General features: G+C 41.6%; 8 protein-coding genes and 2 long non-coding RNA genes across 20 annotated transcripts; 7 read left to right on the top strand and 3 right to left on the bottom strand.

The window, feature by feature from the left end:
* The first annotated feature begins 5,838 nt into the window (after positions 1–5,838).
* rnf38 (ring finger protein 38) lies at positions 5,839–29,648 on the top strand. 2 transcript variants are annotated; one of them, XM_035636687.2, is made up of 13 exons: positions 5,839–5,995; positions 7,079–7,805; positions 17,507–17,568; positions 22,856–23,058; positions 23,157–23,529; positions 23,708–23,872; positions 24,182–24,352; positions 24,785–24,970; positions 25,072–25,175; positions 25,305–25,389; positions 25,674–25,795; positions 25,893–25,992; positions 27,120–29,648. In XM_035636687.2, exons 2-13 carry the CDS (start codon positions 7,160–7,162, stop codon positions 27,180–27,182), a joined length of 2,280 nt encoding a protein of 759 aa, XP_035492580.2. In that variant the 5' UTR covers positions 5,839–5,995; positions 7,079–7,159; the 3' UTR covers positions 27,183–29,648. The 2 variants fall into 2 exon arrangements, with proteins under 2 accessions (XP_035492580.2, XP_035492581.1); XM_035636688.2 differs by lacking the exons at positions 5,839–5,995; positions 7,079–7,805; positions 17,507–17,568 and adding an exon at positions 20,741–21,181.
* A 10,117-nt stretch (positions 29,649–39,765) lies between these two features.
* On the top strand, positions 39,766–51,033 carry chrnb5a (cholinergic receptor, nicotinic, beta 5a). The gene is made up of 8 exons (XM_035638500.2): positions 39,766–40,742; positions 43,747–43,892; positions 46,119–46,163; positions 46,260–46,369; positions 47,231–47,757; positions 49,050–49,540; positions 49,740–49,885; positions 50,196–51,033. Exons 1-8 carry the CDS (start codon positions 40,697–40,699, stop codon positions 50,209–50,211), a joined length of 1,527 nt encoding a protein of 508 aa, XP_035494393.2. The 5' UTR covers positions 39,766–40,696; the 3' UTR covers positions 50,212–51,033.
* Positions 51,034–61,095: 10,062 nt separating this feature from the next.
* Positions 61,096–80,089, top strand: chrna6 (cholinergic receptor, nicotinic, alpha 6). 2 transcript variants are annotated; one of them, XM_035638417.2, is made up of 9 exons: positions 61,096–61,544; positions 61,853–61,922; positions 69,357–69,496; positions 70,289–70,333; positions 73,243–73,352; positions 75,169–75,376; positions 76,172–76,780; positions 77,228–77,500; positions 78,557–80,089. In XM_035638417.2, exons 2-9 carry the CDS (start codon positions 61,904–61,906, stop codon positions 78,680–78,682), a joined length of 1,530 nt encoding a protein of 509 aa, XP_035494310.1. In that variant the 5' UTR covers positions 61,096–61,544; positions 61,853–61,903; the 3' UTR covers positions 78,683–80,089. The 2 variants fall into 2 exon arrangements, with proteins under 2 accessions (XP_035494310.1, XP_035494309.1); XM_035638416.2 differs by lacking the exon at positions 61,853–61,922.
* Positions 80,090–101,682: 21,593 nt separating this feature from the next.
* chrnb3a (cholinergic receptor nicotinic beta 3 subunit a) lies at positions 101,683–115,181 on the top strand. Its single transcript, XM_035638418.2, has 8 exons — positions 101,683–101,974; positions 108,616–108,767; positions 110,971–111,015; positions 111,578–111,687; positions 111,808–112,321; positions 113,596–113,786; positions 113,915–114,131; positions 114,560–115,181. The coding sequence occupies exons 1-8, from the start codon at positions 101,914–101,916 to the stop codon at positions 114,689–114,691; spliced, it is 1,422 nt and encodes a 473-aa protein (XP_035494311.1). The 5' UTR covers positions 101,683–101,913; the 3' UTR covers positions 114,692–115,181.
* Positions 115,182–132,751: 17,570 nt separating this feature from the next.
* On the top strand, positions 132,752–173,042 carry chrna8 (cholinergic receptor, nicotinic, alpha 8). The gene is made up of 10 exons (XM_035638253.2): positions 132,752–133,306; positions 143,793–143,932; positions 152,153–152,197; positions 154,575–154,684; positions 161,809–161,888; positions 163,070–163,237; positions 166,231–166,425; positions 166,906–166,992; positions 168,273–168,382; positions 168,933–173,042. Exons 1-10 carry the CDS (start codon positions 133,237–133,239, stop codon positions 169,524–169,526), a joined length of 1,599 nt encoding a protein of 532 aa, XP_035494146.1. The 5' UTR covers positions 132,752–133,236; the 3' UTR covers positions 169,527–173,042.
* Positions 144,274–169,237, bottom strand: LOC118313046. Of its 5 annotated transcripts, none has more exons than XR_004794370.1 (7): positions 169,096–169,237; positions 168,860–168,984; positions 166,284–166,428; positions 165,482–165,568; positions 163,049–163,230; positions 162,777–162,868; positions 144,274–145,167 (listed from the first exon to the last, which is right to left on the bottom strand). It is a non-coding gene; the product is annotated as an uncharacterized LOC118313046 (long non-coding RNA). The 5 variants fall into 5 exon arrangements; XR_004794367.1 differs by having other exon boundaries at positions 163,086–163,230; XR_004794365.2 differs by lacking the exon at positions 144,274–145,167 and adding an exon at positions 162,158–162,309.
* A 2,536-nt stretch (positions 173,043–175,578) lies between the features above and the next one.
* dnah6 (dynein, axonemal, heavy chain 6) lies at positions 175,579–236,106 on the bottom strand. Of its 3 annotated transcripts, XM_035637612.2 has the most exons (82): positions 234,607–236,106; positions 234,282–234,394; positions 231,975–232,057; positions 231,708–231,887; positions 231,010–231,360; positions 230,707–230,841; positions 230,491–230,587; positions 230,339–230,405; positions 229,863–230,049; positions 229,654–229,752; positions 229,435–229,542; positions 229,211–229,300; positions 228,993–229,113; positions 228,003–228,154; positions 227,577–227,729; positions 227,177–227,428; positions 226,916–227,044; positions 226,437–226,550; positions 226,163–226,306; positions 225,673–225,828; positions 225,533–225,583; positions 222,862–222,954; positions 222,645–222,764; positions 222,146–222,326; positions 221,899–221,995; positions 221,362–221,596; positions 220,206–220,370; positions 219,887–219,997; positions 219,606–219,731; positions 219,301–219,456; positions 218,996–219,157; positions 217,633–217,770; positions 216,263–216,430; positions 216,018–216,166; positions 213,897–214,004; positions 213,658–213,784; positions 212,264–212,476; positions 211,958–212,179; positions 211,648–211,770; positions 210,695–210,877; positions 210,336–210,479; positions 209,266–209,487; positions 208,589–208,736; positions 207,934–208,091; positions 206,177–206,308; positions 205,369–205,540; positions 203,836–203,982; positions 203,622–203,695; positions 203,349–203,503; positions 201,441–201,672; positions 201,165–201,317; positions 200,572–200,712; positions 198,902–199,144; positions 198,544–198,711; positions 198,170–198,405; positions 196,354–196,498; positions 195,980–196,096; positions 195,614–195,737; positions 195,166–195,362; positions 194,305–194,508; positions 193,475–193,600; positions 193,191–193,355; positions 192,615–192,682; positions 192,224–192,404; positions 191,422–191,601; positions 191,003–191,236; positions 188,045–188,180; positions 187,622–187,794; positions 186,941–187,131; positions 186,158–186,318; positions 184,702–184,790; positions 182,548–182,694; positions 182,292–182,430; positions 180,103–180,222; positions 179,839–179,960; positions 178,617–178,746; positions 178,335–178,462; positions 177,935–178,120; positions 177,184–177,256; positions 176,855–177,006; positions 176,247–176,469; positions 175,579–175,894 (listed from the first exon to the last, which is right to left on the bottom strand). In XM_035637612.2, the coding sequence occupies exons 2-82, from the start codon at positions 234,334–234,336 to the stop codon at positions 175,791–175,793; spliced, it is 12,141 nt and encodes a 4,046-aa protein (XP_035493505.1). In that variant the 5' UTR covers positions 234,337–234,394; positions 234,607–236,106; the 3' UTR covers positions 175,579–175,790. The 3 variants fall into 3 exon arrangements, with proteins under 3 accessions (XP_035493505.1, XP_035493506.1, XP_047189968.1); XM_035637613.2 differs by having other exon boundaries at positions 234,282–236,106; XM_047334012.1 differs by having other exon boundaries at positions 198,998–199,144; positions 234,282–236,106.
* On the top strand, positions 232,240–236,822 carry LOC118312757. The gene is made up of 2 exons (XR_004794311.2): positions 232,240–232,594; positions 236,102–236,822. It is a non-coding gene; the product is annotated as an uncharacterized LOC118312757 (long non-coding RNA).
* An 8,110-nt stretch (positions 236,823–244,932) lies between these two features.
* sclt1 (sodium channel and clathrin linker 1) lies at positions 244,933–262,675 on the bottom strand. 2 transcript variants are annotated; one of them, XM_035637507.2, is made up of 22 exons: positions 262,592–262,675; positions 262,121–262,168; positions 256,964–257,031; positions 256,614–256,663; positions 256,378–256,450; positions 256,059–256,114; positions 255,663–255,798; positions 254,133–254,255; positions 253,888–253,953; positions 253,174–253,244; positions 252,993–253,083; positions 252,680–252,771; positions 251,581–251,758; positions 251,287–251,385; positions 249,541–249,612; positions 249,318–249,392; positions 249,040–249,182; positions 248,686–248,878; positions 247,785–247,981; positions 247,194–247,272; positions 246,388–246,483; positions 244,933–245,228 (listed from the first exon to the last, which is right to left on the bottom strand). In XM_035637507.2, the coding sequence occupies exons 2-22, from the start codon at positions 262,152–262,154 to the stop codon at positions 245,169–245,171; spliced, it is 2,052 nt and encodes a 683-aa protein (XP_035493400.2). In that variant the 5' UTR covers positions 262,155–262,168; positions 262,592–262,675; the 3' UTR covers positions 244,933–245,168. The 2 variants fall into 2 exon arrangements, with proteins under 2 accessions (XP_035493400.2, XP_047189929.1); XM_047333973.1 differs by having other exon boundaries at positions 256,586–256,663; positions 262,592–262,650.
* A 27-nt stretch (positions 262,676–262,702) lies between these two features.
* c8h4orf33 (chromosome 8 C4orf33 homolog) lies at positions 262,703–268,054 on the top strand. 2 transcript variants are annotated; one of them, XM_035637505.2, is made up of 6 exons: positions 262,703–262,969; positions 263,252–263,445; positions 264,732–264,792; positions 265,737–265,788; positions 265,885–266,084; positions 267,316–268,054. In XM_035637505.2, the coding sequence occupies exons 2-6, from the start codon at positions 263,265–263,267 to the stop codon at positions 267,410–267,412; spliced, it is 591 nt and encodes a 196-aa protein (XP_035493398.2). In that variant the 5' UTR covers positions 262,703–262,969; positions 263,252–263,264; the 3' UTR covers positions 267,413–268,054. The 2 variants fall into 2 exon arrangements, with proteins under 2 accessions (XP_035493398.2, XP_035493399.1); XM_035637506.2 differs by lacking the exon at positions 262,703–262,969 and adding an exon at positions 262,989–263,177.
* Positions 268,055–288,358: the final 20,304 nt, after the last annotated feature.

The raw sequence follows: 288,358 nt of genomic DNA, 5'->3' as shown, positions 1-288,358 counted from the left end.
GACAACATATCAACATATGTGTTGTTTTAAATGTTGTTTTCACATCCCTCACACGTCACCAATACGTCTGCATATAAGTTCTGTTGCCGAATAACTTCAGAGGGCCACAAAATATATGAAGTATTTCAGCATTTGCCTAGTTGCCAGCATCCCTCTCTTGTGTTTCGTGCTTTGCAGAGGGATGGAATACCAAGTAGCTATTTCATCTGACCAGCCGTCCCTACAGGATAACCTATCATGTCTCTCCATCAGCATTCATTGTGTGTGGACAGTGCTGGGAGAGTTACATCCCGAATTGGAGGCCTATATATGCATGCCCAGCTGACAATGTTTTTTGATGCAAATGTTGATGTTGTGATTTTAATAGAGGGCGGAGAGTGAATATGCACACATACACAAAAAAAGCAAAGATTTGTGTTATCATAGTGAGAAGATGAGGAAGGGGGCTTCAACAGGTTGAATTTGAGGAAAACGACACAAAAATGATAGGAGAAAAAAAATGGCCGAATTAAAAAGAAATAGGGAGTGTAGCACGGAGAAGCACAGGCAATGTAATTGTGAAACAGAGAGGGTAAAGGAAACACGAGGAGAGAAGAGAGGGGGCGTCAAAACCACATTTCCTAGTGGATCTTTTGGTAAAGCTGCATCGAATAAAACTGCCAAAACTCTTCTCGAACTAGCATCTGATAGTATGCATGGTTCACTTCTTCTAAATCATATGAGATATACCGACTTACACTGGATGGAGAGGTGTGGGAGTATTGCGAGCATGTGTGTGTAAACAGGATTTTAGTAACATTCAGTGAGTGGTGGAAACAGGCAGACCTCAAAGCACAGGGAAAGAGAGAGAGAGAGAGAGAGAGAGAGAGAGAGAGAGAGAGAGAGAGAGACTGGCTCCTCTGGTGGGTTGGCTTTTGACGAGGCCAAACCCTCTGACGCCGGCTTTGAGAACTGTGTGCACGGGTGGAGGGGGGGAGACACACAGGAAGAGGCACGGGAAAGAAAACGGCTGGAAGGATTCCTTCTTCCCACATATAAATGCACTCTTGATCACATGTGCGTACACATGAACGCACACTTGCACACAAAGAGGTAAGAGGAGCCTTTGGAAGGGTTCCTTTCCCTCCCTACACAGTCTTACACGCACACACCCACTCATCGTCACGTTTCAGTTCTTGGCATCCTCCTTTATCCTCAAGCCCAGAATATGACACGGCAGTTGGGGTTACATCTCAGCTGGATACACACAATCAGCCTCGCAGTTCAAAACATATGGCGGAAAAAAAATCAAGCGTGTGTGATGTTCTGTTTGAGGTTGTGAGAAACTTATTTTTTGTTCCCCGATCTTTTCATTTGTTGCTGTAAAGATGTCAGGTTTCACAATATACTTTTCCTTTCCTCTTTTGAATCCTCATGTTTTCAAAGAAGGGCAAAAAGCTAAAGCTTTTCTAACCAAGCCCCCCCCCCCAAAATCTTACCCTTTACTGTTACAAAGCCATTCTGGTGCTCATTTGGCACAGTTGCATGGATATTTTAGTGTGCTGTGCACTGTGGTGTGGCGATCCATTTCTGGGGTGTGTTTTTCCACAAATATCCCCCCCTCTGTGATGGCCATTCTGGAGTCAGACGATCTAAAGGCTATAATCCTCTGCTCCGGGGATGGAAAAGTCAGGAAAAATAAGTCCTTGTTTTTCACTATTAATCTGGCAAAGCCTGTAAGTCCCCTTATACCTCTAGTGATATGCTTATAGCGTGATGACTATTATATGAAACATGATTAGTAACTGTGATTGGCTGGGTCAGTCAGATTTAATTTGTTGTTTGGTATAAAGCCATGCAATAAATACCAAGAACTGAACAGGATGGGGCCTTTGTTGTTGTGTTGGCATCAGCTTCAAGCGTTGCTCAACAAAAGACAATAAACAAAACAAAAAAATGTTGTGTTAAGATTTGCAATACATTTCTGGCCTTGATAGTACAGCAAGTCAGTTGGTGCATACTGAAAGATGAATGGTGCTAACTCCGGACTTTTGAAAGCTTTTTTTTTTATGTTTTGACTGTTGGAAGAATTGCCATGAAATCTAGTAAATCTAGTGCCACCTGCAGGTCACAATTTTGACCTATTTGGGGAAAAATATCTATCTGTAGTAAATGGACTGTATATATAAATCTCCTTTCTAGTCTTTGCTACCTCTCAAAGCACTTTTACTGTAAAAGTAACATTCATTAATTCACATACATTCATGCAGCGTATATTTATGTATATTCCACACATTCTCTGTCACAGTCAGTGTCTTGCCAAAGGACACTTTCACATGCAGACTGGAGGAAGCGGGGATCGAAATGCCGACCTTCTGGTTAGTGGACGACTGTCTCTACCTCCTGAGCCACAGCTGCTATCTATCTATCAATCAATCAATCAATCAATAAATCTATCTATCTATCTATATATAAATATCTATCTGTCTTCAAACATATTGGCACACACACCCCGTCAGTAATTGAGATGGTGATCACCCATTTGCTCAAAATAATGCTGTACAGTTCGGCCTAAATACAGTCTTGTACACAGTATACACTGCTGGCTGTAGACTTTTAATTTGCTTTTATTTATGCATTAATTTTTGCTTTTATTTATACAGTGTGATAAATGACCTTAAAAATACTTCACAAAAACTAGTGGTCTTCTGGCTGGGCAGTCATTAAGAACTCATGCTGTCCTGCCAAACATTGTCGAAACCCACAAACCTGCATGATAAATTCTAGTGGAGACTGTGACGTTTTTGAAGATAGCAAAAGCGGTCTAACTGAATCACGAGGAAAATTTAATAAAATGATTCACAAGACATCTAAAACATTTCCCCTTTGATTCAATGATGCAACCTTAAAACACGTCTCTGGGTTCGAAATATTTCACTCTGTGTGAACATAGGTTCAGTGAAGACTTGGAACAAGCTTGAACATGCAGTTAGACTGTGTGGAATACAATGATTTCAACAACTTCAAAGTTACTTAAGGGGAAACAAAAGGGGAAACTGCGTAGTCAGGGGATGATGATTATTCACGGTTTCAAACTTCCAGAATCAAGCTCGGTCAGTCCTCACTCACTCAGCGGTGTTCTGGGTGTATAGTGCTTCGTTTCCGAGGCTGGTCCCACCTATTGTTTAGATCTGCGTGGGGAAAGAGTGAGGCAGGCAGTAGGAAAGATCCTAATGTGTTGCTTCTTGCCTGTGCATTCTTGGCATAGCTCTTTGCCCTTTTCATTTTTTAACTGTGATTTTTTTTTTCTCCCTTGCTTTAATAGTGAAGCCAAGGGTCCACAGCCAGCCAAGTCCCACCGCTCCAGTCTGGCTAAGCCACAGAAAGCTTGGCTTCCTCTACTCTGAGCTTTCTCTCTCTCATTCTCCACGTATGAATACAGTGTGCGTCCCTCTCACTTTCTCTTTGTATGTTTCTCTGTGTCGCGGTGTCTGTCCTAGTTGTCTCTTTTTCGTCCGTTTAGTTTTTTGTGTCTGTCCACATTGGTCAATCTGCCTCTTTGTCTCAATTCCTCCTCTAACACACACACAACCCTCTGTACTTCCCTGTCAGTCTGTCACAGCCAGCGGACTGGTTTAGCAGGCGGGGTTCAGCTGAGCTTCACAAACACATGGCTCTCAATCTGCCTTATTGTGTGTGCTGGAATGGTATATTCTTTTCTGTGCTTCTCTTGATCTTAAGGACATGTTGGAAGATGAGTAGAATATTTCTGCATTTTTATGTATGGACTTGACACATATGGTAGGCCACATGTGTGTCTTTTTTGTCGAGAACGTGGCATCTACACTAACTAATTTCAACCACTCTGATCATTAAAAAATGCCTTTATTGTCAAATATAGCCCTTAAAAACATATTGCATAACCATTAGGTAACGCTGAAAGTATTACAGCAATGGCGTGTCATCCAGAAACCAACTGCTCCTCAAAAGACACTCATGTCTTTTTCAACACGGTGAGTTTGAATGTCTCCAAAAGAGACAGTGTTGGCAATTTGCTCCTCTCTGTCTCTCAAGTGAAATTGAATTATAGATCAAGAACCCCTTGTGTGCACTAAAGACAGAATTCTCCAACACAAGCAAAGCTGGCTCCCTCTACTACTACACCCATTTCTATCTGATCGGCACCATTCATTCCGCCACTTAGACAGGAATCTAATTAGACCAGAATATCAACATTGAAACACATAACCCCCCCCTCTCTTTGTTTCTCTGCTCTTCCCTACAGCTGGTGAGAGTATGGTTTGTGACTGCCCCTCCCCCAGCATTTGAACAAGCCAATAAGAGAGCGCACCCCCCCACACACACCATCCCTCTTTTCCCCTTACCACCCCATCCATTCCCAACCCCATCCCCCAGAGCCCTCTATACACCCCATCCCCCTTTCCTACCACCCCTAACCCACTTACTCATCCTGCCTCCACCCTCCCACACACCCTCGAGACTTCCCCACCCTCTCTACTTTCTCACCCGAGCTCTCTCCCCACTAACTGCTCCCAGGTCTGCTTCCCCTTTTCCGATCACTCAGCTTCCCACTCACCCGTTTTCCTGGACACCCTTTCTTCTAACCCCTTCCCTGCACACCCACTCGCCATTTTCCTCATCCCCATATCTGCCTGCCCCTCCCTTTCCTTCCCCACTCTTCTCTCTCCTCTTCTGTGGCCTTATCGTATGAATATCGGTAGCACACTGGGTGAAAAATTGATCCTCCCCGCCTGTCTGTGGACACTGCCACAGCGCATTAGCCTGTGTGTGTGTGTGTGTGTGTGTGTGTGTGTGTGTGTGAGAGTGTGTGAGTGTGTGTGTGTGTGTGTGTGTGTGGAGGCTTGCTGCTTGCGGGAGAGAGGAGAGGGGGGTGAGGGAAGGAGGGTGGGAGGGATATTTGCATATCATCAAAGTAGGGAAAGGGTGTGTAATGAGGAGAATGTGTCTGTGTGTGTGGGGGGTGTATGTGTGTATTAGGAGTGGTGTTGATGGGTTGGGTGAGTGTATGTGAAATGAGAGAACAAGACCAAGGGACTAGGGCATGGAAGATGAGGTGGACTTGGATGGGTTTAGCGGTGTGTGAGTGTGTATGTGTGTGTGAGAGAGAGAGATAGGACAGGACAGACAGAAAGACATAGATCACACGTTTCCCCTCACATGCCATCCCACTGCTGAAAGGGTACAGGGAGCTCAGCTCGTGTTGGGCTGTAGACACATGCGTAAACCTGTTCTGCCAGTGAGAAATGTGTCTCTGCTCTCAGAAAAACACACACTCTTCTTTTACCTTTGATGGTCTAAATGACATTATTCGGCGAATTTCTGTCAGGTTATGGCTTAATAAATGCCTTTTTTTTAATGTTGGCCTGCATTTCCTTTCTTTCTCTGTCTTATTGTCTGGCTGCCGAGAGGTGGTGGCAGATATAACTTTTGCAAACACAGCGAATACTTATTTTTAAAGCGAACTTTCGGCTCCAGAGGAAACAGCTGCATTGGGTAGGCTCGGTATTTGTAAATAAATAATTTAAAGCCCCTTTTAGCCTGCCTCTCTGCTCTCCACAGCTCCTGATTTAACAGGGCGCACTAATCGATTACCGAGTCCAACACGCTCCAACGCCAGCAAACTCGTCACTTGTATGCGAAGTGAATAAAAAGGATCCCCATTCAACTATTCACAGTGCATTTCTGTGTTCCTTTGCTCTCGGCGAGCGAGCGGGGGAACGCGCGGGCCGGTGATAACTGCGTACGCGGTCCGTTTTCTGGTATCGATTGGGCGGGTCTGGTGAAATCCGACTTGAGCGTTGACGGTCTGTCACATTTCACGCTGACACCGAGCGAACACTGGGCTCGCACACACACACACACACACACACACATCCACACATCCACACAGACAGACGCGCGCACACACGAGCGAGCCTCACGATAGTACCGACAGATCCGCGTCAGGAGTACAGCCGAGGAGAGCACACCGAGGGTAAGTTGTTTGCGAGAAGAAAAACAGAAACTACTCAGAGCCGCGGGATCAGAGAGGGGTTCCGGCGGTAGACTCAGAGGCGGGGTCGTCGCTCAAGATCGCGTCAATTTTAGCTGCGGTTCTTTCTTTGTAATTGTTTAGGTTGAGCACTTTGTGTGTGCTTTCACGTGCGCCCATCTTCCGTTGGAGGAAAAAACATCGCCGGGTCGCCGTGCCCTCAAAAGAAAATGACTAAGAATAAGCCTTAACCGAAGCATTTTTTTTTTTGCGGGGGGTGGGGGGTATTCTACTATTAACCAAGCGATTTATAGGGATCCGAGGCGTGGGTGGCTAGCTGCGGGGTTTTCTCTCTGTGAAGGGTCGGCGGAGGAGGAGGAGGAGGAGGAGGAGGGGTTGGTATGGCTTTGCCAGGCTAGCAAACGGCATTACGCTTGAATGGATGAGAACAAGTTCTCTTCTTTTTTTTTTTAAGTGGGAAAAGTTGCCTCAAACTCGTTCGGGGATACACCCAGCCATGGGTTTTGCCAAAATGCGTTCGAACGCGCATTTGTTTCACGGGTATAATAAGCACACACGCGCGTTTACCACGGGGTGCTATGCGCACCAACGTTAGCACCCCCCCTCCCCCTTAACGCTAGCCTGGGAGCTAGCGAGCCGCGGCCGCACTCTCTCGCCCAGTTGTTGTGGACCCAAACGTCGCCGGTGAGCCGTGACATTTGCCGTCGCCTGCCCCGCGGGAACCGGTTCGGTTGAACAATCTTGGCCCCCTGGGTCACTGACAGTGTCCGCGGGCGCGCTTCGTTCGAAACGCGACATTTCGTCGGGTACTCTAACAAACGACGCCGCTTTTAGTCGTTCAACCAGTTTGGGGCTTGTTCGGCAACGCGGCTCCAACAAACTTGGAGGAAGTGGCTGTTTCGAAGTTCCGACGCACGTCGTGCGCGTCAGAGTAAACAGTGGCAGTTGGCGTTGAGAGGGTGCGCGAACAGTTCGGTGTGGTGACTATTTTGATTCTTTTATTGGGGGGGGGGGGGTCTTAACAGAGAGCACCACTCTCCAACGTTGTGCTTTTTTTTAAAACAGCGCATAGAAGCTTCTTCTGTGAGAGGAAAACGAGAGGAAAACGCAGGGAAGAAAGAAACGGAGGAAATCCCCCGAAAGGAAATGCCAATCGCAGCCGCTGGACAGCCAACGACCCAGGAGCGCAGAGTCTGCCCCCGGCTGCCCTCCACCCCGGAGACTGTCCCCAAAGGGGCTGATTTATTCGACGAGGCGGGGGCGGCGGAGTCGGCGGAGCGAACCGAGTACGGGGGCGCAGAGGGGGGTGGAGGACCCGGAGGACTCGGGGGCTACACTTACAGCCAGAGCGGCGCTAGGGGCTTTGTGCAGCCCGGGTCCGCCGACGTCTCTCCGCCGCGGTCCCCGGCCGCGTCCGCGTCCCTTCTGTTCCGCCCCCTTCTCCCCCACCAAATGGCGATGGAGCCCCCGAGGACTCGATCGCGCTCTCGCTCTGGATACTACCAGCACTACGGTGCTGGGAATGGCACGGGATTTACCGGCAGTGGAGTCATGGGATCTAACCATCACCACCAGCAGCAGCAGCAGCAGCAGCAGCAGCAGCAGCAGCAGCATCAACAACTCCATCCACAGCAGCAGCAGCAGCAGCAGCAGCAGCACGGTGCCGGTTGCGCACCACTTGGAGCTCACGGCAACCACCCGGAGAACCAGCAGCGAGCCCCAGGAAGTAACACCTCTCCCGGCATTCAAAGGCTGCCTTCCGTCCCCGGGGCGCACCGCATCCCGGCGGCAGGTAAACGTCCCCACGCGTCATTGTCGCCGAGTGTGTATGTGGCGGTGTACCCTCAGCCAAGGCGGATGAAAGGAATCGTGCGTTTCATTAGACCTTTTCTCTCCATCGGAGCACCGAGCAGAAGTGACACAAGTCCAAGCGATTAATACCTCGCAGGCAAATGGAGAGAGGGGTGTGTGGGGGGGGGGGGGTGTGCTGCCCATGGGGTTGGCCTGTCAGAAGTGTGCATGTGTGAACACATTTGTTGTATTCTAATTAGACGGGGGTGTTTTATGTGCCTGCGATGGAGCCGCAGAGCACATTTGGCACAAACAGTAGGTAAATGAACAACAGCAGTCTGTGGTGTAGCCTGGAGCTTATTGAACTGCTGTGCATAGTTAGTTACCCAGACTGTGCTTCTCAAGGCACCGTGGCATGCCTACTTTTAGTCCACTGCACAAATATTGACGCAGCTAGGTAACAGGCCTAACCGTGTGCCCGGGCTAATCTTTGTCTGTATTGGGCAGATACTACGTAGATACTAGATCACTCCTGGGTTTGGCTTGGTGGACTGGAAATGTGAAGCTGTTGTCGTTTATTTCGTTTGTGACACATCTTGTTAAGCTCAGTGGTTGGATGCAAACTTAAAAGAAACCCCAAGATACATCTAAACTAGAATGGCACTCGTATAACAACAGTCCCCACATTTAAATCGGAGCTGGATTTTCAGTTGGACCCAAACCAAATTGCACACACTCATAGATATCCCTTTTCGTGAACGGCAGATTTTTTTTCTTCAACAAGATCTACACACTATAACCCCTGGGAAATTGGTGGCAAATTTAAAAGAAACAACAACGCTCACAGTGCAACTAACCAACCATCAAACAAAAGGACGGGTGAAAACATAATCTCCTCGGCAGGCATTACATTCATAATGTTGAAAGGCATCACATACTAGAGTATTTTAAACAACAGAATCATCTAAATGATGACATTTGTCCTGCTACATCCAAAGGGTGTATCATGGCCTCTTTAATAACAGACATACAATCTCCTTTGGTACATTATGTATTGACATTCTGTTTCTTATGGGGGGGGGGGGGGGGGGGGGTCTGGTCTGCTAGGAACTACCTGGGAAAACTCTTCTTTAATATTTGTGCTTCATTGGGCAGCAAAACTTAGGAAGAGAGTGCACTCACTGGTGCTGGGTGCAGAATACATGTGAGGGCACTCTCACACAGCTAATGCTGTGCAGCTGACCACATAACACAGACACAGAGCTAGGGTTTCACATCCATCAAAGCTTTTGGAAAGCTTTTTCTTCCAGCACACCCAACAGGCTTCTCAGGTTAGAAAAACGCTTGGTGTTCAGTTCTCTTCTGTGGTGCTCTGGGGGAATATTGTCAAAGTGGTTATTTTATAATGAAACAAATTGAAATGCTTAAAGAAAGAACTTTTTTACATATCAATACTCGTGTACACATTTTTAAAGTATAGCTTTGACTCACTGACTGATCCTTCAAGTCAATGATCTGTTGTGCCCAGATGAGATTTACAACTCTTACTTTTTCCGTGTGTTTGTGTTTGTTATCAAGCACTCCGGAGACAAACAACTCAGTCATCCCTGTTATTGTGCGACTCATGTTTGAAAGACAAGCTAACCCCGGAACCCACAGCATTAGTCCCATGGTGAGCTTAGTCACTAAAGGTCCAGTGACCAAGCTAACCTTTTGTTTGGCCGACAGTCTTGAACTACATAGTCAAATGAAGTTGATTTGTGTATAAAAACAAAGTAAGATTTAACATTCTGTATGGCCCCAAAAAGTCCATTTCAGTTATTATTCAAAACAAAGAAAAGGGGAGTCTGCCTATATGTGTAAATGACGGACTGGAATTACCTGTCAGGGAGATTGAATGTAAGACAAGCCAAAAAGCTGAAAGCGCATGAACAAACAAACCTATAGGTGGTATGGCTGTGCGTGTCTCATACGTCTGCCTTTGTGTAGGACTGCTGGGCTACATGCAAATCAAGCTCTGTGTGTTTTTGTCTTAAAAAGACAGAAAAAAACAACAGAAACAAAGGACTTAATAATGACTAAAGCAGATCCGTTTCCTAAGGCGCACTGCATCACCACAGAAGTTGAACTAGCCATTATCAGAGTTTAGTGATTCGCTGTGACCTATGACCGATACTCTCTCACAGCAGCTTGGCTATGACATGTAGGATAGCAAAAAATCAATGGATAGAATGACTGTATAGTATTTCCATCCAAATGGATTTCGATCTGGAGGGGGAGGCACTGGCTAGAGATTCTGTAGACACACTCATTATCTGGACTAATTTCAATGATACCTGGGAGATAAACAGCGCTCAAAAAAATAATACAGATTTGCAGTCTACGCCATAGAGGACACAAATTCGGACTATATCAGAAATGCAAAAACAAAAGAAAAATTTGTCAATTAATTTTCAATCTGCAAAGCAGTTAATTTATTTTAGAATACTAATCAATGCAATGCCTTTGTTTTGGAATACGATTTGGATTAATGATTTAGACAAAGCGTAGAGCTAAATTATAGATGAATAATCTTTAACACAAGTGTAACAGCTGGCTAGCGGGACCTTTTCCCAACACTACACACCTTTTATTAGACCCTCTGTCCACTCCCAGTGTGGGGCCTGCATGTTGGTAGAGAGGGAAAGAGAGGGTTAGATACTTGATCCATTCTTCCTATGTTAGTCACCTGCATTGGGCATGAAAGCTAATGATATCTTGTACTCTTCAACAACCCCACTTCAGTCTCCCATCCGTGTAGTCTATTCTTACTTGTTTGTCCCCCCCCCTTTATGTGCCTTGCTCTTTCATGCCTGTCCCATACCGTTTGTAGCATTGAAACTTCTTTTCATCATTCTTTCTCATGAGCTATTCACATGACTTATGCCACCGTGTTCGAAAATGAATATGGGTTAAGAGGTAAAAAAGATCCTCGAGAGCTCAAGTCCACAAAGTTGGGGCTGAAGGTTCGAAAAAAGAAGAAGCGCTCAAGCAAAAGTGCCCACACTCTAATACCTAAAACCGGTGCCAAAATGGTCCAATCAGATAAAAACACGCTCTGTAGCAGGCGATATCCTATCCTGGTTCTGACCCACCTCTGTCACAGCCTGTCCTCTCTTAGACACATTAATTTCTCCCTCCCTTTTGGATCGGTCAGCCCTTTTTTTGTGCCCCTCTGGTCCATTTTCTCTGGCCTTCTCCCTCACATTTGTCTAATGGAGGGATCGTTTTAATGGATTGCCCAAAGCAGCAGAGGGACAGACGCTGTTTACCCGTCCACTCCACTTTTGTCTTCTCCATCCTTCTCTCTGTAACAGAGGTGAAAACATGTACTTTTGTTTCTTTTTTTCCTTTTTCTTTTTCTTTCCTTTGTCTTGTCGCCCAGGCAACACCCTCCGGTTTGAAGAGAAACTCTTTCCCTTGGATTGACCAAGTAGCAGCCGTCATTTCGGGTAAACAGCAAAGCAGTCACTTTGGTCAGCAAGACGAGCTCACGTCAAACTAGCTCCGAATTCATGGTATGGGATCTGATTTGGTTTGAAAAAAGAGCTACTTCTAAGAGGGAGTGGGAGCAAGAATGGCAAAGGTTACCAAAAAAAGTACAGATAGAAAAGAGAGTAAGGTCAGTGAAAGTGCACAAACTAAACTGGAAGAGCGGAGGAATAGAAGAGTTGTTTAAAAAAAAAAAGTGTGGGTTGCGTTACTGACATGATTTGATGTTGGGAGGAAGTTTAGTGTTTTAGCAAAGCCAAGTGAAGACAGAGGATGAGGACAGGAAGGGAAAGGAACTGAAGCACAGGAGAAAAGGCAAAAGGAAGGATGTGACCAAGTTTCACGGACTAGGGTAGACTGTGGAGGGGACACAGGTCGCATGTGTATTATTGTAAGCAAAGCACAAAGAGGAAGCATGCTTCACAGATAGCAGTTAAGTGTGCAACCTGGAAGAAGAAGTGGATACTGTGACTGATAAGGGAAAGATAAAAAGGATAGGCTGGCAGCAGACAGAGGGCGGGGAGGTAACTGTATAGCTCACGGAATTATCCCCTGGATGAGGCCTTGGTTGTGTCATGGGTGCAAATCCATGGTACCAATGTCGACAGGACGTCGTTCAGAAGGTCAATTTCGTCAGTAGGGATGGGAAAGTACTGTTATCTCACAATTTGGTTCAATAAACGATATGAGGTTTGTGATTCGAGTTTCAGTTCAGTGACGTATGAATATTCAGAACTGATATTTAATTTTCAGCCATTTACAATACAAAATAAATTCTATGCCTACATTTATCAGGAACCCCTTCACTGCTTGAGGCCACAGACACAAACTGTGCTGTAAGATGTTATGACATGTAGGTGCGGCTTTACTTCACATCCTTAGTATCATGCATATTTTTGTTGCGGAAAAGTCAAATAAGGCTTTGGCCATAGAGGCAAGAACAAGAACGCTAACCAGGGTCATGTCTGTTTATACCTCGGTTTTGGAGATTGAGGGAGGACAGAAGGAGTGGTAGAGTCAGGAGTATAAAAGGGTGGTTAGCTGTGTGTGTGTTCATCTACTGACTGTGTGTGTGTGTGTGTGTGTGTGTGTGTGTGTGTGTGTACGTGCACGCCCCCTGTTTACTTGCTGCCTGGGTGGGCTGAGAGCAGAAACAGGACTGAAACATGCATACGTATAACGACAATAATGAAACTCCTGTCAACTAAGAAGCTGACAGAAGTAAAACAGCAAGATGGTAAAGGTAGACGGCGTATAAACTAAATTGTTTAGAAGGTACATTTTCCTGAAAGGCAACCAGAAGGTACATAAAGACTATACCATACACTCAACAGCACTGTGGAGCTGCTATGGGACTCCCAATGCAGTCAGGCAGGTATCATTTGTGGACTTCTAGTGAGTAATGACAGCTACATGCTGAAATTACTATGTTGATTGTTAGATCTTGGTTTTCTTACTGCCTCATCTCTAAGTCTCCGAAAGAAATTTTGCAGTCCACACATCCTGTAAGGTGAGCAGAGGAATATGTTGAATATTCTAGTCAGAAATCTGTTTTTGCTGCTTGGGGCATTTTGTAAAAAAAAAAAAAGTCTAAGAAAACAAATGAGTCTGATTTATATCAGACTAGATTGTCATTAACTTGATGACTAATATCGGCCCTTAAAAGGCTGTTATTAAGATTCCCAGCTGCTGCTAGGTCAAGGAAGGATATGCAATAGTATTGGATTTATTTTAAGGAACTTTAGAAACGGATTCTTGAATTCTAAAGTTCCTTTTTATTCCTATTCTGGCTAAAAAGCAATACGGCTGTCCACACACACACACACACACACACACACACACACACACACACACACACACACACACACACACACACACACACACACACACACACACACACACACACACACCAACTTCACATTCCAGCTTGTTGAGTGCAAGACTGGGAAGATGTAGAAGCAGTTTTCCGACTCGAGAAAAAGTGCAGGACGGAGGAGCTACCTCAAGGACTGCAGCAGTGCCGGAACAGAAAGGAAGATAATGAGATAGGAGAGAACAATAAATAGATGGAGGAGGACAACCAAGTGGGAGAGGGCTAGAATCGGTCCCATTTCTGCACACACACACACGCATGCACGCACGCATGCGCTTGCCACCAGGTCTGTGTGAAGCCGTGTAAGGCAGGTAATGGCAGGAGAGGTGCTACATGCCCGCCTATTTTAAGCCTGTATAGCCAGCTTGTTACTTGACTCTGCTTCTTGCTCGGGTGTGAAGTGCGCTGTGACATGTGTTCAGGAGGCGGGGTGATGCAAAAGGTGTGCATCTTATGTGTATGTGTTCATGTTACACATATGCTTGGCTGAAATTGCCTTTACTTTCCTGACACATTATGCATATTGGTTCAAGTTATGCAGCAGCCGACGTTTCCCCATTTTGTTAGTGTTGAGCTGGTGATTTGTTAAGTAAGACTGTCACTCATCTATCATCTTATCTGTCCGAACAGCCTTTCTATTCCCCCACCTTCTGCTGTGTGTTTCTGTTTGGACTGTAGAGGAGAGACAGAGAGAGAGAGTGGGGGCGATGGAGCTCACGGACAGAGATGGTGTGATACGCAACGCAAGGAATCATGGATGCTGTTAGATGGAGCAGCAGGGATGTATGGTAGAGATAGAAAGGCCGGCAGATAGGGGGAATAGATTGGTGGCAGGGAAGGGATGGTGACGAAAGTGATGGAGAGTGTGAGGAGGAGGAGTAGGAGGAGGATGTGCGAGGAGGGTGTCTGAGCATGGTGCGGTGGGGGAGGGAGGAGGGTGAGAAAGGGAGGGAGAAGTGGAGGAAATGGATAGAAATAGCTGATGCACTCTGAGGCTTACAGAAAATCAATAGCAGTCAAGAGGGGAAGCCACAACCCCCCCTCTCCCTCATGTATTTTTCCTCTATTCTTTATCCCCCCCCCAGTGCTCTCACTCTTTAATGTAAGTTTCAAACCTTTTCCTCTTCTTCTGTACCTCCACTCTGCCCTTTTCTTGTCCCCAGTTTTTCCTCTCCCTCACACCCCGTCTTAATCCTCACCTCACTGTTCTTGTCTTTCACTCTCCTTCCATCACATTCTCTTTACTCCTACTGGTTACATGTTTTAGACGGAACGAAGGGAATCATAGACTTCTGCAGTCCTCTTTTTCCCACTTTCCAGAACAATCGGCTGAATCAAGGTGTGGTTGGGTGTGAAAAAAGGAATGTTTTTATGTGGTGTGCAAACTGTGTTCGTTCTTTATATTTTAACCTAAGCCATCGCTGATCGCTTAATGTTTTGTTCCGTGATATTAACCTTTTTCTAAATCTGTTTCACTCTCCACCCTTTTACAGTTAACCTCACGCAGCAGCAATTGCTGACCGTGCATGCGTGCATGCGTGTTAAAGCATGCTCTGCACTGAGCTACTCGCAGTGTGATCATGCATACAGTCCAACTTGTCACCAAGTTTTATTTCTCTGAGTCTATTCTGCCTCTTGAGCTGTGCTGCAGCCTTCAAGTCAAAGACTTTTTTTCTTCAGTTTGCTCAAGAATGAGACTAAGACGACACAAACGATTGATATTTAGAATACATATGAATCTCAACAGTGACCCTGTCTCAGGATGGATGCACACGTTTTTATTTCTTATTTTACTTTGTGAGACATGTTTCTCTCTAAAAAAAAGAGGTATTATTTCATGTTTGTGTTGGCAATTGCAATAATTGAGCCACTGTATGCGTACAGGCCCCTCTGGTTTCTGTGTTGAGTAGGGGTGGGATGGGGTATTATATTTTATCATTTTTTACATGACTGATCATTGTAAAATTTTAAAAAAATGCAAGTAATATATAAACAAAGCAGTGATGCTGTCTCAGCAGGGGCAAGGTGATCCAGGAAAAGCCTGTGCAGTGTAGAATCCCTGGTTGGTACAAATGAGGTCACACATGAGAAAATCTCCCACATTAGCGTCCTCTAATATTCCCTCGATGGAGGAGAATAATTTCATACTGCAGTCCTACCATTCAACTTTCCTTGTGGCCTCGAGTGTTGAAACTAGATTGTGTGGACTGTGCTGTGCACCGGCCAGCAGCGGAAATGATGTCAGCAAAAAATGTAATACCTGTTCTATAGCTCTGTAGCTCTGTTGTGCTTCACAGAGTGACTCCGACTGAATGACTCGCCTCTGACTCAATTTACCAGACTCCGACAATGTGCAAGGGAGACCATATTCAGGGAGGGAGCCGGGTTTTGCCTATTGTGATCAGTGAATGAGTGTCGCTCATAAAGGCTCCACGCAGCCAGAACGTCCCATGGATGTTTCACCAGTACTCTGTCCCAAATCATCTGATCATCTTGATGCAAATAGCCTGTTAGCTGGTTTCCACTACACTAATGTAACCTTCACTTGCCACAGTCCATTTATTTTACCTGCTCTTGGGATTGGATTACGAGAAGAACATCTTTTTCAAGGATGGAGGATTTCAGTCGGGAAAACCTTTTTCTGTTTGCCGCTTCTTTCTCTCTCTTCCCCCTTCTCTTTTTGGTTGTCAATCATAGCTTTTTTTCAAAAGGTGGTGAGCAGGATAAAATCGCACAAACTGCCGAGAGGTGAAAAATTATCTTATAAAATCCTGTTTTGCATCCATCCCCCTCTAGTTTAGCTTTCTTCATCTCTATCGTAAACGTAGCCTGCCTGGAGTGCCCTTGGGAGTGGTTACCCTTGGAGTGTATACCTCTGCCACCATCTGTGGTGAGGATGTCCCCAGGTAAAGACGTGCCTGTAACAATTGGAGTGGACAAAAGCCTGGAACAAATAGAAAAGACAATAAAAAGATGAAAGGATTGAGGAAAAACAAAAGAGTAAAAGTCTTAGCCATGATGCAAGCAGCGGTATCATCAGAAAGCTTCTCTAATCCTGGATTACTGTGTTTATTTTGTGTGTGTGTGTGTGTGTGTGTGTGTGTGTGTGTGTGTGTGTGTGTGTGTGTGTGTGTGTGTGTGTGTGTGTGTGTGTGTGTGTGTGTGTGTGTGTGTGTGTGTGTGTGTGTGTGTGTGTGTGTGTGTGTGTGTGTGTGTGTGTGTGTGTGTGTGTGTGTGTGTGTGTGTGTGTACCTACATCTACTGCCTCTGATCTGAGACTAGAGTACACCATATGTGGTTCACTCACTTTTGTGCTGTACACGCAGTCAGCACCCCTTGCTCACAAACATGTTGTTGTTGTTTCTTTTGCTGTCGCGTATTAAAATCCAAGTCGCAGTATAGAACAATAACAACAAAAGGATTAAATGGATGCAGATGAACTGTGGACTTCCCACAATGACTGCGTGTTACCATGCTTTCAATTTCCACAACAGGTATTTCCAACATGTTGTGTACACTTTACTGTAAAATAATAACATAACACTGTACTAATAGTACACTATCAATGAAGCTGGCACAACGCAGTACAAGACTATGAGTGTAAGGATTTGTATAAGTGATTGGGCTCATCTTTAAATGTATAAGAGTGTAGAACAATATAATGAATGGTTTGGTTGATTGTAAAATCATTTCCAGTGGCCTTTTCAGTTTTTTTTAAATAGTTATAGCCATTAAATGCCACCATGCTCAAACTAACTGAATATTTTTGTTTATACTAGAAACACATTGGCTGGTGGTGCCCCATACATTGCAGGGTTGAATAGAGGCTGTCGATATAGATCGATAAGTTCAACCATAAACCCCTTTTTAACACAAATACAACCAAATATATAGAACTTGAATTTAGAAAATAAACATCTTTTTACGGAAAAGCTAAACAGACATGCACATTTTTCCTGCATCGTTTATTCTGTAAAACAAAAGTTTCCATATTGGTTCATATCTGCAAATGAAAATTACATTAGTTTCATACACTTTTTAGATTCCAATATTGTTTGTGTAATATTACTGTGTTCATATACAGTAACTAAACATGACATATTGTTATTTTGCAATATATTTAGCTTCCAAAGAAAATCCTGTGATTCATGTGCAAAAATGAGATGAATGCAGTGAGGAAATAGAGAACATTTCCGAGCGTTGTACTAGTATAACATGTTTTAAGCATGTGAAGTGCGTGTAATAGGTATGTTTTGTCTCCCTGTGTGACCTGTTGTGTCTTCTCTCCCCCTGTGTAGGGGCCTCTGGCGGATCGTACCACTGCCACCCAGACCATGCATATGGAGAGGAGAGTGATAAGGTTAGCCACACACTGTTAATGTTCACACCAACATGAGATATGTCGGGACGTTTCATGTTGCAGACTGTCGTGGCTCTTAATTGAGATCATGCTGCGCTGTGACTGAGTATCAGATAATATCTTTTCTCAGCTGATACTGGGTGAGATACCGAGGCATGTACACACAGAACCCGACAAGATCCTGATGGTGTGTGTACACAACATATATGCAATGTGTAAATCTCCTCCTCCCCCAGTGAACTCACAGCTGTCTTAATAGATGAGGAGGTTGTGTTGTAGCCATAAAATATTACTATTTTTTTTTTTTATTCCTCCGCCATGGAGGTTATGTTTTGTGTTTCTTGGTTATTTTGTTTATTTGTAAACAGGATTACACAAAACTTGGTGGAAAGATTGGAGATATTTAGCTTTTTCAGTTTTCCCCTTTCCCCTAATGTGTCATATAGTTTTTTTTGTGTAGTTAGTCTGCAAAGTTTATTAGCCAGAGACAGAAAACATTGCCCCTAAAGCTCCTGGAACGCCTTGTCAGTAGTCTGGCGGAACCAAGTCACCATGTTACAGAAGTGCATAAAACATGTCTGCCATACCCCCAACAAAGCAGGGTAAAAAGCATGAGAATTTCCTACACACCCAGGAATGGACAGTATGAGGAAACCTGATGTGTTCACTGAACATTAGAGCATGTAAACCTTTTCAAGTAATAACCCAAATTATTATTCTTAAAATTAAGAACCTGAATATGAGCATAATAAGTCTCCCCTTTAAACTTTGGTGTGGATTTGGACAAAGGGGCGGATCCATTTCCAGGTAGTAATGTATGGATTGTGATGAAAAAAAACAGTCATGTTTTGGGGGCTGATATCTTGGAGTGTGTGCGATTTGGTGCAGCTTGATTGAATGTAAGAGGTCTGTTGGGCCTTGGAATGGTATGCACTCGACTGAGTGCTCTTCTAATTTTAAACGTACTGCCGTGGCCCTATCCCCTGATTTAAACCTACTGTGATGTTTAACGGGATATACAGTCACAAAATATCACTGTGCCTTTCATGGTAATGTGATTCTGTCCAATAAAAAGCACATGAGAAGCACGTGTCCAGATGCACTAATATGAAACCCAGTCGGTACATCTTTCCAATTAGTTTTAAAGATGTGTGAATACAGTAGGAATTATTTACTTATTTATAATGTATTACTTATTATTTAATTGTGGGTTGTTCTGATCAACAAATTATCTTTACCTATTCAAATTTGTGTTGTTTAAAATATTTTCTTTGTTCTTATTTCTTTACCTATTTTATTATAGTGCTCTCAGGCAGCTAATATTGTTTAATATTGTTTTATTTGCTAATAGAAAACTTGATTTATATAAGTATGTTTAGAAATCAAACTATTCCAGATAGCATGTGTCTGTAGCAAGTGTGAAAATGTATCATATTTCAACATTGTAATCCTAATCATTTCAGCGTCACTGCCAGGTCAATGATAGTAGTATTATGAAAACAAATGCATGTAGATTGTATTGGCATAATTTAAAACATAACCCGAATATGCAACTGTACTTGATAAATCATAGTCATCCTCATAAGGGAAGGACTGATGAAGCGAGAACAGTGAAGAAGAAGAAGAGGGGAGGGGGCAGGATGCTGAGGAAGTTATTGCAGCGAGCTTGGAAAGGGAGAGGAGAAGGAGGGAAGGAGGCAAGGCCGAAAACAGGGAGGGGGTATTGCTAATGACTTCACCTCCAGCTGTGGGGCTTGGTTGGATGGAGAGAAGGGGAGAGGGGGAGCAAGGGAGGGAGGAAGGGAAAGGAAGGGAGGAACAGTGGCAGAGGAAACAAAATAGGCTTTGAAATATTGTTGACGGACAGAAAATAAGTGGGGGAGGGAGATACGTTTGAGTGTTGGTGGAAGCATGTCCACAAATATTAATGAATGTTTAAAAGGGAATAACCACAATTTCTCTGTGCACATTAACGCACAATTTCGAGAGCACAAGTGCTGGGAAAGAGAGACCTGGCCTCAGTTCTATTGTACTCTGGGCTGCTCTTTATTTTGGATCTCAGCAACGACAGTGAGGCCACAACAGCTGCTGGCCACAGTTGTGTGTGTGTGTGTGTGTGTGTGTGTGTGTGTGTGTGTGTGTGTGTGTGTGTGTGTGTGTGTGTGTGTGTGTGTGTGTGTGTGTGTGTGTGTGTGTGTGTGTGTGTGTGTGTGTGTGTGTGTGTGTGTGTGTGTGTGTGTGTGTGTGTGTGTGTGTGTGTGTGTGTGTGTGTGGTCGCTCTCTACATTGTGAGCAGAATGTGCTGTAATATCACCCACAGAGCAGTTTGCAATGTTCATGGGCTGTGCTGGGAATCCCTGTGTGTGTGTGTGTTGAGCCTCTGAAAGTCAGCATTTTTTTTTCTTTCTCTCTAAACATATATATTCTGGCTTTCGTGAAAACCCGTTTGGACCAGATGTTTGTGTATGTTCATAATAAGGCCACGTTATGGCATATTGCTGGAGGATACACTAATACACACTCCTTTGTCTGACACCACTTCCTTTCCACTAACGCGGGCAGACAGGCCCATCAAACTTTCATACTAATGGGCAATAGTCTGCATGTGTTAAGAGTGTGTGTGTGTGTGTGTGTGTGTGTGTGAGAGTGAGAGAGAGAGAGAGAGAGAGAGAGAGAGAGAGTGAGAGTGAGAGTGAGAGAGAGAGAGAGAGAGAGAGAGAGAGAGAGAGAGAGAGAGAGAGAGAGAGAGAGAGAGAGAGAGAGAGAGAGAGAGAGAGAGAGAGAGAGAGAGAGAGAGAGAGAGAGAGAGAGAGAGAGAGAGAGTGTGTGTGTCCTATCTAAGCACGTCTTGTCTTGTCCCCTCAGATTTCAGACTGTGGTCTCGGACAAGACAGACAGACAGAGGAAGGCAAAGGGGACTGTAGAGGGATCCAGCTTATCTGTTGGAAGGGGGAGGAGGGTGGGGGGTTGGCAGGAGGTTTTTGAAGGAGGTCGGGGAGTGTATGTGTCAGCCGGTGGGGTGGCGGGGTTGTGTGTGTCAGGGTTGGGATGGAGGAGGATGGCTTGGATATGAACATGGGCACAGTAGATGTCCCTAGGGTTTTGGGGTTGGGGCTAGGCTGGTAGAGGTTGTGGGGTGTCGGGTCGGAAGACAGGGGGTTGTTGTTGAGATGTACAGAGGGGGGTGGGGGAGATCTTGTTCCCTCGATCCTGTGTAGAAACGGGCATGAATGGTGTGTGTGGCCTCCAAATCACTTTGGTTAAAATGGGCCCCAGAAAGCCTGTTTTTGGTTTTGGTATTTTTTCCAACATTTTTCTTAAAGTCATGCTTGTAAATCTTATTGACTTAATGAATTATTGTTTAATTGGACAGAAATAAATGTTAATGGGTCTGTATATGTTCAGGTCTTCTGAAAAGCAAGATTACCTCAATGTCTTTGAAACATTACGATTTGAATCAGATTAAAGCACTGTTGTCTTTGATGTTTGCTATGTAGTAGTAAAAAGCTCTGTCTTTGCCTCTTGGAGTGAATACTACGCTTCTTCTACTACTACCGCTACTAAACTTAGTCTACTCCAAACATCAAGGCATTTTTTCTTTCTGATGGCTGGGGTACGTTTATCCAAATTCATGTCTGTGGTTTTTTTTTGCCACGACTGATCTTTAGTTCCTGTGTTTGACAAAATAAAGTCTTCATGTTTTGAACGAAGTTCACTTTCTAAAAGTAATTAGAACTGAGTCGGTAACAACCTGAGAAATAGACTATAAGTTAACAAAGATTTTGAGTTTTATGAATACAAAAATAAATCGCCGGCCCTCCCAATTTATCGTTAAGAACAAAAATGGATAAGGCAGGAAAAGGATGTGTTCAGATATGAAATGGCTTTGAAGGGGTTGGGAGTGGTCTGCTGATACACCAGTCATCTTGGATCCAAATGATGCCGAAAAACAGACAGACGCACTAAAAGTTGTGATGCGTAACCCTCCCTGCGACCCACATTTGTTCTGTCATTTAGGGTCTTCACCCGTCTTTCCTGTCTGCCTGTTTCTTTTACACACTCGCTCTATCTCTTTTTTCTCATTCTTCCAGTGTCCTTCCTCATTCCCAGCCCTCTCCCATCTCATAGGCCTCTCCAGTCAAGACTAAATTAAGTCATCGTTGTCGTGCGTCTTTCCCGTGCGTCTTTCCCGTGAGCTGCCTAAGCTCGGGTCACATCCAGTGCTACGAGTGAACGATTAGAACCACCAGGGCACAGTGTGTTCAATCGAAAAACATGATGTTCAGGTTTGTTAGAGAAGCAGAGTCTGAGGCCTCAGAATGTTTTGTCCCTTATACGCTGAAGCACTAGAACGGTGGCAGCTGCCCATGTGAGTGTGAAAGTGAAGTTGTGCATGCCTGCGAGTGTTTCCATAACTCTGTGTTTCTGCCGCCGTCTTTCCAGCCGATTCCCGTTAGTAATCACACTGCTGTCAAGGTTGCTGAGCTGTGTGTGTGTCACAGCCGCTGAGTCATTTTTATCACACTTAAAACAACGCGTCTCTCCCACAAAAAGGGAGGTGGGAACGGGGATGAAGTAAGTAGGGGAGGGGGCAAATGTGTCAAGATGGTAAATATGATGAAACGTGCGTGTGGTGTCTCGTACGGAACTTGTGTGTCGCTCAGAGCGCAGCCACGGTCTTCATAAGAATGACTAAACTCTGACACAGGATGAGTGTGTGATCTCGCCTCACCGAGTGCCAAGTGTGAGAGTCACTGCTTGACTGTAAGCGAAGTGACTCACAGAAGAGTCGATGGGACTAAAAACAAGAGAACATGATAACTCCTAAGTCAGTCTAAACCTGGGCAACTCCGTGTTCAGCCTTGTCGTTTTGTTTTTGTCTGTGTCACTGAGTTTTCTCACTCCAGAAACAGATTTGTCTAGCTCTCCAGTTCAGGGCGTGTGTGTACGTATGACTCGCACATGGGCTTGTGAGAGCTTGTCTTGCATTTGCATTTCCTCACTCTGACAGGAAGTGACTTTGAAACCTCTGGCCCTCAACTCGCTGGTGGTGCAATGTGCTCTCATTCGCCAACGAATGCATATAAGCATACACTCACTCTTGACCATAAAGTAAATGCCATGAGTCACAAAGGAGCCCTGCCTGTGCAGTAGTAGGGATTGTAGGCTAGAGGCAACGTCAAGCATGGTGAAATGGATTTGTTTGATAAGTGTGCTTTGGTTCACTGACCACAATACCCATCTCCTCTCCCACCCTCCTCTTCTTTCCTCTCTTTCACCTCTGCAGAGTGAGGAAAGCCCAAGTCCCAAGCGCCAGAGGCTGTCCAGCCAGTCCGTTTTGGAACAGCTAACCTCATCCGTCCCTCCACCATCCACACCATCTCCCCCCATCCGCCCCTGGGAGTCAGGGCCCACGAGTCGGAGACAACCTCACCCCCACACACACTACCACCAGGAGAGATGCCTCACTCCTGCTCGGCACAGACGCAGGTGGGGTGGTGTCTTGATTCCTACAAATTATTCCACTGTGATTTTGAGTTGGCTGAAGGGCCCCAAATATAAACCAGAGCTTTTCTTCCCATCTCTAGCCCACCAGCAAGGCGCCAGCGTGGCCGTCTGTCCAGACCCACTCGTCATTTGCCTCCCCACCATCACCCCTCCACCCAAGGCCCCGCGCCTCGCCTCTCGTCATCGGATCTCCAGGATGAGAACTACCACCACAACCCCCGTCCCTCCATGCACCAGACATATCCAACACACACGCCCAGCACCTACGGTCAGCCCCCAACAGCTGGCATCGGTGGGGCAGGGTCAGACGAGCCCAGAGCTTTCCACCCCCCTACCCTGTCGCCACGGCTACTGCATCCAGCCGCTCACCACCATCATCACCTCCATCATCAGCAACAGCACCATGCAGCGCAACAACAGCAAGGAGCCATGGTCATGGACCTGCATGAACAGGTTAGTCAAGAAATTGTTTTCAGTTTTTGTGCGAGTACGCCAGCAGCCAGCGTGCGTGCGTGTGCGCGTGCGCGCGTGTGCCTGTGCGTTCGTGCGTGCGTGCGTGCGTGCGTGTGAGCGTGTGCGTGTGTGTGTGAGAGAGAGACTGTATATCAACTGTGATGGGATTTCTCCTCAGCTGCAGCAGGGCAGTGTACCAGTCTCCTACACAGTGACCCCGGTCCCTCCTCACGGTCTCGCAGCACCTTTGTGTAGCGGTCAGCACCTCCCCCCTTCCTGTTCCTCACAACAACAGGTCCCCGCCTGCAGTATGGTCTTCAGCACTGGACAACACTACCACCCGGTGAGAAGAACACAGCAGTGTGTGGTTCGAGTGTGTGGGGTTGTTCGTTTATATAAAAAAAAGTACACTCTGTGCTATACAGTCTCTTCTACCACTTAACCAAAGAAAAAGGGAAAGTGTCTGAGGGAAAGTGGGTACTAAGTAGTAATGATGGACATGAACATTTTTCTGTGTAAAGGGGCCTTCTAGGTCTTGGCTGCCACCTTGTGGCAAGACATGGCACAATTCAGTCACTTACAGTGTGAAAACATGCATCTAAAACATTTCTCTTTTTCCTTTCTTTGTTGTCTTTCTTTCCCCCTTTTCCAGATGCTGCAGGCTTGTTCAATGCAACATTTGCCGGTACCCTATGCCTTCCCATCACTGCTTTCCAGTGACCCTCAGTTCCTGCTTCCTCCCCCACCTCACCTCTCTCACCATGCGCCTCACCTCCCCTCACCCGGGCAGTTCCTGCCTTTCCAGACACAACAGCCTCGATCGGTACGTGAATGATTTGTGTTTTTTCTTTTTTTTTATAGCTCACCTGGAATTATTAATAGTAACTTGGATCATTATGTTGTACTGTTGACTGTTATATGACAACCTCAATTTTTTCACATCATAATGAGAAGATTTAAAGTATTCTTGAACTTTGCACGTCCACGCTTCTTAAAGAGAAGAGACTTAATTACCAATCAGTCAATCATTCAATCGATCGACTTGTCCTGTCAGTTTTTACTGACCCCGGGACATTGGTTATGTTGGACCCTGGTGTTTAAAGAATGTCCAATACAAGGGCTGTAGTTGATCAAACTGTTAAAATCTGCTCTTATGGTTAGGTAAAAAAAAAGTCCTACAAAATAAAACAATAGAAGACATCTTTTTGGTCCAGTTATGTATTTGTCACGATCAATAACATGTGTTTGTTCGCAGCCGTTACAGACGATCGAAAATGAGGTTGAGCTTTTGGGAGAGCAGCTTTCAGTGGGTGGAGGCTTTAGCTATGCCCACCACCACCACCACCACCATCACCACCAGCCCCCCTCCACCCTGCCACCCTCCACCCCTCTCCAGTTCCTCTCACACCATGACCCACTGTCCCAGGAGCTTTTCACAGTGGTGAGTACATTTTTAAATTGCACTTTTGTTTGAATTGTAACATAGTTTAAAAATTTGGAGCGATAAATGTATTTACTTTTCTCTTTTCCCACTTTTCCCAGCCCTATCCCCATTTTATGCCTCGCCGATTCACAAGCAGGCGTTTCCGGTCTCAGCAGGCAGTGCCCCCCTCACCCTACCACCCCAGCTTCCTGCCTTACTTCCTGTAAGTTTTTTTCACTTCCTCAGGTTTATGTTGGAACTACACAGGTGAATGTGATGTAACTCATGAGTATATCCTAGAGAGATAACATGCAATCCTCTAAACTCATGTTCCTACACCCACCTACCACAGGTCCATGCTTCCTGTGCCCCCAAATGTGGCCCCAACTATCAGTCTAGAGCTGGATGTGGACGACGGAGAGGTGGAGAACTATGAGGTGGGACAAACTGCTTTCTCAACCTCCACCTAAGAATAATGTCATCTTTTGACCCCCATGGTCTTTCAAAAGAATTATTTTGTTAACACTTACACACGTGCCATTAATAAAGTCACTACTATTCCATGTCAGCACAACTTAAGCAGTTCATTAAAGAGCCATTTTACTCGTTCTCTTTAAACACTTCACCTGGACTAGAGAAAATCACTTTTGAAAGTTTTTCAGAGAGGGTTTCTGTTGTGAACTTTGACCTATAACTTTGCTCTTCTGCGTGAAACCTCCAGGCTCTGTTGAACCTCGCCGAGCGTCTCGGAGAAGCCAAGCCTCGTGGTCTAACCAAGGCAGATATAGAGCAGCTGCCATCATACAGGTTCAACCCCAATAACCATCAGTCTGAGCAAACACTGTGAGTACCTCTCTGCCTTTTCAAATGTAGGAAGTGATGTGATTGGAAAATGTCTCTACTTGATGTTAAATGGTTTCAACCTTTCTTTGTCCTACAGGTGTGTGGTGTGCATGTGTGACTTTGAGTCTCGGCAGCTCCTCAGGGTCCTGCCCTGCAATCATGAGTTCCATGCCAAATGTGTAGACAAGTGGCTTAAGGTGAGCGAAGCTTGGGGAATTAACGACTAATCACAGTAATGACTACTCAAATAGCAAGCAAATGGCTAGCATGCTAGTTAGCTGGGAAGGTGCTAGCAGTGGTACTTCACGAGGTTGTTTCTGTTTTCTCAGTACACAGCCTTTTATTACCACTGGCATACATTGTCGTGTGTTTGCAGCTTTTTAGTTAATAACTGAAGGTAGGAAAAAATAATAGTCAGCAGACAGTTAGCAAGGTGGCTAACGGGTCAATGTCACAATTTACCGTCTGCAAACCATTGTCTTATGTGGGGCAAGTTCAATGCTGCATCCATTATACCTCGGAAGTCGGAGCTTGGTATTCGGAAATCTGGGTTATCATTCCAATCTAATCTCGGAACTCTGAATAACCAACATCCGAGACCGAAGTTGCAACTGGAATGCCCACCCGAGTCGGAATTTTTGAGGAAATTCACCACTCCTAGTTCTGAGGTATAATGGAACGCAGCATTATTTTCTCATTTTTTTAACAGGTTTGATAAGAGTTAATGCAGCAACACCACTAATAACTTCTGATTTGCTATTGGATTGGTATTGATATATTTGTACTGTATACTTGTCGATGACATGTCAAAATGTCATCAATATCAGAATTTATAAAAGTTGATACTAAAAATGTGTGCAGATTTCCGTGGCCCCTCCACTGCTCCCACTAGCAAATCCGTGGATCCCAGTGCAATACATGGATTTTGCCACACGACCTACAGTTGTAAATGCTTGTGTGCCCAGGACTTAAATCTATGAAAGCCTATAGGGGACTTAATTCAAATGAAAATGTAAATGTGAAAAATAAAAATGTAATTCCACAATAGCATTTTGATTTTCAACAAATGTGTCTTTTGAGTAAAAATGTAAATGAAAATTCAATAATCCAATTTTCATTTTCACATCCTTGTATTGGCATTCTATGACTATATTAAAATGATAATGCAATTTGATAACAATATGAAAATTTACATGAAAAATAACCATTTAAAACTTTAGATTATTCTGTTGTGTTAGTTTGTGTCTATTATATATTGACCTTTTAGGTTCATTTGTTAAAAAATATATTTATTGTTCATCTCCTTATTTTTTGTGCCTTCCAGGCCAACCGGACCTGTCCTATCTGTCGAGCCGATGCCTCGGAGGTCCAGCGGGACTCTGAGTGACTCGTATCAGCACCAAACGCCCACAATCCCTGGCTCCGTTTGACTCCCCTTTGGATGCACCAACCAATCAGTGAACTCCTCTCTTTTTATAATACAGTATAATGCACACATTCCGCCACATTACTGGGACCAGTGCTCCTTACTCCTTCACTCTTTGTTCTCTAGGACACTGAACAGTAAATCTCACATGGATCAGCATTTAGGGGTGTGGGAACTTTTGACTGACTCATGCTCACACTATTGCTGGACTTCCTAGGCCTTTTTAGGATTACTACTCTGCCTTCTGCTCATGGTTCCTCCTTTCTATGAATGGCCTTTGCAACAAAACAATGTCATGTGCAGGTAGACATACATGTTTTTTTAAAAGTCATTGTGAACCCTTCAGTCTTCTATGGATGGACTCGCAAAAGACTACGTTAAAAATCTTGGCAGTCCAAAGATTGTTTTAATTTCATTGTTATTATTATGGTTATAATTAAGCATTCACATCTTGGTTTGCACAGTCGTTTTTAACCAGACTCATTATCATTACAGTCGTACCGAATCAGTCTTTTTTTGAATTTGTGTGTTCATGCATTCCTTTTCTAGAGAGCTGTGTGTAGGGTGAAACAGATACTGTACACTGTCAAACAGTCAAATACTTTGGAACATAGAACTTTTTTTTCCCTCAAGGTGTGTGTGTGCATGGGTGTGTGTGTTTCTTCCTGTGATATTTATACAGTTCATGTGGGTACAGTGCACTGGCTGAATCCTAAATCCGGTATTTTTCCCACTCTGTCAGATTGATTAAACTTCAGACCCTTATAGTTGAGGTTTGCTTGGAGGTCAAAGTTTAGGAGGAGGAACACCTCCCAAGAAATCAGCAATGCTGCACAGTGTTTCTTGGTGTTTATGACACAAACGATTTACACACTCTTAATACCTTGGCTCCACCAGTCCATTCCTGCTAGTCTACATTGTTCCTGTGTGAAATGAGTAAAGGCTGGAAGCTTTTGAGACCAATTGTTTTTTGATGCAGTATTTCCTCACCACAATGAAACAAATCCTGACCCTTCATCTGTCTCCACATATCCAATAAGCTCTTCTCTAAGGCACATTATGTGAATACAGTTAGATATTACCGACATGACCAGGTGGATTAATCGATTCTCAGTTCACTAGCTTTCTTTTAGGAATAAGGCCTTTGAAGACGCGTCTGTAGCTGCCTCGGTACCCGAGCAGCGTTCTGTGTGCTTTGGCAGGTACAGATGCAATGTTTTCTCCATCACTGACGGGGAACAAATTTAAAGACACTTATAAGGTCACAGCTGAATCTACTAAATTTGACCAGGCAGCAAATCTGACACTTCAGCACTTTAATACGTAGGTTTAAGACCTACACACTCTTTTCCATTCAGGAAACCACTGATCAGTTTCTCACAGTCGGTGTGTGAAGGTGAGCAAAAATGTAAATGCATTAAAAACCATATATCTCCACTTCAGCTTCTATTACCTACAGTATGTCACTGTCAACCCTTTTATGTTCTCACTGCACATCTGTCCATGTCCAGAGTTGTTTTTAAAAAAACAATCTGTGTAAAGCCTATGTCAGTTTGTCATAAGTAACTCCCAAGATGTTCACCTCGCGCACAGAGCAGACTTCCTAATGTATTTTATCACTATTTATCACAAGTGGTATTTTTGTGTCAACATGACAACCTAACATAGGCCTTAGAGAGATTGTGTTGACAAAAGGGTTGGTTTGGAAAGTTGATTCAGGCACATGCAGTCTTACATCTGAGAAGCCAAATTGTTCTTTTTTCCAGGCACAAGCTGTATCTATCCAGTGTCACCCCATCAGACCAATACATTTGTTTCCGACCGTTTTAAATCCAGAGTGTGTCCAGGGAGAATGTTAATCTCCAGTGATGTTAGTGTATAAAGTCATGAAATATCCACGGGAATGGAGGGAAATTATATTTTGTGTAATTGTGTTTTTTTTTCTTCTTTGGGGTCAAAGGTCATATTTGTGACCATATACATCCATTTTGTGTCTTAGGATTGTTTTTGTGTTGGACAGTTTTCTGTTGCTTGGTACACTAGCAAATACCTCAGTCCCACTATTTATGTCTTTTTCAGAAAACGGTGCAACCAGTATGATTAGTGCTCATCGATTCATTTTGCTAATGTTTTCCATGCAAGTCGTTTGGATTGTTTGAACTGTTTTTTTCCTTTAAACTCTATGAAACTCTTCTCATTAAAAATGGCATCATAGTAGTTTCATCATGTATTATATCTGTAACCAAAATCATTTGAAGGCCTGTTATTATGATGATGAAATTTTTAACAAACATTTGTACATTTTGTAAGAGAGTTATTACTAGTAATACTTTATTAAGTAGTGCAATGATTTTTTTAATCCCTTACCCCATCTTTTGGATTTCAAAAGCTGGATCAATAATAAATGTATAACATCCTCTTTTAAAACATTGTTTTCCAATTATTTGTGTCCTCAACTCCTCTTCTCCTGTCTGTCTGCTTCGAATGTAATTCTTGACTCACTTCTCCGCTGAGGTGAGTGATGTGTTTTGTGGTCTGTCCATTTGGTGGCAGTGTAGTTCTGTTATCCAGGAGGCTGTAACTTTGACCGTTATTTATTTTGCATCAAAATACTATTTTTAAGTTTTTCCCAAGTGCTGACACTATTTGTATCAAGTTGGCAAAATTTCACCTTTCATCTTCCTTTTCTTTTCATTTTTTTTTATCTTTAATGCAACTCGAGTGATTTAAACACTTAATTTAAAAGCAGACAAAAGGCCCTACTGACAGATATTGCTCCTCTACCAGACAATACGAAACGATGAGTGTGCAGAAACACCAGGGCAGGCTGCTCGCAAACACCAAATTATTTGAAGATTAAATTTTTTTACAGAAGCCCTGTGATAGATATGGTTGTTCAAAGAATATAAACGTTCTTCGAACTGTGGACGAAAGAACTGTTGACTTCTGATCATATGATATGTTTATGTATATAGAATACATTCACGTAATTTCCTGAGTGTCTTTGCTATGGTTTTGAATAAAAGGATGTTTCATATACACAATATTTCACAGTAGTCGTTGGACTACAGAAACAGAACAACCTGCCATGAATATCTTTATGACACATTTAGCTCGAGTCAGAGTAGAAGGTGGAATAGTGAACGTGGTACTAAGTTCCTCATTCCAGTGTTTTAAATGGGATGTGCCGATCCAATATTCCATATCGGTACCGGGGCAATATTGACCAAAATGACTGGATCTGATATCGGAAGAAATATGAAGTAAAATCTGATCCGATACATCACAGTAAACATGCCAAATAAATGCCTATTTTACGTATCTACTAAGCCTTGAACGGCATTCTGGCATCATATTGTTATGTTAATTTATTATTATTTAAACAACAGTTTATAGTTAAATTTTTTTTTTGCTTGTTTGAACAGTACTAGATATAAAACATTCTGCTAAAAGTACTATGAGAACTAAAACAGCAGTATTCAATAACTCAGTCATGTTGCTGGCTATGCATGTCTTCCTTTAGGGGAGTTGATTTGTTTCACAGTTGAGATGGCTAGGTTAAGCAAAGTGCATCCTGAACAATGCATTGTTAATACTTTATTTTACAAGTGGGAAAAGATTTTATCAGATTAGTATCGGATCAGTATCGGCAGATACTCGAGGTGGCAGATTCGGTATCAGATCAGACACGAAAAAGTGGTATCGTCCCATCCCCAGTTTTATTCAAGTTAATATGAACGTGACTGGGTTTCCTGAATGCGTCCAAATGTGAGGCCAATGGCAGTCTTAACGTTGCAGCATCCCATTCAAAGTGGGTGTGGGGCGGGGGTCTTTTAGGGCAGGATAATATGAGAGCCTCCAAAGCTGGCACCAACCCTGGCCAGAGACTGTTTTTCCCCCTTGTGGCCACACAGAGGCGCTGTGTTTTGCCAAATGCTTAATTTGCATATAATGTGCATATTCAGGTTACTTTGCATAGCCTGACTTTACACCTTGTATATCTGCTATCAACATGAGGGAGAGTTCAGATATTTAGGAAGAGAGTCACATTGTGTAAAGCTGAATGCCCAAGAGGTTGAATTTGAAAACCTCATGGATGGATGACAACATCAGTCAGACTCTGAGCACATCTGTGCTCTAGTGGTCCTTGTGATGCTGGCTCTCCGCAACATGTTTGCCTTTCAAAACGTTAGATAATTGCTTGAACTAACCTTTGTCTCCCTGTGCCTGTGATCATCCCCTGCTTACCTTTCTGCCTGGCTTGACTCTGTGCCTGCCACGTTCGCCTGGCTTGACTCTGTGCCTGCCACGCTCACCGCCCAACTCCTGTAGTCCAAAACCCTCTCTACCCCACTGCCCTCTGACATCCCTGAATCCCCTGCCTCGCATGCTAGCTCCTCTTGACTGAGTCCCCGCTCAGTCCAGCCCTGCCATCTGCCATCTGCCATCTTCCACTTTGCCCTCCACCTTCACCTGCCGGAGCCCTCACCGCATTTCGTCATCACAACTTTTTGGTTCTGAATGTGGGTTAACTCTTGAAGCAGAACCGTTCCACAGTTGACTATGGCTGAAATTATCCTGTTTTGCTTTAGCTGACAAATGCAACATTTTCTCAAAGTACAGGCACTTAAAGCTAATGTCCATACAGCCACAGCAGAGAGAAATACACATCTGAGGCCACGTTCTTCACAGAAATGAAAAGAAAATATCACATTGTGTTGACAGCAACCACTTGTCCAACTTTTACATCCTGTAGATGCCAGCTTTGTACCTAATATTAGATATACTCTATTAAACTAATCATAGTTATTGACACAGCACCATGCTGTACTCTTTTAATCAGTGTTTTCTCTGGATATGTCTTGATTTTTGACTGTTGTTCTATTTATTTTTATGAACAGGCTAACATGCACTGATGTAAATGTCACACTTGGCAGGTTGATGTGAAAGTTCAGTTCACGTTATGTCTGTGTATGGTTTACGCGTGGTGTCGTGTACTGTAAAAAAAAAGAAGTATACAGTCACTTAATAATTTTTCCATGAATATGTCTTATATTGTAGTGCATGGCACTGCATGTTTATCAGCCCATGTCTATCTTCCCATTTGTCATGCATTGATAAGGAACTATTGAATGAATGTAGCAATGTTTGCAGGGATCAGATATGATAGTGAACATTATTACTGCAGTTACCAGTGCATGAATCTATTTGTGCAGTTTTAGAATAGCTGCTGCTAACAACCTTTTCTTATTGTGACATTATAGTTTGACAGCCTGTACATATTTCTGTTTCTGGGATACATATTTAGGCCTTATTATCACATTTTGTTTGAATTGCTCTTATGTTAAAAAATGATTTACATAGCATTCATTCACTTAAGGATAACATAAGAATATCGTATCCACATCAACTTATTTATGCATGTTCAAGTAGTAATTAATAAATTTATGTTTTAAGGAATTTGCTTCTTTGGCCCAATTTAAACCATTTATTTGAAAAGCAATAAAACAGAAATCAAATGTAGGCCTAATAAATTAAATGACTTTGATAAAGTTAATAAAAAAGTTACATTACTTATTTTATTTTCTACAGGGTCACTAGTCATCTGTGGAAAAAAACAACCTTAAAATAGCCTTCTCAAAGCTGCATAGCAATGCATTAAAACCAGTGCCGTTGAGAGAGAGAGAGTAGCGACAACTCCGTTCACTTCAATGGACCAGCAATGGCGGATCATGGAGCCTCTCAATAGTTCCCTGAAGTGAGCAGCAGCGCATTAGAGTAGCAGCAGAATGGAGTCAATGGACCGTCTGTGTTGCACTTATGAAGGGTAAGACGTTTAAATAATCATATATTAAATCATGAGCACATGAATTAAATCAACATGCGCATTAAAGTATGTAGGTGGATTATTTTAAAATAATTTGTATAAAAAAAACATATTGACTAACTACATACTGTAACTACATAGGCATGTCGGGCTGCTATATTGTAAATGGATACATTTATTGACTAATAATTACCAAAAATCACAGTTCTGTCGCTACTAATAATGGATTCTAACTGTGTGCCAAGAACTTCCGGGAATGACGTGCAAGCATTTTTGGACTTCCAAAAATCTCTCAACGGCTCTGATTAAAACATACTATGTGCCCACAGAATAGTAAAGCGTACTCCATAGGATTTGCTGATGCGGAAATACACACATGATAAGTGACTGAATATTTTCATCATTGTGTCTGTGCTTTCAAAACAAACTGTTGGGTGGCAGTATCATCAGGATTGGGGTCATTAGGTCATGACTGCTGGCTGGTTGTGAACATGTTATAGTAAATGCAATGGCCACATAACATCCATCCATAATCTATACCTGATTATTTAAAAGTCTTTTCGGACATGTAAGCTATCTATTTTGTGTAAGATTATTATTTCTTTCTATTACCTTTATGTTCAAAATGAATTCTCAATCAATCAATCAATCAATCAATCAATGTAAGATTGCTCAAGAACAGCAGGGAATGGAAGAGAAAACTTTCTCCTGATCTATCTCATCCCAAATTCCTGAGAGAATGAGTAGCAGCCTTTAGACCAGCCGTCACATACAGACCCGGAGTGACAAGTTAAACTGAGTCATTGGCTGTTGCTTGAATAGTATGATTTACAAAAAAAACATTTGACTGATTATTTGAAACAGATCCAAGCTGCTTTCAAGATGGATAAGTAAAGTGGTAGGTGTTGTTTACACAGAGAGTCATCTAATCCACCTAAACTGAGTGGAATACTTCCAGAGCCCCAGGAATTAACATCAGCTTCACTGAGAAAATCGTGGCAGTTTGAAAAAAAAGGAAAAAAAAGACTATGAATCTCATCTAATGCAATTTTACGTTTGGTTGCCTGCCCACCATGGACACCCCTTCCACTGCTTGTCCTCCACCTCCACTGAGGTCAGGTAATTCCACTTTGACCTTGAGCTGGTATCAGCGTTAAACATTGCCCTGCCAGTCAGATATGAAAACTGTTCTTATACCAGAACAAAGGGAACCGTGATTGGGTGATGGAAAGAGATGCAGGGCGATATATGACATAATAGAATATAGTAAATACAGGTTGATCAACATATTGCCTTGATGGAATAAAATTGATTCCCTTTTATATCTACAAGTGTTAAGCTATAATAAGAAAACTATATGAACACACAAATGTACAATTATGCTCCCACAAACATGCTCGTGTTGCATGAAAAGATTTGAGGGGGCGCGTGCAGTCAATTAAACCTGTGTTAATGTGATGATGTAAGAGCACAGGAGGGGGATTCATTCCAGGGCAAAAGCTCAGGGGCTTTAATCGCTCTGGCATATTACACCTGTTACCCTCTGCATATGCGTGCGCCCATTCATCTACGCCAGTGCTTTTTTTTCTGTTGACATGCAATCACAAACAACCCCAGGCCCCGGTTTCTCCTCACACACATGACATGTTTGTCAAAGCCTGAATCCCAACCTTTTTTGAGGATAAGACAAAGTTGATCCCTGCCACCTTTGGCATCCCTCTGGTTACATTTTCTATCCAAAGCCCGTGGATGTTTTTGTTGTATGGAGCTCAAGCTTGCAGGCTATGAGACAAACATGCTATGTGCCCACAGAATAGTAAAGCGTACTCCATAGGATTTGCTGATGCGGAAATACACACATGATAAGTGACTGAATATTTTCATCATTGTGTCTGTGCTTTCACAACAAACTGTTGGGTGGCAGTATCATCAGAATTGGGGTCATTAGGTCATGACTGCTGGCTGGTTGTGAACATGTTATAGTAAATGCAATGGCCACATAACATCCATCCATAATCTATACCTGATTATTTAAAAGATAAAGTTGATCCTCCTTTGGCATCCCTCTGGTTACATTTTCTATCAAACGCCCGCGGATGTTTTTGTTGTATGGAGCTCAAGCTTGCAGGCTATGAGAAAAGAATGAAATTTTTTTACGTTTCTCACAGGAAAACGCGGGTCTTTTCCTAATGAGGTGTTTTGGGGCAGTTTGGTGCAGTTTTTAGAGGTAAGAGCTACAGAGACTACAAATGTTGGGAAGAGAGGGTATTTCAAGGAATACTGAGATTACATAGTCAGTTTGTAGGGCACCAGGATATTCCAGAAGGATATTTTCAAAATGCTTGTTAGCCGGTTGTGTAACATATCAGATAATGTATGTTGGGATTTGGCGCTATGCAAATAAAATTGAATTGAATTGAATGAAACTATATATTTCCTGCAGTTTACCAGTTGACTTATATGTCAGCATGCCTCTTGTCTTTCTGCTTAGAGTAGTAGAATTTTATATGGATACATGGATATGTATATGGATAAACATTTGTTCTGCAGGGTTTTTTTGTACTCTTGTTTATCCATCTTGGTATTTTTCTGTATATGTGGTGGGTTTGGACTGAGGGGACGTGTATGTATTTTGAAAAAGACTATAAAAACAGTATCTGGGGTTATCAATTTCAATTTCAATTTCAATTGAAAAAAAGACTACGACTCAGAAAAAAAAGAAGAAAAAAAAGAAAAACGATTCAATATGTGACAATGTTTCTACTTCAATTAATCTTTAAATTTTTTTAATAAAATAACTAACCTCCGCTGGAGCTGTTTACTGGCTAACATCAGCAAATTCACTCAGGGAGGACTTTCTGTCTGTCTGTCTGTGTGTGTGTGTGTGTGTGTGTGTGTGTGTGTGTGTGTGTGTGTGTGTTTGTTTTGTGTGAATGGGAAGGACAGTTGTTTTCTATCAAGTGTTTTCTGTTAGCAATCTCTCCAACATGCACACTCAGCAGACCTTATCAGGATAAATAAAGATTAGCCTAAAACCCAACGTATATAGGGCTCTAACTGTGTAGTCCCCTCCTCTGTGTAATACTGTATGTTGATGTATTGGTCCCACCAAACGCAGCAGTTTCTCCTGACTACAAATACATAAATAAGGCAGGTATGATAGTACCGTAGCAGCCTGAAGCTGTCTGTATGTGTGCAGGCGCAGTGGAGTTACAGTAAGGAGGGTGTTGTGAATGGTCTTAAGCTATGACGTCCTTGTGCCAGTTAACTTGACTGAAGCAGACACACGCTTCCATTATGGCAGATTGAAATCTCCACTGGGCCGCGTTAGGGAGTAATGTTTTAGTTATATGCCCTGGACTGTGAGGGATTTATGCACATGCTAAACTCATCAATAATGGCACTGGAGTCAATCTCTCACCAGTTTTCTTTTCTTTTGACATCACTTTTTTTCTGTTAGGAGAATATGGTGTCGTGTTGTGTGTGTGTGTGTATGTGTGTGTGTGGGGTGGGTGGGGGGGGGGGGTGATACACACATACATACACATTTTCTAGTTTGGAATATTCAGATAATATATAAGGTTTCCATAAGATTATATATATGTACATATACCTGAGGCACTGGAGACTGCCAAACAAAGACTCACAGCTCGGGCTACCCACCTGAAGAGGTAGAGAAACAGAAGCCAGGAGAATAAATAGGATGTTCTCTACCAAAGTGTACTCTCAGTGGAAGGGTAATGCGATGAGAACAGACCCACCCAGAGCTGGAACTGAGCAGTACTGAGAAAACATATAGGGGAAAGATGCATGACATAACACCAATGCTCGGTGGCCGTGGATTTGAGAGCAGACCACAGAAGTCTCCCAGAACAAGATTCAGTGACCAGCACAATAGCAGATATCCAAGAAAGGGTGTCAAATATGAAGAGCTGGACAGCACCGGGCCCTGACATGAGCCACACCTACTGGCGGAAGAAACTAACTGCACTCCATGAACGCCTGGCAGCACGGTTGAACCACCTAGATGAACCACACCCTGGATTGACAACAAGAAAGCCTATGACTCACACATGAATACTGTAATGCTTGGAACTATACACCGTCAACAAGACACTAAGAGACTTCATCAAGAACTCAGTGTGACTGGAAAACGACTCTAGAGACAGACTCAAAGCCAACTGCACAAGTTATCATCAAGTGTGGCATATACTAAGGAGATGCTCTGTCCCTGCTTCTGTTCTGCAAAGGCCTGAACCCCCTTAACCATGATTACCAAGGAAGTCAGCCACAGCCAAGCACCTACACAGAGTAAGGCAGATCCTAAAAAGTCAGCTGGAACGGAAAGAACAAGATACTAGCCATCAACACATACGCCCTTCTGGTGAAATAACCTGGCCAAAGTCCAGCACCCTGAGGCCATACACTAAGCGGAAGGAGGGAGGCCGAGGACTAGCAAGGGTCAGAGCCACAGTCCAGGATGAAACAACAAAGATCTACCGGTATATCAGGAGGATGGCCCCAAGTGATGACCTGCTAAGTGAACACTTCAGGCAGCAGAAACCCAATGAGGTGGATGAGGAGCCATCATGGAAGGACAGGCCCCAGCATGTATTACGGACAGATAGAAGAAGGGACAGACCAATGGCTGTCAAAGGCGAGTCTCAATGGCTACATAGAGGCGCTAATCATGGCAGGTCAAGAACATGTGCTGAGCACAAGAACGACAGAGGTCGGGGTCTACCACACCAGACAGGTGCCCCCGGGTGCAGGCTGTGCAAAGTCGCCCCTGAAACCATTAAGCATATAATAGTGGGGTGTAAAATGCAGGAAGGTATACATTCATGGAACACCATAACCAAGTGGCTGGCATAGTGTACAGGAACATCTGCGCAGAGTATGGGCTCAAAATGAAAGACCAAGCTAAGATCCTGTGGGACTTCATGATCCAGACTGAGAAAATGGTGATGGTTAACCAAATGGACATCGTGGTGATCAACAAACAACAGAAGAAGGCAGTAGTGATAGATGTAGCAATCCCAAGAGACAGCAACGTCGAAAAGAAGGATCATGAGAAGCTTGAATAATACCTAGGGCTGAAAGAGGAGCTAGAAAAGATGTGGAAAGTGAAGGCAACAGTGGTGCCAGGGGTGATTGGAGCACTCAGGCTGTGACCCCCACACTGGCAGAATGACTGAAGCAGATTCCTGGAACAACATCCGATATCTCTTTAAGGAAGAGTGCAATCCTAGGAACTGACAAGATACTACGGAGAACCCCCAACAAGCCCAAGCTTGAAGGAGGAAACACAAGACCGCCCACATACTATATCGGTGAGTGGTCGCCGCTATAGTTTTTGTAAAGTGTATGCTTTATTGTATCTTTATTGTGTGCTTTATTGTATTTCAAAGGAAAGAAAAAAAACGTACAACCCTTCCATCCCCCATCCATTCTTATGACTGTTAGCCTCTGAATCTGCAATGGATTATTCATGAGTGACATGCTGAAATATCTAAAAGAGGTCCAGTCCGTTCATGTCCTCTCCTCTTCGTTGCTTTCACACCCAAGCCTCTCTCTGTTCCCACTGTGACTTCAGCAGCAGAGTGGCCTGCGACATGACTCTCCTCTTACTGCCATCAAATTGTAGCCACGTGCGCTCCCAGTGAAACTGTTAAAAATACACGTGGTGTGAGCTCAAATCATGCACACAAATGTAAAAGCAACCTGCACATACTGTATAAGGCACCGGATATGAGTATTCTGTATAGGGTCTCTGAAGTAGATAATGTGGAAAAGTAAGATGAACCGCAGATTTCGCAATATATAGGAATTGTTTTAAAAGAAAATCTCAAATGGCCTGACAGATCACATACAAGTGACAATGTGAAAAATAATTATGAGTAATGTGTTATTCTCACCAAAGAAAACCATTAACAGTTATTTCTTTGACATTAGAGTGAACAAATTTTAGGTTATTGGAATTTCCCGAACTCTTATTTTTTTGTGATTGTAAAGTCTCCCTCGAACAAATGTTGTTTTCATTCAAATATGGGACATTTTATGTCTATACCTTTGACTTTTGAATTGAAAAATATTTGCATATCCATAGATTCTGGACCGGAAGGCAATTGAATTAATTCAGTTAATTTTTAAATAAAGTTTAAAGTAAATTGTGCTGGCACAAACTATTAACGTAACTACTACTAACGTATTTGTAATATAACAAGATTGGAGGCAATCTTGAAAGATAAAGATTCTTACATTTTCCAGATGCAATCCACGCAGAGGTCAAAAGTCCCGCTACGTGAATGTGGCTCCCCATTAGCTTTCACCTTGGCAACAGCTACTCTTCCTGGGGTCCACAGAAATATTCGTGTGATTGTGTGGATCAAGAGTAAGCAATATTGTACAATTCACATACTTCTCCTTATGAAACAGATAAAAGAATACAATTAAACAAGGTACAGTACTCTGTAACATAATCAGCACTGTTGCATACACACTGCAGTCTACACATTCCTGTTATTATTGTTCTATAGATATTCTATGTAAGGGTGATCTGATCTTCTGTAAATCAGAATCAGCTTTATTGTATATATATATGTATATATATATATGTAGATACATATATATGTATATAAGGAGAGCAATAACGTTGTAGGAAGACATTAGTTCAATGGTGCAGAGTGCAAAGATGCTGGAATAAATATGGATAGTAAACATAATACTAGGAGGTAGAATACTGGAATACATTTTGAATAATTAACGCCATACTCCGTATACACAAGGTGGGGGAACATGACAGAATGTGTATGGATACAATTTTGTGTTTACCTTGACTAAATGTATAAATCTACAATTTACTGATTTTCTGTGTTGTCTTCTCTGTATTGTTCTGTCTTTGGGTTCACCCTGCGCCGTGGAGGGTCAGAACAGAGGTCATCTTTAGCAAAGCAGCCGAACATCAGTCCAACATCTAACTTGGATCCTTTCCACTCAGGGAGCTCAAGCGGCGACCCCCCTCTCCCCCTTCTCCCCCCCTCCATGGAAGAAAAACAGCTCCGGTCTTTCGTTGTGGACTTTCACTGGGACAAGTTGAGGAGCCAGTGCGTCCTGGCGGTGCGCCTCGCACTGTGAGCTGCGCCCTCGTCTCGTTACGCACGAGAACTTGTCTGCGCTCCGTCAGAGGGGGGCGAACTCCCCGCAGGTGAGGTGAACGCTGGCGGGTGGTGGTGAAATGAGCCTCTTGTTTTGGACGACAGCAGTCACCTCGCACTCGTTTGGACCGTCGGACGTGGATTCGAGTTCAGATGTCACCCCGACTGGTTTGTGGCCGATGCGGCGGCGGCGCACCACGGGCTGCCCGGCTCCGCGGACATGTTGTATCTTGTAAATAAACATTTCGCACAAGTAACCTCTGAGGTCACATTGTGAATTTTTTTTAATATATATTTTTGGGCGCTGCTCAAGATTCCAGCGACAGACGAGCAGCTGGCGCAGGCGTGTGGCGTCCAGCGGGCAGCAGAGGAGGGTGTGTGAAGAAAGCAGCACGGCGGAATGTGAACAGTGGACATTTGTCCACACACTTCTTTTCTGAAGGACGGGCTTGAGTCAGAGGAGTACGTTTCTCCTGGAAAGTAGAGAGGACATGACTGCCAACACTCTTCTCCTGCTCTCCATCCTCTCTCTCACAAGTGAGTTGTTTGATATAATAACTTTACGTGTGTGTTTGTGTGTGTGTGTGTGTTGTGTGAGTGAGTGTGTGTGTGTGTGCGCGTGTGTGTGTGTGTGTCTTTGTGAGTTATCGAATGAATGATGCAATAAAATACTGTTCAGAGAAGTTTTTTTTCCCCCACACGTGAGTTCTATCAGTTTCATTTTGTCATCATGAAAAATTAAGATGTAAATGAACCTGCCTCTCCCCCCCTCTCTCTGTCTCTCTCACAAACACACACACACACACACACACACACACACACTCACTCACTCACACAACACACACACACACACACACACACACACACACACACACACACACACACACTCACTCACACACACACACACACACACACACACACACACACACACTCACTCACTCACTCACTCACTCACTCACTCACACACACACACACACACTAACACACACACGAACACTATACCTAGTACTCCCATTGTGGTAAAATCAGCACAACCAGCGAAATAAACTGCCATAGAAATGAAGTAACTCGGGTCTGAGTGAACTGCAGAGGATGTACGCTAACTAAAGATGAACAAAAGCAGTGTCCTGCAAGTAATCATTCACAGCTTACATTAAAACTGTCACCGGAGCACTTGTCATTCAATAAAATTTGAATTGTATATTGCCAAATCACAACAGACCTCACAACATTACAGAGAAAAACCCAACAGTTCCCACAATGGGCAGCACTTGGCCACTGTGGAGAGAGAACCGGACTCAGAACATCTGCCTCGAAAGGTTGGGGTGACAGGAGAGGTGGGATGGAAGAGAGGTTGAGGGATATGGACTTTGAATCAAACGATGAGCTATACGTTCCAAATTATTCTCTGCTATAAGCAGACATGCTAAAGGAGCTAATGCTACGGGCTTGGAATTGCAGTTTTTGGGGATTTTTGAGACATTGGGGTTTTATGACATTGTCGCTATGAACATCACAACATAATGTTTTGATCATGTTGCCAAGACATAGTGGCTGCTGTCTTACATGAGTTGCGTTTATATTCTGTGAAACCTGATTCATACTGATTGTCGTGTTTGATCATAAATGTGAGTTCATCTAACTAAAACAGAGAAATAGACTCAGTGAGAAAATCTAGTCAAATCAAAAGCAGCCACAACACTCCTCTATACAACTTTTACCTCAGGGCAAGGTTTTAAAAAACTAAACGCAGTGGTTGCACTTAATAAAATACTTGTAAGGTGAAAGTAGATGGGCTCTAAATAATTTACGATTTCTATTTTATGCTTACAAAGAAATAACAATTCTGTGTTTTAAGCAGACCACTTGTCCTGAAAGAGGAGCTTCCTTTTTCTAACCCAACTTTGTGTCTCATGGATTGCTGAGTTTTCCATCCATTACCCACTAAATTAAGTTTGCAGGCTGGGGCTTTAGCTCTGGCATTTTGGGATTTAAAAAAACCCAACAAGAATTAACAAGGCGAAAAAACCAAATCAGTGCCATCGTTGTTCATGTCCGCTCTACGAAAGCCTGCTGGACTGACAAAGATCCGGTATGACAGGCAACACGGCAAAGCATTATTTTGCAGCATCCATCAAGGCAGAGATCTCCTTAAGTGCAGGTCTGAATTATTTAAATGATGTAATACAACAAGAAGGCACATAACACTTCCCTGTGTCTTCCACCATGTTGTTGTGAGTGTTTGTGTTTCCCGGTCGGCCTGAGGATTTAAGCGGGCACTATGCTATGATGTTTGGCACCTCTCCTCAGTGACAGCCTCATCACTTTGACGGAAACTGTTGTAAAATGTATTAAAAACACATCCTGCACATTACATCAATCTTTTTCCACACAGGGTACCACTCAAATACTAACGGGAATCTACACTGTACTTACAAAGTAAGCTCCTCCACACTATACAGTATTTCCAAGAAACCTTGTTTGCTTAAAACCATTAGGCAAAAAATTAAAAAAAATCACCCCACCCCAGCACTACACACTGTACCAGTGTACTGAATATAACACTGAAATGTGAGGGCTGCCATCTAAAGCATCACCACCCGCGTTGACGAAACAGCCCATACTGCCACACTGGGGCCACTCCAGATGAAAGCTAACGTATCATGTGTCCCCTTAAGTTAAAACAATCTGCCGGCTAAAGAGCTTTCATTTAGTTCTAATGGATTCCCTTCCCTTGCTCACTTCTCTCACAGCTGAAACCACTGGCATGCACCGTGCCATGAAAACTTCAAGCAGCGGGGTGCTGCGGGAAAAAAGAACATCCACGCTCACTAATCATACAAAAACAGACAATTCATGCGGCACAGCGGGGGGTGAGGCAGTCCAGATATTAAACGCCGTCTGCGCTGTTGTCATTTTGTTTGACAAAGTACAGACATAACGGCTGCGGGAGTCAAGAGAATGTGTCTGACTTATTCATACGGTCGCTTTTACATAACCAATAATTTAGGGCTGAGGAAACACAAAGCTTGAGGGATCCTCTCCCAGGGATGGATGCATGACTGGATTTTTGTTTGTTCTTTTGCTCTAAAAAACCCTGCAGTAAAAGCGTGAGACTGCAGGATGCACGACCACACACACAAAAACGGACACACACAAAGCCTTTATGCCCTTTGGTAAATTTGATTCATTTACAGCCAACTTGTTTATTGTTCATCATCCATGATGACACTGGACTGAAAACATACTGCGATAAAGAGAATATCAAGCTTGGAACTGCAACACACGCACAGGCTGAGGTGTTATACTCTGAAAGGGAAACTCACAAACCCTTCCACCAAAGTTTTTGCTTTGCTTGGGGGAATTGTCTACTCATGACATTCATGGTTGGCTGACGGACTTGTGTTCTTTTAAAGCAGAACGGTAAAGGTACGTGCGGCGGTGTTTGTACACTGTAAGCATACCTGCCTCCTGGGGTTTATGGCCCTTTTAAACACTTTCATAATATGACGCTTCCCCACTCTCTGTGTTTGTCCTGTAGGCAGCAGGGCTGAGAATGCAGAGGAGCGGCTGGTGAACTACCTGTTGGGTCCCGAGCGCTACAATAAATTGATCAGACCAGCGGTCAATAAGAGCCAGCAGGTCACCATCTCCATACAGGTGTCTTTGTCACAGCTCATCAGCGTAGTAAGTCTATTTAAAATACATAAACACACACACACACACACACACACACACACACACACACACACATTTGTGCACATGCACTAATACAGATCATTATGTAAAACAAGCCTGTAAGGCTTCCGCACCAGTTCTCATTGTTAATAACATATATCCACCATTTAGAGACCATTTGTTTCAATTGATTGGTTTGTTAGCAAATTTAATGAGCAGAATCTAGTTTAATATTTCTGCAGCAGGATCATGACACACAAATTCCAACTTTGCTAAACCTTGACGCAAATCAACCTTCTATGTTTTGTATTTGTTTTGTCTCCTGGACCCGCCAACTAAGCCTCTGGAGTTGTGTTGAGTCTCTCAGTATACTGGGTCATTATTTACATGCAGGTAGCACATTTCACACTTTAGGCAGGTCTGTATAAACCATAGACTGTGTTTAAAGATGGACGACATGGCAGCTCCCAAAAGTGAAGCGGTATCATCTTGAGCGCCCCCTGGTGGCTGGCTGCAATGTGGGTAATAAACCCGGCCCACTCCATGTTAGTGGATGGGACAAAGTAAAGTACATGTTAAATAATCTTTTTCCTCAAAGAGGGTTTCTGTCATTTTAAGGTAGTTCTGATCGCATTCCAGCTAATCTGGTTTTGATAAGTCATTTGATGGTATGAAAATGGGGGAAATGTCATGATTGACAGCTGGTCTACCTTAAAAAACAGCTATATTAATAACTTGAAAGCAGTGAATAAATTCAACATTATTATGATATGTTACAATAAAAGCTTTGTAATAATACCACACTGCCAAAGTACAAAGACATGCAGGTTGGAACAAGGCTTTCAGTTGCCTGTAGGTGTTAATGGGTGTCAGTATCACTGTAAATACTGACCTTGGGTTTAATAAGAAATAATAAGTGTACCTCACTCAGTTTTTATCAATCTGTTCTAAACATTCGGTTCAAACAAGTTACCTGTAATTTGGGGTTGAAAAGTCTTCTTTACTTGGTATGCTTGAGTTTGATTCATGTAGAAGAATCAAGTCCTTAGAAAAGGTGCCTTGTTCAGTGTAACTAAGTACATTTACTCCCATGCTAAGGTAGCCTATATTTCATTACATTACATATCATTACAGCTTAAAGGGGCAGCGAGCGATTCTAAAGCAAGACACATTTTGTAAAAATGAGCGATATTTGTGTGTAATCTGTGTGTGCGCAAAAAACCCCCAAACAAATGTCTTACTGCGTGCGGTTTGTAAACATCACTCGTCCACGCCTTTAGACACATGCTGTCGGGTTGCTCCTACACCGAGGACCTGGGTTCGCAGCCCGGCCAGAGCAGGAAAATCACAAAAAGAGAAAAACGCGTGTTGCACATTCAGAATACACAAGTTGAAAGTGTTCCATACTCAGAATGAACACGTTTTTCTTACTAACCATCTCAACTTACTTTCCTTAATTTGTTTTAGGCAAAGAGTAAAGCCAATTCATTCGATTTTACAGTGTGTCTGTTTGACTCTGCCCTGTGATAGATGTGACCTATTTGGGGTATGCAATGAACGCAAGGGATAGACTGCAGCTTCCCTTCAATCTCAGGACGCAAGCAATTTAGAAAATGGACCGACTGAACATTTTGGGGGAGATTTGTTTTTTTTTGTTTTTTTAAAGGTAATCCATCTCTGGATTATCCATGGTTTTTGGAATATTAACTGAAGCCTGTTACTTATTGTGTGGCATGAACTCTCTGAACTACCACACATTGGACACGGCATGTTTGTCTAGGCTGTGGCACATGTAAACAAGATGTAAACAAGATTAGACAAGATATAAACAAGGTGTAGAAGTCACTGAAAGCTCTATTTCACCAATCTAAAATCATTTTCTAAAGTGCATGGTGCAAAGGCATTTAGGGAGTGACCAAATCTTGAGAAGTGGAAATAGGAGACACTGACGTGTAATGACATGATCAAAATTCAGAGGACACACTCGTTTCTTGAAGTTTTGATCCCACATACCTACTCACACAAAAACTAACTTTACAAAACTGCAATGCAAAACTTTTCATATATATAATATTGTGTCGACCCCATTAAGCGGTGCTTTGATATTTGGGTTTGACCTTTGGTGGGTCTTGCTAAAACCTCCACCAGTGGCCAGTACAAAAACGTCTACTGTCTAATGTATCTATCATGGGAATATGCACAATGTGCAACCAACTGACTGATCTTTTCTTACAGAATGAAAGAGAGCAGATCATGACAACCAACTTATGGCTGTGTCAGGTATATTACAATCTTTTTCACAGCTGAGTGCACACGTAGTATTCAGTATGTCAGTGCGTTTGTCTGTAATAAAGTTTGTGAACGCTCCCTTCGCAGGAATGGAATGACTACAGGCTTAGGTGGGACCCAGAAAAATATGAGGGCATCAAGAAGCTACGAATCCCATCCAAACACATCTGGCTTCCTGACATAGTGCTCTACAACAAGTTAGTAGATGCATGTCTTCCCACAAGGACAATGGATTAGTTTCTATCAGGAAATACAAATACATTTACAGCCTGTGTGTAAGTGTGTCAGCTGCCTTTATATTAATGGAGTTACGTTTAATTATGTTTTCCAGCATTACCATCAAAGCTTTACAAGAAGATAATCTGTGGTCAAAATAAGCATGTTTTTTTCTGTAGGGAAATATCTATTCTCTCCTTTCATTATTCCAAACCGGATTTTGCTGAGGTGAAGGAGATTAGTGAATAATCTCGTCATGTGGGAGTGATTGGGTTTTTCTGATTATTATCACTGCAACAAGGAAATAAATGAATTAAATAGGTCTTCAGAGCCAGTGGTTAGCTGAGACATACCTTGTTTAAAGGAATAGTTTGGAATTTTGGAAATATATGTGTAAAGATTGTAGCCACTCTCATATCTGCCATGTTAAATGTATCAGACAACACATTAAAAGCACCTTACCGGGTAGAATATTTTCAACCGCTCTTAGTGAGAAATGGCCTTAATCCAAGATTGTGCAACTGGCATAACTATGGGGCTGGACTAAAATGAAGACCAGGCATTAGACTAGTTGGTGCAACCAGCCCCAAATGCTGAAGTCCAGATACGACAGGAAACCCTCAATTGTCTTATAGAGTCCACGTCTCAACGGGCTTGAACTATTTTAGTGACCGACACAATATTAGGAAGGTGGTTTTAATGTTGTGGTTAGGAGTGTTATAGATTTTCTCTCTTAACTCTCAGCAGTACAGCAACTGAATTTGTGTTTCTTTAGGTCTTTTGGCTTTGATTTATATGCCTTCTTCTACTTCTGAATCAATGCTCTCTTTAATCTGTCACAGTGCCGACGGTGTTTATGAGGTTTCCTTCTATTGCAATGCCGTAGTCTCCAACACGGGGGACATTTTTTGGCTCCCCCCGGCAATTTACAAATCGGCCTGCGCCATCGAGGTGCAGAACTTCCCCTTCGACCAGCAGAACTGCACCCTCAAGTTCCGCTCCTGGACCTACGACCACACAGAGGTGGACCTCATCCTCACCAGTGACTTTGCCAGCCGCGATGACTTCACACCCAGCGGAGAGTGGGACATCGTGTCACTGCCGGCACGCAAAAACGAGGACCCCGACGACATCACCTACCTAGATATCACCTACGACTTTGTGATCAAGAGGAAGCCGCTTTTTTATACCATTAATCTCATCATCCCGTGTGTGCTGATCACATCGCTGGCTATCCTGGTCTTCTACCTGCCATCAGACTGTGGGGAGAAGATGACGCTGTGTATGTCAGTGCTGCTGGCCCTCACTGTGTTCCTGCTGCTGATATCCAAGATAGTGCCACCAACTTCTCTGGCTGTGCCACTCATCGGTCAGTCCTATTCAAGTTTGTCTGTGTTATCACCTGGATGTTTATAATATAGTAAATAAACAACATAAACATGTCCTTCAGCCAGATTTATCTGTTTGTACTTTAAGGAAAAGTGTCTCATAATTGTAGAATGATTTATATACATATTTTAGAGGCCGACCAATATAAATTTTTGGGGGGCGATGCCGCCAATATCGATATTAGGGAGTACAAGATTTATACATTGGCAGATATATATTTATGTAGAGTGATTTTAATCTGTTAATGATTCCTACAGTAAAGGGTCATTATCAGATCTTTATGACAAAGGAATGTAATTGAGGCTTGATACAGTTTAACCATAAATAACCAAAAACAAATGCAACCAAATATATAGAGCTTGAATTAAGAAAATCAAATTATATATTTTAGGTAAAATGTTAACATAAATACACACTAATCATTTTGGTAAACATAAGCGCTGATACCGATATATCTGTGATACGTCTCAAATCGGCCAATATTATCGGCCAACCAATATATCGTTCTGTCTCTAATATTTGTATCTACTTTTGAAACAGCATCCATTTTTGCAAGAATAGAAAGAAAATATTGGACATAGATGTTACATCAAAGTTTTTGTGTTGCATTTACACGTTTCTCAAGTAGGTCAAGGCCAAGGTCATGTTTACCGTACCTGTGCAGGATGTTATTTTTGGCTGGCTTTTTGCTTATGATGCTGTTTACTGTCAATGCAAACTCAACACTTTCTTCTATTTATCTGGTTATCTTTACAACGCACTTTTTTTTTTTAAATAGCAAAAAAAACTCTCTTTGACTTAAATAACCAGGCATTTCTACTTTTGAGTCACCTTCATTCATTCTTGTAAGTTTTGACCTTACCTTGTCATTCCGGAGAGAATAGTGGAGGAAGGCTAATTATTTAATACAGATTTAACAGAATGATATGTCAAGTCTTGATAGAGTCTTTGGGGCTTGGACTCAATGGGGAGATATTATAATCGAGGGCATCTGCCCTGAGCAGCGGGAGAATAAATCCCCCCCATGGAGTCATAACACTGGTGGTGATGGTGTTTGACTTGCAGGGGCTGATGAAGAGATGAATCTGAGGATTAAAAAAAGTATTGAATTGAATTGACCTTAAAAACCGCAGGCGGCATGAGCCCATCCCCGGCAGGTTTAGGTTTTTAAAGTGAAACGCATGCAGCAAGTGCTGAGCATTATTAGCAGAAAGTTAAAGGTGAGCAGAGACTATCATTCATCATTTCTTTCTCCGTCACTCTCCCATCAAGGTAAATACTTGATGTTCACCATGGTGCTGGTCACTTTCTCCACTGTATGCACCGTCTGCAACCTCAACGTGCACCACCGCTCCCCCTCCACCCACCACATGCCCGACTGGGTCAAACGCCTCTTCTTAGTCCAGCTGCCCACCTTCCTCCTCATGAGGCGTCCAGGCTCTTCCAACGTACGCGATAAACTTCGCCGGAAGTACGCCAGCCAGAGTCCCGTCGGCAAAAGCACTCCCCAGGGCTGCACAGAGAAGAAGCAGTACTCTAACATCCGACTCGGCGGGATCCGAACAGATACAGAGTCTTTCTACGTGAATGAGGACTTGGCCCACAATTTTTGCTGGAGGCTGGGCGACATCCCAGATGGGGGCGGCGGATTTTCGGACTTGCGGAGGCCCTTGGCCGCTCAGTGGGATGCCGATCTGGAGGAAGCTGTGGATGGAGTGAGATACGTCGCTGAACATATGAAGATAGAAGACGATGATGAAGGAGTGAGTAAATAAAAAAAGAGCAATAAAATGAACAGATAGTATCAAAGAATGAAAAAAATAGGAAAGAAAAAATATGTTATCGAATACAATTAGGGAGAAGAGAAGACACACGTGGTGCTTCCCTAACAATCTGCACACACACACACACCGACCCTCTCCTGTGAAACTGTACCAGTTACATGCATTGGTTTGTTTCCAGATCATAGAGGACTGGAAGTACGTGGCCATGGTCATAGACCGTCTGTTCCTGTGGATCTTCATCCTGGTGTGTGTGGTGGGAACGCTGGGGCTCTTCATGCAGCCGCTGTTCCAAAGTTATAACACGCCCACTGCCGAAGACGCCGAGTGAGTTACAGCATTGAAGCACACAGTTGCGTACATCACTGCACAGCACTTTAGTGAGCACCTGCCATCTGCATCTCTTTGTTTAACCACTTAAACAAAAAAAAATTTGCAAATCAAAGATAAAATTATAAGAACAGGAATCAGGTACTGACCAAGACAAAACAACACCTATATAGTTAATTCATGCAAACCACCAGAACATTTCTCCTTATTTCACACACTGATGAAACATAAAATTCCTGGACATATCTACTGTAAGACCAAGCATCAATTCATTTAAATGAAGTGTGTTTTTTCTTTCTTTCCATAGGTTTGGAGGTTTCTAGGTTTTGCGTGTCGTGCACGAGGAAACAGCTGAGTAAGCAACTCTCGTAGGAACTTTAGCGGAGAACCCGCACCAGGCCCGGCTCTGATCCGTCACGCTGGTTGAGCGTTACCGGCTGAATCAATGCCGCCAGCTGCGTTAGCAGCAGTAGACCCTCATGCTGGTAGACTTTCTTTTTTTTAACTGCACGGTTGCCATTTTTGGACTATGCCCTCGTCGAAGCTCCACCGTCATTACTGTCATGACAATCTTGCGATACTTTTTATAACATTAAATTCCATCAAGGTGACTATTGTCCAGCTAAGATGAGGCCTGTGCACAGAGTAATTTACACAAACCCCAACACCAATGATAACTTCTAGTAAACGTCTTGAGAGCATGAGGCCTGCTCTCCTCTGCAGTATTATTCATGTAAAAAGTAAGACTTTGTTAGACATCCCACCAATTGTTCATGTTGGTACAGTACAATGGACCACAATCTCTTCTGCTGTACACCTCTCAAACCAAGCTTCATTGTAACAAAGAATATATTCATATATATTACAAAAATATTAATGCACCTCTCTATCTTTTGCTTGTTCTGCTTCAGATTCTTGTGCGCCTCATTTCCAGCATCTCTCAAACAGTGCATGCGATGCATTGTCTTATGTTAACCAATGTGCATTCTACTCTTGCTTTCTCTCACTTGCTTGCATTCTCTTATTTTTTTGCTATTTTTTGTGCCATATCAAATCACGAGATGTGTGTATATGTATGTACTTATACACACACATATATACATGCATACCCATATACATATATGCAAATTTCACACCGACTGTTTACTCACTACATGTTGAATAAAAAGCTGTGAACTTAACGAGCCTTTGCCTCAATCATTCGTTCACCAACGTTATCTTCTTCTTTTCTTGGATACACCCCTTTTCACAGCAAACAATAAAATCAATACTAAATAATGTTAATTAATACTATGATAAGGGCAACCTGTTCTATTAAGGTTGGGGTGTGTCCGATCATTTCTGTCCATTGCTATGTGGGGCTGAGAGTTTCTCTCAATATTCCTGCTTTTCATTCTTTATACAACAACTAGTTATGTGAACAACTTTGAGCAACACTGTGACTGCTTTCTAAGAGATATAGAAATACACGTTGTTATCGCAGTGTCTAAACTATATTCAATCTTCTGATTCGGCTTCAATTCAGGCGGTTCGGCTCTTTTGCCTTCTGATCAAGCTTGTCTGGTCTGGTCAGACAACACATCCTGAACTACTTCTTCTCCAGCATTGTCAATACAGTTTAAATCATTTGTCCACACATTTCATCCAAACTTTCTCAAAAAAGGCCTCTACCGCCACCAGTCTATCAAACCACAAGCTGTGAAAATGTGTTTGAGCGTCATTGTACGAGCTCACTTTCGCCTCACAGCAAGAAGGTTATGGGTTCGAATCCCGGTTAAACCAGGGCCTTTCTGGGTGGAGTTTGCATGTTCTCTCTGGGTTCTCCGGCTTCCTCCCACAGTCCAAAGACATGCAGAATGGGGTTAGGTTCACTGGAGACTGTAAATTGGCTGTGAATGTGAGAGTGAATAGTTGTGCCCCCCGCGAAATGGATAAAGCGGTAGACGATGGATGGATGGATGTTCGAGGTCAGGATCTTATCGAGCCTGTCTTCATAACACACATGGGGGTGACTCTGTGTAGGATGTGAATCACCTGTCTGTCCCGACTTACTCTGAGATGAACAATTAACAGCAGAGGAAGGAAAGATTTCAATTTTATTGCTTTTGTGGATAACTGACATTCTGCACTGAAGCTGACAGTGTTGGATAAAAGAAGGTGTTCAGCGTGTGGGAAAAGGGCAGACAGAGTCGGTCAAAGGTGGCATTACTATTTATAAACTTTTCAAAATTTGGTATAATGACTCAAATGTGTCATTTGTGACAATATATTTTTTTTCCTGTGGATGACCTCAAAGGCATTTTTAACTTTTCCTTTTTATTTCGTGTTCTGATCAAACAGCTCTGGGGACAGCATTCAAGCAGTTGTGTGTGTTTTGTGTTCGCAAGTAGCATTGTGAATGTGAGCTTGTAAAATGACTGTTCTGCCTGAGGGATACATGTTCACATAACAGCATGTGTCCTGCGTAAAATTTGACTGTTGTTCATTATTGGAATCGGTGAGATGAAACTAACTAAAGTTTCAAAGTGTAAGTTCTTTCACACGTACACACACACACACACACACACACGCACACGCACACACACACACACACACACACACACACACACACACACACACACACACACACATTTACATACTTATACTAACTGAGTTCAAAACTTAGTTGTGGTCAGTGGATATCCAGTAAGTGAAGAGGAAAATGGTTGAATCCACATGCAGGGTCAAATCCTGTCATTGGACAGTGCGTGTGTGTGAGTGTGTGTGTGTGTGTGTGTGTTTGTGTGTGCGTGCGTGTGTGTGCGCGTGTGTATGCCACAATTTCAGAACTCCATCTGCAAACAAAAAAAGTAACTTTCAGGCTCAGGTGAAAAATAACATCACATTCCAACAGGCCGTGAAGACAGAGCACACTGTTAGTTTTTATGTACCATCGCATGAATGACCATGCACATATAATAGACTATGATAAGATGTTAACTTCCTCAAACTTTTTAACTCAGCAAAAGTGAAGCTCCGATTCCTGACTTCAGGAAATCAGCAAAAATACTACGAGGCTCTGCTGTGGTGGACAGCTATCTGTCATGATCTTGTGTTTTCATTTCCTGTTTTATTTTGAAGTACTTCCTGGTGTTTCCGCACTTCCTGTTTCCCTGTCTTTTGTCTGTTTTCTTTACTTTGCCAGTGTCTCCTGCCCCTGTGATTGTCTGCACCTGTTCCTAATGTGTCTCACCTGTGTTCTATTCGCCCCGCCCTCCTCGTGTGTATTTAGTCTCTGTGCTTCCCTTTGTCAGTGTTGGTTCGTCTGTTATACTCCCGGTCTGTGCATGTTGGTTTCCCCCGAGTCTGTTGATGAGATGCTGTTGGTTTCCTTGTCGTCAACCCCGGTATGTCCCTGTGGTTTTGGCTCCCAATCTGTTCCTGAACGTCTGTGGTTTTGCCCCTGGCTCTAGTGTTTAGTTTGAACTCTGTTTTTGTGTACAGACGCCGTAAGTTTAGTTTCTTTTGCTTGATTAAAAACTATTTAAAGTGCACTCCTGCATTTGGGTCCTGCTCTCTGCTCAACCTTGACACTATCGACAACCATTCTCTTTTTAGAATACCTCCCTTTGGAAAGAAGCTAACGCTGTGCATCGTATGGAAGCATTATGTTGAGATTATTATTCACAGGGAATCCCATTGGTTATGCCATTTGCCATTAATAATTTCAGTTTTCTTCAATACAGCATGGTGTTAATTTACAAAATGATGGTCCCATTGAGTTAACTAGATGGTAAAGCACCGTATGCCTTGGGGCAGCAATGCTGCGTGATTGACCCTTCTGCGTTTTTTATTCTATGCAATACAGGGGAGTCCGATGCTGAGAGAGGAGATACAGAGACAGTATCCAGTGAGACAACCGCAGCCCAGCAGAAGATCCCAGAGGTACAGACAGATGCTAGTGTAGACGAGGAGACCGATCATTTAAATTATTTTGCTCATCTGCAACCACAGGATTCAGACACGTTTTCCATTACCATCCTCAGCAACCCACAAAACAGCCCCTGCTAGCTAAAGTTTTTAACAGCAAGCATGGCACCAACCGCAAGTGGCTGACAGTGAAAAAACACAATCACTGTATTGTTCTGTTTGGCATTTGCACCTGCAGCAACTGATAGTCCTTTTATAAAGGGAGGTATGAAAACATGATCAGCGGATAGAGGCGCATGAGAAAAGTAAGATCTACAGAGATAGTGGTGATGCTTACATTCTGTTGGCTAAAAGGGCAGATGTAAAAATCCTGCTGGCTGGCAAACAAATGTCTCTACATCATGAGCAGGTGAAAAAGAAGCGTCAGGTGATGGAACACATCATAGACGTGATAAAAGTCATAGGCAAATGTGGACTTGGTTACAGAGCGGGTCAAGCAAAGGTTGCTTATAATGCTTATGAAAAAACTGCAGTCAATCATGGCAACTTTCTAGAGTTGGTCATACTTTTGAGCCAGTATGATCTGTGCCTTCAACAGCACATTAGCAGTTGTATTTTACACTGGTGCAAAAGGTAGAGGTTCTCTTGTGACTCTACTTTCAAAGGACATTGTTGGTAAAGTTGTGGATGTTCGCAGCCAGGTGATAAAGTACACGATTGCAGATGAGGTTAGAGAGGCAGGAATGTTTTCAGTTCAAATTGATACAACCCAAGAGGTCACACCAAAGGACCAGTGAGCTATCATTGTCGGATATGTCACAAATGCCATTCATGAGCGGTTGGTCGCTGTGGTGGACTGTGAAAAATCCACAGGCAAGTATTTCACAGAGCTGCTGAAACACACATTAGACAAACTCAGCATTGACATTGGCACATGTGGGCAACTCCTCTGATGTTGCAGCAAATATGCAGGGACAGTACAAAGGGTTCTCTGCATTTCTCTCTGCCTTGAGACAATGTATGTTGTGATTTGGCGCTATACAAATAAAATTAATGGAATTGAATTGAATACGTTTGTTAGAACATATTATAAATAAAAACTACACGGTAGTAAGAGCTGAACTGTTGCTTCGTGTATTCAATTTCCACCACACCATAGAAAAGTGGGCCGGTCTTGGCCCACTGGCCTGAAAAGTGGCCCCACTCCGGCCCTGGTGGGTTGTGACTTGATAGGTACACAGCCACTTGTAAAGACATTTCTGTATGGATGAAACACATTATGCAATGTGTTAATAAGTGATACATGTTCATGTACTCTGTTGATTCTTGCACTTTTTGGGTTATATCAACATGGTTAAATGCATTTATTGTAAGTTGCTTTGGACAAAAGTGTCAGCTTAATGAATGTAATGTAATGTGAGTGTTTTTATGTTATCTCTGGACAGAGCCAGGCTAGCTAGCTAGTTTCCCCCATCCTAACTGTATTTTTGTCAATACAAAAATGATTCATCAAAAATTATTTATCACGAAATTGATAAATCATCAGTATTTTCTTTAATATCTGTAATATCACTGTCAACATTTACCACATCTCAATTTTCAACATGATGTGATGCCTCAAACCACACAACAACCAACAGATTTAAAATGTTCATGCCCTGCAACGTTTGCCAGGTCGGCCTCGTGGTGGAAAATCTGTCACTGTGCTTTGCTACAGTTTCCTAACGTTGCTCTCCAAAAGAAGCAGTCATCAAGAAGGCTTGTTCTGCTCCATCTACCCGCACTGGTGCCTGGGAGCAGAAACATTACTGCTCCTTCACACACTCCACCAAACCTGGACATGTGCCAAACTCCATCATGGTGGCCCATTCCTTCTTTTGCTCTCTTTCCATCGTCTATTAACCTCCATTCCTCTCCTTCCCGTCCTCCATGTCCTTCTGTTATTCCCTACTCTCTCCATTTCTGGGCACAGACTCCCCCCGTCCTTTTTCAGTCTTTTCTAAATTGTTTGTGCAGAAATGGGAACTAAAAATACACCAGTGATAAACCCAATTATCTGTCCTTTTTCACGCTACACACCCAAATAGCTTAGAACATGGGGCAAGCTGTGTGCCAGATACCGGTGTTCGTGTGCTCACACCTGCCTGTGTTGTGTTATTCAGTGAACTAATCTAAACAGCTTCTACTGGCTGCTGTAACCAGTGTGGAACTACAGATCGACTGACCACAACATACATGCTTACCGGATGGAAACAGTTGATACAGTCAGAATAGATCATTTTGGACTGGAGGAGTACTGTGTGTAGCAGTCCAGAGCAACAAAGTTGTTCCACTCCACTAGTATAGGCCATTCCCAACTGACCCTGCAGTATTAAACTTCCTGAGTTTTCTCTGTGTCTTTGTGGCTCCTCTGGATATCGCCTGCAAAGCATAATGGCTTGTGTCAGCTTGTCCCACTGGATCACCTACTTTCAGCAGCACACAATATTTGATCGCTCTGTACGTCATCTAGTTTGTGTGTGTGTGTGTGTGGGAGTGTGAATAAATGTACGTTTGTGTATGTCCAGCCTGTTGGCTGGAGATGACCGAAAGGGACACCAAAACAAAAAGCACTGCACTGGGAAGTAAACTCAACATGAAAAACGGATGCCCAGATTTCCCATCCTATGAACAAACATCAGAGCAAACTGTAAATATTTAAAAGACTGATCCATTCAGGTAGTTTGCACAGCGCTGATGCACTGTTCTTGGCAGTTAAGTTTTAATTTTCAGTTCATTTTGGATACCCATGTCAAAACATCCCCAGTGTTGATAGTACATTTGGGCTCTAATCATACTCTCCGTTCCCTTCTGCCGCCGCAGCAATGAATAAAAGATTCCCAGCTCTGCCGACAGTAATGAGTGCAATGCTCTTAGACAGCACTTAAGATGTACTAACAGAGGTTTTGAACGTGTTTAAGTGTTGCCCTTGCCTTTGGCTCAAAGAGTCAGTTACTACTTCCCTCACTATCACAAGCATGGTCAGCATCCCTTCTCAGATCATATAACACATACATGTATATATGCACCTATGGGACAGTCGTAGGACATTCAACTAGTGATCTTGGGGAGTTCATACATAATTTGGGTCAAAAATTGGTGCCCCTTACTTGATTCATTGTAATTACACTCAGTGTGAGCTAACCCATGTTTGGGCTACATGTACAAGACCAAGTGACATTTTACTGTCCCTGGAGACATAAGATTTGCAAACAACGGGACAATGTGCATCGACTTGTTTTGGGTGTATGTTCACTTTTTGGATCCCATTTCAAAATGTGGTAGCTGCTGCTGACGTAAATCCTCCTAATGCAGGTCTTGTGTATACAGCTGCAAGACAGCACACGCACATAAGAGAGCTGAGGGGCTCTAAGGTCTGAGTCAATCAAATCATTGCGTTCCTTAATCAGACAAATGAACAGATGTGTTTGTGTGGGCGTGTGCTTCCACCTGTTTTCATCTGTACGTGTGTGCATTAAGCTGATAATCCCTCGTTGAAGAACAAGATTGCGTCTGCTGGCACACCTTATACCATTTTATAAAGACACAAACCAAACATGTCATTTGAAGTTCTGCAACGGAGGTGGACTGGAGGAGCCAGGGATTTACTCACTATACCTCTCCAATGAATGAGTGAACTACAGCCAAACCAACTTCCGTTTCAGTTGATTGGAAAAGTGAATTCCCATAATGCCCAAAAGTTAATTGTGTCGCGTAAAATGTCATAGTACAAATATAATTTCTTTACTCTCACTTTGCAGAGAACGTCAGCTCTATTTCACCAGCAACATTGACCGAGGTCAGCAAATAGTCTTCTCCTTATTCATCGATTCTGTAGTGGAATGCCTGAGAAGAAAACACGCTCTGAAATATTGTGTTCCACTTTATGCTGACCTCAACCAGAATTGAGTCGGAGAAAGAATGGCTGGACTATACAGGCCTGGTTCACAGCAGCTACTCATAAATTCTCCTCCATGTCTGTGTGAAAAGTCCTTCTTCAAGCGATATGGCCTAAAGATATTGCCGTACTGGTCGACTTGGTGACACCAGTGATTACAGAGGAGCAAATGGTGTGTTTGTTTGCAGTGCCGCCGAAATAGGATGCTCCATTTGCATTATCAGCAATATACATTCATTATTCATTATAATAAATTGTGTAAAAAAAAAAAAAAAAAAGAAGAAGATCTTTAGGATTATAGCTTCAATCCCTGCAATAAATCCTGCCTCTCAGAGAGTTGTGACATTCACCTTATTGAGACTATGTAAGAAAAGTCTTGGTTTAGCTCTGTAATCCTTTTGGAGGCTGCACTTTGCAATGCAATTTACACTACAATTCTGACCTACTTTTTGTCTTTGGAGCCAAATAAAATGACTTGTGTGGAACAGGTTTTAGCTGGTGTGGCCCTTAGCTCTAAAACTAGAAAGACTATTTGAAGACGAAATTATGTTAACTTCTCTGCTAACAACATTATTTGACGAACCAGATGTGCATATTACCATGATATAATTAACTTGTTGGTTGTGCGTTGCATGACGGTATACAGCCATGCTCAGAAGGGACTGTCTGCTGAGTCTGATTGATGTGATTTTATGGATGCAGCAGCAATAAATCTCTGAAAATCCTTCACTCTGCTCTGTCTTTATTGCAACCTTGACCTCTTTACTCTACCAGACCATACTACTGTTTCTTTTCTCACCATACGAAAAAGACATGATATCCACCTCCCTGCCTCCTGGAAGCTTCCAGAAGCCTCTGATCACCTCCGCTCCATTAACCCCCCCGCCCCCCCAGTGAGACAATCATGTCAGTGAGAATAGGAAAAAAGATGGCCATCCAGATTTCATTACTTAGGGTTGAAAATAAACGCACTTCCATCAGGGTCAGAGGACGTGGTGCAGATATGTGGATGTAAATAATTCAGGATGGTCTAAAAGTTCTGGCGGGGGAGAAAGACATTTTCATGTGTTGTGTTTCACATGAGGCAGAGAGATGGCACCAGTGTACGTTGTATGAACGAGAGCGGGTGTAGGGAAGAGGCCGTGCTCAGGCGGAGAGTGCAGGCAGAGGAACCGAAGGAATAGGAGGAAAGGCAAGGAAGACGGAAAGTGATTGATGAAGAAAGTTGGCGTATTATTGGGATGACGACTGAAAAGAGAGGAGGCACCAACAGAGAGAAAAGATGATGACACTAATGGCTTTCAGAGTCAGAGCATCCAGCTCTTTAAAAAAAGAAAACCATGAATTAAACATTGCCCACGGCGGTGCAGTGGGGACAGGCTATGGTGCATCACCTTGAACAACCCTGGCAGGAACACTGATTCCCACCTAGTTCCTCCTCTAAACCGCTTCACTAATGAGGCTGGTGAAGATGAGCGTGTCAGGACGCCACACTGTGAGCTCGCCACTCGTCAGGAGGCCACGACCAGCAGCAGATAAAACACATTATCTCTGTTGTTGTGCTCATTCTGCAATTCTTCATCTGCCATTTTATGCAGCGCTCGTCTGCTGGGACAAACCCCTTCCAACAGCCTCAGTCAGACGACGACGAAGAAGAATAAGAAGACGATGTTGTGATACTTTTACTTGCGTTGAAATTGAAATGGGGGGATACGGTTTGTTGTGACAACTCTCGGACATTGTTGTGAGGTTTGATTGTGTTTAGCCTGAGGGTGAAGGGGTGGTCTTGACCTAACGTGTGTGTGTGTAAGCATCAGTGTGCACACAAACACACACACACACACACAAACACACACACACACACACACACAAACACACACACACACACACACACACACACACACACACACACACGTGTGCTGCCTAGAGTATTTACATCCCATATGCTGCATCTGGTAGAGTTTCACCAGAGGACAAAATGCCACCAGTTTAGCTATTTCATTTCAATATTGCAACATTTTATTCACAGGTCATCACCATTGGCTTGGTTTCCTCAAGTCTCATCATGTAATGTTTTCATTATCTAGGCAATTGCAGTAATTCAAAAAAAATAAAGATAATATTAAATTAAAACTGTGGAATGAAATACGATTGTGTTGAATGGGTGGCACAGTGGATCAGTGGTGGGTTGGCGTTGAAAACCTTTTGCATCCACTGACCACAGCATGACATTTCATGTGAAATGTTATAGTATTATTTTAACACACTCAAACTGCTGTGCATTTTAAGGTCAAACCAATCTTTCTATAAAACATGTCTTGCTCCGCATCCTTTCGATGAACGACTACACCACCATGGAGAATTACGGAGCGGGCTGTCCGGGCAGACAATAATGGTGTATGTTTTTTATTTTGGAATATTTGTCTTCATATCTGAACAATGCATTGTTAATTTTAAAAAAAACACAGTCAAACTATTTACAGCAGAATAGGTCTGCTTGAAAAAAGCTGAAGCTGCATCACAGGTTTCTTTGGTTTATGGCTTTCTATATTATTTTATCGTATCTATTGCTTTGTGCTTTGCCCCACTGTCTCATAATCTGCCCCTGTTCATGGAATGATAAATAGAGCATGAATTAATGAAAAAAAAAGAATGTTTTCACTTAAACAGAACCTGTTTATCAGAAGGCTGTGACGGCAAAAGTTCTAAATGTGCCTCAAGAAGCCTGAGGTGGAACTTGTTTCGGTGAGCGAACAGACACATTCAGTCTCTCTCTCGCGACTCGGTTCGGCTCAGCTCGGCGCGACTACAGTCTCCCCAATGACTCTGCTTGATGACGTCAAACCAAGCGTGGAAAATGAAGGGCTAAAATTAAACTCAATCAGCGCGTTCCCAGAGGCTGGTGAGCAGGCACCGGGGGGGCTCGCCGCACGAGCTGCGCGTTCCGATCGAGCACCGGCGGCGCGTCGGAGCGCACGTTCCTCCGCGGCGCGGCGCGGTGCTGCAGTTCAGCGTCGGTGGCGCGACACAACACGCCGCGCAGCCTCTCACTCATCTCGGATCTGAGCACCGAACATGTGACCAACTCGCCAGGACGCGACGGGATGTGAAACGAAAAAGTCGTGTTGCAACTCTTAACTTTCCCATGGAACAGCACTTGTGTGCGTATAATTCAATAATGTGCGAGTCCGCGGCTCACTTCAGCACCAGGGGAAACTCGCCGGAGCTGTCCGCGGTTCTGAAATCATTCGGTGCCAACGACTCAGCCGGCACAACGTTCACCACAGCACGAACATATCAGCCGAGGGTTTTAATAATTATACATATATTTCGATCATTCAAACGCGATCTTTCTTTTCCACAAATCCAACAATTGCGTGCAATACTTATAGGCGCCCCGCGTCCAACACCCCTCCCGGTTTTAGACTGATATTCTTGTTAATTCATATCCCGTCGGTATCCACCAGAGCCCAGTGTTAGGGTGGCGTTGCTGCTGTTTCCCTCCCCGTATGTGAAGTCCCGTATGGATGCGCCGGAGAGGAGCTCTGCGCTCATAGGGGAGGGACGAGCCAAGTCCAGTTCGGTTCAGATCAGGAAGGAGCGCGCCCGCAGAGCGCGACAGACGGCGCCAGGGGAGAGACGCACGCTTTTCGTGCCGTTTGACAGTCTTCGTGAAATATCGATTTACCTCACAGAATTCCTTCAGAAAGAGATACAAAGTGAAGTGGATCCCCAAAAGACACGGGGGAGACATGCAGCCGGCGGCGAGGCGGACTTTGCTGCTTCTTCTAGTGGTTTTGATAACGCAAGGTAAGCAGGATTTATCCACAGTAAGAGTTATGGGAAACGCGTTAGGGATAAGTTGATTCCTTGGTTTGAATAACAAGGTGTTGATATTTGCGCGTCTGTCGTCACAGGTAACGTGTTGTGATGGTTCAGTCTAAGGCTTCTCCGTCAGTTTGTCTTATGGACATGAGCTTGTCTCAGCTGATAGAAGTCAGGAGATGACTTTCTGGCCAGTGCGTAAAAGCCAAAGAAGTGCATCATCACTGAAAGGTCGTCGACTGTCAGGCTCATAACTTTTATTTCTTCCGTTTTTATTATTTTGGAAATGACAGAACCGTTACGACATCCGGAGGACGTAAAGCCAAACGATCCATTTCAGCCGTATGAATATTTTTCACGATGGTGAGTATAAGCTTGATATAAACCGCAGCCATGACTTGGTGTCGTGTTCACCACGCATATACAATTGGAAATGCAGAACAATCTGGGGCAAAGTCGCGTGAGTCGCGATTTCAGGAAACCGAAACAAATTAGAAATTGTCCACACGATGCGTTTCCCAGTTCAAGGCCGGTGACGGAGTTTGCACATGTTACAAGGGGCCTGTGCCAACGTTCCTCTACTGAGGCATTATGGCAGATAGGAGTTTTTGAGTCAGGGGGGATTGGCCGCCTGGGGGGAATTGATAAAAAAACCTATTTCGTCTAAATTGAGTGTGTTCAGGTTACAGGTTGTGTTAAGAGTTAAATTAGATCGAGGAGTCAAGTAATGATGTTGGAAAGAAGGTTGTTTTTTTAAAGAAAGAGTCTAGCTTTGTCTGTGGATCTTCAAAACTAGCTGACTCTGATAGGATGAGGAAGAAAGAGGGGGCAGGGAGAAAGGAGGTGTAGTTAAGGATGGAAGGAAAGAATGGAGGAAGGAAGGAAGGAGGGAGAAAGGTAGGAAGGAAGGAAAGCACCCAGAGACTCAATCACTGACTGCAGCTGAGGCGGAGAGCCTGCATCTGACCTGGAGCCGCTGTGTGGAACAGATGCAGGGAGTCGAGCGTAATTACGCGAAGGCACTTCAAACCATTAACGTAAACATTTGCTCCAAGGGCACAAATAGCTGCTATCTGATTTATACAAGGTTACAGATAGGCTCTTTTATGGTTTATCAGCATATTCCATTCATGACCCCCTTTGGCTGGGAGGTGTCTGTGAATGATCCCCCCCCCTCCCCCCCACTCTCTCTGTCTCTCTCTTTTTCAGAGACATATATAGAAGTTGTAACTAAACCATTTGTAAACCAAATCTCAGTATGTAAATGTCAAATCAGGCTGGGTGGTTGAGTATATGTATGAATACATATTTACAAATAATAGGGACATTCACAAAAATTTTAAATCTGATACCTCTGACAAATTTAATTACATTTAAAACTGTCATACACATAGAGCTTATTCTACATAATAACTAATCTGAGTAAACTTACAAATTTGAGTACACACAAACACACACACACACACACACACAAACGCATTTACAAATTTAAGTGCAAACATATAAAACACATACACGTGTCAGGTATAATTACAGGTGTTCTGCAAAATCACAAATCCAAGTGCACCTTTTGAAACATGAGTATACATCTACAAATTCTCTTACACATTTTCACAATAATAACCATCCCAGGCTCCAAAAAAATTTTAATAACTACGTTCTGTGAGAAATGTAATGCTTATGAGGTCAAACCCTTTGAGCGTAGACCTGAGCATAACAGGAAGGCATTTATAGTGATTGTAATGTTCATCACCTCATCTGTAAAATGTGTTTATTCAGTTCTCTACAATATTTGCTTGTGGGAACTAAAACACCATTAACACTTTTCTGGACATATTTAGGCAACTCAGAGAATTTGGATACAGTACAAGTATTTCCTGTAAGGACAATTAAACCAACAGAACAAGGGTTGCAAGATGTTAAACTGAAGCCCCTATGCCCCAACATAAGGTAATATGACAGGTGTACCAATTACATTTCCTCCATACCATATTTGATGAAGGTTAAAAGTAAGCAAACATTTTTTTCAGGGCAATCTGAGTATAGGCCGCCACAAATTGTTGAATAAAATGAGATGAGGTCATATTACACTTCCACCACTCAAGTATATATCCACAGCGGGGCAAATTCAAGCACACACTTCCTGTTCCGGTGCGACCTCCAGCCGCCTCCGTCGGGGTCACAGCTCACGTCTGTTCATCTTTGACTGTGTGGATGTCCACGGTTGGCCAACAGAAAACTAAAATGCAAAGGGAATACACACACACACACACGCCTACACATTTATAAATATATATACATTATTTGCTTATGGCAGTTTCGAAATGTGCGACAACTAATGTGCTATTTCAGCCTGTTGGTATGTTCACGATGCTGTCCCTTGTGTTCACATAGAGGTTGCTCTCTTAATGTGTTTGAATGCATGACTGATGATCCGGTCAGTGAACTGTGGTGATGAGGTGTATTGTGTATGTGTGTGTGCGTGTGTTTGTGTGTGTGTGTGTGTGTGTGTTTGTGTGTGTGGTTGTGTGTGTGTGTTTGTGGCTGTGAGGTAACCAAGGTATTATATCACATTACATTTATAGAGCAGAGCAGAGGGGGCGTGGCCAAGCCCAAACTGAGTCACAGATAAATGTCTTGTGAAGAGTCTCACACTGCGACGATCCACTCACAGCGCCGTGATCCTCCACCTGTCTTCATGGACACAAAGCCTGTTCACTAGATTTCACAGTTTTACCCGAATTTCTATGATGTGGGAGCATTTTCTTAATTTACATGAAGAACACATGTTTCACACATCAACAAAGTCACATTTTTGTTCAGGTTCTGGTCACACGTGCCAACACAGGATCACTTCTCAATGCTTTTCCTCACATTAAGTTAAAAACCACACAAATACTGTCCCCAAAAAAACACATCAATGTAGCTTAAATTTCTCATTCTGGATGGTCCAAGGTGACATTTCCTTAAGCCCAGAGCCACTTCAGGCTGTCATTTACACCTAATCAGGACAAAATGTAAATTTCCACGTGAGAAAACCATTGTTGAGATATTGGACTGTAAAAGGCAGAGGAGATGCTCTCACATGAATCATATTCAAATTCATGTAACCCAGTTATTAGGGAAGAGTGCCCTGAGGGCAATATGTGCAATTTCCATTTGATCCTCTAGAAGGTGAAAAAAGTTAATTTTCTGTCTGTGTGAAAATATGGGCACTCGGATACGTGTGCGGTCTTGTGCGAATGTCACATGGCTTTTAATAGAGCTATATTGGCTCTATATTAGTGGCTGTCTGCTGAAAAAAGATATTTAAAATGAATGAATAATACACAATGGAAAGAACTTATATATCAAAAGAAAGAAAGTTGTTTTCGGGTTTTTGACAGAAAGTAGACACACACACACACACACAAACACACACACACACACACACACACACACACACACACACACACACACACACACTATCCCATCCTCTCCTCTCTGGCTCTTTGCACCTGCCTCTTATCTCCACCTTTCCTGCTCCCGGTCTCCTTCTCTTTACTTCCCCTCTCCTGTTTAATCTCTGTCATTTGAATTTCCCCCCATTTCAGCTGAGCTTCACTGGCACAAAAGGAGGAGTAACACCAGCCAGGCAGCTCACAGCAAAGCAAATGCTCCTTTATACAGTGTTAACCATAGACGCATTGTACATAAAGGCGTAAAAGTGAAGACACACTCCATCGTCTTTCTCTGTCTTCCTCTCTATGTCTCTCACACACTCTCTTTTAAAAGCATTTGCATTCTCAGGGGGGAATGAAGGCTACAGTAAATGGCCTTTATGGTATCGTCTCAAACAGCCCGTAAAATGGTCTCCCCTTCTCCATCACTCATTATCTGTCCTTCACTCTCCCCCTGCTTCCCTCCCATACTCACTCTCAATCACTGTCTTGAATGACAGTTAGCCCTGGAATATTTTTTAACAGTGCACAAGTTGACCTCCAACCCTTATGTTTTGGTTGCATTAAATATCTCATGGGACCTGCTGTATATTTGAAGTAACTTTGCCTTCTAGGCAGTTTTTTACAGATTCTAAACTTTTAGTTGAATAATTGATACTGTACTTCTGAGTTCATGAAGTGTACTATGCTGCTGGTATTACTGTAATTAGGCATGGTCCTCCTCCATCTCCTTTCCGTTCCTCTGTCATAATCCATTCTTTATGAATTTTGAATTCCAGGACACATACTGTAGCCCAGAGCCATTTTTTTTTTACTATTAGGACCAGTCAACATGTCTGCCATGGAAAAGGTCAACTATCTGCCTGGCTGCTATTTCAGATTTTGGATTGGTAGATTTTGTGTGTGTGTGTGTGTGTGTGTGTGTGTGTGTGTGTGAGAGAGAAAGGACATGTAGCAGGGAGCAGCTCTTCCGTTGTAATTACACCAACAAGCAGCTGAAGCACCATGGAAGTCAGTTTCAGTCCATCTAATTTCTCCATTTCTTAATCTTTGAATTAAAATGACCTTTTCCCTCTGTTCCTTTCTATTCTGTTTGTTTTTCTTTTCCAAAGAAATACTACTGGAAAAATTGTGCATCGAAATGGATCGGATGTGTTTAGTGTTTAGTACCCTGCTTCCTCTATTTAGCATGGCATTAGCACATGCTAGGCAGCTACCAGACAGAGGGCTATGAAGTCTGGATTCACGTAATCTTCTGAGTGACATTTTAAGAAGGCTTTGCTTTCAATCTGTCTCTGCTTCTTCTCTTCTCCTTGTCTTGGTGTGTGTGTACATATATATATATATATATATATATATATATATATATATATATATATATATATATATATATATATATATATATTTAATTCTTCATGTCTTTCTCTCCAGAGGGCTGTCACCAGGAGTTCAGCACCAGCTGGCTTTCTGGTGTCATTGTTGTCTGCATGAAGATGGTTATCTCCTGCCTTTGAGGGGGAGGGGGGGATCTTGATGTAATAGGGTCAGCAATGTTTCATCATCAGGATTTCAAGGCTCTCTCCATTATAATTAAGGGATGTTTTCACTCATCTATCCAAAACTCAATATGGCTGGTTTTAGTCAAAAGAGGATAGTATTTTAAAAAAACAAAAACAGTTTAGGGCAGGGGTCGGCGAATAAGGTTTGGCTGCGGGTCTATTTAGATAGCCAGAACATAACCAAAAGGTGATAGGTTTTGCGCAGCATTTAGTAAATAGGCCTAAAATCGTGGTGACACATAATCTGGCTCGTGTTGTTATTCGTCAGTTTGTAACACTGACCACCAACACACAAGTGGTGTAACGGTAACCAGAGGCTTGTGCTTTGCAGTGAGTAACTCCCTGACACTTTAAGAGACGCACTAGAGATGAGTTGAGTACTCATCCGTTCAAACTGCAAGAATGATCACTGTCCGGACTCAGTTGGCTTCAAAGCAGCAGAACTCTGGGGAACTCTGAACTTTTTGACATGGTTCACTTTGAAAACTTTCTCGGCTCACAACTAAGATTTTTCTACTTGGTGAGGAGTGCCATCTCACTATTGTTGAGTATAGTAACTAGATTTACTTAGACCTTAAAGCTCTGCCAATACCCACGTGTGGTTTCATACATCAGGTCCCTGAACTTCAGGTTTGGCGAACAGTGCAGGCAAACAAACTTGCGTTCAGTCCTTTCCCATCAAGCAGCTCTGATATGGAGTTTGGAGAGTTAACAGTACGCATTGAGGTTGAGATTAAATGACAATCATCAACACAACTTCTTGTCAATCCCTCCTCTTAAGTAGGCAAATCGAATCCAGTGCACCAAAGTTCACTAGCAATTAAATAAATTAAAATACTTTAATTCAGTATTTGTTAAATGTCTATTGGTGAAAAAAATATTGACCATAAACGGTATAATTAAAATCACCATCTTTAAATTAATTACCTTGGGATTCTGAATCAATTTTGGATGAATTTAGCATTCATGTCATTGTGGTGAAGTTTTTCGCATGATAACATAAACCTACAGCGCTGTTGCATCACTTGAGAGACCTCAGTGTTCTTAAGTAACGTCTAGGATGAGCTACAAAAACAACTTTCAGCACATCACCTTCTGTCCTCAGGCTGCAGTCGGTAACTCCTCTGCAGTGGGTTTAAATAGCCTGCTGTGCATTGTTCAGGTAGACATGCTCATATTGTTTCAGTTACTACCCGTATAAATAGTGAATAAGGCCCTTCATATTTTGTTTATGCACTTAAGCAGCAGTCTAGCCAAGCACATATTTAGGTTAATTAAAATAAATCATGTTCACATACATTACAGCATGAACCCCTACAGCTGCCAACACCTTCATATGTGTGGACACCATCAGTCAGGTGGAGTAGAGCAGAGGACACGTGTGTCACTGTGATTTATCTCCAGTACATTTGACTCAAACTTAAATGAGGGTATATTAAATCTTGGATGAAGTAATATACCACCTTGCCATAATGCAGGCTAAACAAGCAGACAGTATGGCCTTTAGTGTGATACTCCACCCATTTGATTCAAGCACTCAGGTCAGTTACAGTGTTTTCTTGTTGTGACAACAGTCACAGTATTTGTACTGTATGTAGCAGAATTAAAGCACTGCACGATTGATTGAATCTCTCCCTAAAGCTCAGAACCCCAAACATAAATATAGCCACGGCCTGGAGGAATAACCGACCTATAATAAGAAGTATATAGACATATTGGCGTTGTACACTACATACTATACAGATTAATGGGACTATGGCAATAATGCACGCTCGATAGTTTGTTGTCAAAAGGTCAGGATCAGTTTGAGGAGAAGAGAAGAAAAGAAATGTATAAGTCTTTTGCCAACAATGGTGTTTCAGCAAGATTAACATTTGTGCTTTCTGTGATATTTGTTAGGATGGTTCATATTGGGAAGGTAAAAGATGAGTTATTCGGCTTTGATTTTGCAGATCCAAATTTGCTATCAACAAAAATTGGACTTTAGTGATTGAGAACTCCTGGGTTAAGGTTTGGTATCTTAAATAATGCTTGAACATCTGCAATTGTAAAATCTCAGGAGACAGTGTTGGTGTGTGGTGAGTAGCTGGGAGATGTCAAAGGCAGGAGAAGGTCTGTCATGGCATCAGTCAGTTCGACTCTGGAGGGCAGGTGATAGGTTTGGAAGCAGGACCTAATGACAGAAGTCTCGTGGGTAACTGAACTGAATTGAATTCAAATGAGGTGGTGTGACTGGAAGATGTCCTGCCACTCAGCTCAGGGGAAATGGACAGTGTGAGGCACCAGTTTCCTGTCCCTTTCTCATATCCTCTGTGAGAGAGGGGATAGATAAACCGAAGACAGTCAGAAAAATAATACAAAAACACACTATTTATGAATTTCAATGCTATACCCATCCCTTTCAGAATGGACGTGGCTGCTCTGGGCTTCCACACAAAACATTTGTTAATGCCCGTTACATAGAGAAATGCCCTAAAAGTTATGAATGTCACCAAGTTGTGCAAAATAGGCTATGACTTTATTACTTTATGCAAAGAAGCGAAGGACAATAGGGACCTCTTTAGACACAATTCGTCAAATATGCTAAAACATTTATCCCACAAACTCAAATGACTTACTGATGTGATGCTACATCAAAATCGGAAGAGGCTGATCTCTATGTTCTCTCTGTTTCTCACTGATGATCTTTGTAGTGTGACTTGAGTTGATTAGAACTGACTTGGAGAGTGGAGGACTTGGACAGTTAGACTCGTACTGAATTTGTTTCTTTTTTCTTTCTTCCCCTCTGCCCCCTTCAGACTGCTACTCATCCAAGGGAGAGGACCGGCTGTTCAGGAAACTGTTCAGAAGATATAACCAGTTCATCAGACCAGTGGAGAACGTGTCCGACCCCGTCACTGTGGAGTTTGAGGTTTCCATCTCGCAGCTGGTCAAAGTTGTGAGTTCCACCCCAACACACACAGAAATTTTAACTTTTAAACTTGTTTAAATCACCTTATTTGCACATCATTTTCATACAGCTCTGTATGTTTTGTTAGTGCATGTGAAATGAATGTGACCAAAACGTTTCACTCTTAGGATCCTCTGAATAGCATGTGAGAGTCTGTGACTGTGAGACGTGTTCCCGCGACCGTCTTTATCATACTTCCTACCTTTGAAACAGAAAAGCTGAAAGATAAGCTGCGGGAACGAGATGAGTGAATATAGTCTTTATTTAGTCCGCTCAGTTTCGCAGATTCCGAAAACGGCACACAGTCTTGTTGTAGACTGCTGTTATGCTTTGACAGTGTTAAGTTTAACACAGCTCATATGCATGTGTGGGCTCGAGTGCAGTCAATGTATGTGTCACCATGTGTGTTTCTGTGCACATATTTTCTCCCCCTATATATGCGCTGACGTATCTCTGTGTGTGCGTCATGTGGTATCATGAGAAAATCACAGAACTGCAAATCAAAAGTGAATAAGGGTCACAGGGAAAGGTGGAGAGGAAGGGACATCTGCGACCTCTCCATCTATTATTAATGTGCTCATAGTCGACCTTTTCAGTCAATCAGCTCCAGCTTTGGAGGACAAAGATGATAGGATGAATTCACGCTCTTTCTTTTTTTTATTCCTGTCTGCATTTTTTCCCTATATCTTTTTGTAACACTTTGCAACAATGCACTCGCTCTCAAACACAGAGTTGTGCAGGCTAACAAGCGAGTGCCCTTCCTCCTCTGTGTCTCTGCAGGATGAGGTGAATCAGATCATGGAAACAAACCTGTGGCTCAGACATGTAAGTACACACACAGAAATACACGCACACACACATACACACACACACACACACACACCATCTTGGGGTCTGCAGAGATAGAGGTAGCCTGAGGAGGGGTCATGTTAACACATATCTATACATACTAAGCAGACATCAATATGGGATGCCACGCTCTGTCGTTTCTCTCTCTCTCTCTCTCTCTCTCTCTCGGTGTGTGTGTGTGTGTGTGTGTGTCAGTTGCATCACTGATATGTTAAACACAGTAAGAACAGAGGGGAACAGAAAAGTGAACAAGAAAACAAGCCTATCTCAGATAGACTCTTGAGTGCAATCAGCTGCTGATCAAATCAATTCAATTTTATTTGTATAGCGCCAAATCACAACACACATTATCTCAAGACACTTTATATAGTGAGGTCGAGACAGAGAAACCCAACAGTTCCCAGAATGAGCAGCGCTTGGAGACTGTGGAGGAGAAAAAGCTCCCTTTTAACAGAAAGAAATCTCGAGCAGAAACTCAGTTGTGGGAAGAACATCTGCCTCGACCAGTTGGGGTGAGGAAGAAAAATGGGGTAGAGAGGAGGAGAAAAGAGAGAGAGAACAGTTGTATAAACGTTGCTTTAAGCTCTATGAGACTAATTCAGACTAACCATAGTGTTAGCATTATGGTTACTCACATTCTGCGCCTCATCAGATCAATAGCTATGACCTCACCGTCTTCCCAACTTTGACCTCTCAGCCACCTTCTCAATCTAAGTTTCTCTCACTATAAATATTAAAGATGGATCCATCCATGGATGGACCACATGACAGCTCCCCAAAAGTTAGTCCAAATCACCCCGCCTCCCCCATGTTAGTGGATGGAACGTGGACCAAACTTGGAAGTCACGTTCAGTAAATTTTTCTCAAAGATGCTTTCTGTGATGTTAGGCAGTTCTTATCACACTGATGTATGTTCAGGTGCTAATGTTATTTTATGCTATAAAAACGAGGTGAAACGTCATGACTGACAGCTGAGACTGCCGAGCATGTGCAGTGGTGACAATAGTAACCTCAATACCTTGACTCCACCCCTCGATCACAACTGTGACTCCAAATGACGACAAAGGCACAAGATGGTGGCACCTGTATCTTGGATATTCTGGCTTTGTTTTTATACATCGGGAGGAAGTGGAGAGGCGTCGTCCATCTTTGTACTATCGATGATACAGATGTTGCCATGGTTTAAATCAGAGAGTAACTGCACGTCAGTGCAAGACCAAAGTTTGATGCTGATGCGATTAAGTGGTGGAAAAGATCACTCTGTGATCTCTGAGCTCTCCAATTAGAATGCACTGAAAGGCTGTACAGGCTGATCTCATTTGCTGTTTGTAATGACTTTACTGTTTATTTATAACACGGCATCACTAAGGAGACGCTGTGTCAACACCGCAGTCCCTCATAAAGACTTTGAACCGCAGCCCATGGTTTTACAGCGGAAGACGTTTCAGAAAGCCCCCCCTGATGAATTTATTACATCTGTTGTGCAGTAACGCTGCAGGGGATTTCTTCTCTAACTGTGCAGATTCTAAATTTGTTCATTCTATGCTCTTTAAAACCAAGTTCCATTGGTACTACTGCAGACATTTTTGGGCTGTTGTGGCTCAGGAAGTAGAGAGGGTCCTATATTAATCAGATGGTCAATGCTTTGAACCCCCGGCTCCTCCAGTCCACATGCTGAAGTGTCCTTGGGCAAGACACTTAATCCTAAATTGCCCCTGATGGCTGGACCCGCAGTGTGTGAATGATGTGTGATAGAAAAAAAAGCGGCTTATGTGTGTGTGACTGTGTGAATGTGACTGGTGAAGTAAAGCACTTTGAGTGGTCGATAAGACTAGAGGAGTGCTATAAAAAACAGTCAATATTTACAATCTTTTTTCTTTTTCTTCTTCTCTATCCCTCGTCAAAAAAGTCAGACCTAACATTATATAAAATAAATAATTTAAAACAACTACATTAGCTGGGGTTGTTTTGTTGTTTTACCGTACGTCCCCAATAGTTTTTGTAAACCGAGTATAACTGAGTCTGTACCAAAGATGGTTGATGGTGACAAGCTAGCTGTTCGGCCCTTTCAAATAATGGTGATGCAGCATTAAAAAAAAGAAAAACACAGATCAAATAGACCTGCAGGTTTTCAGTGACTGTGTACTTTTCTCATTGCTGGGATGTCATGGTCATAAGTAAATGTGGAATTATCTGTATGGTACAAAAATAATATAAAGACTTTGACCTATCAGCGATGACATCTCCAGCCAATCATAATGTAAACTGCTGGGATAGATAATTGGAAAAGCCAGTGTAGCATGAAGTGGTTAAATTAACAGCGCCCCGGTCGTAGCTGGGTATAAATCAGCCTTGCTAATGAATGAATTCATCTTGAATGACATGCAAATAACCAAGACTAATGGATGTACGCCTTGTAAAATGTTACCCGCAGGTATTTTGACAGAACAACAAGTAAACACACTCTTCTTTCATCTCTTCCAATGAGTTATTTACTCATATTCTCCTCTTCTCTCTGATATGCTCCCCATACATAAGTGACAATTGTGAAAGTGTAATTATTTGCTACTACTGCGACATTAGGACTATTCCCAGAATGATCTGCTTAAAACAAAACACTTGTCACTTTTTTTTTTGCCAAAGCAATAAAGGTGCTTAGTGTTGCTTTTTTAAATATGTTTGTTTCCTGCTATGAAATCCTTATTTGGCTTTAGTGTAGAACATCAGGGAAGTTCTGCCTGCAGTATAAACACATTTTTTAAAACAACCCCCAAAAGGAGGGTGTCTCCCGCGACTGATAATGTGTGTAGTGTACAATGCAAAACACAAAACAGATAGTTGACTCCACGTTATGCGCAAAATTATTTTCTCTTCTTCTCTGTCAGATATGGAATGACTACAAGCTGCGATGGATGCCGGCGGAGTTCGACGGGATTGAGTTCATCAGAGTTCCATCTAACAAGATTTGGAGACCTGACATTGTGCTCTACAACAAGTGAGGATGTCAACGTGATCACAGTCGTCTTTGTCACCACACCGTCATTGTGATTAAACACTAATAGAGCAACAACATCGGCGCTTTCCTAAGTGGTGGCGATATGAGTGATAAAATAATGACTGACAGGAACAGATTAAAATAATGGTGCTAGAGGGCCTCAAATCATTTCGAGACGAAGTCAGGTTGGATGGTTGGCTAATCAAAGTGTCCAGAAAAAATAACTTTTGTATCTTGTACTGTCAACCGTCAACATGGTTTGTTTTTACCCAGACCAAGATCGTGCTCCATCCTTACAACTGCACCAGGCAATATGTCAATATTGGCGAGGACCAATGACTGCATATAATGATAAAGGCATCACTTGAAGAGATAAAACCATTGAATTATAACCCAACTATGCAGTTTCCCCTCAGCACTATGGGGCGATGTAGCTTCTTTCAGCTCATCGTTTTGGTTTTATAGCCCAAAACTTTACTGTTTGGCTTCACTCTTGTGGCTCTCATCAACTTTGTTTTCATGAAGGGTCATGAGTTCATGACAAGGTTCATGAATTAACAACTAGCTTGTGAACATAGCTGAGCATTTAAGCTGCTAAAGAGCCAGGCATTCACCGAGGCTTTGGCAAAGTCCAAACTCAACTTGAGCAAGATTGAATATTGGAATATATTCATCGTGTCACCAGAAACATCATTCAAAATAAATGTTAGTGTTGCTCTGTGTCTGCACATGTGTACGTGGGCTCAGAAAAATGCTAATCTGAATAATTTTAATAAAGGTCATTTGGGTAATTTCAGAAGGCAAGGACAGACAAATTATTATCGTTCATGTAAAACAGCTTGTTATTTAGAGTGTAACTTCACCCCCAACTCTGCATAATTTACAAAATTACAAAAAAAGAGTGGGCAGGGGGCTGAGGGGTAAGGGAGAGAGCAAGGGCTCTTGAGAAGGGGAGGACCTTTCTCCTCCACATTCCCCTGAGGTGGACGCTAGTGTGGTGGAGGACCATGGTGGTCCTGAGGCAGATCAGCCCGAGACGTTGGCTCCAGTCCCAGTTATGCCAAAAGCCGGAGCTCTCAGAGCCAAGGCAATGCAAATGCAAGAGAGGGTGGGAGAGATAAAATGTCCAACAAATCAAGAGAGACACACTGCCAATACTGTCTTTACCCAGGTGTGTGTGGGCACCGCAGTGGCCTGTCTCGCTTAATGTGTGTTGTATGAAGGTGCCATAGATAAGGCTACGCTACTGGAATAAGACCAGACCCCAGTTTGTCTGCAGACACCATTTTCCCAGTCTGATAATATATCTGCCCACATTTAATCAGAGGGCGTTAACTTTAATATTAATATCATGATGCCAAACGGTTGACTGTGTTGCACTGTCATTTTTGAATTGGACAATTGCCTTTTATTCCTCCAGCTGCAACATGGCAAAACAGACAACAATGTGATCACATTAAAACAACATGATGTCTGTTTTTCTGGGTCAGTTTTTGATAGGCTCTATTCTCCCAATTGCAATTTGCTTAATTACGGACTTACTTACCTCTCTCAATAGCAGTTTTGTATTTCACAATTATGTGTAATGCAGCTTCATTGTCCCATGTTTTATAATCCTAATGCTCTCTCTCCTACCTCCATAACCTCACCATTTGATCCCCTCTCTTGTGTTCCTCACTTCCATTTTCTCCTGGTCTCTCATCTCATTGATTGATGTCTCTGCCTCTCTTTAACCTTTGTGTCCTATTCAACACCTGCATATGCTTGTATCATATGTCCTCATACACACACACACACACACACACACCATTTACAGCGCTGTAGGTGATTTCCTTGTGGAGGACAAGACAAAGGCTCTGCTGAAGTTTGATGGAACCATCACTTGGATTCCTCCAGCCATTTTCAAATCCTCGTGCCCCATGGACATCACCTACTTCCCCTTTGACTATCAAAACTGCTCCATGAAGTTCGGCTCCTGGACTTATGACAAAGCCAAGATTGACCTGGTACTTATTGGGTCAAAGGTTAGTGTCAGTGTTAATGTGTCCACTATCAACAATTTATTTATATCATTGTTGTTGTTTTTTCTCTCTCCTGTATGCATGTATTCTCGGATCTTCATTCTTTTTGTTTTCTGTAAAAGGGGAATCACAGATTTTACACACACGGGTCTAATAATATTGGTGGTCTGTGAAAACAGTTGTATAAGGTTGAATTTTATTTTAAATGTATTCTGTCGCTCTGGAGGAAGCTTTCTAATGTCTTAGGAAATAACCCTGATGATGATCATTGGTGGTCATCAGGTTTACTTTGTCAAATATATCCCAAAAAAACATAAACATCATAAAGTGGGGGCATTGAGTAGGATTTAGGAGGGGGGGAGATTAAAGAAAAATCCTAATGAGTTGCATTATCTCAGCCTCTGCTGGTTTGATTTTGATTGTTGTTTTGTAAGTCTATTTCCTGTTAGTACTTCAGTTTTATGAAAATTAAGTAACTGAAGTATCCCTTTATGTGTCTTAAAAATAATAAGTTAAAAAAAGAAAATGAAAACCTGTGTTTTTTTTACTAACTTCTCTGCTGTAAAGTGCTTTGACATGATGACCTTATTTACCATCAACTACAGTGATCAGTGGAGGGAGCAACAGATTTTGGGTGCATATGGACAAAATCCTGGTGAAAACTGGTTTCAGGTTGATTTGCACCTTCTTATGATGTCATATTTTCATCATAAGCTATCATATTATTGGACATGGTCCTTGTAAGAGATGGTAAGTTGACCCTGTTCTAGTGTTAACTTGACCTTATCCATCCCCTAGGTTAACCTGAAAGACTTCTGGGAGAGCGGCGAGTGGGAAATCATTGACGCTCCGGGCTACAAGCATGATATCAAGTACAACTGCTGTGAGGAGATCTACCCGGACATCACCTACTCCTTTTACATCAGGCGCCTGCCACTCTTCTACACCATCAACCTCATCATCCCCTGCCTCCTCATCTCTTTCCTAACAGTGCTGGTTTTCTATCTCCCGTCCGACTGTGGAGAGAAGGTCACGCTCTGTATCTCCGTCCTGCTCTCCCTCACTGTGTTCCTGCTCGTTATCACAGAGACCATCCCCTCCACGTCGCTGGTCATCCCGCTCATCGGAGAGTACCTGCTCTTCACAATGATCTTCGTCACACTCAGCATCGTCATCACCGTGTTTGTGTTAAATGTACACTACCGCACGCCAATGACCCACACCATGCCAGGTTGGGTGCGCTCTGTGTTCCTCATAGTACTGCCAAAGATTATGCTGATGCGGAGACCGATTGATGAAGACAGCAAGGCTGGGGGGTTGGACAGTGGGGAGGCAGGAGGAGCTGGAGGGGGAGGAGGAGGCCGAGGAGGGAAAGGAGGGAAGAAAAAGAAGAATAGCTTAATGCAGGTAAGCAGTCCCTTCCCCACTAACCTATATCTGTGTTGGCCACTTGAGCAAGGCCTTGACCTAAGACAGGACAATTCTAGGATCAGAGCCTAAGGGGTGCTGAGCACCCAATGATCCAGAAATGTCCCCTTTAAAAAAAAAGAAGCAAAGACTGTACAATTTTGGACTATCAAGATACACATACAGACAGGAACCCCTTGGATGTAATATATAGCAACACATAGCAGTTTCCCATAGGATTTTGAGAGACTATTTTAGGGGGTCCCCCTTTAATAGTCTCTCAAGGATCTCCATGACACCCCCTTGTAGAAGTTGTACTGCTTTAAGATCCCACAGATGTATCCCAGATATTAGCACACCTCCAACGCATGGCAGCAAATGAAAAAAATTCTAACCATATCTATATAGAAAGTGAAACGTAACCTGAACTCCGGTTGTGATCTCCAGCAGGTTGGAGGAGGCTCCCTCAACTGTCTGGAGTTCGGGGACAGTAATTTGTCCTCCATAGAGGGCTGCACTGGGAAGAAATGCCCTTGCCCCTGCCAGCACGGCAAGGAGACCCCGGAAACACCAGACACAGGGAATGTGACACGTCAGCTGAGTCCACAGAGCATCAACACAGTGGTGGCATTTTCTATGGTTTCACCTGAGATCAAACAGGCCATAGAGAGCGTCAAGTACATCGCTGAGAACATGAGGAGCCGCAACAAGGCCAAAGAGGTGAGTTATTTGCAGTATTAGGGATCACTCTGAATCTCAGTGGATACGCAGAAAAAAATAATTCAACACAATGTAGGCTTTTCATCTGGAGCTGCTGTTGTACAGACACACCCTCTTCAATTTTACCTTACAAACCTTTACCAGAACACTGTCACAGCATGAAACGGTTAGTTAGTGACTTCTTTACAAGGACATATATTTGCCAATTTTGCTTTTTGCCTATGAAAACTGACTCTTACTTTTGTGTTGAATTTAGCTGTAGTGTTATAATACTGTTGACATTGTTCAATCTGTTTACTCGTAAGTTTCATTTGACTATTTTGCACTTTATCTTTTTAAGAGATACAGCTGACAAAACTTCAGAATTAAACCTCATGGGAAATATGATATTCCAGTGTTTTTCTAAACTTTGCATAAATCTACAGTTGCTCATAGAAAGCAAACACACAGAAAAGTGTGTTTTTGATGCATAATGAATTCATGCACAAACACTCTTGTCTCTCGCAGGCCAGTGCTGCTCAGCACTGCTGTGATTCGGAGCAGCGTTGTTTGCAGATCCTGAACTGCTCCATAACTTGACAATAGCATGCGTTAGAACCAAAATGATTTTAGATTTGAATGGAGAGCTCACCCTCCTCTCTCTGTCGGTTATAAATACTGTGGGTGAAATCTCCCAAAGGGGAGAAGCAGCCTTTGATATGCAAAACTCATGGCTCAGTCTAGCTTTGTCTAAACGCTTGTCACTTCTTTCGACGCTGTGGTTTGAATGTGATTAGCATAATAATTTACTCCACAAAAAATGTTCAACTCTTTCCTCTCGCCTTAGTTTTTTCCAGTCTTTCCTTCTTTTCATCCTACCTGTGTAATCCTCATCTCACCACATCAACTCCCACAACCTCTCACCCTCTGACATTCTGAATCACCCACTGTGCACCTTTCCTCAACTGTTTATGTATTTAGAAAAAAAACAAACCGAAAACATTATTTCATTTGACTCAACTGACACTTTCCTTTGACTCCTCACACTTCTGGTTTTGTCCCCTTCCTCACTCGCAGGTGGAGGATGACTGGAAGTACGTTGCCATGGTGATTGATAGAATCTTCCTTTGGGTGTTTGTGACCGTGTGCGTCCTTGGAACCTTGGGCCTCTTCATTCAGCCGCTTCTTGGCTTTGTCTCCTAACCACTGACCAATCAGGGTTTGCTGTGTTGTCCAAACCTGAGCAAGTGACTAACTCTCAGGTCTCAACTGACGAATCAGAAATCAGTTTGCGGTCCTAAATCACTATTTGGTGTGCTAGTTTTGCTTCTTGCCTTATACAGAGAGCAATGACTACAGAAGCAGGAAGTTGAAGAAATCCTTTTTTAAGGTTTGCAGACCAAGGTTGTGCGCCTTCATTTTAAGCCTTTTAAAGCTGCACATTTTATGGACGAAAAAAAACAACTTTCCTGTCAACTTGAACACAGATCGTTGGTTCGCAAATATTAAATATATCTGTTTACTTTGGAAGCAGTGAAATAATTCAAGATGCCATTTGATACATTTAAAGTTATGTTTTGAATGTAGCTTAACCACACCAAATTCAAAGATTTCATTGAAGGCAAAAGTGGAGCTGGTGGTCATAGCTAGCAATTTTTACATGTTAGAAATTATTTCTATGGCTTAGTCAGTTTTAAAAATGTTATATTGTAGAACAGGGGTCACATTAAGGTCTTAAATTGATTTACCTTACACTGTATTTTGGCCTTGCAGAGCAAAGTTGGTTAGACAGAGTATATTAGAGCTTGGCTGGGATCAGAACTTGGCACAACAAATAGTCCTTCAGGACTGGAACCTGAACATCCAACAGATGCTATTGAACTGAGAACTTTCCACAACCACTAGACATGATACGAACTCTCTACCACACGAAACAAACCAGCAGCAGCTATTTAAGTCCTAACCCCGGCCCCATCGAGTTGACTGATGACTGTCGTATTCGCTCCCCAGTCTGATTCATCAATCTGCTCACTGTCAGAGCCGATCGCGCTCACTGCTTCGGTGTGTCATTTCCAATTAGTGTTCAGATTTCTGGCACATGTGGCAATGTTTTTTAACAAATAAGGGCAAGCTGTTCTTCTTTTTGTAATTCGAAACCATGTGTTTATTAGTGTTCTGATTAATGTTTCACAGGGTAATTGGTTGGCCTGCTAAACATTGGATTAACTCGTACTTGATTGGTTGCTCCTGAAATAGCATCACATTTATTACTTCATGTTAGGATTCTATCATCTAATTCCATGGTTATTATTCATAATCTTTTTTTTGGTCTCTTTTGATGAGCTTTTTTATTCAGAGCAAACATGCACCGCGAGGAAAATGCATGACATGCATTTGGGTGCTTTGACCACAAACACATTGTTCTCAGATTACAACATGACAAAGAAACTGCCCTAACCTGTTTAATTCTTTATTTAATTCACCCATTCTCATTTTAGTTGATGTGTTATGTTTCGATGCATCCAAATTGAAAAGCTCATGTTGAAGGGAGCAAACAAGTTTGTATAAATGATCTTTGCTGAACTGAAAATAAATGCAATGTTTCTTTGATTTGTCTCCCTGGTAGAGCATTTACAATGTTCCTGTTTCCATTACTCACAAAAGGCAGACCACCAGAGGTATAATTAAACCTCCAGCTGCGACATCCAATTAAAATCATAACATTTTAGTGCTATTCAAACATCATTCCAGTGTTATGCCTAACACTGCCACATAATCACATTGATCTATATCAGAAGACCAAAAACCCAGTAAAAGTCTACACGTGTAAATATAAGTTGCATTGGCAGGGACATGGACTAAATCTCAGATATGCATAGTAACATGAATAACGGAAACTTGCATTACTGGATTTAGTTTCTGACTATTTGGGTTTTATGTGATATGTAGTTTCAGTCTAGGGGCTGTTACAATATATATTTTGGTGCGGAGGAAACGGAATGATCTGCACCGAGAACCCAGTCCCAGATTCAAAGAAGCAGGACCCCCTTTTTTAAGAGTGTCAAGACTCATATTCAAACCCCCAACTATATGATTATGTGATAATGAGAAACTGTACATTATTCATAATTACATTATTTATTCAATATAATAAATCAACAGCAAATTCCTAACTTTAAATATTGTAATATAAATCTATGTTTATAAATAGCTTCTACTTGTATCTGCCCCATTCTGAGTCCACCTTTATTAGACATTTGTTGTCAACCGACATTAAAGAGGACATATTTGGCAAAAATCACTTTTTCAGTGTTTGTGCACATAAATGTGTGTATACGTGGAGCCTGCCGGCCCACAAACTGTGAAAAAAGATCACCCTGTCGTTTTTTTGTGAGCTGGCTAAACCCTACAGCCTAACTCTGAACAACTGGTTCAGATTTCTCTCCCACTCTGATGTCACAGTTGGACTCTTTTAGGTGATCCTGCCTCCAATCTGAGACTCTCCACTTTTCTGTTGACGGGGCATGGCATTTCCTACACATTTTGAAATCGGTTGACCAATCACTACAGACTGGGCCAGCTGGCCAATCAGAGCAGACTGGGGTTTATCCGGAGGGGGGCTAAAATAAATCCAGGCGTTTTAGACAAAGGGTGAAAAAAGGAGATGTAGGAATGGGTAGAATAAGAACACTGATGCCTTCTCTGAACATTAGACCATGTAAACCTTTTCAAGTGGTAAGCCAAATTAAAGGTATGAACCTGAATATGTCACCTTTAATGTCTTACTTCACTTATGCCCTGCAGCCAGGTTCCACAGTCTTGTAGGAAACTGTCCCAAATTACTTGATGAGTGTGTCATGGTGGCAGATTAATGCCCTGGGCTTTCAAAAGAGACGCTGAACAATCACATATACAGTCGATGTAATGTTTTGGTGTCTGCATACTTCTTACAATGCAGCATGTGATTTGGGGGATTTTTTGCCACCTGATTTAATTTATTTATTAGATTATAATATGATGATTTTTGCTAAAATGTGAAAATATTAAAATTCACTAAAAGTAATTGCATACAGAGCAATAGACCAAATTCCACCACCCCAACGCTCACACACTTTATGAACATCACATTGGATTCCTGCATTGGCACTGACCTTTGATCATAAATCTCTAATGCAGAATAGTTGCATGTGAAGGAAATTCATGGGAGAGATGACTGCATGCACAAGCACACATACACATGGAAGAGATCAGAGAGCAGTCTGACTCACTGGATAATCTCTGTTATGGTAAGTTATGGTGCCATCAGAGCATGAAACACATGACCGTAGCCCATAGGCTGGAGAGGCCTCAGTGATGCAGCAACAGAGCCAGAGAGCAGGGACAGAGCTGCCAGGGACATGAAGGCTGGTCTAGAGGACAACTGTGCACGCTGAGCTCGACGAAATGCCTTAGCATTACACTACTAATTGTTGCCCCATGGACATACACCGAGAGATTTCACAAGTTAAAGGGCTTTTCCTGTTTTGTGTTCTATTGACTTACAGATGTTGGATATACCACCTGTTATAGGCAGAATATCCCATCAAAGAGTATCACTAACATTGTCTCAATAACCAAACTGTGTGGTTTAAAAGCTTCAGGATTCAGAGTGGTCTGTCGGGCAGTAATAAACTGTAAGTGTGCAAGTTCATTTATTTGTGTTTGCAGTGTAAATAATAAGTCAAATAAGTCACAGAATAAGATGCAGATAAAAATTACAAACGTGTTTTTAAATTAAATGATATTGTTTATCATCAAATAAAACAATATTTAATATGTATAATGCATTGGATTAATCACAGTTTCTGTTTGATACAGGTGCCCATTCTCCTCAGGTCATGAAGCTTGTTGTTGTGTATGTTGAAGTAAACTTGAAAATGGCCACAGCAAATGTCAAGAATAACACTATGGAGCAAAGACCAGTGTGTTTATCTTTAACTGCTGAGCACTAACAGTGTGTATTGACGCAGATATGCAGGAATTTTGCGAAGTCACAGACATTTTTGCAAAGATGGCAGACAAAGTTCAGACAGCTCAGGGATACTGTTTTAATGATCATTACTGAGATATGAATAATGATTTTACTCTGTTTCCTATATAGACATCATACCCTGAATATGTAACATAGAAGGGATGCAATATGTCTTCATGCACATAAAGTAAAACAAACACTCACACGTTAGTGTTTTAGTCATTTAAGAGGGCATTTTATTGACTTACATTACATTCACTCTTCTTAATAGCAACTTAAAAAAGCACAAGCCAATAGAACAACACAGGCAAATGAGGAGAACAGCTTCATGAATTTAAAAACACGTGCACAAAAAACCCCCACAACACAACCAAATAGATAGATGTAGATAGATGTGCTGCAAATACACACAAGACAACATAATAGACAAACAACATGAGGTATATGTGTCAGGTTAAGAATGTCCCTTAACACCTAAATTTACTGAGTAGAAATTTCATATGTCAAAGCACTTGATGACCTAATTGACCAAAACATTAATATTCTATTACAGCTATACACACGCTCACTCACTCGTACTCACTCATCTTCATCTTGGGGTAAGGGCTCATTCCCTACCTGGAGTAAGCAGTCAGACAGCCTCAGATTCGAGGTGCTGATCCTGATGCTGATACATGGCTATAGTATGACAAAACATGTTGGCACCAACAAAGTTATATAAAGAGGGGAGACATGTCTGCACTTCCTCCCACGATACAAATATTAAACAAAATTATCCCAGACACGGCTGCTTCCATCTTGTGCTGGCGTATGTGCAGTAGTGATCATGATGTGGAACTGTGATATCAAGGAACTGCCAATACACCTACACACACACACATATATATATATATATATATATATATATATATCTTTGTATTTTGAATTTTTAGTTTAGGAGAGCTTTCATGTTGTCCATCTTTATATACAGTTGACTTTGTAAGAATTCCAAGGATCCCATTGTGATACTTTCTTCCAGATTCATAAGGGGGCAGTGATGAGAGACACACAAAAGTGACATTTATGCTTAATCTTTTCATTTAATTTTTCAGGTTTACAAAATTGATTGAGTTAACTATTGACTTCAAGATTGGGGATTTATTCCTCTCTCACACCAAAATTACCGTGTAGACACTGATTTTTTAAACGTGGGTCACAAAACAAAGAATAAGAACAGTGTAGTAAACAGCAGAAAGCATGGTAGCCAGTGAGCCGGTGGTCAACGTTACCTTATGTCTTGTACTTGTCACTCTTTCAAAGTTTACAAACTCAGCGCAGTGTTACGAGCCAAGTCTTTAAGCAGGTGGCCATATGGGTTTTGAAGTGTGTGTGTATGAGAGAAGAAGAAGGTTGTGTACGTAGCTGCAGCCACAAGGAGAATGGGCTCAGGACATCATCCATGTTACCGACAGTTTATGGCCACTGTGTAATGAGAGACCGCCTGATGAGGCCATGTATGTCCCCTGAAGGGTTGAAATAAAGTGCTCCGTTCTGAACCTCATCGATGATGTGGATTGTGTTAGTTGTTACCACCAACGAGCCAAAGCTCGGCTAAGCGAGCTAGCTACATGCGAGAGGTCTCTTTACTGCGGCTGGTGAGGTAACAGCAGTTTACCAAGGGAGGAGTCGCGCCTTCGTCGCCTCCGTCATCGCACAAATTAGCGGGTCCACCCGGTTGTGACGTTCACATCAATGCCGATCGGAGGTGAAGCCGATTATTACCCGGGTCTGTTGCAGAGTCATCTGACCCGGGGCTGAATGCCGATTAAACACTTTCACACTGCAGAAAACGCTAACGGGGTTTTTTTTTGGCCAGTGTGAAAGGGGCTTTAGTGATTCGTGGTTGGCCAACATACGTCTAGCGGCGTCAAAATAAAAAAAAGATCACAATTGATCTTCTTGTAAGGAACAATGTGTTGAACAAAATTAGACTGCTTTTTTGGACTCCTTGAGGTACATTTTCATCTAGCCAGAAAGTAGCGATAATCCATGCTTTGTAGCTGGCGGGTTTAATGTGCTCTGTTGCTTGATTTCCCAATTTGTATACAAGTGTGCAATTTGATTTAAATTTAAATGAATGAATTTAAGCTCTTAGCTTAAAAGCAGAAGAACCATAGAGAAATGGAAAATATTAATGGAGCAGCATACTATGAAGTGCCATCTACAATAGGAGGCTCTTCGTAACGGGGGTCAAATTAAATTGGAATGTCAAGCAGAATTGGAATTACATTGAATGGGGTGATTCATGTTCTATTTTTTCCTGGGATTTGCACAAACGTACGGCGCTCAATCCTAATAGGAAATATTATCATATGTAATATGAATTCACCTCTCAGTCCCTGTAGAAAATTGCCTTTCTGAGCCGCACTGGCATATTAAATCATGTCATATGACTTTATGAAAAGCCAAGTTGTGAAAATGGATGACGAAGAGCAACGTTATGCTTTGTTCAGTGTGGCTGGTGTAAAATTTATACACATAATTAGTTTTTTTTTTAATACTGCCAAAGCTGCCAAGGATTTATGATGTATCTGACGAATTCTATTGAGGAGTTGTAGAGGGTGAACTCATCTTTGATAATATGAATTACAGGGCTGATGGCAATGTTAAAAATTATGTTAAGTGTTAATTTTAAAATTGTAATAAAACATGTATTCAGATGTTTGGCTTCAAACTGTGTTATCTGCAGCTTTGTTCCTCTCAGCAAGATGTCCCGGACTCATCTAGTGGCTGACAAAGAGAGTGAAACAGCTCAGTATCATTTCCAAATTAATTTCAAATGGTTGGATTAATTTCTATACACTGGAAAAAAAAGTATATATATGAGTTAGATTAGATTTTGGTTTATTACAGTCATGTATACATATAAACTCACACATGTTTCTAAAAATATAAGATCTTGAATCAGCCGAGATAAAACATACCTCACCTCTTGTTAAATTAACCCTGGGCTTCTGTTGAAGTGGATGCATCAAATGTGTGCACTGATGTTATTATTGATACAGAAAATTTTGAAAAGGTGTTTGTATGTGTGTAAATCCTTACCTAACTTTTTTCCCTGTACTTACGAGGGCGTTTCAGACATTTCCTTTTAGAGAAATCCATTTGCTTCTGGGATATCGGAGGAGGAAGAGGTACAGAGGAAAAGAAGAAAGCCATATACTGTCCACCGCAGTAGAGAGGTGTTTCTTTGATGGCTGGCGGAGGCAGGAAATCAGAAGATTTAATGTTCAATGTTAGACTCAACAACTCTCCCGGGCGCATATCAGACAGAACAGTGGGAGGGAGATGTACAACAACACTGCATACTGGGATTGGTGTTGTGATTTCATTGCAAAAATATACTATATTTAGTGATGTTTTTTCAGCATTGCTATAATAACTTCTGTGACAAAACACCACGCATACCTGGTAATTAGTCATATATTATAAAACAAGAAATAGTTTAGACATTATTGTTTAAAGCTGCACCAATCCATATTTTGTGTTGATTAAAAAAAAAAAAGCACAACTCTACATCAATGCTCTGCTTCGATCTTCACCATTAGCGACTTGGGGTGACAACATGTTTTGAGTTTGTTCTGCTGTCTCAAACTGAAAAAAAGTATATGAATTCAGCTTTAAAGCTGCTGCAGTTAGATTGCTTAGCTTTGCTTGTTTCTAATTTGGACAGTAAGCAACCACAATGGCTTTAGTCAAGTATTATAAATGGTTAAATCTATTCCAACATAACCATTCTACGATTTTTGCAATGCAAAAGTGTCATTGCAAAAATGCATAATAGCATCTCACTTTGAAGACAACTGCAAATGGCATCAATGCCATGTATAGGTCACGTGTCTAAGCACTCAACTAATGCTTTGTTCCATTTTACTTGGTACTCAGGGAAAATATGACATCCGACTTGGAAAAGTGAGATGGAACGGCCATTCCAGTCGGGATTCCAAATCGGAAACTTGGGCAAGATCCACGTAGACCATGTCAGTAGAATTTACATCACAGCAATATGGCGGCATAAACTGTAGTCCTACATTATATTGTAGCTAACTAGCTTGGCACCCGTTTATCGAAGCTCATGCTAGTCGGAAAGTCGCTTTTTCCTCCATTTAACCAATTAAGTAATTTTTTCCTTTCTGAAAACGTAAGGAAATGCCACTAAAATGACAATTAACAAAACAAACCTAACTGTACTATGAGACCTTTTTTCATTTCACCAAGAGATAGCCAATTAAATTTATACATAGAAAGAGTCACTAAGATCAGTTCTGTTTGTTGTGAACGATACACGGTGGAACTGGACCCAATGCAAGACACAACACGGGATCAAATATAACGTGATTTAATGTGCAATATGATATATATATATATATATATATATATACAGCGCAAAGTGCATGGGGGGTGGGGGTGGTGCGTCCGGGGTCCCAACACAGTGCAGGCAGGCAGGCAGGCAGGTGGAATGGCTGAAGCAAGCAACGAGGGTAAACTACAGCACAAGAGCACAAGGAATAGTTTTAGTTTAGTTTAGTAGATACTTTATTTATCCCGAGGGAAATTCAGGCATCCAGCAGCATTTACAAACATACATACATTAACCATACATCAATCCTACATAAAATAAAAATACAAAATTAAATTAAATATTAAACTAACTATAAATAAAAACTAGCTTATTACTACAGTGCAAAACGGGAAAATGTGCAAATGAAGGTTGAAATAAATTGTCCTTTTCTATTGTCCTCCCTGCCTTGACTAGGAGCTGTTGTACAGTCTGATGGTCAAGGGGACCAAAGAGTTTTTCAGTCTGTTGGTGGAGCTGGACTGGGACGGCAGTCGGCCACTGAACACACTCCTCTGCCTGGTGAAGGTGTTGTCCAGTATGGACAGCAGTTTGTCCAGGGTCCTTCTTTCTGCCACTGTCACCAGAGAGTCCAGCTCTGTGCCCACCACTGAGCCAGCTCTCCACACCAGTCTGTCCAGTCAACCAGCGTCTCTATTCTTGCTGCTTCCTCCCCAGCAGACCACAGCATTAAAGAGGACGCTGGCCACCACAGACTGGTAAAACATCTGCAACAATTTTTTGCAGATGTTGAAGGACCCCAGCCTTCTCAGGAAGTACAGACGGCTCTGCCCTTTCCTGTGTAGAGCGTCCATATTTGCTGTCCAGTCCAGCTTGTCGTCCATCTGCAGCCCCAGGTATTTATATGTCCTGACCACCTCCACATCGACCCCCTCGATGGACACGGGTTGGAGATGTGGTTTCTTCCTTCTGAAGTCCACCACCATCTCCTTGGTCTTGGAGGTGTTCAGCTGCAAATGGTTAGCTACACAAGCTAAGGACACGGGAGATATCACAGAGATAACGGGAGCCAGGATCACAAGAAAGGTACCGCTCTTGCTGACTGGACGATCTGGCGATGAGTGGATCTCATGCCGGTCTTCTTATACTGAGAGGGAATGATTAGTGATGATCTCCACCTGTCGCTACCTGCAGGGAGAAGCCACGCCCACCAACACACAGCCAGAAACACAGAGCAGGGGAGAAACATGCAAGATGCACACAGGGGAAAACCATGATCCCATCATGACACTGTTGTCCCTAAGTCATGAGTCTAAATGCACGTACTGTAGATGAGTGTATTCTTTTCTAAAGTAGCTCTGTCTAATTGGCAGGCTGCTGACTCTAAAGACTTCTTCATTCATGCTTTTTTTTGTTTTCCTGGGTCATCAAATATTAAAAACCTGGCATGTGAATGCTTGTCATGGGATCAAAGACCAGTTTTTGTGCGTATTCTGGGTTCCCATGGCAGCCCCACAAACACACACCCCTATATCGCAGGATGCAAACAAGATTGATTATCAATGTTGATGCTGTCAGAATGTGCCACAAACATTAAAAACAGGTTCATATGTTGTGGTTGATCAGTGTATTCTTTGCAATATATGTGCAACATGTAATAGGTGTAAACGTTGTATCATAAGATGGGAACAATCTCATGTGTATTAGCCTACTACAAGATTCAGGGTTATTGGTTGATCAAGTCAGACAAGCTGCCTGGAACAAAGAAGGAAGAGACCACATGTCTCTTAATAATTCATGTTTTTAGACCCTTGAAACCAAGCAGAACTGCTGCTTGGGCTTCTTAACCTGTCCGTGATTATATTCAAACAGTAGGGTCATTAAAGTTTACAATGTCACTATTGTAATGCCGTCTGGTGATTAGGCTTAGCATCTGGTGGTTAAACAACGACGAGTTCAGGGAAAATGGCAACATCGAGTGTGATGGTGAAAGAAAAATTAGCTGTCAGGTGATCGTACAAACAAAACAAGCCATATTTTTTGGAGACAAACATGACGGTGAACAAAATCGACTTCCCGCAAGCAAGCTAGCCTGCCAGGAAACCAGAGGAGACTTGGTTAGAGGTAACACTTTCTGCTGTTTCCTAAAAAATGTCACGTAAAAGTACTATTTTACATTTTTCTGTGTGCAAATTTGAATGAATTTTTTTAAAGCTTTGGAAAGAGCCAGACTAGCTGTCTCCCCCTGCTCTCACTATTAATGCAAAGCTAAGCTTATTGACTGCTGCTCCAGCAGCATAGTCACACTGAACCTGAAGTGTCTTGTCTTTATGTGATGTGTAATGTGTGTTAAGTGTATTCTGGGGAGGATGTTGGCAGAGTTTGTTTACAAGAAAGATTGAAAACAAATCCTTAAGATTCGATTAGATTGCAAAAAAATGACTAAGCAAATTCAGCGCTGCATGCGGAGCCGTAGAGAGATGTGAAGCTGTTGTGACATACAGAGCTGAAGAAGAGGAAGAGGGGGGCAAGTGAGGAATGAATAAATCAAACCTCCACCATGCTCCTTTGGAAGGGCAAACAAAGTTTTTCGAGCTGAGTACACCTTCACTATTGCAAGCCACGGTAAGTGAATTGCTGTTTTACATGTTGGGTGGGGTTTGTTTCCCAAAATCACATTGGATTGGAAGATAACATATCATCAATATTTAATAAACACTCAAATCTTTAGACATATGTTTGGCATAACCAATAACCCTATAGACATAACAGTAGTAGCGATTTTATTATCGGAAACTGCAAGAAAGTCAGGAGGCGCTGCGTTCCCAAAATGATGAACTATTCATTTAATATGTGAAAACCTGCAGACTCTAAGGAGAGAAAAAAAAAAGTAAAAGTTCTTGTCAAAACACCATCAAGGACTTAGTTACAATGATGAATACATGTCGGTCCACAAATATGGACGTTAGTGGAAGTTAGTATTGCCGTTTGAAAATTGCTGAGGAAATCCAAACAGTTAAACATCAACATACTGCGTCAGTTCTGCTTCTGGTTTATAATAATAATAATACATTTCATTTATGGAGTACTTCTCATTGCTAAAAGCAATTCTAAACTGGTTTAGTTACGTGCTCTCGCTGGTGGCTTGATGTCGCTGATACCGAAAGGTAATTTCAGGTGAGTCATGTGATCCAAAGTATGCTCCGACACAAGGCGACTGGAATCACACACTCCTCGTGCCCACTGCAAACTACTCCGCGAGCACTGTGACATCATAATGGTTCTTTGATGACCCACTCATTTGGAATCTCGTCAAAGAGCCCTCTCGAGCTCTTCAGCAAACAGGAGTGGGCAGCCGGAGAAATGTTTTCATAGTAACACGCTGATCATCTTTGAGTATCATCTCCTTCTTTTTTTTATCACCTCAGAGCTAGTCTTTAAAGTGTGTCTTGCACAGTCTGATTGTGAATCTTTGATATGATAAGCAGTGTTCAATTTTACCTTTAATTTCGTATTTCTTTTTTTTTTGTCTTAGTCATCGTCTCAGTGCTGAGACTTACCAGGCACTGTTAAAGAGATCAAGGTCTGATTTCCCCAAAAGTATTCCTCATAAGCAGTCCGTTAGCTTACTGGAACATAGGCTGTTAATGCTGGACATTGTATCTGAATCCGCGATCTATATTCACGATAAATCAAATTGCAAGAATCTTTACAAATCAAATCAAAGCACTAGTTTCTATTTTCGGTGTACGTACGGTAATACCATGAGTACAGTCTCTCTCACTCTGCATGGTGTGCATGTGTGTCTGTGTGTGCGTGTGTCTAAGTATATATATATATATATATATATATATATATATATATATATATATATATATATATATATATATATAGGAAAAATATTCCATATTAAAGCAGGCTGGGTGAATCATTATTCTTTGATAGTTGCTACAGCTTTACCCCCAGGATACCGCAGAGGCTTCAAATACATGGTCTGCTCCATGGTGGTAGTATATAGTAGATTACAGGGTTTGTGTATATGCGCGCGAATGTGTGTGTGTGTGTGTGTGTTTGTGTGTGTGTGCGTGTGTGAGTATGTGTGCAAGATGCAGTGAGCAGAGGGAGTAAAATAAGGGAGAAGGAGTCTGATTGAGTCGTACCTTTAACTCTCTGCCCAGAACATTTTTGTGACAACTTTAGTGGTAGAGGTGCATCAAGTGTGTTCCTCCGTGTGTGTGTGTGTGTGTGTGTGTGTGTGTGTGTGTGAATGTGTGTGTGCAGACGGTGCAAGTATCAGGGTACGTGGCATCCACGAGGGCAGACAGTGAGTCGCACTGAGTCAGATCTCTGTCTCTCCATCAGAATATTTTTGTGACAGCTTCGGTGGAGGAGAAACAGAGAAGCCGAGAGGAAATGACAGGCTTGGTTTTACTTAATGCCAACTCCCCTCCCATCATCTTGAGTGTGCGCGTGCATATTGCGTATTCACTCGTTTGTACTTGTGCCGCGCTCGTTTTCCACTGACAGGTCCTCTGACTGTCCTTCAGACAACAGACAAAATGTTTGACAGAAAGAATGTCAGTTCAGCTCTAGATCTGTTATAGCACCCAGCAGAGCTGATGACTGACAAATTTAATGAAGTGATGATTTTCACTATTAATAACTTCACCTCTGTGTCACATCAGCCCTACAAGCCAACTCCACAACATTATGTACTTGTATTAATCACTTTGCAGAGACATACAGTAACTTCACTCAGTCCTTGTGTTCCCATAAGGTAAGTCATGTCACTGAAGTCACTTAGTCTCCTATTTGGGTGCACATATAGGTATTTGTGCTCTGCATGTACTACATAAAAGATCAACTTGAATGACATGATTCAGTATTGAGATTTAGTGGGTGGGCTCATCAGCTCCTGAATGAGAAAGCCACGGTCACATATGGCGTTAAACCGTCACACGCGCATCATTTTCCACCCTTACATGAACAACTCTGTAATCATCCATCCATTTTCACGTGTTCAATGACATCAGCATCTGAAAGACAGTAACATGGGAACCTCCGCCATAAATCCCATATGAGGTGGCGTAGGATTAAATGATGCATCAGTCATTAAAGGGTCTATCAGTTACTCAAAGCACTTTACAATGTGTGTTTCATTCACCCACTCAGGGATGAGGGCACTGTCTCGCTTAAGGCCACTTCAACACGCTCTCCGATGGAGCCTGGGATCAAACCCAGACGCTTCGGTTCACAAGATGACTGCTCTGCATTCTGAGCCAAAGCGTTTCACTTATGGTTGATTTTTTAGTGCAAGTCTGCAGGGAATTCATCACCTGCCAAGGAACAAGGATACGTCTGTGTGGGGTGTGTGCTTGTGTGTTTGTCTGCTTATTCTGTCTGTCCCTCCTGCCTTTGAGCATGAACTGGTGCACTCATGAAGCCGGCAACATGTCCTTTCTCTCACCGTTTCTCTCGGTGATTGCTTCCTCCGTCCCGTCCTCCCTTCCTCTCGTGGCCCCAGCATGTGCTGGGCAGCGGGCCCGGCGGGATCTCCCTTGCTTTTCCATATCACTGATAATCGACCGGCTCCAGGACTGCGGGAGCAGAATGGCGGGGCGAATGCTAGCCTGCCACTGCAGCTGCTCCTGGCTGCCAGGCAACTGGGGCAGAAAATCAGGCTTATCGTTATGTCATAATCAGCGGCGCATCGCGGTTTCCGATCTCCACAACCCTCCGTGCCTGTACCCGCTTTGTTTTTTGTCCACCGGTTTCGCTGTGCTCTGATTTTCATTTCATGGTTTTTGCTTTCTTGTTTTACTTTTTTTTTCCCCATGCGCCTCTTAAGCATCTGAGCCATGCTGTGGATCTCGCTGTTTGTGTGTAAACAGGTGCATGTGCAGACATGTGTACCAGCTCTTTACAAAGAGCTCTTCGCCCCATCCATTTGCACTGTAAATACTTCCTCTTGGGAATCTAGCAGTGCAGTATGTACAGTATATGTAGAGTACTATTGTTCTCGTAATCTTTCAGATACCTGTTAACATAAAGACTGGGTTTGCCTCCTAATGACAACCAAAAGTCATCTTTAATAATGTGGGTTGTGCTCTATAATTTGCTGTCCATTAATGAACCGACTGAGTGGAGGAAGATTTTGTTCTTCTGGGAGCCGCTCCTTCCTATGCTGGGATGGCCACTCATCCAAACTGGATTACTGCTGGTGGATAAGAACCAACACCGGCCCCTTTCATTGTCTCCCCCTGCTCAAGTGACTGCTTGGATGTGGGTTTTGTCTGGAGGGCGACACACACACCAAGTGAGAATGCGTGTTTTTATTTGCAGCTGTTTGCTCGAGCAAATATGCGTCGGTCGGCAAATGCATGAATATATGTTTTACATGTTTTTTTCTTTTCTGACATTTTTCCTGAAATAAGTAAATAAATAAAGAGACTTGGTTAATGTCTGTGCTGGTGGTGGTGTTGTGGGAAAAGAAAATATCTCAAAATGAAACAATTGCTTTGTGAAATAAAAGCGAAAATGCACTGGCACAGAAAGGAGGAGGGAAGGAGAACAGTGGGACATAACATTGGTATGACAAATGACAGCAGCTGAAGTGTCAGATATTAGCGCATGCAGCATGGATTCACAGTCATGTCTTTTTTTCTCAAAATCGCCTTGTGTGATATTTAGCTGCTCATATGCTTATACTATAGTCCTCATACAGTTGATGTAGATGTATAGAAATGCTCACGCACGTACACATGCGTACACAGCCAATGGCAAATTCTCCTATTCTGATCTTGATCTAACTCTCTCTGACTGTTTGGATCGAAAAGGTCACTGAACAACACGCACCACAGCATGACAGATAAATGGTAGTGGGAAGGACTGCAGTTTGAGAAAAAGAGCAAATAGACTGCTAGGGTGTGTGTGTGTGTGTGGGTGGGTGGGCAGTTGGGAAAATGGGTGGAGGAGGGTCAGGTGTATCTGCCCTGTTTGCGTTAACCTCTGGTCTGTTGTGGTTGGCTTAAAGGGTAGCAGCACTTCCACAGTGACTGAGCACTTCTATTACCACACATTCTTCGACAAGCATGGCAATAAGTCGGTGCATTGCAATCATGAGTGAAATGCATCATACAGATGTGAAAAGTGGATCCCACGGTGTTCTCTTCGACTCTCACTACCTCTTACTAGAAGAGAAGAAAATAAGCGAAAAGCTGACAGATAAAAGGATACGAAGATGCTCAGGAACTTTTTTACGTTTTGCCCAAAAAACACTTTGCATATCTTTAATAATTAAGCGCAGAGCACTCTCACCAACCTCCCGTCGGCACTAATGACCTTAATGCGGATTCATTCACTGAATGAATTTGTATTGGAAGGGGAACGGGACTAATTTCTAAAAGTGGTTTGCACCCGAAAGACCATCCAGAATCTACATTTACCTCCATCGCTGGTTAACAAGATCACTGAAGCACTGACACGGAAGTGGCAGTGTTTGTTTGGGTGTTAGATAAGCAGGGAGGGTGTGCCTACACGATCTTGATCGTTTGTGTGTGTGTGTGTGTGTGTGTGTGTGTGTGTGTGCAAGCGTGTGTGTGGATTCCTCCTTGGGCAAATCTTGGCAACAGCAGAGCAGCGATCAGGTGCCTGAGTAAGTCAAAATTTAATGAGATACACAAAGCCAATGAAAGCATGCAGCCAAGTGGCAGAGTCTCAAGCATGCGATCCGCATGTGTGCAGCAAAGTGGTGTGCGTTCATGTTGACAGTGAATGAACCATCTGATTCCATGTGTGTGTGTTTGTGTGTATGTGTGTTTGTGTGTGTGTGTGTGTTTGTGTGTTTGTGTGTGTGTGTGTGTGTGTGTGTGTGTGTGTGTGTGTGAGTGGGTGCAGAATGATTCACCTTGCAGTTCTTCTTGCAGCTGCTGTTTGCTCAAACTTAATTAGGAAAGGGGAGTCCATCTCCTCCGCCATCTCGCCACGAGTTGTTTACGAGTCGACCAACCGCTGATTTGATTGCCTGGATATATGACTCAAAGCAAATGAATGGTAGCTCTCTGTTCTCCGTCAGATGGCCTGGGTGTCGGCCCTTTGCACCTCCATAAATCACTTCCATTCTTCACGCTCTATCTGCTCCCTGCCAGTTGCCTATTACACTGTGACACCATGCATTTTATATTACATGTGAGGAAAATAAAACTGCTGCAACTGATTGTAAAGCCTGATTGTACCCATGTCGGTCCTATTTTCTCATTGTTACGCCACCATTAACCGGTAACGGGCGTGAATCCAAGCCGGAGGAGATGCACATTTCTCAATTTTCCAAACGTGTGTGGAAACTAGCTGTGAGATCGATAGCTAGATCACCTCATCTGCTTGGCTTGTACAGTTGGTAATAAGATAAACTGTGCTACGGAGAGTGCTTATCCTCGCCACTTTACCTCTTATCAGTGAAAGGCGATATCACTGCAACAACAACATAGATATTTAAAAAAAACAGCACAACCACCTCCAGTCTTGTGAGTTCACTGGTACTGGAATCAGGGCCCATGCTAGTACTATTGGACATACTGTACATTATGGGCTCAAATCAGATTTGGTTTCAGGATGTGATGTGTCAGAGTGTGTTCTGCCCGTCATCCTCTTTTCACTCTAGTGTCAGTGCCGTCATATCATTAGCATGGATTTGCTCAAAACTTCCTCACAGCCTCACCCTCAGTCTCCTGTGACGGTAAAGAGATTATAGTATGCATTGATGGTACTGCATGGCGTTACATGGCACGGTGCAAAAGTGAGTGTCTGTGTGTAGCTGAATGAATGAGCATCAAATTGCACTCTCCGATGATTTACGATAATGTGCACCCTCACTGCCTATAAAACAATGTGATGGGCTTCTGAGAGGAAACTTATAGGTCACTGCTCCCTGGAAGATTATCTCAAGCCATTTATCATGAGCTAAAGTGCTGCACGACATCTGTAAGTGTTACTCATCAAGCAGAGAAGGTGTAGCCCTGTAGCTCAGCACAATCTTTTGCCCCTCATGTGAAGTTTTGTGCATGAGGAAGTCATGCTGTAGTTGATGTCAGTCCGGTTAAGGTGAGTGCCGAGTGCTTATCTTCTCTGTCTTGAATCCAAGATGACAAAGCAAACTATAAATTGAAGAAATATCTTGCAACATAGCAAAAACTAATCTTTTGACCAATTTTTGACATGCCAGAAACTATTTGTTTTAACTTGGGAAGATAATTTGTAACAATCGTATGTATCTTTTAGTTTTATGTAATTGAATCACAGTTCATCTTAGTTCCTAGTTTAGTTGAATGAACACACTCTTACAGCTAAATCTACTGTATAGTCACTACTGGGACTGAACTCTACACTAACCTTCATCTTAGTATCATTTTGCATTATGATGACAAGCAACAAATATGACTTACCTTCACATGACCACACAGCAAGTTTATATCATGTCTGTTTCCTTCACAAAAACAAGAAAGACTCTGGAGGGTTTTAACCCTCAAGCAATGCATGCTGGGGAGTCTGTTAACATGCCAGTTTTATTTTCTTTCAAAACTTCATTCTATGAATTGAGTTAACTCAGCAGCTTCATTCATTCAACTAATTTCAAGTCAAAAGACCTCAAGTTAGAAAGAGCCGTGTTTGAAAGTTCAAATGTCTGAAATAAAATCACACAGGGGGACACAGGGAGGATATAATGTTTTTATTAAAATTATAAAAACTTCAAATTTGGAGTTCGATATACTAAGAATTTTAAAGCCCAAGTGTGTAATATTTGTACTTTTCTGGTGGCATCTGGTGGTAAAGCTGCAAACCGCAACCAACTGAGCACCCGGCAGGACACATTTTATGGTGGCGCACCGCTAATTCCATTTCCGGTTTCCCGCAGCGCTGGAAATTCTATGGGAATGCAACTTATTCTGGAACGTTTTCTGCAGCCTATTTAATTCAATTCAATTCAATTTTATTTGTATAGCGCCATATCACAACATACATTGTCTCAAGGCACTTTACATAGTGAGGTCAATATTACAATATTACAGGGAAAACCCAACAAATCCCACAATGAGCAAAGCACTTGGCGACGGTGGAGAGAAAAAACTCCCTTTTAACAGGAAGAAATCTCTGACAGAACCAGACTCAGTTGTGGGCGGTCATCTGTCTCGACCGGTTGGGGTGAGGAGAGAGAGGAGGAAGAGAGGAGAGGTGGGCAGAAAGAGGGTGGGAGGAGAGACAGTAGGAGAGAAGAGAGAGAGAGGACAGTTGTACAACCGCCGCTGTAATCTCTACCAGACTGATACTTATAATTAAAAAATACAATTATGTTGTTGTCATTATATAGTGATGATATTAATATTAATATTAATAATAGCAATAATAATAATGACGGGTTTGGGTCCTGCAGCTCTGGGGTCAGAGATACACTAGGAGAGATAGAAAACACAAACAGGGTTAGTGACATGTACTGTAAACATATCGGGGGATGGGGGGGTAGTATAACAGTTGCTTTAATTTCTACCAGACTGATACTTATAATTAGTGAAAACTGATACTTATAAATACAATGATGTTATTAATAATAATGATAGTAATAATAATAATGACGGGTTTGGATCCTGCAGATCTGGGGTCAGATCTACTAGGGGAGAGAGAAAACAGAGTTAGTGACATGTAATGTAGATACATGGGGGCAGAGAGAGAGAGAGAGAGAGAGAGAGAGATTGAAAAGGTGGGAGAAGGAGAGAGATATAAAGGGAGAGAAAGAGGGAGAAGGAGAGAACGGGAGAGGGAGAAAGATGCTCATGATATAAGTTCCCCCAGCAGTCTAGGCTTATAACAGCATAATAAAGAAATGGTTTATTAAACACCTGAGCAGTTCTAACTATAAGCTTTATCAAAAAGGAAGGTTTTAAGTTTAACTTTAAATGTAGACAGGGTATCTGCATCCCTGACACAAACTGGGAGCTGGTTCCAGAGGAGAGGAGCCTGGTGGCTGAAGGCTCTGCCTCCCATTCTACTTTTACAGACTCTGGGAACCACAAGTAATCCTGCATTTACAGAGCGAAGTGATCTATTAGGATAATATGAAACTAGGAGCTCTGTAAGATATGATGGAGCTTGATTATTAAGGGCTTTATATGTTAGGAGCAGTATTTTGAATTCTATTCTAAATTTTACAGGAAGCCAATGCAGAGATTCTAACACTGGAGAAATATGATCTCTTTTTCTAGTTCCTGTCAGAACTCGAGCTGCGGCATTTTGGATTAGCTGGAGGCTTTTCACAGACTTATTGGGGCATCCTAGCAGTAATGAATTACAGTAGTCCAGTCTAGAAGTAACAAAAGCATGGACTAGTTTTTCAGCATCCTTTTGAGAGAGGATGTTTCTAATGTTCTTGATATTGCGCAGGTGAAAGAAGGCTGTCCTAGAGACTTGTTTTATGTGTGAGTCAAAGGACATGTCCTGGTCAAAGGTAACTCCAAGGTTTCTCACAGTAGAGCTGGAGGCCAAGGTAATGCCATCCAAAGTAACTATATGATCAGATAATGTTTCTCTGAGGTGTTTAGGGCCGAGTATAATGACCTCAGTTTTTTCTGAGTTTAGAAGTAAAAAATTATAAGTCATCCAGGCCTTTATGTATTTAAGACAATCCAGAAGTTTGTCGACCTGATTAGTTTCATCTGGCTTTATAGATAAATACAGCTGGGTATCATCAGCGTAGCAATGGAAATTGATGCGGCGTTTTCTTATAATATTGCCTAAAGGAAGTATATATAGAGTGAAAAGTATCGGTCCCAGTACAGAACCTTGTGGTACTCCATGTCTCACTTTTGTATGCATGGAAGATTTGTTATTAACGTTAACAAACTGAAATCTATCAGATAAGTAGGACTTAAACCATTCTAGTGCTGTTCCTTTAATCCCAATGTGTTCTAGTCTCTGTAACAGAATTTTGTGATCGATGGTATCAAATGCAGCACTAAGATCTAAAAGGACGAGAATAGAAACATATCCACTGTCTGAGGCCATGAGAAGGTCGTTGGTAACCTTCAGTAGTGCTGTTTCTGTACTATGATGTTTTCTAAAACCTGACTGAAAGTCTTCAAGCAGACTATTCCTGTGTAAATAGTCACATAACTGGTTAGCAACAGTTTTTTCAAGGATTTTAGAGATAAAGGGGAGGTTTGATATGGGTCTATAGTTAGCTAAGATATCTGGGTCCAGAGTTGTTTTTTTGAGCAGAGGTTTAACTACTGCCACCTTAAAGGCCTTTGGTACATAGCCTGTCAATATAGATAAATTGATCTGATCTAATATGGAATTATTAATTAAAGGTAATACATCCTTAAATAGCCTTGATGGAATAGGATCTAAAAGACAGGTTGATGACTTGGATGAAGTGACAAGTGAAGTCAGCTCAGCCAGATCTATAGGGGAGAAGCATTCTAAATAAAAATTAGGCGATACTATTGGTTCAGAACCTACAGTACTGGACCATGTGCCATTAGTGGGAAGAAGCTGGTAAATTTTTTCTCTGATGGTAATAATCTTATTAGTAAAGAAACTCATGAAATCGAAAGAAACTCATGAAATTTAATGCTGCGTTACATTATACCTCGGAACCTGTTTGGAAATCGGACCCCGGAAGTCGGGTGGTGACTTTTTTCCGACCTCCAGTGTCGCAGTGGAACCGGAACGCAGCACAACACAACGTAGCGAACATGGCGATTTACACGGAGGTCGGGTCAACAATATATTACATTTCTGTGAATACGTTTCATATGGCACTATTCTGGCCTTACACTCTCTTCTTTAACCTCCTGTGAGCCAGACCATTCACTTGTGTCCTCTATCGTGGACATTTTGTTCACATGCATCTCCTCTTACCCTTTTGAGCTACTATATCAATCCCTGTTGTATCTTAAAGAGGAACTTCCTGGACTTTCCAGTGATGTCTCTTGTGATAGGCTTGGATGCTGAGAACTTCCTCTTTCCTTTCATCCAAAATGGATGACATAGCAGTTCACACATTTTTGGAAAAGAGGAGATGTAAGTCAAATATTGTTTATCTATTGTTTTTTTACTATGATAATCATATGTTCTTGTTCATTAACATGTTAGGAATGATATATTTAGTTCTGAAGGCAGTTAAATTATTTTGGTTTTGAAAAAATAGCCCTTTTACAAACGTCAATTGTAGTGGACACCAGGACCATCTTAATATACTTAATGTAAATGTGCCAGAACTGAAGCAGAGAGGATTCTTATCAGATAGTTGAAGGAGATTCAGATTGGGAGCTGTCAGATGATGATGCTCAAGCAATCAGATTTCTATGAGATTTAATTATTCATGTTATTTACGAGAAAATGCTTCCAGGATTACCACTGCTAAAAATTATACAAAGAAAGAAATGAAGAAGAACTAAACTAGATTGGTTTACATTTGACAAATAACCAAAAGTTCTCAACACTCAAAAGGACTCAAGCGTCCCATCAAACGAGATGGACACACTGACAATTTTTTCAGTTTTAGTAGAAAAGATAACACCCTTGTCATCAACTAACAAGGGAAACAATGCAATTTAGATTCTCCAAGCACAATGTATTTTTGGTTTAATATCACTCTACAGCCATAATATGTTCATTTTTTTTTTACTTCTAAGTTTGGCTTCGTTTCACACTAAAATGGTCCCTTGTCCACTACAGTAGACATTCTGCAAAATTAAAACCAAAAATGATTTCATAAAATCTAAATTGTAAGCTGTTTCTTAAACCCTAAATAGATAGGAAATACCAAAAAAAAAGAGAAATTGGAAGACACATTTTTTTCCTTGGTTCCCAGGAGGATATACAGCAATGTTTCTATCATACATCATTTGATTGAACAAGAGCCATAGCCACCCACTATGTTTGTGTTAGATTAGAATAGGATTATAGGATTATATATGATGGACCGGTTAGCTGCATGATATTCATATAACAGTTCTAGTGAGGTAAACAAGCCTTTAGGAAATCAATCTTCACTTAGAAGTTTAGGGGAAAAGATGGCTTAACGTGTTGTTGAAAGTGCCTGCAGAATTGTCCGTTAGATCCCGTTTTTGCAAAAGCCCCTGCAAAACTGCTGGTAGACCCCGTCCTGAAGTTGGCCTGACTTTATGGGTTCCACTTTGGTCCGAATTTAAAATTATGTGTTGTGCCACCTCAAGTTATGTATTGAGGCCAATGTTACACAAGAAACTTGATGAAGTTAGTTGAAACAAGTACTTTGTCAAATTCATAAAATCTTTACATATTTTTTGGTCAGTTTATTCAAAAATCCTATTTAGGTGAGCAATTTCAAGTTCATATTTTTACAGTGATGGACTGCAGTGCAATATTTACTTTGCCTCTAATATTCCTTCTCAACAAAACTGATGTACCAACATAATATATGCAGAGATTAAACACAGTCACTAATTCTTATTATCGGATCATAATTGAAAATCATGGAATGTTGGCCCACCCATGTGCAAATGAAAAAAATAAAAGCACAAAACAAAACCATACGGCTATTTCATTTAATTGAATGTGATAAGCATACCTGACCAGTTGCTCAGGCTACATCTTCTGCACATATACTGTATCACGTATTGTAGCATTACACCTCTGGATGTGAACCAGATCTGTCGTCCCCGATCTGTGCAGGCGCTCCGTCCTCTGACGGGCCAGCCCTCCTCTGTTCCGCCCCCAGTCCCACAGCGCTCCTGCAGCATCCATCACTGAGAGAGAGACAGAGAGAGAGAGAGAGAGAGAGGCGACAGAAACGGAGGAGGGTGGGGGGTGGATGTGGAAGTGGGGGGGGGCACCAAGCTGCTGCTGCTCCACAGTGCGAAGCGCCTTGGCCCGGGTTACACAAAGGCACCAACAGCCTTCTCTTCATTATACAAAGGGGGACATGATCCGCCGGATGTCCCGGCTCGGCCGCCGAAGTGATGCCGCCTGCGGGACCGTGTGGGCAGTGGAAATGAATTGACCTTCGCCAAAGGACAGCTCCGTTCGGTTGTGCTGGCGGCTGGAGGGAGCATGAAGTTTGCGGTTGCGGTGTTGTGGTTCTCCCTGGCTCTCGGGAGGGCTACTACGCAAGGTAAGAACGGTGAGACGCGTGTCCACAGCGTTCAGCGCAGCGCTGCCTGGCAGAGAGAGAGAGAGAGACAGAGAGAGAGAGACCGATAGAGAGAGTCTTTAAGAAGCATTCGCATTGTTCGATTCGCCTGTGATTGCACTTTTAATCGTGGGCAGCGAGGCAGCAGGACAAACGCGATGGGGGTCAGGCATTGGAGAGGCGCACAGTGATGATCTGTTAAGGAATTGGAGCGCAGCGCTGCGTAAACGCGCGCCGGGGGAGAGATGCGGGACATTTGGTTTTATCACACAAAAGAATTCCCCTCACGCGATAAAGCAGTGCAGTGATTCGGGTATGTCTCGTGGGTTTTCATGATGGAAAGTGAGGAGTGAAATGTCTCACCGTTGAGCCACAGAACAGCAGACAGACACTGCTGTAGCTGCATCGGTCTCATCTTGAGATGGAGTGGCTCTTGGCAGCACATGCTGTGAACCTGGCTCCTTGCTGTAGTCGCCTCCTTGACCTGAGCGAGTTGAGAGACAGCTGCTGGTGGGATGACAATTTAATGACAATGACAAATCCACCTTTAAATGACCAATTAGCAGCTCTCTCGTTGTCAGTCCACACCTGAATTATGCGAGGAAGCTCTTTTTTTTTTTAAACCGACAAAAAAAAATCGTACAACAAAGGAGTTTTGATTAATGGTGCCTTTTGGAAGCTGACTGAAATGAGATTATATGCTCGGATAAATAAAAAAATAAATAATGAAAAAAAATCACTTGCCACTAGTGCCACACAGAAATATGACCCCATCACTTAGGATAATCCTCAGACTGCACCATGTGCTCACCTTTGCTCCCTGTGTGAACCCACCACTGTGTGGGCATGTGTGTTCTCCCGCTGCACACTTTCCTCAAAGCTATTAGTTTTAACATAACACCGGTATCAATTTGTACATGATAAAAAAAAGTATCATATCGCAATATCAATGATATAGCTACGCAATGACACATTTCCGTTCCATTGCGCGCATGGCCTCAACAACGACACAAGCCCGAGGATGTCTGAGAACGAGAGCAGCGCGTCAGCAAATGAAGCCACGTGTCTGCAAGGTTGTGACTACTTGCTAGGAGTTTTTTTTTTCCATTTATCAGTCAGGACCTGTCTGTCTACGTCAAGCATCAACGGCGCCTGTGTTTTAACACGAGCTAGTGCTTAGCATGCATGGCTAACGTCCGAGAGTGTAGCCGCGATGAACAGTCAAAAGTCTGGCTGCACGACGACAGGGCAAAGTGCAGTTAATGCAGAGCGTTTATTAGCTACAAGACGGGTCACACCTCGAATCTGGACAAACATTTAAGGCAGCACAACATTGATTTGGAGAAATGCTCAGTGTTTGATGTCTTCTGGTCTCTGAGTGCGAGTGTGTGTGTGTGTGTGTGTGTGTGTCAGCCTGATCATCTCCCCCCGCTGGTGCAAGAAAATCCTACAGACACTGGTAATCATCGTCTGTTAGGGCATCTGTTATTTAAGTTTTGAGAGCATTTGTATTTCATTTTCATGAGCAGTGAGTGTTTGCATTTTGACTGAAGGTTGGATTGCTGGTGTTTGTTTACATTTGTACTTGAGGTCAATTTTATTAGGTGATAACATTGTGCAGTAGCTAGCTCGTTGGAAAAGATCATTTTGTTTGCGCTAATAAATGCTGCTGCCTGCGAGCTGCAATCAACGTTGGCCCCGGGTCTGGAAAGTGAAGCCAATGCCGAAGTGCCTGAAACCTGTATTCTCTCAAATGACCAGCAGAGGGAGACACCCTGGTTGCAAAAAGCAGTCAGTTTCTATGGAAGATAAAATGTTATCTGTTACTTGATTTATGACGTCAGTAAACATTTTACCCAGGGGTTTATCGTATCAATCTTTAGTTTCAAGTCTTCTTCAATATAAAATTATTTTTATTTTGTAAAGTATGGTCCCATTTAGTGTAAAATAGACAAAGGGGTTCGGTATGCATTGGGGCGTGGATACCGTGTGATTTGCCGGATAGTATGATTAGGTCGCAGGTGTAGGTGGGCGAGCAGTGTCCTCAAGCTCTCAGTCAGGCCCACTCCCCACTCCTCCAAATATGGTTACTTTTGGTTTCAAAAAACCAAGATGGCGCTGGCCAAAATGCTAAATGCAAGGCCCGACCCGTCCTGTTGCACTGTGGGTAAACAACAATAAAGCTAAAGATCACATTGTAGTGCTTGCTCCCTGCTCTCTTTATTTGTTTGTCTCTTTTTTCTTGCCTCTGAGATGTTTCCCTGGGGGAGCAACTCATTAGAAATCAGAGAAGTACTTAATTGATCTTTGGTCATTTGCATTAGTTTGTAAAGGTAAAAAAACAAACCAATGCTCACCTCTTAGTTTCCCTACCCCTCTCAGTGGTACATCCCGCTGTGGTTCCACAGTGAACAGATGGCTGCAGTGTCTGTGTGATCATACCACGGTGTCGCCCATGGGGCATTTCAGATTGAAGAAGAGGTTGGGTGTTTGTTTGAATGCAGGGTCACCCCTGTGTCTCTATCAATCATCAGCACACTGTAATTGACCTCCGTCACATTCACATGCGCGCACGCGTAGTGTACGCACATGCTGTGTGCATTGTCTTCTCATGTCCTCTGAATAGAAAACACACACGTATGCACACTGTCACACACTAATGCATCATAATGTCCTCACGGGGAATCAACCCCATCCCCCCAGCCATCCGTCTCTACCTTCTAATCAATATCATCTCCCCTTCCCCTCTGCTCAATCAGCAATACACGCATCCACACGCACACACACACATACACAGAAAGAGAGAGAGAGAGAGACTCTCGGCCGTGTTTGACTCCGTCTTTGGCTCCTGTGTTTTTGTTGATGAGGATCTAGAGACAGAGCTGCTTCCTGTAGAGATGGTTGATAGGATTCAGCTCAAGCTCCGGTTCATTCCTTAACAAACTGAGTGCTGCGCTGGGGATCTGATGCAATGGGAGGTAATCTGCTTTTACTTTCAAATTTGATTCCAAACAGGAGGCAAAATAAGGGTTCATTTGTGCCCAAGGACACACACGCACACACACACCCTATAGCACTTGGAGTCTTCTTTTTCCTCACATACCCACGAGTGCAAAAAAGCACACATGCATTTTTACATGAACATCGCACATTCTCATCAGAAATTTAAATTTATTTGCCATGTATGAACATTTTTGGACAGTCTTACCTTGATCACAGAGCACTTCATTAGCCCCTACTAGCATAATGCACCCGAATCTCCCACTAAACTGTATCTAATGGTAATATAGGCACCAGAAAGAACATGTGAAATAAAAAAATATATATATTTCTGGTTGAGCTGCACCAAATTTAAAGGTTCAGTGTTGTAGAATATGAGATTTCCATGTCTGTTTTTAAATAAAGCGGGTATAGGTGCTAGTTAAAAGTGGTGAAAGTATCAAAGTGCTCCAGAAACTGAGCCTTAAAATGAGCTGTCAGGACTTTTGTTACTTTGTGATGTCACAGCTACTCAATCCCTGCCCTCAAACATGCCCCCCCGCAACACAGTGGTGCCCCCAGACATTTTTTTCACATGGGTGGCCAGAAGGGGCGACTGAAAATCTCAGGGTGGCACACCAAAACCAAAAGCCGTAACTGAATTTCAGGAACTCTATTATCACGCTGTAGTATATAGACTAGTGGAAAACTATGTCAATATGAGTGTTAAGGAGTCGCATATTGCTATACTTTGGTTTCTTATGTTACACTTAATGTTACAAATTGATCTGATGTGCATCGACAGATACCGGTACAATTAACATTTTGAGTTCCACAACAATCCTTGTTTGAATGTGTTATGTATTTGTATTCATGTGTTAAGAAATGCATTGCTCTTTAAATAAGGCTAGTTGCTCCTTTTCCTTAAAAAGACAGATATACAGCTTTAATTTGAAGGAGTACATTGATTCTAGGAACAACACATTTACTGGGAACAAGTCTACTCAAGTTTTAAAACACAGAGGCCTCAAATATTTTTTAAATACAGTTTTGTTGTACTGTACTCTTGCTGTCATTTTGTAAACAAATCTATTTAACATATGAACGTATGGTTTCTTTGATTGCCCTTCCTTGTGTGTGTCTCTGTTTGTTCATTTTTTGTATTATTATTTGTAACTTTCTTGTGATCCCTTGTGTTTTGATGATCTTGAGTTTGGTATTCCCTGTTTTATTTTGCATTCACTTCCTGTTCTCCTGTGTCTAATTTGGTCACTTTACCTTTTCTTGTTTTTCCCTTTGGTTGTCTGCACCTGTTCCTAATGTGTCTCCCCTTTGTTCAATTATCTTGGCCCAAGCCTCCTGAGCTTGAGGTTTTGAGTTTTGGAGAGTTGAATTGTGTTTATATTTTTTGTAAAAGACCAAGTCTGTTTTTGTTACCTTAGTTATTAAATACTCCTTTTCCCCATTTGGGTCCTGCTCCTTCAAATCCATGACACTTATACCTAACTATACTATATAAAGAACCCCTCCAGTCATGTTTTAAAGTATATAAAAATAATCTCACAAAAATAGCAGATAAAAAAGTTTCTAAAATCAACCACCAACAGAAAAAAGACATTTTTACTAAATCTAACTATTTTAAACAGAAACAACATTCAACCAAACAAGTGTCAATTTTCACATCAATGTAAGAAAACAAAGGTCGATCTCTTTTTGCAGGGTATAACACAGACCGAGAATTTAAACAAGACAAATCAAATATACATATAGCAAGGACTGTTATATATCTGTCTTCATCCCTCAGGTGTTTACATGCTTTTAGGCAGAGACATAATGTATCAACCAGCCGCTCTTTGGGCAGAACACCACAGTAGCAGCAAAGAGATGATCATTTCATGTAGCATACTGTACATGTTGGATGTGAATTAATGGCATTCTCAGAATAAAGCCGAAGAAACAAGTTGACATGGGGATTTGTTTTCTCTTTGCTATCTATTTGGCTGTCTGTTCTCATTCCCCTTGCCCTAGTTAACTTCTCCTTCAGTACCAACCTCCACCCTGCCCCCTCGCTCTGTCTCTCTCAGACACCTGAGGGACTAGCTCTGGGTCACTCCGTCTCACTGCTTCCCTTATCAGCTCTCTCCACACTTCTGCTCCGTCCCTCTCGTTTGAGAGGCTGCTGATTCGAACTTCTCGTTTCTGTTCGTCAGCCTCTGTCTCAACACTTTCCACTGGCAGAGGCAAGTGTCGCGCTGTTATGTGCACAAACGCCTTGAGCCATTGTTGGAGAAGCTAAAGTACAAATACCACATAATCCTATGAGCATCCAGCGAATGCGACTGTCATCTTCATCTCATTTACACACAATGAGTAACAGAGAGGAAGTACAATTCGGCAGGAGCTCTGGATGACCACAATGGCTGTCATCAGACTGAATCATGTGGAATACAAGTATGTGTCTAGATACTCCACTACACCACTGTGTTTTCACTGTATACACGTGCAGTAGCTTCAATGGAGAAATGAATGCTTACCAAACTGGATTACACATTTACACGTTTGACTCTGGGAAACATCACAGGATGTTTCCTGTAATTGTCGACCTAAGAGACCCGATATCTCCCAGCTGGCTTGCAGTTGAACAGTGGCTGGCGAAGTGAGAGCGCTGTTCCTTCGCTGCGCTGTCTCCTGCTCAGTGTGAGCGTCACTCTCTAGCTGACTATTATGTCTAGTGCCTGACTGCACAAAGAGCTCCGCGCTGAGCTCTTCTCCCCTGGAAGTTCGTTCTGTCTGAGGTGATCATGTCAACGTGATCATTTTTGTCAGCCTTGGGAGCTTAGATGCATTCGCCTGGCCATGACCAGCTGTCAGGCCGGGGTTGACAGTGTGTGTGTGTGTGTGTGTGTGTGTGTGTGTGTGAGTGTGTGTGTGTGTGTGTGTGTGTGTCTTAGTTAATGTTTCCTTCCACTGCCTTATGAGACTCAGGAGAGGTGAATTACTTTGTTCACACTCCGCTGTGTGTCTAAACGTTCAAAAAACATGTACAACTGAAAAGAAGTAGACATTTATTTGCACATCTGTCGGTGCATCTGTGCACGTGAATAGCACAGAAAGTTGCGCAGAACAATCATGTTCTAGTGTGATGTCTCGACAACTTTGAATTGAATTGAATGAATTGTAGCCACTTTTTTGATCCCTGATATCAGCAGGTCAATACTCTAGTTTTTGTCAAAATACCTGCAAAACTAATGACTCTCCTATCAGCTTTATAGTAAAAAAATATATCTGCTTACATCTGCAACAATTACCTGATCAATCATTTAGTTGATCATAGGAACATAAATCTGTGTTATTTATAACATTTTATGGTTCCAGTCATATGTGACATTTTTGGCCTGTTGACCGAAATAAACAAGACATTTGGTGTTACCACCTTAATTTCCAGCATGGCTGTAGACCTTTAGCCTTTTCCCATTTATGAAACACTTAAAAAAATGTATCTGTTATCAATAAAGTTGCCAACGCCAAATCATTTTTCATTAATTAATAAAATTGAATAATGTCAGCACTACTTTATTATGATATCCATCGCTAGAATTTTTTTTTTTTTTATCATTTTCTGACTTCTGTGCTCATCCCATCAGATCCAGAGGACATGGTGTCACTGGCTGAGTTGGAGGATTCCTTGTTGCGGAACCTTTTCAGGGGTTACCAGAAGTGGGTACGGCCTGTACAGCACGCCAACGACACCATCACTGTACGCTTCGGACTCAAGATCTCACAGCTGGTTGATGTGGTAAGGACACAAAACACACAGAAGGGTATAGAAATGTAAAGTTATGTCAATGTTTATTGAAATATAAGACACATGGTTAGAATGGCTCTTATAAGTTGTGGCGAGAATATAAAGCAAATCTTTTATGGATTATGCCAACCTTTTGTCATTTCTTTATAGCAAAGACAATTTTTTTTTGTTTTTAATTTTTTTATAATTAATGCAGAAGTCTTTAATTTCACATTGTAATTCATACTATCGGAGGAGCACAAAGGAAGATAAATCAGTCTTGCATTGAAAAATGACCTGCAACAAAGAACCATGATTTTTTTGTCAACTTAGAATGAGTAAAATATATATTTTTTAAATTAGGTGGACCCAACCTTCGTGTAAGTCCCCATGTTTGCTACGTAGTGTTGAATACGGTTTCACAAAATGGTGCAGAATACGTCGCATTCGCGTTGAAATTAAAAAGCGCTGCCCATAACCGGAAATGGAATTAGCGGTGCGCCACCATAAAGTGTCCCTGTCAGGTGCTCAGTTGGTTGGGGTTTGCAACTTTACCATGCCGCCAGAAAATTACAAAAAGGACACACTGGGGCTTAAAAAATGGAGGTCACCTGCTCCATCTACCATCTTCAGAAAATGTAGACCAACAAAACGGGAAAAAAAACCTAAGTATTTGGGTTTTAAAGTGACAGTAAGCGATTTTGTTTTTTGTTGTTATTGTGATTTTACTGCACTTACTGAGCTTGGAACCCACAGCCGTGGGTATGGGAAACTGACGCACTAACCACTAGGCCAAAACCCCTAAGGAGAAGCATCATTTTGTAGTCGGAGTGATGTTTACAAGCTGCACAGGCAATGTTGCCTGCAACATTTTTTTTTTTTCTTCGATTGACAGAGCCAGGGCTGAGCTGAAAACCCAGATTTTTTTTCAGCACACACAGAATCAATAGCTCGGGGACCTTGAGGAAATATTCACTGATTTTTAATCACGCACTGCCGCTAAGGTGGAATGGCCAAAACCTTTAATTATTTATTAATTTGTAGGCCTAAACATAGCGAGTAAATTAAAAGTAATTGTAAATTAGGGAATGTTAACCCCTGAAAAATAAACCCACTGAAGACATGACATCAGCGATAGCTCCCGCCCCGGCCTTACAATACATTATGTATTATATTAATATTAGATGGATGATGGGTATTTTAACTGACTCTCCAGGGATCACATCCTCAGCACCCTTGAGCAAAGTGGAACCAGATGCAGAGGCTTTTAATGCTTCCAGGAGACCAAACAAAGAAGGCTAGAGAGGGCGGCTAATAGGGAAGGTCGCTTTAGTACAGAGGACACGCACTAACGGCAAAAGTGTAACGCGATAAATGAGTGGGAGGGTGAGGAGCTGAGGGTCAAAGACAGGAAGAGATAGTTAAGAGACAAGAGAGGGCGACAGGTTAAAAGAGAGGTCCAAAGTGGTCCTTCGTAGCAGCAGGGGGAGTAATGAGGCCGTCAGCCTGAGAGAAACCAGATCACATGTATTATTTACACAAGGACACACACACGCACGCACACACACACACACACACGCACAAAGCTGCTCCACAGAGGGTGAGATTTTGACTACATCAGCATGTAATATTTGTATTCCTGCCATGAAAAAATTAGGTTTAGGAGAGTGCCATCTTGTGGTGCTGTAACCAAACTACTGTAATAGTTAAAATATTTTTTAAAAAACCACACATTTTGTCCAGAGACAGTGGGTCTGCAACCAGCCTTGCCTCGGCAGCTCTTGTACGCAAACAAACCGTTAAATCTATCCCATAGATTTTCCCTCTACGCTAGTTTGATTTTTTTTCATTTCTGCAACAGTCAGTTTACAAAATGGGAATGCAAAGCAAACGAAACAGCAGTATTAGTTTTCTCTCTCTCTCTCTCGCTCATCAAATGTTGTAGATACTATATATGCAGAAGGCACTGTACCCCCGAGCTGTTCCAGGCTACTTTGATAGTGACAAGCAAGAGAAACAATCATGCCAGTTTGGAAAAAAATGTCCTTTCTCACCAGGCTTAAGTGCTTTCTTTCTTCCTACTCAAATGTTGTGTTCAGCTTCTGGTTTGCTCTTCAATCTCCTCATTAAACTTCTTTTATCACTCACAGCAAAGCACCACAAAGATTTCTAAATAGTGAACAAAACTGTCTTCAATTCCCCCCCCCCCCCGCAGGATGAAAAGAACCAGCTGATGACTACAAATGTCTGGCTCTGGCAGGTAACGATGGACACTGTTCATTTTGTTCTCACATACCTGACATCTGAATTGTGAGGCGAAACATTTCACACAGTAGACTACGTGCTTTGTTATACAAGTCAAATATAACATAGAAGGATTTTTTTAAAAGTTTGAAATATTTCAATGAGAAGAAAGTGTATGACATTGGGCTCTAACTGAGGTTTGAAATGTTTCTATTTGATTTTTGTCAAATTCAATTTGGAGCTGTTCATTCATATTTGTGAATATACTTATCTTGTTTTATCAGTTTAATTAAGTTCTAGCTTATTCCTACCTTCTCTTTATGTTACTCTTTCCTCTTATGTGTTGTTTTGTATCGCTAATAAAAATGTATTAATTTACTCAATAGGCTGTTGACTCAAAGATGCACAAACTTGGCTGTTAACAAGGAAATAAACGCACTGGGGACAACTAGAGCATCCCAACAGTCGTTTCCATTTGCTGTCTGCAGTTAGCAGTGTTGCTGTCCATGGTGCTGGACTTAAGACTCAGTAATATGATCTTACTAAAATGCATCTGCATACTCTTTGTTTTTTTCAAGGAGTGGGTGGATGTGAAGCTGACGTGGGACCCAGATGACTATGGAGGTATCACGTCCATCAGGGTGCCTTCAGAGACGATATGGCTGCCTGACATCGTCCTGTATGAGAAGTGAGTTATGCAGCACTCAGATGCACATTTGTAAATGTAATCCGTTACCCTGCCACTTTCTCGTCCTCTGTGGTTTTTTTTACATCTTTCCTCGCCTTCTCTTTTCCCTTCTTCTCACAGTGCGGACGGTCGCTTCGAGGGCTCTCTGATGACCAAAGCCATTGTGCGCTGGGATGGCACCATAACGTGGACTCCACCTGCCAGCTACAAGTCCTCCTGCACCATGGATGTCACGTTCTTCCCCTTTGACCGACAGAACTGTTCCATGAAGTTCGGCTCCTGGACGTACGACGGAAACATGGTGGACCTGGTGCTGGTGGATCACTATGTGGACCGTAAAGACTTCTTTGATAACGGCGAGTGGGAGATCCTCAATGCCACGGGAGGGAAGGGGAGCCGGAGGGACGGGGTGTACTGGTACCCATTTATCACCTACTCCTTCATCCTCAAGAGGTTGCCCTTGTTCTACACCCTCTTCCTCATCATCCCATGCCTCGGCCTGTCCTTTTTGACTGTGCTGGTGTTCTATTTGCCATCAGACGAAGGAGAGAAACTGTCACTTTCCACATCTGTGCTGGTGTCACTCACTGTGTTCCTCCTTGTCATAGAAGAAATCATCCCTTCATCCTCAAAGGTGGGTAGCCTCTCACCTAGTTCTGGTGAGAGCTATGCTCATTCCAAAGTTTCCACTGTGCAGCGCCCAGCGTTTCCCTGTGTTTAGTTATCCTAATTGTAATCTTAATTACAATGTGTCATATTAACACAGATCACAGCCACGGTCCTATCAATTACCTTTAGCTGACGCTCAATGTTGACCCAATTCACAAGCTATTGACTTCAGCCTGGTGCAGATCTCTGCGGAGAAGCCGAGCTGGAAAAAAGAACACAACAGCCACCAAAGACTTATTCAGATTCCTTACTTAGGTTAAAGCAGGCGACAATGTGAATGTGAACAAGTAGTAAAGATCCTGCATTCACAATATTAGTCGAGTACAAAACTAAAGTAAATCTTCTCATTACACACTATGTTTCAGAGTGTGACAGCACTGGAAACACCTGAGTAGGTAAACAGGGCCTCTGATCTATGTCGATGTTCAATATTCTGCAATTGTTCTTATTTGAGTAGAGTAAATTAAAATAAAATTAAAATGATTTAAATAGAAATAATGATTATCAACTTCATTTGTATTGCTTCTTTCAACAAAAAAGGGAACCATCAAATAATTTTAAAAGAAAACGTAAATAAAAAATGAATTCTTAAATTGTCTGTCACTGAACGTAAATCCATGATGGCCTATCAGGAGCCCGGAATAAAGTTATTTGTAGTCCAAGGTGGGCTGACAACAATGAAGCTACAAGCTACACTAGAAGACATGGCATCAGACAGGGAGTTCCAGAGTTGAGGGGCTTGACAGCAGAAGGCAGGTGATCTCAGCCTTCTTTCTCTCAGGGTCTAAAGAACAACCGCAAGGGCCCTGTCCATCTATCTGGGGCTGTGCTCTTGTTCATTTGGCTGAGGCAAAAGAAGTGGTCAGTAAAATCGAAAAATCAACTTTAGAAATGACTGCTAACCAGTGATGAGAAAAAAGAACAGGAATTTTATAATCTGGTCTCTGAGCAGCCGCGTTTTGACCCAGTTGAAGGTGTGACACTGATTGTAGAGAAATACAATCATCACGATGCAATGATTTAAAAGGACGTATGATCTTCTGAAGATCAGCACGAGAAAGGAAAGACACGGTCTAAGAGATGCTCTTCTGATGGATGTTAAATGCAGCCATTTTTTCATTTAGATTTATTTCGACATATTAAAACAACACTTTCATCTCAGCACTTTTCCAGGTACGCAATGATACTTTATGTAGTTTACATGTGTCAAATAAAATCATGTTCTTTTATCTGTCCCAGGTAATCCCACTGATTGGAGAATACCTGCTCTTTATCATGATCTTTGTCACCTTCTCCATCATCGTTACCGTCTTTGTCATTAACGTCCACCACCGCTCCTCCACGACCTACCACCCCATGGCTCCCTGGGTCAAGAGCCTCTTCCTCCAGAGACTGCCCAGACTGTTGTGTATGAGGGGTCACACTGACAGGTACTCTAGATTATAAAGGATCGTCTTTATTCAGTATCGCCTCCGCACGTAACCCCTCCCCCTCCAAAGAAAACCCCAAACACATATTTAGAATAATTTTAACAGTTACTTTTTCACATTATTTGCAGATACCATTATCCTGATATGGAGATGCGCAGCCCAGAGCTGAAGCCCCGCAGAGGTGCAGGAAGAAGGGGGGTTCCTGGCCACAGTGGCAGCCAGCAGAGAGGCCCCCTGGGGGGGAAGGAGGATGACAACCAGGCCTGGCTGGCCATGCTGGAGAAAGCCACAACTTCAGTCCGCTACATCAGCCGGCACATCAAAAAGGAGCACTTCATACGTGAGGTGTGGGAGAGGGCCGACGTGATGGGAGGAGTAGGATGAATGTGTTGTGCTGCATGTTGTGTCACATTCTCTTTTATACTGTTACATTTATTTGGTTACTAAAATTTCACTTCTGATGTATGTCTCATTTTCTCTCTACAGTCATAGCTTTGCAAGATCACAGAGTAGTTGTTGTGTTCAATTCAATTCAATGTTATTTGTATAAGCCAAATCATAACATGCATTATCTCAAGGCATTTTACATAGAGCGGGCGAGACCTCACAATATTACAACAGTTCCCACAATGAGCAGCACTTGGGAGACTGTGGAGGAGAAAAAACTCCCTTTTAACAGGAAGAGATCTCTAGCAGAACCGGACTGCAAGATATTTTCACTGTGAAACCATGTGAACCCCACCTTCCTCTGTCTGTCTTGCTCTCCCTCTCAGGTAGTACAAGACTGGAAGTTCGTGGCTCAGGTGTTGGATAGGATTTTCCTCTGGGCCTTCCTCACGGTGTCGATACTAGGAACTGTTCTCATCTTCACCCCAGCTCTGCAGATGTACTTCAGCACACCTTAATGAACACACACACACACGAATACTCTCCAAAAAAACACCATTCCTGTTTGCCAGTTTGTCTTTTTAATTATGACTTATTGATGAAGCTCAGTAAAACATTCATACTGTTCATTTTTATTGTAGGAACAAGCTCGAGCTACAAACCTTTACCTCCCTACAGTATGGTCTGCAGCCTGTGATGACTACTGGAGACTGTAATGTTCTACATGCAACTGGTCATTTATTTTAGGTTGCATGCACAGGAGTGAAAGCAATAAGCAGGTTATAGAAGCGTGTTTAATTTGAATTTGAATAACTCTGTTTGTGTAACTGTAACATTGTCATTATACATGCGACAACATGCACAATAATCACTCCATGAATAACGAGTTGTTTTGTGTTTCACATGCACCTTGTTGTCCAGCCAGCTGTAACTCTACTGCATGTGCTGTCATGATGATCTCAATAAAAAAGAAATCTGATGTACAAAATCAGATTTCAGTCTGCTTTTCATACTATCTCAGTGCTTACAACCAGACAAAGTGAGTCACGACCCCGGGGACCCTAACAAATTATGTTACAGTGTTAACTGTAAAACTGTTTGCACTACAAAAGTAAAAAAAAATTCTGCCATGCAGCCACTTGCCCTGGGTTTTCATGTAAAATAAGACAGACATTTACACTCTTGACACTCAATGCCTGCTAATTAAGTGAAATTATGATATTTCAGCACTATCCCATGCATAACCATTACTGCTGTTCTCTAATGCAGCCATTAAGAAAAAAAGGAAGTATATCAATACATTATCTTCTTCCAGGGAATCCTGGTCAAGATGGCAGCAAATGAAAAAGCCTTAACCTACACTTTATTTAAATATTTGAAACCAATAGCGTTTTAAGGGAACAGCTTTTCTATATCCAGTTTGCTTTGACATAATTTACAAATCTTTGAAATAAAACCAGTACTTTTTACAGGGCTTGACTCATTTTGTAGTCATACAAATAATCAAATCATCTACCTAACTTTTCAGTGCATGTTTTTATTTTATGTTTGGTGCATATCCAAACAAAACAAGTGAGTGTCTTATGTAGGAAAAATACCAATACAAATAAAATATATTTTAAAATTACAGCACCAGGATTAAAGAACAATTGTGAAATTTTTGCCAGAGCACGAGACGGTGAGCTCTGAGAATTCCCTTTCATTTTCATAAAAGGTGGTATATTATACAATTAACCTTTTTTGTTTTTGTGCACATAAACGTGTATCTGTGGAGCCTGACGGCTTGTGAAAAACCTGTGAAAAAATACCACCCTGTCGTTTTTTGTGAGCTGGCTAAACCAGACAGCCTGGCTCTGAACAACTGGTTCAGATTTCTCTCCCACTGTTATGTCACAGTTGGACTCTTTTGGGGTAACCCTGCTGCAATCTGAGACTCTCCACTTCTCTGGGTAAGGGCGGTGACATTTCCTACACATTTTGAATCGGTTGACCAATCACAACAGACTGGGCCAGTGGGCCAATCAGAGCAGACTGTGATTTCTCGTGAGGAGGGGCTAAATTAAATCCAGGGGTTTTAGACAGAGGGTGAAAAGAGGAGCTGCAGGAATAGGCAGTATGACAACATGCCTTCTCTGAACATTAGAGCATGTAAACCTTTTCACTGGGTGACCCAGATTAAAAGTGTTAACCTGAATATGAGCACAATATGTCACCTTTAACATAGTGATAGAGGGGGTATGTGCTATCCGAGCACCCTTCTAGGTTTATATAGAGTTCTGAGGTCAACAGGCAGGTGAGCAGGGGTGAGGCAGGTTGAGACAAGCTGGTGTTGTGGAGGAGGGCTCTGAGGCAGACTCCAGGGCTCCACAGGTTCACAGAAGGATCGATCCTGGACAGAAAACCTGAATAACAAGAGCAATTAAAGTGTTAGGGTCTACCCGTTCCCTGTGTAATCTCTGTGTTGTTTGTGTTTGTCTGTGTGTGTCTTCCTCGGCTGGGCATGTCTGACCTACTTCCTCTTCCCGCCACTTCACCTACTCACGTGCTCATCATGACGATTGCCACTACTCACCTGCGCCTGGTTAAATATCCAGTCCTCCTCTCCAGTTCGTTCCATAACTTCAAATGATCACCTCCAGTCTCTCCGCCTGCCACGTCCAGCCGCTCTGGTCTCCCCTCCTTAGGATCCCTCTGTTCCATGTTCCCCTGGATTCCCCACTCCATCCGACCACTGGATTTCCCCCCTGGATCCCACTAGTCAACTGGCATTGGCTTTCTTGGCTTCAGGGGTATGTAGATGGTGGCTACCATCTGCTGATGACTGTTGTCCCAGCTAGCGAAACAACCACAGACACTAGGTTGCTCAGGAAGGACCTGTACACCCTGATGGCCACAGAGCTCCTCAATGACGTCACCAGCAACTTTAAACAGTTGCTCCATGACCTCCCGGTGAAAGTCAAGTGTCGTCCCACCATCCGGAAACAAAGTACTGTGGACACCTCAAAGTTCCACATATTGCGGAGGGATAGCACCTTCATCTTCTCTGTGGTGGACAAGGCTGTGGAGAAATCTAACGCCTGTCCTTTCATGAAGGTTGTTATTTTTCTCAATCAATTGGACAGAAAGACATAGAACCACTGGACATCACAGACATATTGATCCGTCTGATATGCGATCTGTGTCTGTCCACTTTGCCTGCAACATTGTTGCCAATCCGCGATGTATTGTGCTATTTGGTGGACACCCTGGCACAGCAGTATCGTGACAGTGAAGGAGTGGCACGATACAATGCAACATGGAAGGCTTTCCAATGCGAACTGGCACCGGAAGAGATCCTCTATGGGTGCCCTCTGTCACTGCTGGATTATCAGCTGAGTGTGTCCCTAGGAACAAGTACGGTCAGTGACAAGAACTTGACCAAATAGAGGCAACAGATGAGTATTTGAGCGCCTGTTTCCTCTCTGCCAAACTCTCGACGCAGCCGAATCAGTGACTGGGGCTGCCATTGTCAGAGTACTTCTAGGGGACCTCTACAAGCAGAACTCAAACGTACCCCTCTCCGCTCTGACATCGACAACCCCACCTGGGAAGCTGACAGGTGCCTGGCCTCTGGAGACCCTTTGCAAGGACCTTTCAGTCAAAGACTGTTTCCCAAGGCCAAACACCTTTGCCAGGGCTCGCGTGTTGGTGAGGAAAGTTGGAAAAGCCGTGAAGGAGTGTCTCCTGCAAGGCTTTGTTGAGGCACAGATCAACTTCTTCCCCGCTTTTAAATTCAGGGACGTCAGGGGCAGCAAGAGAGTGTGGTTGAACAATAAAGCTAATGTGCAAATCCACCGTAGCGACACTGAACCATTTCCACTTTCGGTAGTGGCTCAGATGACCCTGCAAGTATGTTTGGAGATAGAGAGACGTTCGCTTACTTACTCTAGGAACCTGGAGAAGTACAAAGAACATGGCATGGCATGGATGGAGAAGGTCATTGCTCGCCTTCCACCAAGGTTCAAAACCCTGCTAAACAGTCGCTTGACTGTTCTTACATTCGTCACCTGTGTTGGCTTGGTAATGAACTCCTGCACGACATGAGTAAAATACTCAGCCAGAGTGACCTGCAAAAAATGCAAATTCTGTCAAAGTTTATCCTGCCCAAGATCTACAACATCGTTATCTGGAAACTCCATGAGGACATCCCATGTCCTGCGATGCAACCAACTCACCCTCTTCTCAGAATCACACAAAAAGAACAGGATGAACCACAGTAGCTTCTTATGCCTGAGGAGGATGTGCAAGAAGTCGTACTGCAGGACGACTTGAGGCCCATGGAGAGATCACAGGCGATGTACCTGCCTGCAAATACCTGCCTGCAAATACCTCTAAGCAGTGGACAACTCAGGAGGCATCCTTCATCTCCACAGACAGGAGCATGCCTGTCAAAGTGGCATACAGACATTTTTTTCTTTTTGCTTCCGACACCCATGCAAACTGTCTGGCATCAAAACGCATGTCCAGGCTCAGCTTAAGAGCAGTGCCTGATGAGCTGATTACTACCACGCATCCCCACTTCACCTGCAACTATACAAGCACTCAGAAAAAACAAAAAGGTTAACAGAGGTCATAGCGTGAGCCGCAACACTTACTACTGCGCACGCACACTCACGTCTCGTGTCAGGGCAGTGTTAGGTGTGCTGCCTGTGTGCCCTGAGGATTTTTTTCCTCTCGCTGGTAGCACCACACATGATGCTCTGGCGAATGTATCGTTAGCTGTAATTATTTGATGCAATATAGTGTAACAACTGCCAGCTTCTTTGAGGGAAAACTTCATCTTAAATGAAACAAACGAGGAAAGCAATGACACAGATAAGAGAAGGGAAGGAAACTGTTCGATGGGGCACTTACACTATAAAAAATTAATACTTTCATTCAAGGATTGACAAGTACAAGCAATGAAGTCAAATAAACAAACACAAAAGGACCCAGCATTGCCACACAAATCACACGGTCACAAATTTTTAAAAAAACTAAAAAACATTTAGGCACAAAAATCCAACACAGCCTTAATGTCAGTTATGTTGGAAAATTCCTCATTTGCCAAGATTCTTCAGACTTGGTGTCAGAATGTTTTCATCTGGGTTCAAAAACGTGGCATCGTTTTTTTGGGGGCTCATGCCCAAACAGGTATTAGAGAGTAAAAAATATTTCCAACACCAATATATCGGCCAGAAAATATATGTACAGTCAAGCCCGAAATTATTCATACCCCTGGCAAATTTTGACTTAAAGTTACTTTTATTCAACCAGCAAGTTTTTTCTTGATTGGAAATGACACAGGCGTCTCCCAGAAGAGAATAAGACGATGTACAAGAGGCATCATTGTGGAAAAAAATATTTCTCAGCTTTTATTCACATTTGAACAAAAAGTGGCATGTCCAAAATTATTCATACCCTTCTCAATAATTGCCTTGAGATGTTGCCACCAGCAGAGCCCAGATTCACCAGGATGGCCTTGGTGGTGATCCTTGGATTCTTTTTCACCTCTCTCCCTATTCTCCTGGCCAGCACAGGTGTCACTTTTGGTTTCTGACCACGTCCTCTGAGATTTTCCACAGTGCGGATTGCTTGTATTTTGTAATAATACTTTGCACTGTAGCCACTGGAACTTGAAAACATTTAGATATGGCCTTATAGCCCTTTCCTGACGTGAGCAGCCACAATGCACAGCCGCAGGTCCTCAGTGAGCTCCTTTGTCTTAGCCATGACTGTCCACAAACCAACTGCAGAAAGCTGCTGTTTTTCACCTGTTGAGTTGATTCAAACAGCTATTCCCAATGAATCAGGGTAATTAGGATGCTTTAGAACAGCTTGGACTATTTGGAATGGTATAGAACTTTGGATTTCCCCATAGACTGTAATAGTTTGCAAAGGGTATGAATAATTTTGGACATGCCACATTTTGTTCAAATGTGAATAAAAGCTGAGAAATATTTTTTTCCACAATGATGCCTCTTGTACATCGTCTTATTCTCTTCTGGGAGACGCCTGTGTCATTTCCAATCAAGAAAAAACTTGCTGGTTGAATAAAAGTAACTTTAAGTCAAAATTTGCCAGGGGTATGAATAATTTCGGGCTTGACTGTATGTTTCTAACAAAGACATTTTTCAATTAATTCCTAAGATATCGTTATCAAGCCCTTGTGACAAATAAATGTAATTGGTATTAATGCACACCTACAATCTTCATTCAAACCTTAAATAATGCACATTCTCCATACATTGAGCTTCATTCAACTATTAAATCCCATTTATATTAATTAGACACACACTTTTCTGACTTTCCAACCTCTTCATGCTCCTTCAGCTTCTTCATCCAAATTCAACCCAGCAATCCAGTTCAGCACCAGCATTTCTGCAGCCAGCATTCACACTGCCATTTCTTCAGAAATTGTCCTTTCTAGTTAAAGCTTGACGTTTTACTGTTTAACCATGAACTTCTTAATTGGAATTAAGAAAATAAAGCTTTTTTTTCCAAAGTGAAAAATGTAAACATAACATCTTTTCTTCATCGTCTATTCTGTAAAATAAAACTTTTCATATCGGCAAACATGGCAAGATATTACTCAGATGCACACTGTGGCAAAATAAGGCCATCATTTTTTTGTTTAAAAATGAAGCAGAGAGAGTTTGATGAATTTCCATCACTGAACACTTTGATATGATGAGTTGTTTTTTGTTACTGCACCTTTGCACTGCATGAGACATGAATCAATATAAATGTATTCCTGAGTGAAACGGCAGGAAGAAAAATGTTTGACAGCTCGCCTCCTAAATATACCACGACAGATGTGTGGTGGTTAATGAGGCTCTTGGTCTGTAACACTAACTATAATCAGAGTATAGTGGCAAACTTGGTTGGGTTGGGTTTTTTCTGTAATCCCATTTTGATGTTGTTTTCACCACAAGGAGAGAGCGAAGCAGTGTGTCACACTCACATTCCTCCCTGCTCAGAGAATCCGACTCGACTTTCACTACTACGTCATCATGCGATGGCAGATATTGTTGACGTGCGTCTGCTGTGGACAGAAATGGAAGGTTGGAAATGGGTCTGTAGTTGGTGAGGATTTCTGGGTCTAGGGTAGGTTTTTTGAGGAGGGGTCTGATGACAGCAGTTTTGAGATCAGATGGAACATATCCAGCTTGGAGGGAGTGGTTGATGATTTGGGTGATTAGGGGACTTAGACGTTGTATTTTACCAGGGCTGTAGGAAAAGGGTCCAGGGTACAGGTGGAGGGTTTCATCCTGCGGATGATGTCCTCAAATTTCTCACTGAGAGATCTTGGGGAAGCAGCAGAGAGGCTGAAAAAACTCAGGAAGTGGGTCGGCAGTAGGGACTGACAGAGCAGGAGAGCTGGAGAGAAGAGAGCGGATGGTGTCGACTTTTTTCCTGAAGAAGATGATGAAGTTATTGCACTGCTCTTCTGTGGTATATGTGTGTGAGAGAGTTTAAAGCTTGAGGAGATGATTTATAGTAGAAAAAAGCTGCTTGGAGTTTCCAGGACTTGTATTTATGATGTTTGAGTAGAACTGTGACCGTGCTTTTCTAAATGACTTTGAGTAGGCATTTTGGTGTTCTTCATAGGCCAATCTGTGCACAGTAAGTCCGATTTTTGCAACACGCCGCTCGAGTAAACGCCCAGCTGCTTTCTTGTTCCGTAGATCCTTAGACTGTTTGTGTTTTCATAGGGGCATAGAGACATAGAGGTCCAGGATACTGCTGGATCCACTGACTCATTTGCTGATGTGAATTTCGCGGAGGGTATTTGCTGGAGGTCCAAAGTCATGTTATCCAGGTTGATGTTTTTTAGGTTTCTGAAATTAATTTGGCATTTTGGCTTTGTGTGGTGAGATAAGCTCAACGCCAATGAAACGGCTTTGTGATCCGACGCTCCGAGATCGTACACCAGCAGATTTTTGGTGGGGGCAGTGTCAGTAATGACCAGGTTGACCGTGTGCCCTCTGTTGTGTGTGGGGATGTCGACATGCTGTTTGAGGTTGAGACAGTCCAATAATTGTAGGAGTTCAGCTGCAGGGTGACAGGAGGGGGTGTCGACGTGAATGTTTAAATCTCTGAGTATGATCATATTTGAAGATGTGGTACAGAGTGAGGTGAGAAGTTCACTTATCTCTGGGTTTGATCTGGGTGGCTGATAAATGAGAAGAATTGTCACTGGGGAGGGGGGTTTGCATTTGAAAGCAAGGCATTCAAAGGAGGACAGTTCAGGCAGAGACAGAGGGGTGAGTATCAAGTCACAGCGGTGTATTACTGCTAAGCCACCACCGCGACCAGTGCGGCAGGCTTTATCCAAATAATGATACGCAGAAGGACAAGCTTCATTTGGTGCAAAATATTTGTGTAGACCAACAAACACAAAACTAATACTTGCTTTGAAATAACCCGGTTGTCCTTTGAAGAGTTCAGGCAGGTGCAGAATGGTTGCTTCTGACGGCAGGCCTTAATCCACAATAACGCAATAAATTGATGGTGGAAGCTTTTTCATAATGTGTGTAACAGTACATTGTTTTATTTTATTACTGTGTGAGATATATATATAAAAACCGTGCAGTAATAAACACATTAGAAATTTCTGGAGAGGGTTTCTTTTGGTGTCTCTTAGTACAGAGAGTCCTCCTGCAGCGGCCGCAGCCTCGACTCTGACCCCGGCCCTCTGCTGCAGGTTGTGGTGTGGCGAAGGATGGAAAAGTTCCTGAAGCAAAAAAAAACGACGATGGTGGCGTTACTATTTCACCTAAAAAAGATTAAATGTGTATGTAAATACAATCCATTAAATATGGTTTTGTCAATGGAGGTGAGGACGCAGAGCCCAAAGCCCAATGTGTGGCTTTACGCTCTCAAATGAGGCATAGAATAGAGAAGATTAGCCAAAATAATTTGGGATCTTTTTGGGCCCTGCCCCGTTGCAAGTATGAATAGGTTGGCGTTGAAGTAGAAAAGGTCTTAGGTCTTAGTAGAAGACACTACTTTGACATTCCTGCCTGATTTAACAGGAATGATGGTGATCATTGTGTTTGGTTGACTGTGATTTATTTTTTATCAATCTGTGTCTTCTCCATAGCAGGATGGAAGTATTGTAAGTATGTGTGGACAAACTCTTACTTTAGGTCATGTCATGTTGTCGCTGATTAATTCTGCCACATTCATTCTGATGAGTTTGCAATAAAAACTTTATTAAAACTGTTAATACATCTGAGCATGATGAACGTGACAGGAGAAATGATCAGAGTTATATGAAACCACAATTGAACGACAATCAGTGTCACTCATGATATTTATCATTTCTACTTGTAAAAAAGGTCATGTTTTCACAAAATGGTGCTGCAATGGGACCCAACTAGGAATTCATCCACATCAAAATGCTTGTTATAGATATATTTTCCTACAGATATTTTCTGCATTTGAGATCAGAAAAAGCTTGATGGATTCATTTTGATGAATTTATTTTATTCTTGAATAAAATCTTATCCTTAAGTGTTTTTACTTTGATCTTTAATCTGACATGAACCATCAGACCATATGGCATGGGTTGCGTTTTTTGGGCTGTAAGTACATAGAATCACCACTACATGGCAGCAAACATCTGTTTCTGTCAGAGAAGCAGCTGGATCTGCCAAAAAACTGTCATCCTAGAAATAGAAATGCAATAAAAAAATAATTAAGTCTGGTACATGAGGACAGGAAGTTGACAGGGTAAAAAGACACATTACTTATTAAGACGCTGTCGCACAGATTTGTGTTTAAAAACTACCTTTTTGTGAACATGTTCTTACACTAATGATAGATTCTGGTTGCCAACACCAACCTGGGTGAGTAAATGTATGAGGTTTAGCCATCAGTGTCTGGCAGAGCAATGCAGACGCACAGGGAGAGGGAAAACTAAAATCACAATCATCACATGTATGTGACGTTTACAATGTCCAGTTGTAGAAGAAATCTTTGATGGTTTTGAGCAAATTTTTGTGGTGGTGGGCTATTATAGGTCATATACATATATCAGCACATTATCTTCTTCTCTCTATCTCCCCCTGAGTTGTAAGTTTTGCCAAAGGGCACATCATCAGCAGCTTCAGCATTCCTTTTTAATCCAACTGTCCAATCAGTTGACCTGCTGTAACTTTCTTGTCGAGCCCAAAGGCTTTTGTCACCCGACAAATATTGTCATTGCCTGGTGACATCATAGCCTTGTGTTTCTGTTCTCTGTCTTATAAAAAGTGGTTGGCATGCGTAAGTGAAAGCCTCTCCCCTGTTTCCTCTGCACTTGAACAGTCTGACCTCAGTACTTCTCTTCTATTATTCACTGCTACACATCTGACTCAGGCAGACAGGTGTGTGTGTGTGTGTGTATGTGTGTGTAAGTGTGCGTGTGTGTGTGTGTGTGTGTGTGTGTGAACCCCTCAGGAATCCCCATGAAAAAAACAAGCTTCCAGGTTTTTGGTTGTATGTCAAACATCCAAAATATTTAGATGGGAGCTTATTTTTCCACTAAAAACGTATTTCATGCGTTCATTTCCTCTTGTTGGGAAATTCATTATATAATACAACTAAATTGTATGAAAAGGGACATCAGCTGTGAACCATAATTCATTCTCTACATTAAACACACCCTATCCACACCCCTAAAAAAATCATGTAACTTATATAAAAATCAAAGAAAGAAATGAGTGGGGCGTCGGTTAGCTCACTTGAGTCCTCATGCAACAGCTGGACCCCGGCCCTTTGCTGCATGTCTACCCCCACTCTCGCCCCCCTTCACGCTGAATACTGTCCCGTCAAATAAAGGCTTCAAAATGCCCAGAAATATTTTTCAAAAAATAGACAAATGAGTATAAGTAACAGTATTGCAATTTTTAATAAAACAAATACAGTTTTATCAATGTGAAAAAGAGGTCAAGTTAGTAGCTCTCTGAGCATGTACTTGGGCACAGAGGTGATATTAAAAGTATTAACATTAGAGTGCTGTCATTGTTACAGTTACAACAAGTTTCCCTCCAAATGCCAAAGAAATTTTAACAGGTTTCCAGAAATTTAGCAAAAAAAAAACTGAATTAGGTGTGTAAACCCCTGTTTCATAACAGCAATACATTGATTAGTATTACTTCAATCGTAATACATGCGATTAAAGTATTTGCCACACAGCACAGGGCAGTTTGATCCAAGTGATTGAATGTTCAATCAGGAACAGACAGAATCCAACCTGACCTGCCTTTGTTATGGGTACCGGGATAAGGCATCCCTCATGGACATCTGTATAGATAACTGAAACAAGAAAAGAAAAGATGGCAAAAGGATTCAGTGGCCTTTCACTGAATCCTCCTCAGTTATATTGAATAACTGTACTGTTAATATGGTCCATTTTATGGTTAGCCAGTATCATGTCTTTACTGTCCCTCCAGACATGTTTTAATGTTCATAAAACACATAATAGTATGAACCCAAAAATAAACATATTTTGTCACAGTATCTCTTTCATATCTCTATTTAATCTTCCAAATTAACATTCCGGTAATTATTGCAACAATTAAATGCACAAATACTATGCGGTTTATCCTGGACTTGCATGTTTCACAGCAATATGTGAATAAACACTGGATTTTAACCCTTTAAACTGTAATTTTGTAGTAAGCCGATGATGATTTGAATGGGTAAAACTCAGGCAATTTGGGCAGCTTAGGGGTCCTCTGGGTGAGACGCGGGAAGGAACACACGTCACTCGTTAGACAGACAACCTGCAGTGTGCAGACATGTTGTGCTGATGTGTGTGTGTCTCTGCATTTCCAGGTGAGCACCAACAAGAGTAAAGTGTGTTAGAGTAGCGACACAGATGTACAGCGTGTGCGAGAGTATGGAGCTTTTATTGTTGTAAAGAGGAGTTTACACCGGAGTTTGGCGAAGTATAACGCACTTGTAAAAATGCCTCATTGAGCTATTGGAGACATCAAGTGTACAATCACCTGTAGCCTACTATAATTTAAGTTGCATGAGTGAGTTAAATATCGTCAGTGTGAGTGCCGTTTTGAGAGTTTGAGCGCAGTTATATAGAAGTGGTAAATGAGTGAACCGCGAGCGACCAGACATCCTGCAGTGTGAAGACATGTTGTGCTGATGTGTGTGTGTCTCCGCATTTCCAGAACTGGAGTAAAAGAATGGTTAAAACCCATGCATGCCTGGAAGTCTCTTTTGTGTCCACACGTGCAACAAATACTTTAACTTAAAAAAGTGGAGATGTTTGGTCCATGCTACCTTCTACCATTAGCTGCTTCATAACTGTAGCAATGTATGGCGCCGCCATTATTACTACTCAAGGCAGCCGTCGGGTATAAAAACAAATAACAAACTACTGGAAAGCCTTGAATTTAGTTTTAAATTAGGGATTTCTAAGTAATTAGGGTCATAATATAAATTAAAAATTGGTCATATACATTGGTTGAGAGACTGTCCTATGTATTAAGTGGAGGTTCTCTCAGGGGGCCCACAGAGAGTGATTATGTATAGGGCCCTGTGTGGAGTAATACAATTTAAAGTCATGGCACTGCTCAACAGAGACCCCGGCTCAAAACACATAATAACAGCTCGTGCTGAACAACATTCAGACAGCCTCTTCTTGGTATTCATTTGGGACGAGCAGACTTTATTTCCTGTGTTACCGACATACAGCTCCAGTTCCAAATAACAAGAAAAGAATTGAAGGTGTTCACAGAAGCACTTTCTGGGCTTACATCTGGGCACATATGTGACGACTCAATTTTCTGAGCCACGTCTGTTGTCACCAGTGTAAATTGAAGCTCATCTGGATTGAGACACCCATTCTCCACAAATCAGTCTCACATGCATTCTTAATGAGTCAACTCCAGGTTGTGGACAATGGGGAAATTACAGTGGAGTCGGATTCCTGGCTCTGTGGCTGCGAGCGGCTCCGGGAGAGAACTGATCATGCAAAGGGACTAAAGCAATAAAATGTCATACCTGTGTTTCCCAGCATAACACCGAGCACTATAGCACTGTGAAGAGGTCATTGTAAGTGCTGGTTGCTCACCTCTGCCTCTACGTCTGTAGGTGTTGGCCTGCCTTTCGAAGCAATCACAGCCCGACTTCAAACATGACCTTTAGCTTTAATGTCTTCTGTCACAAGGGAAGATAGTCTGAGTGAAAAGTGGTCTGTGAATGCTTCTCTTTTCGCTCACTTAGACAAGAAAAAAGAAAGTGAAGAAATGGATAGAGATGCCAAGGAGGCAGAGAAAAGGGTTAACAGAAGAAGGATTACATCTTGCACTGCCGTGAGAGAGTAGCTGTGTTAGGCCTAATGGTTATGGATTTTGCAGCCGAAGGCCACAAGTCCCATCACGTGTAAATAAATGTTTGGTGGACACGGCAAAGGTCACATTACATCACTGCATTCATGAACAGAAAAATCTTTCATGTACTGTAGGTCATGATTTATTTGTTGAGGCTGAGGCACTTTTCTTTTATTGATACATTGACCCTTCCACCTCAGAAAAGCGTTTTTATTCATTTCTTTTTAATTTTTTTGCAGATTTCTGCAGCTTCCACAAAAATACAGCTGGATTGAAATAGGATTCCAAGTAAATAAAGGTTGTTCCATGTTGGTGGATGTGTAAATACATGTGTACATCATTTTATATTGTTATTCAGGGACTTTTACGTTTGTTTTGGAATCTTCATGTGTGTAATCCTGCTTTGATCCTGATGGTCTAGATAAGCATGAGTAGTTGTCCCCTTCAACAGTTCTCTTAACTCTTCTTACACAGCTGCTGCAGTCTATGACGTGAACTTGGCCTGTACACGTACAGTACATTTTGATGTAAGATGATGAAGTATGCTGAGACATATGCAACGGCATAAACCTCAGCATAAATCAGGAGTCCGCCTTGATGCTTGATGATTCTGCATGAGATGTTGCTTACATGTTTATGATGTGTATGGCATTGGGCTTGAGGCTGTGCACTGTATGTTAATGTGTTTTGGGTGATAAAGGGAGGGGGTCTCTTTCAGTTTGACTAGAAGAGACAACGCATAATAAAACAGGTGCACACAGAAAAACACACAAAAGTCCACACTCTCAAATACACCCTGTTCCGACGCCAAAGTCCTCCAAGCTCAGCCTAGAGGACATTTATTTAATTTGATCCGATAGCAGTCCACATACATGTGTCCAGATTGAAGCCAGAGGGAGACAGAAACAGAAGAATAGGGGAGGTGGGGGTTTACACACATTAAAGCTGGAGCCAATGTGGGAGAGGGAGAGTGATAGATAGTGAGAACTAGGGAAACGCTGCAGGCGCTCTCGCAATGGTCTGAGGACATCAGTGCATCTGATGCCCACAAGCAGAGCTGCAGAAGTGCAGAACAGACGAGTGGAGGGACGGAAACGGAGAGGGAGAAGAAAGATGGTCGGCCTAGGAGGAGGAGGAGGAGGAGGAGGAGGAGGGAGGACAGAAAGTAGAAACAGCAGGGGGGTTGAGGGGGTTGTGGCAGATGGGTGAAGAGTAAAAGAAAAGAGAAGACAAGAGAAAGTGTGAGTGAGGGAAAGGATGACTCAGAGGAAGACAAATGGAGAGAGAGAACTCAAAGAAAGCGGGGGTGGCCTATCTGAGTAAGCGAACGCGTCAGGAAACAGATCATCAGTGCATCACGCTAATCAACAACTTGAAAGATCTCTGTTAATGCTAGTGAGGCTATCCAATGATTCCCTGCCAACCCCCACCTACACACACACACACACACACTGCGTATCGTGTCAGGACAGTGTAAGGTGTGCTGCCCGTGTGCCCTGAGGAGGTTTTTCCTCTCGCTGACAGCACCATGCATGACGCTCAGGCGAATGTCTCGTTAGAGGTAATTATTTGATGCAATATGTTTCAACAACTGGCACCAAAAAATTCACCACTCTGGACGGCTGCCACGCTGATTACAGACGCCTCCAGTGGTGCACGCTAATGTGAAAACGTGTTCATCTAAATTGATTTATCATCTGCACCACTGCTGCTGAGAACGCAGTAGGGAAACATCTATGGATGGTGTCCTCGGTGTAAAATGTTGGGTCAAATGGCCGATGTTTGCGATGCTAAAATTCTAAGTGTTGAATTCCAAGATGATGACCAGAAAAATCTGACTTAATTCACCGATTTAAGGGTCTATTCACCTACGATTGGTAGGAAATTGCCTCTTATTGCACACATGCTCCAGACTGTGCATTTGAAGAACAAAACAGAAATGTATTAAATTTGGTTAGATTATGTGCTTGATTTGTATAATTCAGGCTGCTGAAGCCCCATGTTCCTAGCCTGGGACCTAGACGCATTCCGGGAGCTCATTTAAATTTGCCTTGCCAGAATACGGTCTGGATCTCTTCCATTGGACAAGTGATTTCCACGGCAGAAAACTTGCAGGTCCGATCACAATTGTAAAGAACCATGGCTGCCGCCAACGAACGAGCATTTGACTAAAAGTACCCGATATCTTTAAATTTCTCCCACAATAACAGCAACAGTGGTTCACAGACATTGTGGAATCATCATCACAGACATCTTCTCTCTGCACGCTCTAGTTTGTTGACATTTTCACGTCGCCAAACAGACGTCACATGATTCGTCTGCGTTTGCCTCTTGAAATCGAAAATGAACCGAGAGGTCCCAGACTAATATGGGTTTGAGTAATAGTCTGGCTATGCCAGGCTACCATATTCCGACTGAACTGAGCAGAACTGAGTAGACCTGATTACAAAAGGATGTGATGAGATGAGCTTTTATCAACATGGGTTCAAAAATGTCATTTTTGCTTGCTTTTTTTGCTTTACCTTATCATTATGAAATAAAGGTTGATCGCACAATGTATATTCGCTAACTAATAATGACACCATCAGCAATTAGACTGGTTCCCTATAAAGGGTGCTACACACCAAAGCAACGGTTGGCTGTCTGAACTCATCTGACCGTCGAGGAGTGTCGATAGTCCAAGTCGTGGCACTGCGTTCAGCACTGTCAAAATTGTTGGCCGTCTATTCTCGTCGATAAGCTGCTTCACTGCCGATCGAACATGTTGAATCGGTGTTGGAGACTGCTGATGGAAGAGATGACTCTGATTACCTGTTTAGATTTAGCAAATCGGAGCATGAGAAGAGAAACAGAAGTACGAAAAGAAATCAAACGAGATGAATGAAGAGGGTACACACCCACAAGACTAAAGAGGTCCGCTCGCAGCCAGTTCATCTTCATCTATCTGTCAATCTGGGTCGACATGGCTGTTTGGAACAAAGATGTGGAGGATCAACTGATCAACATTACCCAAGAGAGGCCTCCTCTGTATGACATTACAGGAAAATAATTTCTGGTTTCCCTTTCTGAATGACGTTTACAAACTACTGCCCCCTGCTGGTATGGAGAGTTAACTCCTCTCCCGCAGGCACAGAACGTACGAGCTAGTTGGCCGTTGGATTTATTCTCGTCTGTGTGTTCCGGGGACAATCTTGTTTGCCTGACGCAGCAAGACACATGCGATGAGAGCAGACACAGCAGGCAGTCTTTGTCAATGTGAGTTGTTTAATGTGGTGTTGATGTGCCCCAACCTTAAGCCTCACTTTCACTTTGCAATCCTGTCTGCTGTTTTTCAAAGAAAAATGAAGGTTGGCTTTATGACACAAAGGAAGTTTGTCTATCACTGTGCAACCAAAACAGGAAGAGTATAGTGATTTTGTTTTTCATGGTTGCTATCTGTAGCTTTTTCCCTGGTAGTGGAACTGTGGAAACTCAACCCAGAAAAAGAGAGTGATGAAGATTGAGAGTGATAGAAACGGTGGTAAAACCTTGTACGGGCATTCACTCTCACTGGGTGATCAACATTCATTTGGCATTAATTTCTACTAGATCAAAATGAAACAAAACCTACCCCCTTACTACCAAATGTTTTACTCTTCTCTACGGAAGGGAAAGTTATCTGGTCTTGATGACATTTGGGAATGCTGATGTGCCTGGGGTTTGGAAAAGTTGTCCACAGGATTTAAATCTTTTGTCTTTGACAACAAAACAAAAGCACCAAACTCAGCAGGAAAGCAGTGTCCTCCTGTCTTTGTTGTGATAGTTTCTGTCTTACATTTCAAACAGGACCACAAAAAAGCTCAAAATCACCAAAAGAGAAGCAAAATTGCCAAAAATCCGTTGTCTCATGAGTCAGATGAGCAACTTGAAGTTCAGCTTTGGGCTTTAAACGTATCTCTCCAGCCCCCAATAAGGTATGTTTCTTCAGCTGCCCCTGGATGAAAGACAGGATAGTGATAGATGGGGCTATGTAACGGTTTATATTGTCAAGAGCTGACTCATTACAAAAGTGGACGAGGTCGCTTGAGGAGAAAGAAGAGGAGGTGCATGAGGAGGATACTTTAAGAGGAATGACAGGAGTTTGGAGGTGAATGAGAGAAAAAGCATCTACACATGCAGATCTGCAAATATCTTTTGAACTTGCCTGGTTTGTGTGTGTGTGTGTGTGTGTGTGTGTGTGTGTGTGTGTGTGTGTGTGTGCAAAATAACTAAGCAACGCATGGAAAGATTTTCACCAAACTTGGTGGGAATATGACTTGGGAGGGTAACTTTTGGAGTCCCTTTGTCAAGGGGGGTGCGCCTGTACAGGCTGACAAGCTGAGGTCCGCCAGTGGAGAACTGTTTACTTGTTGCAAACGTGCACAGTGAAAGCGGCATCTTCTACCAAAATGCTGGATCCTGCCTGCCTGCTGAGGACGGTAAAAATGTTATAGAAGTTTTAAAGGGACACCAATGCGGGCAGGATTTCTTCCTGAGCAGCCAAGTGCCAACCCACCGTGACGTCACCCAACAGTTTGAGGACCGCTGTTTTAAAATCCTTATGAATAGTATTTTGACAAGTGCAATCTTATATTTTCGGAACCAGATGTAACCATATTTGCCGGAGCCGACTGCCTGAGAGCTACTCCAAAACACATCGACCTACACCCTCAACCATGCACCGATTGGACGGTACAAGCTTTCAATCATGCTGTATCCATGTTGTAATGCATACAATATGCTTCGCCATAATTTACTAAATGAACATCATGTTGTGTTGAATAAGACTTGAAACTAGAGATTGAACCATCACCAAAATGTTTACTGACATTATAAGTCAAGTGAGAAGTAGAGTCATTTTCTCACAGACCTCTTTATGCAACCAGTGGAGTCGCCTACTATTGGTCATTCCAGAAAAATTACAGGGTTAAGGCACTTCTGCATTGGCTTCACTTTTCAGACCTGGTGACTATGGCTATACAGTTAGAGAGAAAGAGAGAGAGAGAGAGAGAGAGTGACAGCGGGGCAAATAGAGCTAGGCACAGCATTAAAGTGGGAGCCAAACACCAAAAGACATGTTTTATGTTGTGTAAAAAACAAAAAAAGTGTCAATATGATAGTGGCAGGACAAATGTAGAACAAATATACTCGAGCGCAGGGTATGCATGCAAGTTTATAATGAAACATTTAAATGAGTAATAAATAAATACAAGTTTTCCAAAGTCTCTGGGGGCGGAGCCTGTCGACCTTGGAAATTGTCGTGCTGAGAGTGTGCGTTGTCATCTTTCCTTGAGTCACTGTCCATAAAGCAGATGAGGATGACAAACCTTGACGAAAGTTGAAGGCACTGCGCAGCATCAGCATCAGCAGCAGCTGGCGGACAGGTGGCTGTCATCATCACCGCACATGGACGTCCCGAGACCCGAGATGTCTGATATAAAACTGCAGCTGAGCGCAGGGGGAGGAGCAGAGAGAGGAATCCACGCTGACTCCTGAGGAGACAGGCCACTCAAATAGAACGAGAGACGCGTCGGGCGTGTGTGTGTGTGTGTGCGCGCGTCCAGTCCAGCATCAGACGAGGAGAGAGAGACGAGAGAGAGAGAGACGCGTCAGCCGCCTGACCGAGCGGTCCTCCCTCCCTGAAGTTTGACAGCGGGCCACAGACGGAGTTGTGCTCCGCCGCAGACATGGAGCCTCGGAAGTCCACAGGATGTGTATTGATTGGATTCTACCTGTGGGCGACCTTCTGCTGTCAAGGTGGGTCACCGAAGGGGCCGTCAGTCTGTCTTTGTGTCCACATCGGTGTCAAAAGATGCCAAATGAATTCAAATGGGGGTTTTCTTCCATTTAGTTGTTTATGTATATTTATATATATATTCTTTTTTAATATAGTTATTTTAGTTTTTTGTCAAAACTTGTTAGAAAGACGAGAGCTGTACTTAAGAAAGACTTCGGCTTAGTTCGGGGGTTCGCTGCACATCCCGCGTCACAGGAACGTCTTTATCCACAACTGTGAAAGGGTTCAACTGTAAATATTTCTCATGATATATTTTTTTAATGTCATGAGGCTGTATATTTGAAGCTGAATCCCTCGTGTCACGGTTTAATAAATTGCTGTATGAGCATGGGTTCGTGTCTGCGCATGTGCGTGTGGGCGCGCACGCGCGCGCGCAGCGAGCCTTATTCCATAGACCGACAACATCTGGCCCAGAATAAGGAGGGCGATGCATGAAGTCCACTGGGGCCTTTCATCCCCTCAGTGTAATCTGCAGCTAAAGGATTGTTCAGTGCATGACCACAGTGGAGAGAGACACCAGAGGAGCCTCAGAGGAGGTTAAATCTCTGTAGCATGTCTGTAGAATCCCATTTTATGTCTCTACTCGCACTTAATATGCACATTTTGCTTTGGTACTCTCATTCTCATTGGACCAGAAAAAAAGATGTCCAACATGCAAACTGGTGATGAGTAACAAGGCTTCAGCCCTTGTTGTTTCAGTCTCTCCCAACAGACACTTACATCAGATTTAGGAGGACAGCACCTTAAACTTAATTGCTGTTAAAAAGGCAAACAAGAGTTGTCTGGGTTGTTTTTTCCCTCCGATATGTCAGGATTGGGATGCCTCACTGCAACAGTTTAAAGAGCATTTTCACAGAATCTCTAGAGGTTAACAAGCATGATACCAAATCCCCAGACATACAACATACAACAACTTTCTATATCAGAAAAATGCATGGAGGGTAGTTCGTGCCAAATTGACCACTGCCTCTTTCGTCACTGAGCAAAGTGAAGGATTTCCTTCTTCAAAAAATGGTTAGTGTTCCACAAATCTTTGGTAAGAGTCTGTAGGACAACATAACATTTCTCTGGGTGCAGTATGTCATGTGGTCTGGACTAGGCAGTGAGACAATATCTGCTATCACTTGATAGAATTGAAAAAATATACACTGTATATGTGAAAGAAAGACAATGTTCAAACTTCTTTCTACTGATCTTCACTGCTTCAGCTTGGGTGTTTGTCTAATTGCCTTCAAAAAAATCTATTAACAGTTTCTTGCTCTGCTAACCTGTGAACAAAATAAGTGTTTCCCACTGCAGCTGATTAGGGATTTGCACTAGTGAAAACATCAGTTAAAAAATCGGTTATTTCATTAGTCATTGAGTGTCATGATTGAAAATAAAAATAGAAAAATGTTTTCCTCACCCTAGAGGAGAGGCGATTGATGGAAATTCTAGGGGGTTTTAAGCTTCATGTCTTCTTTTGTCCACTTGTATTGTCCTTTATCGAGCTTGAGGTGTGTCATAATAATGGACTAAACATTAGTTTAAAGCTTTACTAATCAATGATTTTATATTCGCAAAAGAGGAAAATGATATGTAATGTGTTAAGGGTTTCTTGTGTTAGGGTTTTTTTTATTGTGTGTTCATTGTTTTCTACTACTATCTGTTAACTGGACGTTAAAGACCGACTGTGCTCTAAACAGGCATTGTCCTACTGTCCTCAAACATCCCTCTTAGTGTGAAGTTTATTTTGCTGCAAGCAGCAAGCTGTCAGGGTTCACCTTCTGGCCCTCGAAAGCTCCAATATGTTGTACTCTAAGATGGGAAAGCCAAGACTTTGCTTAGGGGTGTGAATTTCATATAGTCTCCACAGCTGCTCTCTACTGTACTCAACCTAATTCCTAAGCATGGCCTACTGAGATGTTTGATTCAATGATTTTATATCATGCTTGGTATGTGAGCATGCTGTTGTCAGTAGGGCCGGGCGATATGGCCAAAAATGTGATCTAGATGTACATTTTTATGCAGTCAATATTGATAGTTATCACAATAAAAGTAACATTATTATTTCTGTCAAGTTTAAAGACAAATTTTGGCTCCTGAGTGAAGGTTGTGGTTGTCAGCTCTTCTTTATGGCCACAGCGTTTATGGCCAACTACTTTTTGTAATGGAAATTTTAAAAATCTGAGGTAGAACATTAAAACCAATTACGTGATAAACCTCATCATCCTGCTTTAGGGTTGGGTACCGTAAACACACAGAACAGTATTCCTGTGTGCTCGCAACTTGCTGAATTTTGATACTTTGGAGGCAGGACAGTTACTGATGAACATTTGGATGCACTGTGTTGGACTGCTTGCATGACCACATGGCAGCATGCCAAGCACATCAGCCGTCAGTGTGTAACATTGAAGCTGGAGTATTTTGCTGTATAAAGCACTGAAACTTTTATTTAGTGTTGAATTATCAAAGTTATATGAGGTTTCATTTGGTATGTGAATATGTTATGTATATTTGTTGAGAAAATTGCAATTTTATACGTTTATATTCAAGTGTACTTTAAACTGCTAACAGTTAATATGTTAAATTACCGTATTTTCCGGACTATAAGGCGCACCGGAGTTTAAGCCGCAGCAGCTAAAGTGAATGATTTGTACATCTATAAGCCGCACTGGACTATAAGCCGCAGGTGTTTTAAAGGTTAATTACCATATGTACGAGTTCGTGCACAGAGGGGATTGTCGGGAAAGAGATGGCTGCTTGAGGAAGCTCCCATTTATTAACATTTCAACAAACAAGTTGCATATTTGCATAACGTACTAAAACCACCAAAGTCCTCATCTTCAGTGTCGGAAACGAACAGGCTCAGGGTGGCTTCGTCAGCCACTCTCCTCTCTCCTTCGTTGTCGCTCTCAAAACCAACAAACTCCTCTTCGTCACTGTCGGAATCGAACAGCCTCTGAAGGGCCTCAGCTGAGCCTGTGGCGGCGTCCTCCTCTTCATCACGCAGCAGTCCAGCCTTTCGGAACCCGTTGGTGATCGTGGATGTTTTGACACTCCTCCAAGCCATCAGGATCCACTCGCAAACTTGAGCGAAAGTTGCTTTTCGCTGCTTTAACTGTGGACCGCGGACCGGTCATAGAGCCCGTAGAGTTAAAGTTGGTGGACTGTAACCTGTTAGATTTGGGAGGTCCCCTAGTGGCCGTTAGCTGTAAAAATCCATAGATTAGCCGCACCGTTATATAAAGTGCAAGGTAGAAAAAGGGGGGAAAAAGGCGCGGCTTATAGTCCGAAAATTACGGTACAGTTCCACTTTGCCTTAGAAATGAAAAAAAATGTTTATCATCATTGACCGTCGTTCTTTACTGTTTTAAAAGAATAGATTTACCACCAGTAAAGGAAATAACTCTTAGGATACCCTACCTTACCCTGCTTGCACAATGCATAAGCAATATATCGATATATGTTGGACTTTTGTTATGTTGCTATTGATTAAAATCCTATTTATTGATATTTTCTTCATCGCCCAGCCCTAGTGCTCAGCAAAAGGACATAGTCTTAGTTTAGTCTTAGTGTTGGTTGCAGTTAGTGTTAGTGAATGTGTTTTCATGCATCTTTGAGTGTATGCTGCTATGGGTTACAGGTTCAAAGCTAATGACAGGTCACATTGTCAAGTTCACATTACAACAATAGTGCAATACTAAAGTGCTGGAAAACTCTAAGAACATTAACTGAGACTGATACAGTAAAACCTCATAAGCCATAAGGCAAAAATCTCAAATTTCCTAAGAATTTCAATCCATTGTCTTCCATGAAAGTTGCTTTGGATTTATCACTTGGGAACATGTCAAACCCATGGGAGGTTTTGGCTCAATGATTTATTACACCTGAGTGTCAATGTCTGCGACAGTAAAACACAAGCACACTGTGACAGCACACTGTGACAGAGTCCGTAAAAAATATTTTGATAGCAGCGAGAGCTTTTAAGGGTGAACAACTCTTAAACTGAATTGCCCTGCCATAAAAAGACGACCATTTTATTTCTGTACAATACAACTGAGCTTTAATGATTGAGGATCAAATAATACACCCTGTGGGCTCTAGAATTGAAATATGATTGGTCACTAATGCAATGAGGGAGATATATGGTAGCCATTTGAAGTTGATAGATGCCTCCAGGGTATGTTGGGGCTCTGCATGTATTGGCATGTTCTGTGTTTCTATTGAGGTTTTGGCTCATGTAGCAAATGAGCGAGCACTGGATTTTTAGCTGAAAACGTGGTGATAAAAAACAACAGTTGCGAACTGGAAGATGCACGAGAAGATAGAAGTGGTAGTGTGGTTTCGCCAAGGACAAATTCAGAAATTCTGTATGTGATCTGGAAGCTCTGAGGTTAAGGATGTGGCTGCTTGTGGGGGAAGGATAAGACCTACCAAGGCTTTGAAATGTTTGGGGAAGTCAAAGTTTTTCAAAGTGAATGTACAGTATGTACAAACAGTGGCCTTAGCTTTCACTGCAACATGTCACATCGATTAAACTGTATGTGCAAACATTTACAGGTTGGGGGTAGTTGATTTTGTGCTTTGACAACTTAATAAGCCCTCAGTTTACCCGCTCAGGCTAAGTACTGTATACACTGACCTACTTTGTTGGTAAAGGCTGTTGGAGCTGAAAGGAATACCTGGAGACTCTACTCAGGGCTGGAAAAAAATGAATCTGTGCATTAATAATAAATGGTTTTACATTGTTATTTCTGTTTGTTTTGTTATTATGGGAAGTACAATAAGCAAATTATAAACGCAGGAATTATTATCCTTGTGACTCCCCCGTAATGTATGTTGATGTGTAACATCTGTTTTTGCTTCAGTGATGTAAATGCATATTGTGGCTTGTGTTGATTGTGTTGAAAAGTAGGAAGAGAGAAATGTTGGGTAAACTGTTGACCATTTCCATGGTCATACACACAAGGCAGGTTGGGTTCATGGATTTATATCACTGATGCAATTCTGACCCTTCCATCTGCAGCTACAGCAGAAATCCAGATTTATCAGACCAGGCTACGTTTCCAGTCTTCAACTGTCCATTGTTGATTAGGCACAGCAGCCTCAGATTTCTCGCTGACAAGAGTGAAACTTGACATGTTCTGCTGCTGTTGAAGTCCATTCACCTAATGGCTTGACATGCTATGCATTCAAAAATGTTTTGGTTTTTTCTCACTTTAGTTGCACAAATTGGTTACCTGAGTTACCGTAGCCTTTCTGGTCAGCTCCTTACCTTACCTTACATCTCTCATCGAAAAGGCAGTTCCATCAGCAGATCTGCTACTCATTAGCCTGGCCTAGCCAGACTAATACTCAAATGGGTATTAGGCCCAATACAAGGGGAAAGGTTTAAAAATCCACTCCTACAAAATTCGACACCCATCCGAACGCGATACGTCATCAATAGTCGCCGATGGCTTTACGTAAGAAGACGCGACTTGTTTTTACCGGAGATTCAACATGCCTTGAATGAGTGCGATATCATTGTAAATACGCTGTTGCAGTTACTATGGTGACATACTCATAATATTCAAATAACAAACATGCTAATTACAGTATCTCGGGGATGACATGACAGGTGAATCCCACTGAAAATACCCTGTGGTCTTATAATGACGAAACAGCACATCACATTAGTCACATGTTGTACTAATATAACGCATAAAACTGCTTTTGCGACTAGAGTTTTTTTTTTGTGACTGTTATGAAGAAAAGCGCCATAATACATTGAAACAACAGACAAAGACTGTCTTAAATTATTAACAGAGTTACTTTGGCCTTGAACTTTTTTTCAGCCAACTTGCCGTTGATTTGCAGGGCATATCTCACAGCCCCCCGTTTTGAGTGTGGGTCTGGAAAATCTCAGTTTGGAGGGCCATCTAACCCTCTGCCTTAGCCCTCCCGCTTGATACCAGAGGGAATTGAGGCACCCCTCCATGTGAACGCGCAAAACCGAGGGGTAGGGCTAAGGGGTGAAATGAGATTGAGCCATTTTCCGTTTCCAACAGACTATAGCAGAGAGGAGATGTCTGTGATGGTGATTCCACAATGTCTGTGAACCAGTGTTGCCGTATTTGCGGGAGAAGTTTGAAAATGTCGGATACTTTAAGTCAAACGCTCGTTCATCAGCGGCAGCCTTGGTTGTTAACAAAAGTTGCTTCTCTCCACATCATAGTAAAAACCCCGCCCATTATCAGATAATCGGTTGTGATGGGACCGGCAAATTTTATGCCAGAGGAAATCGCTTCCCAATGGCAGAGCAAATGAAATGAGCTCCCAGAATTCGTCTGGGTCCCAGGCTAGCTGCTCACTGGCTGTTTTTGTTTTTCACACTATTCTTAGCAAACTCTGGAGATCATTGTGTGTGAAAACCCCAGGGGATCAGCAGCCCATCTGGCACCAACAATCAAGCATGGTCAAAGTCACTGAGTTCAAATGTTTCCCCATTCTAATGTTATATGAACATTAACTGAAGCTCTTGAACTGCATCTGGTGATGTCATGCATTGCACTGCTGCTACAATGATTCGCAAATGTAGAAGTGATCCTAATATAGTGCTTCTAATAAATAATAAATAATTCTGTTTATTAAATGATCCATAAACTGCTGCTGCTACACACATCAAAAGACTCAGGGGAGATAAAGTGTGAAAGCAGGAGCGGGAGAGTAGCTGCCATGGTTGCAGTAGTTGCCCCCAGGCCTACACAACATAATGAGACAGTAATCTGGTCTTCCTTAAAACCCTTGCGACCTCCTTTAACTTGAGAGGTCACACTGTCAGCCAAGTACGCTGGGGCAGTAAAGGGATGTTGAACTACAGATTAGCTTTTCTCTTCTTATCCCTCATCTTATAACAGCACTTTTTCAGCAGTCTTTCATGAGTTTTTTTGTTCTCAATTCATTTCAATAAACTATTTAATAATCCGTCTGTCTGCCCCTCCAATTCGCCATTCATTCATACGCTATTTAAACCTCTACTGTGCCAATGTTTAACTGTTTCATATTATTGGTGATTTATGCTGCTTCAATCTGTCTGCCTGTAAATGTTTTAATAGGTTAAGAAAAAACTGATGTTTAGCTCTTGTAAGGTTTTCTCACTAATAAGATACTGGGATTTATACATTTATTCAAAGGTGATGGTATTATTGAATAGGTCTAATTAAGTGTTATTTAGTTCTTGAGCTTTATTATTAGACAATAGTTATTGACAACAGAGTCTGGTAAGCCAAATGACATTCCATTAATGTACTATGGAGATCAATGTCAACATCAACAGAAGGCTCAAAGTCTGGAAATGTGTCAACCTTTTGGCCACAAGATTTGGCATGCATGAGTTTCATATTAAAAAATATTGATTATTACACAATGAAGTACACCTCTGAATCACAGCTGCAAGGTAAGAAGTTCAAACATTGTCGGTCAGCAGTGTTAACTTCTTCACATTTCACAACTGTCTTAAAAAAAAAGTATATCTTGTCAACATCAAGAGACAGTGGCTAATATCTTAATTTGAACCAAAGGCTGCAGACATTATAACAACTGTAGGAATACAAACGTGCAGCACATATTAAAAAGGAGGCGCACAGTATGAAAGACATTACATAACCACTGAACGACTGACATAAATCATCACATATGGGACATTGTAAGGATAAACATACTGTACAGCTGTCAGGAAGCTGCCCATGATGCAAACAAAACACAGATAACACAGACACACTACTGCCTGAGGACGCATTGGAATAACTCAACACAACTAACTGACAGACTGAATGCAGGCACGGCAGCCAACCTGTTAAAGCAAAACCTTAGTCTGTCCAAGGAGGTTTTATAAGATGTCTGTGTCTCTTACTGGAGTAAGAATTACTCCATGTGTTCAGAAACTTATTGTACTTGAAAGTGCAATCCATCACAAAAAATGGAGACACTTTCTAAGTAATGCAGGAAGTAAAAGGCTCAACTATCGGAGATGTGTTTATTCAAACACTCTCTCTTTGCTGTTCAGCTTGTTTGGGCTGTGCTTGTTTCACTCCATTGACTCTCGATGCTTTTGCTGGCTGCCACTCTTACCCATTATGCAGATTCCCTGATAAAGGGGTGCCCTATCTGACACTCTCCAACACCCTCACGCGCAAACACACAGCGATCTGTCTTTGTTTATTTACACCTCATTAGCTAATTAGTCATTCTCTCAGCCATTGTGGGCACACTCACGTCTCGGCTGTCACTGCATGATTGCTGGAATATGTTGAGACGACATCTAATTTGGACAACGGTCACCAGGGAAATGCAGTCGGGGACCTTTTCAGTTCTGGCTGAGGTGAGACAGTGAAGGATTAGGGAGTCTGGCAGTTCTGTGAATGCTGTGATGGTGGCAGCCTTGATTTGAAGAAACTTCTTCCTCCATGTTTCAGAGGGACTTTATGTTCGTATAGGCTATTGTATCTTTCAAATTGTTCTGATGGCGTATGTTTTTGTTGATGAAAAGTCAGACAATTGGGTGTCTGGTGGCGAAACGTTTAAGGTACTGTCACAGATCTAGACTGAACCCAATTGAAGACACGGCAGGCAAGGTAAGGTGAAAAAAAATGAGTCTGCATTGTTAATATTGCATTTACATTTGAATATTATCCAAGAGAAGAGCAGGTCTTTGAAAATGAAAAGTCAAATGGAGTTTGCAATTTCATTTTCAAATGGTTAGAAATGCCTTTTCATTTTAATTGTGACCTACACATTGCTTGCTTAAATTGAAAATTAGGCTGTATTGTTTATATTGCATTTACATTTAAATATAGTGAACTGAAGTGCAGGTTAAATGAAAAGTGAAATGGAGTTTTCATTTAAATTGTCATTGTTATCAAATTGCATTATCATTTTAGGATGTGAAAATGAATGAAATGACTACGGCCCGTCATCCGGACCGTAGTCGGGCATACTCCGGGATCTACTTGCCTGACAGCGTGATGAAAAACACAGACCGCAACATGCACATCACCTGCTACTACAAGCCTCTAGCCAAGCACACTGGCATTCTCACTACGCCCGCTCCACACACAAACGTAACGCTACGTCCCGTTTAAAGCTAATATAGATAAACAATCAATTGACATTTCCTAATAACTACAATGAATACATCCAGCAAAAACACACAGGCAGTGTAGCTGTAGATAAACACAGGCTAACATAGCGTTAGCTAACTTACCTAGTGTCCTACAGCGAACTTGGCGCTGGCTAATATATACACAAGCTATCTAACAGTTATGTTGGTTATACACAGAAAATTAATTGCTTTCATCCATAACAAAGCAGAAGCCACACCGATGTTTACTCTGTTTACTCCTTGAAATATCCAACCTCTTTTTGGCTGTAGCCGTCTCAGATGCTGTCTTTCTGTTGCGACCGGGAGCTGTTTTAGGCACTTTCTCTGCCGTTCTGCAACTCCTTTTCTTCTTCAGTTCAGTGTAGCAACTTACCTGCTAGCTGTAGCCCTGTAGCAGTAGCTTTAGCCTCTGCTTCGTTTGTTTGCCTGGTAGAAGTCTGGCCACGCCCCCAATGTGTGGCGCACAAGCGGAGTGCGCGCAAGCAGGAAGAAAGCAGGTTCATCCAATCATTTTCTTCGGACCGAACTTTCTGATTGGACGTGGTTTTCACAGTCCTTCCACAGCCACAGATGAGCATTTTTTTTCGTTTCAATGTCAGATCATTTCATTTATTCATCGCTATCGGTATGTTATGAGAGTTTTAAGTAATATGACAGTGTTCCTCAAAAAAAAAGTGCTAGCAGCACTGGGGAAAGAAACAGGGTGGTGCCAAATAGAAGACATGCCACCTTCACAACTGACTAGCTTTTCTTTTTTGCGCTGTTACCTGCTACGTATATTCATCCCTGTTAAAGATGGGTGCCTCAGTGTTCAGTGTAAGCTACTTGATGAGGCCTAATAAACTCAGGAGAGACTAAACATCTCAGTCAGCACAAGTAAAGTTCACAGAGTTAATATCAGCATATCATGATTTAATCAGGAGTTCTGATTAAATCATCATTAAATCATTAATCAATGTTGAAAATAATTTGCAATAATAGCGTTGATTGGATTACAGGCATTCATATGTGTGAGAACATGTTTGCATTTGGTTTTATTAAAATACTGGGTTGATTATGTCTTCACAAACAGTGTAAGCAGTTGAATTTAAATGTCAGTTCCTCCCACCATTGTGCTTTCCAAACCTACCACAAAACTTCCATATTTTTCCTTCTCACTTGTTTCTCTTACCTGTTCCCTGTAGCTTCTGTAAACCTCTCTTCTTCTTTTTCTTCCTCCTCTGCTGTCTCAAACACAATCACCTTTATCATTCTCATTCTTCCTCTCCTCCCATCTCTTAAACTTCCCTTTCATTGTCTTGTATTGTCCCTTTTCCCTCCAGGCTGTTATGGTGGTGTGCACCAAAGGAAGCTGTACCGCGACCTTCTGGTCAACTACAATCGTCTGGAGAGACCGGTCCAGAACGACTCAGCACCCATCGTGGTGGACCTCGGCCTCACACTGCTACAAATCATTGATGTGGTGAGCGCTAAAATGGTAGAGAGCTGAGTATGCTTGAGGAAAGAGAGAATAAGTTGCGTATTGAATTTTTTTCAGGATTTTTGATTTGTCTTGATTATATTACAGTTTTTCTCGATTGTTTACACACATTTTCTGAAAGCATGCCTAATACTCTCAGAACTCTACACACAAATCAAAAAACACACACAATGGGCAAAACCCCTCAATTCTCCTGCAAAATGAAACTTTACATTCAAAACAATGTTATTTCTTCTCAAAATAGTATTTTGTTTTCAAATGACACACACAAACCATCATATGAATAGACATTTATAAGAACCAGTTGAACACTGATGTGCTCAATGTAAAACACTATGATGAATGGAAAACACTTCTTCTCCATTCATCATAATGACTTAGGCCTTTTTTTGGTTCAGTGTTACACTTACTACAGACAGTACATACATAAGTGTTTCTATACTCAGAACACACAAATACACAGTAACAAATATTTTATTTTTCCCACAAAAACAACCAACACAAAGTTGCACATACAGTGGTCTACATACAAAACAACAGAAGAATTTACTGTGTACAGTTACAGTAAAAAAAACAACTATGCTGCATCCTCTCTTCTGTTTCGGTCTGGCCACAGCACCTCATCCACATCACAAGCAATATTTTCCCTGGCCAAGCAGTGGGGGAAATATCGCCTTGCATGGCGAATCCAGCCATGAAAAGCATCAACTGCTATATTTCCACATGCATCTACCATAGCTTGGAGAAGGAGTATACGTGTTTGTGGATTTCGGTCATACACTTTCCATCTCAAGGCAGAAAAGAATTCCTCAATAGGATTGAGGAATGGAGAATATGGAGGGAGATAAACATCTAAAAAGCGTGGATGGGCAGTGAACCAGTTACGAACCAGAGCAGCGCGGTGGAAACTTACGTTGTCCCAAATGACAACGTACCTGAGGTGCTCGGGCCGTCAACTGACCTGCTGGATGAGAGTGTTGTGTCGGGTGTCCAGGAGTGTGATCAGATGGGCAGTGTTGTAGAGGCCAAGGGCAGCATGGTGATGGATGACGCTGCACACATTGTGCACACCCTCCGCGCTGGCCAGGGACTTCAACAATGGCACGCTGGCCGATGATATTCCTTCCCCTCTTTCGTCTTTTTGTGAGGTTGAATCCAACCTCATTAATGTAGATGAACTGGTGCTCCACTGCAGCCACCTCTAGCTCAAGGACTCTCTGAAACACACATGACAATATCAGAAATAGACATGGAGTGGTCACTATTGTGAAGCACAATCATTATGATTACAATACTGAAATATGTATAATTTATACAGTTTTGAGAGTATGCATCAATTGTGGGATTGTATAGGACTCACTTGCACATAGTTATATCGCAATTCTTTGACTCTTTCTGAATTGCGTTCAAATGGCATATAGACCTGCTTCATCCTCAGATTATTTCTGTGCAAGACACGGTCCAGTGTTGATAAGCTTACCCTATTAATATTTTGAAATATCTCATTGTTTTCTATTATTTTTCTTTGTATTTGCCATAATGTTATGGCGTTATTTTCTAGGACCATGTTCATGATTTCAGTTTCCTGTTCAGGAGACAGAAGACGTTCCCAACCACCTTGTGTTGGTAATCTTTCAGTTCTGCCAAACAAATAGTAAAATACTGTAAATACTGTGTAGGAATACAAAGTAGGAATACATTTCCCAAATACTTGAAACATACTTTATTTTTACAGTCCTACAGAACAGTCCACAGACAATACTGTACTACTGTACTCATTGAGTACTGTATTGATATGCAGTACTGCAATTTTCTAGTTAGGGTAGATTTCTTACCTATTCTCATTTCGGAAATTCTGGATGATGGATGCTTCAGTGTAAAGCAGGAATTGTGCTTGTAGTTTAGTAGAATTGGTTCAGGGGGTTGGTGAATGAGTTACATGTTGTGGTCATTGTGTCTCAAGTACGAGTATTTGTGTGTAAACAATTGAGAAAAACTGTAAAGGTATTCCATCTGATTTATCTACAGTGACTGTGGTACATGCGTAATTTGCATGCCTTGTGCTTGTTGCACTTAATTTTTCTCTGAACCCAAAACAATATTCTTACAGTGACTGTGCCCGGGTGCAGTGGTTAGCACTTTCGCCTCACAGCAAGAATCCCGGTTCAAACCAACCAGGGCCTTTCTGTGTGGAGTTTAAATGTTCACCCCGTGTATGCGTGGGTTCTCTCCGGGTTCTCTGGCTTCCTCCCACAGTCCAAAGACATGCAGAATGGGGTTAGGTTCATTAGAGACTCTAAATTGACCTTAGGTGTGAATGTGAGAGTGAATCGTTGTCCGTCTCTGTATGTGGCCCTGCGATAGGCTGGCGACCTGTCCAGGGTGTACCCTGCCTCTTGCCCAATGTTAGCTGGGATTGGCTCCAGAATTTTAGAGCTGGCATGATTCCATCCAAAGTTAATGGGAAGATTTAATTAGCGGTTGGTGCATCTGTCACTGGCTAGTTAAGAGCTAACTCTTGCCTGTAAATCAACATGTTGTGTCAATGATTTTGATTAAATTTGCTAATGTTGCTTGGTTTTCTATCAAGTTCAGATTAAATCACGTCAAAGGTTTAGAACTGTTAGTGGGAGCAGTACTTCAGGTTTGCTGTTTCCCATTCGTAGTCTTTGGGCTAAGATAAGCAAAGCTAACTGGATGTTGTCTTATATAAAAAATGAGAGCAGTATCAATGTTTTCCTTGATACATATCCAATTCCTTTAAACACTCTCCAAACTCACACGAGTTGGAGAGTGGTTTAAAAGATTAACATCAATTCATATATGTTTGTCCCACATTTTACACCCTCAAAAAAAAATACACAGGAACCCATATTTAGCCCAATGCGACCACAATCCTCCCTCATCACTCCTTTTCATGTCAGATCAACCCTTTTTTCGATCCACACTTCTGTGGTTTGGGTAAAGTTTCTGTCACATCTCATTTGATGTTGTGTTCCATCTGTTCTGCTGTGCTTCATTGTGTGCTTCCTCCTGTTCCCCAATTCATGCACCTACCCATGCACAAATCCACACATAACTTGCCTGTTCGCCCCACCACATAGACAAAGTGCTCATCCAAAAAAACCAAGCTCAAACCCTATCACATCCCTGAGCCAGCCATGTTAGGTCACAAGACGTGCATGTCCCCTCATCATGACTGCATGATGGTAAGAGCTGCACACTGGGATGTACCATAGGATTCCCATTCTATTATTAATGTGTTCAGCATATATGGAACTACATTTTAATGTATTCTTTAAGCTTTCAAATGACTGACTGGAAACACAAGTTTAGGTTCAGTTTAAGGTTTGGGTTCAGACAAGTAATAGTTATTGTCAAGGTTAGAGTAAGTCTAAAAAGTAAATGTAATGTTCTCATTACACAGTGTGTGTGTGTGTGTGTGTGTGTGTGTGTGTCTGTGTTTTTTGTGTGTGTTTGTGTGTGTGTTTGCTATGTATCCATTGTTAACTACACTGTTTGGTGACTCAATGCATTATGGATAAGCTGGCAAGACCATATGACTTGAAGCTTCCTGGGCAGCAGTTGTAAATAATGTAAAGCTGCTTGTGTGCGCAATCGTGTGCGTGTAATGTGGCCTTTGATTATTCCATCTGCTCAGCGGTAACTCCTTAACCAGGAAACTGGGGCAGGTTGATGCCCATGACTGGGCTCATCACCATGAATAATGACAGATACACAGACAGACTGACAGACGAGAACAGGACTGGTCACCAACCAGTATGAAGAGCCACCATGTTCCTAATGTAGCCAAACCGATAAGGTCCAGTGGTGGAGTGTAACTTGGTTACTTCACTTGAGTACTGAACTTAAGTACACATTTGAGGTACTTGTACTTACATACATATTTCCATTTTGTGCAACTTTATATTATATCTCCACTACAAACCAGTGGGAAATATTGACCCTTTTTACTGAGTATAGTTACACAGTTACATCGTTCCTTTTACAGTTTTAAGATTTTTAGATAAAATACATTAAGAAGAACTTGTACAATATAATGCATTGTTTAAGCAGTTGCTTATTGACACATCCAGCAGTTACAGGGCAACATCAGCATATTAGGAGTTGTGTTTCTGGTGACGTGATGACTCTGTTGCTAAATGTTCTGCCATGCTCAACTGCTAGACTAACTGAACACTTCAACATGAACTCCTTATAGCTCCTCCTGACAAAGATTCACCTGGCCAGAAACATTCATCTTAACAAAGATAACTTCGATTTGATTCTCTCAACACTGTTTTTGTTTAACCAGGCAATGTTGCATCCTTCCTTCACACAAATTCAGCCTATCTTATGAAGTGTTAAAACAAGAGGGCATCCTGTGCAAGAAGTGCAGGGAGCACAGTAGAGTATTCTGAGATATGATTCATGATTTCTTTTTTTTTCTCTGTTTGTTGATTCGGTATGTTTGAAACACTTATCCTCTGATTTAGATTGAAAGTAAAATAAGATGTAGGACACGGTTGTTAGGTTGTTCGCAAGGGATAAAAACTGAAATTCAATTTCCGGAACAATGGACATGTGAAAACACGTTTTTGTCCTTGGCCAAATACTGTGAGATGATTTGCAATAAAACACAGTTGGGGAGCTTTCATTGTAGGCAAATGTCCATCAATCCCTGTCTAAAACCAATCAGAGCAGATTTATGAGGAGATTAGAGAGACAGGGCTGATACTGCCCATTCCAGCGGAATGAACGCAACTCCACCACCACCAACACTAAAAAGAGGTCAGGTCCAAAAAAGACTGTAAATACAACAACCCAAAACCAAAGCAAAATCTCCCCAATTGCCCACCAGATCTTACACCGAAGGGACAGAAAAATGTCGCTTTGTGAAACACACAATAGGAGGCCGCTCTATCTCATCAGTGGAGAAAGGAAACGTCTTAAAAGAGGGACAGATCAGAAAGGATGGTTGGAGATAAGATTGGAGTGTCGAGTGAGGGAGGGAGGCGAGAAGGGGAAAAGGCAGGGATGAAAGAAAGGAGCGGCGACTGTGTGAGAATCGATTTTCACTACACGGTGTTGTAGCAGTGAGTTTGCTTTGCTAGTCATTGATAACAGTTTAAGCACCTGCTGGAGCTGCTCATACATCTCCATAATAATGATGATATAGGTGGTGGTTAATGGAATTCTCTACACTATAGGAGTCTCTTAAAACAAGGGTAATTTCAAGGAAAATGACTAGAAGAACATTCATATTAGATTTTAATTGTCATTCGGTCTGTGGTGATCTCAAACCTTAGTGTATTTTATCCATGTTCATATTTTCTCTTACATCCCTGTCGTTGTCAAAAAATATATCAGCACAGGGTTTAAGAAGACATTTTACAGGTCAACAAAACATAATTCTTCATAGGATTTTGAAGGTCAAGTTAATACGGGAGATTGATTCAAGTGATGATGATTTCATGACAGCCGAGATTTCTTCTCATTTCATCTGGTGCTGCTGTTAAAGTGACAAGTCCTTCAGCTAAATCTGCAATGGTAAAGTCTTAGGTGGGGGTAAAGCGCCCTCTGATTGAAAAGTAAATAACTTATTTTAGGCGACTAGAGAAACATGGAATGCAAACATAGCATCTATGTGTTTTTGAAGGGCTTCTTTAACCCGATAAATATCAGGAGTTTTGAGGTCAATCAAATATAACAATGCATCCCATGAACGACCACTCCATTCCTCAGAGGTGAAGATAACCCACATTCATTCACTTTTGGTCTTTGACCAGACTTTCACAGGTTTACCAAACAGAGCATTAAGTACCAAGGTCAAATTATGTAAAATAGTTTTACATAACATTATCCACATGTAGACAATCTTTTCAATTTTGTTTTCACTTATCTGACTTGTTGGCCCCTTTGAAACTTTTGCACTGAAATTTGCACGATATTGTATTATGTGTTATTGTTATTGCATAGTTTTTCTATTTTATGCTATTTACCTTAATTTCTGTTTCTGTTTCTATTCCCATTTTGTTTTCTTATTACATTTCCCCTGTGTTGCTACTCTTCTGTGCTGCTGTGTCAAATTTGAATTTCCCCTATGGGGGCTCAATAAAGGTTCAGCTTATCTTATCTTAAATATCTTTGCAACCGTATGCATACAATTGCCCCATTTATTTTAATGAAGAGGAACATATTTGACATCTCTCATTGTAATACAATACAGCTTAATGGCACCAAAACTACTGCCAACCAATTACTCAATTACCAAGTTCAATTGTACAAATACTGAGCTGGGCGAGGTTTATCTGGTAAACTGACAGAGGATATTAGTGCTGATGCTCTTTTTCTAGTCTTCACTTATCTTGAGTTTATTTTCAGAGCAGGCTGTTAAAAATAACAAATCAACTAACTGAGGTTCCCGAAGTGGATGAAATTAATTCATATATAACAAGAGCATGTTAACACTCAGCTAATTTGATTTGGCGTCTAAAATTGCATCAATGTAATGACATCAGCTGATCTTCAAAGACTTTCAAATGGATACTACATATTGTACATCACAACAAAGCTTTTTTCTGCGACATTCATTTCCCATCTTGTCCCTAAATAAAGGGAAATTGTCTACTTAAAGTCAAACCAAAGCACACTCTTCTGTGAAATGAGCAGCATGAAACAAAGGAGGATAGTATGGAATTTACTGATAAGAAAGAAAACCATGAAGTTCTGCTGTGATGAAGAATAGAAAGAAATAAAATGAGCAAATTGATTTCATGATTTGATTTCACCACAGTAACATTAAAACAAAATTTTTCAAAGAGGCCCTGTTATTCCAGCATCAGTCATGGGTAGAAGATAAGATGAGGGAAAAAAGGACTAAACCACAATAGGAGGGTAGAAGACGCTGACTCACTATCACTGTCAAGCAGTTTGGCCATCTTTCAGGGTTAAGAGGGAACAAACATGTCAGACTGGCAGCGTACCAGCATGTAACAAAAAGCATAACTTGTGGCTGTCATATGGGATTCTGTAAAACACACTCAAGGAGTCCACTTCTACCACTTTTTTTTAAAATTTTGGTTCTGCTACCCTGCGCCTCTACATCTGACCTCTTTCTATTTTTTTTCTTAAACTATCTCAGTCTCTGTGTGATCTGCTTCTCTTCCTGTCAATTTTGATTCCTCTCACTCTCATCTTTTTACCCTTCCTTCTCCATGGGCCAAGGTTGTGAAATATCAGAAAAGTCAGCGGGAGCCACTCTATATTTCTGTTTTGATGAAGCCTGCAGAAATGACTGTAATTGCATGTCTTTGTTGAAAACCCCTGACTCTTTCTGTTCAGTGTCACTGTCAGCTTCCTGCACAAATTGCTGTTTGCCCTATTTTGTCTGTTATCATTGTTGTTTATATCAGAGTGGCACATCCTGGAACTTTCCAAAGTTTTTGATGAAAAATAGCAACATAATGCAAAATTAAACAAAACCGAAAGATCTTTTAAAATTATGAGGCAAGGTCAGGTAGAGCCTGACTAATGAATTTGTTGGCTGCTAAAAAATGAACTCATAGACACAGACAGATTTAAATCATTTTTACAGGATGAAATTTTTTGAGAATTATTATTATATAAACTAAAACTTGGAAATGGTGTCATAATGTAGTCAATCGGTAACAAATTGTTGGTTATTATTATTTTTTATTTTTTTAAGGTTTTCCAATCATCAATACAATGTGAACTAAGATGTGCCGTGGCAACATTAGGCTGCAGCTGTTATTACATTCATGGAAGTTATGTCCCTAAGATAAGCTAAGCTTACAGGGTCAAGTAAAACACATGACTTGTTTCACACACGTCTCATTAGTGTGCTCCTCTTTGCCATCTTGTCAAAAATGTCATCCTAACTGTGTCCAATAGTTGTAATAATAATTGTATTTATAGACGTTTTTTTGGTTTATTGTTGCTGCATCCAAATACAAAGCAAGTCCTGGGCGTAGAGTTCAGTTCATTTCATCCAACCAGCTCTGAGCCATCTGGGAGAAAGTTTGACTTCATTGCAGATCTGTCTCATAATCTCGCCTCATGTTTACGAGACAAGCAGTATTTATTTTTTTTCTCACCCTGCAGAATATTTCCATTTACTATCTGTCTAAAGCCAACATCTACTGGCTGCTGATTGTTTTTCTCCCTCCTGTTCCCCTCCAGGATGAAAAGAACCAAGTGCTGATCACAAATGCCTGGCTGCAGCTGGTACGTCTCGTCTCCGAGCACTTTTTTGTGTGATTGCTTTGTTATAATTGTCATTTAGCGTATTATTCGGAAGGTGTTTATGTGCAAATATTTGTGTCCTATGAGCTGTGCCATTCATATTTTCAAAAATGATTCACACCTGACTGCTTTTGAAGACATGGAGCCAGGCACAATTTAAAGCTGCCGCTTGAACCTTTTTTTTGTAAGATAAATTATTTCTGCTTTTGAAAATAAGTTAATACATTTCAGGGACTCTCTAGGGCCTCATGTGATGAAGTGTACAATACAAGCCTGAATGGTTAGGTTAGCCGTGTCAGAAAAGTTTCTTGGTTGGCATCTTTCTTTTCTATGAGAAGTGACAAGATTTAGTCAAAAATATATATTTAAATGATTTGTTATTTAGTATAATTTGATAATAACCTAATATAACATTTTATTATCTGTTTTTTGGTTTTGGAAAGACACAACCGTATCACTCTTACTACAGTCCCTTTCACACCACTAATTAGCGAAACCCAATGCTTGTCAGATAAAAATATGTAATACAAATGCTCAGTTGCTTCAGGAGCTTGGTATCAGGCTTTTCAGGTAGGGGAAACAACCTCATTATCACAGTAGCCCTGGTCATCATAGCCCATTGAGGATGTCACAGCAGTCTACACTCAGTCATGTTGAGATGGCCGCTGACTGGCTTACAGGTTATGAAAGAATAAATTACTCTTTAATACTGGTATTCACTGTGGTGTAATGGCTTGAGGGGGCTTTGCAGATATAGCAGAATTTGAAGAAGACCTCAGTGGCGAAGAGCATTAACTTGCTCACAGACAGCGAAACAGAGAAGGGGCCGGTTCATCTCCCCTGCTTCAAGGAGGCTTTGAGGATTACAGGTTTATTAGGGGATAAATGTCCCGCATCCCAACGGATAGAATTATATGTTGTTTGGTTTTTAACTGTGATTATTGTATTGATCTTAAGTTTGCTAAGAATGTGTTTGATACCTCAGTATCCTCCTCAACAGCCAGCTCTTATGGCTTATGACAGCTTATTATGTGTTGTTAATATTGTCACTAATATCACCGAAACAGTCTGAGCTTCTAGCTGAACATAATGTAGGTAAATGGAGCTGCTTTTAGTTTTGAAAATAAAATGAAAATAAGAAATGTGTATCTCCGAATTTCACACTCTTTTAATAAGAACCTAGTTGTCTCCAATTAGTGACGCTTTCTTAAATTTATGTTATGTAACTGCAAACCTATTCTTGGACAGCTGTTACCTTACGTAGCCTGGTGTGCTCCTCATCTGTTCCTGTCAGTCGACAAAGTTACTGAGCTGTGATTTGTTCTGTTGGCTGTGGGCTGAGCCTTCCCAGCCAACAAACATGACAATAAGTCGTCTCTTCGAGCACCAAACCGCCAAGTAGCACTGATGACAAGTGTAATGATTAAGTCATTAGCTGCGTGAGTGGAGACATATATGTCAGCAGGCCCGCTTTAGATGGATTTCTTTGAAGAGAGTATGATTTTTAGTTGATTGAACACAGTGAACACATATGCACAGCGACATGCACATGTACATACATAAACAATTCCAAGAGCTCATCCATGCAAATGCAAAAATACATATTACACACATAAGTTCCCTGCGTTTGAGTATGTGCATGCACATGTGCCCAGCATACTATACTGTGGCCTCATTAGTAATGGGACTGTTTGCTCCATAGGGAGAATGCCCTATGGCTACAACATCTGAGTGCCTCCATCTATATATGTGACTTGTAAACATATTGTATACCCCCCACACACACACACCATTCCACAGATCACTTGCTACCCATTGTAAGTCATGAAAAGAGGTACAGGGTCGACACACAACCCACGCTCACTCTTTGTGCTGTAAAACACTTTGGTACTGGGCTCAGTTGGCCTCTTGCTGAATTGGTTCAGGCTCAAATGGGAGTGCAGTGGTCAGTGCCAAAAAAGTGTTGGCTTGGCAAGGTTTCACTGCCAGACTTCATTATCAGAGCTATAGAGACAACGTGAAAGAGACAACAGTTGACTGGGTGAAGGGACATCTTTAGATTTATCCTGTTTTATGGTTGATCGTAATTCTAAAGAGAGGTATGACGCACATAAGGGAAAATGTCATGATGCACATTATTATTATGTATACAGCGCATGTGTGTGTCATCGTACCAACACTGTTAAAGATGTAATAAAATAAATATCTTGGTATCGGATTTGTGAAGGTTGCTAATATGCTGTCTTGTCAAACAAGACATTTACATCAACAGAAACAAATTGCCAAAAGCAGACCATGCCTTAGCTGTGTCCCTTTGTCATTTTTTTTGCTAACTCTCTCTGTCCATTGTGTCTGTCAGTCCTGGACAGACACATACCTGTCATGGAATCCAGAGAGCTACCCCGGGGTTCAGAACCTTCGTTTCCCTTCTAATCTGATATGGGTCCCAGATATCCTCCTCTACAACAGGTAGGTTAATGTCAAACCCATCTCCCCTGCTCTTTACTCCTGATTCACCCAATTACCAGCTCTTACTGGCTTCCTGTAAATTCTGTACATTTTTAGATTCTGCTGATTGTTTTTTTAAATCTCCCATAGCCCCTTTGAAATAGTCTGCCCAGAATAAAAAGGAATTACATTTTTTTGTGTTCAACATCATATAATGAAGTGAAAAAAGCCATTATCATTAACCAGAGCCCAAAATTACATCTGGAAATTTCGCAATTTATCAAAGCAAAACTCCCACACTGTGATATTGAGTTTACTATCATACAGGTATGTGACAAAAAAAAACTGTAACCTTGGAATTATAGTTGTATCTGTGATCAAGTGGTTTTAGTCCTGTATAATAAAACTTACATGTAGCAAGGTTTACTTTTATTGCTCAAAGTTACGGGGTCTATAAAATCAGATGGACCTCAAATAGAAGTGCCTAGAAAAGACCAGGTGATCAGTGTCGATGTCTGAACTCTGTCACTGCCGTGTGTGCTGAACACAACTTAACTTATTCACAAAAAAAGTAAGGGAATGGAAAAGATGGCATCAGATCAGCATGTAGCTGGCTACAAACCTGAATTAATCTCAGAAATTAAAGTGTTGGCTCCTTGAACCTACTCTAACCTCAGTCAGAGCATTGAGACGGCGAGGTAAAAGGCTGGACTGTGATTGGTACTCTTAATATTATAGCTTCGTTGTTGCTTGAACCATATTGAACCAACTTAGATTTTGATTTTGTAGATAGAATGTATTCTCCTTTCAAATGAAGAGCCATTATTTCCAAAAAGAAAAAAAAGAAAAAAACTTCACAAAATGTTAATAACTTGACAGAACACCACACAATAACTCTCAGGTCACACAATGACAGTAAAATCAATCATTAAAATAATTGCAATTAATTATTTTAATCAGTTGATAAATGAATCGGTTATAATAACCTCAGCTCTAAAAATCCATTATAATATTTAATAACTACAATTCAAAAAGCTTAGAAGCTAGTTCACAGAAAATTATATGAGAAACGGTTTCATACTGTCACATCAAAGTTAGTAATTAACTGGTAATATTACTGGTCAAATATGATATCTACTTCAAGCTACCAATGAAGTCAGGCAGCTAAATGGTGAAGGCTCAGTTTTGCTGGTATTTACAGTAGCTACAGGCCGCTTGCTTAATCAGTACAATCTGTCAACACTCTTTTTTTTTCATTCTGTGTTCTTTTCTTCTTCTATTCACACTAATTTTTTTTCTGTCATATGTGGGCAGTTACTGTAGATTTCCTGTGCTTATTTACCCAATAACACAGTGGATACAAATATCCTCCAGATAAAATTCCACTCATGGATAAAGACTAGTTAATAAGATGATTGAGCCGATTCCCTCTGGGAGGACATAAACTGTAACTCCCAGAGGGCTTTGCATATGTTGCCTATTATATCCAGTGCTGTATGAATTAGGTTACTAAAAGCATTGTGGCGCAGCTGAATGGAAATGTCAACAATTAGGCTATTGAGATACTCAAATGGCTGTAATGTACACTTTATTTATACGCCATGTTTTTTGAGTCCTGTTGAGACATCACTATATCATTTCATGATGTATATTGAGCAGGTTGACTCTTACATTGGCTGAGCATATTTGTTTTCTTACCTCATAGAAAGGAAATTTTGTAGTAAGAAAAATAGACTGTCTCTTGAACATCACCTTGGTTACTTTTATTCGTGGTCATTCTAACAGAATCTCTTTCCTATTCAACTTGCTCAGCCATTTTGGCATTGGGTTGTTTGGATTGAGATGAGGCTTTGTGCCTTTTCTTGCCTTGCTTGGCAATATTAGAGAGAAACAAAGATTCAATTATTGATAATATTAAGTTGCAAGGTGTTTCTAAACCTTATATTCACAATGTAGTCTGGGCTTCCTCCTTACTTGAATGACTTTCCCTTACTGACCATAAATCATATTAAGGTGCAAGGGAATTTCCCTTGAGTAAATACCAAAGAGGTGGAGAGGGCTCCTGTTTTTGTATCTAAAACTGCTTTTTTGGGTCATGTAAATTGTAAAAGGCACCGGGGGAGAGAGGCTGTATGATGATTGACCATGTCCATTGTCAACAGTCAAGGCCAAACTGAGGGTATTCAATTGATGTTTTTAATGCAGCAATCCTCCTTAGAATCACAAATGTAATGAGGAAAGACAACACAATACAAGGCAACATTGAAGTTGATTAATGGTGCTGGTTTTTCAGCTCGACCTTCAAGCTGATTTAGGATTCTCATATGGTGGAGAGATAGTGACAGATTCCCAGCTTGACTTGAGTTGTGTGTGCGTAAGAAAAAGAGGGAATGGGGGAGAAAAGTGAAAGGTTTGGCTTTGCATTCTGACACAGAACATTAAGCAGCTTATGGTGGGGATCAGTGACCACTAATGATAACAACAATATAGTCCTGACACAGACACAGACTGAAACTGACATTCCTTCTGCATGCAGAATAAATCATGAATAAAATAATTAATTTCTATTTTCATGAACACAGAAAACAAGCAAGAAAAGAGACTTATTCCCTTTGGGAAAATTAGGTCATTGCAGTATCAAGATTATAGTGACATATACAAAAGGGACAGAGAGATTTTATACAAAGTAAAAAAAAATTCACTAAAGAATTTGTTTAATAATGAAGTATGAAGCAAAATTATATAAAAAGCAATGAACTTAAAGATATGTAAAAACGTTGATAATAGAAGGAACTTAACAAGCTCATGATAGCTTAGTAAAAACTGAACATTATTACTGTATTAACACGGTTGTATTCGGTTGAAAGAAATAATAATAATTTAGTTAAGAATGAAAAACAGGAGCTTTAGAGAGAATTTCAAAACCCTTGTTGCATACTGTGATGGCCAATCCAATGCATGTTAGTGTATGTTCCTGGTTGATATCATTCTAATTTCGAATCTTTAATCGTCATGATTAAGATAAATGAATTGATAGCACGATAACTTAAATCCTGTCCTACAGTTTTATAAACCAAATTGCAGAGTCTTGGTGTATGATAATTATTCAAACTCACAGATCTGTGAGTCAAACTGCTTATTCTGGCACCCAGTTTTAAATACAGCGCTTGTCAGACTGCCAAAATGGAAAAATTCCAGTGCTGGAATACACTGTGGTTGGCCAAATCTGTGCAAATGTACAAGTCTCCATTCCTTTTTTTTTTGTTTTGTAATGTTTGATTTGAGAATGAACTACAAAAGGGTGGGAGAGAAAGGGTATGACATGCAGCAAAGGTCCACAACTGTATTTGAATCCTGGACACTGTAGTCATAAGCCAGTGTAACCATGCATTCAGCTACCAAAGTGCTCCACATGTCTTTCTTCTCACATCTACTTCCACCCATTTATCTGTGTACAGCCACATGCTACATCATGAATGCCCTTGAGGAGCGACGGTCTAAAAGCATGTCCTGTTTGTAAAACTCATTGTATGTTGTCCTTCTTTAAGATGGCAGGTATGGTTGACACACTATGTAAAGTTGTTTGTTTAATGCATATGCCAGTCTTAAGAGCATCCCTTCAAAAAAAGACACCGTTCCTGGTGTCATTCTTGAGCCAAGCCTGGGAGGGGGGCTTGCTTGCAGTCAGACCTCCTTTAAGGATGGGAGTCCAGTTCTGGGCCCGTCAATCAAGCAACAGGTGAAGGTGGCTGACGTTGGACTGAGAGAAGTGGGTCTGGAGATATGGAATTTCAGCACTCTGGTAGAGAAGAAACTACAATGAGTGCTAAAGGTGGGGAGCAGGGCCGGCCCAGGGCATAAGCAAACTAAACAGCTGCTTGTAACGATAGGCACGATACAACTAGGGTCAGTCAGACAGTTGATGGAAAAGGCAGTGACAACTGATTCAATTGATAATGAGTGTTTTACATTTACAGAAAGTGTGCGAATGATCAGAAATTGGCAATAGTGTAAGTGGCGGTGGGGGGCCCAAATCAAATTCTGCTCTGGGCCCCATATAGGGGCCCGACTCTGGTGGGGAGGTACTCAAGGTCACAAGTGAGCAGCATGTAGAAAGGTACCAAGGGTCTTGCTGACTGCAGTTATTTGGGAGCTGCAAAAGACTTGACTTTGTTTTGACCCTCATGCAGAACAAGAGGGTTGACTTTTTGTGACTGTATGTTTTGGAGAGGAAGGCTCTGACTCTTGTTTATGCCTATGCAGCAAACGGCAATTCAAAAAAATCTTCTCAGAGACTCTGGGTTGGTCAAGGAGAGGACACTGCCTGGGCACTTAATAACAGACATACCTGTATTGGTTTATCATAATATATTTGTACAACAACACCTTTGGACAAAGATCTATGTTATGTCATTCAGATAATGTTGCAGAGTTATGCATTTTTAAGTATCCACTATAACATTATGCATGATAGTCCATGACAGGGTTAGTCTCTCCAAGTTATGGATGCCATTTCATTGAGCCAGGGGACACTGAATTCAATTCAATTAAATTTTATTTGCAAAGTGCCAAATCACAACATACATTGTCTCAAGACACTTTACATAGTCAGGTCAATATAACAATACGTATTACAGCGAAAACCCAACGATTCAAAATGGTGACATTTTAAAAACAATTGAACGATCGCGCTGTGGGCAAGAAGACTCTGTTGAGATTCAGTGCATTCATCTTGCCCTTATCTTTTCCACATGGCATATGACCTTTTGAAACACGTTCTACTTTCTATTGATCTGGTTACGATGTGTTCATCGTCTACCGCTTTATCCATTTAAGGGTCGCGGGGGGGCGCTGGAGCCAATCCCAGCTAACATTGGACGAGAGGAGGGGTTCACCCTGGACAGGTCGCCAGCCTTTCACAGGGCCACATACAGAGACGGACAACCATTCACTCTCACATTCACACCTACGGTCAATTTAGAGTCTCCAATGAACCTAACCCCATTCTGCATGTCTTTGGGAGGAAGCCGGAGAACCCGGAGAAAACCCACTCATGCACACATGCAAACTCCACACAGAGGAAGGAATTTCCTGTTATTCTCAAATGAACGTACTATGTTTTCTTTTTTGCCATGACATGCCATGAACCTTAACTTAAAAGAATCATGCCCAAGTTAACCTTATTTTACGTTCGTCTTTGACATGCTGATACTGTATTCCAAATATCATTACAAGGCTAACAGGTAACTTACTTTGTTTATTCCTGGCAACGGATAAGAGCAATTGCAGCTGCTATGTATTGATGTAGTGAATTTATATCTTCATTGAGAAAAGATATGTCCTGTTATATCCCTCCTGGACTCAGTCCCAGCTCACTTTGCTTAAATTTATGTTCCGCTTGTCCAACAAAAAGCTTTCAGAGTTTGAGCAAGCCCCTCACTCTCTCCCCATGCTTCCAGTCTCATACTGTAAAAGGTAGACGTGGACTAATGGACAATGACAGATAATGATGTGATTCAGGCTACTGTCTGGTACTGGATGAGCACTTATTGTTCAAAATGAGACGCATTCAGTCTACAGCGTACCACAATTCAGTGTTTATGGGCATCACAGCATACAGAAAGGAATGAATAAAATACTATTTCGCCATCATAGGAAGCCTTTTACTGATGCATTATATCTGTCAGGGAGATTATCTTTTCAGTCCTCTATGTTTTCGTCCATTCATCTGCTTGTCTGTCTGTTCCATTATTCTTCAATCTTTTGTCTCATGCCAGAGTCTGAGTCACGGGACTCAGTCTAGGCTGTGCAGTGGTATTTTGAGCTATGCTGATGTCAGCTAGCTGTCTGACATGCTTACAATCACAATGCTAAGACAATGATTTTAGTACTTCTATTATTTACCATGTCAACCATCTCAGTGTAGCATGTTAGCAAATGTAACATTTGCTAAGTAGCACTCAAAGTGGTAGTAAGTGATTCTAAAGCAATACACATTTTGTAAAAATCAAAATATTTCCCGACTGTCGCTAGTTGTCGGTTCTGAGTGTGCGCCACCCTGGCGAAAACAAAACAAATTGTGCAGATGGCACCTCACAACACTGAGTGTACAGTTTGTGAACATCACTCCGACACCTTAAGAGAAGTGATGACGCTACGACTCAGGGGTTTTGGCCTAGTGGTTAGCACGTGGGTCTCCCAAACCCGAGGCTGCAGGTCCGAGGCTCAGTCAGTGCAGCAAAATCACAACAACTACAAAGCTTTCTCCAAAATTGCTTACTGCCCCTTTACCTCAAAGTATCCTACAGCTGAAGGGATTGTCATTCGTTTTTCTGGTATTTCATCATGAATCAAAGAACGGGACAAATACAAATTCTGACTTGTGGATAGAAGGTTTAGGAACCAGAAAATGTCAAGCAAACTGTCCAGTAGTTGTCAAGATATTTCACTCAATACAAAGAATTGTCGCAGTCAGACAGAGTGGTAAAGTGACAGACAGATGGCATTGCCATCCTTAGAACTTTGCATTAAACTGCCGTTAAAACATTATAGAAATTAGTGTGTGGACAAAAAAATGTTTTCCTTGGTTTCCTTGATTTAACTTTAAAATCACTCAAACAATTCTGGGCTCTTTTAAAATCTGTATCCCATAAGAGTCTTAATAAAGGTATGCAGTTAGTATTCCGAAGGCTCTGCTTCTTCTCACTGTAATGAATGCAGAAAGCAAATGCATCTAGCATGAAAGAGCCTTCCACATTTGAAAAAAAAGTAATGTAATGCAGCAATTTTCAGCGGTTGATTTTTGTTCTTGTGAGCAATGTGTAATTTTCTGATTGTCAGGCTCTACTTTGGAATCTGAGTGTAGATGATGCGCCTTTGTTTGAAAGACATGGCAGAGCCTCATGTTTATTTAAGATGATACAATTAAACATGTCTGGATTTACACTGATCCCCTTCATATCTTTGTCACTTTTATTCTCGTCTGACGTTTATTGTCCAGGTTTATCTTTGTATTTGTGTTTTACCTTTGTACTTTCAACCTCATGAACTATGGCTTTTTCTCCATAAATTTGTCTCATTTCCTTGCTCTTTACAGGTCCATTACTGTTTTGACGTTATATGTTAACACTCTTCTCACCCTGCAGTGCCGATGAGAGGTTTGATGCTACGTTCCATACAAATGTGCTGGTCAATGCGACAGGATCCTGCCAGTACATCCCACCAGGTGACACATCCACCATATTCCTTATCTTCTTCAACCTGTTATACGTATCCCATTGTATCATGTACCTGAGCTCATTCTCACCTACTAGACCTAGACACCTACCTACCAACCTACTGTGTGTAACTTCCACTTTTCCACTTTTGACTAAATGTGAGATGGTTTTGAACCTGATCAGAAACAGTTTACTCTTGTTTCAACAGTGTTTGAAGTCTGGTTCTTATTATAGGACCTGTCACATGTTACTGCACAGAGGCTGAGGCCTAGGGATGGGCAGATCGATACTGAAGTATCAACACTTCGATATACACGTTACTCATTTGGTATTGATCAATAATAATATTATGTATAAAATCCGCGATGGCTGCCAGCACAAGAAGAATGGCATAAAGGAAACGGTGCGTGGTGTGGTGCTCCTTTTCATCTGTAAACAAAAACACATCCGGATGCACTATTAGTGACAAGAATGTGCCACACAGAGCAGTACAGTGTCAGTATCGAAAATTTACCAACAATTTTGGTATCGCCCATCCCTACTTAACACTACTGAAGCAGCAGCAACACACAGTCTACATGTATACATCTAAAGATTTTTACTTCTCAGTCAAAGTCAATGTTTTTGGTTGTTGCAAACCAAAACCATGGCAGCTGTTTGTTTGCTACATAGCATTAGCATGCAGTGTCTGAGTTTTCATACTTCTTTTTTATGGAAAGATGTATATTAATAACTTTATTTTCCAATTAATTTAATCAGTTAAATTAGTTTTTCGTTTTATTTTCCTTTGACAGTAAAATGTTTAGTCACTGAAAAATGAAATTTAAAATAAGGTATTTTTGTTATTAATTTGGGAGCAAATTAGGCTGCAGTCTCCCTGCAGAATTAAGACTTACTGTATGTTGAGATTTCTGATGTTTTCCTCCATGAGGCATCAGAAATGCTCCAGTGTTGCTGGCAGGTTTTCCTCCATTGAGCCTGACTGTGGCTTGAAAAAGTGAAAGGACTCAGGGAATCTTGGCACGATATCACTGTTTTTTTGTGTGTAATATTCCATTGTAAGAATGGACATTTTCAAAGGATATATGAAAAGCAGAAGTCAATATTGAATACAACTAATTAGGCAAAAGAACGTGTTACAACACATCAAAATAAAGTAAGTAAAAACCTTTCCCCAACTGGTCTCCAGGCATCTTGAAGAGTACCTGCTACATCGATGTTCGGTGGTTCCCATTTGATGTGCAGAAGTGTGACCTGAAGTTTGGTTCCTGGACTCACAATGGCTGGCTGCTTGACCTCCAGATGATGGACGTCGACATCTCTAGCTACATACCCAACGGGGAGTGGGACCTTGTAGGTAAGAAGAACATCATTCAGGCACATTAAGACACATTCAGATGCTTAACACCAGCAAAACAATACAAAAGGAAATCAGAAATCAGAAACACGAGCCTGCTGAGTGAAAAGAGATTTAAAACCATTGGTATAAGTATATGCATGGGTATGTGAGGGCTGATGCAAAGATGCATGTCATATTTGTGGGAAATATCTGATCATCAAATTGAAATCTGAAAAAAGGATGAGGAGTCTGACATAGAGACTTCCCACATCTGCTCCTTCATGTCATATCTTGTGGAGTTCTGACATCCCCTCGGCGTCAACTAGCAGGTGTTTCAGCAACGTCAGTCTCCTTGTAAGATGCCACCGTCACTGACAACTTCCTGTCTGTCAGTAGTCTCCCAGTGGAGACTACTGGAGAATGCTGCTGCTGTTTACTGCAGCTGCATTCAAACAGTTTCCTCCCACTGATAAAATCTTGGACGTTTTTAAATAACATGAATTTAATTTTAAATACAAGCCAAACACCTCTTTCTGATGAGAATGAGGTGGGGCTATTGCATATTGAATGTAAGCACAATTGAAAATGGGTGAAAGGGTTCATACTGAAGTCCTGTTTAAACCATCCTTTCATGTTATTTCATTCAGATATACCAAAACAAAGAATGTTCTACCTTAGTTAAGTAATTCATGTTGTACTTCAATCCTGCTGTGATATCTTTAAGTCATGACTGTATTTTTTTCTTACTCCATACCATGCAAGCGTGGTCTTGAGCCAATGAAACCTGTGAAATCAGAGAATTATGGAACTAAGGGCAGAGACCCTCATGGGAAACAGCTGAGTTTATTATTCTTTGTGTTGCCTTGTTTCTTTCTTGCAAGCTTCTCAAACTGTCTGCGCTGCCTCTCAGCTTGTCTCTCTCTTCGCCAGAAACAAAGAAATTGACAAGTTCAAGATAATAAATAAACTGATGCCTTCATTTTTTTTTATCATCCAATCTCTTTGTTTTGTTTTACTAACCTCTCTCTCTCCGTATGCAAATGAAGAACTCTCATCTTCTCTAACCTGTTTTTGTGTATTAATCAGAGGCCAACTGAAGAATCAATATTCAAACCCACCTACACACACAGTGAATGGACCCAGCTGGCTCGGGGAACGGAAGAGGGAGCCATGGGTGTGTGTGGTGACAGCTGGCCAAGGGATGGTTCACTTAATTCAGGCAAAGCCAGACAACAAGCTGGCCAACAACACACACTGTCCTGGTGCCTCAGAGCATACCCATGCCCATGCCCATGCCAGCGTACACAGACACACACGCACACACACACACACACACGCACACACACACACACACACACATGATTTGGTGGATGCATCTGCAGGTCTGCAATCCATCAAATTAATAGATAGATAATAGACCCTTTCTCTTCAGAGCTCAGGTGACACAGTTTAAATGAAATGAAATTGAATCCATGCAATTAATTTGGAGGGAATTTCCATGAACACACACACACACCCACAGACACACACACACACACGGGTGATATCAATTTGGTTTCTGTGACATCGCCCTTCTAAATGAGTTACATTTTTTTTATATGTTGCTGTTATGCATAAGAAGGCTTAATTTTAAATTCAAAATCATGGCACCTCAGGCTGATATTCACTAACCACTCCACTCTCTCTCTCACACACACACACACACACACACACACTCACATGCACATGCACACACACAGTTCCCTGATTGTTGATTTTAAATTAAAGGAGAAAAAACACCACCTGTCAACTTTAAAATCTTTGACAGTGAAGCTTAATAATCATGTTTGGTCTCAGTGAGGTCCAATGATACATACACACACATCTTTTGGTTGTTTGACTTTGAACAGACCAAGGTGATATTGTTTCCTTAGTCTTTGTTATCTGCTGTATGAGGCAGATTTATAACGTAAATGTGTATATGAGAACACAACAGATAAAAGCAGAGTCGCGATTATTATCACTGGGATATCAGTGAGTCGCCTGTGATTGAACTTCAGATTTGAATGTGCATGTAGCACATTGCTGTTGAACAAAAAAAGGTTTTTGAGGGAATCAGTCACTGTTTACAACAGTAAACATGCTGTAAATGTATGCATTTGTATGTTCGTGGGTGTGACTTGTCAGTGTGCAGAGATGTATTATTCATAGTGATGTACCGTGATCCTGCTTTTGGACTTTGTGTTTATCTTCATTTTCAGTAATTGCCTTTTTCCTACCTACCTTGCTGAACTCCAGTAAGGATGAAAGGCAACAACTTCCAGCTACAGCTTCAGAAAGCCAAATCTGCTTTCAGACAGGAGACATTCGCTGCAAAAAACACATTATTTATGATTGAAGACATTAAGTGTAGGACCTGGAACGCTATTTGACCCATCTGTGCTTTATTAGATAAGCTAAGATGTGTTGTCATATACAAAGTGACATAGTGTTTTATACAAAGTATTACATCATGAAATCATTGTATTCTGTATGGTATTCATTGTGGTAAGAGTGCATTTTTTCTTCTTTTCAGTGACAAGCTGCTTTGCAAGAAGTTGATGGCAAATATCTGATATTCCACAAAAATCAAAATATCAACTACAATATATTTGTGCTCACTTGTAGTCTGGAATTTAACACATACAGAATGTGTAGATTTTTGTGTTTTGTGTGATTTTAACCGAAATTATTATGAAGCAAAATGGTCACAAATGTGCATGATCTACAAATGAAAAGTAAGATTTACAAATGTGTACATAATTGTGTGTTTGTGACATTTTGGGTACTTACAAATGTGTGTTCCAATGGACACACAAAAAACAAACAATGTGAGCACACGCAAGACAATTGTACAAATGCACATTTTACGTAGAGGTTTTCAACTTCAGCTTCAAACATTTGATCATGTTATTTTTTTTTAAAACTATTCAGCCAAGAGCAGCTGTGAACTGGACCTTTATTTTAGAACGCGTCTGCCTTTGTCCCCCCAGGTGTGCCAGCCAAGCGCAATGAGCTGTACTACGAGTGCTGCAAAGAACCCTACCCCGATGTGACGTTCACAGTCACCATGCGCCGCAGGACGCTGTACTACGGCCTCAACCTGCTCATCCCCTGCGTGCTCATATCTGGTCTGGCCCTGCTGGTCTTCCTGCTCCCTGCCGACTCTGGAGAGAAGATCTCACTGGGTACTGAGCAGGGGACACACATCAGCAATCACACAAAAACACATTAATACACACACACAAACAGACACACACACACACACACACACACACACACACAATGATTAATGGTTATCTCAGCTCACCTGATTCTCCTGCTAACCCATCTCTATGTATTTGTCTTTGCACTATGCCGATGCTGACATTATGGCTGTGTGATGGATTAATTTCATTTGCTGATGGATAAAAGCTTCATTATAAGCAAAGCAGAGATTTTTTCACCTGGACCTCAAAGTGCCAGCTTGTTTTTAAAATGCCATTCAGCGAAACGGGGTCAGAGTAAATATATAACTGATCGTTCCCTCGAGGGAAGAGGAAAGAAAAGGGTGACAGCTGTTGTCACCTATTTTGAGTACTATCAAGTCACCATTTAAGACAATGTGGTGAAAGATTTATTATAAATTTTTTTACTTTGTGTTTCTGCTTATCTCCTTTTTTTCCCAGGCATCACGGTGCTGCTGTCTCTAACAGTGTTCATGTTACTGGTAGCAGAGATCATGCCTGCCACTTCAGACTCTGTTCCTCTGATTGGTAAGACACTTTCCTGAGCTAATTATTGCCCGTGTTAATTATTATTGTACTTTGAAGGTTGTTTGTGACAGACATTTCTTTTTTTCATAATAAGGTGTAAAAAACGTTAAAGACAGGTTCACACTTAAGAGAAATGCATAGACGTTCTTGCTCAGGGTTGGATGGGAGTATACCTGTAGGGTAGATATAACGCTACAGCAGAGCCCCCAGGAGAGCACTGGGGTTTTTTTATGTCTTCATTTACTTTGTCTTAAAAACAAAACAAATCCATTAAGGCCATACATTCAACCAAATTGGTAGATTGGTCAAATTTGAAGCTCAGTTCCTTTAAAACAAAAAGAAACGTTTCTTCACCTTCCACCTGAACGTGACCTTCATCAGGGAGCCATAGGCATATTCTGGACATACAATAGGATGGTTGGCGGGTTCTGCATAGAGATATTTCCATTTTATTAGACAGATAACACAGGAAAAGTTGATGGATGCAAAGAATCATTTGCCCAGCAGGGCCGAGTGGAACAAGGCGGTGTGAAAAAAACACTGCACTAAATGACGAACTGCTGCTGAAATGTTCGCACCCCATATTCACACCACAGGGCAGTTCGTGCAGGACGAATTTCAGCCTCCACACGGGCTTGACAGATTTGTTGTGGCCAAGCAGTGGGAGGTGCTGAGCATGGGTGGTTGTGGCTGCAGGATGTGATGGTGACGCTTTGTGCACGACACAAACAGAGATGCATTGTGTAACACCAGACTGACACAGACCAGAAGAGACAAGGCCGTCAGCTCCGAGGTGAGAGGGACGGCTGCAGACAGAGATGCTGCTCCGCATCATTTAGCAGCTCAGCGATGTAAAACGAAGCCATGAGCAAACTTGCTTTTACTGGGCTACATTGCAGATGGAGCAGAACTGCGGGACAAAATGAAATACTCTGAAAGTTTTTTACACAGCTCCAATTATGCTCTCACATGGGAATGCATAGAGAATGATCTGATTGGTCCACTTTTCTTTTAGATTGACGACATCAGAGCTGGATCCAAATAAAAATGAAAAAAAAAAACCTGAAGGAATTGGTCTCATATTTGTGTTAATGTACATGTTATGCGTTAACACCCCCCCCCCATACACACAGACACACACACACACACACACACACACACACACACACAAGAGCTTCTAATTCTAAGTGTCAGACTTCCCGTTCTCACACCGTGTCAAATGGATCTCTATCCCAAATAGAAATCCCTGTGATATACTTGTGTGTTCTTCTCCTCTTCAGCTCAGTACTTTGCCAGCACCATGATGATTGTGGGCTTGTCTGTGGTGGTGACAGTGCTGGTACTACAGTTCCACCACCATGACCCTCATGGGGGAAAGATGCCTAAATGGGTACGTTAACGATACCTTTGTTTTACGATCGGTGCATTATTTTCAGATAACCACAACATTTGCACATATTGGTACAGTCAACTAATGTGAGGATGCTCCCAGCCTGTGGCTCCCACCTGAGGCTATATGTATTCAAAGGTCGAAAAAGGTTGTGCCAACACTGGTTTGTCTAAAAGAGCACTTTTGGACAAGCATGTGTTAACAGCAGTTGATTTGTCACCGTTTCTAAGCGGCCATCAGAGGCTTAATTGTATGATTTTAATTTAAGTTCAATAAAACTTTTGATTAAATGTGTGTGGGCGGGGGGTGGGGGGTAAAGAAAACACATTCATTATAAGATTATCCACTTTTTATCAAAGACTCCATAGAGAGAAAATCTCAAAAGCTTCAAGTCTGACATAAGCATAATCCCCTACATCCCCTTCAAAAACCCTGATATCACACTTGCAAAACTCAGAAAGAAAAACAGAAACTTACTTTCCAGTCCGGTTCTTCCCTTTGCCTCACCCATCTCTTCCGTCTGTAATCCAACTCTTGTTTCTTTGTCCAGGTTCGAGTCATCCTCCTCAACTGGTGCGCTTGGTTCCTCCGCATGAAGAAGCCTGGAGAAGAAAGCAAAGCAGCGGTGAGCTCCGGTAGCCCCCCAAAATACAAGTACCCCCACCCTCCCCCTCACCACACCAGCACCAGCAGCATCCAGATGAGCACCATACCAGGCCAGGCGTCCACTCAGTCAACCACGACCAACGGGAACATGAACCTCTACTTTGGCTACCACTCAATGGGCACAGACCACTCTGCTTTCCCAGCGAGCACTGATTCCGGTGTGGTGGCGTGCGGCGGCGGAGGTGGCGGCCACCCCAACGGCTCGTCCCCACCTCACATCCACTCAGAGCAGACGCGGACATTGCTGCTGGAGCAGGCGCCGGAAATTTCCCAGATCCTGGAGGAGGTGCATTACATTGCCCGGCGCTTCCGCGCGCAGGACGAGGGGGACGCGATCTGCAGCGAGTGGAAGTTTGCGGCGGCGGTGGTGGATAGGTTATGCCTGGTGGCCTTCTCGCTCTTCTCCATCATCTGCACCTTCACCATTCTCATGTCGGCTCCCAATTTCATTGAGGCCGTGTCGAAAGACTTCACATGAGGTTGAAATCGCCCCCTCTCGGAGAGGAGAAAAGAGAGGCAGAGCGAACATTGCGGATCCTGACACCACACAAGCCTCCCTGCGTCTGCAATGTGAAGTAACACAAGTCACAGTACTTCAGAACCAATTTTTCCCCTTTTTCTTCACATATTTGTCAATAATATCTGGGTGTATATGGGTGATGTGTTTCTTTCTTCATTTCGAGGTGGCTCTTTTAGGTAACACCTCACATGATATGCTACGTAGGCGGTCGAGGCATGCCGTAGTTAATTATGTAGGAACTCACACTAATACCCGTTTCACTTGTATCTCACCACTATGGCTAATGCCTCATCACAACATATTCCTCAATCTCTCATGCGCTTTCTTTAAAGCATTTTTTCTCCCTCCACACTTTTCCACTGCCTTTCCCCACTGTAGTACAGTCGATAGAGTTCGATTGACAGTTTCAGAAATCTTTTATTTTTAATTTTTAATGCTATAGTCTTTTGTATTTTGTAAATACATCTGCATCTTACTGATACCCGCGCTGGTGAGATGATGTCTTCTCCTCGTAAGTTTAGGGAGAGCTCCTGACATGTTGACTTGCAGTACATCTCACTACTCTGAGAGCACCAAGCTAATGAGTAGCATTATTTTCTCTTCCCATGGTGACTGTTTAGTTTGTGTTCTTTAATCAAACAAGTCCAAACCCAAAGAAAGTTACCTAACCATCCAGTCTGCAAATGTCAAGATCTGGAAAATTTGAGACCGTTGCTTTCTCCACTCTTTCTTGCTTTTCCAGTCAACCTGGTTTTCCTTCCTTTTTTGACAGGTGCCAGTCTTTTCATTTCCCCTTCCAGATCCAGGTCCTGTATCTATAAAGATGTGACATGAGCGTTTTTCCTCTGACTGAATTTATTAAATCATCAAGTAATTCCAGAAGGGATCTCCCAACATCTCCCTTTGCCTCAGTCCCTTGTGCGAAACTGTATATTTAGTGTGGTTAGCAAATGATAGACTGTGGCTATTAAATCACTCCCATTCATTCACAATGCATTTATCCTTTGATCTGTGTGCTAGTTACACAACATGTTGCTGTATTCTGATTAAAACTCACTCGCCGACGGAAGATCGGAGCAAGCGATGAGTGCGAGACAACATTTGTTTGTGTGACAGACATTTAAATGCAGTCTGAAGGGACATCAGCCCCATAGAGATGCTTTGCAATCTCTTGTACTGTCAAGTGCTTTGTGTTTTTCCTCTCTAATACACAGTGAAAAGCAACATTTCTCGTCTAATCTCCAGCAACAACATGCAACAAGGATTACTGGGTGACCTTATGTAACAGATTTGCGTTAAACCTCGTCTCTCCACACCACACGAATGTCCCCTCCGACCCTCACGGGCGCAAGACGCGAGTGAATTGCCACTTCAACACAAGCGACTGTGCTCACAGACTTGTCCGAATTAGCACTCTGCCACTTCCGAGTGAATCCCTAAAGAGGAACCAGCAAAGAATAAAGTCAACGACATACAGTTCACTGCGTGACTGCAACAGGAGCAGTCTCTGAAATTGAATCCACGCTGTTGCACTCAGTCAGAGAGAATGGACAAAAAGCTGCCACAACACGACAACCCTTAATGCCACGCTATGACTCCAAAGTCAGTACAGCATTTAAATGTCACATCCACACATACTGGACAGAGCGGAAGAGGGGAAGCCGGTGTTGTTGGCTGTAGCAGGAGTTGCCTATTGAAAAAAAAACAGTTTTCCTTTATTTTTGATCCAGTTTTCAAAATATAATCATCATTAAATAATCTTTACAAGCATTTTTATGTCTAAAATTGAGCGCCAGTGTTTCTGAACAGGATTGTCAACAGGGTTTCTTGTTAGGGGAGACATATTATGCTTTTTCAGCTTTCCCCTTTCCTCTAGTGTGCTATATAGGTTTTTTTGTGTATGTAAAATTTCTGCAAAGTTATAAAGCCCAAAGTCTGCAGTAAAGGGAGCTCCTCTCCCCGACGGAAAAAAACAAACACATTTAGTGTCTAGTCTGGCACAGAGGCCTTGAGAGAGAGAGAGTAGTGGCATCTCCGTTCACCCGGCCCAGTTTTTCCCCAGTAATGGCGGAAAATGGAGCCTCTCAATATTTTCCGGAAGTAAGTAGCAGCGCATTGGAGTAGAAGCAGAATGGATCAATGGACCGTCTGTGTTGCACTTGTGAAGGGTAAGACGTTTAAATAATCGGATAGTATATTATCAGCACATCTAAATCAAATCGAAATGCGCATTAAGTGGATTATAATTATTTATAATTCATTTATGATTCAAGAAACATCTTGTCTAACTACATACAGTAACTGCATAGGCATGTCAGTCTGCTTTATTGTAAATCAACACATTTATTGACTACTAATTACCAAAAAAATCGTGGTTCTGTCGCTCTCAGTAATGGATTCGAATTGCGTGCCAAGCACTGCTTGGAACTATCTGAAGTGAGTCCCGTGACGTGCAAACACTTCGGACTTTCGTTGTCAGGACTGTCATTCTGGCACACCCCCAGCAATCAGGCCAATCAGAGCGAACTGGGCTTCATCGGGAGGTTGGGCCTTAAAGAGACAGGAGCTACAGCCAAGTGTTTCAGACAGAGGCTGAAAAGAGGAGCTGCAGGAATGGACAGTCTGAGGAAACTGATGTGTTTACTGAACATTAGGGAGTGTCAATCTTCTCAAGTAATAACCCATATTAAAATTATGAACCTGGATATGAGCATGATATGTCTCCTTTAAGGGTTAGCTGATCAAGTTCACTGCCTGTCACGTCTGTATGTTAAAGCCACAGCCAGCAGCTGTGGTTAGCATAGCTTAGCTTAGCTTAGCACAAAGGCAACATTCCGAGACCCCTGGAAGTCACTCTGCATCCAAGAAATACAGTAATCAGAGACCTTTTGCCTGTTAATATTCAAGTGGACAGAAGAGGAGAGATTGGCTGCCGTATGTTTGTTACGTATAGAAGATCGAGGAATAATGCAAAACAATGATCAGAGAATGAACACTGGAGACAAACAGTGATGACATATGAGACGTAAGAACGGTTTTCTACATGTAGATAGATATCCTAACCCATTTCTACTATTGCTGACTTTAGTTGATGTCTGATTTAAGTTTTTCAAATGAGAGGCATTTTGGCAAAGTGTTCATAGTGAAGAAGGATGGACACCGAAATGTGACGAGAATTAGGGTAAAATACATTCTGCTACTTTGACGCTGAGACCACACAAGTAGCTTGAATAGCAGTATTACAAATGTGAAATTGTGTTGACTGATGCTACGAACTTCAAATGAGAGTTTGCTTTAGCCATGCTCATAGGCTTTCTGTTTTCATCACTGTATTTGTTGTATTGCTGTCAATACAGGGTCTTTTTCTTTGTGGTCTGTGCCTCTTTGCTCAGTATGATTCATGCTCCTTTAAAGGATATACATGCTCACTGTACATGACTATTTTGTGAAAAATAAATAACAAATGTGCTTAATACTGGCAATTGAGTGGCTGACGTGTTGTCATTCACCAAATAATAAGACAGTCCTTGAAAAGGCTTTCACTCAACGTGGTTGTCTTAATTTCATTCTTGAAGTGACAGGGTCATGAGCGGGTTGCTTCTGTCAATCTGATTGGACTAACAGTGTAATGACAGCTTGTCATCTGATGTGCTGGGTTAATCAGTGCATGTGATTCCCTGGCATTGTTCCCAGAGATATGTCACATGTCATGGGTTGAAAAAACAAAACGGGCAATGTTAATATTTTTCACTGAAAGCTTTTGAGGACTATTTCGAAATTTCTTGGGGGAATTTTTTTTTTGCCGAGAGTTAGATGTATACTTCTTGGCTGGGAGCAAAAAAAAACACAAACTTGTTTGATCTTGAAATGTGTAATAGGTGTGTGTTTGTGTGTATGTGTGTGTGTGTGTGTGTGTGTGTGTGTGTGTGTTTGTGTGTGTGTGCGTGTGTCATTAATCATTTTTTTCAGGTGTATCAACCTTCCTCAGTTCAAGTCAGGGGATCAAATCCGCTAACACACACACACACACACACACGTTCCATTTCCCAACAGACAGAGCTGACAGAGACACCGTCCATGCTTCACCCTGCCTCGCGGCCTGTCCCTCTGTTGCTTCCCTTTTCCTGGGCCTGATGTTGAACGGCCCACCTGGGTTATGGGGAGAGGGAGTGGTAGTGGCTTGAATAATGCTTGCTCTGTTTGGTGGCACTGTTGGTGCCAGGTCAGCTGGAACAAATCTCCGCAGACCTAGTGCAGTTGGTGTAATGCAAAGGACACACACCTGACCCTCCTGTGAGATCTATACGGCCGTCTGCTTTGTCGAAAAATCCGCTGCACGCTAGCACACTTCTGCGCCTCAGATGGGGACTCTGTACTAGTTCAGACAGGTCATATACTAACATGAGTGTTTATAGTAGAATGTCCCTCAGGTCTGCAGTATTACTTTTTTCCATCCATGCGTACATGGACACACACAGACAAATATTGTGTGTGTATATCTATATAGATAGATAGATATATAGATTGTTGCTTTTTTTAACATTTTACAATGTCAGATTTAAATATGAAGTTACAAGTGTCACTCCTGGAAAAAACAAGAAAAGGGAATGGATATATTTCCCAAAATGTTGAACGTTTCCATCAAAATTGGATTCAGTGCAATCATTATGATATGCAGCTAAACAAAACTGAAAGTTACTGCTCAGGCAGAACTTTTAATGAAACAGACCCTGTGACCTCAACAGTCTAATATAAATGCGAACACTCGGTAATCACACATTCTCTGTTGCCACTGCCAATCCGTGTGTCTCATCACCACAAACATGTTGATTAGTTGCCAAATAATCCGCCTCGCTGTTTTACTGCAACAACTGTGCTGTGTGTCCAAATCATTTTCTAAATCACTGCCTTTCCCATTAAAAAAGGTTCAAATAAAATTCCTTTTGACCCATCTGTCAGACATGAACCACATCCTCTTCCCCCTGACTAAATCCACAGGGATGGAAGTGTGTGTGTGTACTGTGTGTGTGTGTGTGTGTTTGTGTGTGTGAGAGTGTGTGTGTGCGGAATGGTGAAACATTGTTAATCTGGTTTCAGAGTGACTGAGGCATACAATCTCATTTACTCTTCCAATCCTTTCCTTCCCTCTTCACGCAGCACAGTGCAGCACATTCACAGTCACAGCATAGTGCAAAACCTTGACTCTTAAAAGGATTGATGGGGAGAAATGACATGAATAACGGAAATGAGGAGGGAAATCAACAAAAGTTTCAAAGTCCACCGACCCACACCGGCCCGAAATAGTCAGGCACATCATTCCCCTAATTCACACACTGTACATTTAGTACAGTAAGCAATCCCTTACTGATCACTTCCTTCAAACACCCTGGTATCAGTTGCGGCAGCACTAAATTCTTATCCTGCTGACGCGTGATGAGAGCGGTGCTGTACATCCAGATCCCTGAAGATGACACATTCCGTCTCGACAGTGTAACCACCATGTGCTAGAGCCCCGGACTGCAGAGCTCCATTTACACGATGCGGTAAGTCATTGGATGATTTGAGATTTACAGTACACATGTAGCCTTAGGGGGAGAAGAGATGGAGGGATGGACAGCAGAGTAGATACAATAGATAGAAAGACATACACATACAATGAATGTTAATGCTTCTCAAAGGAAAAAAAAAACAAAAACATTAGCTAGCTAAGAGGAAGGAGTTGAGGCAGAAGGAGTGATGATCATCAAATGATGAAACGCAGCCGCCACGGCCCGTACACCCATCAGCAGCCTATTTGTGTCACTTAGGGCATGCAGTGCAAGCACATAAAATATGGCTCCTAAAACACATTAACCCCCCCTAGGATGCAGACATGCTCGCTCTATGTCTCTGTCACTGCTTCCTCCACACCTCCACCAGCCTCAGGAGTGGGCTTATATAAACATTATTTGTCAACATCAACCAGGAGGAAGAGCAGCACAGTTAAAAAAAAAGAGAGAGAGAGAGAGAAGAGAGTGTAACATAATTTATTTATTGAGAAAGTATGATATGGATATATATGTTATTTTACACTGACACAAATATCCCTGACCCAAGTTCCCTCTGAGTATATATCTAATCTAATTTACAGAAACGAAAAGATACAACATTAATCCAAGGTTGTACGCTTCAGCTACATGTCTCAGTCACATTGAAAAGCCCCTTTTGTCCTGTATTACAAACTCAATCATCCAACTGGCACAGGAGAGCAGAGGCTTTTGATATCCAATAATCGACGGGTCGATTGGAGGGAAGCATCACCGTGACGACAAAATTAGTTGAGTGACCTGCGGGAAGACAGAAATGAAGGGTGATGAAAAAAATCTTAATCGAAATAACTTGTGTAAGTTGAAAGCAAGGACCTCCCCTGTTCCACCCCCCTCACTACCAACAATAAGTCCTCAAAACAGAGTATCTGTCAAGGTAGAATTCCATGTCTCTTGCAAAAAAATTAGCCGCTGTCTGGTAAGACAATATCAAATATGTCAGATAAAAATGCAAACATTTAAATTCAAATTCCAAATTAAATCAGCTTGTGTGCGTGCGTGTGTGTGTGTGTGTGAGTGTGTGTGTGTGTGTGTGTGTGTGTGTGTGTGTGTGTGTGTTGATCTAGTATGTGTGTGTTGATCGAGTATGTACCAGTGGTGGACAGAGTCCCAGCTCTGGCTGAGGTCTTGTACAGCGGAGCGTGGTAGAGGTCCGGCTCAGGTTCGTAGTTCTGCTGTGGCTCAAAGTGCAACACTGGCAGCATGGCGTTCATCACCCGAGGCAGTGCGTCCTCGATCACCATGTTGTCGTCGTCCCAGCGACTGGCATCCATGAACATGCCGTGTACGAGCACGCCGTTCTCCGGGTCTGGTAACTGTCGGAGCCATTTAATGAGATGAATCAGTGGTGAGTCAAAGACATGTAAGAAGGAAAGAGGATACTTCCAGAATCGCCGGGTAAAGACAATGGTGCAGAAACTCAATAGCGGTAAGCCATACTTTTCATTTGGCTGTGTTTAGTGCAGAGCAAAGATGCTCAGGGAAATAGTTTGACAGAGGCACATGAACAAGAGGAGTTGTAGATTCTGCACTGACACTTTTCCAGTGATTACCTAATGTCAACCAAAATGTTGTGTAAATTATTATTAGTATAATATTGTGTTATCCATAACGGTCACGTTGCACCGACAAGATGAGAGCAAGAGATGAGAATCTTAAAAAGTCCCATTTTTTAAAATCAACCACCCCCCTTTCAGGTACCTCATCATCCATGTCCAGCGTAGCGTTGCTAGGCAGAGTTTGCAGTGCCTCACAGACTACCGCCTGGTCCCTGTATGCTGGCACCGTGCTGAAGCTGAAGCTGAGCTCATCAATGGGCAACTTGTATTGCCGTGCGTGATTCTGCAGCACCCCTGCAGTCCAGAAGGGAAGAGCAGGACGAGAAACACACATTCCATCAGGCCCTTTTGCCAATCACAATAGTTGCATGCATAACTGAAAGAATGGTTACCATGATATATAAGAGGAGTTTGACATTTTGCCTATTGTGGATTAAAAGCTTTGAGTAATTAGGTGCTGCTGTGTTTTACCGGTGAGAAAACCTTGAGGGAAGAAGAATCCTGAGATCCAGAAAGATTTGGGCGGTCCATGTGTGATCCAGGTCTAGCGGGAGAGCAGTTGAGAGAGAGTGTTTGTACATTTGAATAGTTAAACTCTCTTGATTTGTTGTGTGCAGTGTTCAACAAGCCCCGGCGCATTACAGCCGTCCTGTTACTTATGGGACCACAAAGTGACTCAGACTTGTGTCGGCATGAGTGTGAGACAGATTTCTCTCTTCTGAGGTTGTGAACATGTGCAGTTTGACTCAGCAGCTACCCATCATCACTTTACGAACGAATGCAGCTCTCCCCCTTCTTGTCCCTTGTGTCTGTGTGTGTGTGTCTGTGTGTGTGTGTGTGTGTGTGTGTGTGTGTGTGTGTGTGTGTGTGTGTGTGTGAGCGAGAGTGACTTTTAGTGATTTTGCAACACACATGATCTAACCAGTCTCACGGAAGAACAGCTTAAGTCAGAGGAGATGAACCAAACACTAAAAGAGGGTGTATGGGGAGAGGGAGGGACAGTGATGTGTTATATTTTTCAACTTAATGAGATAACACACACATAATTCGCCCAAGTTTTCACTCAGCTCTGAATAATTGTTGTGATTTTCAATCCCCTTCATTGAGGATAATTATTTTACACAACCTATTTGTACAACTCAGTGTTAGCTAATGCACCCAAACCCCCCGACATTAAAAAATGTGCATTTGTGCGTGAATTTCAGAGTTCGCTCCAAAAAACCTGGATGAAGGCAGTCCTGAGGGCCAGGTCCCTGACCCAGGAAGCGAGGGTCTTCAGAGAAGGATAGGACGAGTTTGCCCAGTAGGTTGGGACCTGGTTGTTCAGGAAGCTTCTGTAGATACAGTCCATTTCTTCTGACATCACCACCAGACCGGCTATGGCCTTCTGCAGAGTGACAAGAGAAACCTGGGAAACACAAACAGAATCACACATGAGAATAAACAAAAATAATGCTATTTATTTGAGGTGTATACAATATCAGTTTTTATGCGTAAAAGTAATCTAATACCAGCAGCTGCTTGGAAATAAACATTGATGTGAGCTGTTTCCACGCAAGACAAATACAATTTAATGATCTGTGCAACTCAAACGCGTGATGGCGTGTGGGATCTGTGTGTACCCTGATCAATCGCAGCAGCTTGTTGAATCGGTCTGTTTCCTGACCCAACACAGTTGTGAGGGAGTTAAGGCGGCCATGTTCATCCCTTGCAAACAGAGTTTCCACTGCATCATCCATGACCAAAGTCTCTGCACAAAGATAGAGACAGAGAGACCAGAGGGACATGGAAAACACAGCATTAGACATTAAGGTTTGGATGAGGGATATTCTCAAAAATGACCAAATTACACGTTGCCATGTATCTGTATGTGTGTTTGTGTGTGCGCGTGTGTGTGTACGTACCAGGTAGCGTTTCAAGTATAGATTCAGCCAGCTCACACACTATCTCATCGTTACTTTTGGCTCCATGCAGGGCTGAAGAGCGAGGATTAACATCCAGTATAGTGTTGATTAGAATCATTGTTTCTTGGCGCTGTAGGGGAAAACGTGCAAACACAAACACTCATTTACAAGTAAACACACATATCGCGGTGTGTAAATCACTTGCGTAAACAAGACGAATGGCACCTGTGCGTACATGAGTGCATGAGTATTGCAAATTAGCATAATCAACGCCCCAAAAATACCGTATAAGGTTTCGCTCCCAGCCCCGTGTCAGGAAGAGTTAATTCATCAAAACAGCTTTAAAGAATAAAAAGAGGTTTACGAGATTGGGGATTGAAGTCCTGGCTTCGGACATCCAGAATTGAAAATATACTTTTTAGCAGCGTCAGCAGGAGTTAATTGAAAGATTAAAGCAGAGCTGTTGATAACCTGTGAGTCGCACTGACACTGAAATCGAGATGAAATGCATCGATAACCCTGTCTGAACCCTCCTGTCTCGTCTGCGGTTTGACTAGAGATGTCATGAGCTAATTTGAGTAAATTTGATGAAAATAATCAGAAAATAATCAGAAAATAGCTTACATGGCGACAATTAACCACTGGCATATCATGCCAGCAATTGCCAAAGATGTCCACTCCCCTGTCCATTGCACAACGTTTAACATGAACATGAGGACACATAGAATTATATTATAATTTGAACTGCAGAATTGAACAGAATAATGTCGATATAATGACGTGAAATGTATATATTTTCATATACATTTTATTTAATTTATATACTTATAATTGCTTCAAAGTGACCAATTCTACATGACTCCTACTTCAGGTCTGGAGGAAATCTCAAAAAGTAAATGGTGAATGCGGGAAGTTCGCCTAAATCACTCATACAATTTAAGAACAAATCTGTTCGTGCCATTGGTTCTTGCATTAGGCCCATTGTCTCAGAACAGAAATGCTTGTATAACTGGCAATAAACTGTCTAGATTCAATCATGAATATGTCCATGAATAAGGACATTAACGGGAAGAAATTACTCCCACAAAAAATACAAACAAATTGTAAACAACTAAGTCAGTTTGTTTACAATGGCTGCTCATGTGCTCAGCAACAGAAAGAGATTTCCCAGATTTGCATGTTTTTTTCTGTGAGATACTGTTATTTCATTCTCGTTCCTCACCTGGAAGGCCAGGTTGGCGTTCTCATGCATTCCAAACACCTCGGGATCGTCTAAGATCGGAAGACTCTCGATATATTTCCTGTATTGCTTCAGTTCATCTTTCTCTGGGGCATAGTAGATACCTTGACACACAAGAAACCAAAGGGATTATACAGACACTGTGACACATGGACACACATACGTTTACTGTATCGAATTCTATTACATTGTTAAGTGTTCCAGTTATTTTGACAATATTTCCACAGGCTTGAGGTTGGAAAATACCAGAGGATGAGTAGGTGTAGCCACGTCCCAGAGTATTAGGGGAGAAGAAGCTTTTGAGGATGGTCCTGAGGCAGCGCTGGTCCCAGGCATCCGTCACTCTGCCCCCATACGTGATCTCACCTGGAGAGACGGACACAAGGACCACATATCACGTAGTGACTTTTAGATGATGATGTTGTTTTTAATAGATGTCCCTGCTTTTTGCTCTGTTTGACTTAGAGCCTGCAGTGCCACACTAAAATTCCATTCAGAATAAGCAACACTTTGTCTCAAGCAAACATTTGGAATAAGACATGAAATGTTTATGAAACCAAAAATCCGTGACTGAGTACCGAGTGAACAACATCAGGAGAAAGCAAACCTGAAAAAGATATTTGACTGAAGTCTTAGCAAAATTGACAGTATCGCGGACAGTGACGCAATTGATCTCTGACACTTAAAGGTACAGTGTAAACAGTGATATTTGACTATCATGTGCGTCATTTGTTTGTATTGTCCTCACTCTCCTCTCTTCCTTTCAGCTGACCAAGTTCATATTGCAACTTGAGCCTCATATCTAAGGCAGGTACAGTAACTATCGCCTGTGCGGCCACCACGGGCACTACAAAAGTGATGTTTTATTTTTTCGCTCTCTCTTTTTCGGGCAAATTATTTAAGTGCAAACTTTATCTACGCATAGGGTCTGTATTTTAGCTACATGTTGTATATGTTAAGGAAGCTTCTGCAAAAAAACGAAAAAAGGTCAAACTGCGGGCAATGGCAAGTGCATGTAATGCCATGCGCTGTGCTATGTATTATATTTGTTGTTATTAAAATGTTAATAAAAATAATGAAAAAAAAATGTATTTGCAGTTTTAAGCCTGACCATGATTTGAAAGTATGTAAATGAGGATTTGCAACTACTCAATAGTTACCAAGCACAAAGAGCTGTCAACTACTTTATGTGAAAAAGACAGCGATGCTAAAATTGTTACATAGGGTGAAAAAGAAAGAGTGGGAGAGAAAAATGAATCCTAACAAAGGCACGGGACAGTCGTGAATAGAAGATATTTTAGCCAACAAACCAGACAGGGGTGTTTAAACTAGAGTTGGAACTCTTTACCACCACAACATTTTTTTTATCTGCACTCTCACAGTCATGTTAGAAGACTGCAGGCACATTTTCATTTGCCTCTCAAAGGACCAAAGGCTGTCACCAGCTCCCTGACACATTCATATAATAATGAGAGATTCAAACATGAGTGTACCTAGTAGGCAGGGACATGAGCGCAGACGAGCAGGAGGAAAGGAATTGAGAAAAGGCAGACATGAGAGGAAGGCATGGTGCATATTACTAAAGAGCCAGAGGGAAGATCCTTTTTACATTACATTTAACAATTCCAACACTTTCTGTAAAGATCCATACAGTTACATAAGAAAGTGAGGAAGGGAAGGGAATAATCTGAGAAAGCAGGCAAATGTTGGCAGAGGAACTGCTCCCCTCAGAAAGAGGAGAAGAAAAATCTCATGCTTGGTTTGTGCCCAAATACTTTCCCCCAAAGAGTATGCGTAGCTCTCGCTCACAAGGACTCTTCGAATTCAGGATTAAACTAATAACACGGTCATGAGATAACAACCACGGAGGCCATCAATTTGATGTGGCTTGCTCCACTGGGACTGAAGGCAGCACATAATCATCTGGAGGTGTAATTGAAAACCAGATGAGGGAAACAAATGAACTTTTCGAGATATGATGAGTATTGTTAATGAAAGGGGTCCCTCCTCTTCATCATAACAACTTAAGACGATTTCTGTTGTGGGAGTCCAGGATGAATTATATTAAACTGACATAATTGGAATAATTACATGAAATTAAATATGTCCATATGGGAGTCCAGGATATACAGTACGAACAAAATAAAAACCCATCCATTTCACGACAATGAAAATGTGTGTTTTCTTGAAAAAAATCAGTGTGCTGTTTGCGCAACACACTGGCAACACAAAAACATGCCAGCAAACATGGTGATAAAAAGAGACATTCACACCTCCTGCCTTGGTTTAAGCCAAACAATCTCAAGTTTAGAGTACTGCTTTGCATATCACACTTTATGAGGTTGTATTTCCAAAACCAACCACCCACAAACACACACACACACGCTGCACGCAAAAATAAATACGCTTATCCTTGTGCGTGAACGTTTCCCTACCAGTGATGTAGATGAGAGCGTCCCATGGGATGGTGCCATCTTTGCAGTAGAGGTTGAGGTTGAGAAGAGCACACTCCCTGTCACTGTCATTAAACTCATAGCGAATGTTCCAGCCCAGAGGGCCAAACTTCTTCCTCTCCTAAGACACAGAGACGAGACACACATACAACAGCGTGCAACAGGAGAGTGTTACATATCAAGGCACGAGCAGCAATGATCGAGTATGTGCGAGGCTGTTAGACAGGGTGTGTCTAACCTGGATGATCGCATGGAAAAAGCACATTCCGAAGACAATCTTCCTCCATTGGCGTCCCAGAGCGTGGTCTTCAAAGAAATTCCTGGTGATCTCTGTGAAGGCCCGTCGCATGTTGGCTCGCAGGCCTTTGGGAGGCTCATTGGTTACCTGGAAACAGGAAAACAGAAATACATGGGCCTTGGAGATGATATGGCGAAGACCATGGCGAGTTGTGCTCAGACTGACAAAAATCCCGGGTTTTCCTCCATGTTGTCCGTAAGCCTAGCTAAAGGTTCATCTGTACTTTACTGTCACTCCCATCCATATACGTACACATAACAGAGGCGCAAATAATCAAACTATCATCCTAAATCTGACCTAGATGAGCGACTGTGTCTGCACGCCACCCCTGAACATGCATGTAAACATGACGTGACTTGTAACTATCCAGTTCTTCCTTCATCAGATTTGCTTTGTTGCGAACACTGAACTCTGGATAGACTGTCATGTGATGACAACACCTGAACCCTAACAGATCTGTAAACACAAGTCAAATCATACTGTATATCAATTATATTCATGAGGGTAATTATTGGGAGGACTGTTAGGCAGTACTGAATATTTGATTGATAATATCAATGTCTACATATCTAATACATACCGGGAAGTGACCGAAAAATGTCTCCTAGGAATTAATGAGCATATCTAACTTCATGGAGAGAGGAAATATGAGTTAACTAAGCAAATAACCCGCGGTGCTTATCATCATTTCACACTAGCATCCACCAAAGGAAAAACAATATTGAATTATTGTTGCAACAAAAATTCGTTTAACAGTGTATTTGTGTTCAAGTGTAGAAGAAACTTTGAGACAGAGTCGATCTCAGTGAAACTGCTTTGACTGGAGACATAATGTACCTTAGTCTGAATCCACAATGCATTTTTCTAAGTTTATATCGAAGAGTATACTTATGACAAGTGACAAGGACAAGTTTTCTAAAAAAAAACAAAAAGGCGGAATAATTTGTGCCAAGAGTGAGAGTGGGGTCAACCTTGTCACAATGGACATTCAAGAGATGAAAATGAAACAAGCATTACAGTTTTTGTAGCCAGTAAAAGTCATGGACTATACAAAAAAGTGTTGGACATCACAAGGTCTACAGAGGGTCTTTATGGTTTGATTTATCCTGTATCCCCCACAGGTGATTTTAATAAATCTTCCAGCCATCATAGCTCTTTCTTGTAGTGGACAAGCAGCACAGAAAAAAGATGTACTAATATTAAGAATATTCCTGCCAGTTAAGTAATAAATGTAATTTAAATTTCAAGGCAGAATGGTTGCAAAGTCCAGTTACAGACAGTTTGTGGTTTGCTATTTTATACCCCAGGGTATGAACTGGACTAGCCCAGAATAAACCCCAGGGTATAAAACAGCCCCAGTATAGTTTGGCGGGGGTTAATGTGGACTGCTACACCTGTGCTGATGCCAATGGAGTAAAAAACTTCTGATACCAATATATCTGACTATATATATATATATATTAAAATGGCAACCACTGTTGTATTTGCATTGCTGACTACTGTAATGCTTTTTGTACTGACATTATGATACTTCATAGAGAGACAATATCAGTTTTGTCTTTTGTTGAACTAATCACAAAGGGTACCAATACAAAGAATGAAAAATTGCATCCATTTTGCCTTCTTAATTACCTTCCGCTTTCAGTCTCCCTTATCCACAAAAACACAACTACAAAGTGATTAACTAGTGTCTCAGTATAATACCATTATCTATTTAAGTATTTGAGCTTTCTTTAACGTACAATCTGTAGACTAATCAAAATAATCGAAATTAACTATTAATAGTCACTTGTATAGGTACAATATCAACTTAAAGTTCCCAAGATAATTTACTATATACATTATAAAAATTTGTGAAAATGTAAAACAGACAGAAGTGAATGTAACAACTTTCTTCATATGGGACTTTCAGTCCAGCATCACCAATGAGTTTTGACACATTATTTCTAATGGTTTGCGCCATGTCACCACTGTCTAAGTTCTTGTGCAGCGCTCGTGTGCTGCAAACAGTAATTGAACTCGGCGGGAAGTTTTTTAACAGACAATCTTAGTAGCATTATAGTTGAAGAGAGATGTGCGTGTGTGCGTGTGTACCTTGACAGAGTTCTGAAGCACTGTAACGGGAAATACTTTGGCTGGCATGGAACTGAGAAACAAACGGAAATCTTCGTGTATTGATGTATCTACAGAGGAATAGAACGAGACATTATTCATACACTATGAAAAAAAAAATACTTAAAGGGGCAGTACGAGATTTTAATCCAATACACTTTTCGTAAAAATCAGTCCGCTAGCTGTCGGTTGGTTGGGCCTGTCAGTTCTGTGTGCGAGGCGGGAGAAGAAAAAAACATTTTTTCTTCGCAGCCCTGGTTCTGTAAATTAAAAACAAAACGGAAATGGTGGGGGCCGCACCTCACAACACTGCGTGTGCAGTTTGTACACATCACTCCCCAACACCTTAAGTGACGTGCTAGCAAATGCCGCAACGACTCAGGGGTTTTGGCCTCGTGGTTAGCGCGTCGGTCTCCCATAACCTTGGGTGCGAGGCCCGGTCAGTGCAGTAAAATCATCAACAACAGCAAAGAGAGAAACAAACTTTCTCCAAAATCACTTACTGCCCATTTAATTGTTCTCTTTATGAAAAGAACACTTGAGTACATTTTCCTTGATACAAATGCTGTGAAAACAACCACAAAACACCAGTCATTCGGTCATCTCTGCCTCCGGAAGCAATGTTATGTTGTGTTATGTATACAATGACTTTAAGTGTTTTTTATTTATTCAATATTTTATCCACGTTGCAATAAGCTAGGCTCTAACACACATTATTGCTGTGGAGGACAGAGATGTCACTAGGCCCTGAATCAGCAAATTCCAAAATGACATTCAGACTGCTTTTTTTTTTTTTTACACCTTGCAGAGTTACACTTTTAAAAATATATACAATATATAAACAAACAAATGTAAAAATATATGTAATTAAGGGGCTGTAGATGTTTACTTGTCCACATATCAAGCGTGGAGCTAAACTGGAGCCAAAGGCTTTTTCTTGTATAGTCTCCTTTTCTTGTATAAACCCAACACTGTAATGCATGTCATGAAGAGTAAACCACTGGAGCAGTACAGTAATATTATTGATAAGGAAACCACTAGTGCGATCATGTTTTAGCTTTATTAACATATATCCTTAGAGTTGCTGCCTGGCTCAAGTAGCTGTTGCATTAGACTTTGGGGCTCAGGTGTTATTTTGCTTCTTGTGTCATGGTTATGTTTCAAAAATTCAGGATTCAAACCATGTTACCATTTTCCCTGCTAAATGACATACAGTATATTTTAGAGATGGAGCATCATGTGCCAGTTAGTGTAAATTGAAGTTCCAAAACTAAAATTGATTGATCTATTACTTATTTTAATAATTATATTAATAAATGAAACTTTTCATTATTTTTTGGAGCAACAGATCAAAAAGAATGAAGGGGCGATCAGAAACTTATGATGGTCAGCCGTTGTGTGATAATGCATTTATACATATGTACTAATGTTACCATACCAGGCTCAGTGAAGGTCTTGATGAGCTCTTCCATGGCTAACAGCCAGGAGACAGCCAGATGACAGTTCTGCAGAAAGACCCAGTTGCCAGTCTCCAGTGCCTTAAGGATCATCTTCTCAGCGATAGGCCCTTGGCCTTGACCCAATGAGATGGACTCAACTCTGAGAGACAGGGAAAGATGGAAACTCCACTGTAATTACCTATGCATAGCTGTAAATACTGACTATCATAACTAATGTAATCATGTCTAGGATTATTATCAGGGCTAGGACAATTCACTTATCCAATTTGATATTGTTGTGTTACATGGGTACCAATTTGATACTTAATTATGATTTTTAAAAATTACAATTCTACATGAACTGCGATTCAATATTAGAATTATTTAACTAGACCACGGAAAAAAGTTCAATCATACACTTTTAGAGAATATGTATATCATGAGTCATATTTTCAACAACAAATCACTCTAACTTTTCTAAAAAAAAAAATACTCTGACTTAAAGCTTCACTAATGAAGCCTTCCTCCTGTTAGTTAAATAAAGTGCTGTAATGTTAAAGTAAAATACATTATTGTTATAATGAACTTCAATAAAGTTAAAAAAAAATATTCTTGTATAAAAGTTTAATTAGGGACTGCTTTCGTGTGTGCTTTCGTAAAGTTAAGACAAATCTTTTATAATTAAGCTTAATTGATTGGGCTCCTAGTACAATATTACTGTGAAGACAATTGCTATACAACTTATCATTCCACTTCAGCTATCCTATGTGCGTGTTTTTTACCTGTCGAGACAGCCTCTCTCTTTTGCAAAACGCTGGAAGGCACCCATAGGGTCGGATCCTGTGCTAAGAATGAAGAGCAGCGGGGTGGAGGGGGACATGTCGTTGTAAAGATTAGCCAGGTCAACCGGAGGGTTTTCCACAAACTGCTTTCCCAGGCTGACGATCACAAACTCTGTTGCTGCAAACACCACCTGGAGAAAAGGGGAAGGAAGTGCAGTGCGATAAAGAGAGTCACAAAATAAATGGTAAAAAGATGGCGTCACTGTAAGAAATCAATCAAGTAGAAAAGGATTAGATTTAAAAAAGAATATTTATGACGCTACGCTCCAGGGGAGTGGGGAAGAATGACATTATGGGGACATGAATATAAATTAAATGTAATAAATAACAGGTTGTTTTTGATCAAAAGTGGGCAGAACATCACTACAGAGAGTGGAAGGCTTCATTTTTTAAGATCCAGTTTCTGACATGCCTAGTTTTCTGTGGGAGAACAAAAGACAGAAGAATGTTTTGACAGGGTCTTGCTGAGGGATGCAGGGAGGGCTACAGGCCAGCATAATTGTAAATTAGTGCAATTAGCAAAAATATTTGCAATGACAATGACAAAAAATTCAAGAAACAAACAAACACTCCAAAGCTTTGAGAAATCCTGTATCTTTCTTTGACTTCAAATAGGCTCACCTTTTCTTCCATGAAGCACTTGATAAGAACGAGCTTCTGGAAGGCTCCCAACCTCTCGTTCCAGTAACCTCTGATGCCACTCTCCTTCTTCTCCTCTTTGTAATCACCAGGAGGAGGCAAACTTGACACATATCCTTTCCAGGTCTCTGGATTAATAGATGCATTACAAGTTCCTATAGGAGAGACGACTTTCATTTAATGCCACACTTATCATTTCTGCGTGAATTTGAAAGACCTTCGGGTACGTGCCGATTTGTGACCTGGTAACGGCGTGGTGGACGAATGATAACAGTTAAGCCTGACAATGGAAAATTTTGCTTCGTATCTAGTACAATCATTCTGGTTCTTGTATTTAGCATTACTTGAGCATTCATTAAATCTATTATTGCTGGATCAGCCAGGATAACAGTGGGGTTAGGTTACCCAGCTTGATGTGAATATGGGTTCTGGTGATTTCCTTGGAGATGCCCTTGAAGCAAGACAGTGTGTCTTCCAGCTCACAACATGTTTGCCAGTAAAAGTCACTTAGCCATGGCACATCTGGCCGTTCTGCATAGTCCTGGAAGATGGGAAAATATAAAAGGAGACAATTACAATAAAGGAATGAGATGGAGGACAGACCTTGAGTAGAGAGGCAGTAAAGAAAGGATTAAATTAAAGGATGCCAGTAAAAGTGTTAAGAGAAAATGATTGAAATCACTTGAGGAAGGTAGCCATTACAGATGAGAGATGGTGGCATGGAGATGCAAAGATGGATGTAATGAAGATATGATGCAAAAGACAAAAGACAGAAACACAGAGGTGAGGGAGAAGAATGGGAGGGCAGCATTAGCATGAGGATAATGGTGGTTGACAGGCAATACCTCCAGTCTAAGTAATGCCATATAAATGAGAGGAAAAATGGTGGGTGAAAAAAGCAACATACACCTGGGTAGCATTGACTGGTGCAGAAAAAAAGGTATTTTTATTCATTGCTCTACTCAACCTTTCCCATTATTTGCCCAAACCAATGGAGCTACAGCTGCACACCCTTCTGCCCCACTGGGGTTTGAAAACAGAAGATGAAAATTAGAGAGAAATAAAGAATAGAGGCAGAAAGAAAATAGAGAGAACAGGAAATCCATTGAGATTCACTGGCTTCAGAAAGTATTCATATCCATTCACTTTTTACATAATTTATTGTCCTTAATTTTAATTGGATAAAAGTACCATTTTTACGGATCAATCTACACATGAAAATTTACAAGCAAAAGCCTGTTTTTTTTAAGGACCTTTGGTCCAAATTGAATTTGCAATTTACAAAATGATTTCCTTTTTGAAATTTATTAAAACTCAAAAACAGAATCATCCTTTAATTATTCGTACCCTTTACTGTGACACCTGTTTATTTGATTGTCTTTGAGATGTGTATAGAATGTGGGGGGAAGCCTGTATGAGAGACAGTTTGAACTGGCCCACAAGGCAATTCATAAACACAACAAATCAACTCCTCAGAAATATATAAAAAATATCTCATGACAGACACTATTTTTTTTCTTCTGCGATGAAAGTAAGCGACATATAAAATTAGACACATTCTTCAAGTTGGTCCCTTCTAGCTGTATGCATGTTCAGCTCTAGTAAGGAGGAACAGCAATGACAAAAAAAACGACATTATTGACATAAAAACTGCAAAAGTTTGCCTCTAATACCTGTTGCAGATAGGATTACTGATATGGCTCAAGCAAAAACACTGATGGACACTACAAGCAATTCTCAGCTTTTCTCTCTGACACATAATTAAACAACAGACTTAACAAATACCACCCAACTGGCGGCAACACGGTTACTTGTTCATTTCCTCCTCTGTAAGAACATCCAGCTATGACATCTGAATATGCCGGTGACTTTGCAAAACTCCTTCCTACTGGCCTTTGTTGAAAGGTTTAAGGACATGAGAATTAAACAAAGGCAACAAAAGGAACCAAAGATGTGTTGACCAACTCAATCCCAACGTGTGAGGGGGAGAAATGCCTACAGGCCAACCTGGGGGATTTTTGAAGGAACAAATAAAGAGCACCTTGTTTATTCATAGCTTGGAGGATCCAGACAGCAAATTTGTCTATTTTCTTCGAATTATTTTCATAACTAGGAGCCATGGGCCGTTATCTCTGTGCTCCTGCAATGAATTAAGCCTCATGCCTCATGATTCGTTCTGGTGACAGTGGTCACATCTCCTTAATAACGTTAGCCATTCTGGTACTGAACATTCCAACTCTGAAAACCTGAACATGTAATTCAGATATCCAGCTCAATACCTCTGCAAGTCTGTTGTACTATGTAGTTTGAACTAAGATTAGTTTGAACTGAGAGGGGGTGTACTATAACTTAATATATATATACAGTAAACTTAGAATTCATCGCTTATAATTAATACCTACCCAAAGCACATTTTAATCAGGCAATTAGAAAATGTAATGTAAAATGTTGGAATTAATATAGAATCAACACAAAAGTATTTAAATTCAAATACTATTGTTTAATAGCATTTTTTGTTTTTACTCTGAGCACAGATTCTCTCCTGTGAACTACAGATTTACAGTAAAACCATCAAGGCCAAAGTGACTCACTGAGGCCTCGCCGACGTGTCCAGATTTCTATCAGCTAAATATCTGGACATGTCGGGGAACCCGTCTCCTGCAGTGTGAGCTGTGATGTGATAGGCAGTGAGTATGTCAACCTGGAATACCACCACAACAGTATTCACCCATGTTCTCTGCCTTTTCCGTGTTTCTGAAAAAAATCACCGCGCAGACTATATGCAGGGCTCTTTTCTGTCATGTTGTGTCTTTTCACTGCAACAGACAATGAGCGTAACCTCGAGCTGCTTTAATACGGAACCACATATTAACACGTCAAGTCATTTCTCTCCGTCCGCACAACACAGAGCGTCCGCTCAAACTGCTTCCTGTTTCTTTCAACATAAGTATTCTGCAATATATTGAACACATATTGACGTCCATCGTGAAAGTGACAAACAATTCCTGTTTTGCATGTGTATCACATATTTCCCCGTGTCACTTCTCGCGTGTGTTTACTCCTTCCTTGTCCGTATCCATCTTTAGCCAGGATGGCTAATGGCTAACGGTTATGCGGCACAGGTCGTCACATAGGTCAGCAGCCACAGGAAGTAAACAAAAGGCGTCAAAGCTTTAAATGCTTTTAACGTTTTAAATATTTCACAATTAACATAAAATGTTTATGTTAATGTTGACAGCACTATAATTTATGCATGAACACTCATCTCATCGTACAAATTAAATTTGCAGAACTATGATCGCCCCTCCATTACACAGACAGACATTTGATCATCAACAATTTATCAGCATGAACTTTATGAACCTTTTTCAAGGAAGCAGATCCTCTCAGGAAGTTCTGCCATTCCTCTTCAGAAATCTCCCCACGCTCCCTCATGACCTCCACACACAACATGAAGCTGTAGATGAGCTTGTGCTGCTCAAAGAGGCCCCGGGACACATTGATGTAGGAGTTGAGCAAGATCTGGTCCAGCAAGATCTGGAGACGCTCTTCCAGCACACTGCTTTTCTCTGACGTCTCAATGGTGGAGTTGAAGAGCTAGGAATGGAGAAATGAAGGGACATGAATGGAACAGAGACACATGCACCATGAAGAAAACAACTATGTTACATGGGTGGTTGAAGCCTCTTCATAATGTATTCTTGAAAAAAGAAGCTTAAAAACTAACGCTGTGGATATTTGTCTGTGGGTTGTAAAAAAAAAAAAGTGTGTCTCTCTCTCACTTGTTTGAAGTACTTGAGGGAGAACTGGTACATATGGTCGATCTCAGACAGACTGGCGATGACAAAGTACAAGACAGAGCCTCGGGTAGCCACGGGTCGGTAGCGCTCCCTGGCAGAGTTGATCATCAGCTCAGTAGCCTCTGCCTCCTCCAGACGGTGCTGGATGGCCTGAGATGTCACCTGATGTACATGGGGGGAAAAGAGAGGAGATACCATAGAAATGAGAGAGAGGAACAGCAAGCATATGTGAGAAAGGACAGGTAAAAAAACAAGACAATAGGAAAATTATAAGGGTGTAAGGACTCTCCATATCAGAGAGATCAATTCATACCACGCCTTTTTCTTGTTTGTTTTTCCCCTCATCTTTTTGGGGTGGGATAATCACAATTTTTCCTCACCGCTGACTTGAATATGTCTGGGGACTCTTCATTCTCTGGGTTATCTTCCGTCTTTAGCTAATTGAACTTGCCTTACTTTTATAGCAGGTGTGACCGCTCAATTCTGACAGAAACAAAATACTCACATGGCACATGCAATAATGATAATTTGTTATGTACCAGTGTTAATTGTGAAATTAGATGTCTCGTCATATATTAGTAAAGTAATGAGCGGGCAACAGGCTGCACCTGCAGCTGTGGTACAAAGTGAGATTGTGGATGTTTTTATCACAGTTTCAGTCTTGGTTTTCAAAATCATTACTCCTCAAAAAATAACAGAAAATTCCAATCGATCTTAATGCATGAATCAATAGTAATAGGACAAGACAAGCATCCACGTTTCCTTTGCCCTCTCCCAGATTTACCTTTGACTCCTGTAGAGTCTGAACAAGCTCCTCATTATCTAGTATGTTCCCCTCAGAGGTGAAGAGAAGCTTGAGGATGCGGTCTTCGATGTCTTTCAGCTGATTGCGATCAGCGTTGATGCGCACAATAAGCTCGTTCCTCTGCTCCTCAAGATGTGGACTCTCCAGTCGCACCACATCGCTGATGAGAGGAAGAGGGGTTGGAGGGGTTTGTGGCGGGAAAAAAATAAATCAAACACAAATATCAGATATCATAACATTGTGCAATTGCAAAGTGCAGATAGTCTTGCCGAGGTATAAATAGAGTTACTGCATGTTATAGTGGTTTGCAAATGTGAATCACATGGTTAGGATGGGAGGTAGTATCTGTTTTCCATGTGTGTATATGTACCTTAGCAGTTGGTCTTCCAAGCCAGACTTGGTCACAGTGAAATTGATGATTGTAACTTTGATACACACCTGAAATGTAACAGAAACCCAAGCACACAATAAATTGAACATAGCAGGTGAAGATAAACGGAAAGCAATTTCAAGTATGAGTGAGAGACAGAATTAATCAATTCACACAGCTACAACTCAACATGCGCACTAAACACTTATTCTCAAAATAACTTTAACTACCACGTGGGATTTTAAACTGCCATGGCACAGAAGCTTACCAGACAACTGCCAAATGCTTCAATGCTGTCTGTTGCCGCATTCCTTGTTTCTAGGTTCTATTCGTTGCTGGTTTGAATTAATACTGAAGTTGAAGCTTATATTTGCAGGGTGTTGCTGTTCTCACGGGCTGGTGTAGAATACCAGGTAAAAGAACAGTGGGAAGTCTGGCAGGGGGCTACATTGTTTGACAATGGCTGCAAAAAACTAACAAAAACAAAACCAACCAAGCTTTTTCCTCAAGCTTCCATAAGCTCACGCCAATTGAACCAAATCGGCAGATGTAAAGGAGATTGTATGCTGCTCTTACCTCTGGCAGGTAGTGCGGGTTGGCCATCTTAGTGGTCATATAGAACTTGAAGTTTTTGTCATAGTCAATATCGGAGTCTCCGAGTCGCATCAATGTCCGTCCACCTGACACAAATGTTTGCTTCAGCAGGATGGGCTCCAGCACTGGATCTAGGGTCTCCTTTAACTATGCAAGGAATACATTCAAATAAAGTTAAATTACTATTGAACCTGTAATTTTCCACAAAACACAAACTATTTTTTTTATGATCAAGCTTGTTTAGACAAGGTCTGGTGTGTTCTTACCTCCTCTAGCAGAACAGGCATGCCCATGCGAATGGCATTCTCTAAGGTACGAAGGAAGCTCGGGTCTGTCAACTTAATCACCTTTAGACCATTCTTGGCCTCCTTGGTGCGGATCCATCTGTTGGCCTGAGTGTGAAAGAACAACCGTTTATCTAATGTGATTTAAAAAGATGGCCTCTTTACATACTCTGTACATTACAGGGGCCCGTCTGTGGCTCTCTGATCGTGCCTGACAGATTCTTTACACTGGTACTGCAGCCATGCAACCAGTGCTCTAAATCGAATGAAATGCCAAAAGGTTCAGAGACAAGGAATATGTGGTATAAAGTATTCAAGTATACATTTACATGTCCCTAAAATGACACAATTTGTGGAACCTTGGGTTAAATAGAGGAAATAAAAATGTGATTCCTTAATTAATGAGGTGATTAACAGCAAATCACTCCTGACAGATGATGAATTAGGGCTGCAACTAACGATGATTTTCATCATCGATTAATCTGTTGATTATTTTCTCGATTAATTGATTAGTTGTTTGATCCATGAAATGTCATAAAACTTCCAAAACTCCAACATGTTTTGTTTTGTCCACAAACCAAATATGTTTAGTTTACTGTCATATAGGAGCAAAGAAACCAGCAAAAAAACAGCACATTTAGGAAGCTGAAATCAGAGAATTTTGATTCCCCATAAAAACTACTTGAACGGATTAATCGATTATCAATAGTAGTTGCCGATTAATTTAGCATTCAACTGCTAATCGATTAATCGATTAACTGTTGCAGCTCTACAATGAATGAGCGCTGCCTTGGTCCTAGTTTCAAGTTCACCTGATCCTGTGGATCGATCATAAGAGGCCAGCGGCGGCCCTCAGTCACCAAGATCCCGTTCTCTGTGGAGACAGTGTCACGAGGCAGGTCCTCTGCGTTCCACTGCCGGATGACAAATGGGTCACCCAGAATGTTGATCAGGTTGAAGCTGGAACTGATGGGGATGTCCAGCTCCTGGCACTGTTTTATCCACTGGGCAATAAGCTGGAGAAATGGAGCACAAGTGTGCATTTTTACTTCAGTTGTTTGTTTTTCATTTTATTTTTGTGTTGGTTGAAATATTCAACATATATTTATTTCATTATTTTACCACTGCATTTTAATAATGTTCAGTTCAGTCCAATGCCGTTGCTGTAATAGGAACCACATCTCACAAAAGAGATACAAGTACTAGGGGTCGACCAATTATCTGCGCCAATATTCACCATTTTATGACAATCACTATGTGTCATTTTTTTTAAGACTATTTGTCGATAAGATAATGTCATTATAAAATGTACTACTTTGGATCTGATGCAGCCGCAGTCACTACTCTCTGGACTTTAGCATGTTTGTTCAACTTCATAATAATGCTGCTGATAGCTCCCGGCACTTTTTGTGTTCTAGTCACGTTAAAAGGTTCTGTGAATGTGCTTTAAGGCATTTCAGCAAAGTTTTGTGTTAAGAGTTTGTGTTATTCTAAATTTTGACACTTTTTTACTGGGGACAAATATCGGTTTCAAATATCAGTTATCGGTCTAAAAGATTAGTAATAATTGGTATCGGCCCGGAAAAGGTCATATCGGTCGACCCCTAACAAGTACACTATATTTTCCACACTGTTTACCACAGTTGGCCCACAGTGCACCACACTGTACCTACCAGCTGTCTATAGTGGGACGTGAATGCTCCGTAGTAGGCGACACAGGCAGCAGCGATGAAGACATTTCCCACAACATTGATGATCTCTTGTTCAAACAGGGCAACGCTTTCCTCCCAGCGCACTTGCTCATCGGCGAGAGCAGACGTTAGCTTCCCTGCCCTCGTCAACCGTGCATTTGTCAGAGCCATGGTGTTGACTTTGACGAGGGAAGGGAGTCGTGAAGACAGAGATGAAAAGAAAGAAAATTAGCTGAAATAGGTAAATGTTGATTAACTTTTTAATTTCATGATAGTAGACACACAAGATTGGACTTCCTGGTTGACTATGCTCCATTTCTAATTGATTTCCACACAACAGGGATCAATTCACACACAATATTCTGCAGATGGGCAGTTTGAGACCCACATAGAATTTGAAGCGGTAACATATAAAGGATGCAGCCCTCACCCAAATCCTCCTTCTCATTTATACTGCTGTCAAACTGCTCCTGTAAGATCTTGATCTGGTTCTCCACCGCCTGAAGCTTTTCCTGCTTCTCCCTCAGTGTCGCCATAGTAATATCCAGCTCTGCCTGCATCGGTTTACATAGAGAGAGAAAATGATGGAGGGAAATTACATTGATAAACCATTTAGACAATATTTTGGGACAAATTTCATTCTCATCGTTAAGTCCTATGTATGTGGGGCAATCTTGGGTTGTTCTTACAGAATACAGAACGGATTGATATGTAGTGGCATGGTCTCCTTAAAACCAGGATTTGTAGTGTATGTGTGGTAAAAACTTAAATTCATACTGTACTCTACAACACTGACCTGTGCCAAGGCCAGTTTTTCTCTCTTGGGGCCGACTTCTTTGAGAACTCTGGAGTAAAGGTTCATGGCTCTGACCCACATACACATTGATTTGCAGGCTCTGGACACCTTCTCCACCTAACAGCAGCAACACAATAATGAATTACACCAGGCAAACCAGACTAAAAACAACTGTATATGTGCCATATTTATGCAATGCCAGTTCATGCAATGCAGTATGGCCATTATGCCATTATCAAAATTTCAAGCAGCTAGTTTCCTGTTTCCATCCCAAAACTGCAGAAGTGATTTAACTCTAATTTCACCACAATCTGTTTACTTTGAATTTACTTTATTCACGAACAACCCCACAACTATCAGAAATCCAAACAGACCTTCTCAGGTATGAAATCAGCATTGTTTATGTATTTTTGCAGTTTCTGCAGGATCTGAGGTTTGATATTTTCCTTGTCATAGTCCATTAGACGCTTGAGGAAATATGAATCTCCCAGTACTTGCTTGGCACTGGGCCAGTCTGGTCTGTAAAGAGAAGGGGAAATAAGTAAGGAGTTGTGAAAAAAAGGAAACCCAGGTAATACCACAATTTATATGGCAACAAAATAATAAATTAAAAGTACAGTACTTACAGTACAGTAAAACAAGGCACATGTACATGTTAAACACCACAAGTCATGGTATCAGCAATACACAGATACCCATAATGGTTACATATCACATAATTTCACACAATTTAATAGTTAGACACAACTAATCTCAGAACATGAAAAAAAATCAAAAGACACAGATTAACATCACATGAATGTAGCTTTTCATAGTATTAGCAGTAAGTGAATGGTCTACACAGTGTCATTGTGATGCAGGCAGAGCGGGTGGGAAAAGGTTAAAGAAGGTAGGATATGCATATGAGGATATTTGGAGTTGACAGAGGGACAAGTTCCGAGTTATGACATGGTATCATAATCGCCCTGAATACAGATTTAAAAATGTATATGGGATCAAAAATAGGCCCCAATCTCATACAGTTGGAGGAGACAATGTAAAACAACAATGACAATGATGATCATCTATTTAAATGACTGTCATTATGAAATTGTGTTGAACCAACCACCCTCATCTAAGATGGTTACCAATGTAGCAGTGATTATTATGATTATGATAATGGGTCATCATGGAAAACTGAATGAGATCAGGTTGCCAGATTAATATCTTTTTTCAGACAGAAACATTGAGTCAATAAATTTTCCTATTATATATTCTTGTTGGGTTTTTTTTTACATTGATTATATTCATACTGTTACCTTGGGTACGCAAATATAATTAGACATTATCTACAGTAGACCTTCAGCCATTGTTGTTAAAATAATCTAATTGTGCTGAATAAATGAAAAAAATATCATCAATATCAAAAGATGATACATTTGTACCTCATTAAAACCTTTAATGTCTGGTCTGTCTTCCTGGTCCTCTGAATGTGTAATGCAAAAGGCCCTTGTATATGACATTTGCCATCCATAGTTTGATGTAAAATAAAATATTGAGGTGTGATACTGAGGATAACGAGGGAGTTGTGGGTTTTTAAAGAAGGGCGCTCATGTTATAAGAGAGGCACAGATACAAAACTCATCAGAAGCCTTTGAGGAATTGGGATTGTGGAGTTTTTGGCTCAGTTTCTCGCTCACCATTTGCCACTATGATGGAATGTGATTCCCTGTCCTTGTTCTGCTTTTTCCCCCGACAGTGAGCGGACCTCTCCCCCTCCTCCTACTCTACTGACTCCAGTTTGACCACCACTACCTTGCCAGAACATCCTCTTAAAACCTATTAAAGCTTTGGCCAAATTCTCTCCCAGCTTATCACACTCAGCCACACTGTCACTTGCTTGGATATACACCTTGTAAAATCACTCTGATCTGTTCCCCCCTAAATTTCTCCACATTGGACTCTTCGCCCATGATTCCCTGAACACTGAATTCCCCCCACACGCTCATTGGTTGGTTTACTTGTTTGTTTTTTTCACAACTGTATACACATTACTTGTATTCATGCAATGCAGTGCATTTGTTGTGAACACATCTTGTTGTGCTCAATTCCTGTGTCTGTGTAGCATGTCCTGCACACTGAGTCCTGTGCTTGTTTGACTCTGGACAGAAAAAAGGATTGTTTTTTAGAGATAGAGAGAAGCATACTGACTTGCAGTTGAGCAGGATGCAGATAGCCTCCATGACAGTCATGACTAGGTCTGGGGGTTTGGTGAACACCTTGATCTCAGAGATGTCAGCCTTGTCTAGAGAATTAAGGGCCTGATTGGCCCCCTCCAGGGCTGGCAGAGCCTCGTCCAGGTCCTTCTGGGCATCCGCGGCTATAGCCTGGGTGTCTTCAGCTTTTACCAGTGCTAAAGCCTCATCTTCTTTCACTACTTTACGCACCTGTGGGTATATTTTGTATCATGTACACACAACACAACACTAAGGAAACGGCGAAGGGCACCTTATAGCATCTTAAGAATCCAAGTTGTATGAGAACACTGGCTTATCTTTGTCTCCCTCTCACACACAAACACAGACCTCATCAGCGCTCTCCTGGTCAACAGCCAGTTTCTCCATGAGGGCGTCCACGTCAATGGACTTTTGTTTCAGGACTGGCTCCAGAGCAGACAGGTCCACTTTCATTGTGTCCACCAGCTCATTGGTCTCCAGCAGTTTGGTCAGACCGTTCTTCACACGGTCCCTGGCCTATTCACGAACAACCCCACAAACATGTGTATTATGCATATTATGCCTGCAGACATAATCACAAAATAAGACGCAGTGCCTGAAAGTGAGTCATGGCCAGAAAAAGATTACTGATAATAACTTTCAACCAGGACAAAAAACAAATCACTTGTACAGATTTTTGCTTATGCATTTTGATGGTAAAACATACCAGCACTAACTCCTCTCTCTTCTCATTGAGCATGCCCAGGTAGAGGTTGATGAGCTCCAGGTAGGAGGTAGGTGTGGTGTAGTATCTGCGTCTCACCTCTGAGTAGAAGCGCTCTGCCATGTCAGTGACACTAACGTGTATCTCCACACATATGGCTGAGAATCTCTCCTTCAGCTCTTCACTGCCAAAGTCCACGTTCAGGAAGAAGGCCTTGGAGACAGAGAGCAGTGCCTCACGAGGCCACTGGGCACCAGGAGGTGCAAGAGGAGAGACGACATTGTGAGATTAGGTTTTCAGAGTATGTCATTTTTACTTGTAGCTCTTGTTTGAACAGTGATTTCACAGAGCAGCAATAAGGCATTACAAATTTACAACATATCAGATTAGAGAAACGCAGTAAGATGTAAATTGCAAGCTTCTGCAACTAAATTAAAAAAAAAATCTCTAAATATGCTAACATAGGACACTAAACTAATCAGATGAATCAAAAGAAATAAATGACTGTACAATCTTAAACAAGAGCAAAGATGAAGAGGATCGTGAATGAAAGAGAAGATGGACTCATGTACTATAAGTAGTGAACATCTATCCATCCATCCATCGTCTACCGCTTTATCCATTTAAGGGTCGCGGGGGGGCTGGAGCCAATCCCAGCTAACATTGGGCGAGAGGCGGGTTTCACCCTGGACAGGTCGCCAGCCTATCGCAGGGCCACATACGGAGACGGACAACAATTCACTCTCACATTCACACCTACGGTCAATTAGGTGTGAAATTCAATTTTAGGTAAATTGAATTTAGAGTCTTCAATTTACCTAACCCCATTCTGCATGTCTTTGGACTGTGGGAGGAAGCCGGAGAATCCAGAGAGAACCCACGCATACACGGGGAGAACATGCAAACTCCACACAGAAAGGCCCTGGTTGGTTTGAACCGGGATTCGAACCCAGAACCTTCTTGCTGTCGGGCGAAAGTGCTAAAAGTAGTGAACACTTTGAATAAATGAATACATTTAATATTGAGTTTATTTTGTCTTAACAAGTGTCTGAATTCTTGAGTTATGGCCAAAAAGGAAGTTGTGAGGTCACTGTGACATTTGACCTTTGACCACCAAATTCTAATCCTTCTTTCCTCAACTTCAAGTGAACATTTGTGCCAAATTTGAAGAAATATCCTAAAGGCTTTCAGAGAGATACAGTTTAACATTCATGATGCAAAAAAAAACTACAAAAAAATTTTGTGAGGTCACAGTGACCTCATTGAACCATTGATCACCAAATTCATATCAGCTCATCCTTGGGTCTAAGTGAATGTTTGTGCCAGATGTGATGAAATTCCCTATGGACATTCTTGTCCAATTGTGATCACAAAAGTGATCTTGACTCGTGATCTTCGACCACCAAAATCTAATCAGTTCATACTTGAGTCCAAGTGAAGCCTTGCAAAAAATTCGCCACACAGCGTTCCTTACATATCAAATTCACTACAGTGGGACTGACTGACAAATGGCATGAATTGAAGGGGGTTCGAAAATTAACGTTAGAATGGAGGAGTAATTCTTTTTTCAAATATAGCCTCCAGGACCAGCAGCATATCGAGAATGTCACACAGACTGAAAGAATAGAATAGAGATAATAAGAGAAAATAAAAGCTGTCTTAGCATACAGTACCTGCACAAACCAGTCAATGGTACAGCAGTTTACCAGTGAAGGAAACATGCGACAGCGGGACCTGAAGGCATCGCCAACGGGACTCATACACAGCACAACGTGTAGCTTCTCCCGCACACGAGAGATGAAATATTGGAACACCTGGAGGCATGAAAACACACACACAAACACACACACACACACACACACACACACACACACACAAACACACACAGATTCATCTTATGACCTGACAGATTGATAGTATTTCTGATCCTTTTCTAAATTTATTTCACATTTGTTAAAATTAAGGGACATTCATTTGGACTTGATTATTGTTGTCAGTGAATGGGAGTCCCCTGATGTTGGTTCATCTATTTGATTGTTGTGTTATTTAGTTTGGATATAATTTATTTGATATATTGACCTTGATATTTTGAGGGGTTTTATTGCATGGATTAGTAGTTCAGGTGTCCCAAGTATTTATTTCAAACAAAAAGTCACAGATTCATATATATATATATATGTATTTATTTTTTTTTAATCTCCTGTCTGGCGCCCGACTAGTATTGTGGTCATTTAGAGTAAACCCACGCTACAGTGTCTGTACGCACCTCATCCCTGTTCTCCTCGCTGAGTCCAGCCTCTTTGGCTTTAGGGCGGGTGGCAGCCAGCACTTGTTCCATCTCATCTTTCTCGAAAAGGTTGGGCACCTCGCCTGAGTTTAGCAAGTTATTAACATCCTCCAAAAACTCCTCCACCACAATCTACAACAGACGAGAGAAAGTGAAGAGCAGTAATCATACTTTGATGTACAAAAAGGGGGAAAAAGTGATATAATCTATAATCTAATCTAATCTATTAAGATCAGCCAAGTCCTCCCTTCATACCTGAGTGTCTGTAAACAGGAACACCATATCATTGCCGTCCACACCAGCCATCTTGCAGAGTCTCCTCAAATCTTCATGGAAGCTGTCATAGTTGTAGCCTCGACTCAGCTCAATCTCGAAGCAGCGGTAGCCACACATGTGGGCTGATAGCCGAGTGAGTGACTGCTTGCCTGTACCTCCCACTCCTACTAGTAGAGCATTGCCTCTCTCCTGGCGAATGATGCGGGCGATCCTAGATGTTGAGAGGGCAAATCATTGTCAACACTTGAAACAAAAAGCAAAAAAAAGTGCTGTTGGTTTAACATCCTGTGAGCCGTGTATTGTGTCAGAGTGTGTTTGAGGAAAAGACAGTGTCACTATTATAATTAATCTGTGTAGAGTTCGATTCTGTGCCACAACACTAAAATAAGATTAACCTTTATTGTTCCCGCGTAGGGGAAATTCAGGATCAACACTGCAGTATGTATAACAGCACGGGAAAGGGAAAGTGTGATAATAAAATAAAGTAGAAACAGAATCTGAGGTAACTAACATAAAATAGAAAAATACTTTGCCAAAAAATATTTCAATAACAATACTATATAGAATAATGTGCAATTTAGTTGTGCAATATCAAATCAACACTGTGGACAATCCTTTATACAGAGACACATTAATTCCATCAAAGCTCATTTGGATTTTAAGGCGGCACCTCATTGCACAAATATACAAATTTCAAGTTCTTGGTCAAGGATTTTCCCAGATATCATCTAGTTCAGTGGTTCTCAAACTTTTTACAATGTGTACCATCTCAAAAAATAGTAGGCTCTCCAAGTTCAACCATTATGACCCACGTTAAAATACAATAGTGTAAGCCGACCCCTATTCAGCTATGGACAGCTCACGCAGGAGGCAAGTTTATTCCTAATAAGCATATTATTTATGTTGACTTTTGTCAGTCACACTGTACAAAAGGGGTAGCACTACGACTGCAATTTAAACTCTCCCACATACTCTTACTTTGCAAGTGGCGTGTCACACTATAGATTTTTTTAAGGCTAAATACAAATTATTGTAAAAGTTGGAGATTATGAACATCTGACAACTCTTCCACACAACTCTCATACATTGCAAGGGACGTGTCACTCTCTCTCGCTGTCAAACAAACACACACACACACACACGCTATCTCCCCATCACAGTTAGGTAATTTTTCTTAAGGGGCTACGTAACGTTCATGAACATCCCGTTAGCAGGCAGATATCTAAACAACTGACTTTTGTAGGAAAAGCAAAACATATTTTTAAATTGCATTTCAATGACCAACTTTCTAAAAAGTATTTCCATTCGAATACGACGGCGTATTAGGGCCATTGTAGGAAAAAAACAAATACGGAGCCGGGGAGGGGGGTAATATTTGGATGCGGCAGTGTCTGTGGAGATCTTGAAGCGATAGTTCTTTGAAAAACAAAACACTATTTCTCCGCCTTTTTTCTCGCAGATTTGCGACTTTTCTTCCACTTTAATCTCAGGGAATAACCAAGTTTTTTTCTCGCAAATTATGACTTTAATGTCAGAAATTTTGTTTTTTCCTTGAAATATTACCCCCCTCCCCCGGCTCCATATTTTTTCTACAATGGCCCTAATAAGGAGCCGCAGTATTAGGTCTGTTTTTAATTCAAATTTATTTCACTTAAAAATGTATATATTTTGGGTACTCCTGCTTACCACTAGAGGGAGCTCACGTACCAACAGTGGTACGCAGACCACAGTTTGAGAACCAGTGATCTAGTGGCTACAGAAACATGTAGGCAGGATGTTGTTGACAGTTTGTACCACCTACAACAGAAATCCATTAACGACCCACTAAGAAGTCACCTTACAAAAGAAAACTTGGAAACTCAATGGAGCAAGTTTGCTTGTATACACCTGGAGACATGCTCAATGGCATCCTGGAAGAAAACCAGCTTGGTCTCCTTGGAAAAGGTCACGTTGTAATCATCGAGGTAGTCCTGGAGGACAGTCCGGATCTTACTCATGTCTGTCAGATCCTCGTACAGACGATCTTCTTTCTCTGCACCCACCTACAAGGGTTTAAGGGATGGAAGGCAGAAGGGATAAATAAAGGTTGTGTTGTCAGCGTAAACACGGAAATCTAATGTTCTCTGAACCTATCATGTGCTTTTTATAAGAACACCTGACCTTGATGAAATCTCCAAATATGATGGGCTGGTCCACAAAGTAAGAGGGCTCCAGATCAATACTGAAATATCTGCCTGGTGGAAAGAGAGACAGGGTGAAGCAGAGGGGTATTCTCCAACTGGTAAAGATGTTTAAAAGAGCGGAACATTGGTAGTCAGTAGTGCAACATGTGCAGGATTCGAACAGCTTGTGTATTCTTAAAAAGGGTTCTTACTGGCCATCTCAGAGACGATGGTGTTGAAGTAGGTCTTGTCTTGGTTGTTGATGAGTCGATCGTGGAACACCCGCTGACACTCATGGCAGAAGAGACGGAAGATCTGGTTCTTATCTCTCACTTGACTTGACTCACACTGCAACATGCCTGAACAACAAGTGAGGGAAATATGTGTGGAAGGGAGAATTGAAGTATTCACTTTGAGTAAATATGCATAATACTCAACCCTCTCAGGTCTAAGCCATTTTTTTCTATGTTTGGTCCACCTCATCTCCTAGTGTAATAATGCTTGTATAACCATACCCTGTACAGTCAAGTTATATACATCTTCTTTTTGAGGACATCTTAAGCTATCGGAATATGTATGCTACAGTGATGTCCCATGAATGTGTAAATATTTATATGACCATAAAGACAAAATAAAAAAAAAACAGAAATTGAATCTCTCAGATATTCATTAAATGACATCATTAAAATGACATGATTTTTGCAAATCAAAAGTTATGTAATTTTGTTACAAATAAGTCCGCACTGCCAGGGCGCACATCTCCAAAGGTGAATCTACATATTCATGCTGTTCTACTGATTATTTCAGTTGTTTTTTTCATATTCACAGTTCAGGGGTTAGGAGGAAGGTACTACTGCATTCTCATTTTATAGTCATTGGCCAAAATTTTCTACCATTCACCAACACAGCATCTGATTGGTAAAAAGTCTGTAACAAAGCCTCTGATTCAGAAGATCCAAAATGGATGGCTAATAGACCGCTAACAAAATTTGTCTTTTTCGTCATGAAAAACTGGATAAATGATCATTCAAGTCATTCATTGTTTGTTTTATCATTGTATGTTGTACAAAGTGGAACAGTGGTGCTAGCTTCTCGCCAAAACAAACCGTAAAATATAAAGATCATGAAAATGTAAATGTGTGGGACTGTCGCAGGGTGTTAAAACAAGCCATATCAGTCTTGGCCCTTCACCATATAAAGACAACAGTTATGAATACATATGAATGCAAATGCGATGTGATATCAACAATATCTGAAATTTGGGAAGAGCGGGCGATTGTTGATTGCTCCTCTCCAACAGTACCGTATCCATTGCTCAGGGGCACTGTGTGTTTGAGTAATGCACGCTGCATGTGTTGAACGAGCAGTGTGTAGAAAACAGTGCAACGAGACACTTGAGATCATCTCTGTGCTCTGATGATGCCTGCTGGCCAAAGGAAGGGAGCGAGAGAGGGAAACGAGGCAGAAGGGGTGCCGGCGCATATCATTTAGGAGCATCAGACTGAGGCAGGGCTTATAAAGAGACAAATTGGACTTACGTTGCATATTGCGGAGGAACACAGATTTAAACTCTTTGGGCAAATTCAAAGTTTAGTTTGTGCCATTGTTGTTATCTCTCTCAATATTAAGTTTGTACCATTTTAAAACTCAACAGATTTCATTAACCAAATATAAGGCTGTTCTATGCAGAGTCCGGGGAGCATCCAATCAGCTCCGCGTGAGCCTGCGCTACAAACACGTCTCACCTTGGACACACTTGGAGAGGTCTCTGAGATTGAAGACGTAGTGGGACTTTGCCGGAGTGGGCAGGAGATCAACACTCAAACGGTTGTAAATATCCACAGCTGCATCCACTATCTGTCCAGCGCAGTCCTTCACCTCTTGGGAAAACTCACTGAGGAAACCGTTCAGGATGGCCTGGAGGAAAGAGTGTCAGGGAGTAAAAGGTGAAAAATTTAACAATTCGGGTGAAATGGAGAAATGAAAACAAGTGAGAGATAGAAGAGTAAGATATTTGAATGCTTTAGATGCTAATTTGTACATTGATTGTTGTATGGTAAATGGACTGTATTTATATAGCACTCATATAGGCTCATCAACCGCTCAAAGCACTTTAGGGGTTAAAGGGGCAGTAAGGGATTTTGGAGAGAGCTTGTTTCTCTCTTTGCTGTTGTTGTGATTTTACTGCTCAGGACGGGATGCATCCTGCTGCATGGGAGTCTGACGCACTAACCACTAGGCCAAAACCGCATTTTCAGCGCGAGCACGTCTCTTAAGGTGTAGACAAGTGATGTTTAGAAACTGCACTCGCAGTGTTGTGTGGTGCGGTTCACACCATTTTTTTTTGTTTCCGATTTACAGACCCAGGGCTGCGCCCGACAGCTAACGGATAGTGAGGAAATATTTGCTTTGTTTTACAAAATGTGTATTGCATGCTGACTGGGGGAAGCAGGGATCGAACCACCAACCTTCGCACCTGCGGACGACCTCTCTGCCACCTGCGCGACAATGTCTGTTTTCTACATTAGTGTCTAGGTGTGCATGTATTCTCACTGTAAAGATCTGCTTGAGGCTGTTCTCCGATGGTGTGGGCAGACACAGCATGCTGAAGTGGCGGATGAATCGGGGGGTCACAGGGTTGCGTCCCCCTCCTGGAGGAGCACAAGCTGCTGCAATGGTCATGTTCTGTAGGAACGGATGGAAGTGGTAAGAAAGGCAGGATATTGTTGATTTTTTTTATAAAGGATGAAAGGGATGAAAATATGAACAGAGATAAGATACTTCATCAAATGTCTCGAGCAGTAAGGAGCATTGCAGCAAAGCCATAGTATATATCATGTCAGGGTTTTTTTTTATTCCAAAAACCTTTGAGGCCAACATGTCTTTTTCCCGAGAGAAAGGAATAAGACAAATGTTGGCAGGGAAATTGATCACATTCACCATTTGAGAAGGAGACAACAGTCGTTCCAATTCTAGCTTGTCTTTTGATGCACTGATTTTTGAAGATTTTCTGGTTTTAATCTTCAGACTACACATCAAATCCTCCTTGATATATCAGAATTCAGACTTAAAATTAAAAGAGCACTTCAGTGTAAGGTTGAGGTGTACGGAAAAACAAGTATACTGAATAGAATAGCAAGGTGATTGTTTTCATTTCATTTCCAGTTTCAAAATCACACAAACAAATCCTCCTTGAATATAACCACCTCTCCTCCAGTCACAACACTGATAACGCTGCATGAATGTGTTCGTGAGTGTGTGACGTTGTATGTCTGTGGTGCAATGCATCATCTCACAGGATTAATCATATACACACAGGTACGGTTTCTCCTGAATCTATTGCTTGTGTTACCGGCAGCATCACAAGGACACACGTGCACAGCAACACACATACAGCACACACACCCGACCACATTATAAGAAATCACATGCAGTCTAATGCACAACAGTTCCTGTGTGTGTGAGTGTGTACGTGTGTGTGTGTGTGTGTGTGTGTGTGTGTGTGTGTGTGGTAGTATTGCACAAGTTATTGCAGGAGACTATCTATAATTGCAGAATGTGGGTCCACGGCTAAAACACACATTCAGATGCAAAAACACAAAGGCGAACAAGATGAATGGGTTTCCCATAGAAACGGACAGTCTTCATTTGAACTCCAAGTAGAAGGCAAATTAAGTTGATGCTGACTGTGTAAAAACAAAAACTACAATATATGTACTCTTTGCAAAGAAAACCAATCTCGAACAAATCTTGAACATTAAAAAATGCAGCCAACTTTTTAAAAAACACGGCTGTTTGCAATTTTCAAATGAGTTAGATGAGAACATCAATATCAATTTCATATGAGTTAACAGCTTCTGGATGGTATATATACGATTTAGCACAAGGCCTGGAAAGCAAGACTGTTCTATTTGAGGAGTAAGACAATAAGACATCGAAGCTTACACGAAATTACAAAAAAACTAACAAATTGGAGCTAGTCTGGCCCAATGACAGCTGGTTTCAGTACCTGCGTGAAAGTCCTTTTGACATTCTGTCAACTTTGTTGAAGTGACACCTTACTCTCAAGCAAGCAAGCAAGCAATTTTCTAAAAATGTTGGAATGTTCCTTTATATGTAAATGGCCTGTCTAAGACATCTGTTCCAAATGACTATCTGTGGCAGAGTTTACTATTCTGTTTGCTGAATCATAAAAGGGACAAACACATCTATAGGCAACTACCAATTTAGGCAGCCAGAACCAGCTCAATGCACATGCACAGTCATAGATCCATGGCAAAGCAGCTCATAACGTTTGTGTAAATTTGTACCTCGATCTTCCTCCAGATGAACTTGTCTCTGTCGAAGAAGCCAGAAAAGTCTTGGAACTGACGCAGGAGCTCTATTGGCGGCTGAGAGCCATAACTGTCCAGCTTGGGCATATTCAGGTCATCCACAAAGACCACCAACCTCTTGTTACCAGGAGGACCTGGAGGGAGGGAAAGGGGAAAGGGATGAAGAGACAGGGAAGAAAAGGGTTAAAAGATGTGCGAGTGACAGATGGATGGAGGGCCAGATTAGTTGATATGTAGATGGACTGGGGAAGCAGTAAAACAAAGGACAACTGTATGAACTGATGGATGGCTATGTGAACAGAGGCACAAATATTTTTCAAAAATTCTGTGGTAATGCAGTTGTGAGCCAGTACTGTTTGTTGGTGCAGATTTAAATTGAAATTTTAAAAAAAGAAAGCAAAACATTGACTTTCAAGACTGTTAAGTGAGCAAAGCAGCCAGCAGATATTTTGGCGGGCGACAATTTCTTGTCACATGCTGTGATCGTCATTTCCGCTGAGTAAGGCGGCCACATTTCATTTTTCGTGACAAAACTACCCTGTTGGAAATCACACACTTTATTGAGTGTCATGACTGAAGCTATTTGACACAAAGGAGTGTTCTCTTAAAAAAGTCTTCCAGGGGGTCCTACCCAGGACGTTTTTCCTCTTCTTCTCCAGTTTGGACTCAATGATCTCCTGCGTGCAGGCGGAGGAGGTCTGAGCGGAGAAGCTGATGTAGACAGGAAGGTATCCTGCCTTTTCTTGGATGCTGTTGAGGAGGCCGCGAGCCACCACGGACTGCGAGCAACAGACAAGTGCTTTAATGACACTGACACCAAATTGCCTCTCGTCGGTGTTACAGTCTCTGATTTTCAATTAGTTTAATTTTCACAATAACAACAATTTATCGCTTGGGTTTTTCCATACACATATATTTAACAATCACTCACTCACTCAACCTACATATTGTATGTATTGTATTCAAGTTTATATGAATAGCTGCAGCAAGTACTGTATAGGTTTACATTTAGGATTTCAGCATGTATGGGATTTTAATAACCATAGGGTTTCCATTAGGGTTTGTTCTTCTTGTTTGTTTTGTTTTTTCACTTAAATTCAAAACTGCCCCCCAACAATGATCTTCCTCTTTACAGCCAAGATAGTGTTCCCTTAAGTATTGTTGAAAGGACATAAGTGTCCAAATGATTATCAACATGGCCGTCTAGCCAGAATATCTAAATTACTTTACTATTACTATCTATAATACGCCCTTCTTCCATCTACAGTATCATACACCACACTGTTGTGACCATCCAGGAATCCTCACCTTCCCCACTCCAGTGTCACCGGTGAAGAGCACAGAGCGCTGCACGGAGAGAAGTTTCTCCATCAGGTATCCATAGCGGACCGTGTCTGTGGTGGGAACCAGCATCTCGAAAAAGGGCTGCTCTATGTCGTAATGGAATGAAGGGATTATCGCCTCCCACGTCTCCAAACGCTTCTGGTTGAAGTTCATGTACACGCTCCACATGGTGCCGTTCTTCGGGAGCTACACGGCACATATTAATGCAAATTAATGAAAACACATGCAAACACTATAGGTAATGTCAACGTTAGACTTAACGTAATTAGAGAAGACAAACAAATCCTTAGAAATTCAGGAATGAAGAAAGTTATCCTGCCTTCATGAACCTCACACTCACTTGCTCAATCCACCTTAGGCTAATTGAGCGGTGTTCTGCCCCTGTCAGTAAGACGTTCTTTTATTCATCTGCCACCCCTGCCAGTCAATTCAAACCCCTCAAACAATTAGCTTTTCCATTTCCTGCAGGGCTGAAGGACTCATAATATCAGCCTCTGCCCTGTTTCGTCTCCTTCTACGCCAACTCAGTCTTTGCAGATAAAAAACTACTTTTGCAATTCTATTACCCATATTTCATATTTCTCTACAGTTGGCACAGTATAATAAAGATATGCAGGACTTTTACAACATTGGCACACAGCTCATCCTTTTATCTGAGTTATCGTCCCAAAGTGTAATCCACAGAAGGTATTACTAAAATGTACAATGTGGTTGCTCTTTCTTAATGTCTTCATTACACATGAGCTACTGATATCATAGAGTAGGGTTCCCCTTCAGATTTGCTGTGGTCCAGCAAGATACAGCCAGTGTGAAAAGTACTTTGGTGTTTTATATAATACGAGCTAACTTTCAGGCCTTTTCACGTAATTCATGCTAAAACCAGCAAGCGCATTGGAACATTAATTTGACTGAGAAGTGGGAATCAGGGACAAAATATGCTTTGAGTCTGCAAATATTCCAATATGGTGCGAACACCAGTCATGCAATTCATCTATTCCTGTATGTATCTGTGGGTTTGGTGCGGATGTGAATACCTTAGCAATGTTGTTATCTGCAAACTGCTCTCTGACAAAGCTGTCAAAAGCATCGCAGTGAGAACTGGTCAGGTTGCCACCGACTGACCACAGGTAGCAAAATATGAAGGTCTGGCATAGTACACCCCCGAGGTCCTTGGAATCCTGACACCAATACAAACATGATGGTGGAGAAGAAAATGGCTCCATCAGTAAGTAATGGCATAGGTGAACGTTAAGTATACACATAACCCTACACGGAATTAGTGATGTGATCGAGATGAGCCATGACCTGCACTAATGGACTGGTGCTTGTGTGGCATCAATTGAAATAGACTAAAGTGACAGTACTTTTTTTCTTTATATAGTGTCTATCATACCATATTGAGGTCTGGCCCTCCTGCGCCCAGCAGCAGAGCCTCCAGCAGGTAGCACATAGTGGTGACTTTACTGATTTCCACCTGGCGGATGACCTGGGTACAGTGCTTCAACACAAACTGGAGGCCGCTCTCAACGTACTGCTCAAACAGCTCCAGCAGGCTGGTGCGCACTGGGTCTGGGAGCTGGAGGACAAAGAAGATGATGAGAGGGGAGCAAGGGAGAGTAGGGGTCACGCAGTTATCTTATTGTCAAAACCTTTATCTACACAACCACAGAAATAACCTGGACAAGTAAACAAGCCGTTGGTTTGAAGAACTGCACTGGAGAGAGGAAAACTGTGAATTACTATAAACATTGGGTAATGCGTTCCCTGGGAGAGACAGACTCCTTCAGTTAAATTTGCAAAGTGGAAATCAATACATAATTATCAAACCTCTAATGACCCAACTCCACAAATTTGCGGAAATATGATCAAAGTTATTGCCAACGACGCAAACTGCAACACTTAAACTAAAAAAAGAAAGTCCCCTCCTAAAAAAAAAATGCTGCTTGACCCCAGCGAGGACCGTATCACTCTCACTGAGAGCTATAAACTTTTATGTGATGTGATGTGCTGCCATTAACGTTTTTGCTGATTTTGAAGTTCCACCGCTCGTAATGTCAGAAAAGGGACATTACTGGCTGTTGGGAAGTCAGCCACAGTTTAAAAGAGAGAGAATACAAGAGCAACGATGGGGACAGATGAAACATTCGTAATTAGTGATATAAAGTGTGTTAATGTGTATTTGAAGCCCACAACTTGGGACTGTGCAGAACTATGACCTGAGAAAAAAAACTATAAACACAACCCTATAAACATGTAGTGCTACAAACGATTTCAAAGCACATTTTATCCTACATTTATTTGCAACTCTGTATATAGTTCTGTTTAAAAATCTCTGGAAATAAAAACCTTGTTTCCGAGACCACTGATCCACGTCTGGACATAGGGCATCCACTTGAGATCCTCAGGATCAATATATACCATTCCACAGCGACTGACTGTGGCTGGAGATGCCACAGCTAAGTCCTGGACCTGAAAAACACAAGTTATACACTATACCTTTATGGACATACCAGCTTCTACATTTAAAAGCTAATGACAAGGCAATAAAGGAGCACAACATAATGTAGAATCCATTATTGACCCATATTCAACATTGTGAATGTGATTTAGAAATCTTGCATATCGACCATGCAAACACACAATGTTCGGCTCTAACCTCAAACACCATATGTATGGATGGTGTCAGTTTAATCCGTTCGCTGTTCGCCAAACAGAGCATCTTGTTGTCGTCCAGCACGGTGTTCATGTTCTCAATCCACAAAGCATCGACCGGCCCGTCACAGATCACCCATTTGTGTTCGTCAGTGGTATCGTTGACCGCGTCACGGACGCTGAGCGCCATCAGTCCATCACGCCACTCCATGGTCAAGGTGTTAACCTGAGGAGTTGAGGTAAATAATGAATGTATGTAGAGAGAGAAGTGAACAAGTCGTTGTGTCATCTACAATCAAGTCTATAGCACCTCTCCGTAGAGCTCTCCCATTGTGACGGATTTAGGGTTGAGGACATAGGTCTTGACGGGCTGATAGAAGGGGTTGCTATCCATGTGCCCAGTGCGATGGAGGGTCTCCAGTGTGTCTATCAGGATGGTGTAGACAGTGGTCTTACCTCCACCCGTAGGCCCTACCAACATCACACCATGACGCACTAACATGGTCTCATAGAACTGGATCACCTGGTCATAGGAACACACAAAAATAAAGTGGATGCATTTCAGATGTGTCAAAGATGGTTCCTTGCTGTTCAAATGAAACACACCCATAGAAACAAGCTACAGCTTTCGTTTTGCGATGGTGGCATGAAACAGAAATAACTTTTAATGCCTGCATGGCTGGATACCAACAGAGAAGTTGGAATGTGGATGAACCAACCCTTCAAACGATAAGGCTGACAATATACATTTTTTTGTGTCAAAAGAATTAAACGAAAACGCAGAAACAACAATGCAATGATGCTGCGAACAAGTATCACAACACCAATGTTGACCTCCAACCAGGGTGCGATTTGTGGAAGAAGCAGATGGGGGATGACTCTGTCAGGTGTGACAGGGTGGCTTCCAACCCCCGTCCATCGGCATGGGAGGCTGACACGCAGGGAGCTACAATTCTTAAGCGCCAGCATGAGCCGATAGCACGTCTCTTAACGTGTCGCCGAGTGATGTTTACAGTGCACTGCACAGCACTCGACTGGCCGGACCACCGTTCGAAACACATACAGGAATTAAATCCCCCTTCCAAATATTTGTGCTTGGTGACATTCTGAAAAGCCGTGCAGTGATCAGGGCTAATGGAAACAGGATCATTAGGTAAATTAACCGCAATGTCTCCGTGGGACGAGCGCTGACGGGCTGGTCCATTTCTGATTTTATCGGCAAATCGCACTCTGCCTACAACTATTATAAACACACGATTGAGCCGAATGACAAATTGTTTCGAGTCAATCCCACATACAAGGGTCTGGTGCCCTAAGTTCTCACTAATGCAGCAAACATGTATTAATTCATGACTGAAACTAGTCCCAACAAATGCACCTATTTACTGTAGAATGAATACACATCTGTTTCAAGAAGTCTTTTTTAATAATTAAACTATATATTTGGGACTGATTTGTATCTTCAGTAGGAAAAAATGGGAGAGACAGACATCATTGAGACACAGACAAATAAATGTAATAAGTTAGAATTCATTGACACTAAGTAAATTAATAATAGCACCAGCCTTGATCTTTAAAGTGATTATACTGTGGTAAATTCAAAAGTGTTTTACAAAGCAATGTATGTATGTATGTATGAGAAAAAAAAGTTTATGAACTTAAAATAATAAAGGATAATATTCACTTTTCCCACTTGTACTGTACCTTCTTGGTCATGCTAAGAAGCGGCTGCAGGTTGCGCTTAACCAGAGATTCCAGGATGGTGGACTGCAGCACACCGTAGTCATGCTCAGGGATGCACACACCAGGGAAGAGGTCTGATAGGATACCACTGGAGGGGGGGTGGCATAGTACACACAAGCACGGTTTTCCCATGTAACAACACATAGAACAAGTTACAGTATGTGTGCATTTGGAGAAAAAGGAAGGTGTGACAGGCTCACCCAAAAAGCACAGCATCATCAGTGAGGAACTTTGGCAGGTTGGAATCCCTCAGTGCTCTGATAAGAACCACGTCTTCACTCAGGTTGGGGTTTTCTCTCTTTAGAGACCTAAGATCACACACACACACACACACACACACACATCATTATTATTATTATTTTTTACCTTATTCATGAATTATTTTCTTTGAGTCATTTGTCTATATAATTATAAATGTATTCTTTGTTACTTTACATGGTCGTACAGTAGGACATTGCCCAGTTCTCAGTATACATGTTGTTCAGTGTTGCATTATTTTTCATTACATTAAAAAGGGGGGTGAATAGACTTGGTGTCAACACAGCCAGCTCTTCAAAGGCAGTTAGTCAATTTCAATGAGATTATGAATTAGTATGTGGGAAAATTGATGTAATAATGGGCAAATTAATTAATGGAAAATAAACTCATTAAAAATGTAGATGTAATAACGACGATTAGTGGCCAACGTGAGCTGCATGTTTAAAATTACAACATGCCGGCACCACTCAGTTATGAGAAACCGGGTACAAAGGCATCAAAAACATTAAGGCGGGAGATAATGAATATGTCCTCGGCATCGAACAAGCAGACTCAGAAGAGTAATGTCTACGCAAAGAGAGACAATGAATCACAAGCCAATTACAAAAGTTCCCTGAGCAACAGCTAATAAACAACAGGCGAAACTAGGACTTTCACCACATATAATCAGGAGAATCCATTTAAATCTACTTCTCCACCCACGCACACCAGGAAACACTGTGTGTTTGCTGTCTTCAACTTTGTCTACACCTCTTCTTGTGTCTCAACACTCATTCACCTGAGGTACGAGGTGGAAGTGAAGGAATTTCACACAGATGCAACATGATGAAATGAGTCAGAGGCTTTTTCGCTGCACTCTGCATCATCGCTAATATGTAGTATATAAGTACAGTTTTGGCTTTTACATTGAATAACCTTTTTAAAACATTATAATATTCAATAAAATTAAATAATTCCTGTATATATGAGAGTTCAACACCAAAGATGACCATGTCTAGCTCAATGATGATGATGACAGCCTTGTGCTGAGAAGCAAATTTTCCAATTACAATTTTCAAAGTGCCCCTCCACTCAACAAAAGTCTATTTTTTGTTACTTCAGTTTTTAAATAGTCCTTTTTCCCCTTTGCCTTCATTTGGGTCCTGCTCCTTCAAACCCGTGACACTTCGACCTAACTATACTATTTAATTACTACACAAAAATATTATTTAATGATTCAAATGTATAGTACCTAATGTAAAATATTTCACCTAATGTAAAGTATCAGATAAAAGCAGAATTGACCTTAATTCTGCTGCTCTTGTATATATTGAATAAAAAAATTAGGTGTACCTATAGCTGCTGGGCTGGCTGCATTTGTTTTCATTTATTATTGTATTTAGACCTAACTATACTATTTACCTATTGTAAAAAATATACTTTATTGATTTAAATGAAAAAGTAGTGAATGTTATATATCAGATATAAGCATTTTAACACCATGTATGCATATTGCATATTCTACTGCAACTCTCCAAGGGGGGGGGGGCACTGGGGTGGCCAGTATTTCATTGGGGGGGCATGTGTTATTTGAATATCATATATATATATTCCTATTCATTCATCAGTCTCAGAATTCCTCAATGAGGGAAAGAGAGTGGATGGTTTCCAGGCCCATTTCAGAGGGTTGTTTTTTTTAACGTGGGGGAGGGGGGGGGGGCGGGTAAACAATGTTAAAAGAATATTAGGCATAGCAGATTATTTTTATATACTTTAAAATGTGACTGGAGGGGTTCTTTAATCTTTAACAGCACACTGTACATCACGATGGAGTATTCGGGCCACATTGAGAGAAAAAATGTTTGGAGACTTTGAGAATGAAGTCATAGTATTAAGAGAATAAAGTTGTACTATTACAAGAAAAAAAGTATAAGAATAAAGTCATGTGTGTGTGTGTGCGCGTGTGTGTGTGTGTGTGTGTGTGTGTGTGTGTGTGTGTGTGTGTGTCACAATTGCAGTGCTTGTTTGTCTCTACAGCTGAATGCACGTGTGCATCAGTGTACGCATGAGTGTGATGCTCTGACCCCGCCATGACCAGGACAGACTTGACGGCTCTCATGCCAAAGTCGTAGTGGTCCTGCTGGGACAGCTGCTCAGAGCATAGCTTGTACAACTGGGTCATCTTCCTTGCCAGGGTCTTACTGGATTCAAATCCCTCTGAGTACAAAATCACCTGGAGGGAGGGACATGAGCAAGGGAGTTAAAACCCCTTTGTAGACAATAAATACAGTATGCAAGTAGTTGTGTGTGCAGAGATGCAACTCTTTACCTCAGCAATAAGTGCATAGTTTGGCACCATCATGGCTATGGGTCTAAAGAGAGCTTTGAGGTTGTCAGGTAGCTCTGTTCTTCCAGCGTAGCCAGGGTTCATCGTGATGAATGCGGCGCATGTCATCACAAGCTTGATCTCGCGGCCCTCAAATCGGAACCTCGACATCTGCATGACGAGCAGAGTTGAGTGAGATTTTCTTGTTTATGTGCGAGTACGATGTTTGTCTTTAACCACCCAGTAGAGTGTGTTGCAGTGCCCCGTCATTACTGGTTAGATTTCCAAAAGGGCAGCTAAAAATCACAGAAAAACATTCAAACTAAGTGTTAATTAAGCCCTGGACACACTACACGATTTTCTAAGTCATCAGATCACTGTACGGTTCACACTACACAATGTGCTGTCTTGTAATCCTAGGCTTTCAGTCGTATCTGCGACGGGGGGTTCACACACTAACCGATCCTTCACCAGGAAAAATGGCTCCAAAGCACATTTTTTCCCGAAAACACACGCAAGAAGTGACACGGGAAAGTATGCGGTACACGCGTGAAACAGGACTTGTTTGTCACTTTCATGATGGACGTCAAAAAGAAACTGTTCAATTTATTGCAGGAAACTCTTATGTTGACAGGTCAGAAACGGGACATAATTTGAGCGGACGTAATTTGAACAGACGCTCTGCGAACAGAGAGAAATAATTTGACGGGTTAATATGTGGTCCCGCATTAAAGTCAGCTCGAGGTTACGCTCATCATCTGTTGCAGTGAAAACGCACAACATGACAGAAAGAAAATCAGACACAATCAGACACACGGAAAAGGCAGAGGATATGGGTGAGGAGTGTTGTCGTTTTGTTGTGCTACAGTGCTTCGCCCTTGTTCCCAGGTTGACGCACTCCCTGCCTGTCACATCACAGCTCACGCTGGAGGTGCTCGCTCCCCGACTTGTCCAGATATTTAGCATGCTAGATATCTAAAAAACGTCGGCGAGGCCTCGGTGAGTCACTTTGATCGCGTCGTTGATAGTTCGAGTGACGATTTGTGTGTCCCGATTTTCCTCCGACTTGTTGCAATTCCAGGATTTGACGGCGAGCTGAAAATCTGGCTTAAAATCGTGTAGTGTGAACTCGCCATTAATCTCTTTTAATCAGGACACAAATATTAAGGAAACATGTGAAGATACAAAATAATCTAACAGTGACCAAATCTGATGCCAGATAATCATCACATTGGTCCAGTGGCATTAAGTGTCAAATTGTAAACTGACTGACCCTGGAGATCTGTGAGGCATATTGCTTAGGAATGTGTGCGGTATTTAATTTGTCTTGTATACAATGTTGAAAGTGTGCATGCGTGTCTATGAGGGGATACCTTGGCAGCTTTGGCGTTTCGTATGGTTATGAGCTGCTGAGCAATCACAGACAACACCTCAATGTCGATTCGGTTGAATTCGTCAAAACAGCACCAGGCTCCCGACTGAGCAAGCCCACTGAAAAAGCGGCCCATCATCTGCAAGAAGTTAGTTTGATTGGTTTAAAATAACAGTAACTGTGATTCCAGTAATAAGTTCCAAAAAAGTAAAGGTAAAAAGGTGAGATTGTGTCTTGTGCTTTTTAAGTGTTCTTAAGCAGGAGCCATGCATGCAAGAAAACATATGTATGCAGGAGGAAGGTAGTATCAGGACATGTCATTACTCATGCCTTACATTGTGCTACCTGCACCACTTCCTTGAGTGACATAAAAAGTGCCTCACAACACAAAAGTACCTGTTCAAAGGTATTAATATCTCAAGGACGGTGGTAATAAATGCTGCTAAATGGAGTGTAGAGGAGTGGATTGCTAGCACCATTAAATCAAAGCCCAATCCATACAGTTCTAATATAATCCAGGTGTCTTCTAGCAATAAATAACTACAGCAGACAGAGGGAATAGCTTTCCGGCTTTTCATGCCAGTGTGCTGACTCCAACCTTGTTGCAGTGCAAGACACAACACTATTTAACATTTAACAGAAATTCACAGCACGTCTCAAGTCAAGGGCCCGATCTGAGGTTCTGAGGGCTTATAAAATAAAGATTAACAGACACATGATTGTAGGTAATTATTAACGGATGAAATGCAGTGTATGCTTTTTGTGTGTTTGTCAGCAGATCATGGTCGGTAACAAGTGAATGGTGTGCACAAACTGAAACAATGAATAACTCATATGTATGTACCACAAGAGCTGTCAATTAATAGCAGGATCAAATCTTGATTTTTGGGTTTCAATTTGTTTGGATTTGACACATACACTACTTCCACTAAAATGGTAATACTATAAATGCACACAATTAAACATTAAAGGCCATTATCAGTCAGATATGCCACCTGTCACCCAGACAGTTGCATTCATGACATACAGTACATGTTATGTTCCTCACACGATGGGGCAAGTTACAGACAAATTCACTAAAGAACCTAAAGGAAAAAGGATTGAATCTGAAGTGAGGTTATGCTTGAGCAGCACACAACCATGGTTTCAATTAGTGTATCAGTGGTTTTAGTGGCTTCAGTGGCTTTTGCAATAGTGCCATCTACAGGCGTCAATTGGTAGGCACAGTCAGAGTGAGAAAGTTAATGGGAACAAAAGAATACTGGACATATACAGTAGGTGAAGAGGTGATGGGACAAATGATGAAGTACTGTGTGTGACAATAAGACGACAAAAGAAACAGGAAGTGTAAGAAACAGAAAGACCTTATAGTCAAGCCCATCGGAGCAGTTGAAGACCACACACTGTATGGCCAGTGCCTTGGCCAAGTCCTTGGTGGTCTCTGTTTTGCCTGTTCCTGCCGGCCCAGCTGGGGCACCTCCCAAGTCCAACTGGAGAGCCCCCATCAAACACAGGTAGCAACGGTCCTGAACATTAGAAAGAAAGGAGAGGTACCCGTAATAAATACAAGTATAGTATTTATTATGAAGTTCTGTCATAGTGGAAGCTTGTCTGACTGATCTGTGTTTCCTGTTTGCCTGCATAGCTTTGACGTTTTATACTGTGTTACCGTGAGCGGTGTGATGACCAGCCGTGGACAGGCTCCCAGGTATTCATAGCCGTAAATGTAAGTGGACAGAGCCATTTTGGCTACACAGTTGTCTATGTCCATGTCCCAGTAGTATCGTAGCTGTCTCTGCCATTCAAAGTTAGTCCTGGAATCCACCTTGAAAAAAAGTTATTTTAAAGTGGTGAATTATTACAAATCTCACAGGGAAATCCACAGTCAGCTTCTGCACCTACCAAACCAAACCAAGAACAGACAAGCACACAAGCTGCTTCATGGTGTTTGTGTGCAAAACACTGCTATTGTACCTTCTGCCGGACCAGATCTGTGACAATGTCTCTGGCATGGACATCGATGGTGATGAGGGCAGTAATGATACTACGGTGTAAAGTAGGGAGTTGTCCTCGCACCAATGCCGCCAGGGAATTTAGCCTCTGAAATACACAGAAAATGCGCACACAACCACATAAACATTCTTGAGATTTAAAGTTAAAATTAGCTGAGCAGTGTAGAGTTATTTTTGTCACATTAAATTTTAAACCGGATAATGAGGAAAAAAGCAGACTGTGTAGCAATTAGGGAGGATTACATCGACGTTGGTGAGTTCAAATTCCTGTAGGGCAGCAAAGTGGTCGTGGTCTCCATCCAGGCAATCATCCATGTCCCTGCACCACATCATCTGTGAGATGGTCAGCACCACCTGGCGGACACACACAGACTAATGTTAAATGCCTTCATTTAAAAGAAAACAATGGCAATTTAAAAAAAAAGGAAGTAAACAACCATAGAATCACAATACTTCTAAATGTTAGCAAAATATTATAAAAGTTAAAAACCAAAAGTGTAATTTACCGGCAACTACATGAAATGTGTACATAAAATGTGTGTGTGTGTGTCTGTGTGTGTACCTGCGATGGATGTCCAGCCACCACCCATTCCTCCCTAGACTTCAACTGGTAGTCTGTGATGGCTGCCTTGCTGAGACGTTTCAGCGAGGCGAACATAGCCTCCTCCACATTGCAAAGCCAATCTTCCACATTGCCTTGTGCCTTCAGACCTTTAGTCAGAGCCACCTGCACTTCCACACAGAAGAAAACGATTTCAGCAAAGGACATGATGACATCTGTTTTGTCTTTTTTATTATCATTAAGGATTCACTGTGAATCAGTTCCCACTGCCTTTATTTGCCCTGTGGGATTATAGGACTGCTATGGCCATAACTTATAACCCCTTGTCAGTTTCAGTAGGTGTACATGGATGACAAGCCCCACGTCTGACACGGTGGCTGACTGAGCAATCGGTGCACGCAAAATTGCCAGTGCACTCATCCTCCTTGTTGCAGAATTCCCAAAATTCGAACACAATTTCATGGCAATAACCGCTATCGTTCAAATTTACAACTGTGGAGAGACTGGTCCTCATCTGGGGAAAAAGAAACCACAGGATACCTGTCGTGTAAGACGAGACCATTTAAGCGGCTGTGGCTCTCGAAGTAGAGGCGCTCGTTCACCACCTAAGCTTCCCCTAGTCCTTGGGCAAGACACTTAACCCTAAATCACCTATGACTGCTCTTCTGGCAGTGTATGAATGTGACAGAAAATGCGCGGTAAATAGCAGCGCTGTATGAATGTGTGTGTGACTGTGACTTGCACAGTAAAAGCGCTTTGAGTAGTCGATAAGACTAGAAAAGCGCTATATAAATATAGTAAATTTACCATAGTCCATTTTCATTTTTTTTTCAAATGAGAGTTTTGGCATGTCCACTTTTTGCTCCAATTACTGCTTGTATGAGTTTTTGCATAATTGGAGAATCTAATTTATTCTAGCGCTCCTTCAGGGTTGTTAAGTAGGGCAAAAGTGATGTCAGCTCAAGATGGCTGACAAGGTTAAATTGTGTCATGGCCTGCACAGTGAGGAAGGTAGTGTGAGAGAGTTTTTTTTTCTTTCTTTCGCACTCACTCACGCTCCGTCTCAGCTAGGACTGAAACAAGAGAAGAATAGGGGGGAGTAAAATACAATCAGACAGCGTGACGAGCAAAAGTGTTAAGGTTACTCAAACCTGACCTTCTCTCCCTCAGGAGAAATCATATACAGGATGTCTTTGCTGTATATGGTCTTCTCTTCGGCCTGTCCGGCATCCAGCACTGTTCCTGTAGTTCCAGCAGGCTCTTTAGGCAGCAGAGCAAACTCCAGTCGAATAATGGCATCAAAACACTTCCTGAGGTGTGGCTGCACAGCTTGGGGGTTTCTTGTCTGGGCCAAGATCTTCAGCAGCTCATCATTAGATAAGAAGTAGAACCTGCAGGGAATAGTTAAAGGACGATTATCAGAGTATTCAACACTACACACAGGAACATAATGGTTAAATACTCAGTGCATAGATATTTACATTAAACAATGGTTATCCGCCAAGGTGGGGGAAATGCAAAGCAGCATTCTATATATACTCTTACATTTCAAATTAAGTTGGCCTGCCGGGAAAACTACTAAGCAACAGAGGAAGTGAAATTAAAGCAAAAGGTTTAGAAAGATAAGAACGATGAATGAGTATGATGAAAATGTCTGCTCTCAAACTATGTGATAAACAAAGCATGTGTGTACCTGGGGAAGATGACTCTCTTGGACTCGAGGTAGGCTTCCAGACACTTCTGTATGTCATCCAGAAGAACATTGTTTTGCTGAAAGGTCCCCAACAGATCTGTAAAGGATCAAATTTCATGTTTCCACTCTGTGTTTACCTGAGCGAGTACATGTATGATCATGTGTATCTGTCTGCCCATGTCCACAAACAGAATAAATGTCTTATTGTCAATGTTTTCCACAAAGTGCAACTCGTACGATCACCTACCAGGATGTGTGGATGCTCTAAGGGCATTGGGCATCTTATTGGCCCTCGCCATGATCTCCTTCCAGGACTTGTCCACCTTAAGGAACATCTTAGCCTCCTCCGGCAGCTGCCTATTGATGTCTGGTGCTAAGAAAATACTCTCCAGGTAAAGCCAGTTCCTCTGGCATATAAGCCACTCATCCTGTAAAGGAACGGTGAAAGGGGTCAGCGGGCACAATGTGAGCTGAGGGAGAATTAAAGACGCAGAAGAAATAAATATTATAAATAAACTGCAGTCTTTAATGTGTCACTGTTAGTTTGTGAATGAAATGAAATATAGGACTCAATAAACATTAACTAAGCGTAATTTCCTTTGCAGCCAGTAGGGGAAGCTACTGTGCTACATTTGAGGCTACCTTTTATTTCAGAACAATCACTTGCAGTTGCGGCCACATGTAAGATCATTCTACTGTACTGGTTTCCACAGTACAAAGGTATGGTTTCTATTCTAAACGTTCACCAGTGTTTGGTTGAAGAGATTCAGCTGTCGCAGCAGTGCGTCCACCCTGGGCTTGATGGGCAATACGTAGCGAGAAGATGCCACAGTGCCCACGTTAATGAGGCTGTCATCCAGGAGCACCTGCACAGCAAAACAAACAAAACACAAACAGATGTACTGTAAGACCATAATGTGTTGACAAAGACTGAGTGAGCGCGTTAATGCTACATGTTACTACCTGGATTTCATCCACGCCTCCCAAGATGAACACGTCCTTGGAGTCACCATGAGACAGAACAGTGAACTCTGTGGTCTTCCACGTCTCCTCCACCTGCAGCGGTTAAACAACATGCGCTCACTTTACTGCATTCTACAATGTTACTTTTTAAAATGTCGATAGTGGTGGTGACCCAGTTACATTTGTCTTAACTCGTGGTGAGGTGTGGCACAAGTCAAAGTCTGGACTCCAGCAACTAGAGGTCTGGATACCAGTGTTCACTGTTTTTTAATTACACACTAAACTGAAGTACAACTTTACTCTCTACTGAAGTGTATGCATATTCATATATTTACTTCTATTACGTACAATTTCTAGCACTACTGTGACTTCAGTGCATTAATATGGGGGCAAATCAGGGTCAATAGGATTTTGAGCTTGAAAAGTGATGTTCAAAGAGAAATTAAGATTGAGGTAGATCAAACCTTGTAAACTTATAAAAAATATAAAAGATATAAACAACAAATAATGCACTCAACTCACAATAGTACCACAACAACTAGTTGCTGAGATCTTGAAGTGGTAGTATTGAAAAAGACAGACTAGAATAGTCCTCCAAATTGACATTTTGGGCAAGCTGCCCTTCTTCAGCGTGTGTATTTGCAATTTGAATAAATCAATAGACACAGGAAAGGTTAATTATAGATATCCAGTTAGCACAGCAGGGGGACCCCCTTCACATGATGGAGGTTACTGTGTCAGAAAGTGGGTGAGCCTCTAGGGCAAATTTTACTTCTACTATTGGAAGGTGGATTTGAAACGTACTTTGCAATATGATGTCACTTTCCGATATGTGCAAATTTTAGAGGTTTTCTTTTCACCACAACATCCCCAAAAGAAATGCACCCCTTCAGAGGAATCCTTGCCATAATTTGTTAATGCATAGAATTGTCTTAGGCCTTCAGCATTACCACTCCAAATTAAAGCATAAATCCTTTATTTACCTTAAATAATATCTGATTAACTAAAAAATAAGGATTGTAATTGTAAATAAAATCTATATAGTCTATAGCTGAGCCCCAATGTGGGAGATAGAATTGATCTTAAAACTTAAAATATTTCTATGTCAATATTCCCTTGGTCAAAGATGAGAAAAACCAGTAGATTATCCTTGTGGGGTATACCGGGGTAAAAACTAAAGACAGCTATGGTGCATGGCAAAACCACATGACAGTCTTTCAACTCGTTCAAACAGTCTGAAGTCTGTTTGAGGACAACGCTCACTCCAAGTCTTTAATATGAGAGTCGATATGCAGCAAGACAATCCATCTGGGAATGGATTTTCTGAGAGAAATCCATTCCCAGATACAATTGGTCGACCTGGAGGATGCAACAAGTCTTTATTGGTTTTTGTATATATGACAAGTTGTAGTAGGTTCAGGTTCGCATGAGGAGATTTGCCATTCACAATTTGTGTTCTTTTTTTTTGGGGGGGGGGGGTTGTTTGTCAAGTGCTTCTGGTGTCAGTAAGACACATCCTGTGAAGGGGGCACCTCCTGCTGGGATAGACCTGTTGTGCTAAATGAATATCTATATACCTCACCTCTGTCTATTGATTGTGAAATTGCCAACACACACATTGACATCTATGAACAAATTGTAAATGTTGAGGTTACACAAAGACACTGGAAAGAAAACAAGTGCTTTCGTGAATCTCTGTAAAGATACAGAGGATAACACTGCATGTAAAACCCAGCACTCAAAGTTCCCACACTGTGTATGTTGCTGAAGCTTTTGAATCACAGCTGTGACCCAGGTGAGTTTGAATAAATGCAGAGCACATTAATAATGTTAACTAATATTTTCTATTGCATCACAATAAAAACATACCTGGGTCGCAACAGTCTGCCCAATCTGCCATGTAGATTTAATTGGCTTATTTTTACAGGTTTACTTAGGTTGATTTACAACTAAAAAGTTTGAATTTATTTGTAAACATACACTTAAAAAGTTCAAAACCTTTTGATTTTGTTCTAATCTGAGCCCATACATTACCGTGTATGGAAAGATTGTTTATAAAACTTTCACCAAGTTCTTATCTGTTTATTAAATATGAAGCCACAGCCATTTAGCTTTGCTCAGCTAGGCTAACCATCTCTTGGCTGTAGCTTCGTATTTTCCTGACAGATCTGATCAATCTTCTCATTTAACTCTTGGCATTAAAGCAAACAAACAAAAAATAAACCTGTCTCTGGTAGGCTGTTTGTAATGTCATATACTGTATTTGGCTATACTTTACAACTCTAGAGCTTCCAAAAAGACATGGTCTGGTGGAAGGGTAGATCAGGGAAATTAATTGTAATCGTCTAGAATTAATGCCAGCCTCCATTACATGAATCAAACCATCATGCCACCAACCATCAGCCTTAGAAATCACCTAATACTGGCTGTACTTTTTTTTAAGTGTCATTTACTTGCAGAACTATGATGCTTATTCGAGTGGATAAAATTGTGATGGTTACTGTTGCTTCCAAAACAAAGAGTAGGTGCTGAATTTTAAAAGACATAAATCTATATATTTGCAGAGGTAACCATCGGATCGAATGTCTGTTCCATAGACAGGATGGTGGCGTTAACTACTGCAGCAGTTTCTTCAGTAGAAGAAGATGTATACATACATAAGTTCACACACCTTTGTAACAATGTTCTCCACCGACGCCTCTCCTGAAGCCTGTCCTGACACCTGAAAGTCAAGGGCTGTGTCAGTAGTTCAGCCAGCTTAAACTGAACAGATATTAAGTAAGACATTTTGTATCTAAATGTTTATGCTACCTCTGTTATCTCCATGCCATAGGAGAATACATTGATCTCCTCCAAAGCTGCCACAGTAAGCTCTGTGACATTCAGGGGGGTCTGCATAACTGACTCCAGGGTCGTCCAATGTTCTGGCTTCATACATGGGTTGCGCAGATCAGTGATCACGGGCAGCTGAAGGGAAACACATGGCTACCATTTAGATAGAGTCCCAAAGCAGTCATGCAGAAAAGACTGGCTGCATCACTAGTAATCGCTTGCAGTCCATATTTGTTTATCTGTTTGTTTGTTTGTTTGTTAGTTAGCAGGATTATGCAAAACGAGGCCCCCAAATTGGAGCAGATCCGGATAAACAGACACACTTCACTTTCTTTAACCATAGGTACGCGCTCTTCAAGTGTCCTTCTAATTTAATGTGTCATCATGTCAAAAAGTGATTTGTAATAACATGAGTTATTTATGTCTACACACTAAAGGTCAGTCAAAAGAAAACACTTGTACGACCCACCCTCTGCCTCATGACTTCCACTTTATCCTTCAGACTTGGCACTATATTGTTCCGTGGCAGGCCCTTCTCCAGCTGGTTGACGTATTTGCTGTATTTGGTCACCTGTGAGCTCAACTGCTCCAAGTCCAGTTGCTCGAGTGTGCTCTTTGGGGGAGAGAACATGAGGGGTCACAGCTAAGCTATAAAAAGAGGAAGCGCTGCTCACATGTGTCTTTACATTGAGCTGTATGCCTTATTCATGCTGACAAATTCAGTCGCGTTGGGTGCACCTCACCTGTCGCCACCCCTCCTGGAGAGAGTCCCATTCCTCCAGAGAGTCCCTCATCAGCTGCTTCAGCTTTAGGTCTGCAGTTAACTCCCCAAGGGTGTCAAACTTGGTAACATCCACCTTTATATGGAGAAGGAAAATGACTGTAGCTTAGAAGATAGAGCGGGTCGTCCACCAACCAGAAGTCCATTGATCCCCGACTCCTCCAGTCTGTGTCCTTGGACAATGAACTCCCAAATTGCTCCTGATGTATATATGAATGGTGTGTGATAGAAAAAGCGATGCATATAGAAGCACTGTATGAATGTGTGTATGAGTGGGTGAAGTCCGTTTATCGTTTACCATTTACTTTGTTAATGACTGGGTTACAGTCTTTTTCAGAATACCCATATATATTTTGTGACATGCAGCCTTAAAGGCTAGCTGTTTGTGACTTGTTTAATGGGAGAATGATCTTAGATATAGAAGCAAAAGAAGTACAGCACCTTGAATCTCTTCTGGTAGGAAGTGTAGGTGGCAGCCTGGGCCTGCATCTCATCAACAGAAATCTGGAGCTCCTCCAGCTGCAGACGCACTTGGGAGGAATCTGCATTGAGGTCTAGGATTTTTGGATCCTGCACATGAAAAAGCACAATGCTAAAAAGTTAAAAATAGAATGATAAGTGAGCAATAAATAATAAGAAAAACATTCCTCCCAAACTGTATTTGTAGGTTGGTAAATATGTAATGAAGGTTTTTCCTTGTACCAGGGACTTCTGCTTGACGTTCATGACCTCACGGTTAAGCTTCGTTATGTCCTTTTGTAGGGAAGCACAAAACTTCTCCATGCTCGTAGCCTTCTTTGCCACTGCCTCATCAACGATGCTTTGCAGTGAGTTCATGGCGGATTGCAAGGTGGCGAAAACGACCAGATCCTCAGGTGGTGTGGGAACTGAATACATGTTAATCAGATTGTACATCTGACATACAGTCTCCTGCTCCACCTCTTGCACTGGAATCTGGTAAGAGGGTGTAAGGGAAAGGGTAGAGTGGAGGAGGTGGATAAGGGGACAGGAGAGAAGACAAGAGGGCAAGTAGATGTCTACTGTATATACTGTAAAAATAACAGCTGAAGAAACTGCTATTACTGTGGATTTTATATCTTACCCTCTCCTGTATCTCATCCAGGAATATGAGTGAGCTAAACAATTCAGTGGTAGTGGAGGGACGGGACTCTATTTTATACTGGGCTTCCAAAGCCTCTGCAATGATGGCGTCTAGTTTCCTCTTAGCCAGCTTGGTGAGCATCTCATTGATGACCTGGAACAGAGATTCAGAGCAAAGCAATGATTCCTACATGCATTTAGATTCTTTTAATTGTGTATTTGGTTGTACTAGAAATCACTTCTTCCATTAATTCGCCGGGGAACTGGACCTTGCTTATATGTTCATTTCAGCAAGATGATGATTCTACTGAAATGCGTCACTGCCCTCTTGTTTGAGTCACTTGTTTGTTGGTGGTCAAAATATGTAACTCACTGTATATTTGTATGTCTCTGTGCAGCATCTGTGTGCGAATATGCTTATCCTCACCTCCAGACAGCGAAGGGGGGAAGACACAAGCTTCTCTTTGAGCTTTGTTTTGTCAACCAGCAGTAAACCCAGATGTCTCTTCTGTTGGATGGCTAAGGCCTCTTGATGCTCACCATTGTATAATTCCAGGGCTTTTTCAAAGAAGGACAAACCTGTGACAGGAAGTCAACAGTCATCAGTCAAAAATAACCATACTTGTTGCTTCACTTGCTCTACCCATTAGCTCGAACATCATGTATCATGTATGGTTGCTTATTGTTTGTCTCTCAGGTTTTATCTTCATTTTCGAGACATGGAGGTATTTCATTTGCCAAAATTGCACAGAATAAATGAAACAAAGGATAAAAATGGACACCTAAAGGTGCATTCACGTTCTTACCCTGCCCCCTTCCTTTACACATCATCTGCCATTATGAGTTTCCTATCTTTCCTAACTTTCAGTGAAGGTAAAGTGCAGAAAATAAATGAGATTTTTTTTTTCTGATACCAAAACTCAGTCATCAGTGGGGTTATGTGATTCCATACCGATATACACGTATATACATATAGCATATACCTACAGCTATACTTGAAACATGCACAAATACGATATGTAATTAATGGTCCACAAGTGAAGTGAATTTAACTGTTAAAATTATAAAGTGATAAAGTGGTTATAGTGATAAAGTGGGGGCTTGATTTTTTTTGACTGATTCTCGTGAATGCAAACTTGGCAACCTCTTCAGGAAATGTTTTTGAAACTGGCTGCCCTCACATTTTATTACAATCTAATAATGCCACATTACCATATATCTGACAAAAGAAAACTTCGCTGTAAGTTGGTTTCATAAAGCAATACATTTTTACTTTTATGTTTTTTGTTTGTGTCCAAAATATGCACCTTGAAAACCAAAGAAAGACACAGCACTATTCTCAACTGAACTGCTGTTTGTGTTGTGAGTGGGAGATGTGTTATGAAACTAAAGTGTATGTTGATGTCCTGTACATCACCCTGATCTGTTTGCCGCAGCGCATCCAAATCCAGACTCTCGTTCTCCTTGTAGAACAGTCGAAAATGCTCAAACACACATGAGTACACATTTGCTGCATTAAAGGCGACCTTCAGTGATTCCTAAAGGGGAGAAGAGAATCAGGCCCATACATTTACCGCACTGTAAAGACAAAGTACAATCACTAGAGACGGGGAACAACGTCATTAAACATCTGACCTTGATTTTTTGGATGATGCTTTGAAGGTGAACATCAGTCTCCATGATGAATTCCAAACTGGGGCCATCTTCATATGTATTTTCCAGTATCTGAAAGTTAGCAATCACACATAGAAACAGACCCAGAGACTAGGTTACAGACTGATTACAGTGTAAAATACTTAAATATTTTGACATACTGTATCAACATTAAAAATGATAATAACTTTCCCGTTTTTTACTACCTCAAACTCTCCAGGATGGGTCATTGAATCGAAAGCAGGATCCGCTGTAAGTATATTAACCGACCTCACTGTCTTCTCAAACCGGCCAATGACCTCTGCAATAGTCTCCTGAGAAAAAATACACATACACACTCTGTTTAGGAGGCACAGTGGGTGGGAGTTCGGTGGAATAGAAATCATTTAAAAGTATTACTGTCCATAACAAATTGGGGCACAGACCTGGAAGTTTTCCTCAGAGGGTCTGAAGGTCAAAGCATTTGTGTCCAACATCAGCTCAGAGATGAACATAGGTTGGACATGCGGATGTTCTGACTCTGGCTAGTAAAGACACACACACAATAACCGAAACCATACAGAATACTGCCCTGCTGCAATTGATAAGGCTTGGCAGATATAGCACTTGTGAAAACTCTGAACCAACGCCTTACCTTCGTATCCATCTCTTGATCAGCAGGGTCATTGACAGCCTCAGAGTGCTGGCTCCAGCTCCGGATGACGGCGTAGCTGGGCGTTTGACGTACCTGTTCCTGGAGCTCAGCCAGAAGTTTGGTCACTGCGTTTACCACCAAAGTGTGCAGGGTGTTGACGACCAAATAGTCAACAAGACGGATGAAGCTGAGTAGGTGAGAGACAGAAGGGTTGGACTGGGTTCTTGCCATAGACGTGTCTGATTGATGACATTCAGAGTTGCCATTGCAGGAAAAGCAAAAGTGTTGCTTATTACAATAAAGGTGGCTCTATTAAAATGCTGTTTTTCAAATCGGTTTTCCAATGAGAACATAAAATATCAAAATATCTTTGGTTATATGAAAAAAAGAAGAAGAATGTATGCCTGGAACACAAATGGAAAAAAGAGAGCAAACAGAATAAAAGGAAAGTAAAGAGAAGTAAATATTTTACCCACCAGACAAGGCGGCTAGAGAGAAACCGCTGCATGATTTGCCTTATCAGTTTCTGGTCCTTCTGATCGCCTGTGTCAAACAGAGGATCGTCAACACTGCAGTCGGTCTATGAATGTACATTTAAGCATGTTCATTATACACTGTAAATACGCACTTGGGTTATTAGTCTGAGGCTCTGCCAGGAAGTTGTGACAGGCACAAACTGTCACCTCCTTTACCAGGTCTTCAAACTTAGTCAAGTCACTCAAAATCTGACAGGAATAAAATAAATGAGGTCAATGATTTTCTGAAGATGCACACACCCATACACACACACAAAAAAGCATTAATATACATGACAAAAACATCTGGAACAATAAATGTATTGCACCTCTTGTAGTTTTTTGTCCTGGGTTTCCTGGAACTCTTTCAGTGTGTAAGTGTGTTTTTTCTCTATGTGACACAAGCCCGTGTCACTAATTTGGTGACACATTTTCCTGATGTCTATCAGTGCTGGACTTAGAGCCTGTATGACATTTTGCACATGTTAATAACAACATCATATCCATGCTACAGACATTAGAGCCAAGCTGTAAACCGCAAAGATTCTTCTTTTCTTTCATTGTGCATATTTACAGTGCATGACAATTAAAACAGACTGAGACAAAATTCAGACCTCGGTTTATACACATACCTGACTGACAATGAATGAGCGGTTTCGGAGGGACTCCCTGGCCAAATGAAATTTCTTGGCACGAACCTTGGTGCGCCAGACATAGAAAGGTTTCCACTTTTTGAAGAGGGCAAAGAAGGGGATGCGGATTATCTTGCAGTGGTAGTTGTACTCCTCTTCCCAGCGCTCCAGGGTCACAAAGCCACACTCGTCCTTGTGCACTGATACCACACCGTCATGACTGATCATCAAAAAGTCATCCTTACTGTATTCATAAACTTGAACGGTGGTAGGAGTATCTAGATGTACACTGGTCTTAATGGAAAAGGGCTGTTTGGGGAGACTCGGGGTTGATGCCACTTTCCGGGACAACTGTGGAGAGGTTTAGAGACAGGAGAAGATGAATTTTCTCCTGAAAGTAGTTTTTTTGAGGGAAATGAACAATCAATATTTGGGCTTTGGCAGAAGTTTTGTCAACCACTTGCAGAAGTGCTTGTTTTTCTGAGGACCATTTTGTTTAACGCTACATTTAGTCACACATTTTAAGGAGATTTGCTACATGAGCATCGAAGCTTGATAAAGTTGCCACAATTTCTTGGATTTTAACGTTGCCTTTACATCTTAGAGATTTCTGACTTAACATCATAGCAACCTGTCCATCATGCATGATGGACATTTTAGCAATGATGATTTTCTTCTCATACATGTAAGTCACTGACCTTTGTAGTGGATGGCAGAGGAGGCAGGTGGTCAGATGACTGTTTCTGGGAACTGTGCGGCTGCCCCGTTTGTTGAGGTGAAGGTGACTGAGTGTACCAGCCAGGAAAATGCATCCCCTCACGGGCTTTTAAGTGGTTGAGACTAGGTTGTTTCCGTGCAACACGTCTCTTCTGCACAGCCTAAATAAAGGAGAGAAAAGTGACATCTACAAAAGATCCATATAGGAAGTACTAAATTATGAGTTATTGTCTCTTGCCAAATCATACCAGTGGGTCTTTAACATGGGCTGGGGGTCTTGGTAGCATGGCGGAGCTGTGTAGTTCAGGGAGCTTGAGGAGCCGCTCTGGGGCTGAAATCAAATGGAATTGAAGAACATTTAATTGGTGTGAATGCTGGAAGCATTTTACAAGTTTATTATTATTATTATTATTGGTAAGTTGTGAATGTTGGAAGCTGGAAAACATTGTTGGCGGCCATCTTTGGAATTCCAGGCGACGTGACAATACACATTCGCAAGCGGTGAAACAATGAACCAGCTCATTCTTGTCATGTTGTCGTAACCGTATTACCTCAGACATACCTCCAAAATTGTGCTTGTCTTTCCGAGTGGTGGTCTCGGTCTGGTTTTGTATTTTCAAATGTGGTCAAGTAACTCAGTGTGTCACCTCTCTGCATGACTCGAATGGGATTCTGGGAAGATTCCCTACCTGTTATATGCGATGAGATCACAGATCACAGGAGTGTGTGTGACAGGGATCCTTTGATCATTGTATCAGTGGGGAAGATCACATTTGCATCATGATGGAATGTTTTAATTCTGTTTTAATTTTACAACTGTACTAATTCTAATTAACCAACTACTGGATCATGCCAACATTTTGAGCAGGTAAGCAGAAAAAAAGGAATGTTGCTATCACCGTGGCAACCTTTCACTGCAGCCTGACACAGACACGGTCTAACACAGGATTTGGACATTTTCATACTTTTTCTAGACAGTTTTTAAGTCTTATCATTCAAACTACGAGCTACAAACTTAATTCAAACCTTAAAATGGTCCACATCCTTGATACATGATTTTATTTAACTTTTATTCAATCCCATTCATACTAATTAGACACACCCATTTCCCACTTTTCCGACTCACTATTCTCATCCAGCTTCTTCATCCAAATTCAAGCCAGCAATCCAGTTTAGCTTCAGCCTTTCAGCAGGCACCATTCCTTATCGAGTTGAATTTGAATTACAAAGGTTTATTGGCTATACTGTATTTGACATGTCAGACCTAACTAGCACAATTTCATAATACAGTAAAGGACTGGGGTGAAAGTTATATTAATATTAGACAGTCTGGTTTTCGCGGCTGTTATCTTAATTAGCTCCATTTCGAAAACTTGAATTCTTTCAGTTTTGGAATATGCACAGGGAATTCAATGTCTGGCCAGTGCGCCTGTCACTATAGGCATTGTTAGGGCCTGTTTTCAATACAGGGGACCCATTTCAATCTTTAGGTACTTTTTGGGTTTTCATCATAGGGATCTCAAACCATTGCCATTTTACAGAATTACAGCCCTTTTGTATTACACACCTGAGAGTTTGTTTCCAAAAATTTAAATGATAAAATAAACTGAGCACGTCATGGTAATGAATTACCTATTTCCTGAATTATGCACATTTCAAGTTTTTCTTTTTTCAATAGCTGGCTCATTTGTGAATTGACATCAAAACACCTCTCGTGTGTCTATGACATCCTCTCACAACTTTCACAGCCGTGGCAAAAATCCCCTCAACATCCTTCTCAGTGTGTGTGTGTGTGTGTGTGTGTGTGTGTGTGTGTGTGTGTGTGCGTGTGTGTGTGTTTTTGCGTGTGTGTGTGTGTGTGTGTGTGTGTGTGTGTGCCACAAAGCCTTACAAGAAGATTGTAAAGACTTACTCATGCCTGAGCTATAGTTGGGTTGAAACTTGTAACACGGAAACTTAAAGCAATGTTTATAATATTATTATTAACTTTTATGCCTTAGTTTTAAATTGCGTTTAGATTAACGTACTGTGGGATTACGTTTATTTATTCATTAGTTTGTTTTGCATTTCTGAATTATTTTCTCTTTAAAACTCAGAATGTACAGTAACATGGCCGCTAAACTCACATAATGGGTTTAGTTTTGACAGATAATATTAAAATATGCATTGTAATAGCCATAAATACATGTATTTTTCTCCTTGGTATATTTACTTGCTCTTTGATAGGGAGAAAGTGTTTTTTATCTGATTACTCGATTAATCGTTGGAATAATCGGTAGACTGAAACCCTACTCTGTGAGTGTTTTAAAACAAGTTATTGAAGATTGAAAGGGGTCGTGTTGCACTTTAACGCCGGTTTCCCAGGAGATGCAGTGGCAGGCGCACTGGCCGGACAATGCGCTCTCCACTGCATCGTCGTCTTTGGTGATTTTTGAGTTGATCAAAATGGTGAGACTAAAAAAATGAGACATATCCCAAAAAGTGGTATACATGGGGGGTTGGACACACGGAGCCAATGAAGATAACAAATAAAGCCTGGATTAGCCGGGGCCTACCTCCGCTCCGGTCGGGGAGACTCGGCAGAGAGGTCGTCGGAGGTGGAGAGGCCATGACGCGGGGGTCAATCCACCTGTTACCCCGTGATACTCAAATCGTTCCCCACAGAGAGCTGCAAACAATACACACAAAATTAAAAGAAAAAACAAAAAAAACAAAGGACACTGCGGACGGGGTTGCCATTGGCTAGATCGGGGGCTCATCTAGTTCCCCAAAAAGTTTTGTTTTTGTTTTTTTTGCGGAAGAAAAAAAAAAAACTTCTAATGCGCAAAATGCGAGAGGGACATAACTTTGCCGAATAAGTCCTGACGTTGAAAAACTTACATGACCGACCGGCTGTGCCCGCTGTCGGAGTCTTCCTCCGAGCCACGGTCGCGTATTGACTTGTTTTATCAGACTGACGTGTCTCTCTCTGCGTCTGCGCAAAGCATGAACCGAATTTAAAGTACTATGAATTCTGTGGTATGAACTCCTCTCCGTGGTCCCTTTCGCCACTGCCAAGCGCACATCGTGTCGCATGTGTATGTTGCCGAGGCAACTGTTGCTGCGTTTATTACGGTTCGCGACCTCCACTTCTTCTACTGTTCTACGTCGCAGTCGTAGAACAGCCTGCGTAGCCTATAGCGCCATCTCCTGTCGAAACTGGTATCTTTTTTTTCCGCTCCAAAGCTTAACTTGGAGATGCAAGAATGATGTTCGAAAGGTACCCAAACATGACTAAGCAAGAGTTTAGTTGCTGCTTTTATGTTTCATCTGCCTGTTTTGTTTTTTACTCAGGCAGTCATACATCATATGGACCTGCAATAAAGACCAGGATGTATTTTGAAGGTTTTTATTTTGTAACTATAAAAAAAAGTCATCTTATGCTCTACATATCAGACAATATTACAGAAAAACCCAACAGATCCCACAATGAGCAGCACTTGGCCACTGTTGAGAGAGAGAAAAAATCCCTTTTGACAGGAAGATATTTCTTGTAGACCTGGACTCAGTTGTGGGCGGAACATCTGCCTCAACCGGTTGAGGTGAGATGAGAGAAATGGGGAACAGAGGAGAGGTGGGCAGAAAGGGGGGGAGACAAAAGAGAGAGAGAACAGTAGTATAATCATTGCTTTAAGCTCCATCATGCAGATTCTCATTATTACAATAATAATACTGACACTTATAGATGCAATGACATTAATAATAATAATATGATAAGACAGGTCCTATTTTTGTTGGGACGCTGAAGACTATAAAGGAATAGAATACAACATATTAATATCACCTTTCTTCTTTCAGTCTGTGTGACATTCCCAATATGCTGCTGGTCCTGGCAACTATATTCAAAAAATAATTTCTTGTCCACTCTAAAATTAATTTCAAACTGCCTTTCTATTTATGCCATTTCTCCGTCAGCATCACTGTCGTGAACGTGATATGTCAGGAAGGGATTTCTTCAAATTTGTTGCAATGGTTAACTTGGACTCAAGGATGAACTGATTTGATTTTGGTGGTCGAAGATCACAAGTCAAGATCACTATTGTGTTATCAACAATTGAACAGGAATGCCCGGAGGGAATTTCAACACATCTGGAACAAACATTCTCTTAGACCCAAGTATGAGCTGATACCAATTTGGTGTTCAAAGGTCAATGAGCAAAACAGGGGGTTTTTTTGGTCATGAATGTGATATCTCCAGAATGCCTTTAGGATATTTCTTCAACTTGGAACGTTCTCTTGATGTTCACTTGAAGTCAAGGATGAACTTATTAGAATTTGGTAATCAAATGTCACAGTGACCTCACAACTTTCTGTTTTGAACACAACTCTGCTGCAGAGCCCACCAAACTGAACGCCTCCAGTAGTCACACCATTCAATAACAAGAAACCATTCAAAATACTGGAGGAGCGAACCTGTCCCTTTGGAGCTTCTGCTGGGTGCAGCGTGTTCAGTGGGTGATGCTGTGGATTTTGCAGCTCACGCTACCAGAGGGGCTGCGCCTCCGTTGCTGGTAATGCTGCAGTGCGCGACCCAAAGCATAGGAGAGGTCCATCCTATTGTGCCAGTCCCCAGGCACCCAGCAACGAAGCTACTCATCACAGACATGGTTGAACGTCTGCTGCATCCAGACACAGAGCGTGTGTATGCAGAACTACGAAGGCAGTACTGGATTTTGCGAGGTTGTCAGGCTGTCGGACACCACCAGCTCAACTGTCCCTCCGGCCAGCGATGGAGATTTCAACCTAAGGTCCCTCAGATGGCAGACTTGCCACCGCAGCACCTCAGACTTCCTTGTCCAACCCTTCTATTCAACAGGTGTTGATTGTTTCAGGTCTTACCTGGTCAAGATAGGAAGGAAGACTGAGAAGCGTTGGGGCGCCTTCTTCAAGTGCCTCACAGCCCACGGTGTCAGCATTCATCTAGAAAGAGGCATATACTGTGACAATAGCTACAATACGAGTTATAGAAATATTCAGTCCTCATGTATAGTCCTTAAGTGGCTTTTATTAATGCTGGTTAATGCTAATTGAGGCATAGTAATGACTCAGACATTTTTTCTGTTTTATTTCAGAAATGATTATGCACCAATGTATCATTTGCATTCTGCCAGTAAAGAACCTAAACCCAACTGATGACTGTGTGCTCTCTGACCGGAGCCCCTATGGCCAATTTCTACAAACATCAACACCACAAGGACCTGGATGAGGCTCTGCCAGTCCTTGAAGGGCCCAGTCAGGCACTTAATTCTCTGGACACCTCTGCGATGGTTAATGGTATATATCATATAGACCCTTTGTAGTCTTACCGACCACTCAAAGCACTTTCACCGTATTCATATTGACCACGCTTTTTCTGTAACATTCATACACAGCCAAACACTGTCGGGAGAGCCATTAGAGACAATTTAGGATTGACTGTCTTGTCCAAGGATCGAAATGGTGGGAGCTGGAAGATTTGAAGCGCCAACCTTCCGGTTAGTGGATAGATGACTCTACCTCCTGAGCCAAAGCTGATCAAAATGTATAGGGGAGCAGTGTTAACATGCCACTGTTAAAATGCCATCTCTGCATCGACATGTAGGGAATTATGACGCTCCTTTAAAAAATTTAACAGCGGCAGTAAAAGAAAAAGGTAAAACAGTATTTTACGCATTATGGTAAAAAGTTCAATTAAGAAGTCAAGGCTTGTGGGAGCGTATCCCGAGCAGGTACAGACTTCAGAACACTGTCAAATGCTGTTTACTTCCGCTCACGCAGAGGGCGTCAATTGAGTGGATCCCCAATGTGGCCAAAAGTCATACTCGTTCTCATTGCTATAAGAATGTGGACCCATGCCACTCAAACCACCTCCGAATGTGGTTTTTGAGATCCGATCTCAACGCGCCCTGAGAGTGTTTTCGCCTTCACTTAAAACTGTCCACTTGTGATCGGATAACTCAGGAGGAATGTCACTCCCAGCTGAAAACGGGGTCTCAGTGTATATCCCTTCATGCCGTCATAGATATCAACCCCCCCTTGTTGATGACTTCAACGGTGGCACTGTCAGGAGTTCCTCTTTCGGAGAGAAATCCTCGAACACCATTCGCACAAACACCGTCCGCTGCGCCGTACTGCTGGTGTCCACCGACTCCTCGCACTGGATGCTAAGCCACCTGCACATACTCAGATATCGATCCATCTGCACTGTTAAGTCCTCGGATACAGCTGACACTCTTCTGGCGATTGTGCTTGCCCCCAATTGAACGTCGCAGAGAGCGGCGATTACTTTGCCTGGGCCTGTTCTTCTCATCTCTGAACAAGGTATTTGCAATCACCACCATCACTCCTTTCAGTATCTGTGCCATCTGAAAAAAGGTTCCTTGCTCTTCAATTAATGAATTAAGCTTCTGTTGCTGCTTGAGACTTTTTCACCGGCCTGGTGAAAAAAAGACTGCTCCTTGCCCAGAGCCTTTAACTCACATGCTAAAACTCATGTAAAGAAGTACCTGGCAGGTAGCTGGCATTGAAGGTCTTGTGTCATGTACAGAAGTGCCTCTCTATGTCTTGCGAGAGCGGATGCGCAATGTGATGTCATGGCTCAGCGTCCAGCTTGATCCGGTCAAAGTTCAGTGGGGGTCGAAGCAAAATGTTAAAAATGATACATCATAAAATAATGTTTTAAACATTTCACGTGCGATGGTAAACGTATAAAAGAGTACTCTTTTTTTAACATATTATATATGTTAAAAAAATTATATTATAATATATTTGGATGTTGAATTTGGACATTTGTTACGTTCAGTATTCATACATTTTGAATAAACGGCTGATCAGCACTCTGGAGCAGCTTAGTATTCAAGAAATCTGCCTGTCTGTGGGTCTGTCCGTGTGTCTCATCTCTTTAGAACTGTTCATCTCATCAGCCTCACACTCGCCATGTTGAATTTGGACATGTGTTAAGTTCTTAAGGACTGAGTCCTGCAGCCGCTGTACAATTACGGCGGGACACTTTCATAGTTTCAAAAGAAATCTGCAACCAGCAGCAGCACGGGCCAAGTAAACAGCTCGCTCCCAACTTGCATGTCGAGAACGGGCTCTAGACGGTACACAATGACGCCTATTACATCACAGCGGAGAACTCCGTCTCCCTCTCAGTCTGTTATTTCGCGCGTGACGGCGATGGCGGGCCGCAACAGTCTTTTTTCAGGGTTTATTTAACCAGAAAATGTTTACTCCAAGATAAACGTGGAGCAAAGGAAAATACCCAATAAATACACAAAAGTAGTGAAAAAAAAAAATACATTCATGTTCCCTGTCAATTTGAAGAACTGCAAATTCTTTTATTTAGTAGTGTTAAATCTATTATCACGGACTCTTCCTTTTTTTGTGATTATATTTCCCATGGCCTGGATCTGGGCCTGCATGTTTCTTTTAATTAGGGCATCCCATGAGCGGCTTCTTCTCGGCTGTACTCGTGCTCCATCTGTGACACTAGGAGTTGGGCCGCAGAGTGGAGAGGTATGAGGACACGAGTTCACCCTGCTGATCTAAGATCCATTTTATAGATAGAGATGACTCAAATATCCGACCCTGTGTGAGCTAATGAAAAGATGATTGTACAGTAACAGGCAGTTACACCAGTATGTTTTATAGTGTCCATCTTTCTCAGTTTTTAACTTCTGACACATTTCCCACCACCTCCAATGCAAGTATTTCTTTCAGCATCTTTTGCAGTTGTCAAATTGGCCACTCATCTCCTTCTTTGGGGGCGAGATTTTAGCTCAAGAAGATTTCAGCGCCTCATCGGACAGTTGATCACAGAGCTTCTGGCGCGTTTTCACAAAATCCTGTACCACTACAGCCGAGTGTCTGGAGTTTGCTGTTTGGAGACTCAGTCCTTATTCTGTAAGTCAAGTTGGGGGACTTCTTGGATCATTCCAAGAGGCAAAGCTGCTCCTTCACCCCCCCTTCTGGTTCTATCTATCATTGAGTCACATGTTGTTTGGCCTTCTGCAGGGTGGCATTGTGCAGCCCCTCTATTTCCCTGCGGAGCTGCTAGTTTTCCTGTTGAGGATTCTTAAAAAAAAGTAACAGCGGCAGTAAAAGAAAAAGGTAAAACAGTATTTTTACGCATTATGGTAAAAAATTTAATTAAGAAGTTTATCTATTATTTATTCTCAATAGCGAAGAAAGGGAGAAGGGGAAAGAGTAATAAAGGAAGAGACAAAGAACGAGCAACTGCAGTCACCTGGTCCTTCTGCAGTGCCGCCTCCTCAGCCACATGAACACTCTCTGACTCTGGCCAGGGCCTCATACTTCTCTTCTGCTGGGGTAATGCAATGTGCCTGGAGTTCCCCCAGCTTTCCCTCCCACACAGTTCGCTGCCTGTGTGCTTCCTGAGATTTAGCCTTCAGCCTGGCAATGGAGAAAGGGGGAGACGGGGACCGGAACCTATTACTGGTGTAAAATACCATGACTTCCCCAGAGATTCAGATGTAGAGCTCAATTGCTGTAAATGTTGTTGTGCTGCTGCTGGGTGTTTTAAGTCACTTTAAAAAAACAGCATGTGGTATAATCATATGTAGTTTCCCACATCTAAAACACGCTGAGTTTCTTCAAATTTCATGAATGACTTGTGCAGTTTATCTCACATGAATTAGTCTGGAATTTAGATAGAGGTGTTCTATGACACATAAATGTCATAGATGATTCAAACAGCTTAACATGTTCACCGTATGTTGGCCAAGTCATCTAAGGCCTTAGCCTCTGCCACATCCTCCTCCTCCTAAACACACACACGCGCACATACGCACGCACGCGCGCGCGCACACACACACACACACACACACGGCTATCAGAGTAGGGCTGCAGGAAACTAGGAATTACACTGCAAATAATTAAATTGATTTATCGTTTGGAAAAATAAAATAGAGTTCTTAAAAAAAATCAAAAATGAATGACAAAAGGGAGCTGCGGAGGCCAAATTGAAACCAAACAGGCAAAATAACCAAAACCCAACTCGAATTTCTTATAGACTGAAGCACTACCTTGGTGTGTGACCCGATTCTGCACTTTGACTCAAAACCTACTTTCCCTAAAATTCCTCTCTCAAAGCTTTGAATGTTCTTCTAGGGCAAAACCCAAGGAGCCTTTGTCAGCCATTCACTGTCTCTACGAAGTGAAGAGAGGGGGGAGCAAAGGGCTTGTTCTCTCATTAAAAATGTACCAGAGAGATGTTGGATTAGTCTTTCCTCCCGCGCCTGTATTTAGTCCAAAATAAGCATCAGACTTGTTTTTGTGTGCGTGTGTATTGATGGGCGTTTACATGAATAAACATGCAAAATATGCTGTGCGCCTTAATCTCCAAGTAAAGTTGAGCCTCAGTCAAGTTAACTCTCTCTGTAAATAGTTTGACGCTAAATGTTAAAAGCATTGTGTGTGTGTGTGTGTGTGTGTGTGTGTGTGTGTGTGTGTGTGTGTGTGTGTGTGTGTGTGTGTGTGTGTGTGTGTGTGTGTGTGTGTGTGTGTGTGTGTGTGTGTGTGTGTGTGTGTGTGTGTGTGTGTGTGTGTGTGTGTGTGTGTGTGTGTGTGTGAGAGGAAAGGACACTATAGAGTGTATCCAAACAAGAAAAAGACTAAGGTAGTTAGAGGATTACCATGCAAGCTGACAGTTCATTATACAAACAAGACAGTTTGGATGGAGTGATTCAGAAACCAATTCACTTAGTTGCAAGATTAATGACGAGAGCAGAAGAAATACACACAGTTTCGATCCCATGGCTAATTAGGAGGCAACAACTCAACACACGTTTAATTAACTGTCCCTTACAGATTCCATTTCTTTTCAGGCACGATTTGCGGTTTAAATCAGCTCCTAAACACGTGAAAATAAAAAAAAAAGGAAAAAGCACATTCGCACAAATTCATTCTGGCGAGCTGAAAGTCTTGCTCTCTTCCAAGGAGTTGATGAGAAGAACAGCTGCGAACACCTTTGTGCATTCAGCAAACAAAGACACTGGAAGCATGGGAAACAGCTGTGACTCATTCAATGGGAAATAATGCATGTTAACCAGGTCCAAAATGGCCTTGTTACCTTCGCCAAGGAGGTTATGTTTTGGCCCCCTTCTCCGACCACATTTTCAGTATGAAATGCGGGCGTCTGTTGTCAAAGCTTTCCATTTACCGGTTGATCAACCTTTCTGACCCTCACCCATGGTCATAAACGCTGGGCAGTGACCGAAAGAAAGAGATCGCAAATACAAGTTGCTGAAATGAGCTTCCTCCTTAGAGTAGCTGGGCTCTGCCTTGGAGATAGGGTTGAGAGTTCGGACATTCGGGGGGGGGGAGGGATCTGGGTAGAACCGCTGCTCCTTTGCGTTGAAAGGGGTCAGTTGAGGTGGTTCAGGCATCTGGTCAGGATGCCTCCTGGGCACCTTCCTGTGGAGGTTTGCCGGGGCCGTCCAACTGGGAGGAGACCCAGAGGTAGACCCAGGAGCACGGGGAGAGGGATGTCTGGAACACCCTGTCGAGCCGGCTGCCTCCGCGATCCGATCCCAGATAAGCGGAAGAAGATGGATGGACGGATGGACGGAACTGCCTGACTCAATGCGGTCTCACAGAACCTCCCTGCGAGCAGCTGAAAAACATTGGCACAATCCAAATGCCCTGAGGATCTTCTTGCCTATAAACCTCTTCTCTCCTCTTTCTCTACCTTTTTATTTGCTTCTTAAAGCTCTTACTTTGAATTTAAAATTCAGTCTTCCTTCTCCAACCCCAAGAAAACTTTTTGTTCCATTTTCTCTACCCTCCTCGAACCCCCCGCTCCCCCACCTCCGCCCTCCCTTCTTCCGAGCGACTTTGTAAACTACTTTGCAAAAAAGATAGATGACATTCGCTGCTCATTTCCTCACCCTCCTACTGAAACTACCTGTCCTATACTCTCCTCCTCAGCTCCTCGTCTATCCGCCTTTACACCAATCTCTCCCAGTGAGGTACTTTCCTTGGTCACTTGAACGTGCTGTCTTAACCCAACTTTCTGCATATCTCCACCAGAACGACCTTCTTGACCCCCACTAGTCTGGATTCAAGGCAGGGCACTCAACAGAGACCGCCCTCCTAGAGGAACTCCACACAGCTCGAACAGCCTCCCTCTCCTCTGTTGTCATCCTGCTCGACCTCTCGGCAGCTTTTGATACAGTGGATCCTCCTCTCCACCCTCAAACAGCTGGGAGTCTCAGGCTCGGCACTCTCCCTTTTTGCACCCTACCTCAAGGGCCGCACTTACAGGGTTACTTGGAGAGGATCTGTGTCCGAACCCTGCAACCTGACGACTGGGTGACAGAAAACAAGATCGAAATAATGAGATGCACGTGAGCAGCAACGAGCAAAGCATATAAAGGAAAGCAGAAACACAAGGTTAAGCAATAATGAGAGACATAAGACTACATAAAGCTCCAAAAAATGTAAATTTATTTAAAAAAGTGAAAGTTCTATATTTCCTATGGACTCATTACATCTAGTTTTGATAATTATGACCTTCAACTCAATAAGAAAAAATCATTTCAATAATATAATAATATTTCATTTGATGGGCCAAATGGCCTGATCTCCTGGCCTAACAATACAGACGAGCTGAAGGCCACTGAGTCTAGAATATAGAAAAAAATATATATTTTTGAATTATATTACATTCACATTTTTAATATTTGAGATACTGTATTTTGACATGAATTATTTCATTTTGTGTAATGAGTCTAGAATATAGGAAAACTATATTATATTGCTATATTACAAAAAAATTTACATATTCAAATTTTTGGAGCTGCCCCTGTATATTCCGCAGCCCCCAGGGTAAGATATAGGCCGTGACCAACCGAAAAGTTGAGCACATAAACGAGTTTAATCTATATGCATAAAATCGCATATCAGCTTTACAATGGTGGAACGAGCCCAGCAGAAACCTTCAATGTTTTCACCGCAGACTGAAAACCCACCTGGTCAGACTGCACCTTACTCCTCAAAAACAAAAACAAAAAAAAAAAAATCTGCACTAAATGTTGATTTTGCCTATTTCATAATTTTTTTTATGTACCCTCTTGATTCTTGCATTTTTTGGGTAATATTTTTATTGTTGAATGCACTTATTGTAAGTTGCTTTGGACAAAAGCGTCTGCTAAATGAATGTAATGTACACTAATCCCAAAGTTATGTCAATATTAGTATTTATCAAGGATTATGGGACAGTTTGAAACGGGTCTCACCGTGACTCCTAAGTGATTATGTCATCCTTAATGAATAATTTTCATTATCAATGTTGTGGTCAACTTATAACGTGATTTACTATACGTGTTTTGTGTATAACTGGACTTTATACAGTGATGCCCTGGTTACATAAGGAAACAGTTAGAGATATGTTGAAAGCGGTCACCACTAAGCCGCGGAGCAAACATTAACGTTAAAATAGAGCAGGTGCAATTTGTCCCGTAGTTGTATCAGTGTGACTGTTTTCAAGGTAAAACCGACTAATGTCAAATATTAAATAACTTCACACCAGTCCAAAACCGGCATGCATTAGCTGGGCCTACCTCTGGGCAGAGAGGTCCTCGTAGGTGAAGAGGCCACGACATGTCCTCAAAAGTTCGGAGTCAGTGAATAGAACACTAATGGAACCTCTGACAGCAGTCAGAGGAGGGGGAGTAGTACAGTACACTGGTAACACCAGCTACAAGTAAAATCATTGGGGTTTAGCAACAACAAAGTGGCAAACTAAGACACGTTCTATTATTTAACTACGCAGGGAACTTCATCTTTAGTAGGAATCAGATTTGGGGAATCCGTCGGTTACCCCGTGATTTTTAAATAATTTCCCACAGAGAGCAGCAAACAGTAACAGCGGACGAGGTTGCCACGAGCTAACTTAGTTAACTTTCAAAACTAAACAGAGCAATGTAATCGTTAATTAAAACGGTAACGATAGCAAAATTCTTCACGTCCCTGAACATCGTCTCTTTGAGTAAGATTAATGTCCGCAAGGTATCCAAACATGCCTACCGTGAGAAAATGTTCAGCTCAAAAACGTTTTTAACACCAATAAAATATGTGTAACGGCTTCAACGGTTTCCTAGCAAGCACACACTGGGTTTTTTCCTTCCTCAGGCAGTTTGACAAATGCAACCAAGTGCACACACATTCAGGACCTACAATAGGTGGTTTATTTTGCAATTATAAAAAAGGTAATAATTTATTCTACATATCAGACATTTATATTTAATACAATGCTCCAGTATACCTTCTGGAACAACATTAGTTTCATCACCACTAACAACAGCATTGCTGTCTTATGCTTTTGGCTAAACCATGACATCATATTAACAAAAAGAACGAAGTGCTTCAAACACATGGCCAATAGTACAGTGACACAAACATTACACAGTCTCTGGATCAACCAAGGCCGTTTTCCTTCTTTGCGATGCCAGTATACTCAGCTGTTGAAAAAAATACAAGGGATAAATTCAGTGTTCAATCAGCTAACAAGGGAACAGGAACAATACGTATCTCAATGTAAGAGTCACACAATCTAGAAAGCAGGTTTAACAAACTCTGAACCTAACCCTGAACACTGAGTTACACTCGTACTACTACCACTATAAAAATACATCATTGGAGCATTGGATACTATGAGTCACCATGGCAACCGAGGCGAAAACAAGGTCCTCCTACATCACGGCGTTAGATTTGAAGATATTACTTCATGCTTATGGAGAAAAATAAACTCATTCTGATAAAGTGGAGCATCACGCCTGCAGCTGATGAGGAGAGACAGTTGGTGTGGGAGGCAATTACTGCCCGAGTCAACGCGTAAGACTGAATGAAATAATCTATTGATTTAAAACTTTGTATTATTTTCTTTCCCTTTAGATGGGTAACACATTGGTGTAGTAATACTGTCCCGTGTGCGGGCGACCAGGGTTCGATTCTTGTTGCTCACGTATGAAAAACGTGCAATGTTATATAATTGTTTTTAATTTAGGTGCAATTCCACAGGTACAACAATAACGTGACTGCAGCTGAAAATTAATTATAAGAATATAGTGCAGATAGGTAAAGCATATGGTTTAAATCATATTTCCCATATTAAAAAAAGAAAACATCAGTGGCTATTTCAACTTGTTTTACAGGAAAATCCCGTTTGCAAAAAATCTAAGGGCAATACAAATAATTTGCTCTGGTCAGAGAGCATGTCCGCAATATCAAAATGCTGGAAATAAGGTCGGAGATTATTTTTCAGATATGTGATAGATTGTGAGAAAAACTGTACCGTTCTGCTAAGTAGTGGTCGGGGAATGAAAGCGTCTATACGGGGTCTCTAAACACTCTCCCGACATGAGGGTACTTGAGTTGTGCTTCCATATCGATTGGGTTGACAAGGAAAGGACACCTCATTTTGTGACAGCTTGATCAGGTTCAGCAAAAGAGAGGCGATCAGGAGAAACTCGGGGTTTGTAAATTACAGTTTAAGTTCCCCTCGCTTTCTGGAATGGAAAAAACTGAGTTTCCCTCCTCTCAGGTTTAACAAAAACTCAAGAGTTTCAGCAAAACCTGCTTTCTGGAATACAGCCCACATCTCTAAGAAGTTACCCATACCTGCTGTGTAGCAGTAGTTGCCCTTTGTTCAACTTGTGTCAGTCGTCTCTGGAGTCGACTCGACTTCTCTTGATGCTCTGTGAGCTGTCTCTCATACTGCACAAACACACACACAGGCCAATTAGTTACATGAAGTCAAGCACACAATAGTCACTGAGTTAAAGCTTTTGTTTCCATCGTCCAAGAGAAGTACCAAGAGAACACATAGACATGGTGCAATTATCACTCTCCATTATCGCAGTTATGCTTTTCCATGCTGTTGTTTCTAGATGAGGACTCGGCATTCGAAAAAGGCTGAAACTGACTCTTTTAATATTAATTGGTATCATTCCCTTGATCTGCATCATAACAGATTCACTGAAATCGTAAATTAGCCTAAGAATCTCAAATGTCCGTGTCAGGTCTCATTATTCATCTCACCCTTCTTTCACCCCCTTTGCAACTACTTATGTATTATTCCTCATATAGATGTAGTTCATAGTATGGACTACGTGAACTTAAACCTTTCCCAACTCTGTCATTCTGCCAGACACCTAATGCGAATATTGCAGGATTCCAGTAAAATGCCTCCTGCTTCTCGTCTTTTTTAGCTGCTCTTCGATGCGCAATTACAAAGGAGGCCTGACATTTGCGAAGGCTAAGATCAGCTGAACAGGCAGCTCCTCCCATTAGGTAGAAGACGGTGTCTTGTGCAGGACAAACATCTTAGACTTCCCCTTATAAAACCACAATGGTTTTTTTTTTAAGGATTGTTCCTGGTCTCATCTCCGTAAATTCCCCAGTAGGTGTGCATATGTTACACATACCTCAGCAATGGTATTATGATCAGTTTCAAGCTGCATCTCTAGCTCATGTGAACGCTGCTTCTGCCGATTCAGCTCTACCCTGAAACAAACATTTGAAGAAGAAAAAAAAAAGATAAGAGTCAAGCTGCCTCTCAAAATGAACAAGAGACAAAAGAAACAATAAACATTGTTTTGTCAAGTGATTCAGAATTTTCAATATTTCCAATAGATCTCAGCACAGTACAGCTGTTGCTGAGGGCAAAACAACTTCAAGTGGGAAGTCAATTTTGTTTCAACCGTTCTCAAAATCTTGAGCTGTTGCTTTATCTTTGATCCAGTGTTTTTGATGAAACTCACAATAAAAAAGGTCTTTGATAGTGATTTATCAGATGGATTGTTTTCTTACTTAAAGGGGCAGTAAGCGATTCTAAAGCAATACACATTTTGTAAAAATCTCCAAATATTTCATCACGGTCCGCTAGCTGACGGTTCATATATATATATATATATATATATATATATATATGTATGTGTGTGTGTGTTCCCTGTCTATTTGAAGATCCTCATGTTCTTTTCTTTAGCAGTGTTGAGTCTATTTTCATGGGCTCTTACTTGAGGCCTGCGATTTTAGTCTCGAAGGCCTGGACCATGTTCTTGGCCTCTTCCTTCCAACGCTGAGTGCTTTTCTGCTGTGCTGTAAGGAGGCGTGTCAGATCAGAAGTGGAGCCTCGGCTGCTCTCCTCCAGCTCCCTCACCCGAACGTCAAGTCCCTGTTCCTTCAGGCTGTACTCGTGCTCCATCTGTGACACCTGGAGGTGGGCAGGAGAGTGGAGAGGTATGAGGACACAATTCACCCTGCTGATCTAAGCTTCATTTAAATGGATAAAGATGACTCAAATATCCAACCTTTTGAGAAATAATATAAATTAATTGTAAATTAACAGGGTTACACCACTTTAAGTATAGCTTGTGTGTGAACCATGCATTTTATTGTCCGTCTTTCTCTGTTTTTAACTTCTGACATTTCCCACCACCGCTTATGCAAGTATTTCTTGCAGCAATGCTTTTGAAGTTGTTGAAGGGCCACTCAACTCATTTCCTTGTCATGAAGTCAAAAGGAATCTTGGCTTCTGCTTAAGCAATTATGACCTTTTGTTCAAAAATACTTTACTACTTTGTTGGTCCAGACGGAAAATATCTCAACTTTTAAATATTCATGAATGAATTCACCACATTGGAGAGTTGATCACAGAGTGCCTGGCTCATGTTTTCACAACTCCTGCAGCACTACAGCTGAGTGTTGGCACTCTTGCCGTTTGGCAAATGTTTGTGGACTCATAATCATTATTTTGCAAGTCCCCCAACTTTATGGAATAGCATCAGTAAATTGCTGCGTCCAGTCCACATCCTCCATTCTTCCCGTGGATCATTCCAAGAGGCCAGCACTCTGGCTGTTCTTGTAGAAAGCACCTACTCCTTCACCCTCTTCTGTTTCTATCAATACTTAAGTCACCTGTTGTTTGGCCTTCTTTTGGACCAGCAGGGTGGCTTTGCGCAGGTCGTCCATCTCCCTGCGGAGCTGCAAGTTTTCCTGTTGCAGATGGAGCCGCTCATCACTGACACCAACACAGTTCTCCCGGGCTTGCGCTAGAGAGCCCTGCAGCCGCCGCACCTCCTCCTGGCACCGGGACAGCTCCTCGCTGTGGCTGCAGATGGATGAGAGATCAAGAGAGAGAGAGGAGAAAAAGACCATAACCACCGTTATTATAGGCAGCAGATAGTCACATGGGCCACACCACCTGCAATTCTGAGTTCCCCAGATCAGAGAAGGAACAGAGCAATGATAAGTATTAACCGTTCTACTTACTCCATGTCCATCTTTTTGACTTTGTTCTGGGTGCTTTGTAGAGTGAGTCTCATGTCTTCCTTCATCCTCTCTGCATTCAGACACCTCTGATGAAGAGCATCAATCTTCCTGAACTCTGGCTCTGCCCTGCCCTCCTTATACACCTAGAACAAAAAAGCATTAAAACAATTGATAGTATTGCCTGAACCCATTTACAAAACCATAGACTCAAACAATAAGCTTTGGGTCTAGATCAAGCGGTTGCGGTTTTGCAGTTTCACTGTTACTTTCATAATAACCTTCTCCAGTTCCTCCTCTGCAGCTTTTCGCTCTCGCAGGGACCTTTCAATCTGAGACTCTTTATCTGCACACTCCTGCAGAGAGGTAGGAAGAGAGAACAAGGAGAGTTGGGGAGAAGGGAGGGTTGGACATGGAATGAAAAAGATGAGTAGACAGGTAGAGACGAAAAAGGATTTTTTGTGATTATGAAAGGAATTTGTCCTTAAGAGGACAGGATCTTACCAGCTGCAGTGCAGACAGCTCCTCTGCCATTCGGTGAATTTGAGCGTTGCACTGCTTGCGCACATTTTCTACCTGTTAAAGATAAAGTCACGCAGCTCAAATTTGAGCAATGACCGATGGGATCTGGGGAGTGTAATTGCTTTGCATTTTTCTTTCAGTTAGATAGACAGAAACTTTGTATTGAAGTGTAGGTACTCGAGCTGGAGCTTAGGTTCAAAAGTTGAATTGAAAGATACAAAGGGTGAGGTAAATTATCCGTATCCAGAATTTAGCTTGAACTGAGTAGCACAGACAAATGACTAAAATTACCATAATATTACCAGTTTACACCTTTGTGGCTGTGAGGAGTTTAAGCATGGACCATCATGTTTTAGGAATGGTGATTGTGCCAGTCAAGTATTTGCCTTTAATACTTAACATTTTGGCAAAACAGAAAAAGCAGACAGAGAGGGAGTGTCAATAATAATTGTCAATAATGAGCTCAAAAAAAGAAGGACAACGGTCTTAAAAGAAACAGAAGACACATTTTTACATCAATGCAATAGAAAATATCTGTAATTCACACAATAGTGTTGTATATAAACAGTATAGTTGTAGTCTTAGTCCTGTAGATTACTATACTGTCTTAATAGTTCAATGAATGTGAGATAACTCAAGCCATCATAAGAAAGCAGCCCTATAATTCTTCTTTTCAGTACTGTTTGAGGCTGTACCACTAGATCCCTGCAAGGAAATTAAACATCTTCAGGATATGAAATAGATGACTATGGCTTACCTGTCAAATCTTAATTGTCATTACCCTAAATAATATATATATATATTTTTTTACTTCTTTTTTTTTTAACTTTTTTTGACACAATCTCAGACCTCAACTGTTTACATCTACATCTACTTGCTCACATTGTTGTTCTTCCTTACCTAATTTCTTGGCACATTACCGCGATCAACAATGTGAAATCGTGAGAAACAATTGTGCTTTATTTTCTAAAATACCTAAACCAAAAACAGGGCCCACTCAGAAATACATTGATACGTCATGCTACTAGAGGTCAAAACTCCACAGGGTTCCTTTAAGTCTATGTTTTAGGAAACTCCAACCTTCATGCATGAGTGTCTGAGTGGTTCTAAAATCATTAGGTAAATCTGAGGTGTGCCTGCAGCAGTTTTGGGATTAATTCTTCATTACAAGTTTATTCTCAATACTAATTACCTGTAATGTGGCAGGTAAAAAATAAATAATCAAAGGCAAATTATGGTTAGTAATTTAGAGAAATTATCCTCTTCTGTTGAAGGCCAACCAGAGGCTAAGATTACAGCCAGCACTGCAGTTGATCTAGACTTCATTAACAGGATTAAACAGTTGACGGGCTCGATGAGGAAGACCCATTAATTAAAGTATTAATCACCTTGTCTCTGACTGAGGTTAGGCAGGAGGAAAGATGAGTGCTTTTCTTTTGGTATAGTCACGTGTTTAACCCCCCCCCCACCGTAGCTGGGGAAATAGCACAGCTAGAGGTTGTGGTTCCATGTGCAGCTTTAAATAATAGAATATTAATTTTTTTCTGAATATACAGAGTTGCCCTCAAATATCTTGATCATCCAATGCTTTTAGAAATTATGTGATAGACCAGACAAAAAACATAAAATACGTTTCTTCTTATCTTTCTCCCTTTTTCCCTGTGTTGCGTGGGATGTTTTTGTTGTGTGGTTGTGTTCTTGCTCAGAGAGCCGTGCAAAACTCCCCACCTCCTTTCTGGTGCGGAGTGCGGCGTCCTGGATCAGCTGTTTGATGGCCTCCTTTGCATTCTCTAACTCTTCTATCCTCTGTTTCTCTCTTAACAAGGCCTGGAGGGAGAGGGCAAAGACAGACTCAAATTTCAGTGGGAAGATTTCTCTACTGCTGAAAGGATGTGGACACTTGACAGAGGATGGTAGAGCTTTACAGGCTGAGGTGAAGGCTTGGTGAGTGAAAAAGACTGTAAGAAAGGAGGAGGGAAAGAGTGATTAAGGAAGAGACAAAAAACGAGCAACTGCAGTCACCTGGTCCTTCTGCAGTGCAGCCTCTTCAGCCAGCTGAACACTCTCTCTGACTTTGGCCAGGGCCTCATACTTCTCTTCTTCTACGGTTGTGCAACGCGCCTGGAATTCCCCCAACTTTCTCTCCCACACAGTTTGCTCTCTGCGAAAGGACTCTGCTTCCTGAGATGTAGCCTTCAGCCTGGCATTGGAGAAAGGGGGAGGCAGGGATCTGAACCTTATAACTGGTGTAAAATACCATGACTTCCACAGCAGTGTTGGGCAGAAACTATTTACTCAGCAATATATTACTGTAATATTATTACTTTTCCCAGTAACTAGTAGTGTAAGGGATTACAATTCCGAAATAGTAATTATATTACAGTAACTGATCCAAGTAACGCTGCATTATTTTTTCTTTTCGAGAAGGCAAATTTGTATTTTGTCCTAGGTAGGCTTTCTTATATGATGAAGTGTACGTGGGGGCCATCTCCTGTCGGCTCTAGCTACTAGCCAAAAAGCTAAATGGAAAATGACAGATCTGGAGAAACTCGTCGCTGGGTATATCGTAGATAAGAGGTTTGAGAAGCTTCTGCTAATGACATAAAATCAGTGTTTTACTTCTGAACATTAGGACCTTGCTTAATATGTGAGGGCAGAAATAACAGAACAAGAAGCTGGACACAATATCAGCTTGGGTGTTATGCAACGTTTTATGTTCTGTAAGATCATCAGATACTTTTACGACTGAATATGCAGAACCCGCAAAAGTAATTATAACAATTATAATTAAGTAATATAACTAATTACTTTTAAAACCAAGAAAAGAAAGTTACTTATTACCCTTCCTGAGTAACTTGCCAAACACTGTTACCCAGAGATTAAAATGTAGAGCTGCTCCTTAAGCTCAATTGTTGTTAATGTTGTTGTGCTGCTGCTGTGTATTTTAAGTCACTTTGAAAAAACTGAATGCTATATAATCATATCTATGACACAGTGAGAGTCTTCAAATTTCATGAATAACTTGTGCAATTATTCTTCACATAATCAGTCGGGAGTTTAGATACAAGTGTTCTATGATACATAAATATCATAAATGATTTAAACAGCTTAACATGCTCACCTGGCCTCTAGCTGGCTCAAGCCCGTCTGGAGCTGTTGGATACGTCTGTCTGCCGCATCCTCTCGGCCCTGAGCGTCTGCCACATCCTCCTCCTAAATACAAACACACACACACACACGTGCAGGAAACCCAGATTTACACTGAACACAAATTTAATTGATTTGTTGTTATTTTAAAAAAATTGTCAAAAAGGCAGCTATGAAAGCCCAAATTGAAACCAAACAGACAAAAAATACCAAAACTGTTTCCTGTTTTGTTCTTGACTGACTGTAGCCCATTTTTTTTTGTAATATATTCGTTTTTCTTCCCTGACCTGTCTATGCATCTGGTTCTGGACATTCTGCAGTAACTTGGTCATCTCATCCACTCTGGCTGTGGCTGTTCTCAGTTCAGCCTTGGCTTGCCTACAGCCGGAGGAGAGAGAGAAAAACCCTACATCAAGCACATAACAACATAGAAAACTGGCTGCCATTTCAAAATGACAGAATTCTTACCCGAGCTGACTGTGTAGCTCCTCCATCTCTGTGCTTTGCTCTGTCACTGTCTTCAGCAAATGCTGGTTTGTCTGTGAGTGGCAGGAAAGACAAGAATGCCATTTGTGTGGCATGACTTCAAACTTTGGCTCAAAACCTACTTTCCCTAAAATTCCTCTCCAAAACCTTGTATGTACTTCTGGAGCAAAACCCAAAGAGCTCTGTCAGCCATCACTGTCTCTACGAAGTGACGAGAGGGGGGAGCAAAGGGATTCTTCTCTCATAAAAAATGCAACAGAGATATTGTATTACTCTTTCTTCACACGCTGTATTATGTCCAAAATGTGACCATGTGTGTGCTTTTGCATGAAAAAACAAATGCAAAATATGCTGTGCGCCTTAATCTCCAATAAATGTCAGGTTAACTGTCTCTCTTAACAGTTTGACCCATAAAGTAGGTGTGTTTTTGTGTGTGTGTGTGTGTGTGTGTGTAGAAAAAAAGAGAGACTAGAGTACGACCGAAAAAGAAAAGACTAAGGTAGTTAAGAGGATTACCATGCAAGCTGACAGTTCATTATACAAACAAGACAGTTCTGCCTGACTACCAGAGTGATTTAGAAACAACTCACTTAGTTGCAAGATTAAAGGTGAGAGCAGGAGAATTGCAAACCATTTCGATCCTGTGGCTAATTAGGAGGCAATGACTTAACACACGTTTAATTAACCGTCCCTTACCGATTCCAGTTTCTGATTGGCGACTTGGAGTTTGTGTGAATGCTGCTGGAACTGGACAAGCTGATCCTGGAGTAGAAAAAAATGGGGGACATTCAATAAAATCTAACAGCTTGTAATTACTAATGCTTATATCAAGCATTAACTGCTCTAATTAAACATTTTTTTCATAACAATGGCTCCATCTAGTGGTGAAATGCTGAGGTCCTAATGTGGTGGCTCTGAATGTTAGTGTTGGAAAACTGGACCTTGAGCTGCTGTCTCTGAGCATCGTGGACCTGTCCGTCCGAGACGGTTCTCTGGTAGAGGTGCTGGAGGCGGTCCAGCTCCTGGGCTGCCGTCTGCCACAGCTCCATGGCCTGCACCCGCTCCTAAACAAATGAAAATATAAAATGTACAATCACATTTTGCCCACACTCAAAAGGCATCCTGGCAACCTGAAGAAATTCTCGGTTTCTTCCAAGGAGCTGATAGGAAGAACACCTCCAAACACCTTTGTGCATTTAGTAAAGACATACACTGGAAACGTTGGGAAACAGCTGGACTCATTAAAAAAGAAATAATGCCTTTTTAATCAGTTCCAAAATGGCCTTATTACCTTCGCGAAGGAAGTTATGTTTTCACCCGTCCATTTGTTTGTTTGATTGGTTTGCTTGTTTGTCTCCTTTTTTAGAAGGATTACACAAACAACTTCAACTTTTTCATAACCGCCATATTTTCCAAAAATATTCAACGTTTTCCACGATTGTTTTAGTAATTGCACATTAACTAACCATTTGACCCTTTTCCGACTCTTCATAATCCTTCAGCTTCTTCATCCAAATTCAAGCCAACAATCCAGTTGAGCATGAGCCTTTCAGCAGCCAGCATTCACATCGCCATTTCTTGAGGAATAGCCTTTTCTAGTTTTTGTTGTTGTTGTTAATTAACAGGTCCAGTGTGTGAGCTAACAACTCAGTAAACTTTCAAGCCTTGTTTCTTTCTTGCTAGTGCTACACATGTGAACTACACAAGATGCAACATGTAGATACTGTATGACAGTTTCTTTGACAAAGTTAAACTGGCTGCTTCCCCCTGTTCTCTACCGAAAACACAGATCAAAGGTATTTGATTCTTCTCAAATCCAATTCCCACTAACCAAATGTATTCAGCTGCTGCTAATTCAGTTTACTGTGAGATGGTTCAATTATTTACAGATTTTGCAAAAAATTATCTTTGATCAGTTAATCAATTGACCCACTAATTGTTGCAACAAATTTCATTCTTCATACACAGAAAAATACACAAGCGACAACAACTTTTTTATGAATGTTGCCGGATCAAAACAGTGTAAGTGATCAAAGAGACCAGGAAAGAAATGAACGGAATTTAATTGGCCACCCCCACCCCCCCGTTTGCTCTTCTTCTTCTCTCTTTTTGACAAGTAAAAACACAAAAATACTTGTTGTTGCTGTGTACGTGTGAAGACAAAGCCAGTGACAAATTCAATGTATTGTTAAAAATTTTAGCAGCTCACGTCTCACGGTAAAAGTATACCTGCCGTGTTAAGATAGCTGTGTGAGAAGAAGAGACGAATGTTAGCAGCTCCAGTCTCCAAAGGCCGTGACGGAGCCAGAACGCAATGCAGCCAGATGGTGTGTACATGGGCCGAGAGACAGCGAACAAGCGTCTTCCCTGCGCTATCTTGTGACAACTAATGTGCAGATTCTCAAACGCATAATTGCAATCTTGGACTTCATCTGCAAAGATTTAGACATCACATATGGAAACGTGCGGACCTGTTCCGACAGCTGGACCTGTTCTTGGAGGTTTCTGATGACTGCCTCCCCCTCCAGTGTGATCCCCTCCGTTGCCGACGCCACTGGCAGAGCGTGCAGCTGCTTCTCAACAGACTCCCTCAGCTCAGCATGCAGCCTGGAAATAATAGGCGTTGATAATGAGGGTTGATATTGAAGGGAGAGTATTAAATTTGAAAACATCTTTTGATTTTAAATAAAACACCACAATCTCGAATACTGACTATGGAGCGTTTCATTTGGCTGTAATTTAAATGGTCAAAGGCCTTATCCACCAACAAAGAACTAATTACCAACGTAACTATCCCCCCACCTTATTTATCTACTATTTTCTTATTGTGTAAATAGGTACACTCAACAGGAAAAAAAAAATTCTACCTTTCATTCTCTTTGACCACCCTCTCCAACTTCACTTTGACATCAGTCATCAGCGCCTGTTCATTTTACAAAGCAGAAGAACAGTGTGTTAATAAGTTAAGACATTTTAAAGAACCTGCAATCAAATTTGCACATTTGAAACTGCACTGTCATTCCGTCTTCTACTATTCAACTATGCCTTTTTACAAGAGGTTAGTAAATCAACTCCATTGCAAGAGCATATATCTACAATATGTTTACGATCTTTCAGTAGTTGAAGTTGTTTCATGTTTATGAGTTTGAGCACCATTTCATATCGGTGTGTTTCAATGTTTTTCACCTGGTATCTCTGCAGCTGCTCAGTCATTTCATCCATGTGCCGATCATACTCAGCTATCAGAGGAGCCATCATACTGTAACACAAGATGAATGATGTCACGTGATGTGTGTGTGTGTGTGTGTGTGTGTGTGTGGGGGGGGGGTTGCTCTCCAGTGCATTCATCTGAGCATGAGGTTGTTTTGCAACAGGAATATGTTCACAGTCATACAAGAAAATCTTTTGTTGTGCCAGACCACCTGTCTGAGATCCGGTGTGCAGGAGAGTCAGCCCGCCTTTCGTCCTCAACCTAATGGACGTAGGACATGCAGTGGGTGAGGACTAGTGTAATGGTGTTTCTCAATGGGAACTGATTTTACTAAATACTTTTGTTTTCTGTTACAAAACAAAATACAGATGGAAAGGTTACAAAGAATAATGATTTAATAATAAAATATAATATATATATATATTATATATGTGTACATTAGCTATATATTTTATTGAAACATATCCTGACATCAATGCAACATATCAAATAATTAACATATCATTTTAGTTAAAGTAAATCTTTGCCAGTTAATAGAGGATTATTATGATTCATTTTTACCTGAGACGATGTGGGGTGACTGTGGTGCCCATCTTGATGCTGGCTGAGAGCAAAATTGAACCTGTGGTCTGAAAACAAACAGGTATACAGTACTATAAGTGAGGGTCAAGTTTTCAGTTTTGCATTACTTTGCAATTGTATTGCTCACCAATTAAGACTAGTAAAAGCAGAAAAAGAAAACTAACTATCTTGGATATATTGTGTCTTTGTCGTACAGCCATATTTTAAGTTGAAAATGAATCTTATCAAGACGAGAGTCAATCATTCAGAGGTCATACATGACAAGAACAATATGTGGGGAATGACGACAGAAAACAGGATAGAAGGAGAAACAGAATGAGATGCATGTGAGCAGCAAGGAGCAAAGCTTATAAAGGAAAACAGAAACAGAAAGTTATGGAATTATGAGAGACCCAGGCCTACATGTGCAGCTCAAAAAATTGGAATATCGTGAAAAAGGGTTAGTTAAATTTTTTATAAGTTATTTAATAAAGTGAACATTCAATATATCCTAGACTCATTACACGTAAACTAAAATGTTTTTTGGTTTAATTTAGATAATTACAGCATAAAAATAAAAATAATGTAAAATATTTTAATATATTTCAAGTTTGAGTAAATTACGTTTCTCTCGATCTTGTTCAGTGCATGCAATCATGGGGAAGAGTGCTGACTTGTACAGAAGGCAATCATCGACACCCTCAACACAGAGCTGAAGTCACAGAAGCTGAAAGGGCTGGTCTGTTCAAACTCCTATATCGAAGCATATTCATGGAAAGTTGACTGGAAGGGAAAAGTGTGGTAGGAAAACTACACAAGCAAGTGGGAAGACTGCAGCTTTGAGAAGATTGTCAAGCAAAGCCGATTCAAGAACTTTGGAGCTTCACAAGGAGTGGACTGAGGCTGGAGTCAGTGCATCAAGAGCCAGCGAGCACAGATGTCTTCAGGAAATGGGTTACAACTGTCGGTTCCCTAGATTTCCTTTTTCAGCAACTGGTTTGCTGACCATGATATTTCTGTGCGTGACGGGCCAGCCTTGTATTGTCAAGAGAAAGATGAGAAATACCTGACCCAACAATACAGACGAGCTGAAGGCCACTATCAAAGCAACCTGGGTTTCAATAAGGCCTCAGCAGTGCCACAGGCTGCTCGCCTCCATGACACACCACATTGATGCAGTAATTCATGCTATAGGCAAAGTATTGAGTGCATAAATGAACATACTTTTCAGAAGTAGGACATTACTGTATGGCTAATTTCTTTTTATGTCTATTTAATGATCTTAGGAAAGATCAACATTTTTTGAGATACTAGATTTTTGGTTTTCATGAGCAGTAGCTGGAAATCATCTAAATTAAAACAAGAAAAGGCTTGAAATATTTAACTTTAATGAGTCTAGAATATACTGTTAGACCCACAAATATTTGGACAGTGACACAATTTTCATGATTTGGGATCTGCATGCCACCACATTGGATTAGAAATTAAACAACTCAGATGCAAATGAAGTGCAGACTTTCAGGTTTAATTCAAGGGGTTGAAACAAAAATATCCTATTAAACGTTTAGGAATTGCAACCATTTATATACAAAGTCTCCTTATTTCAGGGGCTCAAAGTAAGTGGACAAATTTAAATTACCACAAATGAAATGTTCATTTTTGATACTTTCTTGAGAATCCTTTGCAGGCAATGACTGCCTGAAGTCTGAAACCCATGGACATCAGCAATCACTGGGTTTCCTCCTTTGTGATGCTTTGCCAGGCCTTTACTGCAGCTGTCTTCAGTTGTTGCTTGTTTGTGGGTCTTCCGGCCTTAAGTTTTGTCTTAAGCAAGTGAAATGCATGCTTGATCGGGTTGAGATCTGGTGATTGATTCGGCCATTGCAAAATATTCCACTTCCTTGCCCTAAAAAAATCCTGGGTTGCTTTCGCAGTATGTTTTGGGTCATTGTCCATGTGTACTGTGAAGCGCCATCCAATGAAATTTGCTGCATTTGGCTGAATCTGAGCAGAAAGTATATCCCTACACACTTCAGAATTCATCCAGCTGCTTCTGTCACATCATCAATAAACACTAGTGACCCAGTCCCATCAGAAGCCATGCATGCCCATGCCATCACATTGCCTCCACCATGTTTTACAGAAGATGTGGTGGGCTTTGGATCATGAGCCGTTGCAAGCCTTCTCCATACTTTCTTCTTCCCATCATTCTGGTACAGGTTGATCTTAGTTTCATCTGTCCAAAGAGTGCTGTTCTAGGACTGGGCTGGCTTCTTTAGATGCTTTTTGGCAAAGTCTAATATGGCCATTCTATTTTTGAGGCTGATTAATGGTTTGCACCTTGTGGTGAACCCTCTGTATTGGATCTCAGGAAAGTCTACTCTTCATGGTAGACTTAGATAATGATAGACCTACTTCCTGGAGAATGTTATTCACTTGGGTAGATGTTGTGAAGGGGTTTTTCTTCACCATGGAAAGGATCCTGCGATCATCCACCACTTTTGTCTTCCTTGGACATCCAGGCCTTTTTGAGTTCCCGAGCTCAGCAGTGTGCTCTTTTTTTCTAAGAATGTACCAAACTGTTGATTTGGCCACACGTAACATTTCCTGCTATGTGGATTTTTTCTTTTTTTTTTCCAGCTTAAGGATGGTCTGTTTCACTTCCATTGATAGCTCCTTTGGCCGCATGTTGTGGGTTCACAGCAACGGCTTGCAAATGCATATGCCGCACCTGGAATCAACTCCAGACCTTTTAACTGCTTGATTGATGATGGATTAACGAGGGAATAGCCCATGCAGCCCATGAAATAGCTTTTGAGTCAATTGTCCATTTACCTTTGGTCCCTTGAAAAAGAGGCGGCTACATATTAAAGAGCTGTAATTCCTAAACCCTTCCTCCAATTTGGATGTGAATACCCTCAAATTAAAGCTGAGAGTCTGCACTTTAAGCCCATATTGATTATACGGTGCATCCGGAACATATTCACAGCGCTTCACTTGTTCCACATTTTGTTATGTTACAGCCTTATTCCAAAATGGATTAAATTCATTTTTTTCCTCAAAATTCTACACACAATACACCATAATGACAAAGTGAAAAGGTTTGTTTAAAATTTTGCAAATTTACTAAAAATAAAGAACAAAAATATAACATGTACATAAGTATAAACAGCCTTTGCTCAATACTTTGTTGTAGCACCTTTGGCACCAATTACAGCCTCAGGTCTTTTTGAGTATGATGCTAAAAGTTTGGCACACCTATTTTTGGGCAGTTTCTCCCATTCTTCTGCAGGACCTTTCAACCTCCATTAGGTTGGATGGGGAGCATCAGTGCACAGCCATTTTCAGACCTCTCCAGAGATGTTCAATCGGGTTCAAGTCTGGGCTCTGGCTGGGCCACTCAAGGACATTCACAGAGTGTCCCTTAGCCACTCCTTTGTTACCTTGGCTGTGTGCTTAGGGTCGTTGTCCTGTTGGACGATAAACCTTCGCCTCAGTCTGAGGTCCAGAGTGCTCTGGAGCAGGTTTTGATCAAGGATGTCTCTGTACATTGCTGCATTCATCTTTCCCTCGTTCCTGACTAGTCTCCCAGTTACTGCCGCTGAAAAACATCACCACAGCATGATGCTGCCACCACCATGCTTCAATTTAGGGATGGTATTTGCCAGGTGATGAGCGGTGCCTGGTTTCCTCCAGAAATGACGCTTGGCATTCAAGCCAAAGAGTTGAATCTTTGTTTCATCAGTCCAGAGAATTTTGTTTCTCATGGTCTGAGAGTCCTTCAGGTGCCTTTTGGCAAACTCCAGACGGGCTGTCATGTGCCTTTTACTGAGGAGTGGCTTCCGTCTCCCCCAATCGCTCAGTTTGGCCGGACGGCCAAATAATCCATTTTGGAATAAGGTTGTAACATGACAAAATGTGGAAAAAGTGAAGCTCTGTGAATACTTTCCGGATGTACTGTAAAACTGTATCTTGAATATGATTCGGTAAACAGCTAAAATAACAAAACTTGTGTCATTGTCCAAATATATATGGACTTAACTGTATGAAAAGGTCTATTTTGGAAATATATTACACACTAGTTCAATGTATAGACAAGCATAAAATCATAACAATCAAATTATTCAGGACATTTTTAGGCTCCTTGGAGTCATCAATAGCTTGTATATTATCAAATCTTTAAAGCAGTGTCAACAATTGGTCTTCGGTGCATCATTTTTGAGGTTCAGTGCATTAGATTGTACTTGCTGTTATCATTTTGAAAATCAAATTAACTGTTCTGGGGTCTCATTTATAAGGCGTACGCACAAAACGGGGCTGGAAACGTGGGTACGCCACTTCCCACACAAAGGTCGTGATCTATAAAAAACAAACTTGACGGGAGAATGTGCGAGGGTCACTGCGGACACGTTCCTCTTTGCCTCCACATTGAATGAATGAGATTCTTCATGTCGCACATTTAAAATAAAACTCAAGCAACACAAATTAAATACATGTTTTTTTCTCTCTCACCTGTCAGAACGAAAGAACAATTGGATGCCAGGGTCATTAATATGCGGATCAGCATTCATGAGGTGATTTGCATTGACTATTTATGGTTAAAATGGGCGTGTACGGGGCGGGATATGAGGCTGATTCACGTACGCACACAGGTGATCTGTGATTTATAAAGGGTGAATTGCGCACAGGTGTGCGTACGCACGGTTTTATAAGTCTGAATATTTTTCGGCATATGCCATTTTCGGCTTTTGGGCGCACATACACTTTTAGTAAGGATCCTACGCAGAGTTTTAGAAATGAGACCCCTGGTCATTTCGATTGATGAGAAAACATTATTAGCATTCCTTCGTTCTAAAGATCCTTTACACTAAAGTTATGTTGATTTCATTATTTGTTTAGGACTAAGTTTAGGACAGTTTCACAGAGGTCTCACCATTAGTTTATTTACCATTATTTTAATAATGTTGTGGATAATTCATAACATGATCTATTATGTGCTGTGTTTTGTGTATAACTAGACTTCATACAATGATGCTCTGGTTGAGGATAAGTAGGTTGTCATAAGTGTCCCATAAAATGTGCAATTGTGGCTTATGACCCCCCCACCTGAGGCCACTTGAACAGCAGTGTACTGACGCCCTCTGGTTTTGCCCTTACCTTGATCATGCAAAACCCCAGCTTCCGCAGCCATGCTAACCGAGAGTGCTGTTTAAAAAGAAAAAAAAAAGCAAACAGTTTGGAGTAGGCAGGTTGAAAACGGTCACCACTGAGCCGCAGAGCAAACATTAACGTTCAAGCAGAAGCACTTGCGATGTGTCCAGTAGTTGCATCAGTGCGGGAGTTTTCAAACCGAATATCAGTCATATATGACTGGAGCTAACGACGTTATTAAGCTATGTATTCGTTACAAAAAACATTGATTAGCCTGTGCTATGTGGTGAGTTCAGTGCTGTGGTTCGGTGTTAGCTGGTGGAGCTAAATCAATCTCAGCTAAGCTTGGCGAACAAAACCTCTGGGGCATGTTGAACAATTGGCTGACTTGCAGCATAAAACACCACCGCGAGAGAACACTGACGCTTACGATCTACATAAATGTATGAAATACAGAGTCACGAGTGGCTGTCTTACTGCGATCCGCGGTTCCGCCGTCCGTTTAAAGCGAACAAATGGCGACCAATGGCGACAAAGAACGTGCTTCACTAAAATGCTTCCGTGCGTACAGGGAGGAGAACAAATGTTCCGCCCTGTATTGGGACGCTTCAGGTGGAACATGACAGTTCCGGCCGTTTGGCTTCACTTAGAGTAATGTTTTTCAGAAATGACGTTTTGGAAAGTGGAAGTGTTTTCAACTCGGTTAGCTTGGGAACTAACAAACGTATTGGTGTAAAATATATATATATATATTGTTCTGCTAACGTTTCGCTGTAGGCAACGTCATCCGAGTAGTTTCCTCATTAGTCCAGAGTTCAGAACAGATCCCGTCTGGAGCCACATCCAGCGCATCAGGTCAGTTCACCATGGCTCAAAGTTTCTTCCGTGCGGAAGTCAGTGTTACTTTCTTGATGAGTTATTGAGTAACAGAGCTGTACGTTGACCTAGCTTGGTAACGACAGCGCTTTAGCCAGTGAGTATTGGGAGCCTTTGACAACATGGGGGTATCTCGGGCACTACAGTGTCTGACACTTATCCACGTCCTGCTGTGCCCTGCATCTCTGTAAGTCCGCGATCTGTTGCTTCACTGTGGACATGCACACAGCAACTCTCATCCTAGATGAATTGTTCTTTCAGTCCTCTCGCACAGATGGAGTTTGCTATCCAGCACACCTGGGATAGCAATCCTGTGAATCATGAGCCAATCAGGGTCGTTTTCTCTCCTGGACAAGGAGGACTGAAGATGGAGGTGTCTGGTCCCTTCTTCAATGACCCGGCCGCCCCCGCAGGGCCCCCCGGTCAGGCCTTCCCTGGACTCTGGGACTATGAAGGTGGGTAAGAGGGTAGGGGGTCCAGACCTACGGGTGCTGCATGTCTGGTGCTACTGCTGCACTAAATAGCTTTCTAGAAATGCAAATACTGTTGATATAGTCAGGAGCTTTTAAAAGTGGATTGACAAATGCAAATGCAGAGTTAATGCTGATGAAATGTGAAGTCACATTAGCAAATGGAATAACTGGACGTACATTCTTTTAAAAATGAATTGATTATTATTTTTTTTTTAAATACTGGCACAGAAAGTGTGCATTAATAGCATTGCACAAAGTTTTTAAACATATTGCTTAAATGTAAATTCAATTAATCACTTCTTGGGTTGTTTTTGCATGGCTACTTAAAGGGATAGTTCAACATTTAGAGAAATGTGCTTATTTGTAATGAGTCTTTCAAACACATCCATGTCGAGTTCCCCCTTGTTTTCAGGCTTTATACGAAGCTAAAGTAACCGTCTGAAAGCTCCAGCTCCATGTTTAACTACAGATTTGAGCATGTTGTCATGTCGCTCACCTCATGCTAACTCCTGGTGAGAGAGAGAATTCTAAACACACTGATTCTAAACATATTTAGAATCATTTAAATTCTAAATATTCAATAAATAAATTGTTGAATCATTCCAGTGATACACAGAAGACTCCCTTCACACTGAACTCTATTGTAGTGGGTCGCATGCTGTTATACAAGTGTTGCTTCAATGTTACTATTCCCCACAGTTGTATTCATGATAACTGTTATATATATTATGATATAATGATAAAAAAAAATACATGATACATTTGAATTAGATAGCATGATGCAATTTTAGGCTGCTCTACAAGCTAAAATAAAATTATGAATATAGATCATTGAAGTTTGCGAGATTAGGAACTATCTGTGTTTATGAGGTCAGAATAGTAATTGCATTATCATTATTATGGTGACATAGCAATTAAACCTTGTAATGAGGTAGAGTACGAACAATCCTATGTAATTGACCTTAAGTTAGTTCGATTTCTGGTTAATGAGCCCCACATATTTGGCCTCATTAAAGTTAGTTATTAGATTGGAAGTCAACCCCATTTTAATCTAGGTGGATAATGAGCACATTGCCTGGTGAGCGGATGTGTTGGTCCTCATGTCTTACATAACAGTTTACGTATCTCTTACTTTACGCTTTAAATAAATTACTCAAATGATTTAGGATTCCGCCCCCCCCGGAATAATTCCTGAGGAGGATCATAACACTTATTGAACATTAACATAAGATTAAAGTTCTTATCTTACATTTTTTTTATCTCCTCAGTTGTTGAGTCTTTCTTCCTTGACAGCGCTACTGAAAATTACCTGGAAGTGGAGCTTTGTCCGTAAGTACATGTCTAAGCTGCTGCTCTGTCACTGTCCATGTTTTGGGGAATGGTATTATGTATTGTTAGAATATGTTATTACTGTTTTGACTCATCACAGGTTGTTTTTTTCACATCCCCCTTAGACATTAGAAAGAAGAAAAGTGAAATGAATACACTCACTGATGAAGTGAGACACAGTCCACCTTGGACTCGCTTATATCGTCTCTAAGTGATCGCATTTTTGTCAGTGATCATACTGTACGCCACACAAAATAACAATGATAAAACAAGTGAATATAATTGAACTGCAATTTTTCTTATCATCTGACATATCATCACAGATAACCCTCTGACAATGTAACACCACTCGGATGCTTACCAAAATCTTTGTTCGGCTGGACGTCTGCTGACAGCGAACTTTCCCAGGGGCCACTTGTTAGCTGACAGAGTAACTGCAGCGAGTCGATTCCTCTCTCACTCTCCCTCTCTGACATCTAACCCTCTTCACACATTCAGCATGTCAGAGTTCATCATCTGTGAGAGATGTAGCTCTGGCTGTTTGACAGATTTTCCCCTGTTAATTTCTGTAGTTAAGATGTTGGAAGACGTTGAGAACTTGTTTTTTAAAGCGTCATGAATGCATTTCCTCTGTGGCAGCAGAACATGTTAACGCAGCCTTCAGAAACTGCTGCAGGTTAAAACACTTTTACAACTGATTACCTCTGAGAGACTCACTATAAACACTGAAAAAAACACTTGCTTGCCGAGAACATAGAGGCTACAAACAACACATAATGCAACTACACTATAAAAGACTGTAGTTACACTGCTACTTGCTCCATTTCAAAAGTATCCGCTGTTATAACACGTAATTGTTAAGTCCAACATCTCACATGAGGACAACTACTGTGTCCATAGTCAAAGCACAACAATGAAGCATCTTCTCTATGTTTCTTTTTAAGACATGGACAACACCTGATATTATTGCTGTCAGGAGTCGGACAAGCGTTCCAGGTAGGCAGACATCAAGGAGTTATTGAAGCCCTGCTTTTTTTTTTCTTCTATTAGGTAATTGATATTTCTTACTTTTCTCCTCATTTATCTCTCCAGCAACAACTGCCAATGGTGTTTGATGCCACAATCACAGGGGACCGGTGGATGGGCGAGGCTCTCCTCCCCTGGTCGTACTTCCCTCCCAATGTTAACAAGATGAACTCCTACGCCATCCATGGCTCAGGAGAGAAGCGCACATACGAGGCTCTCTACCCCATTCCCAGGGCAGAGATAGTGGAAGGCCAAAAACCAAACTTGTGAGTATGTTGACTCATTATGTAGGTCATCTACACAGACACTACTCAGGGCTGGGCCTGTCACGATTAATACTTTTTGTTGCACGATATATTGTCCCAGAGATGAGAAACAACCAATTGGAAAACATGGTGCCTTAAAATACTGAGAAATTCATATTTTCTGACATTTTATATACCAAACCAGTAATTGATTAATCATACGACAAGAAAAGATGAGAGGACAGAAGCAGCGAGACTTGCTGGACTGTTGTTGCCATTCATTCTTATGATAACAACCTCCATTAATTAATTGTATATTTAGAAAAAGCTAATAATCTTTACCTAATCAATCCATCTGACATTGACACTCACGATTATTCGTTTTGAGAGTGATAATGAATCAGATGAGGAATTATCAGCGCGTCTTCACTTTTGTTAAAACCATAGATCCTTGTTTTTTTGTCGGCACAATTAAAATTTTTAATCAAGAGGTCGTGGCTAATGGTGGTCCGCTCATCCTTGTGTCGGTGGTATAATCCCTTGGCTCCCTGGGACACGCCACCGGGGATGTACGAGCCAGTGCATTCTTGCTGCCAGTCCCAAGACTGGATGAAATGGGAGGGTTTGCGTTAGGAAGGCCACGTGGCGATAAAAAACAATTCCAAATCAAATTTGCCAATGATGATCCACTGTTATGGGAGAAGACAGAAGCAGAATACAAGTTCCACTTTTTACAGTGTTTGCACTCATAAAGGTGGGGGACTTGTGGGAGACAGATGTATAAAAGAATGGAAAAAATTGAAACATCAGAGGTCAAATTTCTTGACTTTTAGTCCCTTGTAACGGTTATAACACTGGATCCTACATTTCTCAGATTGCATCTTTCATTAAACTCCCCCTTACGTGTAAAGGCCCTTATCTTTCAAACTCTACTTCCCAGTTTATGGTAGGCTTTCTCTTAAAAGTCCCTAGCCCAAGCCAAGTTAACCCTGACAGTGTCATCGGGATTGTTATTGTGATGGGTCAACTGATCTTTATTTGTTAAATCAAATGAGTGCCCCTTTAGTTTTCCTGCCAGACTTTTATGTGTTCTTGTTAGAAATCTCAAAACAAGTTTGGATGTCAAAGAATTGAAAGTCCCACTTTCAAGATAACACCTGAGTAGATACTTACACTCAGAAAATGAGATGCACAGTTTCTGTATGTGGGTTTTATGGGTCCTATATTAAATTCTCTCTCCCTTCCCTTTTAGCCACCGCCTGGAGTATTTCCAAAATTTCCGCCTGCAAAGCATCATGGGAGAAGGCTGGATTCAGCCAGAGTCTGATCTGTGGAGAGGAAAACCCTGAGCTATACAGAAACGCTCCTTTTACTAATCTCTCTCTCTCTCTCTCTCTCTCTCTCTCTCTCTTGCACACACACAGACACTCATGCACACACCACGGTGGCAGGGTAATAGTGCAAACACTCATTGCCAGGGAACAAAGGGCAATCAATCTTTATTAGTTAATGATGTCAAACCATTTAACAAGAAATATGTTATCAGCTTGTCAGAGCGTATTAGACTTCACACACATTCAGACACAAGCACACATCACCAGATATTGGACGTCACCTAACATTGCCTCGGCTGAGTGTGACCTACAGCGAAGAAAGCTCACATTGACCTTCAGCTCCGGTGTAGCCTGTGCGTTTCTCTTCATTGATATAAATACAGCAGGTTTCCGTGATTCTTTTCCCGCATTAGGGGACGCCCACTCAAATGAACATTCACGCAATGGCATAGCTGTATTGTAATTAGGTCTTTTTAAAATAATTGCACTGCCTTTATTGATTTCATTTTACTACTAGATGTTTACAAATTGATTACTTATTGCTGGTGAAGAGTTTTGTCCTTCTTTTTTTTCTCCGTTGCTGTTTTGTCACTTTTGTCACTTTTTAAGTGCTATGTTATTGATTAAAGCGATAATTTATTATTGTGGGAAATTCAATCTTTTGTGAGATTCTTGCTGAGAGTTAAGAACGCTGCAGTGGTGGAAGTAGCACTCACATCATTTACTACTTAAGCAGTACAACTTTGTAAAAAAGATTCAAATATATATATATATATATATATATATATATATATATATATATATATATATATATATATATATATATATATGTAAAAGACCTGCATTCAAGACTCCATCTTAGTGCAAATAAAAGTAGAAATGTATTCCCAGCAAAATGTTCTGAAAGTAACGGCTGAAAAAAAAGCAAATTGTTTGCCAGAAAAGGGACCAGGGGCCTGGACCAAGAAGTGAGTTCAACATACCCTGGATATGTTTTCATTATCTGGTTTGACTTAACCTAACATAGATCATCATGGAGAAAACCTGAACTACGAAGCTGGATATCAACTGTCTCAGTCAACCCTGGGTTTTCCTGTGCGGTTACGAGCGCCTTCATGTGAAAGGCGTTAATTACAAGCAACATCGCCAGAACCATGAATAAAGTTTTTAATATGATACAAAAAGAGATGCTGATACGTGCTGGTCAATTTTGTTTGTAAGAAGGCTACGAGATGGGAGCTGGGTTCGCAGGCGTGTTGCTTTGAGGGCTCGTAAGTTTCCTCAACTTCACTCCGTAGCTCCTCCATGGAGGGATACGGACCTGTGCAACGGACCTGATTCGACATCATAGTATGGTATACGATCAATGTACTACGGCTATGAACCAATGGGATCGCTTGATTTGAGCTACCCGCTTTATAATTGATAATTGCCAACAGGCAACAGTGTTTACACACTTCAACGTCTTTTGGAATTCATGGCACGAAGAAGCCCTTTCTGTGAGCTAAGGGACGCCCCACCCAGTATTAGTATGGTGTTGCTAATAAAGAACTCAGGGAGACTATTTCAAAGTCTCTCTCACTGACTTTTCCACCTACTTGAGTGGAGCTGAGATCACAGGCCCTCTGATCCTCGGCATTCACACACACACACACACAAACACACGCACACACAGACACACAAATCTCTGTCTTCTCTCAATGACCCCACAAGTCTATTCCCCCTTGCCCCTGCTCCTGCCCCTTGTGGAGCCCATGTATTTATCAGAGGCTCCTCTCGGATCACTGCCTGGCAAACCACTTCTCCTGACCAGGAGACGGGGCCAACTGATTTTCATGTTGGATGTGTTGCTCTTCACTGTGGCAGCCCAAAAGCCCATATTGAGCCCTATCAGTTTTAATTGGTGTTCTCGCCTTTGAAATGCATGCAGTGATTAGGCCTAGAGAGCCCACTGCTTAAGCCCCCTCCTTATCATTGCCCGTGGTGCCTTGCCACCGCAATGCACACGGTTCATACACTGCACATAGCTGGCACATTGCATTCCACCAGCATGTATCTCACTAGTAAAATATTGACCCAAAATTATTTTTATGGACGCACAAACAGAATCTTCACGAAACACTTTGATTAATATTGAACTACACACCACATCCACCTGTGCGCGGTGTGTGTCCGCACCAAGATTTAAACCCAGTTCTCTCTAATTAGTGCGACGAGATGAGAGGGGAGAGCAGAACAAGTAGCTGCCTCTCCTCTACCTCCAAAGCCCCAGCAGACAAGCAGACACAAGAGCTGTCTTATCCCCCTCAGAAAAAGAGACCAGCCCGCTCTAAAACATTCAACACCAGCTTAAGGGTGATTCAGCGTGTCAGAAACTTTCTGGTGATCACCCCAGACCTAGTTACCCCCCAAAAGACATGCATCTCATTTCTTCAAGTTTAAAGAGTGTTTGAGGGTATGAATGAGGATAAAGTTGTGATGAAAAATAGAACACCGGGGATAAAGGAGTGATCTCGAGACATGAAGCAAGCGAGAGATTGAAAAAGTTAAAACGGTAATGACTTTGCCTGAGTTTTAGGGATTCTGTGATAGAGGCCCAAATGAAAGATTCATGCTGGAGCTAATAAGGTATAGTGTGTAGCCTTTGCAGGCTAATGCCAAAAACATTATCCGATAATACAAAGCCCTAAAAGTTATCAACACACTGCAGTACACAATTCTATATGGCCATCTTCCAAGACACCAGATCGCACAAACGAACTTTGATCAGTTTTCAATTGGGACGTCATCTTACCTAATCACCAAAGTGTAAACTGTAGGCAACCTTACCTCCAATATAATTTCCACAAGAACCAAGGCTCAACCAGTCATGCACTGAGGTTAAAGTAGATAGGCCCATAATAAGGATCATGGCATCCCAATGTTTTCCTGGACCAACTGAATGCTTATTAACGCTGTCTAATTATTGTCAAGTCCGTCATTACTGAGTGAGCTGCAGTGGTGAAGAATGGGAAGAGTCATGCCGGGCACACAAAAGACCTGGACCTATGCGTCTGCAGTGTGTGTGTGTGTGTGTGTGTGTGTGTGTGTGTGAGTGCACGCTTGTGTGTGTGAATGCTTAATGGCACAGGTACTAATTGCAGCTGAAGCCTCCTAGTGTTGCGCATACAAGGATGGCATGGATAGAATGTGAGATGAAGCTGTAAGGGGCCGTGGAGAGAACAAGAGAGATGCAGAGCCAAGCGAATGCCAGGGACATTAATGAGGGCCAGACGAGTTCTACTTCTCAATATCACTGCAGAGAGCAAGAGAGATCGAGTGGAATAGAAAAAAGAAAGCGGAACGGAGAGGTTTCAGTACAGAAGAATGTTGGACAAGCTTTTGCAAACTTCCAACATCAACACGTCCATAGACATGCAAACAATCCACATGACAGCACGAAGAGAAATTACACACAGATCTACTCCAACCAAACACAAACAGAAATATATACATGAACATATATGGTCAGAGTAAATAACTATTCCTTCCACATTATTATTACATAGTCAAGCCTCTTTGTGTTCACGTCCGGCATGGCTGGCGTTAGTCACAAGAGGGAATGGGATTCATATGTAATCGGTGCATAAACATTTGAAATAAATGATATCAGTAAGATGGGGGGAAGAAAGTAAATTAAGCTTTCTTTGTTATCAGCGCAGAATATAAATCACAATTGTTTGCCTAATTGATTCCATTACATTCCCACCTGCCTGCCGACTTGCTCATCCATCCGCGTATTGTTTATCTTCATTTTACGCTAGATGGATGAAAATGGGTGTTATTGGATGTGAAACCCACTGAATTTTTTCCTTTTTCTTTAGCGAGCACATTAATTGCCAATTAGCTGTAGCACACAATTATTAGAGAATATTTGTTCTGCTACAATCAACTCCCAAACAAGCAAACTCCTGATATAGAAGTTTGCATGTTTGGGAGATACACGACAGTGATATTCTGTTTGTTTGTTTTTTAATAGAAAATAGACCACATTAAGCTTGAAGGTTATTTATGTGCAGCTTGATGTTACTGGTTGTAAGTGAGCACGTTCACCGACTCCTAATTGCGAAATAAATCACACTGTTGCCATAGCGACGAACACTTAAAAGCGGTAATGGCAATGTGAACGCATGCTGATCGAGTCTCAGCACGTTGGTTTGTTCGTGTGTGTGTGTGTGTACACACACGTGTCCACTCATGCATGTGTGTTTTTTCACCACCTCAAGCTCATTACCGCGGAGCCTTCTTCGTAAAGCTACTGCGGTGTACTGTACATGGCGTGCGCTTCATTCCATTAGGTCTTGTTTTCTGTTACAGAGGGAGCTTCATGCTTGCTCATTTAAAACCATGACAAATGTTGAAATCACAATGTACTTAATTGCATATAGTGAGCCAAAAGAAATAATGACATCATTATGAGTCATAGTCTAACCGTGTAAAGTTCCTCTACATAGTTCAAGTTTTTATTCCACTCCTCCTATTCCATTATTATTATTCAGCCCCTTCTCTTTCTACTTTTAAAATATTTTTTCTCTTTCTCACCTTCATTTGTTCCCCTTCCCCTCTCTTTACTTCTCCTCGGCCTTGTCCTCTTCTCTCCAGTCCCCTTCAGTTTTTGGAAATGGATGGAGGCAGAAAGGGCATTAGCGCAGATGAATGGACCGGCTGGCCTAACACAATCTGGCCCACTTCAGCAGACAATTTAATATGGACTCGCCCACAGTGTGGTTACCCCGCCAGGGCACTGCACTAAATCTCACTTTGACTTGTTATGATGGATACAGATCTGACACATCAAAACAGTGCGTGTGTGTGTGTGTGTGTGTGTGTGTGTCGGAAAACGTGCATATATTTGTGTAGGCATGATGGATATGACAGAGGATCGGCAGACGGGTGATCTGTGAGAGGCAGAACTGATAATTATAGTATTCATCTGGGTTAGGTGTCACGGCTGCCTGTGCTGCGTTACGTACACATAAAAGGATGAAATGTCTTTCAAAGCATTCCATCAACTCGGCACCTGTACCTCACTTTTTAAAGCTGAGCAGCAGACCTTACCGGAAAAGTCCTAAAGTGTATAATTTAAATGAATGTCTTCAAATGCGAGATTTAGACTACTGAAGACTTGGTGGTGGGTATAGAGGATTTCATTCCACTGAGTATACAGGAGATCGGTTTGCAATAGGAAAAATTTACAGTATATCAAGCCACTACATTTTAATATGAAGTGCAACACAATTCTGACAATGTGTTTTTGCTATTACTCTTGCAATTAAAGACCCTGGAAACTAAAAAGTATTTTTCCATAACATTTAATATTCATGATTAGATGTGCAACAAACAGAGTTTTGAAAAAACATCTTCAGGCATTATCCTTCGAAAATTTAACAGTTAGAAACACAGTGTACCTGCTTTATCAGAACTGTGTGGGAGTAATTTCATCAGCTTTGATTCACATTCACTATACAGTCCACCTACTGATTTTTTTTATCATATTTTATTTTATTATTGATTCATTTATTTGCTTAATGAACTAGGATGGTGTAAATTAATACTGTAAATGTACCAGGGTTAGCCGAGAGGCTGTTTTTCATCTGTGGTTCCTGAACAGATGTCACAGAGTCCAGAGAATATGAGATTGAGATCACAAAGATACTGAGCTCATTTATAAGCATGAGGAAAATAAGAAGAAGGGTCAAATATGAACGTTAGGGTAAGGGTTAGCGGTTAAAAAAAAAACATCAAAACCTGCAACAAAGAGTCTTATAAAACAAGACTTGCAAAAGAAATATATTAATGTGAATAGCCACTCACTGAAAGCTTGCACAACACATAAAGTACAGACATCTGACAAGCAGAACATAGAATATTCCTTTGCTATTTTTCACTGTAAAATGGGATTAGGGGTTAGGGTCTTCCACAATGCTTGTTCTTACCATCACTATATATACAAATAAACCATCCTAATGTTAATAGTGTTAAATAATTCAACTGTTATTGGTTTAATTAGGCGCAGTCTGAGGAGCGGGTTAGGATTAGTGGCTTAGGTTTGAATAATTCCACTTCCACCCTGCCGTCTTCAACCTGCCTCTTTTTTAGTCGAGATAAGGGATCAATCAATGGTCTGAAAGTCACTGGATGATCAGCGCACAGTCTCACATCTCCACTGACTCAATTAATCTGCCACTATCGTTAAGCAGATCAATCAATGCAACAGAGTGCTTTTCTTCATGACAACTTCAGTAAGATGCCCTAATTGCCCCGTTACATGGAAATACAGTTCATTTTGTAGAATCGCCATATTTTTCTCTTTAGCACAAACAGTCAGTCGCTGTGAACAGACACAACCCTATTTTTTCCTAGCTCAGACTTTCACTTTTACTCAGGACTAACAGGCTGCAGAAAATAGAGTGTGATGATGTTCAGTCTCCCTGGTTAGCCTCCCGTCTTGTCTACTTGATTTACATTTACTGGAATGATAATAATAATAATAATACAGAGTAAAAAAATAAGATTAAAAACAGGTTTAAAAACAGCGGCAGACACAAAAAAAATCAAAAATTTTAGAGAACGTTTTTAAAAAATACCCTCAGGTGGTATGGGAGGGAATTCCACAGGCGAGGAGCGACTGAGCATTATGCCCAATCCCCCATGGTGCGGAGCTTGGTCCTGGAGGGGTGAAGAAGGCCTTTGTTTACGGAGCGGAGGTTACGTTAGGAGGTTTGTGGTGATACTAGTTCTTTGAGGTAGGGAGGGGCATACATTGATGGGTGACTAGGGAGATTTTGTACTTGATCCTGAATGAGACAGTGTGATGTGGTCGTATTTAATCAGGATTCTTGTGGCACTGTTTTGGATGTATTGAAGTATTTAAAAGGCTCTTGCTAGGAGTCCCGACGAGGAGAGCGTAACAGTAGTCCAGCCCTGAGAATGCCTTTAAACTAAACATATACATATACATATCAATCCCTGCTTTCCCCAGTCAGCATGCCAAAGTGTCCTTTGGCAAGATACTAACCCTAATTTGCATCTGACGGGAGTGTATGAATGTATCTGCTTGATAAAACTACAAACGTGCTGGATAAATACAGTCCATTTACCATTTACATCAGAACTTCTGTGCGTGTAACAAGCAGAGTCACTTGTTGCTCGCCTCTGTAGGGGCATATTATTATCTTGATTATGCCTCCATAAGATTTTTGTTGTTCAAAAGCGTAACCGCTTTCCACTTCTATAGCAATGTGCAAACAATGTGCCCTAATACATCTCTTTTTAAGACCAATGCGCCCATGGGTTCTCGGAACGGTGCAAGCCATTTTTATTATATAAACACTTTGGGTGATGGATGGAAAAATGACAAACATACTAAAAAAAATCGAAAAAGAAACAATTTGAACAATATAAAACAGAAGAGCAGGAATATCATAATCAATAATTGTAATTTGTATAATAAAAGGCTTTAAGTAGTGACATCAAAAGTTGAAGGTGTGTCTAGACCCAAAGCCCAAAGGGAGCCCCCAAAATATGTCTTTTAGAGGGATTTAAAAGGGGATGAGGAGCTCACCAGTCGGATCCCTTTGGGGGAGGTTGTTCCAAGGAGTGTGGGCCCCCAACGGAAATGACTTGAAAAGGCTTAAGAAAGCACAGCTGACATAGACCCTGCTCTTCCAACAAGCCCACATCCACAATCTGGACAAGGAACTGTGTTAAGCTTTGGATTTCCCAGATAAAAGGGAAATAGAGACAATGAACCATAAAAGAAGACATCTCACAACAGAGTCATTGTGAATGACTTCACAAACCTCAGGTGTCCCACCTTGTGGATAGCTCCAGGGAATGGAACTGCAATCTTATCAACTAGAACAACTAAGCAGTTAAAGATACTAAACTCTGTTCGTTTTCATGTTGAGACTGTGTCCTTTGTGCTCTAAATTTGGCTGTTGACCTCATGTAAAATTCAGTGTGCAGCTCGTGGTTCTTATACTGGGAACACTAAGTTCTTTCTAAGTCAGAAAACTGACAGAAGCGTTGTGTAAGTACAAGTTTAATAATGTGGAGTGTTAATATTCAGCCTTGGTGTTACAGCTTTGAAAAGGATAATAAGCAAGTTTCATCACATGAAAGTAGTGCCTCCTCGAGGGTTGGCATCTTTGATATAAAGATGTGATCAGAATTTGATTGGAATAGTACAAACATGGCGCAGCCGAGGGAGAGAGGATATACAAAGAGGTGGTACAGAATAATACAGAGTTGAAAGGAGAAAGAGGGAAAAAGGATAAACGGTACAGACAGGGATGAAAAAAAAAGATGAAAGCAACCAAAAACTAGTCTAAGACAAAGAAATTGCACAGGAGAGAGAAATAGAGGGCAAGCTTAGAGAGCGGGGATAAGACAAGATAAGATACAAGAGTCAAAAAAGGATCCCATTGGGAAGGTGCAATAGAGGGCAGGTAAAGGGAACTAAAAAAAAAGACCAATAGTGAGGTTTTATTTCTATACAACTACTACTACTACTACTCGTACGACTGCTACTACTAATAATAATAATAATTTGGGTTCAAACCCCATTGTTTTTGTGTTGGTCCATAGAAATCACTATTATTCTCGTTCTGTGTTACCTCAAATTACGCAATAACTGAAAATGATGTGCGTTAGCTTCTAAAACCTTAATTAAATCCAAATTGGCCCCATAGTGGCACTGTAATTAAGGCCCAAAAACTCAATTTTGGAAAGACCACATCACTCACACTGTGACTCCAGTGGATTTCAAATTGGCCACACGTCTTAAAAGTTTAATGTGTTCCACTAAAAGCCTCTTGAATACCCGTGCCAGGTGACAAAATGTTGCGCTTATTAGCAAAAACTGAAAAAGAGCAATATGAAATTATTAAATTTGGACTCTATCAACACCAAATTTGGTTTTATGCCTTGTATTAAAATACAAATTTCAATTAGAAATGTGTAAGCTTTGTAAAAAAAACATGGCCGCTACTATCCAAAATCTTTGCAAAGGGCGTGGCTTAGAGGAATATTGGCTATGAGTCATTAACCATTTGTCCAATCACATCATGGTACATAACTTACACTTGTGATTACCTACAGTTCTACTTAGCAATTTGTTACCAACCTATAGGGGGCGTCTCACATGCCACAAACGTCTATCTCAAAAACCACTGAACATAATTTAACCAAAATTGGTGTGCATGCTCTGAGGGTAAGTATTAATCAAAATATGAGGCGCCATTTTGATTCATTAAAATGGGCGTGGCCTTTAGCATATATGCTAATAAATCAAGATGCCAATTAACTATCACTGGGGACCTCTCACGCCATCTGTTGAATAAACACAGAGTTTGGTTTACATCCCATGAAGTTGGGACAAATTGGAGAGGGTTTGAACCCTCCAATCGCCGCTCATGGCTATATTTATTATTATTTTTTTATTTATTATTATTTATTATTATTTATTTACTTTTTAAAATTGCCATTGCTGATGTTTGCTGTCTGAGCCAGTCAAACTGATCTGGTGATCACATTGGTGACTGTAGATTAAAGCCTCTCCATTTTAACTGATAAGACAAAATTAGCATCTTTTACTTTTCCCTCTACTTGGTGCTTCTTTGGTGCCGTTTCCTTGACTTTCATCACTTGAGCTCCCTCTCACTTCTGCCTGTTCCCTCACCGCCTTCTCACTTTTTTTATCTGGCTGATAAGGTTCCTATCTAGCTGCCAGTCAACTCCGATGCCAAGCAGCCACTGATAAAGCTGTGAAATCTCCTGCAACCGCAATTAACTAAAGTTTTCCATCTCCTTTCAGATAAAAAAAATAATAATTTTCTTTCTGCATTTCGCCCCCCCCCCCCCCCCCCCCCGTCCTTCTCTTCCTCAGTCTGAGTCACCTTGTGAATATGTGAACAGAGTGTTGGCACACATCTTACTTTCATATCACTTTATGAAACAGCCAGTTTCACTCATCTAATCTACGTTGTTTCTCTCAGTGTCTCTGTCTGTGTTAAGTCAGACGCTGGGAGCTTGGCTAATCTCATTTCCAAAAGTATGTGCTGCTCATTGTTAGCAAGTGTGCGTGCACGTGAGTGAGTGAGTGGAAGACTGTCACAGCTTCTCTGCTCCTTTCCAGCATTACACGGGCAACATGTCAGCTGCAGCTCATTCGCTGCCCAAATTAAAACACAATCACCTAACAGGAGTACAGGGAGGGAGGGCGGGATCTAACAGGATTCATGAGAAAATGAAAAGTGATTGGATGTGAAGTTTGAATTAGAGGAAAGCAGTCCGATGTCAGACTCTATGAAGGTGACTGACTGGACGAGTGAGCGGCCGACTCTCAGTGGACGCAATTCCATCCAAGGCCTGTCTATCAAATTAGTGTGATGTAGGTCGGCCCCTCCCAACAGTTTGGCTGGACAAGCAACGTGCCAGCTATTAATTACACTATAGTTTCAATGGCCGCGCATGACCTGCCCTTCATCTTCATGCAATTCTTTTCATCCGCATGACTTTCCATTTTTTCCCTAAAAGTTCACAGTAAACAAAAGCTCTCTCATGCTCTTTTTAAGTATGACGGGCCTCTGTTGCTTTTAGAAAAATAAATAGTAATTGTTTCTTTTACAAATGAAAAGTTAATACAATAGAATAGAACTTTATTGTCCACCAGAGTGGAACATTTTCTAAATACCTAAGCCAATACACTCTTGCTGGTACAGTCTTACTTGTTCTGGTATAACTAGGGTGGTGGCTAATGTTAGGAAACTCCAGATAGCTGTGTGAATGACACCACTGCATCACTTCTGTGACTTCATGACTCTTCTATCTACTTGTGCGACTGTTACACTAACTTTTCAGGGGTTTATCGCGAAAAAACAAAACAACCATTAAACACCCTGTGCCTTTCAGCGGCTGTTACTACGAAACAGGATTTGGGGTTACAGCGGGGTGACTTCAGGATTAACCCCCGGCTTTTCACATCGCCATTGTAACTAATGCTGCACACTTCTGTTGCTACCGGGCAGGTTCATTAAAGAGGATCAAACCTGTCAACAACCCAACTACTGACCAGTCAGATCACTGGAGAAACTAAGCCATCCTTCCTACAGGATCCAGACAGGGACAAAAGAGTTCCCAATGAAGCAGACAAATATTAAAGAGATATATTTTTAGATCTTTTTATAGACCAGTCAACTCATTTTGCTGTTTGAGTTCATTACTGTCATCTCTGGTTTTAAAACTAAGATTCGAATTTAAATGATTTTATCACACAACATAAGTACACAATTACTAACATTGCTTTATTTTAACTCAACAAAGATTATTTGATTCCCGACAGGACTCCTGACAGCGTTGGGTGCTTCTTCTCTTATTTCATTACTGCAGCTCAGAACAACACAAGGATACTTTGTGATAATAAATGGAAATAAAAACTAAACCCTCTGATGTCTTTTATTAGAAAAATGATCCACACACTGTTAAATATGACCCATTATGAATGAACATTTCAGTCAGATTGACCTCATCAGACATATTCCTCTCTGCTCTGCTCTCTTCTCTGCTTTGGCAGCAGAGGCAGTCTGACATTACATTCACTTTTCTTTTCATTTGCATCACATATTCGTCATAGTTTGTTCATCGTCAAACAAAAATGTTTCTTTGATTTGTTGAACTTACGCCGTGGTGTAACACACCGTTTCCTGATGTAACACAGCTTGAAGCTAGGCCAGTTTATCAAATAACAGAGCTAGCTCTAACTTCTCAGGGACCAAAAGAAAAAGAAAAGTTACAACAAAATTGACACAACAATGCTGGTCATCATGGCTGGATTGACTCATCCGTGAAAAGACGGAATGGAGGCTGCCTTCGAGACAAAGAAGGGTAGAAAACATAGCTGCCAGCTGTGTGCTCACAAGTAGGGCGGACAGTGTTCAGCTCCAGTGAATGTGCCTTGCAGAGGCTACACTGGATCAACCACCGAGTGGGTCCTGAAGTCTCTTGGGATCAAAGGCTCCAAGCAGAGGAAGGCTCTCAAGGACCTGGCGGAGGAGGCAGAACAAGGGAGCCTCTGGCTTTGGCTCCAAAGACAGGACACATAAAGTGAGGATTCCAGGGCTGACTCCAGGGGGCGACAGCGACACAGCCCTACCGCTGCTTTCTCTAGCCAAACATCAGTGAAGGGTGTCCCCTGGCTGACGGCCCCCCGCAAACGTCTAGGCCAAATTGCGGAGTTGCGGCACCGCCGGCTGGCACGTCTCTTAAGGTGTCGACGAGTGATGTGTGGTGTGGTCTGCACGAACGTCCGTTTACTACAACGGACGTTGTAGTAATATTCGCAGATTTTTACAAAATGTGTATTGCCTTAGAATCGCTTACTGCCCCTTTAACAGTAACCATCCAAGTCCATAATGCGTTGTCGCCACGTGTCACGCTGGGTTTTGAGTAAGTGGTGGTATCAGAAAACACTTTCCCGAGGTCATTCAAAAAGAATTTCATAGAAACTGAGGCAGGATCTTTCCATCTCATGACCTTAATCAGCTTCCTGGTGTCTAACATGATGAATGCCTCTGGTTTTCTGAGTACATATTCAATTTCTGGCCTTGAGAGAGTATTGTGCCTTTCCTTAGGTGTATCAGCCAGCTTTTGGGGTTGCAGCCATTGTAGTCAACGTGGCTGCAAGCCCAAAGTCATGCTGTCGTTGTGTTTTTCCCAAACTTTGCTTTTTAATGGTAACATTCTGAAGAGAACACTCACATCTTTTGGATACACGTTACCCTGAACACAGTGCTTATCGTTCATCATACTTGTCGTTTCACCCATCTGTTCATCTATCCATCCTTTTCACTAAGCATCATATATCCCTTCATACATCTTCATACATCAGTGGGTGTCTAAGACGTCATGACCTCTCATTCTCACCTCTCAGACTACCCTGGTTGAGATAATGGCGTTGCTAAACATTGAGCGCCATAACTAAACTGCTCCTCTCTGTCTCTCTTCTCTCTCCTCACCATGCCTCTGTTCATTCTCCACCTCCCTCTCATGCTCACCCTCCACCTCCTCTCCTCCCCGTGGTCGGCTCGTCCCCCTCTCCTACTTGCCCCAAGGATATCTCCCCTCCTACACGGCTTCGCCTCATCCTTCTCTCTCTCTCCATTTATTTATATCAATGAGCAAAAGTCACTCTTTCATCTTCCTCCAGATGAGCAGACTCTGCTTGTGGAAGAGGACAGAGGAAAAGAGAAACGGAACACAGAGCAACACAGTTTCTCTAAGTCCATAAAATTCAACTGTACCAAGCCATGGGAATATTATATAAACTCTCCCTAGTCAGAGCAGGTAATTCAGTGTTTTGGCCGACTGGTAAACGGGGACTCTTTTATCTCCAACACTCCGGGGGCACATTAATGCAGAATTGGAGAAATCAAGACTTTATTCCAGCAGTCATGCAACTATTGTGAACAAAACAGCTTTTAAATAGTCAAATTCACCTCAGGTTCATTATTTGACCATAAATCCACCAACAATACCCAAAAATTTAAAACCTGTCTTTGTGAACAAAACAAACAAAACAGAATAGCTAGAGCGAGAAAAAAAAAAAATTTTTTGAGAGCTTTATTATAGTGTGATTATTTTGCAGTTATTATGCAATCATGCCATAATAATGGGATAGCAACAGAAGTTTGGGGATACCAAGGTAAATGATTTTATTAATCAGGATTAGTATGCTATTGTGACTGTTTTCTGATTGGATATAACTATATATACATAGTCAATATATACTTGAATTATAGTTGTCAAATACAGGTAATATTGAGGGGAAAATGCAAAGGGAACAGCCTTTTGATTGTTCAGACGCTGTATTTTAATTTTGAGGTATAGGTAAGATACATTCTGAGAGGCAAAACAAAAATGTCCACTTGTACCACTTGTTATAAAAGTTAATTTATACATTTGCTTGTTATGAATTCTGTCCATTCTGTTTTAGCCACGCCACAACCAATACATGTCTCATGTGGGACAAAAAAAGAATTGAACTGAATTGAACATCAGCTGAGCTGAAAAGCTCATGTTCTTTGGACTGGCCACGCTGCGGAGAAGGGTGCTTAATCCTATTTCTCCCTGCGGTCATTTCCAATTCCGATGCTGTGCACAGAGCTGTGAATCAATGTCAGTATCAAGTACAAATCTGAAAGTGACCCGCTTTCTTAATACGAAACTGCACACGACCTTGCATGTGTCCAGTTTTGCTGTTTCAACAAAATATGTGTGTAATTGTACATGCAGCACAGAAATGATTTGAGGTGGGCAATTTCATACTGTATTATGTGTGCATGGGTATGGGTATGCACATCTATATATGCAAATATAAATCTATATACAGTATGGTGCAGGCTGTTTTCTCTCTTTCTCTCTTTTGTGTTGTTTTGCAGTGTATTGTGTCCGTGTATTAGCGCGTCTATTGTCTGGAGCTGGGAGGGGTGAGATGCAAGTCAGCGGAATGTTTTATTGTACAGAGGAAAGCCTCAGGCATGGCAACACAGGGTTAGAGGCACATGGTTAACATGTAGAATGTAAACGTGTGTATGCCACACTTATGTAGAAACAGAAATGAATACTAGTGAAATGAATACCAATCTAAAAAAGAAAGATAATTCTACACCAGCTATAAATGTAAATTAACACAAATACAAATGCGTTAGTTTATAACAGGTCCATTGAATGATAATGTTTTCAAGGTGAGTATAGACCGTGCATGTTACACAAAAGCAAAGAACATGAAAACATGTGAGTCCTGACCAGTCTCCTTCTGGCTGATACGTGATTTACTAATGATGATTTGGTTTTGTTCCTCTTTTGGAAATTTTGATTATTAGATCAGATCTCATGAGTGGTAGATGTCCTTGTATCTGCAGCAGTCTTGTCTATCATTCCCACCTTATCCATTAATCATTTTGTGTCATTTTTACCTGCATCATAGCAGCAGAGTGAACTAAAAGTTAAACGTGAGAGTTGTCAACTCCTGAAATGTGAGTACATATGATCGATTAACTGGACAGACTCAGATCTGAAGAAGGTAGCACCTAAAATGAGAGCTGATTCGCAACCCTTCGTACCCACAGACGAACACAGGAGATGCCGAGACAACAGTTTCCAGCTGCTTGTGCAGGCATACTAGCTTGGGACACATTGTCATCACAGAGCTTCTCCTCTCTCCTCTAGTCGGTTGATATTTTCGCGTCGTTACACAGACGTCACATGATTTGCCTCCGTCCGTTGGTAACGCCTCCCAGACTAATACTCATTTGAGTGCTAGAAGCGTACCAGAGGTATTATTTAAATCCAAACTGAACGCACAGTGTACAGGTTAAGTAAGCAATACCCATACACATACATATACTCTATGGAAAATAATACATTTTCAATTGTATTGCATTGGATAGCTGTATTCCTCAGAGAAATGAATTGGTTTCCCTCCATTATCGCTTTGTTTGAATTCTCAAATGATCGACCCGATTTCGAGACTGTAATTCCTTGCTGTGGACGAGATGAACACAGCATTGCTTTGGGCCATTTCTTACATATATAAGACCTTATACTTATCATGTATCCATGGCTTCTCTCTTTTTTCTTTTTCTTTTAAACATTCAAGCCCCAGTGAGATGCGTTTACCCCAATTACCTCCTTCCAATTAAGCCTACATTTTTACCTTATACCAATTTGTTTTGCTCTTTGCAGGCTCTTAAAATGTACAGCAAATGTGACAGTGAGGCGAGATTAGGTCACGCTTTTTTCACACACTACAAACATTTGCAAGAAACAAGTGTTGTTTTTCTTGACACAACTGCTTGATTCTGTCTTGTTACAAGATAATGACACACCTTTCTGAAAGAAACCGCAGTGGGAAGCAAGAGGGATGAACTCTCCAACGGGTGACTATAAGACAAAGATATCCCCAGTGTAATTTGGGTCTCTATTTGAAATGCTCATTCTGTCAATATGTATGTGTTTTGAACCAAATCCTCCACTGTTGTTCTGGAAAAGTCTCTAAAGTGGAAGGTAATCTTTCAAGTTTGTTTCAGTGCACTTAAGGGGCTGCGAATGAGAAACGGACTCCGTCAGGAGAGCTGAAGTTTGACACGCATCTTCCCAATCAGCTCTGCTGCCGCGACTGACTCATCCTTTGTGACTCAGATGGTAAAAAAAAAAAAATTCCCTCACGCGATGACTGTCCTCGAATAGAAAGCTCTGCTGGGACTTCTTAGGGAATCAAGCACACAAACACGCACACACACACACGCACACACACACACACACACACCTGTGATAATGGAATAACAAGCTTTGTTTGGATAGTTATTGCTTCAGACTCAGATGAACGTCGAATGGGCCGGAACACCTTAAATTTCCCATTAAGGGCTAAGCTGTGAGGGAAAGGAGGCTGCCTGGAATCAACGGTCTGTGTCCGGGGAAAAGCGCGGAGCTGGATGGAGCGAATGCGACGGAGGGTGAGAAAAAGGATGATGATGCTATTGGTTAACTGCTGGGACTGTGATTAAATCTCCCCCGCACCAAGATAAGTCTCTCTTTGTCAGGTTCCCTTTCGCTCCTCGACAAATACATTCGGCTCACAGACAGCTTCCTTTTCACTCTGGGTCAGGTCTCTCCACTTATACGTCCACACATCTTTTTCTGTCTTTCTAGCCCAAGACAAGTTTTACAGTCTCAACATAGATTTAACCTCTTGCTTTCCGCTTTCACTTCTTCTCCCTCCACACTCTCTGTTTTCGCTGGCTGAGTCCCCCCCCCCGAGGATCACATCAAAGCCTTATCGCAGCGGCCCCCAAAATTCTACCCAAACCCCACGCCACTTCTATCTCTGTCAACTAGCTGCCTAGTGTGTGTGTGTCTCGTTGTGTCGAAGAAACTAGATCCAAAGCCCTGAACACAGATTCGACAGTTATGTCTGCAATGAATAAAGGGATGTGTTAAGGCTTTATATAAAGACCGCCTTGGAAAAAAAAAAGGACTTTCAAATTGAGAAAATCAATATTTGGGGTGATTTGGTGCCATTAAAGTCTCCTCAGCAGCGAGCACAGAACCGCGTTTGGATTCAATATGCTGTCAAATCACGGAGAAAAAGAAAATGATTCATAATGCCATGCAGAATAAATGATTCAAAAACTCCCTCTCAAATGTGTCAGGTTTTAAATAAATGGAGAAGTGTGGAGGTGGAGGCGCATCCTTCACAGACTTCACAGCAAGTCACTTACTTGGGAGTTTCACTTCAACGGGAGCGGCATGATCTGTGCTTTTTTTCCCCTTTTCCCTCTTGTTGGCTTTCTCTTCTTCCCTCTGCCTCTCAATTTCTTCACAGCTTGTCATTTGTTCCCTCTTTACCACCTTGCTCTCAAAGAGAGAGACGCATAATTACAGTGATTCTTATTGCCTTTGCTTTCACATACTTTCATCTGGCACTGGCAAAAACATAACGGGTTGACAAGAGATTTCATGTCCTACCGGCTTACGAGGGATGGCAAAAATATGATACGATCTGTTTCTTCGAATTAACATAATAACATCAGCTCAGTGCGAAGAGTGCGATTTATTCTAAATTAGGATGTGGGAAACGAAAATTCTGATTTGAGGACATCCGCGATTGGTTTATGGTGAGCATAACACAAAACAATAATGACCTGACGGGTGTGAATGTGTAGTTCACGTAATACTGTAAATACTAGGCTCGATTTGTTTCCCACATGTCCTGCCACCACAGGACATGTGACTGATCAGGACTCTATGGGTGATCTGTAAACTGTATCCAACAATTACCAATTACCTATCAAGACATTTAAATTGCTTTTGACGAAGTTTCTTTTGACTGCCAGAGTGTAAATCGCTATGGAGCCTTAATTTTCTACACATTTCCATTCAGGCTTGAGACAGTGAAACTACCAGACCACGGCAGGGCTGCTGATAAAGCAAGCCAGTGGGACTAGTGACAACAACGCTCATGATTTCATTTATACAAAATACCTGAATTAGATCTAAATGCTCTGTGATTATTCAGGAGAATACTGGGTGTGTACAGTATGAAACGCGTCACTTGAAGTGATTAACCAACACGCATGTTGTATACACTACAAATATATACCTTATTTACAGTACAAGTCACATTCGCCCATTCACACACATCGTTCATACACTGCCATCCCAACCGTAAAGGGGCAATTTAGCGTCAAGTGCTGCCCAAGGACACTTTGGCACGTGGACTGAAAGAAACATCGGTGAATCAACCTTGTGGTTAGTGGGCGACCCTCTCTACCTCCTGAGCCCCAGCCGCCCCACATGTTAGCAGCTCACACAGTAGAACAACGAGCCTGATATTTCCCACAGGAGTTGGTGAAGACAAAGAAAAGGGATGAAATGAGAGTGAATACTGGAATTAACATCGGAAACACCAGCAGACCAAATAAATGTTAATTTTCTCTGGGTCACCTCGGTGTATATATGGACAAAGTTCTATTAACACATCAGCCATAACATATTTTTTTTTACTATATGTCAATACTGCGTTAGAGCATGTTCTAATGGCATGATACGTGATCAATTCACTGACTGGAGCAGAGACATGATGTCTTCTAGATTGACCATCTAAACTTTGATGGATTTAAAAACACACACACACACACACACACATGCAACACAAAACCTCATATACATGTGTCCATCGACTCATCAATATAACAATCACCGAATTGCAGTGCACTTCACAATAAAGCTTTAATCACACCTATGAGAAAATTGCTCAAGATGCCCCTTACAATGGAGTGAGTTGATGCCGAGATTGTACGTGACGGCAGCGTCAGGGAAAGCTGTCGCCTTCCAACTCCACTGCTTCCACCTGCAAATGAGCGAATGCGAGAATTAAAAGAGATTAAGGAATGACAAGCGCTCTAAAATAGGGAGTGAGTCGTTCGTGGCCTTTTACAGAGTGACTCTGAGCTTCACACGAAAACCACTCTGTCACCTTATGATAAGAAGTGAGGGCGGCAGAGGGACAGAAGCAAAGCGGGACAGAGGGACAAGAAGAAGATAATTGAAAAGAGAGGAGGGACAGACAGATGTGAAGTGGGGGAAGTCGGACGCCGAGCGGCCATTTCGTTTTCGAGCATGTGAAAATACTTAGGAGAGACGCAGTCTGCACCACTGAATCAGACCTCTAACTAGTGTTTGATCAACCTTTCTCTCCCTGATCCACACAGGGAGAGATCCCCCCCCCCCCCCCCCCCCCCCACACACACACACACACACACACCTCCTAAAGCCTTGTAGCACTTTAGACAATCCACACAAGATCTCTCCCCGGTACGAAAAGAGTCGTCTTAACCTTTCGGCATCTTTTCCCAGCTTATTAATATTCCTCATCGCTGAAAGGCAAGACAGGAAAATGTCTCATTTCAATTTGGTGCGACGATGAGATGGATGTGGGGTTCCATTAAATGTGCCTCTCTCTTTTCACGATACACACACACAAGTACACACTGGCACTTGTACGTACACACCTTGGCAGTGTTCCACGCAGCATTGCACGACTCAGTGATTAAAAGGATGGAGCTGAATCTCAATCTGAGCACGTTCTTCCCAAACCTGACATTTCCACCCCTTGCTCCTCTCTAATCTTGTGTCTATAACACAGTGCCAAGTGGCGAGTGGAGTAGCTTATGTTTCTTTTCTTTTTTTCTCTCATTACCTCTTGTAAAACTAGTTTTTGCGGCCACGGTATCTTTCAAATAGTTTTTTCATTTGAGATTTATTTTTGATTTAACTTTGTCTCAAGTTCCTCGCACCTTATCTCACCTTTATGTGCTAAACTTTTTAAATTACTATTGACTATTCTGCTTGTCCATCCCAGATGCAGTCAGCCCGGCAAATCTGTGTTGCTCTCATCTAGCTTGTAAATACAGTAGTACATCTGGTCAGGTCAATATAGGTCAAAATTCCAATAAATTGTTCTCAGGTCTAAGAGTAGCATGCTAAGTAAAATGCTTAGAAAAATAGCTTGTATTTTTGTCAATTAGAAAAAAGTGTGATGGAGCTAGAAAATTATTGTAGCTAAATCACTACGATTGGTGAATTTTGATGGTTCAACCTCGAAAAGGTTGTTTGATTTCATCTTAACTCACCTTTATGTTTTCACTTTTCCAGCTGCTATATCTTTCTCCAGCCTCGAAGTGGCCAGCCCAGTGTATCTCTGCAATATTGCTCTCACCCATCTTGTAAATGTTTGATTTTTCAAATCAAAGTTTAACTTGCTTCCATGTAGTGTGGCACTAAATTATTGCCCGTAAAATGATACCACCTGGTGCCACGTGCGTAACGCTGAGGAGATGGTGTTTGACCTGAAGGCCGCAGGTGACCTTAGGCCAACGGTTATCCACATTGCAGCCATTGCTAACATCTGCTCCGCGTTCATGTTGATGAAAGATTCACCTGCAGGGTTCTCTCTGTGCTTTCAGTCGATGTATTCATTGGATGACGAACTTTCACTTCAATTCAATTCAATTCAATTCACCTTACAAATGGAGAGAGAGAGAGAGATAGAAAGAGAGAGAGAGAGAAAGAGACAGAAAGAAAAAGAGAGAAAAAGAGAGAGATATAGCAGTCTAGGCCTATAGCAGCATTACTAAGTTATGGTTCAGGGCTCACCTGAACCTCACTTTCTATGCTCACCTTTTACAGACCGCTTCGAAAATGAAGGGGGTAAAAAGCACCTGTCCCTCTTACATTTTTTGAGCAGTCCGATAGACCAGAATAAGAGCTGGCTGCCTAACGTTAATTTCTAACGTTATAACGTGAAAGGTTTATCGTAATGACAACATGCTTTTTCACTTTGTAATGTGATCAATTTCTATA

This window comes from Scophthalmus maximus, chromosome 8 (genome assembly GCF_022379125.1).
Source record: "Scophthalmus maximus strain ysfricsl-2021 chromosome 8, ASM2237912v1, whole genome shotgun sequence".
In the NCBI taxonomy this organism is placed as follows: Eukaryota; Metazoa; Chordata; class Actinopteri; order Pleuronectiformes; family Scophthalmidae; genus Scophthalmus; species Scophthalmus maximus.
The sequence above is the reverse complement of the archived record's forward strand: the minus strand, read 5'-3'. Positions and strand labels throughout refer to the sequence as shown.

Coding starts and splice junctions, on each gene's coding strand:
- rnf38 (XM_035636687.2), top strand. CDS start 7,160: ATGCCAATCGCAGCCGCTGGACAGCCAACGACCCAGGAGCGCAGAGTC. Junction 23,059..23,156: donor CCTGCTCGGCACAGACGCAG/GTGGGGTGGTGT, acceptor TCCCATCTCTAG/CCCACCAGCAAGGCGCCAGC. Junction 25,176..25,304: donor AGCTTCCTGCCTTACTTCCT/GTAAGTTTTTTT, acceptor CACCTACCACAG/GTCCATGCTTCCTGTGCCCC.
- chrnb5a (XM_035638500.2), top strand. CDS start 40,697: ATGACTGCCAACACTCTTCTCCTGCTCTCCATCCTCTCTCTCACAA. Junction 46,164..46,259: donor CCAACTTATGGCTGTGTCAG/GTATATTACAAT, acceptor CTCCCTTCGCAG/GAATGGAATGACTACAGGCT. Junction 46,370..47,230: donor GACATAGTGCTCTACAACAA/GTTAGTAGATGC, acceptor AATCTGTCACAG/TGCCGACGGTGTTTATGAGG.
- chrna6 (XM_035638416.2), top strand. CDS start 61,487: ATGCAGCCGGCGGCGAGGCGGACTTTGCTGCTTCTTCTAGTGGTTTTG. Junction 76,781..77,227: donor AGAAGAATAGCTTAATGCAG/GTAAGCAGTCCC, acceptor TGTGATCTCCAG/CAGGTTGGAGGAGGCTCCCT. Junction 77,501..78,556: donor GCCGCAACAAGGCCAAAGAG/GTGAGTTATTTG, acceptor CCTCACTCGCAG/GTGGAGGATGACTGGAAGTA.
- chrnb3a (XM_035638418.2), top strand. CDS start 101,914: ATGAAGTTTGCGGTTGCGGTGTTGTGGTTCTCCCTGGCTCTCGGGAGG. Junction 111,688..111,807: donor GACATCGTCCTGTATGAGAA/GTGAGTTATGCA, acceptor TTCTTCTCACAG/TGCGGACGGTCGCTTCGAGG. Junction 112,322..113,595: donor TCATCCCTTCATCCTCAAAG/GTGGGTAGCCTC, acceptor TATCTGTCCCAG/GTAATCCCACTGATTGGAGA.
- chrna8 (XM_035638253.2), top strand. CDS start 133,237: ATGGAGCCTCGGAAGTCCACAGGATGTGTATTGATTGGATTCTACCTG. Junction 161,889..163,069: donor CTGCCAGTACATCCCACCAG/GTGACACATCCA, acceptor ACTGGTCTCCAG/GCATCTTGAAGAGTACCTGC. Junction 163,238..166,230: donor CGGGGAGTGGGACCTTGTAG/GTAAGAAGAACA, acceptor TTGTCCCCCCAG/GTGTGCCAGCCAAGCGCAAT.
- dnah6 (XM_035637613.2), bottom strand. CDS start 234,336: ATGGCCTCTCCACCTCCGACGACCTCTCTGCCGAGTCTCCCCGACCGG. Junction 229,753..229,862: donor ATCAAGAGATGGATACGAAG/GTAAGGCGTTGG, acceptor TGTCTTTACTAG/CCAGAGTCAGAACATCCGCA. Junction 188,181..191,002: donor GATCTGCTTCCTTGAAAAAG/GTTCATAAAGTT, acceptor CCCATCTTCCAG/GACTATGCAGAACGGCCAGA.
- sclt1 (XM_047333973.1), bottom strand. Junction 256,451..256,585: donor GCACAACAAAAGATTTTCTT/GTATGACTGTGA, acceptor CTTGTGTTACAG/TATGATGGCTCCTCTGATAG. Junction 249,183..249,317: donor CAGAGGAGGAACTGGAGAAG/GTTATTATGAAA, acceptor TTTTTGTTCTAG/GTGTATAAGGAGGGCAGGGC.
- c8h4orf33 (XM_035637506.2), top strand. CDS start 263,113: ATGGGGGTATCTCGGGCACTACAGTGTCTGACACTTATCCACGTCCTG. Junction 264,793..265,736: donor CTGGAAGTGGAGCTTTGTCC/GTAAGTACATGT, acceptor TTTCTTTTTAAG/ACATGGACAACACCTGATAT. Junction 266,085..267,315: donor GAAGGCCAAAAACCAAACTT/GTGAGTATGTTG, acceptor CTTCCCTTTTAG/CCACCGCCTGGAGTATTTCC.